The 288,358-nt window shown below is 46.5% G+C and overlaps 1 protein-coding gene and 1 pseudogene across 2 annotated transcripts; both read right to left on the reverse strand.

Moving 5' to 3' along the window:
- Nucleotides 1–93,147: 93,147 nt before the first annotated feature.
- LOC134965966 (sodium-dependent neutral amino acid transporter B(0)AT2-like) lies at nucleotides 93,148–193,596 on the reverse strand. Of its 2 annotated transcripts, none has more exons than XM_063942402.1 (12): nucleotides 193,457–193,596; nucleotides 129,200–129,468; nucleotides 122,399–122,556; nucleotides 114,650–114,776; nucleotides 113,680–113,852; nucleotides 111,182–111,292; nucleotides 109,166–109,407; nucleotides 101,324–101,498; nucleotides 101,025–101,226; nucleotides 99,113–99,272; nucleotides 94,715–94,877; nucleotides 93,148–94,555 (listed from the first exon to the last, which is right to left on the reverse strand). In XM_063942402.1, exons 2-12 carry the CDS (start codon nucleotides 129,384–129,386, stop codon nucleotides 94,220–94,222), a joined length of 2,034 nt encoding a protein of 677 aa, XP_063798472.1. In that variant the 5' UTR covers nucleotides 129,387–129,468; nucleotides 193,457–193,596; the 3' UTR covers nucleotides 93,148–94,219. The 2 variants fall into 2 exon arrangements, with proteins under 2 accessions (XP_063798472.1, XP_063798473.1); XM_063942403.1 differs by lacking the exon at nucleotides 193,457–193,596 and adding an exon at nucleotides 193,325–193,428.
- Nucleotides 152,169–152,287, reverse strand: LOC134967245 (5S ribosomal RNA; annotated as a pseudogene).
- Nucleotides 193,597–288,358: the final 94,762 nt, after the last annotated feature.

Consider the following 288,358-nt stretch of genomic DNA (forward strand, 5'->3'; position numbering starts at 1 on the left):
GGGCACGCTGTCTGCCGTTATTTGTAAAAAGTGTACGCTGTCTGCCGCTATGTGTAACAAGGGCACGCTGTCTGCCGATATGTGTAAAAAGGGGACGCTGTCTGCCGTTATGTGTAAAAAGTGCACGCTGTCTGCCGTTATGTGTAAAAAGGGGACGCTGTCTGCTGTAATGTGTAAAAAGAGGAATCTGTCCGCCGTAAGGTGTAAAAGGGTCTCTACCTGGTGTAGTGGTGCTACTGTGCGGCGTAATTTGAATAATGGAGACTACTATGCACCGTTTTATGAATTGGTATTATTTTGTGGCCACACCCCTTCCCCACGAAGCCACGCCACTATGTATTTTTGTGGGCGCCTATGGCGCGCACTGCCCCTGTTTTGCATGCAGGGATGGGCTCCGATGCCGTTTCTTGCACATAGTGCTAAAATGTCTAGTTACGGCACTGTTGCTAGGTATCCACTTCCCTGAGCAGGTCCCCCTCACCAGATCCTCTCCAGGGGTGAGGGGGTGGACTTGGATGGGATGGGGGGGGGGGGTTTAAGCCATTTTGTCACACATAAGCCCACCGCTCGCTAGTTCGACCACTGTAGCTAGGGGTAGTAGTACTACCAGGGACACAGATGTAGCTGGGGTAGTAGTACTAGCAGGGACACAGATGTAGCTGGGGTAGTAGTACTAGCAGGGACACAGATGTAGCTAGGGGTAATAGTACTAGCAGAGACACAGATGTAGCTAGGGGTAATAGTACTAGCAGAGACACAGATGTAGCTAGGGGTAATAGTACTAGCAGAGACACAGATGTAGCTAGGGGTAATAGTACTAGCAGAGACACAGATGTAGCTAGGGGTAATAGTACTAGCAGAGACACAGATGTAGCTAGGGGTAATAGTACTAGCATTGACACAGATGTAGCTAGGGGTAATAGTACTAGCAGGGACACAGATGTAGCTAGGGATAGCAGTAGTAACAGCAGGGACACAGATGTAGCTAGGGGTAGTAGTACTAGCAGGGACACAGACGTAGCTGGGGTAGTAGTATTAGCAGGGACACAGATGTAGCTAGGGATAGCAGTAGTAACAGCAGGGACACAGATGTAGCTAGGGGTAGTAGTACTAGCAGGGACACAGATGTAGCTGGGGTAGTAGTACTAGCAGGGACACAGATGTAGCTAGGGGTAATAGTACTAGCAGTGACACAGATGTAGCTAGGGGTAATAGTACTAGCAGTGACACAGATGTAGCTAGGGATAGCAGTAGTAACAGCAGGGACACAGATGTAGCTAGGGGTAGTAGTACTAGCAGGGACACAGACGTAGCTGGGGTAGTAGTATTAGCAGGGACACAGATGTAGCTAGGGATAGCAGTAGTAACAGCAGGGACACAGATGTAGCTAGGGGTAGTAGTACTAGCAGGGACACAGATGTAGCTGGGGTAGTAGTACTAGCAGGGACACAGATGTAGCTAGGGGTAATAGTACTAGCAGTGACACAGATGTAGCTAGGGGTAATAGTACTAGCAGTGACACAGATGTAGCTAGGGATAGCAGTAGTAACAGCAGAGACACAGATGTAGCTAGGGGTAATAGTACTAGCAGAGACACAGATGTAGCTAGGGGTAATAGTACTAGCAGAGACACAGATGTAGCTAGGGGTAATAGTACTAGCAGAGACACAGATGTAGCTAGGGGTAATAGTACTAGCAGGGACACAGATGTAGCTAGGGATAGCAGTAGTAACAGCAGGGACACAGATGTAGCTAGGGGTAGTAGTACTAGCAGGGACACAGACGTAGCTGGGGTAGTAGTATTAGCAGGGACACAGATGTAGCTAGGGATAGCAGTAGTAACAGCAGTGACACAGATGTAGCTAGGGGTAATAGTTAGTGATGAGCACCGGAAATTTTTCGGGTTTTGTGTTTTGGTTTTGGGTTCGGTTCCGCGGCCGTGTTTTGGGTTCGAACGCGTTTTGGCAAAACCTCACCGAATTTTTTTTGTCGGATTCGGGTGTGTTTTGGATTCGGGTGTTTTTTTCAAAAAACCCTAAAAAACAGCTTAAATCATAGAATTTGGGGGTCATTTTGATCCCAAAGTATTATTAACCTCAATAACCATAATTTCCACTCATTTTCAGTCTATTCTGAACACCTCACACCTCACAATATTATTTTTAGTCCTAAAATTTGCACCGAGGTCGCTGGATGACTAAGCTCAGCGACCCAAGTGGCCGACACAAACACCTGGCCCATCTAGGAGTGGCACTGCAGTGTCACGCAGGATGGCCCTTCAAAAAACTACTCCCCAAACAGCACATGACGCAAAGAAGAAAAAAAAGAGGCGCAATGAGGTAGCTGTGTGACTAAGATAAGCGACCCTAGTGGCCGACACAAACACCTGGCCCATCTAGGAGTGGCACTGCAGTGTCACGCAGGATGGCCCTTCCAAAAAACACCCCCCAAACAGCACATGACGCAAAGAAAAAAAGAGGCGCAATGAGGTAGCTGTGTGACTAAGATAAGCGACCCAAGTGGCCGACACAAACACCTGGCCCATCTAGGAGTGGCACTGCAGTGTCACGCAGGATGGCCCTTCCAAAAAACACCCCCCAAACAGCACATGACGCAAAGAAAAAAAGAGGCGCAATGAGGTAGCTGTGTGACTAAGATAAGCGACCCAAGTGGCCGACACAAACACCTGGCCCATCTAGGAGTGGCACTGCAGTGTCACGCAGGATGGCCCTTCCAAAAAACACCCCCCAAACAGCACATGACGCAAAGAAAAAAAGAGGCGCAATGAGGTAGCTGTGTGACTAAGATAAGCGACCCAAGTGGCCGACACAAACACCTGGCCCATCTAGGAGTGGCACTGCAGTGTCACGCAGGATGGCCCTTCCAAAAACTACTCCCCAAACAGCACATGACGCAAAGAAAAATGAAAGAAAAAAGAGGTGCAAGATGGAATTGTCCTTGGGCCCTCCCACCCACCCTTATGTTGTATAAACAGGACATGCACACTTTAACCAACCCATCATTTCAGTGACAGGGTCTGCCACACGACTGTGACTGAAATGACGGGTTGGTTTGGACCCCCACCAAAAAAGAAGCAATTAATCTCTCCTTGCACAAACTGGCTCTACAGAGGCAAGATGTCCACCTCATCATCATCCTCCGATATATCACCGTGTACATCCCCCTCCTCACAGATTATCAATTCGTCCCCACTGGAATCCACCATCTCAGCTCCCTGTGTACTTTGTGGAGGCAATTGCTGCTGGTCAATGTCTCCACGGAGGAATTGATTATAATTCATTTTAATGAACATCATCTTCTCCACATTTTCTGGATGTAACCTCGTACGCCGATTGCTGACAAGGTGAGCGGCGGCACTAAACACTCTTTCGGAGTACACACTTGTGGGAGGGCAACTTAGGTAGAATAAAGCCAGTTTGTGCAAGGGCCTCCAAATTGCCTCTTTTTCCTGCCAGTATAAGTACGGACTGTCTGACGTGCCTACTTGGATGCGGTCACTCATATAATCCTCCACCATTCTTTCAATGGGGAGAGAATCATATGCAGTGACAGTAGACGACATGTCCGTAATCGTTGTCAGGTCCTTCAGTCCGGACCAGATGTCAGCATCAGCAGTCGCTCCAGACTGCCCTGCATCACCGCCAGCGGGTGGGCTCGGAATTCTGAGCCTTTTCCTCGCACCCCCAGTTGCGGGAGACTGTGAAGGAGGAGATGTTGACAGGTCGCGTTCCGCTTGACTTGACAATTTTGTCACCAGCAGTTCTTTGAACCCCAGCAGACTTGTGTCTGCCGGAAAGAGAGATCCAAGGTAGGTTTTAAATCTAGGATCGAGCACGGTGGACAAAATGTAGTGCTCTGATTTCAACAGATTGACCACCCGTGAATCCTTGTTAAGCGAATTAAGGGCTCCATCCACAAGTCCCACATGCCTAGCGGAATCGCTCTGTGTTAGCTCCTCCTTCAATGTCTCCAGCTTCTTCTGCAAAAGCCTGATGAGGGGAATGACCTGACTCAGGCTGGCAGTGTCTGAACTGACTTCACGTGTGGCAAGTTCAAAAGGTTGCAGAACCTTGCACAACGTTGAAATCATTCTCCACTGCGCTTGAGACAGGTGCATTCCACCTCCTATATCGTGCTCAGTTGTATAGGCTTGAATGGCCTTTTGCTGCTCCTCCAACCTCTGAAGCATATAGAGGGTTGAATTCCACCTCGTTACCACTTCTTGCTTCAGATGATGGCAGGGCAGGTTCAGGCGTTTTTGGTGGTGCTCCAGTCTTCTGTACGTGGTGCCTGTACGCCGAAAGTGTCCCGCAATTCTTCTGGCCACCGACAGCATCTCTTGCACGCCCCTCTCGTTTTTTAAATAATTCTGCACCACCAAATTCAAAATATGTGCAAAACATGGGACGTGCTGGAATTTGCCCATATTTAATGCACACACAATATTGCTGGCGTTGTCCGATGCCACAAATCCACAGGAGAGTCCAATTGGGGTAAGCCATTCTGCGATGATCTTCCTCAGTTGCCGTAAGAGGTTTTTAGCTGTGTGCGTATTCTGGAAAGCGGTGATACAAAGCGTAGCCTGCCTAGGAAAGAGTTGGCATTTGCGAGATGCTGCTACTGGTGCCGCCGCTGCTGTTCTTGCGGCGGGAGTCCATACATCTACCCAGTGGGCTGTCACAGTCATATAGTCCTGAGCCTGCCCTGCTCCACTTGTCCACATGTCCGTGGTTAAGTGGACATTGGGTACAACTGCATTTTTTAGGACACTGGTGAGTCTTTTTCTGAGGTCTGTGTACATTTTCGGTATCGCCTGCCTAGAGAAATGGAACCTAGATGGTATTTGGTACCGGGGACACAGTACCTCCAACAAGTCTCTAGTTGGCTCTGCAGTAATGATGGATACCGGAACCACGTTTCTCACCGCCCAGGATGCCAAGGCCTCAGTTATCCGCTTTGCAGCAGGATGACTGCTGTGATATTTCATCTTCCTCGCAAAGGACTGTTGGACAGTCAATTGCTTGGTGGAAGTAGTAAAAGTGGTCTTACGAGTACGACTTCCCCTCTGGGATGACCATCGACTCCCAGCAGCAACAACAGCAGCGCCAGCAGCTGTAGGCGTTACACGCAAGGATGCATCAGAGGAATCCCAGGCAGGAGAGGACTCGTCAGAATTGCCAGTGACATGGCCTGCAGGACTATTGGCATTCCTGGGGAAGGAGGAAATTGACACTGAGGGAGTTGGTGGGGTGGTTTGCGTGAGCTTGGTTACAAGAGGAAGGGATTTACTGGTCAGTGGACTGCTTCCGCTGTCGCCCAAAGTTTTTGAACTTGTCACTGACTTATGATGAATGCGCTGCAGGTGACGTATAAGGGAGGATGTTCTGAGGTGGTTAACGTCCTTACCCCTACTTATTACAGCTTGACAAAGGCAACACACGGCTTGACAAATGTTGTCCGCATTTCTGTTGAAATACTTCCACACCGAAGAGCTGATTTTTTTTGGTATTTTCACCAGGCATGTCAATGGCCCTATTCCTCCCACGGACAACAGGTGTCTCCCCGGGTGCCTGACTTAAACAAACCACCTCACCATCAGAATCCTCCTGGTCAATTTCCTCCCCAGCGCCAGCAACACCCATATCCTCCTCATCCTGGTGTACTTCAACACTGACATCTTCAATCTGACTATCAGGAACTGGACTGCGGGTGCTCCTTCCAGCACTTGCAGGGGGCGTGCAAATGGTGGAAGGCGCATGCTCTTCACGTCCAGTGTTGGGAAGGTCAGGCATCGCAAACGACACAATTGGACTCTCCTTGTGGATTTGTGATTTCGAAAAACGCACAGTTCTTTGCTGTGCTTTTGCCAGCTTGAGTCTTTTCATTTTTCTAGCGAGAGGCTGAGTGCTTCCATCCTTATGTGAAGCTGAACCACTAGCCATGAACATAGGCCAGGGCCTCAGCCGTTCCTTGCCACTCCGTGTGGTAAATGGCATATTGGCAAGTTTACGCTTCTCCTCCGACAATTTTATTTTAGATTTTTTAGTCCTTTTTTTACTGATATTTGGTGTTTTGGATTTTACATGCTCTGTACTATGACATTGGGCATCGGCCTTGGCAGACGACTTTGATGGCATTTCATCGTCTCGGCCATGACTAGTGGCAGCAGCTTCAGCACGAGGTGGAAGTCGATCTTGATCTTTCCCTATTTTTGGAACCTCAACATTTTTGTTCTCCATATTTTAATAGGCACAACTAAAAGGCACCTCAGGTAAACAATGGAGATGGATGGATACTAGTATACTTATGGATGGACGAGCGACTGCCGACACAGAGGTAGCTACAGCCGTGGACTACCGTACTGCGTCTGCTGCTAATATAGACTGGATGATAATGATATAAAATATATATATATATCACTACTGCAGCCGGACAGGTATATATTATATAATGACGGACCTGCTGGACACTGTCAGCACTGCAGACTCCTAAAGTAAGCTACAAGTATCAAGAAGATAGAAAAAAAAAGACAGACACCACAGGTAGGTGGTATACAATTATGGATGGACGAGCGACTGCCGACACAGAGGTAGCTACAGCCGTGGACTACCGTACTGCGTCTGCTGCTACTATAGACTGGATGATAATGATATAAAAAATATATATATATCACTACTGCAGCCGGACAGGTATATATTATATAATGACGGACCTGCTGGACACTGTCAGCACTGCAGACTCCTAAAGTAAGCTACTAGTATCTGAAGATAGAAAAAAAAAAAAACACAACAGGTAGGTGGTATACAATTATGGATGGACGAGCGACTGCCGACACAGAGGTAGCTACAGCCGTGGACTACCGTACTGCGTCTGCTGCTAATATAGACTGGATGATAATGATATAAAAAATATATATATATCACTACTGCAGCAGGACAGGTATATATTATATAATGACGGACCTGCTGGACACTGTCAGCACTGCAGACTCCTAAAGTTAACTACTAGTATGAAGAAGATAGAAAAAAAAAAAAAACACCACAGGTAGGTATACAATTATGGACGAGCGACTGCCGACACAGAGGTAGCTACAGCCGTGGACTACCGTACTGCGTCTGCTGCTAGTATAGACTGGATGATAATGATATAAAAAATATATATATATATCACTACTGCAGGACAGGTATATATTATATAATGACGGACCTGCTGGACACTGTCAGCAGAATGCGTTTATAGAATAAAAACACCACACGACGAGTGTTTAACTTTTTCAGGCAGACAATCACAATATACTGGTGGTCACTGGTCACTGGTCAGTCACACTGGCAGTGGCACTCTGGCAGCAAATGTGTGCACTGTTAAATATATGTACTCCTGCTATAACTGCTCCCCAGTCTCCGCCACAATTAAGCTGTGTGAGCAGTGAGCACTCAGCACAGTCAGATATACATAGATGATGCAGCACTCTGAGGCTGAGCACAGATATGGTATACTGTGTCACTGTGTATCATTTTTTTTTCAGGCAGAGAACGGATTATATTAAATAATAATAAAACTGCACTGGTGGTCACTGGTCAGTCACTAGTAAACTCTGCACTCTCTGAGTACTCCTAAGCTCCAGTAAATCAAGTGTCTCACTCTCACTATCTATTTCTATTCTAAACGGAGAGGACGCCAGCCACGTCCTCTCCCTATCAATCTCAATGCACGTGTGAAAATGGCGGCGACGCGCGGCTCCTTATATAGAATCCGAGTCTCGCGATAGAATACGAGCCTCGCGAGAATCCGACAGCGGGATGATGACGTTCGGGCGCGCTCGGGTTAGCCGAGCAAGGCGGGAAGATCCGAGTCTGCCTCGGACCCGTGTAAAAAACGTGAAGTTCGGTGGGGTTCGGTTTCCGAGAAACCGAACCCGCTCATCACTAGTAATAGTACTAGCAGTGACACAGATGTAGCTAGGGGTAATAGTACTAGCAGTGACACAGATGTAGCTAGGGATAGCAGTAGTAACAGCAGGGACACAGATGTAGCTAGGGGTAGTAGTACTAGCAAGGATACAGACGTAGCTGGGGTAGTAGTATTAGCAGGGACACCGATGAAAACTGGGGTGGTGGAAATGGCAGTAGTATTAGGGACTGGGTGATGGCAGGGCAGTCTTAACAGCATTGTAGGTCCCGGGCAAAGCAAAGAACTGGGGCCCCTACCCAGCTATTCATGGGAATACGTAAAAAAAAAAAGGCATAACTTACCCCAAGTCCTGCGGTCCCGCACCTTCTCTCCACATGCAGTGAACAGCTATCAGCACTGTGGTAATGCCAGCCATTTACCAATCAGCATGCTGACAGCCATTCACTGTCTGGCTGCAGGCTGGAAGGCAGGTAGAGAATTCTGCCTGGTTGTTCTGATTGTGTGTAATTTACAATCAGAGCAGCTGGACAGCATTCTCTATCTGCCTCCCAAAAGAGCTCAGTAGGCATCGGCTCACCCCTGCTGAAAGGCCCTTAAAATGGTGTGGGTCCTGGGTAGCTGCCTAGTGTGGCTATATGGTAAAATGGCCCTATACTTGTCTACGCTCCCAAAAGCTGTGGGAGACTCCTGATTTTAGGTTAGTCCCCCACACCCACGGAAGAGTGACCATATCTCCCGCACCCTGTCTGCTTCCTAGGGATGCGGGCAGGAGGAGGAGATTATATCTGGGAGTCAAGACTCCGTATGGAGAGGGAAGGACTAAATGATGCGACTTTGCATCATTTGTCATCCCCCCTGCAGACCCATTATCTGGGCGGGGCCTAGTGACGTGAAGGCCCGTCCCTTGAAGTGTCCTGTGGCATCTTCTCTGGGGAGGGTAGACAAAAAAAGTAGGTAAGTGTGCGGTAGTAGTAAGGTCGCAGATGACAGCTTAGTAGGATAGTATACTAGTGTTTTCAGTACCTGCATCTCTTCTGGAAGTTGGGGTACACTGTCAGGTTACATGAGTACAGGCAGCTGTGCGGTGGCATCCAGTGTGTGAGCTTGCTCCTCACTCGGCCTGCCAAAATCCCTCCGATGTTTCTCCAACCTTTGCTGTTCAGCTCAAGTGGAGTCTGGGGGACAGACAGCGACGTGTTACCCCAGGGCAAGTCCAAGTGGCTGAGTGGTCACTCTCTCTTAGGGGTAAATTTAGTAAGATGGGAGCTCTATTTATGATGGGATGTTGCCCATAGCAACCAATCAGATTCTACTTCTCATTTATCTAGCACTTTCTATAAGATAATACCTGGAATCTGATTGGTTGCTATCGGCAACATCCCATCTTAAATAAATCTCCCATCTTAGTAAATTTACCCCTCAGAGTTCCCACATCCTGATCCAGAAGGCTCTGCCTTATGCAGCTGCACTGCGGCCCAGAACGTCACATGGTTTGCTATCCCAGGGGGCATTTGCCGCATGGCCCAGTTCTCCCCTGCTTTCGGGAGTGCAGGACATTTCCACAACATTTGGGGAATTCCCATAGAGTATTCCCATAGACTAGTCATATTAATCCCGGGAGGAAGACAAATCAGACGTTTTTAATCTGAAGGCTAATGTCTGATGGTTGTTTTGCTGTAGGTTACACCGGAGTGCGCATAGCGGTATTTTATTAAATAAGCCCCATGCAGTCTTTTAATCTAATCAATGTAACAAGCAGCAGTTAATGTATATATCTCTTGATACTGTATGCCCAAGGGCAAGATGACCCTCAAGACAATTAGCATGTTGAGGAAAGAGGGAGGTTCCTGTAGGCCTGAAATACTTGTTTATCCAGTTGTTTGCTCAGACATCACGTTATTCATGAAGAAGGAAGCACTGATCCATGGTTACTACTGATCATTATTGTTGTTGTTACCCATGAAAGGATCTACATGTGACACCCCTTCTCCTTACCCTTCCTGTTGCCAAAATCACAGTAAAAAAGGATCTACATGTGACACCCCTTCTCCTTACCCTTCCTATTGCCAAAATCACAGTAAAAAAGGATCGACATGTGACACCCCTTACCCTTCCTATTGCCAAAATCACAGTAAAAAAGGATCTACATGTGACACCCCTTCTCCTTACCCTTCCTATTGCCAAAATCACAGTAAAAAAAGGATCTACATGTGACACCCCTTCTCCTTACCCTTCCTATTGCCAAAATCACAGTAAAAAAGGATTTACATGTGACACCCCTTCTCCTTACCCTTCCTATTGCCAAAATCACAGTAAAAAAGGATCTACATGTGACACCCCTTCTCCTTACCCTTCCTATTGCCAAAATCACAGTAAAAAAGGATCTACATGTGACACCCCTTCTCCTTACCCTTCCTATTGCCAAAATCACAGTAAAAAAGGATCTACACGTGACACCCCTTCTCCTTACCCTTCCTATTGCCAAATATCATGGTAAAAAAGGATCTACATGTGACACCCCTTCTCCTTACCCTTCCTATTGCCAAATATCATGGTAAAAAGGATCTACATGTGACACCCCTTACCCTTCATATTGCCAAAATCATAGTAAAAAAGGATCTACATGTGACACCCTTCTCCTTACCCTTCATATTGCCAAAATCACAGTAAAAAAGGATCTACATGTAACACCTCTTCTCCTTACCCTTCCTATTGCCAAAATCACGGTAAAAAAGGATCTACATGTAACACCCCTTCTCCTTACCCTTCCTATTGCCAAAATCACAGTAAAAAAGGATCTACATGTGACACCCTTTCTCCTTACCCTTCCTATTGCCAAAATCACAGTAAAAAAGGATCTACATGTGACACCCCTTCTCCTTACCCTTCCTATTGCCAAAATCACAGTAAAAAAGGATCTACATGTGACACCCCTTCTTCTTACCCTTCCTATTGCCAAAATCACAGTAAAAAAGGATCTACATGTAACACCCCTTCTCCTTATCCTTCCTATTGCCAAAATCACAGTAAAAAAAGGATCTACATGTGACACCCCTTCCCCTTACCCTTCCTATTGCCAAAATCACAGTAAAAAAGGATCTACATGTGACACCCCTTCTCCTTACCCTTCCTATTGCCAAAATCACAGTAAAAAAGGATCTACATGTAACACCCCTTCTCCTTACCCTTCCTATTGCCAAAATCACAGTAAAAAAGGATCTACATGTGACACCCCTTCCCCTTACCCTTCCTATTGCCAAAATCACAGTAAAAAAGGATCTACATGTGACACCCCTTCCCCTTACCCTTCCTATTGCCAAAATCACAGTAAAAAAGGATCTACATGTGACACCCCTTACCCTTACCCTTCCTATTGCCAAAATCACAGTAAAAAAGGATCTACATGTGACACCCCTTCCCCTTCCCCTTCCTATTGCCAAAATCACAGTAAAAAAGGATCTACATGTAACACCCCTTCTCCTTACCCTTCCTATTGCCATAATCACAGTAAAAAAGGATCTACATGTGACACCCCTTCCCCTTACCCTTCCTATTGCCAAAATCACAGTAAAAAAGGATCTACACATGACACCCCTTACCCTTACCCTTCCTATTGCCAAAATCACAGTAAAAAAGGATCTACATGTGACACCCCTTCTCCTTACCCTTCCTATTGCCAAAATCACAGTAAAAAAGGATCTACATGTAACACCCCTTCTCCTTATCCTTCCTATTGCCAAAATCACAGTAAAAAAAGGATCTACATGTGACACCCCTTCCCCTTACCCTTCCTATTGCCAAAATCACAGTAAAAAAGGATCTACATGTGACACCCCTTCTCCTTACCCTTCCTATTGCCAAAATCACAGTAAAAAAGGATCTACATGTAACACCCCTTCTCCTTACCCTTCCTATTGCCAAAATCACAGTAAAAAAGGATCTACATGTGACACCCCTTCCCCTTACCCTTCCTATTGCCAAAATCACAGTAAAAAAGGATCTACATGTGACACCCCTTACCCTTCATATTGCCAAAATCACAGTAAAAAAGAATCTACATGTGACACCCCTTCTCCTTACCCTTCCTATTGCCAAAATCACAGTAAAAAAGTATCTACATGTGACACCCCTTCCCCTTACCCTTCCTATTGCCAAAATCACAGTAAAAAAGGATCTACATTTGACCTCCCTTCTCCTTACCCTTCCTATTGCCAAATATCACAGTAAAAAAGGATCTACATGTGACACCCCTTCCTATTGCCAAAATCACAGTAAAAAAGGATCTACGTGTAACACCCCTTCTCCTTACCCTTCCTATTGCCAAAATCACAGTAAAAAAGGATCTACATGTAACACCCCTTCTCCTTACCCTTCCTATTGCCAAAATCACAGTAAAAAAGGATCTACATGTGACACCCCTTCCCCTTACCCTTCCTATTGCCAAAATCACAGTAAAAAAGGATCTACATGTAACACCCCTTACCCTTACCCTTCCTATTGCCAAAATCACGGTAAAAAAGGATCTACATGTGACACCCCTTCCCCTTACCCTTCCTATTGTCAAAATCACAGTAAAAAAGGATCTACATGTGACACCCCTTCTCCTTACCCTTCCTATTGCCAAATATCACAGTAAAAAAGAATCTACATGTGACACCCCTTATCCTTACCCTTCCTATTGTCAAAATCACAGTAAAAAAGGATCTACATGTGACACCCCTTACCCTTCCTATTGCCAAAATCACAGTAAAAAAGGATCTACATGTAACACCCCTTCTCCTTACCCTTCCTATTGCCATAATCACAGTAAAAAAGGATCTACATGTGACACCCCTTCCCCTTACCCTTCCTATTGCCAAAATCACAGTAAAAAAGGATCTACACGTGACACCCCTTACCCTTCCTATTGCCAAAATCACAGTAAAAAAGGATCTACATGTGACACCCCTTCCCCTTACCCTTCACATTGCCAAAATCACAGTAAAAAAGGATCTACACGTGACACCCCTTCCGCTTACCCTTCATATTGCCAAAATCACAGTAAAAAAGGATTTACATGTGACACCCCTTCCCCTTACCCTTCATATTGTCAAAATCACAGTAAAAAAGGATCTACACGTGACACCCCTTACCCTTCCTATTGCCAAAATCACAGTAAAAAAGGATCTACATGTAACACGCCTTACCCTTCATATTGCCAAAATCACAGTAAAAAAGGATCTACATGTAACACGCCTTACCCTTCATATTGCCAAAATCACAGTAAAAAAGGATCTACATGTAACACCCCTTACCCTTACCCTTCCTATTGCCAAAATCACGGTAAAAAAGGATCTACATGTGACACCCCTTCCCCTTACCCTTCCTATTGTCAAAATCACAGTAAAAAAGGATCTACATGTGACACCCCTTCTCCTTACCCTTCCTATTGCCAAATATCACAGTAAAAAAGAATCTACATGTGACACCCCTTATCCTTACCCTTCCTATTGTCAAAATCACAGTAAAAAAGGATCTACATGTGACACCCCTTACCCTTCCTATTGCCAAAATCACAGTAAAAAAGGATCTACATGTAACACCCCTTCTCCTTACCCTTCCTATTGCCATAATCACAGTAAAAAAGGATCTACATGTGACACCCCTTCCCCTTACCCTTCCTATTGCCAAAATCACAGTAAAAAAGGATCTACACGTGACACCCCTTACCCTTCCTATTGCCAAAATCACAGTAAAAAAGGATCTACATGTGACACCCCTTCCCCTTACCCTTCACATTGCCAAAATCACAGTAAAAAAGGATCTACACGTGACACCCCTTCCGCTTACCCTTCATATTGCCAAAATCACAGTAAAAAAGGATTTACATGTGACACCCCTTCCCCTTACCCTTCATATTGTCAAAATCACAGTAAAAAAGGATCTACACGTGACACCCCTTACCCTTCCTATTGCCAAAATCACAGTAAAAAAGGATCTACATGTAACACGCCTTACCCTTCATATTGCCAAAATCACAGTAAAAAAGGATCTACACGTGACACCCCTTCTACTTACCCTTCCTATTGCCAAAATCACAGTAAAAATAAATTTTTGAATTTCAAGGGCGAACTTCTGAGTTGCAGTCAACAAGCAGACTACAGCTGATGAGAATAATGAAGAGGGCAGAACAAATGGATAACAATGGGATTCATGTGTACGTCCACACCAAGGTGTATTACAGAACTGTGTCACGTACGCAGAAGCTAGCGCCAGAGTCTTCAGGAACTAATGCCCCATCTCCATTTTTCCAAATACACAACTCACTGCTTCCCTTTGAGTATGGTGTTGGTATTTGAACTTTAAACATGATCATTAAGCATCAACTTTAAAGTTATAATAATGCAACAAAGTAACATTATAACCGTCTCTGCGTCACGATGCTGGCACTCAGCTGTCCACACGTTCACTGTCAATATACTGATTGTTGCAGTGATGTTCGCCAGCACATCACCTATAATTGAATCGGCCCCATACAATCTAAACAAGTCCAAGAATAGCAACTGGAGAGATCCGGATGGTTTTGCATTTACCCTTATTATATTATTGGGATTATTTAAAAAAAAAATCGAATAAACCAAAGGATGATAGGATTATTGAGTGCAGACGTTAATGCTTTTAATGGGGTTAATGAAGATGAAGGAGCTCTATCGATGAACAGAGATGTAACTAGTAGGTTAATAAATACATTTAAAATGGATTGTGTAGAGTTCATTAATACTGGGTAAAAGGCATTTATTGATTATAAAGGGATTATGTTGAATGGATTATCACAATGATGCTGAAGAAGCTAATAATTTTTGAGGAGAGGTTACTTATTAAGGGAATTATATTTATGGCGATCACAAAAGTAATTTCTTAAATGGTGGCCAATATGATGCTTTCTGTATTGTATGGAAGTCACTGGAATGCTCTCTCTATTGCACGGTGTTCACTAGGATGCTCTCTATTGTATAACGATAACTAGTAGGCCCACTGTATTGTATGTTTGTAATGAGGATGCTCTCTGTATTGTATCCCGGTCTTGACTAAATCACCCGTGTTCTGTGACTTACCTCAGTATTTCCTGCAAGCCTGCATCTGCTCTCTAGCCCAGTATATTTTGCAAACCTGCACCTGCTTCACAGTTCAGCACACAAGCTGCAGTATAATCTCCTAATCAAGTCACCTGTGTGAGAATTCCTCTGTTCAGAATCTGGTTCTCCATAGTGCTCTGCTTACTGGTGTTTAGGCTTAATTTTTTTCCGGCCTGCTGGGCCTCAATCCACACCAGAGCCTAACCTGGATTACTGCAGTGACAGGTTCTGATCACCTGACCATGATTCATCCACTCCTGAGCCAGACAGAAACTCCCTTGAATCACCTGACTCTATCCACCAATCATCAAGCACCAATGAGTATAAGTAAGGAGACCTGCAGTTCAGAATCTGACAGTTCCATGAGTCACACAGCTCAGTGTGTGAGCCTAGTAGCTGAGCTCCCCAGAGTTACAGATAAATAGATTTATGGTAAGAACTTACCTTTGTTAAATCTCTTTCTGTGAGGTACACTGGGTTCCACAGGGATAACATTGGGGTGTAGAGTTGGATCTTGATCCGAGGCACCAACAGGCTAAAAGCTTTGACTGTTCCCAGGATGCTTAGCGCCGCCTCCTCTATACCCCGCCTCCGTGCACAGGAGCTCAGTTTTGTTAACCAGTCCAATGCAGTAGCAAGTAAAAGAGACGACAACCGTTAGTAGCCACATACACCACATTCTCACGACAGGAGAAGGTATCAGCGGCTAATGCCATACAAACCCAAAGAAGCTAAGTGCGTCAGGGTGGGCACCCTGTGGAACCCAGTGTACCTTGCAGAAAGAGATTTAACAAAGGTAAGTTCTTACCATAAATCTCCTTTTCTGCAGTGAGGTACACTGGGGTTCCACAGGGATAACATCGGGGATGTCCTAAAGCAGTTCCTCATGGGAGGGGATGCACTGTAGCGGGCACAAGAACCCGGCGTCCAAAGGAGGTATCCTGGGAGGCGGAAGTATCGAACGCATAGAACCTTATAAACTTGTTCACTGAGGACCACGTAGCCGCCATGCACAATTGTTCAAGGCTTGCACCACGGCGGGCTGCCCAAGAAGGTCAAACAGACTGAGTAGAATGGGCTTTGATGGTAGCAGGAGCTGGAAGGCCAGCCTGTACATAAGCATGTGCAATCACCATTCTAATCCATCTGGCCAAGGTCTGCTTATTAGCAGGCCTGCCACGTTTGTGAAAACCAAATAGAACAAAGAGAGAATCAGATCTCCTAAGAGAAGCTGTTCTCTTCACATAAATACGGAGAGCCCGTACCACGTCCAAAGAACGCTCTTTGGAGGACAAACCTGGAGAGGTAAATGCCAGAACCACAATCTCCTGGTTAAGGTGGAAAGACGACACCACCTTAGGCAAATAACCAGTGCGAGTTCTAAGAACCATCCGGTCACGTTGAAAAATCAGAAAGGGTGACTGACAGGACAAGGCACCCAAGTCTGAAACCCATCTAGCAGAGGCAATAGTCAGCAAGAACAAGACCTTAAGAGTAAGCCACTTAAGGTCCACAGACTCAAGAGGTTCAAACGGAGACTCTTGTAAGGCGTCCAGAACAACCGACAAATCCCAAGGAGCCACAGGTGGTACATAGTGAGGTTGAATCCATAAAACACCCTGAGTGAATGTATGAACATCAGGCAGAGTCGCAATTTTTCTCTGAAACCATATCGACAAGGCAGAAATATGAACCTTGAGGGAGGCCAGACGAAGGCCTAAGTCCAGGCCCTGTTGCAGGAAAGCCAAAAGCTTGGCAGTACTGAACTTGTATGCGTCATAATGGTTAGTCGCACACCAGGCAAAGTAAGAATTCCAGACCCTATGATAAATCTGAGCAGACGCCGGTTTACGGGCCTTTGACATAGTTTGAAAGACTGCCTCAGAAAATCCTTTGGCCCTCAGTACGGAAGCTTCAAGAGCCACGCCGTTAAAGCCAGCCGGGCCAAATCCTGGTAGACACAAGTGCCCTGAACGAGGATGTCTGGGCGCTGTGGAAGTAGAAGAGGATGCTCTATTGTGAGACCCTGCAGGTCTGAGAACCAATGCCGTCTTGGCCACGCTGGAGCGAGTAGTATTCCTCCTTCATGCTTGAACTTCCTTATTACCCTGGGCAGGAGTGACACTGGAGGGAACACATACGGACGCCATCAGGTCTACATCTGGTAGGCCCCACTTGTCCACTAGGAGTTGAAAGACTTCCGGATGAATGTTTCACTCTCTGGCATGTACGTCCTTACGACTGAGGAAGTCCGCTTCCCAGTTGAGGACTCCCGGAATGAACACTGCCGATATGGCTGGCAGATGGCGTTCTGCCCAACAAAAGATTTCTGATACTTCCATCATTGCCATGCGGCTTTGATTGTCGCCTTGATGATTTATGTACGCCACTGTGGTGGCGTTGTCTGACTGTACTTGAACAGGCCTGTTCTGTACCAGAGGCAGTGCTAGAGTCAATGCATTGAACACTGCCCGCAATTCTAGAATGTTTATCGGGAGGAGAGATTCCTCCCTGGTCCACCGACCCTGAAGAGAAAGTTGCTCCAACACCACGCCCCAGCCCCGCAGACTGGCATTCTTCGTCAGAAGGACCCAGTTGGAGATCCAGAAGAGACGACCCCTGCTCAATTGCTGGTCCTGTAGCCACCAGCTCAGTGACAGGCGGACCTCCGGAGTCAAGGAGACCATGTGAGTCCTGATCCAGTGAGGCAGGCTGTCCCACTCGGAGTGTATCAACTTCTGCAGAGGGCGGGAATGAAATTGAGCATACTCCACCATGTCGAAAGCCGACACCATGAGGCCTATTACTTACATCGCCGAGTTTATCGACACACGTGGGCGAGAGAGGAAGCATCTTATCTTGTCCAGAAGTTTCAGGACCTTCTCCTGAGACAAAAATGACCGCTGGTTGTGGGTGTCCAATAGCGCTCCCAGGTGCACCATTCTCCGAGCAGGGACCAGGGAAGACTTCTTCCAGGTGATGAGCCACCCGTGGGCTTGCAGGAATTGGACCGTCAGCTCCAGATGACAAAGGAGAACCTCTGGAGAGTTCGCCAGGATCAACAAGTCGTCCAGATACGGCAGGATCCTGACACCTTGACGGCGGAGTAGATCCGTCATGACCGCCATGACCTTGGTGAAGTGGAGCCGTGGTCAGACCAAAAGGTAAGGCCTGGAATTGAAAATGTAGGTTGCCAATAGCAAACCGCAGGTATTGCTGATGCGACGCTGCAATAGGTATATGCAGGTATGCATCCTGAATGTCCTCTATACCACATAGTCCTTGGGCTCCAAAGCCAGAACAATAGAGCGAAGAGTTTCCATACGGAATTTTTAAACTCTCATAAATTTGTTCAAAGACTTGAGGTTGAGAATGGGTTGGTAAAATCCATTCGGCTTCGGAACTAGGAACAGCGTTGAATAGTACCCCCTGCCTCTCTGAGTTAGAGGCACCGGCATTATCACTCCCGTGTCCAGGAGGGATTGTACCACCAGATGGAGATTTTTTGCTTTTACTGGGACCGAAGGGACGTTTGTTGAGCAAAACTGGCGAGAAGGACGTTTCTTGAAAGAGATGGCGTATCCGTGAATGACGACTTCCCTTACCCAGGTGTCTGAAGTGGTCTGTAACCATACCTGAGCAAACCGTAGAAGTCGGCCTCCCACCCTGGGATCCGCCAGAGGGAGGCCCGCCCCGTCATGCAACAGGCTTGTCTGTTTTGGAAGCAGGCTGATGGGCAGCCCAGGCACGTTTAGATTTGGGCTTAGTGGATTTGGAAGTGCCAGCCTGTTTCGGGTACACCTGACCCTTTGCTTTACCTGGAGGTCGAAAGGAACGAAAGGAAGTACTCTTAGCCTTTGGACTTGAAGGAGTAGTACTAGGTAGACATGCAGTCTTAGCAGATGCTAAGTCAGCAACAATCTTATTGAGGTCTTCCCCAAAAAGAATGTTTCCCTTCAAAGGGATCACCTCCAAGGTCTTTTTAGAGTCCAGATCTTCAGACCAGGACGGCAACAAGAGGATCCGGCGAGCCAGAATATACGTAGTAGACGCTTTGGCCACCAGGATACCTGCATCAGATGCCGCCTCCTGTATATAATGAGAGGCTGTAATAATGTATGAAAGACCCTGTCTAGCATTATCAGGAAAATTAGACGGTAGTTCCCCTTCAACTTCCTGAACCCAGGCCTCTATTGCTTTAGCAGCCCAAGTGGCCGCAATAGTAGGCCTATGCACAGCTCCAGCAAGAGTGTAAATAGATTTCAAGCAACCCTCCACTCGTTTATCCGTCGGTTCCTTCAAGGAGGTGACGGTAGTGACAGGCAGAGCAGATGACACCAGTAGACGTGCGACTTGTGAGTGGCGGTGTTTCCCAATTTTTACTTAACTCTGCAGCGAGGGGATAACGAGACAGGGAGAATTTCTTTCCTGGATATTCCCAGGATTCCTGACGTATGTCAACTAAGTGGTCAGAATGAGGTAAAACTAATTTAGTAACCTTCTGATGGTTAAACTTATCTGGTTTCTTAGAGGTAGCTGGGGGTTCTTCGTCAATTTGAAGAATCAGCCTGATAGCCTCCAAAAGGCCAGGAACATCCACCTGTGCAGTAGACTCCCCATCAGAAGCATCTGCATCAGTGTCTGAGGAGTCAGTATATGCGCCATCTTCATCAGATGAAGTATCTGAAACATGAGTTGATTGTGAGGAAGTTATGGCCCGTTTCGATGACCCCTTGATCTTCGGCTGGCGACGGTTAGGATTTTTCTTGGCCAAAGACTCATTTAATTGCTGTATCTGAGAGGACAGAGTATCTGCCCATGACGGATTAACAGCAGGGACAATATGTGACTGTCATGGCACAGGAGGTCCCATAGGGGGCGCAAGTCTAGTTACAAGCGTTGTCAGTAAATTAGAAAATGTAGCCCACGGCGGGTCATGATTTGCCCCCGTTGCTGTGGACTGAGTAAGGGATATAAAACCCCCTGTACCTGAACCCTCAACTGCAGTATTTTCCTCAGAGACATCTATGGCATTAGCACTGCAGGGTGCAGGATTAGCCATACAATTATCACCCTGTGTAGCTGACATATGAAAGTGTAACCGTAGGGCGAAATAGTACAATATAAGCAGACAAAGTATCTTACAAAAATCCCCCTGTATAGTATGACTGCAAGCAGAGCACACACTGAGAATTTAAGAGGTACGAGACGTCATAAGGCATAGGACGGAGAAACGCGTTAAGGGATCCTCACCCGTCCTCTATACCAGTCTGCTTTTGGAAACGCTGCCTACCACCAGACAACGCTCTCCCTCGATGCTTTATTGTGCTGCTGCCCGATTGACGTCTCGTATGGAACACCGCTCTCCTTGTTGATACGGTCTGCACTGCACTGGGAACAGGTAGTCACTACACGGACACTTGCTATTTAAATACCGGAGTACAAGCTTTCAATAATCTGTGTGGGCAAATGCTGCTGCTATGAACTGAGTCCAGAGGAGTGTGGACACAATTCACTTTTAATTAAGAGACCTCTTGGGCTTATCAGTAAAATAAGCACAAGGTTTAATAATAATAATAATAATAATAATAATAATTTTATTTATATAGCGCTCTTTCTCCAATAGGACCCAAGGCGCTTAACAGATACATAGCATAATATAGTACAGAAAATACTGGTGGAGGCATAGGTGTGCGCAGGGGGGGTGCCTGGTGCGCACAGCCACCCCCTAATGTCTGGCACCCCGATCTCACATGCCTGATGCAGCGATCACCGAGCAGGCTGATTACTGTCCCCTCTGCACTGCACCGTCAGGACTGCATTACTGACCGGACGCCTTGGTTAATCAAGGGTGCCACTGACACCGGCTTTCAAACTCCCAGCTTCACCTCCATGTACAAAAAAAAGGGTGATGTGACGTGATTACATCATGCTGCTCGCACGCCCGCCCGTCACACCCGCCACATGCCCACCTCTCTCCTTCTATGCTATGCCAATGCCAGCCACTGATGAGGATCAGCATGCAGCCAGCGTTCCTCTTAGGTAGACAAATTCAATACTGGCAGGCGGTCGGCAGCAGCATTGACACATCACTTGTTTTTCCACCAGCAGCAGCAGTACTAGTCTGCGACTGTGAGTGTCAGTGAGTGACTGACTTGTAAGTAAGCTGCTGCAGCTTGCAGGGGAAAGAGAGGGGGAGCCAGACCAGGCTGAGGAGGAGCAGTGTAATTGCAGTGAGGGCCATCAGGGGTGTTTGTCAGATGTTGTGGTGTGCACCAAACAATGTATCTGCTTTATTAGGATTGGTACAAGGGTGGATAATTTATATGTGTTGACCATCAATAGATGGTGCTAGACACGCCCAAAAGGCGGTGCTAGACACACCCCTCCGACGGTGCACCCCCTAATAAAATGTGCTGCGCACGCCAGTGGGTGGAGGTGGAGTATGGCGCTGTCCTACAAAGACATTGGTGGACTAAGTACATTTTGGCAGCTATACAACTAACTATAGCCTTAGATACATTGTTATGTATTCATGCAATTATTGGCTAGCTATACTGGTATATACTAAGGGTGTTTTTATAAGTTATGTTTGATGTTTCAACTTTTTAAATTGTGTACTGTATATATAATAAATTTTCCAATCGTTTAGCGCTCTCTGTGTAATATAATTTTTTCTGTTGTAAACCTTTTCAGATTACTGTATTGGGAGCTGCATACGATTGGATATAAGTGGTCAGCACAATTTTATTTTTACATATTTTGTATTGTGATTTCTCTATATTTAAATATATATATAGAATTTTTCTTTTGCGCCTGAAATATTCTTGAGGCATACGGTTGTGTGTGTGCGGCACCGCAGATTTGCTGCTGTTGTCTGCACGCGCCCAGCTGTGTGTCTTTTGAATCCATACATATTTCATTCCCTATAACTCATGTCCGTACCTCATTAGTTACCCTTATATGCCCTGTTGGGATTGTTGTGCCCAATATCCGGAGCTGAAGAGTTTTGTGGCACCTTACATATAAACAATGTAAATGGTAATGGTGAGGAAGAGAAGCAATTGTACCTTTTTTTGAGCTCTCCTTTTATATGGAGGACACAACGATGCACACTTGAGAACAATACTTACTATATCAAATGGTACTGTAGCTGGATAAGTCGACAGTTAATGGGTCGACAGGCTGACCCCCATATGGTCGACATGCATAAAGTTTACATGCATTAGATCGACAGGTACAAAATACCAACATGGTCAAAAGTTCGACATATTAAAGGTTGACAGGGCTTAATGAGGTCGACACACTTTTTTTTTCATGCTTTACCATCCATGAGGCCTAAGATTGGGAAAAGTAACCTTCTTGAAGCGTGGTGAGTAAAGCGAGCTCAGGAGGGTACACGTTTCCACTACTTTGCCTTTTACACGGTTTAACATAGAAAATGACACCCCAAAAAAACCTGCGTTGACCATTTTTATGTCGACCATTTCTATGCTGACCTTTCAACTGTGTCAACCTTTTGCACCCGTTGACCTTTTAGGTATATATCTACCAGTTACATGTCAATCAATTGACCCTGTCGACCTTTTCTACATGTCAACCTATTGGCTGTCACCCTAATACTGATCACCCTAATACTGCAACTAATTACAATTTCTATTCTTGTTCTACTATCACAATGACTACATAAAATGACTGTAGTAACCAAGTTACCAGCATTAACATGTCTTCATTTATTGCTATATAAACACACAGCAACTATTCCATTAGAAGATGCAAAGGAAACCGCAATACACACCTGAGGGCAAAGGCACTCGCTACAACACACATACTGTACTCATAAAATACTGACTATCTCTTCTTAATTAACTTTATTCACCACTGACACTAGGGGGTCATTCCGAGTTGATCGCTTGCTAGCAGTTTTTAGCAGCCGTGCAAACGCTATGCCGCCGCCCACTGGGAGTGTATTTTAGCTTAGCAGAAGTGCGAACGGTTGTATCGCAGAGCGCATGCAAAACATTTTTGTGTCGTTTCAGAGTAGCGCAAAACCTACTCAGTGCTTGCGATCACTTCAGCCTATTCAGTTCCGGATTTGACGTCACACACCCGCCCAGCGTTCGCCCAGCCATGCCTGCGTTTTCCCTGGCACGCCTGCGTTTTTCTGACCACTCCCTGCAAACGGTCAGTTGCCACCCAGAAACACCCACTTTATGTCAATTACTCTGTGGCAACCAGTGTGACTGAAATGCATCGCTAGACCCTGTGCAAAACTGCATCATTCGTTGTGCCCGTATGTCGCGCGTGAGCATTGCGCCACATACGCATGCACAGAACTGCCATTTTTTAGCCTGATCGCTGCGCTTCGAACAAATGCAGCTATCGATCAACTCGGAATGACCCCTAGATTGGATGGTATCGAGATCCCAGTGCTCGGATATTACAATTTTAAAATAAAATATTAAACTAAACTATTTTACAATAAAATATTAAACTAAGTAAACTGTGCCCACCTGTCACATTAGGTTCTGTTATGTGGTGCTGTACAGTTCTGCTTCTGAGTGTCCCTGTTTTCTTATTGGCAGGCCACTAGCACTGGTTTTGCCTATAGCTTAGACCATAAATAATTTTATTTGGTCCTGGACCCGAGACACCCCTGCAAGAGCCTCGTGGCACCCCAGGGTGCCTAGGCACACAGTTTGGGAACCACTGCACTAACCCCAATAAACACATCCTACAAGATACTAAGTAACGCAGTTATGTAAACCTTAGTGTTGCGTTCACTTGACTACCAAACAAATGATGTATGCAGTCAGCCAATTGGAATGATGGAATTTTTGTGCTCTGTGGCTGATACTGACCTAATTATGCAACAAAGATTTAAAAACAAAAAGATGCTGCATTACAAAACAAAGGTATGATAAAATGCATGACTAATTAAATATATTGCATAAAATGAAAATATGTAATGCAGAATCACATTTGTATTATTACTTAAAAGTCAATGTGGCAGGACTGAGGCGATTCATTAATGATTCGCGTGGTCATTCCGAGTTGTTCGCTCGCTAGCAGTTTTTAGCAGCCGTGCAAACGCTATGCCGCCTCCCACCGGGAGTGTATTTTAGCTTAGCAGAAGTGCGAACGAAAGGATCGCAGAACAGCGGCAAAGTTTTTTTGTGCAGTTTTAGAGTAGGTCAATACCTACTCAGCGCTTGCGATCACTTCAAACTGTTCAGTTCCTGTTTTGACGTCACAAACACGCCCTGCGTTCGCCCAGCCACGCCTGCGTTTTTTCGAACACTCCCTGAAAACGGTCAGTTGACACCCAGAAATGCCCACTTCATGTCAATCACTCTGCGGCCAGCAGTGCAACTGAAAAGCTTCGCTAGACCTTGTGTGAAACTACATCGTTCGTCGTAATAGTACTTCGCGCATGCGCATTGCGCCGCATACGCATGCGCAGAAGTGCCTTTTTTTGCCTCATCGCTGCACAGCGAACGAATGCAGCTAGCGATCAATTCGGAATGACCACCTCAGTGTCATACATGATCACCTGTACTGCACGCAGCACATTTCCCACTAAGCGTTTCTCATGTGAATACAAGCCAGTCGATCACAACTGTGGTATATGACAAGGGTCTAGCCTGACAACAACAGGGGTGACTGTTGGCTCTGAGCTGATGTAGTTTGGAGACTGGGATGATTACTACCATGCCTTCAGGGGTGTATCTTCCTATTGGCGAGGATGGCACTCGCCAGGGGCGCCAGCCAAGGGGGGGGGGCGCCGTCCAGAGGTTCCACCCGCGGACAGTATGTAGATTCACTTTTAGAGGCAGCAGCTATACCCCCCACCCCCGTGTAATTCCTCACCAGCAGGTATGCCCAGTAGTGTTCACAGTATGCAGCAGCGGCTGCTGGGGGGTGTAGTTTATGTAGAGTTTCTTGCCTGTATTGTGGTGCGGTGCTGGACCCCGGCGCCAATTACAGTGGCTGCTGCTGCTGCATTCTTTGATCATTAATGGGCATCCCTGCTGTTGAGGAACTACACGGGGGTGGGGGGATAGCTGTCGCCTCTAAAAGTGAATCTACCTAAAAGTGCTGCCTTTAATAGTAAAATCAACATAAGGCATATGTGTGTCTGGCACTGTGTGGGCATATGTGTATCTGACACTGTGGGGGCATACGTGTATCTGGCACTGTGGGGGCATTTGAGTGTCCGGCACTGTGGGGGCATACGAGTGTGTGGCACTGTAGGGGCATATGAGTGTCTGGCACTGTAGGGGCATACGAGTGTATGGCTCGGTGGGGGCATATGTGTATCTGGCACTGTGGGAGCATATGTGTAACTGGCACTATACTGGGGGACAATTATGTGCATCTGACACTATACTGGGGACTACTGTGGGTATTGTGTGTAAGGCTGCTAATTATGTGTGTGCGCATGTGTAGGGGGTGTGATTATATATTTATAGTTTGATATCATTATATAAAATTGTGAGGCCACGCCCACTTAACTAGGAGCGTGCACGCCTTCCCATATATATATATATATATACATATATATATATATATGGGCACTACTGTGTGGCATAATGTGTTTAAGGGGTACTACTGTGTAGCATAACGTGAATAATGTACATTACTGTGCTGTGTAATGTGAGTAAGGTACACTACTGTGGTGTAATTTGAATTGGGGTACTATTGAGTGGCCACGACACTTTTTTGGCACTTCCCTATTTCAAATATGGGGGGGAAGGGGTACCAGTCCTTTACTTTGCCAGGGGCGCTCGGACCCCTAAATACACCCCTGCATGCCTTGCCTGTTTTTTTCAGAGAAAAGTTTTTTCATTTAAAGTCGTGTTGACTCAAATGTATCAGTGCAATCACATGGTACAGCCCAGATCTGTACACACTAATTACATTGCGTAGATCTCGTTTATTTCTAAAATAGCTCCCTTGCCTTGGGTGTAGCTATGTCTGTAACTGCAGAGACACGGGGCATAGGCTGTGCTTCTGCTCGTACATTTTCTACAACATGCTTCTTGCAGCCACTGACAGGTGAGGCATGAATGGAATGAAGCAGTTATAGTATAGTATAATAATGATGTAACCCAGCATTGCATACCTGCCAACGGTCCTTACAAGGGTGGAACAGTCCTGATTCTGGGGGCTATCCAGGAGCCACTTGGCCAGCGGTTTGACCCAGTAATGAACAGGTATGGACAGTGGTGGAGTGACATCTCCAGGGTACGGGAGAGGTGAAGAGGACATCTTAGGGCTTTAGAAGTGCTAGATTAGTGATAGGAAATATATGCCCTTGCAGTATACTCATATATGTACCCCTGGGCCTGTATTCATAATTGTTAACTATATATATATATATGTGTATATATATATATATATATATATATATAAAATTGTACGGGAAAGTCCGTCTCTCCACCTCCAATTCCTCTGCAGTAAGTGGCATACATACAGATGGGTCCACGGTTATCTTGGCTTCTTTGCTGCGCCTAGGCACACCATGGTTTATTTACATAAACCCTTCATCTATTGTTCTCAGCTGCAATACAATACAGAGAACAATACAGCAGGGGATTAAGTCATTACAGCAGGGGATTATGTCTGACTGCCCAGTCTCCTGTTAATCCTATTAAAGGCCAAGATAAACATGGACCCATCTGTATAAGTTTGGTTGGTGTGGCACTCCTGATACCAATAATGACTCTTACAGCAGCATGTAGTAAGCCACGTTTCAGTGCTTCTATTATTGCACTGTCATCAGGCTAAACAAGTAATGAACATGTGCTTACCTTATAAACTATCCACCATGTGAACGCCGTTTCCGGTAGCTGGACTGAGCACCTAATAAAGGCTGCTTAAGATGTGTATGCACATGTGGGCTGTCATACATAGGTACGACCGAATGCACGTTCATGGAACATATGACAGCCCACAAGTTGGCCATTAGGGCAGCACTTTCTAAAGGTACTAGCGAGCAGTCAGTCACTAGGCATTTCTCTCTTGCCTCACACCCGCTTACCGCATTGAGGTACCGCATGAGAGACCATGTCCCCCTCTTTATTCGAGGTGGTGATCGGTCGCTGCGGCTACTTCAATGTGAAAGTAGATGGATATATATGCTGGGCACTTTGTCCCCAATGGGATTAAATGAACAGCTAGGATTATCGCATTTTCTATAATTACCCTCTCAATAAATGTTTTATGTAGGACTTTTCGATATACTGTAATGCTGATATGCTATGATGTAGATATATTGCTTTGGTAGTGTGCTGATATTGCCACAATGGGGGTCATTCCGAGTTGATCGCTAGTTGCCGTTGTTCGCAGCGCAGCGATCAGGCTAAAAATCTGCATTTCTGCGCATGCGTATGCACTGCAATGCGCACGCGCGACGTACGGGTACAAAGTTCTTTGTGGTTTTGCACAGGTTCTAGCGAAGCTTTCTGTCGCACGGCAGAACGCAGGAAGATTGACATGAAGTGGGCGTTTCTGGGTGGCAACCGACCATTTTTAGGGAGTGCTTAGAAAAACGCAGGCGTAAACACAGGCATGGCTGGGCGAACGCTGGGCGGGTGTGTGACGTCAAAACCTGTCCCTCCATCGTTAGAATCAACGCACACAAAGAGTAACTACAGGGCTGGTCTTGTTTTGCACAAAATGATTTTGCAGGTGCTCTGGTGCACAAGCGTTTGCACCTCTGCAAAGCGAAAATACTTTCCCCGGTGGGTGGTGACAATGCGTTTGCATGGCTGCTAAAAGTAGCTAGCGAGCGATCAACTTGGAATTAACCCCAATGTGTCATACAGTATTTTAGCATTGGATATGTATTCTCTTTATAACTTGATGTACAGTATGTTACATGTGTCATTTTTGCTTAGCATCATAGTGATTAACTTATACCGCTGTGTTAGAGTGTTAATGCACTCTCTGGAGATCACTTTACACATGATACATGTTCTGTTTCAATAGATATGCATACAGCAGCGTCAAGTCGTTGCTGTGGTGACGGGAGCACAACTGTGAGTCACTGGGAGTGACATCACTAGTACTGCGCCGCCAGCCGGGTGCTCAGTCCCGCTACCAGAAACGGCGTTCACATACTGCTGTAAGTCGTTATTGGTATCAGGAGTGCCACACCAACCGCACTTCTATATATATCAGAAAGGGGGTGCTACCTTAGACACTAGTTTAGGTAATATATAACACGGAGAAGCATATACCTTTTATTCCATAATATTACAAATTACATATCATGTCCATATCAGTGAAATATTAAAATTATAGAGCGATGTTTGTAAAAGTAAAGAAAAAAGTGTGTAATGTTATAAAAAAAAAAAAAAAATACCCGGCGTGCGCTTATTTGTTCTTTATTTTATTAAGTTCCCATAATTGGCGCCGTACTCATTATATCAAATATCAGCTTAGATTTATCCACACCGTATAATTAACCACCTACTGTACAAGGTGGCCCGGCTGTAGTGTCACAGGTGTTAGTTGTCACTGTCTTCTCATTCCTGTATAATACGGAGTCTGTAGTGTGTATCAGGAAGTATATATACATATAAGTGGGAGATATCACTTGATTGTGACTACCCAAATTACTGGATACACTGGCAGTCGTGCAGGTAAAGGATTTATTAGTGACTGTTAGATATAATCACTTATGTAACACACAGATTCAAGCTTCTCTACTATGACATCTACTCAAATTACTCACAATATTTCCATTGCTTGATATGGTATAACAATATATTATCAATATGGTATATCAAGCAATGGAAATATTGTGAGTAATTTGAGTATATGTCATAGTAGAGAAGCTTGAATCTGTGTGTTACATAAGTGATTATTATATCTAACACTCACTAATAAATCCTTTACCTGAACGACTGCCAGTGTATACCTACCAGCTATTAGGGTAGTCACAATCAAGTGATATCTCCCACTTATATGTATATATACTGCCTGATACACACTACAGACTCCGTATTATACAGGAATGAGAAGACAGTGACAACTAAAGGTGCATACATACGGTGCGATGTGTGCATATGATTTTGACTAAATAGTCAAAATCGTAAGAAAAGTTAGCACATATCGCCCCATAGGTACACAGCTTGCAATACTGATGCGCGCTCCTGCGGGGTCGGTAACGCAAGAAAAAGTAGACTGTGCCGTCAAGGCAATTTTGACTATAATGTGTACAATCTAGTTTCTAGCATAGTCAAAATCGCCAGTAAAGATAGCCAATATCAGGGGGTCTTGAGTTCCGGGGAGTTCAAGGGAAATTGCAAAGTCAAAATCGGCACTTAGTCAATATCTCACTGTGTGTATGCACCTTATGACTTAACTGTGACACTACAGCCGGGCCACCTTGTAGGTGGTTAATTATATGGTGAGAAAAAATCTAGGCTAATATTTGATAGAATAAGTACGGCGCCAATTATGAGAAATGAATCCAATAGAGGACAAATAAGCAGACTTTTCTTTACGTTTACACGCATCTCTCTATCATTTTTATATTTCACTGATAAGGACATGATATGATAAACCTGTAAGTGCGCCTATTTCTGACACCTTTTGCTGCTCTGTGTTCTAGAATAGTGATAGCCATTGATAGGCGATGGTTTTCCACCAATGGTCGATGATTTTGCAATTGATGGCAAAGATCCGATGTTTGTCCATCATTGATGGCAGAGACAACATTTTTCCCCCCAGTTGCTTGGAGCTTAACCTCACCCCCTAACTGGTTGGCCCATCCCGTTCCCATGTCCCACAGTAGAGATCCCCAGCTATGGCTTTCGGCCATCGATGTAAAGTGGTGATGGCACGGGGATGGTTCCCTGTGCTATATACTGTACACCCTGGAGTATTTAGCTGTGTTCATCATGAAACAGCCTCAACCACATGAATGTGTGACAGGTATGAAGCAGCTACACCACATAATTAGAGGCGTCACAAGAGGGATGTGGGCTGCTCCCGGGTGTCATCCTACTAGGGGGTGACACCAAAATGCCGGCTCCTCCACAGTGACAAGAGCCAGGTGCTGCAGTGTGACATTCTCCTGCAGCATTCGGCTCCTGTCACCGAGAAGGAGTCGGCAGTGCAGTCAGAGTCTCCAGGGGCAGCCCAACATCTCTGGGAACACTGGGCACGCCCCCAAAATGAGGTAATAAGGGACTTCCTGTTAAGCCACACCCCCTGCATTGATGTCAGTAGGGAACTGCCATGAGGCCACGTTCTTATCAGCACCAGATGTTACCGACTCCGGTGCCACCACTGCCCATAATGTCTCATTTTCTTGATACTTTTTGACAAAGTCTGCATTTAAAAAAATGGTGGCATTGTAAATCTGGACGGTCATAATGTTGACACATACATTTTTACGGTTAGCACGGCTGCGATGCATTTGTACTTGAAGAGTAGCTCCCCACCAGTGCAGCTCCTGCATGCTGGCAGGGAGCTACACGTTGCTGTGAGCCTCGCAGCGGCTGTGTGTGATGCCACGCAGTCACTGCAACCCCCCCCCCTCACGGTCTGGGCACGCCTGCCCCCAATCGCCGCCGGCCCGCCTCCTCCCACCCTGCGAACCCCTCTACCTGTCAATCAGGCAGAGGCGATCTCATGCGCGAAAATGCACAACAGCAATGAGGTCTGAATTAGCCCCCTGGTTTGCCATGTTCTCATATCGTTGTGGCAGCGCAGGAGATAATAAAACCTGATGCAACCAGAATTCTTATGGTGATGTATGTTTTGGCTGTAACGCTGCTATCCCTGTACACAGGCTGACCTTTGGCTTTGTGTACTTTGGGGTTTTGCCCTTCCCCACAGTAATACTGACTGTAACACCTGAATCTTTGTGTTTTGCTGATGTATTATCTTTGTTTCCTCCGTAACACAACGGTTTCTCGTGAGATCTAGCAGATTTGGGGAAAAGTTGCAGGTTCAAAAACCGGTTTGTGCAAAATGCTTATCATACCATCGCATAACACATGGCAGCGGCACACAGGGCTGGGACTAGGCTCATTGTGGAGAGTGGTTTGGACAGGCCCACCTCTGTTTTATCCATCCATGTCAAGACAGCCTGCATACGGACAGCTGCATGTTCATATATACATAGCGAACACTGAATTAGACACTAATGTAACTATATATATATATATATAGCTTATATTCAGTCTAGGCTTGCCTCACTGATTGACAGTTATACAAGGGAACGTAAAACATGTAGGAGAAATGTATTTAACTTCCCCACCCAACATATATTTAGCAAATCAGCTGCTTGGGACTGAGTTTTCTTGATCATAATTTAAAGCCCGTAACCTGAGATAAATACTTGCCATTTCCTTTACTTAATTACTTGCATGGTAACTGACTTTTTCACCTCTGGAAATAAGTCTTTCCCCAAGCACTTAGTACTGTAGATGGCTGGATATTTGTGGCATGTGCCAATCACATGCCAGGGGCCACACAGACCTATGTCTAGGCTTGCAGGTAGATAATCCCTGGAGATTTTGTGATGCCTGGCTCGTGTTCGATGTTTTATGTCTGACTATAAAAAAGAACTATAGGGAAAATGTATGCACTGGAAACATTAAAACAGTGGCCCTCATTCCGAGTTGTTCGCTCGCTAGCTACTTTTAGCAGAAATGCAAACGCAAAGCCGCCGCCCTCTGGGAGTGTATCTTATCTTGGCAGAATTGCTAACGAAAGATTAGCAATTCTGCTATTAAGTATTTCCTTGCAGTTTCTGAGTAGCTCCAGACCTACTCCTAGATTGCGATCACCTCAGTCCGTTTAGTTCCTGGTTTGACGTCACAAACACGCCCTGCGTTCTGCCAGCCACTCCCTCGTTTCTCCAGACACTCCTGCGTTTTATCCTGGCATGCCTGCGTTTTTTAGCACACTCCCTGAAAACGGCCAGTTTCCACCCAGAAACACCCACTTCCTGTCAATCACACTACGATCGCCCGTGAGTAAAATAGCATAGTTTTGTGTAAAATTGCTTAGCGCGTGCGCCCTGCTGTGCATACGCATGCGCAGAACTGCCGGATTTTAGCCTATTAGCAATTCTGCTAAAAATAGCAGCGAGCGAACAACTCGGAATGACCACCAGTATTCAGTAGATATTCTCATTAAGAGTCAACTGGTACATTTAAAGGAACATTAGCAAGAGAACAATCTATGCTGATATAATACAGGCAATGTCAGCTCATGGGAATGTCAACTGAGGCAGTTATTTTAGACACCAAGGGGGGTATTCAATTGCTCGGGATAACCTGTTTTCACGCAAAAAAAAAGCAGGCTGTTATCATGATTCGCGAAAACTGACCTATTCAATTATGATGTAATAACAAAGCCATCTTGGCATATAGGCACACTAAACAGCCACCCAGGACGCCATAATTGTCGTGACCTCCGAGCAGGGGCGAGTGATGGTTAGTTACTCAATCAGAGCAGCAAAGCAGCATTCTCTACCTGCTTCCCAGCCTGCAGCCAGACAGTGAATGGCAGTCAGCATGCTGATTGGTGGATGGCTGGAGCTATCCACCAATCAGAGTGCTGACAGCCATTCAATGTACTGAAGCATGTGCCGAAACATTGCAAGACCGCAGGAGGGGTAAATTAAGATTTTTTTTTTCTCTTATTGGTTCCCCTGAATGGGTGTATTGCTTTTCCTAGGGCCTAATATGCTGATAAGACGGCCCTATGTGATAAGTCTAGTATATAGTTGTTCTTTATCAATAACAGCCTTAATAGATATGACTACACGTGCACCATGTACATTATGATCAGCAGGGCTGTAGAGAGGTTTGCGGGCCAGGTATTTTATGGGGAGGGTGGGGCTGCCTACCTCGCCAAAAAAACGACAAACATATACATATAAAACTTTATATGCAGGGCCACGCGCTGCTTTCTGTTTTTTTGTGTGGAAATTGACTTTTCTTCATGAGCTTGCAGCGCTGCAAGTCAGGGAGACTCCAGCGCTGCAGCTCCAACACCTCCCTCGCAGCACCGCATACTCTTGCTGGCTTGCCCGGGGTACTCGCAGTGGGGATGTCCATGGCACTGGGCACTACTGTGAGACGCTTTCTGGGATTGCATGGCTGTCATGGGGGGGGGGGGGGAGCGGTACCCTTCTCGCTGGTGGCGCCACCTTTCTACTGCTATTCGGGAAGATGGCGCATGTGCACTAGAGTGCAAAGTTTCTGGCACAGTGCAGCATCCTTACTTGCACTGGGAAGATGACGCTGTGGAAGAGACGGGTGTGGTTCATCAAATCGACAGTGTCTAGGTTGACAATGTTTAGGTCGACCACTATAGGTCGACAGTCACTAGGTCGACATGGATGGAAGGTCGACAGGGTTTCTAGGTCGACATGTGCTAGGTCGACAGGTCTAAAGGTCGACATGAGGATTTATTTATTTTTGGTGTCGTTTTCTTCGTAGAGTGACTGGGATCCCAAATTAGTGCACCGCGTCCCCTCGCATGGCTCGCTTCGCTCGCCATGCTTCGGGCATGGTGCCTTCGCTTCGCTCGGCACACTTTACCGTTCCAATCGTAGTCCACGTGGATCGTTAAGTATGAAAAAATTTAAAAAAATAAAAAAATGTGAAAAACTCATGTCGACCTTTAGACCTGTCGACCTAGCACATGTCGACCTAGAAACCCTGTCGACTTTCCATCCATGTCGACCTAGTGACTGTCGACCTATAGTGGTCGACCTAAACATTGTCGACCTAGACACTGTCGATCTTCAGACCGGATCCCGGAAGAGACACGCTTGCCAGAGCAAAGTAAGTGTACCCAGTGGGTTCGGACCCAGGCCCTCGCAGGGCCCCTCCAGCAAGTCCAGGTTTTTAGTGCCATCCCCCATTCTCGGCAGCATTGAAATCAGTGTTATTGTTTAATAACCAGGGGCAAATGTATCAAACCTTCTGAAAGACAAACTTATCATTAGATCCTGGGAGATGTCGCTAGAATCTGATAAATTGCTCTGGGCTTCGCAACCTGTCCTCTTTACAAGGTTTGCGATATAATCTGGAAAACAAAGTAAATTAGAAGTTTGTCCATGCTATTACCTTTGGAGACATTATTTAGCGTAGGATTATAAAGAAGTCTGTTTTCCCCACAAAGGATATGGGACTTTGTTACTTTCATTCTTTCTGGGGGTTTTTTAATGTAGCTTTTTTTCAATGCATACAAATGCCAGGCTGCAATATATACAATGAGATGTATCAAACTGCTAAAGAATGGAGAAGAGGACAAGTGGATACATTGCCCATATCAACCAACTACCTTCTACCTATCATTTTCTACACTGTACTTCATAAATGGTTGAAAAAAGCTGATTGGTTGGTTCTCTACTCTTTAGAAGGTTTTATTGGCTCTAGTACATATTGGGAAAATGTATCAAACACTCTTTCATAGTAGTAGAAAGTATTTTACTCAGGGGTGTAGCTGCCATAGGTGCAGGCAGCAGGGCCGTCTTAGCAGCAGTGTGGGCCCCTACCCATCCTCCATGGGTGGGGGTGCTATTAGCGGCAGTTTTGATGTCCCGCAGGCGGTAGGGGGTGTACTATCTTCTGCTCAGCATGTAGGACCTGGAGCAGTAATTTCTGCTAATTACTCCTTTACTGCACAGATGGGGCGGGAGGGAGATCACTAATCTGTAGAAGGGGGCATTGGGCTGAATGAAGGGGTCCCGATACATGACTTCCAGGGTGCTATGGGGTGTTTAATACATAAGGGAGGGGTTGATAGTGGAGTGGGCTTAATTTTCATCATTTTCTGGTGGGGGGCAGCTTGATTGACTGCAGATATCTCAAGTTCCTGGAAAAAGATTTCTTAGCTTTGAATGGGATAAAAATTAGAGTGTCCCACCTATCAGGAGGTACTGGGGACACCTGTCAGGAGGTACTGGGGACACCAATCAGGAGGTACTGGGGACACCTGTCAGGAGGAACTGGGGACTTGGATATTAGAGTTCAGGAGCCAGGGCAATCCACCAACAAATATATAAAACTGCATATTAGGCGTGTGGAGCGTGAGCAGGGACCAGCTGCTTGAAGGCTGATATCTCTGGTTCTGGGCATAGTAGAGACAAGCTTCCAGTGTCCACCGAAAGTGGAGAGCCCCAGCTTTTGAAATGTACCCTCAGAAAAACTCTAAGTTATACAGAGCCCGAGATATCTGGCTGGGAAGAGCAATTAACAGGCTTGGATGGGGACCACTGCTTTGAAGTCGGATATCTCTGGTTCCCTAGGGCCGATTTTAAAAAATCTGGTACCCCTGGAAAGAGGGGACCCTCAGCTATCAGACTAGGGCCCTTATACTCCTGGGGCCCTTGGGCAAGAGCCCATTGAGCCCATACGAAAAGATGGCCCTGGCAGGCAGTGCAGCTGCTATGGGGCCCAGAGCTGAGAGGGGCCACCTTCCCTGTCACAGTTACATGTGTTATGTACAAGGGTGTAGCTACCATAGGTGCAGGGAGTGCAGCTGCTATGGGACCCAGAGCTGAGGGGCCACCTTCCCTGTCATAGTTACATGTGTTATATATAAGGGTGTAGCTACCATAGGTGCAGGCAGTGCAGCTGCTATGGGGCCCAGAGCTGAGAGGGGCCACCTTCCCTGTCACAGTTACATGTGTTATGTACAAGGGTGTAGCTACCATAGGTGCAGGGAGTGCAGCTGCTATGGGACCCAGAGCTGAGAGGGGTCACCTTCCCTGTCACAGTTAAATGTGTTATATACAAGGGTGTAGCTACCATAGGTGCAGGGAGTGCAGCTGCTATGGGGCCCAGAGTGAAAGGGGCCACCTTCCCTGTCACAGTTACATGTGTTATATACATTTGTCACCATTGGGTGGTACATAGGGATCCTTTTTAAACTTTTTCCTTGGGTCCTGCAATATATCCAGGTATCCCCATGGACCTGCTCATTGTAGTGTGGTACAAAATTAACTGGAGGGCATTTTAATGTTATATAATATGAACCGGGGCACTGTAATGTTGCACAATATGAACGGGGAGCACTATACAACATAATGTGAATTGGGGGTACTGTGCGGCATAATGTGTCCTGGCAGCTCTGAAATGTGACATAGGAGGAACTTAAGCACTACTGCGATTCATAAAAGAAACTAGGGCACCACTATGGGGCATAAAATATGCAAATGCCGCAGAGAAGTGTCTCTCTAGAAGCATTGGGACCCTTCTAAATGTTGCTATGGGGCCCACAAAGTTCTGGCTGCGCCCCTGATTTTACTCACCATCTGCATTCCTTCATGTGCCCGGATAGCGCAGGATACCAGTGCCCATCACATCTCCCACGTGAAAACCCGTTTGATAAATCTTAAAAGCTCCCGATGTCAACAGGTGTTAATAGTTACACACTGGGCCTGATTTTGACGTAGAAGCAGCAACTCTGCTGTCATATGGTAATACAGCCTAGTATAAGTAGACACCTCCTACATGCATGTGTGTTCCACTGCTGCGCCCAAGGATGCAACATTGGATCGCTCTACGACACCATCGGTTGGCTGAGCGTACCCTGAGGTCATGCAGACCATCCGCCGCAGCTCCGTCCCCGAGGCCTGGAAATCTCATCCGGAAGACGGAGACCCTGGCCTCGACACTTCCACAAAACGGAGGCGACGCGCCTCAGTTTTGTGAAACGGCTGCCATCGCCGCCGCCGCACCCTCCCTACCCCCAAAAGGCTGCAGACTGTGAATCACTTGACATCTGCAGACGTACTGTGTCTGACAACGCAGGACCTGCACTGTACACGCGCAGTATGTATCCTGCGCAAAGTACCAAACATCGGTACTTTGCGTTTTTACCACAAATGCAACTGTCCTGCATCAGGCCCACTGTGCCAAACATGCTTACAGCAGCTAACCACAAGGTAGGGATGCGTAATTTAAATAATATATAATCCACAAAAGGTGCCCATTCCATTTATTGTTTCTCTAACTACATTTATTACGGTACCAAATGGAACATGCGCAAACCTTGCATATCCAAAAAATGAATTCATAATATAATGGTTGCGTCCACTTCTCCACACAGACTGGGATTGTGTGCCAGTAGGGGACAAGAAGTTATCACTGAGTTATGGCCCAGGATTACCATTATCCTGATAGGGGGAAGTGCAGCCTGTTTTTCTTTTTTTCTTCCAGGTATTTTACTGTAGTCATCATTGTGTGACTGACAATGACAGCCAGGCAGCAACGGCAAAGAAACTGAAAGTTCCTGAACACAACTTTGATAGTGTCACGGCTCTTCATGACCGTACAGTCACTAAAAAAAAAAACCTCTGCTAAGACAGCTGCAGACTTATGCATCTCAATGGGGACCACGTGACACATTTGCTGTAAACTAAATATATTTATTTCCCAGATACTGGAAAAAGACCCAAGGCATGGGTTCACAATCGCGGTCCTCAAGGCACATTAACACTCCCGGTTTTAAGGAAAGCCGTACTTGAGCACAGGTGAAAAATTAGTACCTGTTATTTTGATCTAACCATCTGTGCTCAAACATGGAAATCATTAAAACCTGGACTGTTCACATGCCCTGAGGATAGAGGTCGGGAAACACTGATGTAAGGCATAATGACTACACGTCCTGTTGCGGACTGTCCCTATGATTCACACTGAGAACACTGATTCAGCCAACAGACATTTGAAAAACACGCAAGACAAACCCAGTGATACTTCTGCCCGAAGCAGCTTTAATCTTATGACGTACTATCAAAAATATCAAGAACCCTAAACCAAAATTCCCCCCCCCCAAGCTCCTGCTGCTCCTGAACTACAACTCCCATGATGCTTGGTAAGTGAACTTTCAATTAAAGGGACGTTACACTGAAACAACATTTATATCTATAGATCTCTTTATTCCCATCTCTGAGATAGAGCAGAGTTTCTCATTTACTTCTCAGTAAAAGACAAGCAAGTACTTGATTCTCCATTAATCCTTGATCTGCCAAGCTGGCACTAACACTGCACTGCAGGAGACTTGGACGTTCTTGCAGATTTTTTGACCAGGAATAATACATGTTTCTGTTCTGTTTCATTTTAGCTCCACTCCAGTTGAGTTGCACACAGCCTATTTTTCAGGAGACATCACGCTTTCTTACAGTAACATAGTCCATTAAAGGTGTGGCTCATTGGGTCGACACCTAAAATAGGTCGACATGGTCACCAGGTCAACACTGAAAAGGTTGACATGGAAAAAGGTCGACATGAGGTTTTTTATTTTTTTTGGGTGTCGTTTTCTTTGTAAAGTAACCCCAATTAGTGCACCGTGTCCCCTTGCATGGCAAGCGAGGTTACTATTCCCAACTGTAGTCCACGTGGATGGTAAAGAATGAAAAAGTTCAAAAACTAGGGGGAAAAAGTGAAAAACTCACGTCAACCTTTTCTTGTGTCGACCTTTGCCATGTCGACCAAGTTGACCTAATGCATTTCTACCAATAGTGGTCGACCTAATGACGGTCAACCTAAAGACTGGATACCGTCCATTAAGTAGATTTCTTTTATTGCCCAATGCTTTGCATATGGCTGACAGACATAACAGCATGAAAATAATGTTCTACCACTAGGGGCAGTGTACCAGAGATTAACATGGTTCTTACTGGACTACTGGATACACTTGTAGTTACACCACCAGGGCTTCCTGCTTTCCCCTAACCATCAATATGATGCAGGAGTATAGTGACCCTGCATGTCTAAGAAGTGTCCAGGAATCTACATAAGGACTGGGGCTGAGCAGAGTCACATGGGAAGGAATGCTATCCAATGTCCAATTCACTGCAAAGGCCTTCTAAGCATGTGGTACCAAAATAGTTACATTATTAACATAAAGAAGGGGAATTCCACCTCTCCCCCCCCCCCCCTCCCCATTATCTCATGAATACTTGTTATGCCCCCACAAACTTTTAGGTCAGTTGTGTAACTACCCACACACACACACACAACTGTTCCATTTATAGGTATTCTTCCTAAACCTTACAGCAACGATCCATTCCAACATACCATACCAGACCTGGTGGTGAAAGCAAATTATTACCCCTGTTGGCCTAATGTGCATATATCCGGTTTGCTTACAGTGCTGCCCACATGTACTAGGGAGTGGAGTCATTATACAAGTGTAAATGTATCTGCCGGAGTCTCGTGTGATGTGAACATGTGGAACACATAGATGGCATATCAAGTGTGATCGCTTCCATGCCTGTAACGAACACACTGCTCGATAAACGGGCGACTGGAGATAAACAGCACAACACATGATATGTACTAAGCAGTGATAAGCGTGGAGAAGTGAGCCAGTGGAGAAGTTGCCCATGGCAACCAATCAGCTGTTCTGTATGATTTGAAAGTATGCAAATGATAAAGTGTTACTTCATTGCTGATTGGTTGCCATGGGCAACCAATGCTTGGAGAGAGAGAGAGAGAGAGAATATGGAGAAGTTACACAAATCAGCGTCTTACTGTCACTTCATAGAATGCATTTGAATGACAGTTAGAAGCAGTGCGCTTGCTTTGTGCAACTCCTCCACTTTATCTCCTACAGGTGTCCACACAGTCAAGTAACAAATAATGGGCGTGATTTATCAAATCTTGGAAAGAGATACAATACCAACCAATCAGCTCCTCACTGACATTTTTTCAAAGTCTGTAAAGTGACAGACGGTGATAATTAATAATGTTCTGCCATCAGCTGTACGTCACAAAGCACTGGCATGATCTCTACACTACATACAGTAGTGATGTGAAGGCCTCTGCCTGATTCATAGGGCAGTCAGGGGCGGGGTGTCTAGAAGATGGGTCGCTCTGGGCCATTTTCCGGGGTGGCTGCATGCAGGGCCGGTGCAAGGTTTCTCGGCACCCTAGGGAAAACTTCTGCCTACTGCCCCTTCCCCCTACCCGCCCTTCAGGTGAAAGACATGCTGCTGCTCTCCCCCACCCCCAGTCTGTTGCATGGCTGCTCTCTTCTCCCCATCGCCCCAGTCTGTGTGGGTGCCTGCAGCTCTCACCCCACCCCCTCACTCTGTTAAATGTCTGCTGTTCTATCTCCTCCACATCTGTGTGCGTGCTGCTGCTCATCCCCCCCCCCCCAGACTGTGTGCATGCCTGCTGCTCATCTCTGCCCCCCCCCCCCCCCCCCCTCCCCAGACTGCTGCTCTCCCCCTCTTTCCTTATCAAATGCAGAGAGTGCACTGTGCAGCCACCTTACCTGCGGGTTGTGATGCAGAGTTGAGACTGAGTAGTCTACCAAAGAGCCTGAAAATGAAGAGCAGCGCCACTTGTCACCCCCAGCCAGTACTCCAGGAGCTGTCAAAGTTATTTCCTGTGCCAGGTGAAGGCGGAGCTGGAGGCTACAATACGGGAGCTTGCCAGTTGCGACTACTGTAAGATATGAGTGCCGGGGGGAATGCGGCGACTGTGAGGTAGGACCACGCTACCTTTTATCAGGCAGCTGTAGCAGGCAGCCCCCTCAGGATCCGGCGCCCCTAGGCAGCTGCCTAAAGCTGCCTAGTGGAAGCTCCGGCCCTGGCTGCATGACATCACACACTGCCGCTACAACAAGTAAGATGGCCACCCTGCTCCTGCCTTCACAGTCAGGAGGGCATTCCTTATTTTACAGGGGCAGCGATGCGATTGCATTTGAATTGCAATCACATTGCTGGCTGCCAGTTGCATGCTGTGCGGCCCCCTGCATATGCATGTTAGCAACTGCAACTGAAGCTATGGGGGTAATTCCAAGTTGATCGCAGCAGGAATATTGTTAGCAGTTGGGCAAAACCATGTGCACTGCAGGGGAGGCAGATATAATATGTGCAGAAAGAGTTAGAGTTGGGTGGGTTATTTTATTTCTGTGCAGGGCAAATACTGGCTGCTTTATTTTTACACTGCAAATTAGATTGCAGATTGAACACACCTTGTGACTTCCTACATCGAGAGGCAGGACACCAAGATGCAGGGGGCCATCCCTGCTGAGGAGAGGCTGACTGTTACGCTGAGGTACCTGGCTACAGGGCAGTCGTTGGAGGACATGAAGTACGGGACCCTCATTTGGGTCGGATAATCCCCGACACCTGCAAGGCCATTGTGAAGGTGCTGCAGGACCAGTATTTAAAGGTAAATAAAATACACACCACACCTGTTTAGTTACTTTTAAACTGTTCATAGAATTTTTTTTTTTTTTTTTTTTAACCAACTGTGCAAATGTATGCAATTATTTGCCAACATGGCACATAGAACTTTATGCAATTAGCTGCCAACATGGCATAAAAATGTAAAAAAAAACAGCATATCACAATTTGGATATATATATAGATATATAATGAAATAATAAAAAAAATATTAAATAATAGCTTATTTTACTTTTCATTCCCAACAATTATGGGCGGTACTGTCACTCCTAGGATGCAGGGCTATATAGAGTGGAGTTTCAGAAAGTGAGAGATTTGGTAAGGTTTTGCAGTTGTTTTTTTTTTTTTTTTTTTTTAAGTGGCAATCATTTACACTGCAAAACCAGGTTGATCTTGCTGTGTACATGATTGCCACTTTAAAGAAAACTGCAAAACCTTACCAAATCTCTCACTCTATTACATTTGGCCCATGGTGTTTTGGGCACAGTTTGGATTGGGAGAATACACATGCTGTGAAGTGCAGAATGAATATTCCCCTACCCCAAATATCTGGGCCTGAAACACCATATAGCTTATACTGCACCATATTTATTGGGAATTATAAGATGCCTACAAATCTTCAAACTGGTGCATGTCCTCCTCTGCCTTCAGCATAGCAGAGTATATGGCTGAGGAGCAGGTGGGTGGGTGAGTAGGCTGTGGTTGGGTGGGCGTAATGACATGGGGTTGGGTGGGCGGAATAGGATAGGGTGAGAGGATGGCGGTCGAATAGTACAACATCATCATGGAGTTTGGATTTTCGAGCTTTGTTCAGCATCTTTAAATTGAGACGCTGACTCTGCTCCACTTGACCCGTGGGCAGGTTTCGCACTGCAGATGCCATAAATTCCCCAAATTTGGAGTAGTGTGTGTGTGTGGGGGGGAATCGGCAGGCTGGGCAAGTCTTGACTTTATTTCCACAAATATAAGGTCTTCAGCCTCCCGGGCGGTGTTTTTTTTTTGGCTTCTCTTCCTGGGGCGCGGTGGAGGAGCTGGTGCTGCAGAGATATCAGGGGTAGCAGGTGTTTCAGGGGTAGGAACTTGGGGCTAGGATTCCTCCATATCCTGGATGATGCCAAGGTCTGGGCAGGGCCGGTTCTTGCCCTTGTGGCGCCCCGGGCAAAGTATAGGGGCGTGGCTTCAAAAGGGGGCATGGTTAGTTACGCCCCCATTTGTGCCCCCTGTAGCGCCGCTGAAAGAAAAATAAAAATAAAAAAAAGTATACTAACTATCCCCGTTCCTGATCCAGACCGCTGCAGACCTCCTCCGCCGGCGCCGCTCTTCTCCTCTCCTCTCCTCGATCTATGGGAGAGACGTTATTACGTCTCTCCCATAGAACAGCATAGACACTAGAGGTCAATTATGACCCCTAGTGTCTGTGCCACTATGCTGTGGGCGATGACGTCATCGCGCACCGCACAGCAAAGGTCCTCTCCATGAAGGGAAACTAGACGCTACGCATCTGGTTCCCTTCAAAGCGGGGGGCACAGTGGCGGATCTTGCCATGGTGCGGCGCCCTCCGGATGGCGCCGGCGCCCCCCGGAAGGCGGCGCCCCGGGCAAAAGTCCTGCTTGCCCGTGGCAAGATCCGCTACTCGGTCTGGGGTGGCGGGAATCTCCATACTTCCACTCTGTAGTAGATTAAAAAAATTACACTGTTGAAATACATGCTTTAATTTTTTTTATAGCTCCCTGCAAGTACATGAGAATGGCAAGCCGTGGCAGAGGAGTTTGCCACCACCTGGCATTTCCCCAACTGTGGTGGAGCGACAGATGGCAAGCACGTCCGCATCAACCCTCCTGCAAACAGCGGCTCCCTTTATTTTAATTATAAAGAGTATTTCAGCATCGAGCTGATGGCAGTGGTTAATGCCAACCATGAATTCATCTTCATTGACGTTGGCAAAAACGGTCGTGCATCAGACGGTGGCTCGCTGAAGAATACCACCTTCTACGAGCAGCTCACCACAAAGACCCTGAACTTGCCATCTAGGGAGCAAACCCAGCGCTGCCTCAATTTTGTTTTTGTGGCTGATGAGGCATTCGCACTCCACGAGAACATTATGAAGCCGTACCCCCAAAGGCACCTAACAAGGGAGAAGCGGATCTACAATTTTAGGCTATCCCGGGGACGACGAATTGTAGAGAACACTTTTGGGATCCTGTCTAGCCATGACCGCATATTCCTAACAGCTATCAATTTGCAGGTGGAGAAGATAGATTGGGTGGTGACTGCGTGCTGTGTCCTGCACAACTATTTGTGCAGCAAAACCACCCAGCATAGGAAATTGCCCAGAGAAGCGCCAGGAGACCCAGACCCTGAACACCCAGACAAGACTTCACCATTTCCCTCTGTGGAACCACCTCCACTCCATTTTAGGGTTAGTCTACGGGCAAAACAGGTCAGGGACGAGTACCTGGCCTATTTTAACGGGGTGGATGCAGTCGATTGGCAGGAGGCCCACATTTAATTAGTGTACTATGTTGGACTGATGGTGGAACTTGTAAAAAGATGATTTTGGTACTTACCGATAAATCCATATCTCCGAATCCACTCGGGGACACTGGAACATCATATACAGTAGGGGTGTAAAGCTTGCAACCGGAAGTGTGGCACAATCTAAAATGAAATATTGTCTGCACAGCCGGCTCCTCCCCCCTTCACGCCCCTCATCCCTCAGTTTGGAAAATTTGACGGAGAGACTAGGACATGAGACTACAAAACCAATGGCGAGGAGCCCTCCACCGTACAACAAAGCAAACAGCATTCTAGAACTCTGTTAACAGAAAACTAACGCTGTTTGCACTAACCTTTCAACATGAACATTGAACACAGCAGGTTGACAGCACCGAGGCGAGATATCCAGTGTCCCAGAGTGGATTCAGAGAAATGGATTTATCAGTAAGTACCAAAATCCTCTTTTCTCTTTCATCCACTAGGGGACACTGGAACATCATATACAGTAGGGGACGTCCCAAAGTTACTCCTAAAGGTGGGAGTGTTGTCAGTAGCTTGAATGTCTGGACACAAAAGTATTGAACTTATAGAAGCTTGTGCACTTGTGTGCTGAAGACCCCGTTGCTGCTTTGTAACGTTGAGTAGTAACGGCACCAGCCTGAACCGGAAACCGTATATAACAAGATAATTACTGCATAATGGTAATTCTAATTCTTCTGGCCAGAGTTTGTTTAGATGCTGGCCAACCCCTCCTTGTACCATCATAAAGAACAAACAAATGGTCCTATGTTCCGATGGATGACGGAACTTGCAATTATATCCGTAGATCTCTTACAACCTCCAAACACAAGTCCCCATCTGCAACTTCTTGAAAAGATGGCATAACAATTGGCTTGTTTACATGAAAAAACCCCAAGTTACCTTTGGGAGAAACTCAGCCCGCGTACGGAGTACTGTCCTATAGTCATGGAAGACTAGAAAAAGGGACTTTGACACCATAAGACTCCCAATCAGAGACCTGTTTGGCCGAGACTAAGGCAATTAACAACCTGACCTTCCTGGAAAGATAATTTATCCTGCTCTCTCTAAAGGCTCAGAGGTTGTTGAATTTAAAAATTCCAACCCCAAGGTTAAGACCCGCGACGCTGCGGGAATCCGGGAAAAGAGGTTGTATCCTCAGAACTTCCCGTAAGAAAGTCTGAACTTCCTGTAAAGATGCAAAGCGTTATTGAAAGAGGATGGAGAGAGCCGAAATCTGAACCTCCAAGGAGCCTAAACGTAGGGTTCTATGTTAACCGGCCTGGAGAAAACCTAAAAGTCTAGACACGTGGTATCTCCTGGACTCCAATCCCCATTCCCGACACCAGCCATGTTTGCTTTCACATTCTGTAGTAGTGCATGGTCGTGGCTGGCTTCCTGGCTGCTCTTATTTTAGGAATAGCTGCCTTTTGTCTTTCTCAAAATCCGGGTCTCAAAAGCCACGCAGTTAAACGCAACCGTTTCAGGTCAGGGAAGGGGAACTGCCCGTAGCCTCCAGGGATCTTCCTCTAGTAGCCCCCTTAAGTCCGAGTACCAACTCCCGTGGAAACAGTCTGACGCAATGAGAATTTCCCACACTCTTCTCCGTTGGGCCTTCTCTAGTATCCTGGGTATGAGAGGAAATGGTGGTAAACTGTAAATACTTCTGGAAGCCCAAGGAAGTCTGAATGCATCCACTCCGTCCACTGCTGGATCTCTCGTACTGTCCCCATACCTGGGCAGCTGATGGTTATTTCAAGAGGCCATTAGGTCTACCTGAGGTAAGCCCCATCTCCCTACCACCATCTCGATTTTTGGATGCATGTCCTGGCGACTGGGAGAATCTGCTTCCCAGTTCTCCACTCCTGGAATGAACTATACTTAAAGGACGATGATGCGCCTTTCTGCCCCCAACAAGATCTTTGTGGCTACTTTTAATGCAATCTTGCTCCTTGTTCCTTCTTGACGGTTTATGTATGCCGTTGTTGTGACATTGTCTGACTGCATCTTCAAGTGATGACCCCACTAGGTCTTCGGTTAAGAGAAGTTGCATTGTCACTGCACTCAGCTCAAGAATGTATATGGGTAGACTCTCATGTCCATCTGTTCTGAAACTGATGTTCCTCTATGACGGCACCCCAATCTCTGAGACTGGCAACCATTGTGAAGATCCTCCAATCCCAAATGTCGAATCTCTGACCTGCTGCAAGATTCGTGTATAACTACCACCAATATTAGGGAAGTTGCGATATAGAAACCAATGCAAACCTGCTTCCTGGGCAATGAGATTTATCTGGAATGGTCGGGAGTGAGGTCTGCCGTATCATAGAGCCTCCAATGACAGCACCATCTTCCTGAGAAGTTATACACAGAGGAGTAGGTAAACCGTCTGTGCCTGTAGTACCTGAGCCACCAGCGCCTGTATGTCCTGGATCTTGCTACTGTGTCCAAGATGAGGTCTAGAAATTGAATCCCTTACGTTTGTATTAGGTTGGATTTCTGGAATTTCACCATCCACCCATGCTGAGTGAGAAAGTGATGAGTCGTTTGAGCATCTTTGGTCAGCTGTTTGAGAGGTGGCCTAGATCAGCAGATCGTCTGGATAAGGTATGACCGTGACCCCCTAACAATGTCTAACTAGTAACCGTTTTCACCCTGATCTTTGTAAAAATTCTCGGGGCTGATGATAGACTGAATGGTAAGGTCCCAACAGATATGCTTTTCCACCAGTAAGAATGGTAAGTATTCTTGGTGAGGAGTCCAAGTCGGGATAAAAGGTATGCATCCTTTATGCCCATAGACACACCGAACTCCCCCGGGTCTAGGCCTGCAATGACCGACTGGGTTAATTTCCTCTTGAATCTGTAAGGCGTTAGAATCTGACCATTTGGTATTGTCACGACAAAAAAAGATTTGAAGAGAATCCCGTTCCAGCTTGAGAATAGGGATGTGTGTAGCAATTTCTGAATTTGCAGTCAGTAATGCCTTAGCGTTTGAATGGAATAACCGCTTGTGCGTTGTAAAGGATCTATTTTTAATTTAGGGAAACAAACCCTGTTGATACAAAATCCTACTTTCAAGCCTCAGACCCGGTCTCCCTAACCTTGCCAACCCTACCCCCCATAGGAGGTCCAAGGTGAGTTTGTGCAGAGACCTGATTACTGGCTATTGGAAATAGTCTCTGTTATCCAAGACTCCTCCAGCGTGAGACTGAGACCAAACAAGTTGAATAATGGACCAGAGTAACTTCTACTGCACATTGGTATAGTTCTATGATATCCGGTAGGCAGAAGATCTGATTCTTCTCCACTTGTCTGAAAATCAGTAGACCAAGGAACGCTTCCCTTCCCAGGGAAATCTCCTTTCATCCCGGTAACTATAGCCTCTTTACCGAAACACGAACCTCCTAGGTCCATGTTAGGTCATGCAACTAGAAGTTGGATTTCCATGTCAATTTCAACCTACCTACGACCCTTCTTGGGACTGCAATAATTAAGAATGTCCCATGAACAGACTAGGCAGGGGTGAGCCTGCCATCATTATGGGATTCTTACCTCTTCTGTGGAATACGAAATTCTGTTAGTCACAGAAAGCATTGAGAGATAAAGCTAGGCAAAAATAGTATTTGGGAATTTGGAAACCTTTACTGGTCTCCTCTAGTTATTCACACCTCTAACGGGTCACCTGCAGTTACGAGAGGCAGCACCCTTTTTCCATTTCTACGCTAGGGTAGGAAGGGGTCATTATCGTTTTCGCCCATTTTGTTATACCCGTGCAGATGGAGTAATTTTAACAATTAATTCCTCCCTGTTTCGGATGGGCTCGCAGTCCATACTCAAATGTTGAAATATGTCAGGTTATGTGTTCCTAACCTGGACGGATCACTGCCCCCTGGTTGTGTGCCCATTCTCAACTGTCGCGCACCCCAGGGCTGTTTACCTTAGTGCTCATTTATTTGAGCAACCAAAGTAATCCTTCATTTACCTTAGATAAACATATACATAACACTCAGCCAGACTTTCACCTATTAGAATAGGAGGAGAAAGGCCGTAGAAACGTTGGGAAGTTTGAAGAGTATTTTCAAACAGCTGAAAATCTTTCTTTCTAGTGTCAAAGTCAGAAAAATATCTCTATGCACACTACCATATTTGCACCTCACACAGGTCCGTGCTGCGCATGCGTACGCTCTCCCATGCGTGCGCATACTCACAGTCGCGGGCACCCGCAGGCGCACGGTATGCGTATTTACGGTAGAGTTTATGTGATCGTAGCGTGCGACTCAATCGTTACATATTTTCAGTAATAATGTATTTTGTAGATCATGGTCCCTTTGATAGATTCTGAAAGTTTAGTTAACATAGCATGTTCCTGAACAGAGAGATCCCTCTTTGTATTGTACGAAGGGTCTAACAGGGGTCATACAGTGGTGTTTGGTACCCATCGGAAGAGTATTTAAATAGCAATATTCCGGTGTTGGTTTGGAGCGGATTAATCGCTCGTGCGAATAGTTATGGACATAAGAAGTTTATGTCCATTTACTATTATTTGTTCTTATTTAGTCATGCGGCGGGAAACTCAGTATCCCACCCACCTGAACAGTTGGAAACAGTCACAACCCACCTGTATGAATCAACCTATGACCTTTTGTTATAATGCGAAGCCGAATTCCTGTGTCCAATGAACAATGAGATTGTAGGGACCATTGAATTGTATTGTGTGTGGGGCATAAATAGGCAGGCCGACCATATCCAGTTCACTCTCTTCAACGGTTCTCATTGCTGATAATCGGGAGCTGGATATCGAGGCGCATGCGATCGTTTCCCCTTGTGCGTAAGTGTTTCTCCGCAACTATATTGATCTTCTTGTTATTGTGGGCCAATCTCTCTCAATTTCTCTCTCTCTCTCTCTCCTTCTCTTTCTCTCTCATTTTCCCTTAAATTGTATTGTATTGTATTTCCTGTGTAGTTATCTGGTTAGGTAGTCTATGTTATATTGTAGTGTATGACTTGTATTGTGTTTAACTCTTTTGCAAGTATAGCATTCATAATATATATTTTAGGCGTTGGACCCTGAGCACGGTATCTGTGTGTTTCTTATAGTATTGAGTATTCTCAGAGCGTCGGTGACGCTCAAACAGCTTTTAAGGTAATAAGGTTATACTGTGTTGCATTTACACTCTAACATTACACTAAGGTTTTACTGCACAATACACTGTTTATGGTTTAGATACAAAGGTTTAATATAGTGAGCGTCAGCGCCGCTGGTGATCTCCTCGTGGTCCCGAGCGTCCGCTACGCTATAGCGAATCATTACGTTAGTTAACAGCCAATAACGTGCCTGCCTGTGATCTCTTGGCCGTGAGTGAACGTGACGCTTGAGCGTCTCGATCACGGCAAAGCGATTGTTACGCAACTAGCGTACCCTTATGGTACTTCATACGTAGATAGCGTACAGTGTTCTTAGACCTCATAAAGGGTATTATATACGATAAATATTTAGCTTTATCAATTGGCGGCTCGCCCGTCCTTCACATATCTACACTAGGTAATTTCAGCAGACATTATCCAGCAGCAAAGGGCGGGAGATCATATTCCTCGTAGTGCTGTTTGGATAAGCGTCTGCTTCTCTTAGTAAAGGGTGCTGAAGGAATCCGGGAACCGGAGGTAAGAACAAAACAATAGTGTCTTTTTAAAACTGTTTATTTTTCTGTCTTGCGTACACACGCACGCACACATATATATCTGCATTTCCTTTTCATTGGTGTATTTTCGTATGTCACTCTCCTGTTTGCCAGTTCTATAGTTGATAAACGTATAAATTGTGTTACGGTGGATCTTTGCTTTGCGTACACGTGTCTCTAACAAAAGACTGAGACTTGCGTACGCAATCCAAGGGCCGACGCACGCAGCGTATATTACGCAACGGAGCGTACAGGTACGCCCACGTAACTCAAATCACAAGTTTTTTTTCTCTCTCTCCTCTCAACGCGATAAGTAGCGCCACGCGGTAAATAACGCCAGGCGATAAATCGCGCAAATTTTTTTTTTTATTCCAAATTTAAATTAATAGATCCTTCTCCTAATTTGTAAACACATCTGGTCTAAAGAGAAATTTCTGCGCAGAAATAGAAATAGAAACAAAAGTGTACATGTGGTGAGTGAGTGTGTTGTATACAATTTTACTGGTTGAACCACAAGAAAAGTCGAGTTCTCGTGAGGTACATGCGTGTAAGTGACGTACATGGTGGCTAGGGAGGCATCCCTGGTTAAATATACAATTTGAGCATTAGAGTGTAGCAGACCAGGAGGTCATACTGTAACAGACCAGGAGGTCATAGCAGACCAACAGGTTCAGGTACAGCAGACAAGGAAGTCCGCTATACAGTCCACAGGCACAACACCAAGAAAGGGTTGGTGCAACACCCATATAGGCCATATAAGCTCTGGCTGAAGGAATTCGCAGCCGAAATTTTCGATTCCACTGGTCGATCAGTACATAAGATTAGTTGCTTGTGTACTAAACGATTGTACCGCACGTAATTGTGTGCATTAGTAAACCTGACCGGTACTATTTGTGTACGAAGGTCATAAACGCTATTTGTACATTCTAACGTGATTTGTGTAATTTTTTTTATTTTAAGGGAAGTTCGCTGCTCACTCAGGAACTATCCAGCAACCAATAGTTACTGGAAAGAGTAAGTGTTCTTCGGAGCACCCTCACAGGTTCCAGTAAATAGAGGTTCAGGTCGCAGGGGCCCTAGGTCGAGTACGCCAGCACCATATCGGTGTGATCAGGTCGTATTGGTCGGCGTGGGCGAGTGAGTGGGGTACTCGGTAAACCGCCACCGTCAGCCTATTTTGGACATTTGGTTTGCGTAAGGGTTGGTTGAATAAAGCAACACCTTCGAACTATGGGGGCCACTTGTTCAGGTAGGGGGCGATCAACCTCGGTTCGGGTTGATTCAGTGAACCGACCAATTGGGTCGGCAAGGTATGTAATGTGTGAGAAATACGGAAGTCACACAGAAGCTTTATGTGATGAATGGGAGAGAATGACAGTACATGACGGGGAGAAATTCCCAAGAGTAGGTAGCTTCAGCACAGAAGTGTTAACGAATTTAAGGAGAAGGATATGTCTCATTAAATCAACAAAGAGACGAATCAAACATTACGATTATTTGCAGTTGTGGCAACAGGAAGGTGACATACAGAGAGGATTGGCTCAGGCGGCGGGATCTGGCTCAATCAGAAAACTGATAGCCACGGCCCCACCGCCACCATACATATCAGGAGAGAAATTGGTTGCGGAGAATGACGCACTAAGGTGTAACACACAAACACTTAGCAACTGTATAAATGTTAAAGATAATGTTAACCAATTAACCAATGCAAGTATTAACCCGTGCAAGTTGTACCCTGTTTTGAACTTTCCTCAGGAGTGTGATCAAGAAGACGAATCGGCAACAATTTCAGCGCTCTCTCTAGCAGCCACCATAGCAGAGACCACAGTAGGCACAGCTCCACCCACGAGATTAGTAACAAAGGCCCCTAGCGGAGGGATAGGTGAGGTCGTATCTACAGGTAAGTACGGCACCATACACTATGCTGAAGCCATTTCACCACAGGCTGTAGAACCCACACAGAGTGATGTTGTTAGAGTTACTCCTGTTAGGGTAATAGCTGTTCCAAATGGGAAAACTGACACATCAGGGGTCACCCCTGTGAGGAACATTGCCATGTATAGCCCATTTTCCAGAATGGAATTAAGGACCATAGTGTCTGAATTCCCTGACCCTAGAAAAGATTTAGTTGCCAGTCAAAAATACATCAGAGACTTAGGTAACACTGTAGAGCCCAACAATAAAGACTGGCAGATATTGCTGAGAGCATGTTTACCCTCCAATGTTGACGCAACTCAATTTTTAGCTGATTGCGGATTAGATCAGGATGTACCTCTTACAGATGTGTACAACAAAGGCAATGTAAAAAGAATAAACTTACAGTTAAAAGAGTATTTCCCAGCGGTAGTCAGATGGAACAAGATATTCTCCATTAAACAGAAGGAGTCAGAGACAGCTGCAGAGTATTTTCACAGAGCATTATCAGAAATGGCAAAATACACGGGCATAGAGGACATTAAAACAAACATAAACCATCGAGAAGTAGCAGTATCGGTACTGATGGATGGTTTAAAAGAATCATTAAAGACTAGGGTACAGACCACACAACCATGTTGGCGAGGTCTGTCTGTGGCTACTTTGAGAGAGGCTGCTATTGATCACGATAGGAACATCACCAGACACAGGGAACAACAAAGTGATAAGTTAATGGCCGTAAGTATACAGGCCCTGACCACAAGGCAGCCTTTGTTTGTATCACCAAACCCTGTGGGTAAGTCAAGTGTGGTTACTTGTTATTCTTGTCATAAACAGGGACACATGGCACGAGATTGTAGAGTAAAGAATGTACGAAACTCATACCAACCCCCTAGACAACGACACGACACACGACATTGGGAGCAAGGTCCGCAGAAACGGAGTTATGAGCCACATGCAGGGGAAACAAAAAGATACCCCCCAAACAGAGATTGGCAAACCTCTGGTAGTTCCCAGCTAACTCCCTCACAAGTAGTTGCTGCCAGCGGGATTCAGGGAGGTCACCATACCCAATAGGGGTGTGGCCATACCTGTAATCTGCAGCCAGTAAAATTGATTGCAAGTCTTGGAAGTGAACCAGAAATTGCAATCAATGTAGCTGGTAAATCATTAAACTTTCTTGTAGACACAGGGGCGGCCAAATCAGTGATAAATTCGACAGTGGGCATGAGGACCACTGGTAGGACAATTCCAGCCGTGGGAGTAACAGGAGTAGTCCAGCATTACCCTGTTAGCAAACCAGCAGAGATTACAATAGGGCCTTTACATACCAAGCATTCCTTTTTGCTGGCTGCATCGGCACCGACCAATCTCCTGGGAAGAGACTTACTGTGTAAAATGGGATGCGTCATTTATTGTACTCCTGAAGGTGTATTCTTGGACATACCTGAGAATCACGCTCAGGAAGTACGAGACATGTTAGACTCCCCGTCAAAATTAATGTCGCATACCACTATGACAAATAGGACTCCCTCCCAAGTAGAAGAAATGACATCTCAGATACCAGAGTCACTTTGGACTAAAGATGGACAGGACACTGGATTAATGGCAAACGTAGCTCCGGTAGTTGTACAAGTAAAAGATGGTAGGATAGCTCCAAAAATCCCACAGTACCCTCTGAAGCCAGAGGTGGAGTTAGGAGTTTACCCAGTAATAGAGCGCTTGCTACAACAGGGCATTCTGGTAAGAACGTCCAGCACTGCTAATAGTCCCATCTTCCCTGTGAAAAAGAGTGGGGGGAGGTGTTACCGGCTAGTGCAGGATCTAAGGGGGATTAACAAAATAGTTGAGAGTCAGTTCCCCGTAGTGCCAAATCCAGCTGTCATCCTAATGCAAATCCCTCCCACTGCGAAATTTTTCACTGTTATTGACCTCTGCTCCGCTTTCTTTTCGGTACCTCTGCACCCTGACAGTCAATATTTGTTTGCATTTACATACAGAGGAGTCCAATACACATGGACTCGATTACCACAAGGATTCATAGATAGCCCAAGTATATTTTCTCAGGCTTTGCATGATTGTTTACAGTCTTTCCAACCAGTGAGTGGATCAGTATTAATACAGTACGTGGATGATCTACTACTGTGTTCTGATTCATTGGAGGCATCCCTGAAGGATACGAAACAGCTCCTGTTTCATCTTTCAGACACAGGACACAAGGTTTCCAAAGACAAGTTGCAATTATGCCAGACTAAGGTAAAATATTTGGGACACTGTTTAACACAAGGACTGAGACACCTGACCGCTGATAGAATTCAAGCAATTAGAGACATGACTCTGCCACAAACCCAGCAACAGATCAGAACATTTTTAGGAATGTGTGGGTATTGCCGTAACTGGATCCCAGGGTTTTCCATCCTAGCGTTACCCTTGCAGGAAATGGTCTCCTCAAACAAACCTGATCGGATTTCACATACAGACGAGTCTGAGGCAGCATTTGAGAGACTTAAACAGTGCCTAACGCAGGCACCAGCATTAGGTATGCCGGACTATGGGAAACCCTTTGAACTATACGGAACAGAAAGTGCTGGTTGCGCGGCAGGCGTACTAACCCAAAAGCACGGTGATGCCAGCAGGCCAGTAGCATATTACAGCGCTCAGCTAGACACGGTAGCGCGATCCCTCCCCACATGCTTGCGAAGCGTTGTTGCGATAGCATTGCTAGTAACGAAAAGCGAAGACGTCGTGCTAGGTCACAACCTCACAATTCATACACCACATGCAGTGTCAGCCTTGATAAATTCTGCCCAAACCAGGCACGTCTCATCAGCGCGGTTTACAAGATGGGAATTGGCACTAATGGCCCCCGTAAACATCACCATAAGGAGATGCAGTGCATTAAATCCTGCAACATATCTCCCAGGTGTGCCTGGACAGGCACAAAGGGTGGAGGATGAGAGTACTGGGGAAGGAGGATTTAATACAAAGGAAGACACTCATGATTGTATGGAATATTTGACCCAAAATTTTACCGCAAGGCCTGACATCAGTGACAACCCACTGGAAGATGCAGAACTTACGTTCTACACGGACGGTAGTTGTCATAGACAGTCAGACTCGGGAGACTTGTGTACTGGATACGCAGTCGTAGATGACCAAGGCACCATAGAAGCGGAACCGCTAGGCCCACCTCACTCAGCCCAGGTTGCTGAACTGGTCGCCCTAACCAGAGCATGTGAATTGGCTAAGGGCAAATCAGCCAAGATCTACACCGATTCTAGATACGCATTCGGGGTAGTCCATGATTTCGGAGCCCTATGGCGCCTCAGAAATTTCATGACGGCAGCTGGTACACCGGTAGCGCATGCAGCTCACATAAAAAGGCTTCTAACAGCGATACAGGAACCCGACAGAGTGGCTGTTATCAAATGTAAAGCACATACATATAGCCAAGACCCAGTATCGCTTGGTAACAGCCGAGCAGACGAAGCAGCTAAGTTAGCAGCTGCTACCCCCAGACAGACAGACACCACACAACTGATGGTATTTAATACCATCAACACACAGAAGTTGTGTGAGATGCAAAATTTGTGTTCCACACAGGAAAAGGCAGTCTGGAAGGCAAAGGGATATGGCCAGGAGTCCTCAGGACTCTGGACGGATGGACAAGGTAAACCGGTGGCCCCCAGAGCATACCTTCCATGTTTGGCTGAGGCAGCTCACGGGCTGACTCATCTAGGCAAGGAAGGGATGTGCAAGTTTGTAAGAGCATATTGGTGCGCCCCAGGATTCTCCTCTCATGCGAGTAAAAGAGCCATGTCATGCCTTACCTGTTTGAGAAAGAATATTGGAAAGGCAATACCTACAGAACCATCCCATATCCCACCTGCCGGCGGCCCTTTCCAGGTAATACAGATTGACTTCATTCAATTACCCCCTTGTCGAAATTTGAAATATGTACTTGTTTGTATAGATGTTTTCTCAAATTGGGTCGAAGCATTTCCGGCGGCCACAAATACCGCTATGTTTACTGCTAAGAAAATTGTGCAGGAATTTGTATGTAGATATGGTATCCCTAGAATTATCGAAAGTGATAGGGGTACCCATTTTACAGGTGATGTCTTTCAAGGAATGTGTAAATTGATGGGAATTGATAGCAAGCTGCATACTCCATACCGTCCACAGGCGAGTGCGAAAGTGGAAAGAGTGAACAGCACTATTAAAAATAAACTGAGTAAAGTGATGGCAGAGACAGGGTTGACATGGCCAGAAGCTTTACCCATTGTACTGTACAGCATCAGAACCACTCCCAGGTCCCCTCTTAATCTGTCTCCCTTTGAAATCTTGTTTGGTCGACAACCGCATGTTATGATTAACCCTCAGGATGATTTGAAGTGTAACAATGAAGTGACTGTAAAATACTTGATTAACATGAGTAAACAGTTAAGGAATCAAAATGATAATCTGAAGTTAGTGATTCCTGATTTACCAGATAGTAATTGTCATGACATTGAACCTGGGGATTATGTAATGATACGGAATTTTCTACGCTCAGGTTGCCTTATTGACAGATGGGAAGGACCATACCAGGTCTTATTGACTAGCACTACAGCATTGAAGGTTGCTGAGAGAGAGACTTGGGTTCATTCGTCCCACTGTAAGAAGGTTGCTGATCCAGAGAGGTCCCGCGATAAGGAACAGACGGTAGAGGTTGTATCACTAGAGTGTCTGTTCCAGGAGGACTAAAGCGGCACCTGAGCATCGAGAACCACGAGATCAAAAGCAGTTGTCGATCCCCTGTTCCCTTTTTTTTGTTTTTCTCCAACTTCCCATCCCATCTCCCTCAATTATTTTTTTTCCCCTTCTCATTCTTCTTCGTCTCCTCCTATAAGATGGACTTGCCCCAAGAGACTGTGATCCGGATTTTCCTGTTGACCATGATGTTGACCAGAGCAGTCTGTTCCGGCGAAAGTACCATGGAGGTCGAGAGAGGTTCTGGAATGGGTTCTGATGATAAAGATGGAGGCGTAGTTTTCCAAGAACAACTTAACCAACAAGTAAAGGCGAGTATCAGAAAACGATCCGATAGCATTGACCATAGAAGGAATTGTGAAGGATTGTTAGCTGAAGAAAACTGTATCTGTAGGCTCTGTAACAATGTCATTGAGGATGGGTGCATTAAGAAATGCCAATCCAGTTTTAATATCCATATGGACCGGCATCCATTGAGTGACTATCACTCCTTAGTGGGTAATGTGTTAAACAAAACGGATTGTTGGGTATGCTCTCAAGTACCTCAGGGTCATAGCAAATCAGGGCTAGTACCATTTCCTTTAACGATAGAGGAGGTACTTGAGTTAAATGGTGGGAGACCGGTGGACCGGAGGTTTAATATCTCCAGCCCTCCTAGTTTGAAGCTCCACCAATACCATGTGGATAGGTCCCTATTATGTTTCAACATCTCCAATCCCCGAAAGCCGGGAAATTGGGAAGTGTCATGGAGTAACCACACCATGACCTTTTCGCATAGAGCAGATAGAATGCCTACAGATACAGAGCTTGTACGCCACATAGCCAGTAGAGAAAATCTTTCCGGTATAGGTATACCTTAGGAAATAGGATTACTAAAGTTGGAGAGGTATCACCAGGATACTGTGCACATATCGTACAACCTGATATGTGTACTAAGCAGATGGAAGAATTAGGGTTAGGAGATTTCACATGGAAGGTGTGTAATATGGTTATGTCCTACTCCGTCCCATATGTTCTCCCCGATGATGCATATTTCATATGCGGGAGAAAGGCGTACAAGTGGCTTGCCCCAAACTCTGAAGGATTGTGTTATATTGGAAAAGTACTGCCTGAAGTAATGACTGTATCACATGACAAAATGAAAGACATACACCGTGGTGCCCAAGCTCCTTATACTCACACCCATTACGAGCACGTTGTTAAAAGGCACCTGATAGAGAAGACAGAGCATCCGGCCTCTGATCTGATAAGTGAATCCACCGGGATTCAATTCTTAATCGCGTTAGATTTCACCCGCACCGCTAGAGGAGTGCTGAATTATAAATACATTTCTGCGCTCGCCAATTTGTTAGATAATATCACTGAAATGTATGATGACACGTTTAGGTATACTGGAAGAGAACTTCAGGCTTACAAAACAGAACTGGTACAGCATAGAATGGTTCTCAATTACCTCACAGCAGTGACAGGCGGATATTGTGTCACACTGGCAACACAATACGGCGTGAAATGTTGCACATATATTACGAATAGCACCGAGGATCCGGTCGAGGTCATAGACCAAAAGATGGACGATATTCTCCAATTGAAGTGGGAATTTCGCAGGAGACACAATCTCACTCTTGCTGCTGTAGGTAATGGGCTGACTGGTTGGGTGTCATGGTTGAACCCGCGAAATTGGTTTTCTGGTTTAGGAGACTGGGCTCAAGGAGTCATAATGGATGTTGGGACGTTTCTCCTATGTATCTTAGGTGTTGTCATATCGATTGGATTGATATTTAGATGCGGTCAGGCTTTAATGAAGTGCAATCATCGTACTAGGGTAATGAGTTTAAGGAGTGAGGAAACTGTAATTAACCTGGACTTGATTTATGACCCAAATGTAGAAACAATGATGTGATGAAAATGCGATTTCTACGGTCCGTTTCTTTCACCTGTTTTTCCGTTTCCTCCAAGGTAACAAGACCCACTTGGACGAGGAATTTGATGAGCCGATATACAGACAACAGAGGGATTAAAGAAGAAGTTTGACAACCTGATACACAGATTTTTGATGAACCATGCCATGGATCCCCAGTTTCCCTAGAAATTTTAAAATTACGCTAGCCCAGCACTTTTGTAAATCTATGGACATTGACAGCTTTTGCTCGCACCTTATGGGCAAAAGCACAAAGAAGACTGCATTCAACAGACACCAAACAAGACCTCAATCGACGACTGTACATTTACCTGACATAGAATACCACCGCATTTACCGTAATTATGTCTTTTCTTCATTTCTACAACCCTCAGGTAATGACACACATAGTCGATAGGGAATACAGGCACAGATATCAGCAATCACATATCTCCCCCATTCATGTATCATCAACTAAAATGTGCTCCCCCATTTTGTTACAACCAAAACCGAAAAGAGCTCGGTAAAGTTTGACAGCCCATCCACAGACCCGTACCACGGGATAAGAAGGAATTCACATGTATACTTCGCAATACCTCGAAGCTTGATTTAAAACACGTACGGCACGATGATACATGACCCCCAAGCACGGATTCATACACACATGCTTCTGCTATCTCACTAGGTCATACCCTTTTCCTACCATCTCCTCTCCTCCCTTACCCAACCATGTAAATGTATTAACCCCTAACATATATTTTTCTCTTTTTGAAATGTTTTCAGGAAGTGGCAGTTATTGTTGACTGCCAAAGGGTGGACTGTCAAAGTCAGAAAAATATCTCTATGCACACTACCATATTTGCACCTCACACAGGTCCGTGCTGCGCATGCGTACGCTCTCCCGTGCGTGCGCATACTCACAGTCGCGGGCACCCGCGGGCGCACGGTATGCGTATTTACGGTAGAGTTTATGTGATCGTAGCGTGCGACTCAATCGTTACATATTTTCAGTAATAATGTATTTTGTAGATCATGGTCCCTTTGATAGATTCTGAAAGTTTAGTTAACATAGCATGTTCCTGAACAGAGAGATCCCTCTTTGTATTGTACGAAGGGTCTAACAGGGGTCATACAGTGGTGTTTGGTACCCATCGGAAGAGTATTTAAATAGCAATATTCCGGTGTTGGTTTGGAGCGGATTAATCGCTCGTGCGAATAGTTATGGACATAAGAAGTTTATGTCCATTTACTATTATTTGTTCTTATTTAGTCATGCGGCGGGAAACTCAGTATCCCACCCACCTGAACAGTTGGAAACAGTCACAACCCACCTGTATGAATCAACCTATGACCTTTTGTTATAATGCGAAGCCGAATTCCTGTGTCCAATGAACAATGAGATTGTAGGGACCATTGAATTGTATTGTGTGTGGGGCATAAATAGGCAGGCCGACCATATCCAGTTCACTCTCTTCAACGGTTCTCATTGCTGATAATCGGGAGCTGGATATCGAGGCGCATGCGATCGTTTCCCCTTGTGCGTAAGTGTTTCTCCGCAACTATATTGATCTTCTTGTTATTGTGGGCCAATCTCTCTCAATTTCTCTCTCTCTCTCTCTCCTTCTCTTTCTCTCTCATTTTCCCTTAAATTGTATTGTATTGTATTTCCTGTGTAGTTATCTGGTTAGGTAGTCTATGTTATATTGTAGTGTATGACTTGTATTGTGTTTAACTCTTTTGCAAGTATAGCATTCATAATATATATTTTAGGCGTTGGACCCTGAGCACGGTATCTGTGTGTTTCTTATAGTATTAAGTATTCTCAGAGCGACGGTGACGCTCAAACAGCTTTTAAGGTAATAAGGTTATACTGTGTTGCATTTACACTCTAACATTACACTAAGGTTTTACTGCACAATACACTGTTTATGGTTTAGATACAAAGGTTTAATATAGTGAGCGTCAGCGCCGCTGGTGATCTCCTCGTGGTCCCGAGCGTCCGCTACGCTATAGCGAATCATTACGTTAGTTAACAGCCAATAACGTGCCTGCCTGTGATCTCTTGGCCGTGAGTGAACGTGACGCTTGAGCGTCTCGATCACGGCAAAGCGATTGTTACGCAACTAGCGTACCCTTATGGTACTTCATACGTAGATAGCGTACAGTGTTCTTAGACCTCATAAAGGGTATTATATACGATAAATATTTAGCTTTATCACTAGTAAAAAATAATAATTAATATAAAGACTCATTCAACTATCACCCACAAGACTACCAACTGCTGATACAGATAGTTGAATTGGGTGAAAAAATTTGATGCCCCCTTCTCCGCCGGACCTGTCATCAGCATCCGTTGAAGGCATTGTGTGTAAATAAATATATAATTAGATGTACGCCAAAGGTAACGGGGGTCACCTTGCTGGTAATAAGTCTTAGTACTTGGATTGTGCATTTGATGTTGAAAACGCACCACAACAAGTACATTGCAGTGCATTTCATCTTTATTGTAGGTAACGGTATACCGTAGCGAATGACTGGAACAAACGTACACTGGATTCACAGAGAAAATAAATAAAATAGAAATAAATATATATTTTAAACAGCCTAATTGCAACACTATCACACCTAACTTTAATTCAGTTCCGAGGTCGGGGTTGATATCCAGTTGTTCCCTTTATTTTCACAGGATCTTTGTGTGAGAAGTCCCTTGAAAATATAAAAGTATATATGTGTTTGTTTAAAAACACATTGAAAATCCTCTGCATCAGAGTCCTAATTCACAAGCAACAAGCAGAGGGATTATACTCTATTGTAAAACTCCTCCCCCTGTTTTGTCAGGAATATGGCTCCACCAATGGGGGCGTATAGCTTCCACTACTCAGCTTCTTGGCGCCACTTATCTTTCAAAAAATGGCCGCCACTGAAGTTGTTTGTACACCTCATTGATTTCCCCCAGTGTCAGCCAGCGGAGCGCCTTCCTAACCTATTCTGTGCAGCGCGCCGGGTCCCCTGCTGTGCACATCATTACATTTCCCTCAGCGTGTCAGCGCTCCGGCTCCCTTTCCTTTCCCAAGCGCGCCAGGTTACCCTGCCGTGTCTCCCATCCGTCTATTCTCCCCCCATCCTCCGCAGTGCCGGCGGCAGGCAGCGTGTGGGCGATTGCAGCCGTGTTTAAGAGTGGTTTATTTCCCCCTGTGAGGCTGCGGCAATCAGTCGTGGGATGACACAGAGGCGGAAATGGGAGGTGGAGCGATGCAGCGTGAGGCTGCGGCTGTCAGCCGCGGGATGACACGGAGCAGGAGATGTGAGAGGGGCCGGAGGAGGAGCGGGGGATGCTGCGCTGTCAGACTGTCCGGCCACAAGAGTCAATGAGTCGGGGGCAGCAGCGCGTGTTCTTCAATGCTTACTTTTATAAAGTCTCGCCAGGTCCCCTGCACTAAAGTCATGTTATGAGTAAACTAAGACTATCTCTTGTCCTTCGTCACCAGTACTCATTGTATTGAAGCTCTGTGCATTAGGATTTTTCTTATAGAGAGATACAGATTCCTTTAGCAGGGATCCTTGTGTCTCTATATTTCAGACTTTGTCCCCCTTTTATTAGGAGGACGTAGCCTTCTTGTTATGGTAAAGCCTGCACCTTCCTTTCTTTAGGAGGGATTGGGCACTGTTGACCTCTTGTAAAGTCTACACCCTCCTTTTAGTTAGGTGGGATTGGGCCATATTTAAAGGAAAATAAATAAATAAACTAAAAAAATTATGGAGCTATGTGCTGTTTCCTCCAGGGACGTGCAGTCAGGGGAGGCAGTGCCTCCCCTGTGATTAATTATTAAAATAATATAAAGAAGATACTTATGACACATATTCTGTGTCATAAGTATGTTCTTTATTTAATTCTAATAATTTTCTGTGCTTATATGTGTTTGGGAGGCACTGATAGCAGTGCCTCCCAAACACAATGCAGACGGAACAGAGCGGGGGGCGGGGCCAAGCACTGGGCTTTAAAAGCCTATTCAAAAAAAGCGTAAAAGCGGCACTGAAAAAAGTGCCTCGCTGACAGGGACACCACCCCCATGTCAGCGAGGCACCTGTGATTGGACAGTGGATCCAGTGCTGGATCCGCTTGTCCAATCACCCAGACGCGGCGGGTCCCAGCGGTGAGTGTGTGCGGCTCTCCACGTCCTCCTCCCGCTGACAGCAGCGGTGTGCGGCTCTCCCCCCGTCCCTCCTCAGCTGGCTCCGTCCGGCCCATCTCTCCCTTCGTCCTCCTCCGTCCTCTACCGCCCTCCCGCTGTCAGCGCGGTTTGCGGCTCTCACCAGACCTCCTCCCGCTGACAGCAGCGGTGTACGCTTCTCCCCCCGTCCTTCTCCATTGGCTCCGGCTGGCTCCGTCCTCCCCCCGTCTCTCCCTTCGTCCTCCTCCGCCCTCCCGCTGTCAGCAGCGGTTTGCGGCTCACCCCCGACCTCCTCCCACTCACAGCCAGCAGCAGGTTAGTCAGAGAGTCTCTCTCTCTTCTCTCTCTCTCCTCTTTTCCCCCCTCCTGTGGATTGAAGTTTAATGTTAATTTTTTTACAGGTACCGGCCTTATTGGATTCTACTGGACAAGTGGACGTGACCGGCGTGGGATGTAGGTAAGTAATCCGGCTCTCATTTTTACAGGTATCGGCCTTATTGGATTCTACTGGACAAGTGGACGTGACCGGCGTGGGATGTAGGTAAGTAATCTGTCTCTCTTTTTAACAGGTATCGGCCCTATTGGATTCTACTGGACAAGTGGACGTGACCGGCGTGGGATGTAGGTAAGTAATCTGTCTCTCATTTTTACAGGTATCGGCCCTATTGGATTCTACTGGACAAGTGGACGTGACCGGCGTGGGATGTAGGTAAGTAATCTGTCTCTCATTTTTACAGGTATCGGCCCTATTGGATTCTACTGGACAAGTGGACGTGACCGGCGTGGTATGTAGGTAAGTAATCGGTCTCTCATTTTTACAGGTATCGGCCCTATTGGATTCTACTGGACAAGTGGACGTGACCGGCGTGGGATGTAGGTAAGTAATCTGTCTCTCATTTTTACAGGTATCGGCCCTATTGGATTCTACTGGACAAGTGGACGTGACCGGCGTGGGATGTAGGTAAGTAATCTGTCTCTCATTTTTACAGGTATCGGCCCTATTGGATTCTACTGGACAAGTGGACGTGACCGGCGTGGGATGTAGGTAAGTAATCTGTCTCTCATTTTTACAGGTATCGGCCCTATTGGATTCTACTGGACAAGTGGACGTGACCGGCGTGGGATGTAGGTAAGTAATCGGTCTCTCATTTTTACAGGTATCGGCCCTATTGGATTCTACTGGACAAGTGGACGTGACCGGCGTGGGATGTAGGTAAGTAATCTGTCTCTCATTTTTACAGGTATCGGCCCTATTGGATTCTACTGGACAAGTGGACGTGACCGGCGTGGGATGTAGGTAAGTAATCTGTCTCTCATTTTTACAGGTATCGGCCCTATTGGATTCTACTGGACAAGTGGACGTGACCGGCGTGGGATGTAGGTAAGTAATCTGTCTCTCATTTTTACAGGTATCGGCCATATTGGATTCTACTGGACAAGTGGACGTGACCGGCGTGGGATGTAGGTAAGTAATCTGTCTCTCATTTTTACAGGTATCGGCCCTATTGGATTCTACTGGACAAGTGGACGTGACCGGCGTGGGATGTAGGTAAGTAATCTGTCTCTCATTTTTACAGGTATCGGCCCTATTGGATTCTACTGGACAAGTGGACGTGACCGGCGTGGGATGTAGGTAAGTAATCTGTCTCTCATTTTTACAGGTATCGGCCCTATTGGATTCTACTGGACAAGTGGACGTGACCGGCGTGGGATGTAGGTAAGTAATCGGTCTCTCATTTTTACAGGTATCGGCCCTATTGGATTCTACTGGACAAGTGGACGTGACCGGCGTGGGATGTAGGTAAGTAATCTGTCTCTCATTTTTACAGGTATCGGCCCTATTGGTTTCTACTGGACAAGTGGACGTGACCGGCGTGGGATGTAGGTAAGTATGTGTGAGTGTGTAAGTGTGATGTAATAAATTTTTACTGTCACGGTGTGTGTGTTGTGTTTTTATTTGGGTATTTTTTGTTGTTGTAGAACTACAGGTACCAGCGGGCCCATTATTTCCCTGCATGCTGGTACTTGAGGTTCTCCAAGTACCAGCAAGCAGGGGAGGCTTGCTGGGCCTTGTAGTTCCACAACAAAAAACAATATTCTTTTTTTAACACTCTTATGGCTATCAGCCTCCCATCCACCGCCCACGGATGGGGGGGGACAGCCTCGGGCTTCACCCCTGGCCCTTGGGTGCTTGGAGGAGGGGACCCCTTCATCTAAGGGTCCCCACTCCTCCAGGGAACCCTGGCCAGGGGTGACTAGTTGGGGTGGTAATGCCACGGCCGCAGGGACCTACATAAATGTGTCCCCCGGCTGTGGCATTATGTCCCTAGCTAGTGGAGCCCGGTGCTGGTTTTAAAAATACGGGGGACCCCTACGTCTTTTGTCCCCCGTATTTTTGGAACCAGGACCGGACTAAGAGCCCGGTGCTGGTTGTCTAAATACGGGGAACCCCTGTCCAATTTTTTCCCCAGTATTTAAACAACCAGGACTGGCTCAAAGAGCCCGAGGCTGGTTATACTTAGGAGGGGGGACCCCACACAATTTTTTTTTACATTTTTTAACCCATTCAGCCCCTTCTCCATTAAGTTAATGGAAGCCCTGGACAACAGAATTGCATTTATGTTCTCCTTCCACTCCCTTCCCAAACACAAAAAAAAATTTCTATAAAAATGTACAATATATCTCAAGTATGATGAGCAGGCAGGCAGCGGGCATTGGCGGCATCGGACTGAGATGCAAATTAGTGGCGGAGGGCTGGGTCAGTTGATTGTGGGCAAGTTTATAAGCCATTGGCGGTGGCAGCGGGCATCGGCTCAGGGGCAGTAGCGGGCATTGGCTCGGTGGCGGTAGGGGTCATCGGCAGGATTCGGCGGGCATTATGGCTGTAGTGCCTCACCAGCCACTAACCTCACCGCACGCCACTGGTTTCCTCCTAGCACAATTTTTCAAACTGAGGGATGAGGGGCGTGAAGGGGGGAGGAGCCGGCTGTGCAGACAATGTTTAATTTTAGATTGTGCCATACCTCCGGTTGCAAGCTTCACACCCCTACTGTATATGATGTTCCAGTGTCTCCTAGTGGATGAAAGAGAAAACTTTAAAAATGTATAAAAAAAAATATACTTACAGATGCAGAGAGAGGTCACCGTCTTCAGGCTCTGGTGTGGCAGTCTGTGGGAGGGAATGAGGTGAAACCTGTCCGGGTAGGCTCCTGGTCCAGGACAAACTCCAGCATGGGGTAGTACCAGAGCGATGTTTTGTAAATCTGGGAAGAACCTGCTCCAGACCTTTTAGACTGTTCCATTTTTTTGTGTTCTTTGAGGAACACCATACGCAGGTTCTGGAACTTTTTCTTGACCCATTGTTTGTTAGCACCGGACACAAAGGGCCTGCAGTACTCCACTAGCTCCTCCAAGGCCGCATACCGTCGCATTTTATCAGAATAGCCCTTGGCTTTGATCTTCCATAAACACTCCAATCCACGGTACATTTCTAGTAGGCCGGTGATGAAGTCAATGTCTGAATCTAGAGACATATCTATAATGAAAAAAAATGGTGCACAAACTGTTATATTTTGTGTTTTACAAATGGTTTTACTTAAGGTATATGGTTAAATGGTTATATGTTTTTTTTGGTTAAATGGTGTTTAAATTTGCATAATATGTTTTTTTAAATTGATAAAGCTGAATATTTATCGTATATAATACCCTTTATGAGTTCTAAGAACACTGTACGCTATCTACGTATGAAGTACCGTAAGGGTACGCACGTTGCGTAACAATCGCTTAGCCGTAGTCGAGACGCTCAAGCGTCACGTTCGCTCACGGCCAAGAGATCACAGGCAGGCACGCTATTGGCTGCCGACTAACGTAATGATTCGCTATAGCGTAGCGGACGCTCGGGACCACGAGGAGATCACCAGCGGCGCTGACGCTCACAATGTTAAACCTTTGTATCTAAACCATAAACAGTGTATTGTGCAGTAAAACCTTAGTGTAATGATAGAGTGTAAATGCAACACAGTATAACCTTATTACCTTTAAAGCTGTTCTAGCGTCACCGACGCTCTGAGAATACTTAACACTATAAGAAATACACAGATACCGTGCTCAGGGTCCAACGCCTAATATATATATTATGAATGATATACTTGCAAAAGAATTAATACAAATGCAAATCATACACTACAATATAACATAGACTACCTAACCAGATAACTACACAGGAAATATAATACAATTACTATTTAAGAGAAAATAAGAGAGAAAGAGGAGAAGAGAGAGAGAGAGAGAGAGAGAGAAATGGCTCACAATAACAAGAAGATCAATATGATTGCAGAGAAGCTTACACATGTGAGGAACAATCGCTGCGCAGTTATTCAATGCTGAGAATCTTTGTGGAGAAAATACTTGACCTTACCCATACTGGCTGTCCCTATATACACAACCCTACAATACCGCATGGGACAGAAGCTAGACTCCATTTTGAGAAAACTCCCATGAAGACTGCAACACATGGTTGAAAGGGGGAGGGGAAAACACCCGGCAGCAGCCATTTTAGATTTGCAGGTCCAAACACATGGCACTCTCTACTACACCACAATCACATAGCAGAAGACACAAGACTCCATTTTATTCCAAAATGTCCAAGCCTCAGAACAATGCATATGTTCTGATTTTACAATTCCAAACCATCTAAATCACCTTTCACAATTTCAATCCAACTTCCTAGAACCATCTTATTCACTTTCACATTCCAAACAACTTCCTAGAACCATCTTATTCACTTTCACATTCCAAACAACTTCAGTATCTCAATAACCAGAGCATATTCATCACAAGACCAGATCACAATGTAACCACACATCTCAGCCCGCCACTGCCACAAGCACATGCCCAAACGCAACTGCATGGTGGTATTTATGATTAACAAGATATATATTATAACTAACCAGTACAATCTATTTTAAATCACCATAGGCAAACAAATACCACAAATGCTATGCTACAGGTTGTCTAATGTCCCAGCTACCATCACAGATTCCAAGATCTATCACACAAACACCCAACAATCACACAACCAAGTTACAATATCCTATTTAAACCAGAAAGCAATCTGTCTATATTTCCTTATCTAGCCATGTGAATTCAATACTTAGCCTTTGGTGCCTGGTGATGATCCAGCCATGCTTCTGGGAGCTTTGTTCTGAGTGTAGCTTCATTACATCTGTTCTCTGAGGCCACCAGCAAAAACTGACCCCCAACCCCCCCAGACAGGAACTATCCTCCTGTGTGTCTGTTCCTAGGGGAGGGGTCTCTCTCTCTCCTTTGTATATGTTAATCAGGTTCAGCCCTGAAAATCTTAGTAAAAGGTTGGCTTGATCATCCATTGTTCTCAACAAAGTGATCTTAGCTTTTATACATATAATCATATCTATCCGCTGCAATGTCCCACAACTTCACAACCAGCATCAAACTAACCCACACATCATTCTGCTTGCTTCAATACCAAACATGATGGGCGCATCTGGTTCTGTTCAGATAATACATATTCATGACATCAATTCATCAGCCAATTCTAAATCTCCATGATGTCTGGTGCTTGACATTATTATAACCATGTACTGTATGAAACAAGCGCCGAATCCATCTCCGTGCCATGTCCGAGCAAATGCGTGTGTTTCCATATATTGCTGTGCTCGCTGCGCATATTTGCAAGTATAGCGACTTAAATGTGTGTGTGGTTTGTATGTTCTCTCTATGTAATATTTTTGACTTTGACAGTCCACCCTTTGGCAGTCACCAATAACTGCCACTTCCTAAAACATTTCAAAAAGAGAAAAATATATGTCAGGGGTTAATACATTTACATGGTTGGGTAGGGGAGGAGAGGAGAAGGTAGAAAAAGGGTATGACCTAGTGAGATAGCAGAAGCATGTGTGTATGAATCCGTGCTTGGGGGTCATGTATCATCGTGCCGTACGTGTTTTAAATCAAGCTTCGAGGTATTGCGAAGTATACATTTGAATTCCTTCTTATCCCGTGGTACGGGTCTGTGGATGGGCTGTCAAACTTTACCGAGCTCTTTTCGGCTTTGGTTGTAACAAAATGGGGGAGCACATTTTAGTTGATGATACATGAATGGGGGTGATATGTGATTGCTGATATCTGTGCCTGTATTCCCTATCGACTATGTGTGTCATTACCTGAGGGTTGTAGAAATGAAGAAAAGACATAATTACGGTAAATGCGGTGGTATTCTATGTCAGGTAAATGAACATTCGTCGATTGAGGTCTTGTTTGGTGTCTGTTGAATGCAGTCTTCTTTGTGCTTTTGCCCATAAGGTGCGAGCAAAAGCTGTCAATGTCCATAGATTTACAAAAGTGTTGGGCTAGCGTAATTTTAAAATTTCTAGGGAAACTGGGGATCCATGGCATAGTTCATCAAAAATCTGTGTATCAGGTTGTCAAAACTTCTTCTTTAATCCATCTGTTGTCTGTATATCGGCTCATCAAACTCCTCGTCCAAGTGGGTCTTTTTACCTTGGAGAAAACGGAAAAACAGGTGAAAGAAACGGACCGTAGAAATCGCATTTTCATCACATCATTGTTTCTACCGTTGGGTCATAAATCAAGTCCATTGGAATTACAGTTTCCTCACTCCTTAGACTCATTACCTCAGGTAGTACTTTTCCAATATAACACAATCCTTCAGAGTTTGGGGCAAGCCGCTCATACGCCTTTCTCCCGCATATGAAATATGCATCATCGGGGAGAACATATGGGACGGAGTAGGACATAACCATATTACACACCTTCCATGTGAAATCTCCTAACCCTAATTCTTCCATCTGCTTAGTACACGTATCAGGTTGTACGATATGTGCACAGTATCCTGGTGATACCTCTCCAACTCTCGTAATCCTATTTCCTAAGGTATACCTATACCGGAAAGATTTTCCTCTACTGGCTATGTGGCGTACAAGCTCTGTATCTGTCGGCATTCTATCTGCTCTATATGAAAAGGTCATGGTTTGGTTACTCCATGACACTTCCCAATTTCCCGGCTTTCGGGGATTGGAGATGTTAAAACATAATAGGGACCTATCCACATGGTATTGGTGGAGCTTCAAACTAGGAGGGCTGGAGATATTAAACCTCCTGTCCACCGGTCTCCCACCACTTAACTCAAGTACCTCCCCTAACGTTAAAGGAAATGGTACTAGCCCTGGTTTGCTATGACCTTGAGGTACTTGAGAGCATACCCAACAATCTGTTTTATTTAACACACTACCCACTAAGGAGTGATAGTCACTCAATGGATGCCGGTCCATATGGATATTAAAACTGGATTGGCATTTCTTAATGCACCCATCCTCCACTCTGTTGTCACAGAGCCTACAGATACAGTTTTCTTCAACTAACAATCCTTCACAATGTTTACAAATAACATGGCTGCTAGATTGTTTCCGGTACTCGCCTTTGCTTGGTGGTTGTGTTGCTATTGGAAATTTACACCTCCGTCTCAGTCATCGGAACCTTTCTGGATCCTTTCTCGACCTCACTGGTACTCTCGCCGGAACAGACTGTTCTGGTTAACATCATGGTCAACAGGAAAATCCGGGTCACAGTCTCTTGGGGCAAGTCCATCTTACAGGAGGAGAAAAGAAGAAATTTGTAATGGGGGTACAGGAAAACAGTTTGAGGGGGAGAGAAACTTGTCACGATAATTAAGTTCTCTAGTCTTGTTGTTCTTCTTGTTCTGCTGTCATCTCAAAGGTGCTGTCTCTCAGTCTTCCAAACGAACATTCCGATGATGCAATATTCCTTCCAAATCAGCGATCTTTCTATAAGGAGCAAAAATCTTGCATTACCATTTGTCTAACTGATGTGTGACATACCATCTTTTAAACATGAAAACATGAGTGAGAAGAGAGAGGAAACAAAAAAAAAAACAAAAGAGAGAGAGAACAATTTATATGCATATATAACATAACACATCAATAAACAACAGAAAAAAAAGAAACATTTTTCAAACATAAACATTTTCTAAAACATTGTCAGATCATCAGGCTGTCATATCTACATGTCCCATGGTTTCCTTGCGCAGTCCCTCCCCCCAGCACTTCCATATTCCATTGTCTGTATCTGGCCAGAATACATTGGTGCGGATAGGTCATGCTGGGGTTTGGTAGACTTCTGCAAAGACCAAGTATATATGCAATGTTTGAATCCTACCAATAATCGTCAGAGGTGGGGAGAGAGAAAAAGAAAACATTTCACAGATACATTTACAACGTTTCACCCGGTCATTCCTGTGTCTTCAGGGAATGACCTCCCAATTTATTAACCGTTACCTCAGGCTTACCATCAGTCCTAATGATCACCTTTCCTGACTATATATTATGGGTGTGGCCCAAAATTCTTCCTATATGATCCCTGTTTATAACTTGGTGTGTCCTAACTTTTGCTCATTTTCATGTCTAGGGGGTCTGACTTTATGTGGGCTGTTGCAGTTACTGGCATAATGCCCTTCTCTTCTACAATGATAACAAACCCTGGGTTTCCTCCAAGTGTCAATGACCTGAGGTTTTGGTTGATTTGATGCCTCCTCAAACGCTCGGATGCTCATCGCCATCAACCGCTTTCCCTGTGCTTCCCTGCTTCCTTGGATATCATGGTTATGTCGTTGTCTAGGGCGTTGATATACCTTCTGTGAATCTTTGATCATACACTTAGATCTTTCCTAGGATCTGGGAAATCAGACATGATTGATCTCAATTCTGTCCGGGACCAGGGATGGCGCATTGCACTGTCCTTGACGGGAATGATTCCCTGATCGTCAGTCTTCCCATTGGGGACTGTGATCACCCTGACAGGACTAAACTCAATTACATCACCTTGTTTTGGTCTTACAATATGGGGTACATTTGTTTGTGCGTGATATAAAACATTGTACGTACCTGTGGACACGACCTCACCTGACCCTCCGTTAGGGGGTTTGATTATTGCCTTTACCGATTTGGTCGCGTCCACCTGGATGTCTTGTGTGATGGCTGCTGGAAGAGGTGCCGACATCGTGTTGGGTTCACTTTCTTGTTCGTATTCCTGAGGGAAGTTTGACATGGGGTGCGACTTGCACAGGTTAACATTTGTAATTTTTTTTACACTTTCATTTTCATAAACATTGTTACATTTTACACTTTCATTCTTAAGACAGTTACTAAGTGCGTTTTTATCGTACAACCTTGTGCCTTTCTCCGCAACCACAATTCTCTCCATTGCCATGTCTCTCCTCCCAAGATGAAAGTCAGATATGTCAGTTACCTCTCTTTGAAATTCACTTTCCTGTTGCCACAGGTTTAAACAATCATAATGTTTGCTCCGTCTCTTTGCTGATTTGATGAGACATATCCTCCTCCTTAAATTTTGCAACACTTCTGGGCTGAAGCTACCTACTCTTGGGAATTTCTCCCCGTCATGTACCGTCATTCTCTCCCATTCATCACATAAAGCTTCTGTGTGACTTCCGTATTTCTCACACATTACGTACCTTGCCGACCCGATTGGTCGGTTTACTAAATCAACCCGAACCGAGGTTGATCGCCCCCTACCTGAACAACTGGCCCCCATAACTTGCAGGTGTTGCTTTTCTTCAGCGAACCCTTACAAAAACCAAGATGTCCGGGGCAGGCTGGCGGTGAAGTTTACCGAGTACTCCACTCACTTCTCGCCCACGTTGGCCAGTAACACAATCACTGTATCCAGAGCTGTTGTACCCAACCTAGGGCCCCTGTGAACCTTTATTTACTGGGGCGCGTTCCCCAGCAAGTATCGGTTGTTGGATAGTTCCTGAGTGACCAGCGAACTTCCCTTAAAATAAAAAAATTTCACAAATCACGTTAAAATGTACAAATAGCGTTTATGACCTTCGTACACAAATAGTACCGGTCAGGTTTACTAATGCACACAATTACGTGCGGTACAATCGTTCAGCACATAAGCAACTAATCTTATGTGCGGAGCGACCAGTGGAATCGAAAATTTCGGCTGCGAATTCCTTCAGCCAGAGCTTAATGGCCTATATGGGTTCCGCACCAACCCTTCTTGGTGTTGTGCTACTTGTCTCTATAGCGGACTTCCTTGTCTGCTGTACCTGGACCTCCTGGTCTGTTATGCGACCTCCTGGTCTGTTACAGTATGACCTCCTGGTCTGCTACACTCTAATGCTCAAATTGTATGTTTTAACCAGGGATGCCTCCCTAGCCACCATGTACGTCACTTACACGCATGTACCTCACGAGAACTCGACTTTTCTTGTGGTTCAACCTCAAAAATTGTAAAAACAAACACTCACTCACCACATATACACTTTTGTTTCTATTTCTATTTCTATTTCTGCGCAGAAATTTTCTTTAGACCAGATGTGTTACCAATTAGGAGAAGGATCTGTTAATTTAAATTTTCGAATGTTAAAATAGATTTGCGCGATTTATCGCCTTGCGTTATTTACCGCGTTGCGCTATTTATCGCGTTGAAAAAAATTAACACTTGTGATTTGAGTTACGTGGGCGTACCCGTACGCTCCGTTGCGTAATATACGCTGCATGCGTCGGCCCTTGGGTTGCGTACGCAAGTCTCAGTCCTTTGTTAGAGACACGTGTACGCAAAGCAAAGATCCACCGTAACACAATTTATACGTTTATCAATGTAGATGATCCTTTATCATCTACCGCGAACCACACTGACTTCGCCTTGTCTCTCAGGCACAGCTGTGTTTGTCTATACTTTAACTATATTACCTTTTTACTCTTAAACTATGAAATAGCAGCAAATCTCTCTTAGCACGTTTATCAATTATACAATGGCAAACAGGAGAGTGATATATGAAAATACACGAATGAAAAGAAATGCAGATATGCGTGCGTGTGTACGCAAGACAGAAAAATAAACAGTTTTAAAAGAGACTAGCGTGTTGTTCTTACCTCCGGTTCCCGGATTCCTTCAGCACCCTTTACTAAGAGAAGCAGACGCTTATCCAAACAGCACTACGAGGAATATGATCTCCCGCCCTTTGCTGCTGGATAATGTCTGCTGAAATTACCTAGTGCAGATGTGTGAAGGACAGGACGAGCCCGCAATTGATAAAGCTGAATATTTATCGTATATAATACCCTTTATGAGTTCTAAGAACACTGTACGCTATCTACGTATGAAGTACCGTAAGGGTACGCACATTGCGTAACAATCGCTTAGCCGTAGTCGAGACGCTCAAGCGTCACGTTCGCTCACGGCCAAGAGATCACAGGCAGGCACGCTATTGGCTGCCAACTAACGTAATGATTCGCTATAGCGTAGCGGACGCTCGGGACCACGAGGAGATCACCAGCGGCGCTGACGCTCACAATGTTAAACCTTTGTATCTAAACCATAAACAGTGTATTGTGCAGTAAAACCTTAGTGTAATGATAGAGTGTAAATGCAACACAGTATAACCTTATTACCTTTAAAGCTGTTCTAGCGTCACCGACGCTCTGAGAATACTTAACACTATAAGAAATACACAGATACCGTGCTCAGGGTCCAACGCCTAATATATATATTATGAATGATATACTTGCAAAAGAATTAATACAAATGCAAATCATACACTACAATATAACATAGACTACCTTACCAGATAACTACACAGGAAATATAATACAATTACTATTTAAGAGAAAATAAGAGAGAAAGAGGAGAAGAGAGAGAGAGAGAGAGAAATGGCTCACAATAACAAGAAGATCAATATGATTGCAGAGAAGCTTACACATGTGAGGAACAATCGCTGCGCAGTTATTCAATGCTGAGAATCTTTGTGGAGAAAATACTTGACCTTACCCATACTGGCTGTCCCTATATACACAACCCTACAATACCGCATGGGACAGAAGCTAGACTCCATTTTGAGAAAACTCCCATGAAGACTGCAACACATGGTTGAAAGGGGGAGGGGAAAACACCCGGCAGCAGCCATTTTAGATTTGCAGGTCCAAACACATGGCACTCTCTACTACACCACAATCACATAGCAGAAGACACAAGACTCCATTTTATTCCAAAATGTCCAAGCCTCAGAACAATGCATATGTTCTGATTTTACAATTCCAAACCATCTAAATCACCTTTCACAATTTCAATCCAACTTCCTAGAACCATCTTATTCACTTTCACATTCCAAACAACTTCCTAGAACCATCTTATTCACTTTCACATTCCAAACAACTTCAGTATCTCAATAACCAGAGCATATTCATCACAAGACCAGATCACAATGTAACCACACATCTCAGCCCGCCACTGCCACAAGCACATGCCCAAACGCAACTGCATGGTGGTATTTATGATTAACAAGATATATATTATAACTAACCAGTACAATCTATTTTAAATCACCATAGGCAAACAAATACCACAAATGCTATGCTACAGGTTGTCTAATGTCCCAGCTACCATCACAGATTCCCAGATCTATCACACAAACACCCAACAATCACACAACCAAGTTACAATATCCTATTTAAACCAGAAAGCAATCTGTCTATATTTCCTTATCTAGCCATGTGAATTCAATACTTAGCCTTTGGTGCCTGGTGATGATCCAGCCATGCTTCTGGGAGCTTTGTTCTGAGTGTAGCTTCATTACATCTGTTCTCTGAGGCCACCAGCAAAAACTGACCCCCAACCCCCCCAGACAGGAACTATCCTCCTGTGTGTCTGTTCCTAGGGGAGGGGTCTCTCTCTCTCCTTTGTATATGTTAATCAGGTTCAGCCCTGAAAATCTTAGTAAAAGGTTGGCTTGATCATCCATTGTTCTCAACAAAGTGATCTTAGCTTTTATACATATAATCATATCTATCCGCTGCAATGTCCCACAACTTCACAACCAGCATCAAACTAACCCACACATCATTCTGCTTGCTTCAATACCAAACATGATGGGCGCATCTGGTTCTGTTCAGATAATACATATTCATGACATCAATTCATCAGCCAATTCTAAATCTCCATGATGTCTGGTGCTTGACATTATTATAACCATGTACTGTATGAAACAAGCGCCGAATCCATCTCCGTGCCATGTCCGAGCAAATGCGTGTGTTTCCATATATTGCTGTGCTCGCTGCGCATATTTGCAAGTATAGCGACTTAAATGTGTGTGTGGTTTGTATGTTCTCTCTATGTAATATTTTTGACTTTGACAAAATACATTTGAAAAAAATAAAAAAATACTTTCCTCATTACACAAACATCAATGGTACAGCATTGGCGGTGAAAACACATGGCCATTTGGGGGTTAAAATTACTTTGGGCACAAAGAAACACAAGGTGCAGCATTGGGGTACAGTGGCCGTGAAAAAACATGGCTTTAGGGGGTAAAAATAAGATTTTAAACATACCGGTAAATCTTTTTCTCCTAGTCCGTAGAGGATGCTGGGGACTCCGTAAGGACCATGGGGTATAGACGGGCTTCGCAGGAGACATGGGCACTATAAAGAACTTTAGAATGGGTGTGCACTGGCTCCTCCCTCTATGCCCCTCCTCCAGACCTCAGTTAGAGAAACTGTGCCCAGAGGAGACGGACAGTACGAGGAAAGGATTTTTGTTAATCTAAGGGCAAGATTCATACCAGCCACACCAATCACACCGTATAACATGGAATATACGCAACCAGTTAACAGTATGAAACAAAACAGCATCAGCCCGAGACTGATCAACTGTAACATAACCCTTGTGTAAGCAAACTATATACAAGTCCTGCAGAAGTAGTCCGCACTGGGACGGGCGCCCAGCATCCTCTACGGACTAGGAAAAAAAGATATACCGGTAGGTTTAAAATCTTATTTTCTCTTACGTCCTAGAGGATGCTGGGGACTCCGTAAGGACCATGGGGATTATACCAAAGCTCCAGACCGGGCGGGAGAGTGCGGACGACTCTGCAGCACCGATTGAGCAAACACGAGGTCCTCCTCAGCCAGGGTATCAAACTTGTAGAACTTTGCAAAAGTATTTTACCCTGACCAAGTCACCGCTCGGCAAAGCTGTAATGCCGAGACGCCTCGGGCAGCCACATAAGAAGAGCCCACCTTCCTTGTGAAATGGGTCTTAACCGAATTTGGTAACGGCAATCTAGCCGTAGAATGAGCCTGCTGAATTGTGTTACAGATCCAGCGAGTAATAGTCTGCTTAGAAGCAGGAGTGCCAAACTTGTTGGCTGCATACAGGACAAACAGAGCCTCTGTTTTCCTAACCCGAGCCGTCCTGGCTACATCAATTTTTAAGGCCCTGACTACATCAAGGGACTCGGAATCCTCCAAGACCCCTGTAGCCACAGGCACCACAACAGGTTGATTCATATGAAATGATGAAACCACCTTAAGCAAAAATTGAGGACGAGTCCGCAATTCTGCTCTATCCACATGGAAAATCAGATAGGGGCTTTTGTGAGACAAAGCCGCCAATTCAGACACCCGTCTTGCAGATGCCAAGGCCAACAACATGACCACCTTCCAAGTGAGAAATTTTAATTCCACCGTTTGAAGAGGCTCAAACCAGTGAGATTTCAGGAACTGTAACACCACGTTAAGGTCCCATGGTGCCACTGGAGGCACAAAAGGAGGCTGGATGTGCAGCACTCCCTTTACAAAAGTCTGGACTTCTGGGAGAGAAGCCAATTCCTTTTGAAAGAAAATCGATAGGGCCGAAATCTGTACCTTAATGGAGCCTAATTTTAGGCCCATATCCACTCCTGTCTGTAGAAAGTGGAGAAAACGGCCCAGATGGAAATCTTCCGCAGGAGCATTCTTGGCTTCACACCAAGATATATACTTTCTCCAGATATGGTGATAATGCTTCGCCGTCACCTCCTTCCTAGCCCTTATCAGAGTAGGGATGACTTCTTCCGGAATGCCTTTACCAGCTAGGATTCGGCGTTCAACCGCCATGCCGTCAAACGCAACCGCGGTAAGTCTTGGAACAGACAGGGCCCCTGTTGCAACAGGTCCTCTCTGAGAGGAAGAGGCCACGGATCCTCTGTGAGCATTTCCTGAAGCTCTGAATACCAGGCCCTGCGAGGCCAATCTGGAACAATGAGTATTGTTTGCACTCTTTTTCGTCTTATGATTCTCAGTATTTTTGAGATGAGTGGGAGAAGAGGGAACACATAGACCGACTGAAACACCCACAGTGTCACCAGGGCGTCCACTGCTACTGCCTGAGGGTCCCGTGACCTGGCACAATACCTCCGAAGCTTCTTGTTGAGGCGTGACGCCATCATGTCTATTTGAGGAAGTCCCCAAAGACTTGTTATCTCTGCAAAAACTTCTTGAAGTCCCCACTCTCCTGGATGGAGATCGTGTCTGCTGAGGAAGTCTGCTTCCCAGTTGTCCACTCCCGGAATGAATACCGCTAACAGAGCGCTTACGTGATTTTCTGCCCAGGAAAATGGCAGAATCCTGGTGGCTTCGGCCATTGCCACTCTGCTTCTTGTCCCGCCTTGGCGGTTTACATGAGCCACTGCTGTGACGTTGTCTGATTGAATCAGAACCGGTAGGCCGCGAAGAAGATGTTCCGCTTGTCGAAGGCCGTTGTATATGGCCCTTAATTCCACTATGTTGATGTGTAGACAAGCCTCTTGGCTTGACCATAGTCCCTGAAAATTCCTTCCGTGTGACTGCTCCCCATCCTCAGAGGCTCGCGTCCGTGGTCACCAGAACCCAGTCCTGAATGCCGAACCTGCGACCCTCTAGAAAGTGAGCACTCTGCAGCCACCACAGGAGAGACATCCTGGCCCTGGGTGACAGGGTTATTTTCTGATGTATTTGAAGATGGGACCCGGACCACTTATCCAGAAGGTCCCACTGAAAAGTCCTCGCATGAAACCTGCCGAAGGGGGACGGCCTCGTAGGTCGCCACCATTTTCCCCAGTACTCGAGTGCATTGATGTACTGACGCTCTCGTCGGTTTTAACAGGTCTCTGACCATGTTCTGGAGTTCCTGGGCTTTTTCCATCGGGAGAAAAACCCTCTTTTGTTCCGTGTCCAGAATCATGCCTAAGAACGACAGCCGAGTCGTAGGAACCAACTGTGACTTTGGTAGATTTAGAATCCAGCCATGATGTTGCAGCACTCTCAGGGAGAGCGACACGCTTTTCTGCAACTGTTCCTTTGATCTAGCTTTTATCAGGAGATCATCCAAGTACGGGATAATTGTGACTCCTTGCCTGCACAGGAGCACCATCATTTCCGCCATTACCTTGGTGAAAACCCTCGGCGCCGTGGAAAGCCCAAACGGCAACGTCTGAAACTGGTAATGACAGTCCTGTACAGCGAATCTCAGGTACGCCTGATGAGGGGGATATATGGGGACGTGAAGGTATGCATCCTTTATGTCTAGTGACAACATAAAATCCCCCCCTTCCAGGCTTGAGATAACCGCCCTGAGCGATTCCATCTTGAACTTGAACCTTCTTAAGTACAGGTTTAGGGATTTTAAGTTTAGAATGGCTCTGACCGAGCCATCCGGTTTCGGGACCACAAACAGGGTTGAATAGTACCCCTTTCCCTGTTGTATTAGGGGAACCTTGATAATCACTTGCTGTCGACACAGCTTTTGAATTGCAGCTAAAACTATCTCCGTCTCTGGGGGAGAAGCTGGTAAAGCCGATTTGAAGAATCGGCGAGGAGACACGTCTTTGAATTCCAGCTTGTAGCCCTGGGATATAATTTCCATCACCCAAGGATCCACATCCGACTGAACCCAGACGTGGCTGAAAAGTCGAAGACGTGCCCCTACCGGCGCGGAGTCCCCCAGTGGAGCCCCAGCGTCATGCGGTGGATTTAGTAGAAGCCGGGGAGGACTTCTGCTCCTGGGAACTAGCCGTAGCAGGCATTCTTTTCCCTTTGGCGACCTCTTCTGGACTTGTGCGACCGAAAGGACTGCATTTGATACTGTGGTGTTTTCTTTTGCTGTGGGGGAACATAAGGCAAAAAATATTTACCTGCGGTAGCTGTGGAAACCAGATCCGTGAGACCTTCCCCAAATAAAACTTCCATATGCCTTTTTGAATCGGCATCACCTGTCCATTGGCGGGTCCACAGAGCTCGCCTAACAGAAATGGCCATGGTGTTGGCTCTCGAACCTAGCAGCCCAACGTCTCTCTGAGCGTCTCTCATATATAAGACTGCGTCTTTAATGTGACCTAAGGTCAATAAAATGGTATCCCTATCTAGGGTATCAATGTCAGCTGACAAGGTATCCGTCCAAGCTGCTACAGCGCTACAAACCCACGCCGATGCTATCGCTGGCCTGAGTAAAGCCTGAGTAAAGCCCCCGTATGTGTATAAATTGATTTTAAAGTCGTTTCCTGTCTGCGATCAGCAGGAACCTTGAGGGCTGCCGTGTCTGGAGACGGTAGCGCCACCTTCTTGAATAAACGCGTTAAAGCCTTGTCCACCCCGGGTGATGATTCACACCGTACCCTGTCCTGTGCCGGGAAAGGATACGCCATAAGAATTCTTTTGGGAATCTGCAGTTTCTTGTCTGGAGTCTCCCAAGCCTTTTCAAATAACGCATTCAGTTCATGTGAGGGGGGAAAGGTTACCTCAGGTTTCTTTTCCTTAAACATGCGCACCCTCTTGTCAGGGACAGAGGGGTCCTCTGTGATATGCAAAACATCTTTTATTGCCTTAATCATATAATGAATACTTTTGGCCACCCTTGGATGTAACCTCGTATCATCGTAGTCGACACTGGAGTCAGAATCAGTGTCGGTATCAGTGTCTGCTATTTGGGATAGGGGACGTTTTTGAGACCCTGAAGGGCCCTGTGACACCGTCAAAGCCATTGATTGACTCCCTGTATTATCCCTGGACTCTGCTTTGTCTAATCTCTTATGTAACAAAGTCACATATGCATTTAAAACATTCCACATGTCCAACCAATCAGGAGTCGGCGTTGCAGACGGACACACCACAATCATCTGCTCCACCTCCTCCTTACATGAGCCTTCCGCTTCAGACATGCCGACACACGCATACCGACACCCCCACACACACAGGGATATTTTTATATGGAGACAGTTCCCCAATAAGGCCCTTTGGAGAGAGAGAGAGAGTATGCCAGCACACACCCAGCGCCAACTGACACTGGAACAAAGTTCCCAGATAACAGTGCTTTTATGATTATCTGTATATACCTATACACTCACTGCGCCTTACAAGTGCCCCCCCCTCCCTCTTTTTTGCCCTGTGTCACCATGTTCAGCAGGGGAGAGTCCCGCTCAAGGCAGGCTTCGGTCCCGCTCAATTTGTTTAATACTGGCGGGGGGATTTAATATATATTGCCACCTCAGCTTATATATGCCTTTTAGCCAGTCCTAGAGGTCTTTTATTGCTGGCCAGGGCGCCCCCCCTGCGCCCTGCACCCATCCGTGCCATGCAGTGTGTGTTGTGTGTGGGAGCAATGGCGCACAGCGTTACCGCTGTGCGTTACCTCAGAGAAGATCTGAAGTCTTCTGCCGCCTTTGAAGTCTTCTTTCTTCTTATACTCACCTGGCTTCTATCTTCCGGCTCTGCGAGGAGGACGGCGGAGCGGCTCCGGGACGAACGGCGAGGGCGAGACCTGCGTTCCGACCCTCTGGAGCTAATGGTGTCCAGTAGCCTAAGAAGCAGAGCCTATCATTTAAGTAGGTCTTCTTCTCTCTCCTCAGTCCCACGATGCAGGGAGCCTGTTGCCAGCAGTGCTCCCTGAAAATAAAAAACCTAACAAAATTCTTTTTCAGAGAAGCTCAGGAGAGCTCCCCTGTAGTGCACCCAGTCTCCTCTGGGCACAGGATCTAACTGAGGTCTGGAGGAGGGGCATAGAGGGAGGAGCCAGTGCACACCCATTCTAAAGTTCTATATAGTGACCATGTCTCCTGCGGAGCCCGTCTATACCCCCATGGTCCTTACGGAGTCCCCAGCATCCTCTAGGACGTAAGAGAAAATGACTTTGGGCACGCAAAAATAAATAGAATGTGAACAATAATTTATAATATATTGGTGGTCAGTGTGATTACATTGGTAGAAAGTGTGCTAGGTGAACAGTGATTGGTGGTCAGTGTGGAAATACATACTTGGGACAATAAAATATCCGATTTGATTGGATTTATCTGATGAGTTCTCCTGCTGTGTCGCTGCTGGCGCTGATGGGAGTGTCCTGAGAATGCCAGTCAAACTTCCTACGATATATTGCATCGATATATCACAGACACAAAAAAAACACCTTTTTCCATACGATTCCAGGTGATTCCGATATATCATGAGTGCAGCACTAGCGACCTAGGGGATCCGATCAGACCCTCACGGGAACGCGCATCGGATCGGATACACCTCCAAAATGCCCAATTTCACCCGATATATCGGCCCGAATGCCCTAAATTGGTTGAAATCGAGCATTATCATTCTAGTATATGGGGCCTTTAACTCTCTATACATTTTACATCTGCCCCACCTGCAGTGCACATAGTTTTGCAGATTAGACGAAAATGTTGTTTGCAATCAACCTTGAATTAGGCCCTTTATAATCTAATCTACATTCTCCACCAGATGGGCACACACATACCCACTATGCTTAGAGAAGCCAATTCATGAACCAGCATGACTTTGGGCAGCGAGGGAAATCTGGAGAATCCAGAAGAAACGTCACAAAAATAGAGAGAACATACAAACCCCACACAGACAAGGACCTGGCAGAATCAGGCCAATTTATAATTTGATATACAGAGGAATTAATATTGACAGTGGACCAGTGACAGTCACACTGACAGCAGCCATTTGTTCAGGGATGTCTCTAGTCCGTAATGAACTTACAGGCTGCATTGCCATATATATTGTCTCGCTCCACAAAACTGCTGTGCCTGGCCACAAATGCGCTCCTTGCCACAGTCATTAATGTAGGTCGGTTTTAGTCAAAACTGGACACACATCACGGGTGGACCCTGAATGACTGAATCTGCTTGCACAAATTTTAGCCAACCCCCCCCCCCCCCCCCAAAGAAAAAACCCAGATGCGTGGTCACCAACAAGCAGACTCCAACATCCCTTTTCTGAAACTTCAACGTATTTGTCATACTCTTAGTGATTGTGGTCTATTTACTAAGCCTTGGATGGAGATAAAGTGTCCAGAGTTAAGTCCCAGCCAACCAGCTACTGTCATTTGGAGTGTTAAATTGCACAGTGATAAAGTACCAGCCAATCTGCTCCTAGCTGCCATTTTTCAAACATAAGGGTTTATTCATATAGTAGTGAAAGAGTGAGCCTGTGGAGACATTGCCCAACCAATCAGATGCTCCGTACAATTGTACAGTATGCAAATTATAAATGTTACTTCAATGCTGATTGGTTGCAATAGGCAACTTTTCCACTGGCTCACTTCTCCACACTTTTCACTGCTTCATGAATAGACCCCATAGCCTGTAACATGGTAGTTAGGAGCTGGTTGGTACTTTATCACAGTACAATTTATCACTCTCCAAGGCTTCATAAATCTGGGCCACAGTCTGAGACATGGTAGTTAGGAGTTGATTGGCTGGTACTTTATCTCCATCCAAGGCTTGGTAAATAGACTCCTTAGGGTCATGAAGCAGTGAAAAGTGTGGAAGGGATCCATTCAATTTACCAGCTGTCGGGATCCTGGCAAAACAAGACTATCCCCACTCGTGGGTGTCCACAACACCCATAGAGTGGGAATAGATCCTGTGGTGAGCGCAGGGGAATGCTTTGCGCTCGCCCCGCTGCCGGCATTGTGGCGGGTGGGATGCTGCTGTCGTATGTACTTCGTGTGAAGAAGTGAGCTAGTGGAGAAGTTGCCCATGGCAACCAATCAGCTGCTCTGTATAATTTTATAGAATGCACTTTATAAACGTTACCTCAACACTGATTGGTTTACATGGGTAACTTCTTCATTGGCTCATTTCTCCACTCTTTTCACTGCTTCATGAATAGAGGAGTACAGCTAGACAACCTTTGAGAAAACATATGTGACAATGCATCCGCAGGCACCAAATCCTAAATCCTCAGGCACCAAGTGGCAATCTGCCAGTTCTGCCAGAGCATTCTGAAACAGCTACAGTAGGGTATACATATGATTACAGCCATACTATCACAGAAGTCAAGATAGTATAACGTGAATGTATTCTGGAGTTTGAACAATTATAGTCACTGTAGACCCCAATGGCTACCTACAAAGCCCTTCAATAGGCATGGGACATTTAGTTACCCCTCTTCAGGCCCTACTCACACCATCAGTGTAGAGACACCATAAATCCCAGAGTTACACTGCATCCCAAATATTGATAATTCTACACTTGTGACCGTTTTATATGAAAATCCAAAGTCTGAGCCTATGCTGACCTAGGATCTAAAGACAAGCCGAGACTTGCAGTCCACACAATCTCTTTCGAGGTATTACCCTATCTAAATCCAATTATATTTCTCAGAAGCTGTGGCTGGATGGTGCCTCCTTGTGGCTGTGGGAAATCTCCTATGCTCTGTGGCTGTGGGGCGCCTCTTGGGTTCTGTAGATTGTTGGGCCTTCTGTGGCTGGATGGTGCCTCCTGTGGCAGTGGGAAGTCTCCTATGCTCTGTGGCTGGGGGGTGCCTCCTGGGTTCTGTAGATTGTTGGGCCTTCTGTGGCTGGATGGTGCCTCCTGTGGCAGTGGGAAGTCTCCTAAGATCTGTGGCTGGGGGGTGCCTCCTGTGTTCTGTAGATTGTTGGGCCTTCTGTGGCTGTGGGAAATCTCCTATGCTCTGTGGCTGGGGGGTGCCTCCTGGGTTCTGTAGATTGTTGGACCTTCTGCGGCTGGATGGTGCCTCCTGTGGCTGTGGGAAGTCTCCTATGCTCTGTGTCTGTGGGGTGCCTCCTGGGTTCTGTAGATTGTTGGGCCTTCTGTGGCTGGAAGGCGACTCCTGTGCTCCTTGGTTTGGAGAAGGCCCAACTGTGCTCGCTTTGACTGGGGGGAGGGGTGGGGGGCAACTGTGCTTTCTTTGGCTGGGGAGAGGGGGGCACCCCCAACTATGTTCTTTTTTTTTGGCTAGGAGAGGGCAACTCTGCTCTCTTTGGCTGAGGATGCCCCCGCTCTGCTCTCTTTAGTCGGACAACTTTGGCTGGGGGTGAAGCATTCTGCTGTCTTTAGCTGGTGCCCCCCTTCCCTACTCTCTTTGGCAAGCTGCATGCATCTCTGAATGAGCCCCAAAATCCATGTTGCCAGGAGAGTTTAAGTATGTATTACGGAACAAGGTTAGAAGAAGGAGATTTAAGGGGGGTACACACGGAGCGATTTTTGCTTAATTTCTAAGCAATCTGACTAGACTGCTTAGAAGAGAAGCATACATCGCTCTGTGTGTACAGCCCATAGCGATGCGCGGGCCCGCGTGTCACTATCGCTGATACTAGATTGGCCTGAATGCAGGCACAATCTATTCAGTTCGCTCACTTCACCGCTGTGTGAAGTGAGCGGCCTCCCCCCCCCTCCCCTCAGCACACATTGCGCTGAGCAGGAGGAGAGATGTGTGCTGAGCGGCCTGTGATAGATTGCTCAGCACACGTCTCCCCGTGTGTACCCCCTTTAAGGGGTTAAGTTGGCCAATTTTTAGAAACATTCCTAGCTTTACTTAAGTTGCTCAGCCAGTTTTACCCTGCAGAAAAACTTGTGTGTGCACCAGTTCTAAACTGGCGTAAATAGGAGTGTGTGTAATGGGGGCATTTTGCAAATTCTCATTTGACTTTAGCAGAGTAAAACAAAATTGTAGAGAGCAAAAAAAAAGAAAGAAAAAAAATAAGAATTTACTCACCGGTAATTCTATTTCTCGTAGTCCGTAGTGGATGCTGGGAACTCCGTAAGGACCATGGGGAATAGCGGGCTCCGAAGGAGGCTGGGCACTCTAGAAAGATTTATGACTACCTGGTGTGCACTGGCTCCTCCCACTATGACCCTCCTCCAAGCCTCAGTTAGGACACTGTGCCCGGACAAGCTGACATAATAAGGAAGGATTTTGAATCCCGGGTAAGACTCATACCAGCACACCAATCACACTGTACAACTCGTGATACTATATCCAGTTTGACAGTATGAAAAAACAACTGAGCCTCTCAACAGATGGCTCAACAATAACCCTTTAGTTAACAGTAACTATTTACAAGTATTGCAGACAATCCGCACTTGGGATGGGCGCCCAGCATCCACTACGGACTACGAGAAATAGAATTACCGGTGAGTAAATTCTTATTTTCTCTGACGTCCTAGTGGATGCTGGGAACTCCGTAAGGACCATGGGGATTATACCAAAGCTCCCAAACGGGCGGGAGAGTGCGGATGACTCTGCAGCACCGAATGAGAGAACTCCAGGTCCTCCTCAGCCAGGGTATCAAATTTGTAGAATTTTGCAAACGTGTTTGCCCCTGACCAAGTAGCTGCTCGGCAAAGTTGTAAAGCCGAGACCCCTCGGGCAGCCGCCCAAGATGAGCCCACTTTCCTTGTGGAATGGGCATTTACAGATTTTGGCTGTGGCAGGCCTGCCACAGAATGTGCAAGCTGAATTGTACTACAAATCCAGCAAGCAATAGTCTGCTTAGAAGCAGGAGCACCCAGCTTGTTGGGTGCATACAGGATAAACAGCGAGTCAGATTTTCTGACTCCAGCCATCCTGGAAACATATATTTTCAGGGCCCTGACAACGTCTAGCAACTTGGAGTCCTCCAAATCCTTAGTAGCCGCAGGCACCACAATAGGCTGGTTCAGGTGAAACGCTGACACCACCTTAGGTAGAAACTGGGGACGAGTCCTCAATTCTGCCCTATCCATATGGAAAATCAGATAAGGGCTTTTACATGATAAAGCCGCCAATTCTGACACTCGCCTGGCTGAAGCCAAGGCGAATAACATGACCACTTTCCACGTGAGATATTTTAGATCCACGGTTTTTAGTGGCTCAAACCAATGTGATTTTAAGAAACTCAACACCACGTTGAGATCCCAAGGTGCCACAGGGGGCACAAACGGGGGCTGAATATGCAGCACTCCTTTCACAAATGTCTGAACTTCAGGTACTGAAGCTAGTTCTTTTTGAAAGAAAATCGACAGAGCCGAGATCTGTACTTTAATGGAGCCTAGTTTTAGGCCCATATTCACTCCTGCTTGCAGGAAATGCAGAAATCGACCCAGCTGAAATTCCTCTGTTGGGGCCTTTTTTGCCTCGCACCATGCAACATATTTCCGCCATATGCGGTGATAATGCTTTGCCGTAACATCTTTCCTGGCCTTAATAAGCGTAGGAATGACTTCTTCCGGAATACCCTTTTCCTTCAGGATCCGGTGTTCAACCGCCATGCCGTCAAACGCAGCCGTGGTAAGTCTTGGAACAGACAGGGCCCCTGCTGTAGCAGGTCCTGTCTGAGCGGTAGAGGCCACGGGTCCTCTGAGAGCATCTCTTGAAGTTCCGGGTACCACGCTCGTTCTGGCCAATCCGGAACCACGAGAATTGTGTTTACTCCTCGCTTTCTTATTATTCTCAATACCTTTGGTATGAGAGGCAGAGGAGGGAACACATAAACCGACTGGTACACCCACGGTGTCACTAGAGCGTCCACAGCTATCGCCTGAGGGTCCCTTGACCTGGCTCAATATCTTTTTAACTTTTTGTTGAGGCGGGACGCCATCATGTCCACCTGTGGTTTTTCCCAACGGTTTACCAGCATCTGGAAGACTTCTGGATGAAGTCCCCACTCTCCCGGGTGGAGGTCGTGTCTGCTGAGGAAGTCTGCTTCCCAGTTGTCCACTCTCGGAATGAACACTGCTGACAGTGCTAGTACATGATTCTCCGCCCATCGGAGAATTCTGGTGGCTTCTGCCATCGCCATCCTGCTTCTTGTGCCGCCCTGTCGATTTACATGGGCGACTGCCGTGATGTTGTCTGACTGGATCAGCACCGGCTGGTGTAGGAGCAGGGATTTTGCTTGACTTAGGGCATTGTAGATGGCCCTTAGTTCCAGAATATTTATGTGAAGGGAAGTCTCCTGACTCGACCATAGTCCTTGGAAGTTTCTTCCCTGTGTGACTGCCCCCCAGCCTCGAAGGCTGGCATCCGTGGTCACCAGGACCCAGTCCTGTATGCCGAACCTGCGGCCCTCTAGAAGATGAGCACTCTGCAGCCACCACAGTAGACACACCCTGGTTCTTGGAGACAGGGTTATTAAGCGATGCATCTGAAGATGCGATCCGGACCACTGGTCCAACAGGTCCCACTGAAAGATTCTGGCATGGAACCTGCCGAAGGGAATTGCTTCGTAAGAAGCCACCATCTTTCCCAGGACCCGCGTGCAGCGATGCACTGATACCTGTTTTGGTTTCAGGAGGTCTCTGACTAGAGATGACAACTCCCTGGCTTTCTCCTCCGGGAGAAACACTTTCTTCTGGACTGTATCCAGAATCATACCCAGGAACAGTAGCCGTGTCGTCGGAACCAGCTGTGACTTTGGGATATTCAGAATCCAGCCGTGCTGGTGCAGCACCTCCTGAGATAGTGCTACTCCCACCAACAACTGTTCCTTGGACCTCGCTTTTATTAGGAGATCGTCCAAGTACGGGATAATTAAAAACTCCCTTTTTTCGAAGGAGTATCATCATTTCCGCCATAACCTTGGTAAATACCCTCGGTGCCGTGGACAGTCCAAACGGCAGCGTCTGGAATTGGTAATGGCAATCCTGTACCACAAATCTGAGGTACTCCTGGTGAGGATGGTAAATGGGGACATGCAAGTAAGCATCCTTGATGTCCATGGATACCATGTAATCCCCCTCGTCCAGGCTTGCAATAACCGCCCTGAGCGATTCCATCTTGAACTTGAATTTTGTTATGTATGTGTTCAAGGATTTCAAATTTAAAATGGGTCTCACCGAACCGTCCGGTTTCGGTACCACAAATAGTGTGGAATAGTAACCCCGGCCTTGTTGAAGTAGGGGTACCTTGATTATCACCTGCTGGGAATACAGCTTGTGAATTGCCGCTAGCACCGCCTCCCTGTCTGAGGGAGCAATCGGCAAGGCAGATTTTAGGAACCGGTGGGGTGGAGACGCCACGAATTCCAGTTTGTACCCCTGAGATACTATTTGAAGGATCCAGGGATCCACCTGTGAGCGAGCCCACTGATCGCTGAAATTCTTGAGGCGGCCCCCCACCGTACCTGGCTCCGCCTGTGGAGCCCCACCGTCATGCGGCGGACTTGGAAGAAGAAGCGGGGGAGGACTTTTGCTCCTGGGAACCTGCTGTTTGTTGCAGCCTTTTTCCCCTACCTCTGCCTCTGGACAGAAAAGACCCGCCTTTTCCACGCCTGTTTTTCTGGGTCCGAAAGGACTGAACCTGATAAAACGGCGCCTTCTTAGGCTGTGAGGGGACATGGGGTAAAAATGCTGACTTCCCAGACGTTGCTGTGGAAACTAGGTCCGAGAGACCATCCCCAAATAATTCCTCACCCTTATATGGCAACACTTCCATGTGCCTTTTAGAATCTGCATCTCCTGTCCACTGGCGAGTCCATAAGCCTCTCCTAGCAGAAATGGACAATGCACTTACTTTAGATGCCAGTCGGCAGATTTCCCTCTGTGCATCTCTCATATATAAGACTGAGTCTCTGATATGGTCTATGGTTAACAGGATCGTGTCTCTGTCTAATGTGTCAATATTTTCTGACAGTTTATCTAACCACGCAGCGGCAGCACTGCACATCCAAGCTGACGCAATAGCTGGCCTAAGTATAATGCCTGAGTGTGTATATACAGATGTATTTAATTGCCTGCGCTAAAAGATTGAGCTGCTTTCTTGGATTGGATTTTTATGATGTTTAAAAGAAAGCGCTGGGGATGTATAATATAATGTTAATATAATAAAAGATGTAAATGTAAAACTAAAGCGGTACCTGTAAAAAAGAAAAAATTATTATTAATAAAATGTTTACACTCTTTTGAGTGAATGTGGAAGAGGAGGTAGCCGGCAACACTTTATTGCTGCTGAATGTCCATGAGTTCCTACCTTTCCCTGTGCTACACTTCAGTGCCGTGGAGCTCACTGATTGCAGGAACCGCCGGGTGCCAGTTGAGAAGCCGCTGGACGCCGCTGTGAGCACTGCGGCTCTGGTGTTGTTCGTCCGCGGCTGATGGTGGTTGGTAATGTTAGCGGTGCTTCCGAGTACCGCTGAGTCCAGGGCTGGCAGCGTTCCCGTGTCCTGCTGTGTCCTCCGAGATGTACTCCGGCGTAATGCCGGTGTCGGCTGAAGCTGCAGCGGGTTCTGCTTGTGTTGCGGCTGTTGATGGATTCTCCTCTTCAGGGTGTAAATGATGATCTCCAACGCGTTTCATGCACTTTAATGCACTTTTTCGAGGAGTGAAGTAAAAAGAATTGATTTTATTAGGTTTATTTATATTAAAAGTAACAGGAACTTCCGGTGGAAGTGACCTCATTTTTTTGGTGGCAACCATGTGTTTGGTTTTTTTTGCTATTAAAAGGTAAAGAATTAATTATAACTGGTACCGCTTGTAATTAATAATTATTTCTTACTTTTAAAATTAAATAGATGTATGAAAATATTAGTTATATAAAGTATATACAGACTTCAGGATCGCCTCCTGCTTTCTATCAGCAGGTTCTCCTTGAGGGCGGCCGTATCCGGAGACGGTAGTGCCACCTTTTTAGACAAACGTGTGAGTGCTTTATCCACCTTAGGAGGTGTTTCCCAACGTGGCCTATCCTCTGGCGGGAAAGGGAACGCCATTAGTACCTTCTTAGGAATTACCAATTTTTTATCAGGGAAAGCCCACGCTTCTTCACACACTTCATTTAATTCATCTGATGGGGGAAAAACTACGGGTAGTTTTTTCTCCCCAAACATAATACTCTTTTTAGTGGTACCTGTATTTATATCAGAAATGTGTAACACCTCTTTCATTGCCTCAATCATGCAGTGAATGGCCTTAGTGGGCATCAGGTTAGACTCATCGTCGTCGACACTGGTGTCAGTATCAGTGTCGACATCTGGGTCTGCGGTCTGAGGTAGCGGGCGTTTTAGAGCCCCTGATGACCTGTGCGACGCCTGGACAGGCACGAGCTGAGAAGTCGGCTGTCCCACATTTGGCATGTCGTCAAATTTCTTATGTAAGGAGTCCATACGTGCACTCATTTCTTTCCATAAGTTCAACCACTCAGGTGTCTGCCCCGCAGGGGGTGACATCCCTTCTAAAGGCATCTGCTCCGTCTCCACATCATTATCCTCATCAAACATGTCGACACAGCCGTACCGACACACCGCACACACACGGGGAATGCTCCAACAGAGGACAGGACCCACAAAAGCCCTTTGGGGGGACAGAGTGAGAGTATGCCAGCACACACCAGAGCGCTATATAATGCAGGGACTAACTGAGTTATGTCCCCTATAGCTGCTTTTTCTATATAATTGTATACTGCGCCTAAATTTAGTGCCCCCCCTCTCTTTTTTACCCTTTTCTGTAGTGTAGACTGCAGGGGAGAGCCAGGGAGCTTCCTTCCAGCGGATCTGTGAAGGAGAAATGGCGCCAGTGTGCTGAGGGAGATAGCTCCGCCCCTTTTCCGCGGACTATTCTCCCGCTTTTTCCTATATTCTGGCAGGGGTATTTTCCACATATATAGCCTTTGGGGCTATATATTGTGGTATTTTTGCCAGCCAAGGTGTTATTATTGCTTCTCAGAGCGCCCCCCCCCCAGCGCCCTGCACCCTCAGTGACCGGAGTGTGAAGTGTGTGTGAGGAGCAATGGCGCACAGCTGCAGTGCTGTGCGCTACCTTGGTGAAGACTGATGTCTTCTGCCGCCGATTTTCCGGACCTCTTCTTGCTTCTGGCTCTGTAAGGGGGACGGCGGCGCGGCTCCGGGACCGAACACCAAGGACTGGGCCTGCGGTCGATCCCTCTGGAGCTAATGGTGTCCAGTAGCCTAAGAAGCCCAAGCTGGCTGCAAGCAGGCAGGTTCGCTTCTTCTCCCCTTAGTCCCTCGCTGCAGTGAGCCTGTTGCCAGCAGGTCTCACTGAAAATAAAAAACCTAATTTCTATCTTTCTTTCTAAAGGCTCAGGAGAGCCCCTAGTGTGCATCCAACCTCGGCCGGGCACAAAATCTAACTGAGGCTTGGAGGAGGGTCATAGTGGGTGGAGCCAGTGCACACCAGGTAGTCATAAATCTTTCTAGAGTGCCCAGCCTCCTTCGGAGCCCGCTATTCCCCATGGTCCTTACGGAGTTCCCAGCATCCACTAGGACGTCAGAGAAAAGGCAAAAACAAAACCTTTAATAAACACAAAAGCACCAGCAGCACATAATATAGCAATATAATACCAATGCCACCCACCCCCTCTCACTAGTTATATTAATTATACTAAACAAAACAGTATTTTAGGAGAAAAATAGAAATTTTAATTTAACGAATGGGTTGGTCCTACAGTGGTAGATGTTGGGGATTGTGACACTTATAATTTTGCTGAATGTGTCTCTTTAGAGCTTTCTGCCCTAAGCACAATTCTTATTTGCAGAGATGTTTCCGAAGACCAAAAAAAGTAGGCTTGTACCTTGATGTTCCATGAGAGAACCTTATAGGAGCCATGATGCAAAACCAATGTGAAATGTTGCTGCAGCGGAAACTCACACCCTTTGCATTTAATTGGACTGACCCCTCTGACTTGTGAACACATGCCAATATCCACTACAGTAAGTGCTGAATTATAACAATTTATTTGTGAAAGATGGAACTTATTTCACACTCCCAAATGTTCTTTCAATGTCAATTAATACAAATATTGCAAAACTTTGATTTTGAGTAAGTGTGTTAACTGGACACTAAAATAAATGTTGGATAATTCTGTTCTATGCTTTCAAGTATAGCATAGTGTCCTGGATCAGGACTAAAAAAAGAAAACATCAACTTCATTTAGTCCTCTGCACTTTTTTCTTTTGAAATTTCTGCTTGTGTAGGTCTACCGTATATCTACAAGAGCACTGTGCAGCGGTCACTCTCACGGCATCAGCTGCTACCTCCCCTCATTTAAAGTGACTTAGGATACCTAGGACAATGGGCCTAATTCAGAGTTGATCGCAGCAGCAAATTTGTTAGCAGTTGGGCAAAACTATGTGCACTGCAGGTGGGGCAGATGTAACATGTGCAGAGAGAGTTAGATTTGGGTGGGGTGTGTTCAAACTGAAATCTAAATTGCAGTGTAAAAATGAAGCAGCCAGTATTTACCCTGCACAGAAACAAAATAACCCACCCAAATCAAACTCTCTGCACATGTTATATCTGCCCCACCTGCAGTGCACATTGTTTTGCCCAACTGCTAACAAATTTGCTGCTGCGATCAACTCTGAATTACCCCCAATGACATTTTAATATGCATCGCTGTGATAAAAAAACAACCAACCAACCAACCAATGAGACTTCTAGAGATAATGGGGTATATTCAATTGAAGTTAGATCCATTCCTACATTCATTTATCGGAATGGATCCGACCTGCGCTATTCAATGCAATCTCAATTCGACTTTAAAAAAGGCCGAATTGAGATGCTGTAGCTGAGAAGGGGGGAGAGCCGCGGGCAGACGGGGGACAGCACCGGCTACATAACCGCTGCTGTAGCGCGGCTCCCCCCCCCCCCCCCCCGTCTCTGCCTCTCCCCATTCTCTGCTCCCGCATCACAGCCGCTGCTCACGGAAGCGTCCACTCAGGTTTCGACTTCAACTGAACATACCCCAATATCTGTAGCTGCAATGTGTAGACATTTTAACAATAAAACAGTAAATAAAAACACATTTTTGTGCAAATTATTGTTGCATCTAGACATTATACTTTCCTCAGTTATATATGAAGAAATATAAATGATGTACAATGTAAATGAAATGGTCTCATTTAACAGTCAGTTCTCTTTAATGTTTGAACATGATTTTCACAGAACCAAGATGATCGTTCATGCTACACATGACAATAAAAGTTAGCACTTGAAAGCAGCAACAAAACATAATAATAATTATAATAATAAACGCTAGCCCTGCATAAAATATATATATATATACTCACTGAGTGACATGAAACAAATTAAGAAATACTTTTTCTATAAAATATCTACATCTAATCCAAAATGACCAAGCACGCAGAAAGCCATAAATAATATTTACAGGCCCACCTGAACAGAACAGGTAGACGGTTTACCTGTGTGTACCGCAATCTTCCGTTCTGAGAAACAGCTTTGATTTGTGAGCTTGTTGTTCTTCAGTCTCAGAAACTAAGTACAGTATCTTTCAAGCATTTGGAAAAGATTATTTCAACGTAATCCATATATTTTTTCTCCAATTAAAAAAATAATAATATACATATATACTACACATTGTGCAATAGGTAAGTTGTGTAACAGGTAGGTCCCTTCCTTAAAGACTCAGTAACTACATTCCAGCATTAAAGAACAGAATTGGGTCCAGCCAAACTACAATGGTAATACCTACAGGTGGTCTTCAGGTTGCCGGAACCCCATCTGCTCCAACAGTCACCCATGTGTATCGGGCACAGAATCACCCAATTTGTGACCTACACGTGAAAAGTGCTGAGTGATTGATGCCGACACAATTTTTTCCCTTGTGAGTTCACTTTTCATGAGTTTCATCTTTCCCAAAGTCCTGTTTCTTATAATTTAGAGGATTAAAAAAAGTTTGGAAAAACTTTATCATTGTTCCATGAGAAGTCGGTGAAAGAGGTAGGAACAGAAAATACTGGAGGAAGTAGGCTTGGCACAGTATTGTTTCACGGTGGCACAAATAGGCATCCAGCCTTTACTACCAGGTTATGGAATTTGATCAACAATCCTGGAAGACTAAGTCTATTTGTCTACTTGGCAACATTTGAATGTTTGGAGATGATCTGAAGGTGCTTTGGTGACCTTTTGGCAAATCTCAATACATTTCTAATCCCTTGAATATTCTCATTCATTCAGCCTGTTACGTTGTTGTCAGCGTCCTCCTCTGCGTCATCTATTTCTTCTCCATTGGAAAGAAGTTTGCCCCTCTCTGCCAGGTCTACCATCTCCACGTGCAAGTAGCCGTTGCCACACCTTGGAAGACCCTCTTCCGTGGGTTCCAAAACTTCATCTACCGTGCAGCCCTGGCTATATTCGCACTGGCCAAATGCTTTCGTCGTCCGTTTCTGTAGCCAGTCTTGTAGAGTCTGCTTTAGGAACACAAGCGGGATGGGCAAGGCGGCCAAGATGATCAAGGTGATTAAGAGGCCTAGAGCCCACGGTGGATACTTCAATTTTTCTTCTACTGCCTAAAAAACAAAGAAAACAGACGAGGAGTAAATACAATCCATCTTAGTAGTAACTCACCAAAATAACCTTTTCAAACCATTAGAGCACGTAAGGGGTGGACCAATCAGATCTCTTAAACATTTTAGAGAGCAGAGAAGTACAGCGGCTCTCCGACATACCGTTTCACTATTCCAAGCCTGGTACACAGGGTCTTCAATGCACATCCTGATCAGACTGGCAAGCAAGAGCCCAATCATGGCCAGGATACTGACGTACTTCCACATATATTTGTACACTCTCCACGGAGGATAGCCCAACATTCCTTCAATGTCAATCATAAACCTGGACACAAATTGCAGAAATAAAAATCGAGATTACTTGGCAACAAATTTCATTCAAATTCTGAAAAGAAACAACGTCAAAATATAATAAGACTGTTTTGAACATTATATTTAGGCCCCCATTTATCAAGCCTTGGAGAGTGATAAATAGCACAGTGATAAAGTACCAGCCAATCAGCTCCTAACGTCCATGTCACAGGCTGTGTTTGAAAAATTACAGGATCTGGTTGGTTAGTACTTCATCACCGTGCTACTTATCACTCTCCAAGGCTTGATAAATCTGGGCCTTAATTTCCTAAAGTTTGATAGTTGATTCCATATTATCTAATCTTAGCGAATGCCATGAGGTTCTATAGTTGCCTTGCAGCGGGTAGCAGTTGATTTACCGATGGTCATAATCCCGACTGCCATTGACCGACTGTCAAAATGCAGATATGTTCAAAATGCCGACATAGGCAGAATACCGGCACATGAAATGCAGACATGTCAAAATGCAGACATGCGTTTTTAAGGAATTTCTGCCCAAACACAGACTTGCTCACACTTTACCATCCCAGTGGACCTGGAGGGGAATATAATAGTGTGCCGAAAGCAGAGAGGCACCGTGCCCGAAAGCTGCGAGGGGCCGCGGCACTCTTACACGGTGGTGTCCTATGTCATTATTGACACACAAAAAAACAGAAAAACTCATGTCGGTATTTTGACATGTCGGCATTTCTTAGTGACGGTATTCTGACGGTCTGCATTTTGAACTTGTCAGCATAATGAATGACGGTATTGTGACCGTGTCGGTATTTTGACTGTCGGTCAATGGCTGTTGGGATCCTGGCCGTTAGTACTGTGTCCGTCGGTAAATCATACTGAAGCCCTTGAAGCTACGTTACTGTGCAATCATCTTCACCTTGTAGTGGTGCAAGCACAAAAAGGAGCAGTGTTTTCAGTACTGTAACTGTATCTGCAAGCAGAAACTCCTGTCTGAGGTTACGTACTGGCAGCTAAAGTGTGTTTTCTACTTATTCTCCTGTAACGTTCACAGAATACATTGCTTTATCCTGAAAGTCGTAGAGCTTGCACACACAGCGTGGCAAAAACAACCCTATATAAACAGCCTTGTATTTTTTTTGTTTTTTTTTTACAGTGCCTTAGAAGAGTGTCCGTGGAGAAAATTTTGAAAACACTTGCTTTTACCCATACTGTATATATATATATATATATATATATATATATATATTGATGATTATCTCCAAGCACAGCCTCCGGTAGCGTCAGCGGTGACATCACCAACCCGGCAATATGCCGGATCGGGTTGCAAGTCTAAAAGGAGTCTCAAGCCGGGTCGCACACGGGAAGCACCCGTGTACAATTTCCTGGGTGCGACCCGGCTACTGTCAGTCTAAATGGGGTATAAAGACAGCAAAGCAGTGTAGGAGGCTGTAAGTGGCCATAAGCAAAGTATCAGAGGCAGCAAATGGTGCCAGATGGATGATTTTTGCATCTTTTAAAACTATGGAAAAATGGTAGCCAGCGTGTGTATCAGCAAAATAAGGGGTCCAGAGTATTTTGGAGTACACTAAAACGTCTCTATAGTCATAGATAGTGTTTATATATTTTCAACATTTCTGGATTTACCTTACCTTACCTTCGGGATGCCGGCATCCCGATTGCCCCCTGAAAAGTATCGAGGTCACTTTTAGGGTTAGTGCCCGGGGAGGGTTAGGGTTAGGCACTAAGAGGAGGGGAGGGGGAGTTAGCCGTAGCCGCCACTTCCCGATTCATAGCCCTAGCCACCTCCTCCCGAATCTTAGTCCTAGCTGCCCCCCCAAGGCAGGATAGGGTAGGAGACAGCGGAGGGGTAAAATAATGTGAGCACCAGCATCCCGACCGCCGGCAAGGTATACAATACTCCTTTTTAACAGGTATGGCGCTGCCAAATAAAATTCTCCTCAACTCCCATTGAGATCCGCGTTAATGTTATGCGGATTTGTAACTGATTCGTATAACGCATCGTCAGCAGGTTTTTAAGGTAGTATAACACAGTTTTGCGCTGTGAGGTGCACTGGATACAAATGTATCCATATGGAGTGAGTCCGTTAGCCGCAAGGCTCTCTAGTAGCATCAAGCGTTATGTTTCTACGCACATTACAGCAATGAGAATGTCGCCCATTGTTCCTCGCACCACTATAACATACTTGCTGAAAAAGAACACAGGACAGAGGGATGTAATGTAACGCATACAGTAACAGGAAAGGACGGCACGGAGAGTCCAATAAATTAAACTAATCTGAATCGAAAGGAAACATTTAATATTTTCTTTCAACTTCTTTTGACCTACAGTATATCCGAAACCGGATTCTGCTGTAGTTCATTCCACTAAACCATGTGAAAAACACATTGTATGGGATAAATTTACTGAAGGTCAATTTTAATTAAATTCAAATTGTTGTGTTTCAGGGGCTAAAACCCCCATTTACCAACTGACAATTTTTAAAATAAATGAAAATCAACCTTTAGTAAAGTTACCCCTAAGGAGTATATTCAATTGCCGTCGAAAGCTGCCGTCTGTCGAAAAAAGACGGCAGTTTTCAACTTTTTTTTAGGTCGGAAGGGGTTCCAACCTATTCAATATATTCGACAAGTTGAGGAATTCAACTTGCCGAAAAGCACGTGAATCGACCATCTCAGTCCGACATAAAAAGATGTCGGACTGAGATGTGAACTCAGAGGAGGAGAGCCGAAGGGAGAGGGGGGAGAGCTGAAGGGAGAGGGGGGCAGCCGCGGGCAGCCAGGGGAAATCAGCGCTACAGCACAGCACTGCAGCAGGATGTCACACAGCCGCACCGCTCACGGCAGCTTGCTGGAGCCGGGTGGACACTGCCGTGAGGTCGGGCGACTGTGTGAGATCCTTCTGCAGCGTTGATCTCCTCCGTCTGCCGGCGGCTGTCCCCCGCTGATCTCCCCACGGCTCCCCCCCCACTCTCCTCGAGATTTGAATAGGGGTTTGTCGGATCCATTCCGACAAATGCATGTCGGAATGGATCAGACACCAATTGAATATACCCCTAAGAGTCCTTCTCTTTTCCTGTTATTTCCAGTGCAGCCAATGGGCAGATTATTATTCTGTACCTAGTATCTTTTCTATACTTACTACAGTATATTTATTAGAAGTTATCCACCATCAATAGTGCCACCTAGTGGTCAAATCTTAGTAAATCTAGAAGAAATGTAATTTGTGCTCATACTCCATTGGAGACACTTTAAAAATGTCATCCAGGAGATACCGGGGGGTAGAGACAGTGGTTCAGGGGTCTCTGGAAGATTGTGGGAGAGTAGGTAACTAAGCTCTCAGGTATTCGTTGTGCAGTCTGACCCATCACTTAAGCCTGTCTCTGCGCATACGGCTTACTACACTTTTATAAATTCATCCTTGAAAGTTCTTTCCATACATATTTTATTACTGAGTAGGTGGAAAACTTATGTATCAGACTAAGGGGGTCATTTAATCACAAAGGGGAAAATGTATGAAGCAGTGAAAACAGTGGAGAAGTGGGCCCGTGGAGAAGTTGCCCATGGCAACCAATCAGTTTTGAGGTGGCATTTATCAAGTGCATTCTAGGTTGCTACGGGCAACTTCTGTACTCTTTTCACTGCTTCACACATCTTCCCCAAAGTCACACAAAGAAACTAATCGGGCGTTCATCTTACCTGTGCTGCACTTATCAGATCCAGTTTCTGAAAGTTTACACCTAGGGAGTGATTCAGTAAGGATAGTCAATCAGGCAGAGGCGTTCGCACCCCTGCGCCGCTATTGCAGGACCCTTTCTGCGCATGTGCAGAACGGGTCCTGCAATAGCGGCGCAGGTATGCGAACACCTCTGCCTGATTGACTGGCAGTGGCGTTTGCGGGGAGAGATGGCGGCAGGGGGCGTTTGGGAAATCAGGGGGAGAGTTGCCCCCGTTTTCCTATTCCGGGTGTGGCGAGGCCAATGACTGCGTCACGAGAAGCTCTGCGTCACGAGAAGCTCTGCATTTGCAATCCTTAATAAATCAAGCCCTAAGTTAGTAATTAGCCCCCTCCTGCTGCAACAGAACAGTGACAGGTTATCACAAACATGGCGGAGTATGGTCATGGATTCACCAAGTAGTAATACGAGCGATATTTCAGCACCATTTCTCTTTTTCGATGTTTAAATACAACACTATAACATTGTGTATGATACAGACTACAAGAAACTGTACCTGTCGGCTCCGTACACCCAGGCTACTGCCACATTTTCAAATATCACCACGATAATGAGAGGCAAAGTGGCCGAATAGTCATCAAACATGGCCACGAAATAGGATCCCGATCGCTGGACGAAGAGCAACCCGAACAAGAGCCCAATTATACAGCAGATAACTATAAGCAAACAAAGAGGTGGAATTATTGTTAGCACAATAGAAGGAGAATAACGAAACAGATTTACACACAGAGTTAGATTTGGGTGGGTTATATTTTTTCTGTGCAGGGTAAATACTTGCTGCTTTATTTTTACACTGCAATTTAGATTTCAGTTTGAACACCCCCCACCCAAATCTTACTCTCTCTGCACAGGTTATATCTGCCCCACCTGCAGTGCACATGGGCCCTCATTCCGAGTTGTTCGCTCCCTAGCTGCTTTTAGCAGCATTGCACACGCTAAGCCGCCGCCCTCTGGGAGTGTATCTTAGCTTAGCAGAACTGCGAACGAAAGATTCGCAAAATTGCGAAGAGAAATTTCTTAGCAGTTTCTGAGTAGCTCGACACTTACTCTGCCACTGCGATCAGTTCAGTCAGTTTCGTTCCTGGTTTGACGTCACAAACACACCCAGCGTTCGCCCAGGCACTCCCCCGTTTCTCCAGCCACTCCCGCGTTTTTCCCAGAAACGGCAGCGTTTTTTCACACACACCCATAAAACGGCCAGTTTCCGCCCAGAAACACCCACTTCCTGTCAATCACACTCCGATCACCAGAACAAAGAAAAATCCTCGTAATGCCGTGAGTAAAATACCTGACTTTTGAGTAAAATAACTAAGCGCATGCGCTCTGCGAACATTGCGCATGCGCAGTAAGCGACTAATCGCAATATAGCGAAATTCGGCAACGAGCGAACAACTCGGAATGAGGGCCATGGTTTTGCCCAACTGCTAACAAATTTGCTGCTGCGATCAACTCTGAATTAGGCCCCATGTACGCATTTGCTTGGAGCTGCAAAGCCCCCCGTGAGCATCTCAGTATAGTTCCTGGCGACAGAGATTTGTATATTTTTGCACAGTATCTGCGTACGTGACCACAGCTGCTCTTACTGTATGAATCAGGCCCAGACTCCACATTATTCAGTCTCTTTTCAGCTTAGATCATTCTATCATCGCAGTCCTGATTCCTAACTCTATGGTCGCACACAATGGACACGTAAGCTGAGACGGTAACCTTTCACAAGTAAACTCAGCCCACTTAAGGGGTATATTCAATAACTGTCAGAAGCTGCCGTCTTGTCGGAAACACGGCAGCTTCTGACAGTTTTAGGTCGGAAGGGGTTCTGATCTATTCATTAGGGCCCCATTTATTCTGACAAGTCGGGAAACCCGACTTGTCGGAATGCTGTAGGAATGCACGCCGATCAGCGGTCATTGTCGGAAATGGGGCCGAACCTGACATGTTTTAGCCCTGTTTCCGACAAACTCAATCCGACTTGAAAACAAGTCGGATTGAGGTGAGGAGATGGGGAGCGGTGCGGCGGGCTACGGGGATCGGGGATGAGAGGTACCTTGACGGCTGACCACCGTCCAGGCACCTGTCTCCCTGCAGCGCCTCCCCCCGCCGCCACAGACATCACCCTCTGCCGACAGCCGCTGGAAGCTCCCACCGCCGCATGCAGCCGCCCAGCTCCCCCCCGCTGCTGCTGTCAGCAGCGGCAGGACAGGACCCCGGGTACGGCCAAATCGGATTTGGCCGTCCATTGAATAGGGGTTGTCAGGTCCATTCCGACAACTGCATGTCGGAATGGACCCGACTCTTATTGAATATACCCGTAAGACTCCTCCACAACATCTCCCCCCGGATTCTGCCAACACAGACAAAGCTCAAGCGATGAATGCTCTAAATGACACCGGTGCATAAAACCTCCTTACTTGTGAATATGGTTTTCCTCTTGCGTAAAGCAGAGAAGTTGTCCAGCAGCGGGGTGAGTATTCCTTGCATGTTCCCGAACATAGTGCTAAGTCCCAAGTTCAACAGCATAAGGAAAAACAAGAGAGACCAAAACGGCGATGCAGGCAACTGAGTCATTGCTTCAGTGAAGGCTATGAATGCCAGCCCCGTGCCTTCTGCGCCCTGCGAAGATGAGGAGGAGGAGGTACGCATAGGTTAAAAGACATTGGCAAACTGCAGAATTATACCACGTTAAAACGATCCTAAAGATTTTCCCAACCTTGTTCATCTCGTCCTCCACCCGGCAGTTTTGAATGTCGTAGTGTGTCAGGTTGACGATGGGCTCCGTTCTTGCGTACCACTGGCTGTACTCCACATTAGTTAGGTTCTCCATGTTTAGAGCGTTGTCTAGCAATATCCCATTGCCCACCAAAGCCTTGATCTTTTCTAGATTTCTGAAAAGGGATTTGATAGGTTAAGACTGGTAGATTGTTATGTATCTGAGATATATATATATATATATATATATATATATATACTGCTCAAAAAAATAAAGGGAACACTAAAATAACACATCCTAGATCTGAGTGAATGAAATATTCTTATTAAATACTATGTTCTTTTCATAGTTGGATGTGCTGACAACAGAATCACACAAAAATTATCAATGGAAATCAAATTTATTAACCCATGGAGGTCTGGATTTGGAGTCACCCTCAAAATAAAGTGGAAAAACACACTACAGGCTGATCCAACTTTGATGTAATGTCCTTAAAACAAGTCAAAATGAGGCTCAGTAGTGTGTGTGGCCTCCACGTGCCTGTATGACCTCCCTACAACCCACACAAGTGGCTCAGGTAGTGCAGCTCATTCAGGATGGCACATCAATGCGAGCTGTGGCAAGAAGGTTTGCCGTGTCTGTCAGCGTAGTGTCCAGAGCATGGAGGCGCTACCAGGAGACAGGCCAGTACATCAGGAGACGTGGAGGAGGTCGTAGGAGGGCAACAACCCAGCAGCAGGACCGCTACCTCCGCCTTTGTGCAAGGAGGAACAGGAGGAGCACTGTCAGAGCCCTGCAAAATGACCTCCAGCAAGCTACAAATGTGTATGTGTCTACTCCAACGATCAGAAACAGACTCCATGAGGGTGGTATGAGGGCCCGACGCCCACAGGTGGGGGTTGTGTTTACAGCCCAACACCGTGCAGGACGTTTGGCAGTTGCCAGAGAACACCAAGATTGGCAAATTCACCACTGGCGCCCTGTACTCTTCACAGATGAAAGCAGGTTCTCACTGAGCACATGTGACAGACGTGACAGAGTCTGGAGACGCCAAGGAGAACGTTCTGCTGCCTGCAACATCCCCTAGCATGACCGGTTTGGCTGTGGGTTAGTAATGGTGTGGGGTGGCATTTCTTTGGGGGGCCGCACAGCCCACTATGTGCTCGCCAGAGGTAGCCTGACTGCCATTAGGTACCGAGATGAGATCCTCAGACCCCTTGTGTGACCATATGCTGGTGCGGTTGGCCCTGGTTCCTCCTAATGCAAGACAATGCTAGACCTCATGTGGCTGGAGTGTGTCAGCAGTTCCTGCAAGACAAAGGCATTGATGCTATGGACTGGCCCGCCCGTTCCCCAGACCTGAATCCAATTGAGCACATCTGGGACATCATGTCTCACTCCATCCACCAACGCCACGTTGCACCACAGACTGTCCAGGAGTTGGCGGATGCTTTAGTCCAGGTCTGGGAGGAGATCCCTCAGGAGACCATCCGCCACCTCATCAGGAGCATGCCCAGGCGTTGTAGGGAGGTCATACAGGCACGTGGAGGCCACACACACTACTGAGCCTCATTTTGACTTGTTTTAAGGACATTACATCAAAGTTGGATCAGCCTGTAGTGTGTTTTTCCACTTTAATATTGAGGGTGACTCCAAATCGAGACCTCCATGGGTTAATACATTTGATTTCCATTGATAGTTTTTGTGTGATTTTGTTGTCAGCACATTCAACTGTGTAAAGAACAAAGTATTTAATAAGAATATTTCATTCATTCAGATCTAGGATGTTTTATTTTAGTGTTCCCTTTATTTTTTTGAGCAGTGTATCTATCTATCTATCTATCTATCCATCCATGTAGTATGATTGATATCCTAACACTGTCATTTTAAACCAGGTTTAGGCATCCTGGGGCTCTCCATTAGTTATGGAGCTACAAGTCCCAGCACACCCAGCCATTCACAGTTTCAAGAACAGATGGACACTGCATGGGGCTTGGATAGAGCTGTGGGTGTATGTAGGCCGATAAAGGCAAAATGGTGAAATTAAATGCAAGGTAATAGTATGGCTTATATTCTGTATATATAGGACAGGATGTATTCAGCCTTAGAGAAAGATGCAGTCAAATATTACTGCGGTGGGCTTATTCAATTAGCGGGGATGTACTGTTCCTTGCACCTTTAGGAGTTGGGAGCACAGTTCAGTGAGAAAAAAGGCACCATAGGGGGATTAACGCCCGGGGGAAATCCATACATTGCACATTTTCTGCGGAATCAGTGACTTTTTGCACGTTATGCCCTGATTTACGGCACAAAAAGGTTATTTAATTGCCACGGTGTAAACTGTGCGGCTAATTGAATATGCCCCAAATTGTCAACATTTACAATGTCCACAGTGAAAATGTCGACACCATAGTCATGATATCGACACTGTTAAAATGTTGTCAGGCAGCATGTCGACATTCTCAGAAATGTGTTAGGCTGAGAGCAGGAGGGATAGGCTGCAGGCAGGGTGGGGAGCTGGTGTGGGGGTTAATTAGTTCAATAATATTTACCAGATGATCCAAGGTTCGACCCAGAAGTGACCAGGATCCAGAAGCCGCACGTCAGTCACTGCTGGGCCACCAGGGACAGGGATTATATGTCAACGTTCTAACATATATACCAAAAAGAAGAAAGGATTGGTCTCGAATGGCGCACAAAAATAATTAAACAATTACCTAAAATATAACTTTTATTCTAGTTTATCTAAAAGGCCTGTAACTGTGAAATATTAAAACCAACATGTAATGACAAGACAAAGTGTATTCATTAAAAACACACGCTGCACTCTGAGTGTCATGCACTGCTCTTCTATTTACTTGATGGGTACAATGACCTCTATATATTTTATGTGTATTTTCTGATATTGTGTGAATAAAAATTTATATCAATATCCGTATTGCAATATGTCTCTGTTTTGTGTCAATTACCAGACTCTCCAGTATATTGTGAGATATTGTGTCACTTATGGAATTTCTGTGTACAAACGCTTAATTACTCTAGGATTTTACTAGCTGCTGGCTGGTGAACCCCTATCTCATATATCACCAGATTTTAATCTGCACGGTGCATATATATAGTGAAAGTTTCAGAGAGTTTATTGTTTATTTCTTATTCCTCAATATCACCCTATGTGATCGCTTAAGATTCCCTATTATCAACTGGTGCTCTCAATCCATGTAGTCAGCACTGTCAATATAAAGGAGAGATGCTGTGTCTCACTGTTGGTATATTCCACCTTTTATTACAGTGAACATAGCTTAGAATCTCGAATTAGATGGTATCCACTTAGTGGGAGTGTATTATTCTCTGAGGTACTGATTGTATCTCTTTAAACTGCACCCTTTTATTGCAGAAAAATAATACTTTATTGTGAGAAATTCATTCAAGGGGATCCACTGCTCTATACATGCAGCTTTAACTTAGAGTAAGCGAGTTGACACATAAATTTGTTTCCAAAATAATCCACTCATTTATTTCTCTCTGGAGATTTGGTTATTTTGGTAACAGATTTGTTGCAATTTTTCTATGTAGAGTCTGCGGGTACATATGATGGTTATTAAGTATCCACCTCCTGCCCTTCCACCTCTGATTAATACACAATTGTTTACAATGTATTCAGAGAAGCTGCGTGCCACTGAATATTATGTGAGGGCAGTAATGGTTTCCTATTCAGTACCAAACAATTCCAGCTTTCTACTCATATATAATGGTGTCTTATAATATTGTATTCGATCCACTATAAGCTACTGCTGATGGCTGGATGCTTAAAATGCTTGTTAGAGGGCAGTTGTTTGATTATCATATATTCACTATATTGCCATTTACACTGCATTCCCCACACATGCATAGAATTGATTACTAAATAACGTTTGCATCTTTCAGCCAATTAACTGGAGAGAGCCGTGGTTTCATACCCTATCATATTGTATTTGCTATAGGATTGTATGATATACCACGGACACCTCTATATATGCAGTCTATAAATGAGTATATTAGACACTATGTCTCTCTTCTAGTATTGGAATTTCTAAATAGCTGGTTATTTGTGCTGCCGGCTGTTTGGCTCGCCACCCCTCTACATTAGAAGTGCATTAATGGTCACAATCACACTCAGACAAAATACACATATGATTAGCATTAGAAGTGCATTAATGGTCACAATCACACTCAGACAAAATACACATACAGTATGATTAGCATGCATGCATTATTTCCACTCTAGTGCAGCGTGAACCGCCGACGCGCGTTTCACAGAGTGTTTTTTCAGGGCCCTAATCATATGTGTATTTTGTCTGAGTGTGATTGTGACCATTAATGCACTTCTAATGCTAATCATATGTGTATTTTGTCTGAGTGTGATTGTGACCATTAATGCACTTCTAATGTAGAGGGGTGGCGAGCCAAACAGCCGGCAGCACAAATAACCAGCTATTTAGAAATTCCAATACTAGAAGAGAGACATAGTGTCTAATATACTCATTTATAGACTGCATATATAGAGGTGTCCGTGGTATATCATACAATCCTATAGCAAATACAATATGATAGGGTATGAAACCACGGCTCTCTCCAGTTAATTGGCTGAAAGATGCAAACGTTATTTAGTAATCAATTCTATGCATGTGTGGGGAATGCAGTGTAAATGGCAATATAGTGAATATATGATAATCAAACAACTGCCCTCTAACAAGCATTTTAAGCATCCAGCCATCAGCAGTAGCTTATAGTGGATCGAATACAATATTATAAGACACCATTATATAGGAGTAGAAAGCTGGAATTGTTTGGTACTGAATAGGAAACCATTACTGCCCTCACATAATATTCAGTGGCACGCAGCTGCTCTGAATACATTGTAAACAATTGTGTATTAATCAGAGGTGGAAGGGCAGGAGGTGGATACTTAATAACCATCATATGTACCCGCAGACTCTACATAGAAAAATTGCAACAAATCTGTTACCAAAATAACCAAATCTCCAGAGAGAAATAAATGAGTGGATTATTTTGGAAACAAATTTATGTGTCAACTCGCTTACTCTAAGTTAAAGCTGCATGTATAGAGCAGTGGATCCCCTTGAATGAATTTCTCACAATAAAGTATTATTTTTCTGCAATAAAAGGGTGCAGTTTAAAGAGATACAATCAGTACCTCAGAGAATAATACACTCCCACTAAGTGGATACCATCTAATTCGAGATTCTAAGCTATGTTCACTGTAATAAAAGGTGGAATATACCAACAGTGAGACACAGCATCTCTCCTTTATATTGACAGTGCTGACTACATGGATTGAGAGCACCAGTTGATAATAGGGAATCTTAAGCGATCACATAGGGTGATATTGAGGAATAAGAAATAAACAATAAACTCTCTGAAACTTTCACTATATATATGCACCGTGCAGATTAAAATCTGGTGATATATGAGATAGGGGTTCACCAGCCAGCAGCTAGTAAAATCCTAGAGTAATTAAGCGTTTGTACACAGAAATTCCATAAGTGACACAATATCTCACAATATACTGGAGAGTCTGGTAATTGACACAAAACAGAGACATATTGCAATACGGATATTGATATAAATTTTTATTCACACAATATCAGAAAATACACATAAAATATATAGAGGTCATTGTACCCATCAAGTAAATAGAAGAGCAGTGCATGACACTCAGAGTGCAGCGTGTGTTTTTAATGAATACACTTTGTCTTGTCATTACATGTTGGTTTTAATATTTCACAGTTACAGGCCTTTTAGATAAACTAGAATAAAAGTTATATTTTAGGTAATTGTTTAATTATTTTTGTGCGCCATTCGAGACCAATCCTTTCTTCTTTTTGGTATACAAGTTCTGTAAAGTTGGTAACACTACGGTGTGTGGCAGCACCCCCATAACCAATTCAAATTTATGAAATAGAAAATAATATGGGGTTTGTAGAAAAATAACACACAATACTATACTAGTGCAGTAGTTTTCCCACTCCCCTTTTCCCTAGAATAGTAACGTTCTAACATAACATGTAACATTCTACAAAATGAATGTTGACATTATGACCACGTCGTCATATCACACCACATCCCCTTGGAGAGAGATAAAGTTGAGTAGTTGCCCAAACCAACCAATCAGCTACTGACATTTCAAAGACTGGCCTAAATAAATGAGTGAGAAGCGGATTGGCTGATATGAGCCACTTCTCCACTTTATTTGTCCCCAAGGCTTGATACCTACAGATGTGTTCTCATACATCCAGCCTCAATACGCCATGCACTGCGAGATGCCTGACATGAGTGAGCCGGCAGTTACCAACCAGCTCTGCTAGCGTTGGGCGTCTTTTTTTCTCGAAAATGCATCTTATTCGCATCACTTTGTGAAAAGGACGCACAAGCAAACTGTGCTAATTTAAATGCTATGTATATGTATATCCTGTGTGCGGCTGCGGCTGTATCTGCATACGAAATGCTACATTACAGAGGTTGTTTTTTCAGAAAAACACTAACATATTATTATTTATTTATATGGCACAACAAGGGTTGCCCCTAACAAAGTACATAAATAAATGAGCAAAACAAGAAAACAGTGACTAACAATACAAGACAATGGGGGGGGATTTCAAATGTTTGAAAAGTCGGTTGGGTGTCTGTTTTTTCCTGTCTATGAGATAGGAAAAAACAGACACCCAACTGACTTTTCAAACAATTGAATCTCCCCCAAAGTAGTACAAGTACATGGTATATAAACATTGCTGCATCAGAAGACATGGCACTGAAAGAATCATCAAGGTGGCAGAAAGAGGGTTAGGTGCCATCGTAGGGACAGAAGATAGGCTAAGAGAGAGAAGGAAAAGCACGTGAGAGCTTACATTCTGAAAGGGAGAGGCAGACAGACAGGGGTGATACAGATGGGGTAGACAAAAAGCATGTAACAGAAGATTAGAATAAGAGATGGGTGGGTTTGATGAAGAAGTGGGTTTTGAGGACCATTTGAAGTTCAGTAGAGAGATGGAGAGTCTGATAGGGAGAGGTAGAGAATTCCAGAGGTAGGGAGCACCAGAGCCAGGCAGGAATAGGAGGAGGTAATCAATTGGCAGGAAAGACAGAGTGTATTTGCGGATTGAAGAGGGCAGGTGAGAGGGTAAAGGGAGATAAGGTCAGATATGTAGATGGAAGAGGAATGGGTGATCGCTTTGTGAGTGTGAAGCGCTTGAATTGGATATAGAAGGGAAGCCAGTGTAGGGTTTGTAAGAGAGGGGATGTGGACATAGTACGTTTGGAGAGGAAAATGAGCCGGGCAGCAGCACTGAGGATAGATTGGAGTGGAGAGAGGTGTTTGTCAGGGAGGCTAGATAGGAGGAGATTACAGTAGTCCAATCTGGAGATGACCAGTGAGTGGATGAGAGTCCTATGCAGATACAGCCACAACGCGCATAGAATATAGGAATGCTGCGTATCAATTTAATCAGCAGAGTCTGCTTGTGCGTCTTATTCTCAGAGCAATGTGAATAAGATGCAATTTCAGGGGGAAAATGCACATAAAGATGCACTCTTAACTAGAAAGGTTGTTTAACATGACTGCAGCGACGATGAAGGAGGACACATCTGTATTTTACCTATAGAAAGCAAAATTATAGGTACCCATAAATCCCAGTACAAATATAGTTAAATCTACTGATTAGTGTCATCATATTGTATGTATTCTCTGAACCAGAATACGGATTGCGGTCACAAGTAATAAGAATATAGGCATAGCTAAAAAGTCTCATTTTACCGGAGTACAGAGTCAAAGGAAACACTACTTACTCTGCAACACATTTTCCCACAATGAAATTTGCGCGGAATCCCAAGACAGAGAAGACGACCAGTGTCGCTAGAATGGAGGTCATGAAGTTGATAAATGACACCAGAATAGCATCGAAGTGGCAGTTATTATAGCGATCATTGTAGCTGGAGTAGGCGATCACACTTCCAAATCCCAAGCCTAGAGCGAAGAAGACCTGGGTGGCTGCCTGTCGCCAAACCTGTATGTTCCCCCAGATTTCCAGCTGAGAAGAGAAAGATACTGGCGTAAATTCAGCGATGGGCCACACCCAGATGTAGATATACCAACAATCATGATGGGAATATCACATTGCAGCAACTGGTCTAAACCCCGCATGTCATCGGGTCTTCTTTCACACAAATCTTCCAACCCAGGAAAAATACTCCACACTGTGGGGGAGACTGATCAAATCTTGGAGAGAGATAAAGAGGAAAAGTTGCTCATGACAACCAGACTCAAACTGTCACTTTTCTAGCGCAGCCTGTAAATTGACAGTTGCACGCTTATTAGTGGGTTAACTGCTCCACTTCATCTCTCTCCAAGTCTTGATAGATCTAGACCTAAATTCAGCAACTGCGAATATAAGAATGCCAACCATGTCAAATATAAATTTCAAACAAAGCGGTCACTTAAATTCTTTCCCATTGCCAGTGTTACTACAGTAATTAAGCAGGGCTTTAAAAAAATACGGCTGACAAGGTTTTATGGGGCATATGTATTAAGCATGGAGAAGTGGTAAGTGCAAGGTGATAATGCACCAGCCAATCAGCTCCTAACTGTTAATTTACATATTGGAGCTGACTGGCTGGTGTGTTATCACCTTGCACTTATCACTGCTTTATCACTTCTCCAGGCTTAATACATCTGCCCCATAATATAGCCCTAAGACCTTCCCTGTGATCTCCCTCCTATGGTAGTCAGTCCAAATGCCCCACCTACTTCTGGTGACTTCCCCAACTATAATATGCTAATAGTTTAGAGCAGAAATCCCCAACCTCAGTTCTCAAGGCTAACTAACAGTCCAGCTTTAGTGATACCCATGCTTGAACGCAGGTGACTTAATTAATATCTCAGTTATTTTGATGTAACCACCTGTGCTGAAGCCTGGATATCACTAAAACCTGGACATTAGTATGCCTTGAGGACTGAGGTTGGGAAAGCCTGGTCTAGAGGGTCACATGACATTTTCAGGTACTATAGGGTAGATGTATTAACCTGGAGAAGACATAAGGAAGTGATAAACCAGTGATACAGGTATGTGCAAGGTGATAAAGGCACCAGCCAATCAGTTCCTAACAGTTAATTTACATATTGGAGCTGATTGGCTGGTATGTTTATCACCTTGCATTTATCACTTCCTAATGCCTTCTCCAGGTTGAAACAGCTGCCCCAATATGCCATAATGCAGGGATGCGCATATACTTGTCACATAAAGTACCCTCTAAACCCCAGCTGTTGCTGATTCCTGTGCGCCCCTCTATGGGAATGAGCAAACATCAGCGATGTAAGGGGTCGTGTGGCGTCCCGCTGCATAGCACGATGAACGACGCGTCACACCTAACTGAATTTACTCCAAATAGTCAGAAAGCATTAATAAGTGGTGGGATTGGGATATCCGAATATATGATATTTATTCCACAAAAATCTTTTGTGGCACTGAATGGAACTCTTGTGTCAAAATGATTTTCTTTTTTGCTTTGATGTATGCTGTAAACATATTGCAGTTTGTGTTTAGACATTCCTTGAAAAAATCTACGACAGAAACATTTTTGAATCTGTATTCACACACATTATTATTACCAGTTATCTATATATAAATGTACGCTTCTGATTTCCACATGAATTTGTTAGTGCCGATAAAAGCTGCTAAATAAAAAAATAAATTAAGTTGAGCCGTAGAGTTTAAGGCAAAACAAACAAAAAAATAAAATAAAAAAAACACTAACAAAGAGAAGATCTCATGGAGGGGACTTATAACTAGAGGATGAGAACTATACCTTTGGTGTAAACATAATTCGGATTCCATCTATGGCGCCGTCCAATAGCAGCCCACGGATCAGGAAGCAGAAGAGAACGATGTAGGGGAAGACAGAGCTAAAATACATCACCTGGAAAACCCAATTAAAATGTATTACAGTCAACCAAAAATAGGATAACCATATTAGTGATGACACTTCCATTTATTTCTGCACCTATTGGATAGCTATGCCATATTCATTAAAAAGGGGATTGTGATTTGAACCCATGAACAACCTTGATGAGAGAACCGTCACTTCACAAAAGCTCTGTCGTTGCTGCTATAAAGTTAGGGGGACATTTACTAAGCAGTGATAAGAGCGGAGAAGTGCGCCAGTGGAGAAGTTGCCCATGGCAACCAATCAGCACTGAAGTAACATCTATAATTTGCATACTATAAAATTATACAGAGCTGCTCATTGGTTGATGAAGCAACTTCTCCACTGGCTCACTTCTCCGCTCTTATCACTGCTTAGTAAATTGTCCCCTCTAAGTCTCCTGATATTTTATTCTATAATGACCTGAGTACCCACTGCACACAGTGCACATCCTCCTTAAGGGAGTAATCTACTTTCAGGAAGCCGTCCTCTCTATGGGGGTCATTCCGACCCGTTCGCATGCTGCAGTTTGTCGCAGCAGGGCGAACGGGTCAGAACAGCACATGCGCGGCGGAAGCATTGCGCACGCGCGTCGTCGCCGGGCAGCGATGCTGCCAGCTGAAAAAGTGATTGCAGCGGCGATCGCAAGAAGACTGACAGGCGGAAGGCGTTCCGGGGCGTCAACTGACCGTCTTACAGGCGTGGTGAACGCAGGCGTGTCCAGGTGTTTGGAGGGCGGATGTCTGACGTCAATCCCGGGACCTTCGTCGCTGGATCCGTCGCACAGGGTAAGTCTGACCCTGGTCTTGTTTTGCAGGAAACTTATTTAGCATGGCAGGGCTGCACAAGCGATCGCAGCCCTGCTATGCAGAAATACACTCCCCCATAGGCGGTGTCTAGTTGATCCCACGAGCAGCAAAAAGTTGCTACGTGCGATAAACTCGGAATGAGGGCCTATGTACATTCCCCCATGTCTGTACCCGCAGAGAGGAACGGCGCTGCATTATATATGAATAGCCAGCACTGCACAGTTAGACTAAGGGGATGCAGTCAATTTACCTGCAATCAAAATCCCGACGGTCAAAACACCGTCAACCATTGACCGATGGTCAAAATACCGACATGGTCAAAATACAGACATTTAAAATGTTGACAGGTCAAAAAACTGACTTGGGTTTTTTAATGATTTTTTTAATTGAAACCGACTTGTTCATACTTTACCATCCCAGTGGACCTGGAGGGGGAATATAATAGTGTGCCGAGCGCAGTAAGCCGTGCGAGGGGACGCGGTACACCTCTATGTTGTCCATGTTGACCTATGCCGACATACGCACCATATAAAATTTGAATACCCTGTGTCGACTTTTTGACCTGTCGACATTTTAAATGTTGGCATTTTGACCTGTCAACATTTTGAATGTCGGTATTTTGACCATGCCGTAATTTTAAATGTCGGTATTTTGACCATGTCGGTATTGGGACCTTGTCTGTATTTTGACTGTCGGGATTTTGATCGTAGGTAAATCATACTGATCCCAGACTAATAGGCCCTACACATTAGGCGATATCACTGAAAGATATGAACGATCTCGTTCATTAATGAACGAGATAGCGTTCATATCTTTCAGCGTGTAGGCACCAACGATGAACGTTGTGCGGCCCCGCGCTTGTTCATCGTTGGTGCTGGGTTGCTTATGCATGCAGGCCAACGTGGACAATCTCGTCCATATTAGCTTGTACTGCTGTAGAGCCGGGTGACGGGCACCTCAGCAGCATACTGCCTAGCGTGTAGGGCCCTTAAGGGAGGGATTCAATTAGCAGCAGTAATTTACCGTGGGTGAAAAAGGGTGGTAGCCTCGGGTTTTAACGCCAGGAACAACTCAATTTGACCTCCTTTTTCTTGTTAACTGCAACCTTCGGAACCTTGGGAAATGACCACGGCTAATTGAATTCACCCCTTAGTCTCATTGGTACTGTTAGCGGCTGACCTAAAGCTGAACCAAACCTAGGGAAGGGTCAGGACATCACAGTTCCTCCCTCTCCCGGAAGCCCAGAAGAGCCGTTCTGTGAAGGTATTCTTCTTCAGGTTTCTGTGATTAGTGGAGTGTGGGTGGGAGGACTGATCACAGGCCCCAATCACGGACAGACAGTGCATCTGCCCATTGGTCCTTCTGCTTCCACTACCGTTCAGCCACCATTGTAAAGTGTGGTGCACAAGGAAGCGAGCCGCCGAAAGTGGACATCTCCCTGATACAGAATACTGAACGGAAAACTAGCTACTGAATACTGGTATAGAAAGGTCTTCAAAAGTATTGTTTCCAATGTCTAAGATTACTTCTTTATCATTAAAACACACAAAGTGAGCAATGTTATGAACTTACTTTTCCAGACGACTTGATTCCTTTGATCATGCCACCGCACACTAGGACCCACGCAAGAACAAGGCACCCCGTCATTGGCCAATTCATTTCTGAGGCTCCAATGGATTCGGTCACATCCAGGGCCTTTCGGTACCAGAAGTATGTAGTGGGAGTACTCTTGGCACACTCTGGCTCTGCAAGGAACACAGAATTACAATTCCAGGCAAACATGCTTTCAAATTTGTGTAAATGGCTATTGACAATGTAAAATAACTTGTCATTAATTTGTTTCGGACATGACTTTGTAATAGTTATATTATTGTCACTTTCTCATAACACCCCAGTTGAGTATTTAAATTGTATTCATAATGAACAACTGATGATTGATAGAGCTTTATATGTTCTGTATGACAAATGCAATTTATTTAACAGGAAGTCGGCAGTGAAAAAAAACATAGGGGGTCATTCAGAGTTGGCCGTAGCTGTGCTAAATTTAGCACAGCTACGATCATGTTCCCCGATATGCGGGGGGACGCCCAGCACAGGGCTAGTCAGCCCCGCATGTCAGTGCCGGCCCTTCCCCGCACAAATACAAAAGCATCGCACAGAGGCGATGCCTTTGTATCTGTGGAGTAACTCCCAACCAGCGCAGCTCCTGGCCGCAGCGCCTGCGTGAGACGTCACGCAGCCACCGCGCCACGCCCCCCCCAACGGTCCGGCCACGCCTGCGTTGGCCGGCCCGCGCCTACTAAACGGCGGCTTAATGCAGCCGTTCAGCTCCCTCCCGCCCAGCGACCGCCTCTGTCTCATAGGCGATCGCTGGGCACAGACGACTGCCATGCGCCGGCGCCGCATGTGCAATTCCGACCCGATCGTTGCGCTGTGACGAGCGATCGGGTCGGAATTACCCCCATAGAATACAATAATCCGCATTGCAGACGTAGGCAAATACTCTAGAAAACATGACTTTTACAATTAATGCAGCACTCACCTGTTTGTGTCTGGTTGGCCAGGGAAGGACAGTTCTCCCAGGGAAGGGGGTATTGAAAGGAATTGAACATGTAGAAAAGGCTCCATCCAATTATAACATTATAATATAGTGCCACGAAGGAGCACACCTACAAAGAGAAGACAGTGCATGTATTAGTATGGGTTAATAACGGTTATGTGATTTATCACACATTTCAGCTATTTTGTACTGTTTTACATATACCATTACTAGATGTTAGGAGAGTGCCTCTGGCATATTTTGATTGCTTGTGTGAAACCAAATGTACCAGTATGGGATAAGGACATTGGCAATTTAAGACCAATGTGCTATTGTTCCCTCATAAGCTGGAAGGCCTTGGAAAATAGGGTCCTATTCAGGTGAGATCGCAAAGAGCGATCCAACTGAAAAAATTACTACGCTGGGAGGCTGAAAGCTTTGACCCATTGGTGCAAATCCGCTGTCGCGTCATCATATCCCAATGTTATCCTGTGGATAACCTGTGGACCCTGCCGGAAAATAAATTACAAAGGCCCCGCAGGCGCATGAGCAGGGCACATCCTGCGCATGCACCCGCATTTTCTGCGGGTGCCCCGCAGTAAATGCGTACGCCTGTGCTAATCAATTAGGCAGGGGCGTTCGTGGGGTGGGGGCGTGGCAACGCTCCGTTTCCTAGGCAGATAGGGAGCGTTGCAGGGGCAGAGTGTTGGAAACGGGGGCGGCAGCAGTCGAACAGGGGGCGTGGGCGTGATCAGGGCGGCTTAGTAATGTCACACACTGCAATCACAAAAATGTCGGCGGACCTCCTGCGGTCACAGCCAGGTTGCGCCGGCAGGGGGCTACCGTATTTTTAGCGATCACGCTGAAATTGCGGTGCGACCGCAATTTCAATGTGGTCTCAGTGGGGGCCGGCTGATAGCATACTGGGCGGCCCGCTGCATGCGATCAAAATGATTACTAATTCTGCTACTTAGCAGAATTTGCAATCCTTACTGAATCGGGTCCATAATACATTACGCTAATATGAGTTCTCAGCTGATGTTGCTAATTGTGCAGCTTCCTCATAAGAAACAGCATCTCTGATAATAATGATCAGCTTGGGAAATGCTGCCTCCTAGTGTTAATAACTAATAGAGCACTAATATACTGTATGTATAATATACATTTGTATACATTAAATAGGAGGTACTAGACTGCCCCCCCCTCCCCCCCCGGGGTATAAAAATGGTTTGCACAAGCACACACACGAGCTTCGGGTGAAAACTAAGACGGCAGTAGTACGGATCCAAGACCTTTTCGGGAGAAAGGGGGAGGGGCGCCCTAGGTGTGACCTGATTGCACCTTAAGAACTTTGAACTGCTTTGAATGGCACCTAAGCCGACTATATCTTTTAATGCAATTTATTATTTCAGTAAATTGCTGCCCAAATCTATTTTACTTTATAAATCGGATTGTGTCTTTACTCAGTTACGTGCTGTTTGCCATTGATAAGCTTGTGTTACTGAGCTGCTCTGGGAACAATGGACAACATATTTATTCTAAACGTCACTTCTCATTGTTAATGGTCCATCAATATATTATGATATGCGGATGGCATTCCCATTACTGATCTATTAGCCCTAGACAAAGGTGGTTATTGTGCATGGTGATGACAGACGTAAGCTGCATGTCACCTTTAGATAAGGAATCAGAAAATCTAGGAGCCAGTCCCAAAGCTATGGAACCCCGGAGGAAGAAAAGAACATTGTGGAAAAATATGTGCATGGTTTATGCTTATGTTGGTGTGGCTATACTCTGGAATATTACAGGACTTTATGGGACAATGCTGATTTAATATTAGGCAACAAACACAATAATAATAATCCTTTTTGGTGCTTAGTGGATGATTTGGCCAAGATCTCCATCCTGTCATGGCTGTGAAAGGCTTGGTGGTGATCATTTCAACCACTGACATGTGTGAAGCTGTAATACACAATGTATAAGCATTAATAGCATAGGTGAAGGTAACAGAAAAGGCTCCAGACAGTCAGACTTGGACAGTCAGGGCCTGCTTGGGTAACAACAACGCAGGCAGGTTGCGACCGTTTTGGGGCATGTTACTGCTTGGAACTGCATTCCCGTACACAACACAAACGTGTCTGGTGTCGCAAGAGGTGGTTCAGAGACGCCTTCAGCGGGCGACTCAACGTAAATCCCGGCAGCTGCGACAGTCACATATTTTCACATGGCCGCTGCATACAAAGTTGAAACCGAGGATACATTTGTGTACATCTGAGTCAGGCTCCTTGGTGCATACCTAGTCTGAATGTACAATAGCATAATAATGCACTTTTTCTCATCTATTGTCCACATCATTTTACACCAGCATTCATATATCTGTGCACCGTCCCCCTGTCATCAGTGCTCTCTCATCCTACAGTACCTACACTGGTGTCCCTGTGCACCGTCCCCCTGTCCTCAGTGCTCTCTCATCCTGCAGCAACTACACTGATGTCTATGTGCACCGTCCCCCTGTCATCAGTGCTCTCTCATCCTGCAGCAACTACACTGATGTCCCTGTGCACCGTCCCCCTGTCCTCAGTGCTCTCTCATCCTGCTGGACCTAAACTGGTGTCTCTGTGCACCATCCCTCTGTCCTCAGTGCTTTCTCATCCCACAGCCCCTAAACTGATGTCTCTGTGCACCATCCCTCTGTCCTCAGTGCTCTCTCATCCTGAAGTAACTACACTGGTGTCTCTGTGCACTATCCCTCTGTCCTCAGCGCTCTCATACTACAGCACCTACACTGATGTCTCTGTGCACCATCCCTCTGTCCTCAGCGCTCTCTCATACTACAGCACCTACACTGATTGTCTCTGTGCACTATCCCTCTGTCCTCAGCGCTCTTTCATCCTGCTGGACCTACACAGATGTCTCTGTGCACCATCCCTCTATCCTCAGCGCTCTCTCATCCTGCAGTAACTACACTGATGTCCCTGTACACCATCTCTCCGTCTTCAGTGCTCTCTTTCCTGCTGGGCCTACACGGATGTCTCTGTGCACCATCCCTCTGTCCTCAGCGCTCTCTTATCCTGCACTAACTACACTGATGCCTCTGGGTACCATCCCTCTGTCCTCAGTGCTCTCTCATCCTGCACTAACTACACTGATGCCTCTGGGTACCATCCCTCTGTCCTCAGTGCTCTCTCATCCTGCAGTAACTACACGGATGTCTCTGTGCACCATCCCTCTGTCCTCAGTGCTCTCTTTTCCTGCTGGGCCTACACGGATGTCTCTGTGCACCATCCCTCTGTCCTCAGTGCTCTCTCATCCCGCAGTAACTACACTGGTGTCTCTGTGCACCATCTCTTCGTCTTCAGCGCTCTCTCGTCCTACAGCGACTACACTGATGTCTCTGTGCACCATCCCTCTATCCTCAGTGCTCTCTTATCCTGCTGGACCTACATGGATGTCTCTGTGAACCATCCCTCTGTCCTCAGCGCGCTCTCATCCTGCAGAAACTACACTGATGTCTCGGTGCACCATACCTCTGTCCTCAGTGCTCTCTTATCCTGCTGTGCCTACACTGGTGTCTCGGTGCACCATCCCTCTGTCCTCAGTGCTCTCTTATCCTGCTGGACCTACACGGATGTCTCTGTGCACCATCCCTCTGTTCACTGTTCTCTTATCCTGCTGGGCCTACACGGATGTCTCTGTGCACCATCCCTCTGTCCTCAGTGCTCTCTTATCCTGCTGGGCCTACACGGATGTCTCTGTGCACCATCCCTCTGTTCAGTGCTCTCTTATCCTGCTGGGCCTACACGGATGTCTCTGTGCACCATCCCTCTGTCCTCAGTGCTCTCTTATCCTGCTGGGCCTACACGGATGTCTCTGTGCACCATCCCTCTGTCCTCAGTGCTCTCTTATCCTGCTGGGCCGACACGGATGTCTCTGTGCACCATCCCTCTGTCCTCAGTGCTCTCTCATCCTGCTGGACCTACACGGATGTCTCTGTACACCATCTCTCCGTCTTCAGTGCTCTCTTTCCTGCTGGGCCTACACGGATGTCTCTGTGCACCATCCCTCTGTCCTCAGCGCTCTCTTATCCTGCACTAACTACACTGATGCCTCTGGGTACCATCCCTCTGTCCTCAGTGCTCTCTCATCCTGCACTAACTACACTGATGCCTCTGGGTACCATCCCTCTGTCCTCAGTGCTCTCTCATCCTGCAGTAACTACACGGATGTCTCTGTGCACCATCCCTCTGTCCTCAGTGCTCTCTTTTCCTGCTGGGCCTACACGGATGTCTCTGTGCACCATCCCTCTGTCCTCAGTGCTCTCTCATCCCGCAGTAACTACACTGGTGTCTCTGTGCACCATCTCTTCGTCTTCAGCGCTCTCTCGTCCTACAGCGACTACACTGATGTCTCTGTGCACCATCCCTCTATCCTCAGTGCTCTCTTATCCTGCTGGACCTACATGGATGTCTCTGTGAACCATCCCTCTGTCCTCAGCGCGCTCTCATCCTGCAGAAACTACACTGATGTCTCGGTGCACCATACCTCTGTCCTCAGTGCTCTCTTATCCTGCTGTGCCTACACTGGTGTCTCGGTGCACCATCCCTCTGTCCTCAGTGCTCTCTTATCCTGCTGGACCTACACGGATGTCTCTGTGCACCATCCCTCTGTTCACTGTTCTCTTATCCTGCTGGGCCTACACGGATGTCTCTGTGCACCATCCCTCTGTCCTCAGTGCTCTCTTATCCTGCTGGGCCTACACGGATGTCTCTGTGCACCATCCCTCTGTTCAGTGCTCTCTTATCCTGCTGGGCCTACACGGATGTCTCTGTGCACCATCCCTCTGTCCTCAGTGCTCTCTTATCCTGCTGGGCCTACACGGATGTCTCTGTGCACCATCCCTCTGTCCTCAGTGCTCTCTTATCCTGCTGGGCCGACACGGATGTCTCTGTGCACCATCCCTCTGTCCTCAGTGCTCTCTCATCCTGCTGGACCTACACGGATGTCTCTGTGCACCATCCCTCTGTTCACTGTTCTCTTATCCTGCTGGGCCTACACGGATGTCTCTGTGCACCATCCCTCTGTCCTCAGTGCTCTCTTATCCTGCTGGGCCTACACGGATGTCTCTGTGCACCATCCCTCTGTTCACTGTTCTCTTATCCTGCTGGGCCTACACGGATGTCTCTGTGCACCATCCCTCTGTCCTCAGTGCTCTCTTATCCTGCTGGGCCTACACGGATGTCTCTGTGCACCATCCCTCTGTTCACTGTTCTCTTATCCTGCTGGGCCTACACGGATGTCTCTGTGCACCATCCCTCTGTCCTCAGTGCTCTCTTATCCTGCTGGGCCTACACAGATGTCTCTGTGCACCATCCCTCTGTTCAGTGCTCTCTTATCCTGCTGGGCCTACACGGATGTCTCTGTGCACCATCCCTCTGTCCTCAGTGCTCTCTTATCCTGCTGGGCCTACACGGATGTCTCTGTGCACCATCCCTCTGTCCTCAGCGCTCTCTCATCCTGCTGGACCTACACAGATGTCTCTGTGCACCATCCCTCTGTCCTCAGCGCTCTCTCATACTACAGCACCTACACTGATTGTCTCTGTGCACCATCCCTCTGTCCTCAGCGCTCTTTCATCCTGCTGGACCTACACAGATGTCTCTGTGCACCATCCCTCTATCCTCAGCGCTCTCTCATCCTGCAGTAACTACACTGATGTCCCTGTACACCATCTCTCCGTCTTCAGTGCTCTCTTTCCTGCTGGGCCTACACGGATGTCTCTGTGCACCATCCCTCTGTCCTCAGCGCTCTCTTATCCTGCACTAACTACACTGATGCCTCTGGGTACCATCCCTCTGTCCTCAGTGCTCTCTCATCCTGCACTAACTACACTGATGCCTCTGGGTACCATCCCTCTGTCCTCAGTGCTCTCTCATCCTGCAGTAACTACACGGATGTCTCTGTGCACCATCCCTCTGTCCTCAGTGCTCTCTTTTCCTGCTGGGCCTACACGGATGTCTCTGTGCATCATCCCTCTGTCCTCAGTGCTCTCTCATCCCGCAGTAACTACACTGGTGTCTCTGTGCACCATCTCTTCGTCTTCAGCGCTCTCTCGTCCTACAGCGACTACACTGATGTCTCTGTGCACCATCCCTCTATCCTCAGTGCTCTCTTATCCTGCTGGACCTACATGGATGTCTCTGTGAACCATCCCTCTGTCCTCAGCGCGCTCTCATCCTGCAGAAACTACACTGATGTCTCGGTGCACCATACCTCTGTCCTCAGTGCTCTCTTATCCTGCTGTGCCTACACTGGTGTCTCGGTGCACCATCCCTCTGTCCTCAGTGCTCTCTTATCCTGCTGGACCTACACGGATGTCTCTGTGAACCATTCCTCTGTCCTCAGCGCGCTCTCATCCTGCAGAAACTACACTGGTGTCTCTGTGCACCATCCCTCTGTCCTCAGTGCTCTCTCACCCTGCTGGGCCTACACGGATGTCTCTGTGCACCATCCCTCTGTTCACTGTTCTCTTATCCTGCTGGGCCTACACGGATGTCTCTGTGCACCATCCCTCTGTCCTCACTGTTCTCTTATCCTGCTGGGCCTACACGGATGTCTCTGTGCACCATCCCTCTGTTCACTGTTCTCTTATCCTGCTGGGCCTACACGGATGTCTCTGTGCACCATCCCTCTGTCCTCAGTGCTCTCTTATCCTGCTGGGCCTACACAGATGTCTCTGTGCACCATCCCTCTGTTCACTGTTCTCTTATCCTGCTGGGCCTACACGGATGTCTCTGTGCACCATCCCTCTGTCCTCAGTGCTCTCTTATCCTGCTGGGCCTACACGGATGTCTCCGTGCACCATCCCTCTGTTCACTGTTCTCTTATCCTGCTGGGCCTACACGGATGTCTCTGTGCACCATCCCTCTGTCCTCAGTGCTCTCTTATCCTGCTGGGCCTACACGGATGTCTCTGTGCACCATCCCTCTGTTCAGTGCTCTCTTATCCTGCTGGGCCTACACGGATGTCTCTGTGCACCATCCCTCTGTCCTCAGTGCTCTCTTATCCTGCTGGGCCTACACGGATGTCTCTGTGCACCATCCCTCTGTCCTCAGTGCTCTCTTATCCTGCTGGGCCGACACGGATGTCTCTGTGCACCATCCCTCTGTCCTCAGTGCTCTCTTATCCTGCTGGGCCTACACGGATGTCTCTGTGCACCATCCCTCTGTTCAGTGCTCTCTTATCCTGCTGGGCCTACACGGATGTCTCTGTGCACCATCCCTCTGTCCTCAGTGCTCTCTTATCCTGCTGGGCCTACACGGATGTCTCTGTGCACCATCCCTCTGTCCTCAGTGCTCTCTTATCCTGCTGGGCCGACACGGATGTCTCTGTGCACCATCCCTCTGTCCTCAGTGCTCTCTCATCCTGCTGGACCTACACGGATGTCTCTGTGCACCATCCCTCTGTTCACTGTTCTCTTATCCTGCTGGGCCTACACGGATGTCTCTGTGCACCATCCCTCTGTCCTCAGTGCTCTCTTATCCTGCTGGGCCTACACGGATGTCTCTGTGCACCATCCCTCTGTTAACTGTTCTCTTATCCTGCTGGGCCTACACGGATGTCTCTGTGCACCATCCCTCTGTCCTCAGTGCTCTCTTATCCTGCTGGGCCTACACGGATGTCTCTGTGCACCATCCCTCTGTTCAGTGCTCTCTTATCCCTCCTCTATCTGACTTCTAAAGACAGTAGACTTACCACACAGCTAGAAAAGCCAATCCCAGCTAGCCGGGGGCTGATGTGCTTCCATACACCAATGCTGCCTTGCCGAATACTCTGTCCAGCAGCCAGTTCCAAGAAAAAGAGAGGTATACCGATGATGAGGAGGAGCAGAAAGTACAACAACAGGAAGGCACCTGCCAGACAAATAAAGTCACATTACTTTCAGACATAAAGAATTGGGAAATTTCCTTGGCTATAAGAGAACGTATAATCCTTCATGAAAACTGAGAGATTTTTAAATTCGCTACATAATCCCAGGGAAATATATAGCGCGCAGCTTCTGCCGCTGTGATCAAAGTACAACGAGATGAAACGTGGCATTAACCATTTATTTATCAGTCCTCGCAGACAATAAAGAGAGATACACAGAATCAAAACTCAATGTCATTATAAAGTAAATCTCATCAGTGTTTATATAATATCAGACTCTTCCATTTCAACAACCCAGAATTAACATAAATGACTTTAGTCACTAGATGGCAGTAAAACCATTTATAAGCATGCAAGTAGATACATATTTAATTTAAAATTATTTATCATGACATATATAACCCATATTAAGGTAACCAAATACTATACAATATAAAGAAAATATCGGAACAATACAATATTTTAAAATACACTATATCAGTCCTGGCCAGTTATTGGCTCTCCAGCTTCTGTGAAACTACAAGTCCCAGCATTCTCCACTAACCAATATGCTGGGACTTGTAGTTTCACAACAGTAGAAGAGCCACAAGTTGCCCAGGCCTGCACAATATACACGTGGTTTTGTACTGAGCACACTAATTACTGTACACATGTCTGTAAAGCACCTTGGGGTCGATTCAATTCGGCAACAGTTGAATAGCGCCGGGAATTAGCTCCCGACGCTATTCAATTCAGCTCCAGTTAAGTCGGCGAAGGCCCGTTCTCGCCGACTTAACAGGTAGTTTTGTCGGGAGAACGGGCATTCTCCGACTTAACTACCCGCGGCGATGCTGATTCCCGACAGATTCAGCCTCACGGCAGCACTTTTGTCGGGTTTCTTCTCTCCTCCCCCGGGGATGAGAGAAGAATTCCCGACAATTGAGGGTCAGTCGTCGCTGTATTGAATAGCGCCGGGAGTATTCAACTGTTGCCGAATTGAATTGACCCCCTTGAGTCCTACTGGAGAAAGGGCACTGTACAAATAAAATTATAATAATAATAATAATAATAATAAATTATTATTATTAATTTACTGATAAAGACATTCCCAGTCATTGAGGGACCATCTGTGCTCAAAGAAAGAACGCTTTTTCATTCTTGTGAGAAAGTAAAAGTAAATTTAACCATGAAATTAATATTTGTGGACTTTCACAGGTACTGCACGACAGCTACTTACATTGGCTACGGGTGACAGGTACTGCACGACAGCTACAGTGCTTCCACTGGCTACGGGCGACAAGTACTGGATGACACCAGCTACTTCCACTGGTTACAGGTGACAGGTACTGCACGACAGCTATTTCCAATGCCTACGGGTGACAGGTACTGCAAGACGGCTACTTCCGCTGCCTACGAGTGACAGGCACTGCACGACCGCTACATCCAATGCCTACAGGTAACAGCTACTTCCACTTTTGCTACGGGTGACAGGTACTGCACGATAGCTACTTCCACTGGCAACAGGTGACCGGTACTGCACGTCAGCTACTTCCAATGGCTACTGATGACAGGTACTGCACGATAGCTACTTCCACTGGCTACGGGTGACCGGTACTGCACGTCAGCTATTTCCGCTGGCTACAGGTGACCGGTACTGCATAACAGCTACTTCCACTGGCTATGGGTGACAGGTACTGCACAACAGCTACTTCCGCTGCCTACGGATGACAGGTACTGCAAGACAGCTAATTCCATTGCCTACGGGCAACATGTACTGCATGACAGCTACTTCTGCTGCATACGGGTGACAGCTACTTCCACTGGCTACAGGTGACAGGTACTGCGTGACAGCTACTTCCACTGGCTAGGGGTGACAGGTACTGCACGACAGCTACTTCCGCTGCCTAGAGACGACAGGTACTGCACGACAGCTACTTCTACTGGCTATGGATGACAGGTACTGCACGACAGCTACTTCTACTGGCTGTGGGTGACAGGTACTGCACGACAGCTATTTCCGCTGTCTACAGGTGACCGGAACTGCACCTCAGCTACTTCCAATGGCTACGGGTGACAGGTACTGCACGTCAGCTATTTCCGCTGTCTACAGGTGACCGGAACTGCACCTCAGCTACTTCCAATGGCTACGGGTGACAGGTACTGCACGTCAGCTATTTCCGCTGGTGACGGGTGACAGGTACTGCACATCAGCTATTTCCACTGGCGACGGGTGACAGGTACTGCACAACAGTTACTTCCACTGACTATGGGTGACAGGTACTGCACAACAGCTAATTCCACTGCCTATGGGCAACATGTACTGCATGACAGCTACTTTCGCTGCATACGGGTGGCAGGTACTGTACGACAGCTAGGTGAAGTTGTGATCAGCGCTCTACCTGTATTGGTATTATGATGGTGGCAGCAATACGTGATTGGGACTGAACCCAAAAATCCCCAGAAGGTTAATAGCTTATCACAAAATTTTTCACAACTGCGCCTGTGTGAAAATGTTATATAACATTTTCACACAGGCGCAGTTGTGAAAAATTTTGTGATAAACTGTACGACAGCTACTTCCACTGGCTACAGGTGACAGGTACTGTACGACAGCTACTTCCACTGGCTACATGTGACAGGTACTGTACAAAAGCTACTTCCAATGCTTCCGGGTGACAGGTACTGCACGACAGCTACTTCCACTGGCTAAGGGCGACAGGTACTGCACGACGGCTACTGCCACTGGCTACTGATGACAGGTACTGCGCGATAGCTACTTCCGCTGTCTACAGGTGACCGGTACTGCACGACAGCTACTTCCAATGGCTACGGGTGACAGGTACTGCACGACAACTACTTCCGCTGCCTAGAGGCGACAGGTACTGCACGACAGCTACTTCTACTGGCTACAGGTGACAGGTACTGCACGACAGCTACTTCCGCTGTCTACAGGTGACCTGTACTGCACGACAGCTACTTCCAATGGCTACGGGTGACAGGTACTGCACGTCAGCTATTTCCGCTGGCGACGGGCGACAGGTACTGTAGGACAGCCACTTCTGCTGGTTACAGGTGATAGGTACTGCACAACAGCTACTTCCACTGGCTATGGGTGACAGGTACTGCACAACAGCTAATTCCACTGGCTATGGGCAACATGTACTGCATGACAGCTACTTTCGCTGCATACGGGTGACAGGTACAGTATGACAGCTACTTCCAATGGCGACGGGCGACAGGTACTGCACAACAGCTACTTCCACTGGCTATGGGTGACAGGTACTGCACAACAGCTACTTCTACTGGCTGTGGGTGACAGGTACTGCACGACAGCTATTTCCGCTGTCTACAGGTGACCGGAACTGCACCTCAGCTACTTCCAATGGCTACGGGTGACAGGTACTGCACGTCAGCTATTTCCGCTGGTGACGGGTGACAGGTACTGCACGTCAGCTATTTCCGCTGGTGACGGGTGACAGGTACTGCACATCAGCTATTTCCACTGGCGACGGGTGACAGGTACTGCACAACAGTTACTTCCACTGGCTATGGGTGACAGGTACTGCACAACAGCTAATTCCACTGCCTATGGGCAACATGTACTGCATGACAGCTACTTTCGCTGCATACGGGTGGCAGGTACTGTACGACAGCTACTTCCACTGGCTACAGGTGACAGGTACTGTACAAAAGCTACTTCCAATGCTTCCGGGTGACAGGTACTGCACGACAGCTACTTCCACTGGCTAAGGGCGACAGGTACTGCACGACGGCTACTGTCACTGGCTACTGATGACAGGTACTGCGCGATAGCTACTTCCGCTGTCTACAGGTGACCGGTACTGCACGACAGCTACTTCCAATGGCTACGGGTGACAGGTACTGCACGACAGCTACTTCCGCTGCCTAGAGGCGACAGGTACTGCACGACAGCTACTTCTACTGGCTACAGGTGACAGGTACTGCACGACAGCTACTTCCGCTGTCTACAGGTGACCTGTACTGCACGACAGCTACTTCCGCTGTCTACAGGTGACCTGTACTGCACGACAGCTACTTCCAATGGCTACGGGTGACAGGTACTGCACGTCAGCTATTTCCGCTGGCGACAGGCGACAGGTACTGTAGGACAGCCACTTCTGCTGGTTACAGGTGATAGGTACTGCACAACAGCTACTTCCACTGGCTATGGGTGACAGGTACTGCACAACAGCTAATTCCACTGGCTATGGGCAACATGTACTGCATGACAGCTACTTTCGCTGCATACGGGTGACAGGTACAGTATGACAGCTACTTCCAATGGCGACGGGCGACAGGTACTGTAGGACAGCCACTTCCGCTGGCTACAGGTGACAGGTACTGCACAACAGCTACTTCCACTGGCTATGGGTGACAGGTACTGCACAACAGCTACTTCCACTGGCTATGGGTGACAGGTACTGCATGACAGCTACTTTCGCTGCATACGGGTGACAGGTACAGTATGACAGCTACTTCCACTGGCTACAGGTGACAGGTACTGTACAAAAGCTGCTTCCAATGCTTACGGGTGACAGGTACTGCACGACAGCTACTTCCACTGGCTAAGGGCGACAGGTACTGCACGACGGCTACTGCCACTGGCTACTGATGACAGGTACTGCACGACAGCTACTTCCGCTGCCTATGGGTGACAGGTACTGCACGACAGCTACTTCCAATGCCTACGGGTGACAGGTACTGCACACGACAGCTACTTCCAATGCCTACGGGTGACCGGTACTGCACGACAGCTACTTCCAATGCCTACGGGTGACCGGTACTGCACGACAGCTACTTCCAATGCCTACGGGTGACCGGTACTGCACGACAGCTACTTCCACTGGTTACGGGTGACAGGTACTGCACGACAGCTACTTCCAATGGCTATGGGTGACAGGTACTGCACGACTGCTACTTCCGCTGCCTACGGGTGACAGGTACTGCACGACAGCTACTTCCGCTGCCTACGGGTGACAGGTACTGCACGACAGCTACTTCCGCTGCCTACGGGCGACAGGTACTGCACGACAGCTACTTCCGCTGCCTACGGGTGACAGGTACTGCACGACAGCTACTTCCGCTGCCTACGGGTGACCGGTACTGCACGACAGCTACTTCCGCTGCCTACGGGTGACAGGTACTGCACGACAGCTACTTCCGCTGCCTACAGGTGACAGGTACTGCACGACAGCTACTTCCAATGGCTATGGGTGACAGGTACTGTACGACAGCTACTTCCGCTGCCTACGGGTGACAGGTACTGCACGACAGCTACTTCCGCTGCCTACGGGTGACAGGTACTGCACGACAGCTACTTCCGCTGCCTACGGGTGACAGGTACTGCACGACAGCTACTTCTATTGCCTTCAGGTGATAGGTACAGCAAGATACCTACGTCAGCTACCAAGCAGATCCACAACAACCAAGTGTCACTTTTTTCTAGCACTACTAGGTGGAGGACACAGTGTTTGTAGGACACATACCCTTCTCACATCTGCTAAGCACAAAAGTGAACATATCTACAGTGCCCCAAATAAATGTAAGGGAAGCCATGGTCCACTGTACACGCGTGCTCTGTGTAAAAACGCTTATGTCGGCCAAACTGTAATAATTGGAAGGAATGAAGGTTTCCACAGGGCCCATGTGGGATTACATTGGCTCAGTATGAATCTATCATCCAGACTAGCGAAATAAATAGTCCCGTTGTCCATGTGGCTATACTGATATTATAAAGGCTGTAGTCCAGTTTATTGGGTATAGGAATCTGTACTCTTACAAGCTTCTAACCTAATGTCACACTATATACACATTGTCATATTTACTCACCCAAACCTGGAATGCAGGCACATGGCCACCGTGGAGGACAGATAGTGAGAGTCAACAAGGAGGGGAGTATAATGCTGACGCACTGCTGCGCTTGCCCAGTCATGTGAGACACTCCTTATTAAATCACCACTGATACAAAGTAACCGATGCAAGAAAGTACAGCGGAGCCAACTCAGTAAATATCCATGGTGTAGCGCGGTCAGTGGCTTTATATAAGTATTGAGGGATATGGCTAATGCACCCAATCAATGCCAACAGTGATAAGTACTGATAAACCTTCATAGAAGCAAGGCCTCAGCTGCTGCATTCAGGATTGGTTCAGTAGGGATGGCTGGAACTTTCATCGGCCACGACGAGTCAGGGTAAACATTCCTCTTGCTAAGTTACGCTGTGCGCCCGTATTTATCCCCATGGGCAGTCCCTTGTTTTACCACCGGAAGTTCTTACATACCATAACTCAGAGTTGTAGAGCTCTCAAATTCCAATCGCTGACAAGTACATCAAGGGAAAGAGGTGTAATAATCACATTTTGTCACACAAAACAAAGCAAACGATGTGTCTCATTGGACAGACCAAACAGGCCTCACAGGTGTTCAAGCTTTCCGTTAAGCATGGGGTCTATTTACTAAGCCTTGGAGACTGATAAATTACCAGCTAATCAGCGCCTAACTGCCATGTTACAGGTCGTGTTTGAAAAATGACAGGATTGGTTGGCTGGTACTTTATCTCCGTCCACATGTTATCTCTCCAAGGCTTAGTAAATAGACCCCATAGAAACATAAACGTTACAAATCTCACCTCCGCCATTCTGATGACATAGGTAAGGAAACCGCCAGACGTTTCCAAGACCGACAGAAAAGCCAACCTGAGCAAGGATGTACTGAACTTTACTGCCCCAGGTGGGGCGGGATGTGGCTTCCGGTAACAGATCACGGTTGGACTCCCCTGTGATGCTGCCCTCTAGTTCATTAACAGATTTTTCCATTGGTTGACGTCACTATTATATAGTGTTTCTCAATGCAGTCTCCAATCTTACATACAGTCTCTTTACACCGGGAGTTTCAAACCTGTAAAATTTAATTAAAAACAGTAGTATTAGAAATGTACCATTATTTTATGATGTAAAAAAACAACAACCAGAACAGTAATTTTGATAAGTAAAACTTGTAAGAATTGGAAAAAAATAAAATAAAATTTTACGTAATCCAGTTCATGATCACAGGTCTTACACAGGGTTAAATGCACAAAATCAGTATGTAGCAAGATAGCTGAATTCATCTTATTTAGAATCACGCAAGCATTCATTTGTTATTTAAAGACAGAGCCCAACAAACAAAAAATGAAGATTCATTAACACAGTAAATATCGACCTGGACCCAGTGACTTATACATACCTCCCAACATGACCCTCTCCAGGAGGGACACAATGCTCTGCTCCTGGACTTCCCTCTTAATTTATGATTGCCATCACCTACGTTGAACAGGTTAATAGATAAGAAAGGTGTTTTCCCACAGGTGAGGGCAATCACACATTAGGTGGGAAGTCCAGAAGCAGAGCTTTCTGTCCCTCCTGGAGAAGGTCATGTTGGGAGGTATGACTTATAGGAAAGGTCCTCTCGACGAAGGTAAACTAGATGCTACCGTCAGGACTGTGCAGTTGTTTGTTATTTTGTTCCCAAGGGCTTACCTCATTATCTATGCCAGACGGACGTGCCTTTTGGTAGCTGCAGTCTGGATGGGGTGTCACCCTGGGGACAGGCTGGTGCTTAGCAATTTTAAGGGCCAGTCAAGTAAGTGCCTGTCTGTATGTTTTACAAGGCCTGTCGTGCTGTTGGTTGTCCTCCCTCCATTTGCAGCCGCATTTGTTCTGTGCTTCCCGGCTCTGGTCCTGCAGAGCAGCGGGCAGAGGTGCCGGGCGCATGGGACAGCTGGCAGAATGACCAGTGAATGTGGCCGTCCCAGGAATCTGTTAGGGATGGTCTGAGCATGCGCCCACCCCAAGTTAGGGGTCAGAGGCAGAGAAAATGGTGCAGCACACCGAGAAAGAATGGAGCTGCTGGTACCTCCAATTTGAGCTACAAACCTGTGATACGTCTGCTTATGCATTCATAACCAATATAAAGGAAGTGCCTTCTCCCCAAAAGCCTGTATGTACCCAAAAAAGAGGTAAGTCCTCATAGAAGGCAGGCACTTTATTAATATAGTGTTAGTCAGGGTTTATAGTCTGGTTACCACCCTATACTGCATTGTGTCTCCAGTGTTGGAGCTAGGAAGAACATTTATAAGAAACCTCATTTATTTGTGCTGCATAAAGAAGTCAGAATACAAGAATTTGTTTCTGTATTGAAGTGGTTAAAAATAACTCTCCTTATAGTGCATCCAACACACCTCAGATTCTGTGTGTTTGCTTAACTGGGCTAATTGCCAATTTATGAGTTGTGGCCTACACCCTGGACTTGTTAATTTTATCTGCACCAGTATGTGTTCAGGATCAGTCCATCAAGTAACATATACTGTATCAAACTTCAGCCATACCAAACTGCCTAATCTGTCTGATCTTGGAAGCTTGGCAGTGTTGGGCCTGGTTAATACTTGGATGGGAGAACACCTGGTAATAACAGGTGCTGTAGATAGGGGCTGAATCTACGTTCTGATCCAAATATGTGCATTTTAACGTTTATTTGGTCTTCTAGCTTCAATATTTCCATTCCAGTACAAGTTTTTGTATGTGATAAGAAGCTTTCACCTATTGCTAGTCAGTGGAATTTGATTATGATTGCAGAATGTTGATAAATGCCTTGGTGATATCAAGAGAATGTATCATATGTATCCATTTTTACGATGAGCATTTCCAAAACTGATGTAAAATACTTATAGCCGATCCTGCAGTAGCATAGGTTGTTTTATAAACGATTAACATACTTGGAGAGCCAATCCTGGAAGCCAGACCTCGCAGTCTCCCGCAGAGAGCAGGGTTGTTTTGTAGTATACATAGCTGCATCTCTGCAGCAGTTTTCTTTTTAAACTGGTGTTACTATATCTTTGGACTCTAATGAACAGTCTTGGAAGAGAAAATGTCAAGACTTTATTTACAGAGGATAACAATAAGGCAAATCTATAGAAAAGCTGTATGAGGCCTCATTGGATGTATCCTATGCCATCTTCTATACAGCAATTTTAAGAAGCTAGAGGTTTTATGTCAGCAGCATTATGGTCTTAGATATTCTATAGGAATGCTGAGGCAGTCCTTGTGCTAAATCTTCAGAAGAGGCAGTCGAAGACAAAAACTACGGGTCTTCCGCATCTATGCCAGTAGGGGGCAGTCTTTGGAAATTTGTCAGGCATCGGCAGAAATCTGTGCAGAACATTTGAATTCGGGTGCAGTATCTCAAGGGTATATGATGGAACTGTTGGGGTTCCAAGAAGGAATCATTTTGTGAAATCAGAGGTTCCATTTGTGACCTTGGAAGAGCTATGAACAGTTTACCAGCTCAAAGGCAGTGGAGATTGTCCAGTCATCTAAAATAAAGAAAGGCTTTACTGTTGTATATTTCTAGTAGAATAGTCCACAGGGGGTTCAGAACAATTCTGGATCTCAGACAGCTGAATATATTTGTGAAGATAAGAAGGTTTCATATAGAGACACAATTCTATGTGTACGTTGCAAGAAAAGAGTATTTTATGGCATCAATAGATCTAAAAGATGCAAATTTGCATGTTCCAGTATCTCAGGTTCTGCATCCAAGGAAAACATCTTCAGTTCACGTCCCTTCGGATTGGCAATATCCCCAAGAACATTTACAAAGTTCCTTTGTGGCACTTACTGCTTATCTAGGAAGACAAGGGATAGCAGTTTGGCTGTATTTGAACAGCTTACTAAAGTTGCGGAAAAGTCAAAACAAAAAAGTGAATGTTACCGTGGACAGAATGTTTGAGTACAGTGTTGTAGGTGTGCGTTTTTCGCACAACTTCAAACCATGCTGAATCGGGCTCGTAGTCCTCTGTAACAAGAGAGGTGCGGAAAGATTCAAGAACTGGTCACCTTGGTACAAGCATGCAGCAGAGTGACTTTACGTACTGGACTTCCTTTGCTGGGAATTACGGGGCATACGTATTAAGCCTGCAGAAGGGTTAAAGCAGTGATAAAGCAGTGATAAGTGGAAGGTGATAACGCACCAGCCAGTCAGCTCCTAACTGTCATTTTTCAAACCTGTAATGATTGGCTGGTGCGTTATCACATTGCGCTTATCACTGCTTTATCCGTTCTTTATCCCTTCTCCACGTTAGAACATCTGTAAGTAGGGAAGAGCAAGTAGAAGTGGTTATATTTTTTCCTTATTGGCCATGGAGAGTGTAGTTCCCAACAGTGGTGAGAATGGAAGCAGAGAGTTCATGAATGTTACCACTCACACCGGGCCTATTACACCAGGGGCCGCTATTCCATCCAAACTTGAAAAATCTTAATTTGATGGTATGGAAGTTGAACGTGAACCATTAAGAAGGAAAGGGTTGCGTGAACAAGTTATCAATTTCTTATGCAAGCAAGAAAAGAGGGTATCGTCTAATTTATCATAAGATCTGGAAAATCTTCTCATGCATGACTCTGAAGTTGACGTCATGAGAGTTGAACCACCCCAAGTGTTACAGTTTCTATATTATGGGTTGAAAAGGGTTTGGCAGTATCCACCATTTAGTTACAGATAGCAGCCTCAAGTGTGTTGCTGTATAGGAAACTGTCTAAAGCAGTGGTTTCCAAACTTTTTTGAATCACGGCGCCCTAGAATATCAGAATTTTTTTCACGGCGTCCATCGGCCAAAAATTTCTTATTGAGAAATTTTGAAAGAAATATTCCATTAAGTAGATCGCGTTTATATGTCATCCTTAGGGTCAGTTGTTTAGTGAGGGACAAGATTTGCTTCTGTTTGACCACATATTTTATGACTGGCAGCCACCAGCACTGGTTTTGCCTATTATACTGACCACGAATAATTTGAATTGGTCCTGGAACACCAACCCAGGGCACCATTGCAAGTGTCCCGAGGCACCCCAGGGAGCCACGGCACACAGTCTGGGAACCTCTGGTCTAAAGACAATCTTGTGAAACGTTTCTGTTAAGCTATGGAAAGAGTAGGGACTTGAGTCAAATCAGTCCTAGTCCCATGGGATCTAAATCTGATACTGAATGCTTTAATGCCACCTCTTTTTGTGCCACTATAAAAGATTCCAGTAAAGCTGTTGACCTGGAAAGTAGTTTATGGTATTATGGGCGGAAGAGCCCTATCTAAATATCTTGCCAGATAAAGTTGTTCTATGAACAAATACAGCTTATATACCGAAGGTAGTGTCAACGTTTTATTAAATCAGATTATTTTGCCCTCCTTTTTCCCACAATCTGAAAGCGAGAAGGAAGAAAAGCTGCATATACTGGAGTTATTGCGAGCCATTTTTGTCTATTTGAGCAGAGTGAAGGACTTTTGTTTACATGCAGAAACGTGGTGCACCCACGAAACAAACTACTGCTAGGTGGATCAAGGAGTTGATTAATTTTGTGTATGATAAAAGTAATCATGAAGTTCCAGAAAATTGGAAGGCACACTCAACCAGGGCTGCTGCAACTTCTTGGGCTAATGAGGCTCAGGTATCAGTAACGGACATATGTGCAGCGGCTACATGGTCGTCTGTTCATACCTTCTCAAGTCACTACGCTTTAGATGCGTCAAGCGCCCACCTTGGGAGTTATGTCCTAGAATGGTTAGTGTCATGAATAAATTTGTCATTACCTATTAAAAAACTATTTGTTACCCCTCCCTATACATATTGCTTGGTATGTCCCATGTGTAATGGCTGCCATGAAGTAGTGAAGTAAAAACAGCAAATTATACTTACCGATAATTTCGCTTCTTCAAGATACTTCATGGGAGCCTACACTATGTCCTCCCAAAATTAGTTTTTTCCAGGACCAAATAAGAGGAGACACTCAAAAGATTAGAGAGGAAGAGAAGGGGTGAACCTATATACCGTAAGCATGCGGTCCCCATTTGTAATGGCTGCCATGACATATCTTGAAGAAATGGAATTATCGCATACCTCCCAACTGTTCCGATTTTCGCAGAACAGTCCCCATTTTTTGGGTCTGTCCCGCTGTCTCAATCACGGGCCACAGTGTCCCCCGGTGGGGGGTGGGGTGGCAGCTGGAAGACCTCTGTCACTCGCTGCTCTGCTTAGCAGAGCAGCAGTGAATAGACGCTGTGCGCATGCGTATAGCGTCTATTCAATGGAGATGGGGAGACTGTGGGGCATGGCCAGCAGCTCATAGAGCGCTGGTCATGTCCCCTTCAGTGACTTTAAAAGGGAGCGTGACCAAAGACCATGCCCCCTTTCCAATAGGCCATGCCCACTTTACAGTCACACGCTGCGCAAGAGAGAGTCCCGCTTGTAGTTTGTAAAATATTGGGAAGTATGGTATTGTACGTATAATTTGCTGGGGAAAAGGGGGGTTGCGTGAAGGCAGCGTGTGCCGATTCAGTTAGTGTCCATGAATGTGTAATTGGGGTAGCCAAACCGAATAATCTTGAGCAGAGGTCCTCAAACTCGGTCCTCGGGGGCCCACACAGTGCATGTTTTGCAGGTAACCCAGCAGGTGCACAGGTGTATTAATTACTCACTGACACATTTTAAAAGGTCCACAGGTGGAGCTAATTATTTCACTTGCGATTCTGTGAGGAGACCTGCAAAACATGCACTGTGTGGGCCCCCGAGGACCGAGTTTGAGGACCTCTGATCTAGAGCATGGGTTTTCAACCCGTGGCACTCTAGATGCTACGGAACTACACATCCCAGCAAGCCATGCCCCAGTTTTAAGATGCCTTAATAGCAAAACCGTAGCAGGGCATGCTGGGATGTGTAGTTCCACAACAGCTGGAGGGCCCGAGGTTGAAGACCCATGATCTAGAGAATGTTTTGACCAAACTGTTATTAAGGTTGATGTCTCTCCTCCCCCCCCCCCCCCCCCCTTTTAATGTGTCTGGAAAGGGGTGAATTCAAAACTTAAAGAACAGATGTAGTAGTAAAAAAATTAAAAAAACAAAACGATATTAGGAAAGTTTCCTAACAGTTTATACCTCACACACTTGCAGAATTGTATTATTTTATGACGACATTTCCCAGACCCGCATACAAGTCATGTGTCGCAGACCCCCCCAGGGCTCTTACTGACTGGCGCTTACACAGTGTGCCTGCCTTGGATTGCTGACACAAGAGCAAAGCGTGTAAACACAAGTAAAAAATGAAATCATCCTATCTATGTATGTGTGCATACCAATGTGCGTTGGCAATTGCAGTGGTGCGCTTTGCGGCACATTTTATTGGACGCTGTTTGTTTCATTTCCGTGCGCTTCAATAAATAAATAATCACCATTAATTTGGTCCAGACAGTAAATCAAGAAGAAAATGTGTCCAACACTCTTACTCCCAGCAAATATTCTGCTTTTCCAGTAGTCTCATTTTTTTCATGACTCACAGCTGATGTTAATGTGTAGATTCGGGAATCAGTACATACAGATATTTGTAAGGCCGGGAATACTAGGAATTTTTTTGAGGACCGATCCATGAAATTAGAGGCTAAGATTAGTAACAATTTACAGGCCTGCAGATGCTCTTATGGTGTGTACACACGGTGAGATATTTTCTTACGCTTTTGACCATCTAGTCAAAATCGTAAGAAAAGTTAGTGCAGAGCGCAAGGTGAAAGTCACCTTGCGATCCCGATTCGATGCCGATGCGCGGTCGGCATCGCAAGCCTAGATAGACTGTGCAGGCAAGTCAATTTTGACTATCTCTATAGAAGAGATAGTCAAAACTGACACTTAGCCAAAATCGCACATCGTCAGTATCACAAGCACACTCATTATGTGCTAGCGATGCCGACCTAGCCCCTCACATAGTGAGAATCGGGTATAGCACAAATCTCACCGGGGTAAATTTACGAAAATGTGAGTTCTATTTAAGATGGGATGTTGCTCATAGCAACCAATCAGATTTCACTTCTCATTTATCTAGCACCTTCTAGAAGATAATACCTGGAATCTGATTGATTGTTATGAGCAACATCCCATCTTAAATAGAACTCCCAACTTAGTAAATTGACCCCACCGTGTGTATGCACCTTTACTTTTTGGAGAATTACAACAGAATTGATTTTTCTAAAGCAAAAGATGTAATTATAGCCTTAAAACGGACAATGCGAGTCGCAAAACCGGATTTATCTGGAGTACTGTGTGCTAAGGGGGTCATTCAGAACCGATCCCTCGCTGAAGTTTGTCGCAGCGCAGCGACTGAGTCGGAACTGCGCATGCGCCGGCGCCACAGTGCGCTGGCGCATGGCCGTCGTTGCCTTTCGATCGCCTCTGAGACAGAGGCGGTCGCTGGGCGGGAGGGGGCTGGACGGCGGCGTTGAGCCGCCGTTTAGGAGGCGCGGTCTGGCCAATGCAGGCGTGGCCGGACCGTTGGGGGGGGGGGCCGCGGCGGCTGCGTGACGTCACACGCAGCCGCTGTGGGCCGGGAGCAACGAGTATTTCCCGGCCAGCAAGCTAAAGCTGCGCTGGTCGGGAGCTACTCTGGAAGTGCAAAGGCATCGCCGCTGTGCGATGCCTTTGCACCTTCTGCGGGGGAGGGGGACCGGCACTGACATGCAAGGCGGACTAGCCCTGTGCTGGGCATCCCCCCGCATGTCAGTGTGAATGATCGTAGCAACTCGGAATGACCCCCTAAGTCAGGAAACACATTTTGTTATTCGCTGTTCTATCCCCTCCCACAGCAGAGCACGTGGGGTCATCTTTTAACTCTGCAACCAATAGAATGTTGCCGAAACGGGCCACTCCCCCTCATCTGCATACTGGAGCCACTGGCATGAGTCAGGGAAATTCAGCTGGGAAAATAAGGTAGAGATTTGTAAATGAGAAACAAGAAGGATTAAGGGGAAGATTTAACGAGTGATATTCTTGTTATCACTCGTTACAAACGTTAAATGGTGTTCCAGCCAATCAGCTCCTGCCATGTGTTTGAAAAATGACAATTAGAAGCTGATTGGTTAGAGCACCATTTAAGATTCGTAACGAGTGATATATACGTTATGGTAAGAACTTACCGTTGATAACGGTATTTCTCCTAAGTCCACAGGTTCCACAGGATAACGATGGGATATGATGGAGCGACAACGGATTGGCACCAAACGATCACAAGCTTTCAGGCCTCCCAGAATGCAATGGGCCCGTCCATATATCCCCGCCCACTGGCAAATCAGTTGGATTCCAAAGCATCTAGGCAGGAGCATCATGTAGAGCCCTAATCAGGCGAGAACACACATGCACACCCTTCCGTACAAGAAGGAAGAGGTTAGTGAGTAGCAAGATCCTCAAATCAGGTGTGTCAGGGTGGGATCCCTGTGGACTTAGGAGAAATACCGTTATCAACGGTAAGTTCTTACCATAGTGTACATTTCTTCGGCAGGGTCCATAGGTTATCCACAGGATAACAATGGGATTTCTCAAAGCAATTTTAGTGGTGGGGACGCTCCTGATTGGACAGGAGAACCTTACGCCCGAATTCAGCGTCATGAGAGGCAAAAGTATCCAAGGAATAATGTCTAATGAATGTGTTAATGGAAGACTATGTGGCTGCCTTACATATCTGTTCTGCTGAAGCACCATGTAGTGCTGCCTATGAAGGACCTACCTTACAAGTAGAGTGAACAAAGACATTAGCCGGAACAGGGAGATCCGCTTGAGAATATCCTTCCGAAATAGTCATTCGAAACCCTCTAGCCAGCGTCCATTTTTCTCTGGCTGGGTCCACAGGATTATCCACAGGATAACATTGGGATATTGTCGAGCGACAGCGAAAATGGCACCAACACGGTCACGAGCTTTCTGGCCTCCCAGGATGCATTGGGGCCTCCACTATATAGTCCCGCCCACTGATTCAGTCAGATCAGTTTTTTGCTTGGTGCGGCAGGAAGCCGCATGGTCACAGGGCTGCTGTGAAAGCAGCCTCAAGTTTTCATTACTTTATTTTTATAGACTTACTGTTTTTGTTTGAGCGACTTCTCTTAACAGCGTCTTAAACGTGTATTAGAAAGTCGCTCCAACAACTCCCCACCGGGTCGCAACAACGCTTACCTTCGCGGTACAGTGCTGTCTCGACGGGCGTCTGTGTCGGATGTACTAGCAGGTCCAGCAGACGTTACCAGGCTGTGGCCGGAGCATGGGGAGACAGTGAGTATATGGACTTCCTCTTACTAGAGGGGTCAGGACACAGCTACGCTGATTTGGTGGAGACTACAAACAGCGTGTTGATGCGCCGAACATCTCGAGTGTGACAGCGCTACGCTCCGGGGATCATAGGCGCCAGGACTAGGTGAGGCCGCGATCCTGGGAGTTTAAGTCAACAGGGGGTTTCAGACGCTCTCCTGGCCGTCCCTCCTCCGAGTTCATGGCCAGTTCCCGCGGGTCTCTCGTTTCATGAACTGAATAACCTCACTTCCGGCTCAGACGCTACCACGAGGGTACTCGGTCGCAGCTTAGACGCTGCGGTTGTGTACACTGGATATAAACCCGCCCAGACCGAGTCGCAGGCCTTTAGTGTCTGCATGCACGTGGAGTCGCTCAGCGTCCGTGTCCGTTGGTGAGCGTCCGTGTCCGTTATCAGTTACCAAGAGCGGCAGTGTACACCAGTAGCGTCTGAATCCACTCAGCGTCTTTCGAGCGTCTTTGCTTGGATATGGAAGTGTGGTGAGTCTCCCTGTATCCCGCTCCCTGGAGGCAGGGTATACAGTACTAAAAATTCCTTCTAGTTCTTAGTGTGCACTGTTAATTTTTAGTACCCATTGCATATGAGACCTGTATATTACTGTGTTTTCTGCATGTTATGTTGAAAAAGAACCAGTTAAACAGAAGTACAAATTTCCTACTTATGTATAAGTTATTATGGAGGTTGTATTCTCATATGACAATGTCTAATGCTTTAACATGTGACTGACTGCTAGTATGTGTGCTGACTTTTCTGTGTAATGTCAGTCCTTCTGACCCTCAAATCAGGTGCACTGTGGTCAGATTGATTTCACCTCTATATACTGATTATAGGGTGTGGTTCAGTCACAAAATTGTGTAGTCAATATCAGAAAAAATGTCTGTGAGCGGCAAAAGTGATGAGGAGAATTTGTCAAGCACTCCTACAGCCCTAACATGCTTATCTTGTAAGTCAGGGGTAATTGATATGATTCAATTGGTCACTTATGAGGGTTTGTGTGCAAACTGTTTCGCTTTTCAGCGAAGTAAAAAACAGGAGTTAGTTCAACCTCCAGTAGAGCCACCATGGAATATGTTTGCAAAGACTCTGTCTTCAATAGCGGACAGGTTAGCTCCAGTAGCACCACCTCAGGGGTTAGGTTACACTATGAACCCATACATGCAGCTCCCTTCCTATGGTTTGGTTCCAGTAGCCTCTACAAGCAACCAAGGGGTAGGTAAGACTAAGACAGATACGTCTGTATGGCAGACTACACAAGAGGATACATCGGATGATGATGCGGAAACAATAGATTCAACTCCGTATGATGATCAGTCGCAGAGCTTTAGTTCAGATGATGTAGCTGAACTCATTAATGCAGTAAAGGCTGTGCTTTCTCTGGAAGAACCAGCCAAGACAGCGTTAAAAGCAAAAGCACCTGTATTCAAACGAACAAAGTCAGTGAAAGCTGAATTTCCAGCGTCAGAGGAGTTGACGGAAATGATGGATGAGTCTTGGGCAGCGCCCGGTAAAAAGTATAAGATTCCTAGGAGATGGGATTCTTATTATCCATTTCCTGCTGGAGATTGTTCGAAGAGAGAAGTTCCTCCAAAAGTAGATGCACATGTTCTGCAACTCGTGCACAAATCTGCTTTGCCACTGTCATCTACCTCTTTGAATGATGTCACAGACAGGAGGGTAGAGAGCCTATTGAAAAATATTTTTTCTCTTGTGGGTGCAGTGGTAAGACCTGCTATGGCTTCGGCCTGGGTAGCAAAGGCAATGGGCGAATGGATAGAGGAACTAGAGAATGACATCCCCTCTCCTACTAGGGAGCAAGAGGATCGTCTTTGCCGTTTAAGACAATCTGCCCAGTATTTAGAAGAAGCAGCCATTGATGTAGGCACTGTTGCTTCTAAAGCTTCAGCCCTGGCAGTAGTCGCTCGCAGAGCAGTCTGGCTACGGACCTGGAAGGCAGATGCGGAGTCCAAGAAGGAATTGGAAGCATTGCCTTTCATGGGTATTATATTATTTGGAAAACCTTTATCGGATATCCTAGAGTCAGAGGCTGAATCGAAGAAGGTCAGATTTCCGGCTACCTACAACCCTAAGTCCAAGGGTTTAAAATTTCGCTCATTTCGCTGGCAAAGCAAAGCGAAAGGTAAAGAGGAGCCTAAACAACCCCAGTTTAAATCCAGGGGTAAGAAGCAGTGGGCTAGCAAAAAGCCAGCTTCCAAACCTGAACAAAAGCCCTCAGCCTGAAGAGACGGGCCTCCGTCTGGAGGATTCCAGGGTTGGGGGCCGACTCCTGCAATTTGCACACACATGGCAACAGTCAACAGATGCCTGGGTGCAGAAGGTAGTATCTCAGGGGTATGGATTCCCATTCAGGAGGCAGCCTCCTCAAAGATTTTTTTGCACCAGCCCGTCTCGTATAGAGTCGAAGGCCAATGCCCTGCAAGAAGCAGTCCAAAAATTACTGCAGAAACAGACAAAATCAGCTGCGCAAAGTATCAGGGAAAGGACAGTACAATTTTAGGAGAACCGATGTATGTATATAAATTGATTTATTAATGAAAAAGCATAAAATAGCAGTAAAAGATGACATTAAATTGTTGGATATAAAAGGCACACCTTGACTCAGTTTATCCGTTTAAACAGACACCAAATTGTGTCAGTTCTCTATATAGAAGTCCACAAAAGGACTATAATCAGAATAGAGTCCGCAGCTTTAATAAGGGCTCTAATCCCCTCAATAGAGGAAGATCCCGTAGTACTTCCAATTGGAGACACACCAGAACCTCCTCTCAATCTAAGAGACCTGATAGGGCTGATTTTAAACATCAGCATAATAAGAATTTACAATCTGCCCATACATATACTAATCGCAGTGATCTTTATCCCTCACAGAGTATTCCTCCAACTGAACCCTCTGTACGACCAAAAATACCTACACAGAGGAATATCCACACAGTAGATACATTACAAATTGTTAATACTCCTAATACCACGCATTTTTTGGAGAAGGATCAGAGGTTTCACAAACCGAGACCTCCATATCACACCCAAAATCGCTACGAACAACTCAGGATAGACTCCCCAAAGAGAGCGAGAGAAGAAAACACAGAGGATGCAGAGGAGGGCGCAAATTACAGGGGAAAAAAACGAGATCTGAGAACTTAAAACAAACCCAAGTTTTTAATCTATCTTCTGTAAAAATTGGGAAATCTGAAACCTCACTACTGACCAAAGGTCTCAAATTTGCTCCCTCAAAACCCCCTGCCTTCTTCAAATTATTTGTAGAATTAAATACCTATGTTCGCACTTTGGCGCGCAAAAGGTATTTTGCCACGAAAAAATTGGCCCAACGAAAAATTGAGGGCACACCTATTGTTCTGGATGATTATGATAGAATAGGTTTGGATATGTTGGAATCTCTACTTTCGGAAAGTGATTCATCCAACCAAACTGTACAGGTTTACAACCATGAACGTTCTGGTGATCGTGGGTTGATGTTTAGAAATAAGTCCCAATTTTTTCCTCAACACCATAGGAGCCCTCCCATTGAGATTTTTTATAAAAAGACGTTAGATGATATGAATAAATTGTGCTTGAAAGCCCATAAGAAATTTAGATTCAGGCAGAATTTATCTGTCCAAGAGAGGATGGCCCTTCAGAGATTGACTAATGACCCCTCCCTTGTCATCAAGCCTGCGGACAAGGGAGGGGCCATTGTCATTCAGGATACTGATGATTATTTAGTTGAGGCTTTTAGACAGCTGGACGACACCAGTGTCTATACTAAATTGTCCTCAAACCCCTCACTGGATTTCCATAAGGCCTTGACTCTATTAGTACAAGCAGCAGCTGTCAAAGGCACTATAACGAGGGAAGAATCTAGATATCTGATACCTGCTCACCCTATCACCCCTACATATTATCACCTTCCTAAGATTCATAAATCACTCACTGCACCCCCTGGGAGACCTATTATTTCTGGTGTAGGGTCCCTCACTTCTAATTTATCACATTTTGTTGATTATTTTTTACAGCCGCTTGCCTCATCTCTTCAATCACATATAAAAGATACCACTTTTTTTCTTAATGCTATTTCCAAAATTAATTGGAAAAGTTCATTCTTTTTTATGACCTGTGATGTACAGGCTCTATATTCCAATATCCCACATCGAAGGGGCCTGTCATCTGTAGCCGAGTCCCTCAAGAAGTCCAATTCCATTCAATTTGAGTTACAACAATTTATATTGGACTCTATTTCTTTTATATTATCTCATAATTTTTTTATATTTAACAAAATGTATTATTTACAGATACTCGGTACGGCCATGGGGACGAGGTTCGCGCCGAGTTTCGCCAACCTCTACATGGGGGCCTTTGAGGACTCCCATGTGTGGGGGCGCGACTTTGGCGCGGGCCTCGTCTTCTATGGCCGGTATATAGATGACATGTTTTTCATCTTTGACGGTGATATTTCACTTTCTTCTAATATTGTTTCCATGCTTAACACTAATGAATTTAATTTAACCTTCACGAGCACTTCACATAGATCCTCTATTTCTTTCCTCGATATAACCTTGTCCATAATTGATGGCAAAATCTCCACCAAGACTTTTCGGAAAGAGGTTGATACCCTCAATTATTTACATTATAGTAGTTCGCACCATAAACCGTGGTTGGATAATATTCCTTTTGGTCAGTTTAGGCGTATTAAACGCAATTGTAGTAATCTTTTTGATTACCACCAACAAGCAGATGAACTTTCCCTATCATTTATACATAGAGGTTACCCGATGGCCCTTATTCAAATGGCTAGACAGAAGGCTGATTTATTGGATAGGAATGATCTTCTTGCCTATAAAACAAGACCTCATAAATTTGATGATAACCAACCAGCCTTCATTTCACAATACAATATTGCTTCTTCAAAAATTAGGAACATTATACGAACTAATTATCCCATATTACTGACAGATCAAACACTCAGAACAGAATTGAAAGACACACCATTAGTTATCTTTAAGAAATCTACTAACCTACAACAACATTTAGCTCCCAGTCTTTTCACGGATAAAAGAGATCAGGTTGCCCATGCTACTTCGATAGAAACCTCTCAGTGGCTCACAAGAACCAAAGGGTGCTTCAAATGTGGTGCTAATAAATGCATCACGTGTTCTTTCATTCAGAACAATTGCAAATATTTCAACTCCTTGGACCAGACACAGTTTGAAATTAAGTCCTTCATCAACTGCAACAGTTCATATGTAGTATATATTTTGATTTGTAAATGTAATCTTTATTATGTGGGAAGAACCACTCGTAAGTTAAAGATCAGATTCCTAGAACATCGACGAAATATACAAAAGGGCTTTCTTTTCCATAGTGTGTCTCGGCATTTTTCTGAATTTCATCAGAAGAATCCTGATGACCTCCATCTAATAGGCATTGAAACCACATTACCCACTTTACGAGGGGGAGACAGATATAAGAAACTTTGTCTCAGGGAGAATTATTGGATCCACAAACTCAGAACCCTTGTCCCCGAAGGGCTCAATGAGTCTATTGAATTCGATCCTTAAGCTATCTTATGAGCTATGAGTCCATTGAATTAGATTCTTAAGCCATTTTTCAACAATTGCCCTGCCTCCAAACCCCCCCCCCCCCTCCTATTATTATTACTCTTTCTCCATGTTTGTGCCAATATTCATTCTTGAGAGGTTTATTTTAACTTATTTTATTTTATTTTCACATCTCATGATTCCCTTATAAACACGTCATTATAACATACTCTAAATATTGCTAATCCTCTGTCCCAGTCTCCGTGACACAGTGGTATTATCCCTCTTGTTAGTAAACCTAAGTTATTCCGGTTCATTTTCATGTTTGAACCGTGATTAATATTTCGATCATTGTTTACTTTATATTATTATGTTATTATTTTTATTTTTATTATCATTCGTTCTCTATGTCCGCGCTAACGCTATTGTTCAACTTTGGGAGGTCTATTATAACCTATGACCCCTTTATAAACATGCTATCATAATATTCTTTAAATGTTTCAAATGTTGATAATCCTCTGTCCCAGCCTCTATGGCATAGTGGTATTATCCTATGCGTTGGTAAATTTAAGTTATCCTGGTTCGATTCTAACTGTGACCAATATTTTGAGCAATGTTTATTTATTTTTCATTGTCATTCTTTTATTATATATTTTCCATCTGTATTTGCATAACACATATTTGCATATACTATTATATAGTTCTATTAATATAATTAATATAATTTTAGACCCCTTGGTTAAAATATTATTATTACCAATATTATTTTTATTTTGCGCCCCTTGGCTTCATTCTTTGTTGTTTTATTTTATTTATTTATCATTACTTATTATGTTTTATTATTATTAAGTTTATTAATTTTCTGAGCATTTTTATATTATATTGAATTAATGTAGACACATTTTTAGTACTTTTAAAGTGTTGGGATTATAATTCAGCACAGCTGGATATTTGTATCAGCTTTGTATCCCTTGAGAGCCGATGTATGTAATCAGCTAGGAGCAATCCAATGAATGTTCACACCTGTACATAATTAACTAATTATCCTGCTTTAAAAGTGGATCCAGATTGAGGCTGGTATATTCCTTTGAGAAAGTCACGGGTCACTTGACGAAACTAGTTAGGCCACGCCTCCTGTCTGCACACCTGCTGAGGTATCCGATTTGAAAGCATCAGCGGGTTTGTTCTCCCCGCAAGCCGTCCTTCATCTCCACAGAGATCCCAGAATAGCCGCGGATCTGAATTCTTGAGCCGCCCGTATCAACATACGGCTCCCCGTCAGCCGGATAAACCAGGACACGGCTTATACTTTACAGTGAATCCACGGCTCCCTCTCCCCTGCGGCATTCGCACAGTGGGCATTGCAGGACACATCGCCGAGGACGCTCGGCTTTGGACCAGCCCACCTAAGGAGAGGTAATTGAACAATAAATAACATTGGATCACTCCCTCAATTTATTATTATGGGATGTCTACTGCACTGATCATTCACTTCCAATATTAACCTTACGGCTACTACCATCTATTGCTTTCCAACAAACAGCTGGACTTTATTTCCTTTTGTGGACTTCTATATAGAGAACGGACACAATTTGGTGTCTGTTTAAACGGATAAACTGAGTCAAGGTGTGCCTTTTATATCCAACAATTTAATGTCATCTTTTACTGCTATTTTATGCTTTTTCATTAATAAATCAATTTATATACATACATCGGTTCTCCTAAAATTGTACTGTCCTTTCCCTGATACTTTGCGCAGCTGATTTTGTCTGTTTCTATATTCTCCAACCAAACACCCACATAGTGTTTTTCAGCCGCGCATGTATCAGGGTAATTTGATTATTAGCCTCCTGCAATTGAGGCGCTGTAGAAGCAGTCTTCGGTTTTTTTTTTTTTTTCCCAAAAATTACTGCAGTCAGGTGTGATTGTCCCAGTACCTCCATCACAAAAGGGACAGGGGTATTACTCCAATCTGTTTCTAATCCAGAAACCAAATGGGTCATATCGACCAATTCTAAATCTGAAGATGTTTAACAATTACATATGGATCCCGAAGTTCCACATGGAGACGTTACGCTCCATAATGTTGGCTATGGAACCGGGAGACTATATGGTATCTCTGGATGTGCGGGATGCTTACCTACATGTGCCTATAGCACTATCACATCAGTGTTACCTCAGGTTTGCCATCCTCAAGGAACACTTCCAGTTCCAAGCTCTGCCCTTCGGGCTAGCTACAGCACCCAGGGTGTTTACCAAGATCATGGTGGTTATGGCAGCTTGTCTGCGCAAACAAGGGATAAGGATATTCCCATACCTAGACGACCTATTAATCTTAGCACAGTCGCAAGATTTACTGTTGAGCCATCTCCAACAGACGATAGTTTGTTTACAGAGACACGGGTGGCTCATAAATTGGGAGAAGTCGTCCCTGAATCCATCACAGCGGATGGTTCATTTGGGAGCCATATTGGATTCAGACCTACAGAGAGTTCTCTTACCAGAGAAGAAAATAGTCAAGGTGCAGGTCATGGCTCAGGAAGCGTTGCAAGCCCAGACAATGTCAGTCCATGCAGCAATGCGGCTGTTGGGTCTGATGGTATCAACGTTCGACATGGTGGAATATGCGCAATTCCACTCCAGACCATTGCAGCATCTCATTTTGACAAAATGGAACGGAAATCATCAAACAATAAAGAAGCAGATGATAAAGATTCCAGTAAATGTAAAAAGGTCTCTAGCATGGTGGCTACAGACAGACCATTTAAACAAGGGGAGACCCTTTTGGATAAAAGAGTGGCAAGTCCTGACGACAGATGCCAGCCTGCAAGGTTGGGGGGTGGTACTCGGAAGCCTATGGTTCCAGGGAAAATGGACCGCAAGGGAAAGTCGCCTGCCGATAAATCTGTTAGAAATAAGAGCTATTTACTTGGCCCTAGTTCAGGCAAAGGACAATCTACAAGGAAGACCAGTCCAGATCCGCTCAGACAATGCGACGGCAGTAGCATACCTAAATCATCAAGGAGGGACTCACAGCAAGAGTCTGATGGAGGAAGTAACTCCCATTCTAAAGTGGGCAGAACTCCATCTCCCAGCATTGTCGTCAGTATTTGTCCCGGGTGTACTAAATTGGGAAGCGGATTTTCTCAGTCGGCACACCATTCAGGAAACCGAATGGGCACTACACCCAGAAGTGTTTCAAACACTGGTGAACAGATGGGGTCTACCGGAGATAGACCTTATGGCGTCTCGTCTAAACAACAAAGTTCCGAGGTACGGATCAAGAACAAGGGACCCAGGAGCAGTCCTGGTAGACGCACTGTCAGTAGAATGGAGGTTTCAGCTGGCATATCTGTTCCCTCCAATATCTCTGTTACCCAGAGTAGTGAGAAAGATAAAACAGGCAAAAGGAGCAATCATTCTAATAGCTCCAGCTTGGCCAAGAAGGCATTGGTACACAGATCTGTGGAGAATGTCCGTGGAAGCACAGACACTGCTCCCTCAACGTCCAGATCTGTTAATGCAGGGTCCTTGTTGTCACAGTCATCTGGATCGCCTGTCTTTGACGGCGTGGCTGTTGAAACCTCTATCTTAGAGGCTAAAGGATTTTCAAAGCAAGTAATCCAAACCATGCTTAGAGCAAGAAAGCCTTCTTCGGCCCGTGTATATCATAGAATATGGCAAGCCTATATTCATTGGTGTTCTGGAAAAAATTACAATCCAAGAGCCTTTAAAGTAGCTAGAATTTTGGATTTTCTGCAGGCAGGATTGGATAAGGGGTTGAAGGTTGCTTCCTTGAGGGTGCAAGTCTCAGCGTTGACTGTATGGTTTCAGCAGAAGATTGCTGACCTACAGGATGTACGTACTTTTTTCCAAGGAGTAGTACATATTCAACCTCCATTTGTTCCTCCTGCAGCTCCCTGGGATTTGAATTTAGTTCTTAAATTTCTCCAGGGTCCTTTGTTTGAACCACTTGAGAGAGCAGATCTTAAGTGGTTAACGGTTAAAGTTCTTTTTTTACTGGCAATGGCGTCAGCCAGAAGAGTGTCAGATTTAGGAGCATTATCATGTAAGTCTCCTTTCCTAAGTTTTTTTCCAGACAGAGCAGTTCTCAGAACGAGATCTAGTTATCTTCCAAAGGTGGTGTCAAAGTTTCACCTGAATGAAGAGATTGTAGTCCCAGCTTTTCAGGTATCGGGACTATCTGCGGGAGAAGCGTCACTGGACGTGGTCCGGTCTTTAAAAATCTACATAGATCGTACTAGTGCCATCAGGAAAACAGATTCCCTCTTCATCCTCTACGGATTCCATAGGAGAGGTTGGCCTGCTAGTAAACAGACGCTGGCGAGATGGCTCCGAATGGTAATATCTGAAGCTTATTCTCATGCAGATCTCCCTATTCCGGCTAATGTCTCTGCACACTCTACACGTAAGGTAGGTCCTTCTTGGGCAGCACAACAGGGTGCATCAGCAGAACAGATATGTAAGGCAGCCACATGGTCTTCCATAAACACATTCATCAGACATTATGCCTTGGATACTTTTGCCTCTCATGACGCAGACTTCGGGCGAAAGGTCCTCCTGTGCAATCAGGAGCGTCCCCACCACTAAAATGGCTTTGGGAATCCCAATGTTATCCTGTGGATAATCCTGTGGACCCAGCCAGAGAAATGAACGTTATGGTAAGAACTTACCGTTGATAACGTGATTTCTCTTATGTCCACAGGTATCCACAGGGATCCCACCCGGACGCATCTGATTTGAGGATCTAGACAAACACTAAAAACCTCTTCCTTCTTGTATGGAAGGGTGTGCATGTGTGTTCTTATCGCCTGTACAGGTCTCTACCTAATGTTCCTGCCTATAATCGCTGTGGAAAGAACTGATCTGACTGAATCAGTGGGCGGGACTATATAGTGGAGGCCCCAATGCATCCTGGGAGGCCAGAAAGCTCGTGACCGTGTTGGTGCCATTTTCGCTGTCGCTCGACAATATCCCAATGTTATCCTGTGGATACCTGTGGACATAAGAGAAATCACGTTATCAACGGTAAGTTCTTACCATAACGTTCATATTAGCAGGCCATCCTCTCTTATGAATTCCGTAGAAAATCAAGAGAGAATCTGTCTTTCTGATGGCACTGGTGCGATCCACGTAGATCCTTAATGCTCTGACTACGTCCCGCAAAGCATCTCCCGCAGAAAGTCCCGATACTGGAGAAAACCGGGACTACAATTTCTTCATTAAGGTGGAATTTAGACACCACCTTCGGAAAAAGATACCCAGACCTAGTTCTGAGAACTGCTTTATCTGGATAAAGAAATCAGAAAAAGAGAACATGACAGCGCTCCTAAATCTGACACTCTTCTAGCTGATGCATAGTCAGTAGAAAGAGAACTTTAGCTGTCAACCAGTTAAGATCCACTTTATTAAGTGGTTCAAATGGAGCAACTTGAAGGGCTTTGAGGACTAAACTTAAGTCCCAAGGCACTGTAGGAGGAACAAAAGGAGGTTGAATGCGCAGCATTCCCTGGAAAAAGTACACACATCCTGTAAATTGCCAATTTTCATTTGGAACCATACAGTCAATGCTGATACTTGTACTCTCAAGGAAGCCACCTTCAAACCCTTATCCATTCCCGCCTGAAGGAAATCTAAGACCCTGGAAACTTGAAAAGATTTCGGGTCCATATTTCTTTCACTGTTCCATGAATATAGGCCTACTATATTCGGTGATAAATACGAGCTGAGGAGGGTTTCCTCGCTCTGAGCATTGTTTGAATTACCTGTAGCGAGAATCCTCGACTTCAGGATAGAGGTTTCAAGAGCTACGCCGTCAATGATAGTCGATCCCTATGCCTGTGATAACAAGGACCCTGCATTAGTAGATCTGTACGTTGAGTGAGCAGAAGTGGAGCATCCATCGACATTCTCTGCAGATCTGTGTACCAATGCTCTCTGGGCCAAGCCGGAGCTATTAGAATCACGGTACCCTTTGCTTCTTTTATTTTCCTTACCACCCTGGTAGCAGGATGATCGGAGGAAAAAGATACGCCAGATGAAAATCCCATTTCACTGACAAGGCGTCCACAAAGATCGCTCCGGGATCCTTTATTCTTGCCCCATATGCGGGCACTTTGTTGTTCAGACGGGACACCATGAGAGCTATCTCTGGCAAACCCCACTTGTCTACCAGAGTCTAAAAGACTTCTGGGTGTAGAGCCCATTCGCTTGCTTGAATGGCGTGTTGACTGAGAAAGTCCGCTTCCCAGTTTAGGACTCCCGGCCAATGCTGGGAATTTCTAACGGATTTATTGGCAGGCAACTTTCTTCTGTGGTCTATTGTCCCTGGAACCATAATCTTCCGGACACTGCTCCCTAGCACTGAAGACTGGCATCTGTAGTCAGGATCCCCCATCTGTTATCCAAAAGATTCTCCCTTTGTCTAGATGAGATGTCTACAGCCACCAGGCTGATGACTTTCTTACCTTGTGTGAAAGTACCATAGTCTGTTTCTTTATTGTCTGATGTATTCCCTTCCATCTGGACAGAATCAGACGCTGCTGAAGTCTTGAGTGGAATTGTTCATACTCCACCATGTCGATTGTTGACACCATCAAACCCATCAGTCGCATAGCTGCGTGGATTGATATTGTTTGACTGTGTAACAACTCCTGAGTACTTGACTGTACCTTGGATATCTTGTTCCGAGGAATTAGATTTTCTGCACACTTGAATTCAGTACAGCCCCACGGTGAGTCATCCGTTGTGACGGAACCAGAGATGACTTTGCCCAATTTATAAACCACCCGTGCCTCTGCAGACAAGTCGCTGTCTGTTGGAGATTAATCTTTTCCTGTGATTGTGCCAGGATAAAAAGGGTGGTCGAGGTATGGCAATTTTCTTATCCCCCTCTTGCGGAGATAAGCTGCCATAATCATCATAATTTTGGTACATACTCTGGGGGCTATGGCTAACCCAAAGGGTAAGGTCTGGTACTGAAAATGTTGCTGGAGGATGGTGAACCTTGAGATAACACTGATGGAACAGTGCTATAGGAACCTGTAGGTAAGCATCCTGACTATCCAGGGATACAATGTAATCTCATGGCTCCATGCAAAAACTATGGAGCGCAACGTCTCCATGTGAACCGTGGTACCCAAACTTATCTGTTTAGGATTTTGAGAATGGGGTGAAAGGATCCTTCTGATCCCAACCCCGGTTGGAGTAAAAACCCCTATCCCTATTGTGCAGGGGTTACTGGAATGACTATTTATGACAAAAGCAATTTCTGAACTGCTTCTTGCAAACCCCTGTCCTTCTCCTCTACCCGAGACGGACTGGAACAGAAGAACCTTCGAGGAGGATGCTTCTAGAAGGTAAAGCATTACCTAGAGATACTGCTTCTTGCACCCAAGCATCTGTTTGTAGACTCTTACCAGATCTGTGCAAACTGAAGAAGTTGGCCCCCTATCCTTTTGGGGTCCCCCAGAAGGAGGCCCGCACCATCATGCTGATGGTTTATCCTCTAGTTTGGAAGCTGGCCCTCTGGTTGCCTTTGCTTCTTTGCCATACCAAACTTATTGTATTGGGGCTGTTACGTTCCTTTATGACCGACGAGGCCAAAACCGGACCCCTAGGTTTGGGGTTATATGTGTAAGGAAACATGACCTTCTTGGAGTCTGTTTCTGACTCCAGAGTATCTAACTCCTTCCCAAACAGAAACTTCCAGCCAAAGGCTAAGTTTCCAGAACCTTCTTTGATTCTGAATCAGCTTTCCATGTATGTAATCAAAACTGCTCTGCGGGCAGCTATTTTTAATGCTGATACCCTAGAACATTAGTGCCCATATGAGCTATATGGGAATCTTTACTTGCAGGCGCTGATCACCTGTCTTCCAGTACCTGTGTACCTACAGCACCTGGTATTCCAAGGTGGTCTCCCATCCAAGAACTAACCAGGCCTAACACTGCTTAGCTTCCAAGATCTAGTGAGATTGGGCCTATCCAGTGTGGTGTGGCTGTAGATTGCAAGGTCAAGTCATGGCTGGCCTTATGACTGCCCCAGACAGAGACAATATTGTTTTCAGAAAACCATCCCTTTTGATGTTGACGGCAAAGAACATATAGATTTTCGCACTATCAATGATATGCGTATCTACTTTAGGAGGCACTTCCTATTTTTAAACAGTCCCCAGCTGGAAAAGGATATTTGGAATCCCATTTACTGGGAATCTATATTCCTTATTGGGTATAGCCCAAACCTTTTCCATGATTTCCATCAGCTGGAGGAGTCTCCCATGAGGTGGCCCTATTTTTTGGGACGTTTAAACCTAGGTACCTTATTTTTAACACAGGCTCTGCTGATCCTCTGAGGACAGAAAGGCCTTTACTGCTCTCATTATTTCAGCTATATTCACTGAGCTGATACCATCTACCTGTTCTTTGTATGCCGAAGTAGAGTATGTAGAGCTTTCATTGTCTGATGAATCATCATGTGTAGCCTATGCAGTTGATGATTTATTTACACTCGGCTTATCAGCTTGTTTTATTGGAGAAGCTGTTGGGGATGCCGTAGGTAGAGAGCTGCATGTATGGGTTAATAGTGAAACCTATTCCTGATATTGACGCTGTAGGAATTATTCTTTCAGCTATACTGGACAAGGTCTGTGCAAACATCACCCAAGGGGGATCTATCTATACTTTACGTAGTTCAGTAGATCAGGGATCTGACTTGTATTATGCTGAAAAGCAAACCATTTTACACATAAACCATCCTGTACCATATCAGAGAGAATAACACAGTTTTTGCAAGACAACATGATATGAGTGTTGGTGTTACTGCAAGTGTACTCTCATCACTTTTGCCGCTCTTAGACATAATAAATAATCAGCACTTTCACAGTATACTACACAATTTGTGACTGTAACCACTTTATCGTTCTAAAGTGTCCACTTGTCCAGAAGGTTCCACTGAAAAGTCCTCGCATGAAACTTGCCGAAGGGGATGGCCTCGTAGGTCGCCACCATTTTCCCCAGTACTCGAGTGCACTCTCTTTTCGGTTTTAACAGGTCACTGACCATGTTCTGGAGTTCCTGGGCTTTTTCCATTGGGAGAAATACCCTCTTTTGTTCTGTGTCCAGAATCATGCCTAAGAAAAACAGCAGAGTCGCTGGAACCAACTGTGACTTTGGTAGATTTAGAATCCAGCCATGTTGCAGTAGTACTCTCAGGGAGAGCGACACGCTTTTCTGCAACTGTTCCTTTGATCTCGCTTTTATCAGGAGATCGTCCAAGTAAGGGATAATTGTGACTCCTTGCCTGCGCAGGAGCACCATCATTTCCGCCATTACTTTGGTGAACATCTGAAACTGGTAATGACAGTCCCGTACAGCGAACCTCAGGTATGCCTGATGAGGAGGATATATGGGTACGTGACACCATAAAATCCCCCCCTTCCAGGCCGGAGATAACTGCCCTGAGCGATTCCATCTTGAACTTGAACCCTTTTAAGTACAGGTTCAGGGATTTTAAATTTAGAATGGGTCTGATCGAGCCATCCTGTTTCGGGACCACAAAATAGGGTTGAATAGTACCCTTTTCCCTGATGTATTAGGGGAACCTTGATAATCAGTTGCTGTTGACACAGCTTTTGAATTGCAGCTAAAACTATCTCCCTCTCTGGGGGAGAAGCTGGTAAAGCCGATTTGAAGAATCGGCGAGGAGTCACGTCTTCGAATTCCAGCTTGTAGCCTTTGGATACTATTTCCATCGCTCAAGGATCCACATCCGACTGACCCCAGACGTGGCTGAAGAGTCGAAGATGTGCCCCCACCGGTGCGGACTCCCTCAGTGGAGCCCCAGCGTCATGCAGTGGATTTAGTAGAAGCCGGGGAGGACTTCTGCTCCTGGGAAATAGCCGTGGCAGGCATTCTTTTCCCTTTACCCTTACCTCTGGCGAGGAAGGAAGAGCCCCAACCTCTTCTGGACTTATGCGACCAAAAAGACTGCATCTAATACTTTGGTGTTTTCTTTTGCTGTGGGGGAACATAAGGCAAAAAAAATAAGATTTTACTTACCGATAAATCTATTTCTCGGAGTCCGTAGTGGATGCTGGGGTTCCTGAAAGGACCATGGGGTATAGCGGCTCCGCAGGAGACAGGGCACAAAAAGTAAAGCTTTTCCAGATCAGGTGGTGTGCACTGGCTCCTCCCCCTATGACCCTCCTCCAGACTCCAGTTAGGTACTGTGCCCGGACGAGCATACACAATAAGGGAGGATTTTGAATCCCGGGTAAGACTCATACCAGCCACACCAATCACACCGTACAACTTGTGATCTAAACCCAGTTAACAGTATGATAACAGCGGAGCCTCTGAAAGATGGCTTCCTTCAACAATAACCCGAATTAGTTAACAATAACTATGTACAATTATTGCAGATAATCCGCACTTGGGATGGGCGCCCAGCATCCACTACGGACTCCGAGAAATAGATTTATCGGTAAGTAAAATCTTATTTTCTCTATCGTCCTAGTGGATGCTGGGGTTCCTGAAAGGACCATGGGGATTATACCAAAGCTCCCAAACGGGCGGGAGAGTGCGGATGACTCTGCAGCACCGAATGAGAGAACTCCAGGTCCTCCTTAGCCAGAGTATCAAATTTGTAAAATTTTACAAACGTGTTCTCCCCTGACCACGTAGCTGCTCGGCAAAGTTGTAATGCCGAGACCCCTCGGGCAGCCGCCCAAGATGAGCCCACCTTCCTTGTGGAGTGGGCCTTTATAGATTTAGGCTGTGGCAGGCCTGCCACAGAATGTGCAAGTTGGATTGTGCTACAGATCCAACGAGCAATCGTCTGCTTAGACGCAGGAGCACCCATCTTGTTGGGTGCATACAATATAAACGAGTCAGATTTTCTGACTCCAGCTGTCCTTGCAATATATATTTTTAATGCTCTGACAACGTCCAGTAACTTGGAGTCCTCCAAGTCACTTGTAGCCGCAGGCACTACAATAGGCTGGTTCAGATGAAATGCTGACACCACCTTAGGGAGAAAATGCGGACGAGTCCGCAGTTCTGCCCTGTCCGAATGGAAAATCAGATATGGGCTTTTGTAAGATAAAGCTGCCAGTTCTGACACTCTCCTGGCCGAAGCCAGGGCTAGAAGCATGGTCACTTTCCATGTGAGATATTTCAAATCCACCTTCTTTAGTGGTTCAAACCAATGAGATTTTAGAAAGTCCAAAACCACATTGAGATCCCACGGTGCCACTGGAGGCACCACAGGAGGCTGTATATGTAGCACTCCCTTAACAAAGGTCTGGACTTCAGGGACTGAAGCCAATTCTTTTTGAAAGAAAATCGACAGGGCCGAAATTTGAACCTTAATAGATCCCAATTTGAGACCCATAGACAATCCTGATTGCAGGAAATGTAGGAATCGACCCAGTTGAAATTCCTCCGTCGGAGCACTCCGATCTTCGCACCACGCAACATATTTTCGCCAAATTCGGTGATAATGTTGCACGGTTACTTCCTTCCTTGCTTTAATCAAAGTAGGAATGACTTCTTCCGGCATGCCTTTTTCCTTTAGGATCCGGCGTTCAACCGCCATGCCGTCAAACGCAGCCGCGGTAAGTCTTGAAACAGACAGGGACCCTGCTGAAGCAAGTCCCTCCTTAGAGGTAGAGGCCACGGATCTTCCGTGATCATCTCTTGAAGTTCCGGGTACCAAGTCCTTCTTGGCCAATCCGGAACCACTAGTATCGTCCTTACGCCTCTTTGCCGTATAATTCTCAATACTTTTAGTATGAGAGGCAGAGGAGGAAACACATACACCGACTGGTACACCCAAGGCGTTACCAGCGCGTCCACAGCTATTGCCTGCGGATCTCTTGACCTGGCGCAATACCTGTCCAGTTTTTTGTTGAGGCGAGACGCCATCATGTCCACCATTGGTCTTTCCCAACGGGTTACCAGCAAGTGGAAGACTTCTGGATGAAGTCCCCACTCTCCCGGGTGAAGATCGTGTCTGCTGAGGAAGTCTGCTTCCCAGTTGTCCACTCCCGGGATGAACACTGCTGACAGTGCTATCACATGATTCTCTGCCCAGCGAAGAATCCTTGCAGCTTCTGCCATTGCACTCCTGCTTCTTGTGCCGCCCTGTCTGTTCACATGGGCGACTGCCGTGATGTTGTCCGACTGGATCAACACCGGTTTTCCCTGAAGCAGAGGTTCTGCCTGGCTTAGAGCATTGTATATTGCTCTTAGTTCCAGAATGTTTATGTGAAGAGACGTTTCCAGGCTCGTCCATACTCCCTGGAAGTTTCTTCCTTGTGTGACTGCTCCCCAGCCTCTCAGGCTGGCGTCCGTGGTCACCAGGATCCAATCCTGTATGCCGAATCTGCGGCCCTCCAATAGATGAGCACTCTGCAACCACCACAGAAGAGACACCCTTGTCCTTGGAGACAGGGTTATCCGCAGGTGCATCTGAAGATGCGACCCTGACCATTTGTCCAACAGATCCCTTTGGAAAATTCTTGCGTGGAATCTGCCGAATGGAATTGCTTCGTAAGAAGCCACCATTTTTCCCAGGACTCTTGTGCATTGATGTACAGACACCTTTCCTGGTTTTAGGAGGTTCCTGACAAGCTCGGATAACTCCTTGGCTTTTTCCTCCGGGAGAAAAACCTTTTTCTGAACCGTGTCCAGAATCATCCCTAGGAACAGCAGACGAGTTGTCGGCATTAACTGGGATTTTGGAATATTCAGAATCCACCCGTGTTGTTTTAGCACTTCTTGCGACAGTGCTAATCCCATCTCTAGCTGTTCTCTGGACCTTGCCCTTATTAGGAGATCGTCCAAGTATGGGATAATTAATATGCCTTTTCTTCGAAGCAGAATCATCATCTCGGCCATTACCTTTGTAAAGACCCGAGGTGCCGTGGACAATCCGAACGGCAGCGTCTGAAACTGATAGTGACAGTTTTGTACAACGAACCTGAGGTACCCCTGGTGTGAGGGGTAAATTGGAACGTGGAGATACGCATCCTTGATGTCCAAGGATACCATAAAGTCCCCCTCTTCCAGGTTCGCTATCACTGCTCTGAGTGACTCCATCTTGAACTTGAACTTCTTTATGTACAGGTTCAAGGACTTCAGATTTAGAATAGGCCTTACCGAGCCATCCGGCTTCGGTACCACAAAAAGAGTGGAATAATACCCCTTCCCTTGTTGTAGAAGAGGTACCTTGACTATCACCTGCTGAGAGTACAGCTTGTGAATGGCTTCCAAAACCGTCTCCCTTTCGGAGGGGGACGTTGGTAAAGCAGACTTCAGGAAACGGCGAGGTGGATCTGTCTCTAATTCCAACCTGTACCCCTGAGATATTATCTGCAGGATCCAGGGATCTACCTGCGAGTGAGCCCACTGCGCGCTGTAATTTTTGAGACGACCACCCACCGTCCCCGAGTCCGCTTGAGAAGCCCCAGCGTCATGCTGAGGCTTTTGTAGAAGCCGGGGAAGGCTTCTGTTCCTGGGAAGGAGCTGCCTGTTGCTGTCTCTTCCCTCGACCTCTGCCTCGTGGCAGATATGAATAGCCCTTTGCTCTCTTATTTTTAAAGGAACGAAAGGGCTGCGGTTGAAAAGTCGGTGCCTTTTTCTGTTGGGGAGTGACTTGAGGTAGAAAGGTGGATTTCCCGGCTGTAGCCGTGGCCACCAAATCTGATAGACCGACTCCAAATAACTCCTCCCCTTTATACGGCAAAACTTCCATATGTCGTTTTGAATCCGCATCGCCTGTCCACTGTCGCGTCCATAAAGCTCTTCTGGCCGAAATGGACATAGCACTTACCCGTGATGCCAGTGTGCAGATATCCCTCTGTGCATCACGCATATAAAGAAATGCATCCTTTATTTGTTCTAACGACAGTAAAATATTGTCCCTGTCCAGGGTATCAATATTTTCAATCAGGGACTCTGACCAAACTACCCCAGCACTGCACATCCAGGCAGTCGCTATAGCTGGTCGTAGTATAACACCTGCATGTGTGTATATACTTTTTTGGATATTTTCCATCCTCCTATCTGATGGATCTTTAAGTGCGGCCGTCTCAGGAGAGGGTAACGCCACTTGTTTAGATAAGCGTGTTAGCGCCTTGTCCACCCTAGGAGGTGTTTCCCAGCGCTCCCTAACCTCTGGCGGGAAAGGGTATAATGCCAATAATTTCTTTGAAATTATCAGCTTTTTATCAGGGGCAACCCACGCTTCATTACACACGTCATTTAATTCTTCTGATTCAGGAAAAACTATAGGTAGTTTTTTCACACCCCACATAATACCCTGTTTAGTGGTACCTGTAGTATCAGCTAAATGTAACGCCTCCTTCATTGCCAAAATCATATAACGTGTGGCCCTACTGGAAAATACGGTTGATTCGTCACCGTCACCACTGGAGTCAGTGCCTGTGTCTGGGTCTGTGTCGACCGACTGAGGCAAAGGGCGTTTCACAGCCCCTGACGGTGTTTGAGTCGCCTGGACAGGCACTAATTGATTGTCCGGCCGTCTCATGTCGTCAAACGACTGCTTTAGCGTGTTGACACTATCCCGTAGTTCCATAAATAAAGGCATCCATTCTGGTGTCGACTTCATATTTGGCAATTGCTCCGCCTCCACACCAATATCGTCCTCATACATGTCGACACACACGTACCGACACACAGCAGACACACAGGGAATGCTCCTAACGAAGACAGGACCCACTAGCCCTTTGGGGAGACAGAGGGAGAGTTTGCCAGCACACACCAAAAGCGCTATATATAACAGGGATAGCCTTATAATAAGTGCTCCCTTATAGCTGCTTTATATATATCAAAATATCGCCATAAATTTGCCCCCCCTCTCTGTTTTACCCTGTTTCTGTAGTGCAGTGCAGGGGAGAGACCTGGGAGCCGTCCTGACCAGCGGAGCTGTGAGAGGAAATGGCGCCGTGTGCTGAGGAGATAGGCCCCGCCCCTTTTCCGGCGGGCTCGTCTCCCGCTATTTAGTGAATCCAGGCAGGGGTTAAATATCTCCATATAGCCTCTGGGGGCTATATGTGAGGTATTTTTAGCCTTTATATAGGTTACATTTGCCTCCCAGGGCGCCCCCCCCCAGCGCCCTGCACCCTCAGTGACTGCGTGTGAAGTGTGCTGAGAGGAAAATGGCGCACAGCTGCAGTGCTGTGCGCTACCTTTAGAAGACTGCAGGAGTCTTCAGCCGCCGATTCTGGACCTCTTCTGACTTCAGCATCTGCAAGGGGGCCGGCGGCGCGGCTCCGGTGACCATCCAGGCTGTACCTGTGATCGTCCCTCTGGAGCTGATGTCCAGTAGCCAAGAAGCCAATCCATCCTGCACGCAGGTGAGTTCACTTCTTCTCCCCTCAGTCCCTCGTTGCAGTGATCCTGTTGCCAGCAGGACTCACTGTAAAATAAAAAACCTAAGCTAAACTTTTTCTAAGCAGCTCTTTAGGAGAGCCACCTAGATTGCACCCTTCTCGGCCGGGCACAAAAATCTAACTGGAGTCTGGAGGAGGGTCATAGGGGGAGGAGCCAGTGCACACCACCTGATCTGGAAAAGCTTTACTTTTTGTGCCCTGTCTCCTGCGGAGCCGCTATACCCCATGGTCCTTTCAGGAACCCCAGCATCCACTAGGACGATAGAGAAAATAGATTTACCCGCGGTAGCTGTGGAAACCAGGTCCGCAAGACCTTCCCCAAATAAAACCTCACCCGTGTAAGGTAAAACTTCCATATGCCTCTTTGAGTCGGCATCACCCGTCCATTGGCGGGTCCACAGTGCTCGCCTAGCCGAGATCGCCATGGTGTTGGCCCTTGAACCTAGTAGCCCGACGTCTCTCTGAGCGTCTCTCATATAAAAGACTGCGTCTTTGATGTGACCTAAGGTCAACAAAATGGTATCCCTCTCTAGGGTATCAATCAGCTGACAAGGTATCTGTCCAAGCTGCTACCGCGCTACAAACCCAAGCCGATGCTATTGCCGGTCTGAGCAAAGCACCCGTATGTATATTGGCGACTGTAGCGCCACCTTCTTGGACAAGCGCGTTAAAGCCTTGTCCACCCTGGGCGAGGATTCCCACCGTACCCTGTCCTGTGCAGGGAAAGGATACGCCATAAGAATTCTTTTGGGAATCTGCAGTTTCTTGTCTGGAGTTTCCCAAGCCTTTTCAAATAACGTGTTCAGCTCATGAGATGGGGGAAATGTTACCTCAGGTTTCTTTTCCTTAAACATGTGTACCCTTGTGTCAGGGACAGAGGGGTCATCTGTGATCGGCAAAACATCTTTTATTGCAATAATCATATAAATGAATACTTTTGGCCACCCTTGGGTGTAATCTTGCAACATCGTAGTCGACACTGGAGTCAGAATCCGTGTCGGTATCAGTGTCTACTATTTGGGATAGGGGACGTTTTTGAGACCCTGAAGGGCCCTGTGATACAATTAAAGCCATGGATTGACTCCCTGCTTTTTCCCTGGACTCTGCTTTGTCCAATTCTTTTATGTCATAAAGTCCCATTTGCATTTAAAACATTCCACATGTCCAACCAATCAGGTGTCGGCGTTGCCGACGGAGACACCACAATCATCTGCTCCACCTCCTCCTTAGATGAGCCTTCCGCTTCAGACATGCCGACACACACGTACCGACACCCCCACACACTCAGGGATATATCTATATGGAGATAGTTCCCCCAATAAGGCCCTTTGGAGAGACAGAGAGAGTATGCCAGCACACACCCAGCGCCACCGGACTGGAATAAAATCCCAGTAGTACAGCGCTTTTATAGTAATATATATGTATAAATACACTTCACTGCTCCAATTACATGTGCCCCCCCCCCCCCCCTCTTTTATGCCCTCTGTAACCGTGTGCAGCAGGGAAGAGTCCGGGGAGCCAGCTTCTGCAGTGTGCTGTGGAGAAAATGGCGCTGGTTAGTGCTGGAAGGATCAAGCCCCGCCCCCTCACCGGCAGGCTTCGGTCCCGCTCAAATTATTTATACTGGCGGGGGATTATTAATATACTGCCTCTGCAGTATCTGTTGTATATGCCAGTGTCCCTTGAGGTTAATAATGCTGCCCAGGGCGCCCCACCTGCGTCCTGCACCCGTAAAGTGCATGTTGTGTGTGATCTGTGTGGGAACAATGGCGCGCAGCGTTACTGCTGCGCATTACCTCAGTGAAGATCATGAAGTCTCCTGCCGCCTCTGAAGTCTTCTTTCTTCTCATATTCACCCGGCTTCTATCTTCCGGCTCTGTGAGGAGGACGGCGGCGCGGCTCCGGGACGAACGGCGAGGATGAGACCTGCGTTCCGACTCCCTCTGGAGCTAATGGTGTCCAGTAGCCTAAGAAGCAGAGCCTATCATTTAAGTAGATCTGCTTCTCTCCCCTCAGTCCCACGATGCAGGGAGCCTGTTGCCAGCAGTGCTCCCTGAAAATAAAAACCCCCCCAAAAAGTATTTTTCAGAGAAACTCTGGAGAGCTCCCCTGCAGTGCATCCAGTCGCCTCTGGGCACAGGATCTAACTGAGGTCTGGAGGAGGGGCATAGAAGGAGGAGCCAGTGCACACCCATTCTATCCTAAAGTCTTTAGAGTGCCCATGTCTCCTGCGGAGCCCGTCTATACCCCATGGTCCTTACGGAGTCCCCAGCATCCTCTAGGACGTAAGAGAAACATAGTAAGACTATAAAAATAAAATAAGAAAGCTTAGGGCTGCCATAGAACAGCAGCCCTCTGACCATGGTCCGGCTCCTGCCGCACCAAACAAAAAATGTATTTGGCTGAGCCAGTGGCGGGGATATATATACGGGCCCGTTGCAACCTGGGAGGCCTGAAAGCTTGTGATCGTTTGGTGCCAATCCGCTGTCGCTGCATCATATCCCATTGTTCTCCTGTGGATAACCTGTGGACCCTGCCGGAGAAAAGAAGGATATCACGTTGTTAAATCTGCCCCTAAGTTTATCTAGGTTAAATCATTATTTTTTCCATGGGATGAGAAAATATCCTTTCCTGGTGAAAGGCATCCAGTTGGTAATTACTTACAGTCAAAGGCGTATATATAACATATCTACCTACCTTCCAACAGATTCAATATCCGCAGGAGAATACTGATAACGGGATTTACAAAGTGTCATGGCTGAGCAAGACATGGGCATAAATGGGTTGGATTTTAGTAGCCTAATTTATCCCTAGTCAGGACAATTCTGTGGCACGACTCTACACTCATGCAGTATGTTGAAAGCAGTGCAATTAAATCAGTTTTTGTTGCTTTCTATTATAAAAAAAAAAAAACAACAACAACCCTAAATGGTATACATAAAAGCCTTTCATGTATAATACACTAGTCAGTCTCAGGGGTGGGTACACACCTGAACGATGGGCAATTGGGCCAATGGTCAGACCGAATTCCCTTCATCCCGGACCAAGCCCGATTGCCCATACACACCGGCCTGATGTAATGGAGGATAGAATGATCGCTGTTCTGTCCTTCATTACAAAGAGCCGAGGTCGCATGCAATACCTTTTCGTATGACCGTGCAGCACGGCCAACCGGAGGATGTTGCATACAACCGGCAGGAGCGCACAATTGTGCGTATACACCAGGCGATTTGTTGTTCCAATATGGCAAATCGGTGCAATATCGTTCTGGTGTGTACCCCATCCTTAGGGGGAGATGTCTCAAGCCTTAGAGAGAGAGATAAAGTGGATATATTGCCCCCTTAATGAGAGTGTCTCCTCGTTTCATTAAAACCAGCTTCCAGAGGTGTCCCTTTCTACTAATCTATGCTTAGCATTACTGTTAGTCCAGTGGTTCACAAACTCGGTCCTCAGGACCCCACACAATTCATGTTTTCCAAGTCACCTGTGGATCTTTAAAATGTGACAGTTGGAGACACACAGTGCACTTGCTGGGTGACCTAGAAAACTTGACCGGTGTGGGGTCCTGAGGAAAGTTTGAGAACCACTGGTCTTACACCATAAGTTACTCAAGTTCAGGTTCCGCCACGGTGACAACAGACAACAAATGGATAGAAAAATGAATGGCAAATATGTATAACCATGTTGAGGAAACCCAACAGCTCATGCAAGACCTAAGGAATAGTTCAAGGGAGGACAAATTTGTTACAGCTGCCTTCTAGAAGAGGCACGGAAGATGGGTAGGATCAAGATGAGACACGAATGAGCATGTTACTGATCGGGAAGATCCAAGCAGGTGCCACAAGCTGGCACATGGGTGGCACAGTGCCCCAGGCTGTATTAGTAAACTTTGTACTCTGAATACTAAATCAGGGACTGAATATATTCCGGGCTAGAACACCTTCAATAGGATTCTGCAAGAAGACACAACACCGCTGCATATGGAGCCCCTTGCTGTCGTAGTATGGGGAGAAGAGAGGGAGGAGCCTGTGGGAGATGAGCACAATCGCTTGTGATTCATTATGAAGAAATAAAGGTTTGGGAGTGGCACAGAGTTATCTGCAGTTACAGAATGCCTGGTAGCTACTCACAATGTGTCTGATTTCAAAGTGGTAACAAGAATATCACTTGTTCACAAATCTGCCCCTACAGTAAGTACATATGATTCATATTAGTTATTATTTATTAACAGTTTCTTCTATAGCGCAGCAAATTCCGTTGTGCTTTACAACTGGACACAATGATAAGACAAATCTGGGTAATAACAAACAGTCATAGAGGTAGGAGGGCCCTGCTCGCAAGCTTAAAATCTATCGGGGAATAGGCATGGATACACAAGTATAGGCATTATCTATTGTATAGTTGTCCACCAGATTGCAAAGGTTCTCGTGGGCTGCATGATATCACATTACAGGAATAATGAACCCGAGTCAGGAGGAAGGGGAAGTGAAGGAAGAATATATGTGGAGGATATGTGTGGACTGTACAGTGGGGATATAATTGGATAGGAAAGCCTATGAAGGTTGAGTGAGCGGTTCTGGAAAAAACCTCATTCTGGAATGGGATAAGCTATCCTGAAGAGTTGAGTTTTCAGGGAACACTTAAAGGTTTGGAGACTAGAGGAGAGTCTTATTGTGCTGGGAGGGCATTCCAGAGAGTGGGTGCAGCCTGAAGAAAGTCCTGTAATCGTAAGTCGGAGCGAGTAATGAGTGTGGATGAGACATAGATCTTGTGAAGAGCTAAGGGGCCGGGTTGGGAGATATTTTGAGATGAGTGAAGTGATGTATGTTGGTATTGTTTGGTTAATAGCCTTGTATGCCAGTAAAAGTATTTTATATTGAATACGGTAGAATACCGGTAACCAATGGAGGGACTGACAGAGCGGATCTGCAGACGATGAACGTCTAGCGAGAAAGATTGTGAAAATCGTTAAAGCTCTGATCAGCCCCAATTATCCTCTGTCCACAATCACCATTTCATGTATGGGAGACAACTGATCCAGTTTTAATTATCGCTAGTGAACTTGAGGGCTTTCCACAGAATCCCACAATTTAGCTACAAGTACAGGAACCAGAACACAGAAAAAACCATGAATCACTTCCCTCATTATTCCCAGGTCTATACATCCTCGGCTCCGCCAATCCTGCTGCACTAGAGTGGAAATCCATATCTTAGAAACTGAGGCCCACCTTACTTCCTTTATCACACGTGGATGCAACCTAGGCTAGTGCTGTGCTATATATATATATATATATATATATATACACACATACATACATACACATATATACACACACTACAGCTGTACTGCACCACCTACTTTGTTAGGCACCATTAGAGTGCGCATTGATTATTGCTATACAACTTATTTCCTACAGGCGGTGACAAAACGGGATGCAGTCAGGATCCCGGCAGTCAGAATACCGACCCTATTCTGATTGCCGACGCCGGCATCCAGAATGGGTACACCATCCCAGTGGCGGAACACCGACAGCCGGGATCCTAAACGAGGACAGACCGCGCTGCAAGTCAGGTAAGTTGCGAGGTGGGGGAGGTTAGGTGTGGCTGCGGGGGAGGGGGTTAGGCTGTGTTCCGGGGGGTTAGGGTTAGGCTGCAGGGAGGGGGGTTAGGGACCCCCCTAGGCATGTTAGGGTTAGGTGGGCGTTAGGTTTAGGCAGTGGGGACAGGGGGTAAGGTTTAGGCACAAGGGGGGAGGTTAGGGTTAGGCTGCAGGTAGGGAGGGTTAGGAGGTTGGGGAGAGGTATGAGCATACCTTACTCCCCCCTGTCGGCTTCTAAAACACTGGGATCCCGGCGTCTGTATTACGACCGCCAGGATCCCATGTGCCGGCAAATCATACTGATAACAGAAAAAAAAACACCAGCTCCATTTATTCTCTACAATCACTTTTCCTAGCTTATCATTTAGCGCAGGGGTAGGCAACCTGTGAAACTCCAGCTGTTGTGAACTACATCTCCCAGCATGCCCCGTCCCAGTTTTGCTGTTCAGGAATGCTAGAAGTGTGGCATGGGATGCTGGAATATGTAGTTCAACAGAAGCTGGAGTGCCACCAGTTGCCTAACCCCAATTTAGCGGAGCAATAATATGAGGTATATTTTTACAGCCGTTTGTGTGCTGGGGAAAAAACGTTTCGGGACTATGGGATGCCGTCTGTCTTGATCCTTCAATCTCCGCTAGCCCGATTCCCACTGAAATACAAGGAGGGTGATAAAATATGTACACAGTAAAATTCCCAGTTCCCTCTTAACATTTTACATGCAGTTTAATACCTGCAGTAATTTATTTCTCCACATGGATCGCCTACTAGAAATGGTGCTGCAACAGAATACCCAATAGCAATCATTTATTTCAAATACACTGACAAATTTCCCCCATCTGGTCCCAGCTTCCGAGAACATGTTCCCAGCCTAGATGCTTCAACTGTTCTCGGAGATGATTGAATGCATCCTATTCTAAAACTCCTAGCGAGTCCAGCAATGTGTGTTCCTCAGATCATGGTTAGATTATACACACAATGTCACCCAGCAGTGCTGTACACCCAACACGTTCCACCCAGCCGGACCTGCCTCCTACGTATTAGCCAGTTCCTCCCCCTATGTCTCAGCCACTCAGGTTAGCGTTCTAGGGGGTGTGTGATGCCGCACCCCTGAGCGAAAAGCACCTAGCAAATGTCTTAGCAGTTTCTTTTAACCCCTTCAACTCTTTAGGGACATGGAAAAAGAAAGGCAAAGAAAAGTACTGCAGGGACCTGTATTTATTAAGCTTCAGCACAATAAGACTGGCACACAAACTAGCAGCACAATATATTTGGACACACCGAGATAAATAGGGTAACGCATAGGGGTATATGCAAAAATCGAGCTGTGCAAATCTCAAGGGGCAACAGTTTAGCCATGCTCCTTGCATTGCGTGCATGGAATGAGACACGCATATATTTTAAAAAATTAGGAGTTAAAGCAACACCCATATCACATACTAATAACCTTCTAATAAGTGTTACTAAACTTGTATTTATTTATTTATTTATTTTATATAGGGCTCAATTCAATTCAATGCGAATTGAACTGCGTCGGGAATTAGCTCCTGGTGCTATTCAATTCAGCACGATGCTAAGTCGGAGAATGCCTGATCTCCCAGACTAAACAGGGTGTGTTGTTGGGCGAACTGGTATTCTCAGACTTCAGTGCCCCGCGAGAGGCTGTTTCCGCCACGATAAGGGCAGTAATCAGCATTGCGCCGGCACTTTTGTCGATTTTCTGCTTGCACCCTCTGGGGGTGCAAGAAGAAAACCTGTCGTCGGCTGTCACTGCGCACATGATTGATTAGCCCGTGGAGCTAGTTCCCGGCGCTATTCAATTCACATTGAATTGAATCAAGCGCATAGTGTATACATACTACATGGCACCTTACAGAGGGTAGCCGGTCTCTAGGTCGACCACACTTAGGTCGACAGTCACTAGGTCAACCACTTTTGGTCGCATGCATTAGGTCGACAGGGTCACTAGGTCGACATGAGTTTTTCGCGATTTTTTTCATTACTGGGAACAGTAACCTGTGCCGAGCACTGCGGTAGCAGAGGGAAGCACCTTGACCGAAGCCGCGAGCCATGCGAGGGGTTGGGGTTCCCAGTCACTCTACGAAGAAAACTACACAAATTTTTTTTTTAAAACCTCATGCCGACATTTTGTCATGTTGACCTATTTTGGGTGTAGACTTAGCTACTATCGACCAATAGTGGTCGACCCTACGAACCACACCCTTACAGAGAGTACTTTGTAATTCAAATCAGTCCCTGCCACCACTGGAGCTTACAATCTATATTCCCTACCACACAGAAGACAATGGACCTAGCAGTATGCACTGAGAGTGAGGAGAAAGCTTAGCACCCGGAACATACCCAATGCAATACCCAGACTGATGTGTGGAACCCACAACCCCAATGCTGCAAGGCAGCATTGCCAGCCACTGTGCCCCCGCGCTGCCCATCATACTGAGCGAACTTACAGAGAACATAAAAATATAAAGTAGTATAAATAAAACGTAGCACACATAGAAATCTAATATATATTTTAGCTATGTTGTTTTAGATAGTTTAGATAGTTTTTGATTATCACTTTTCCCATAACAAGCAGTTACTGTAGCTCAGGATCAGGCTGGAAAGCCCCAAGATTTGGACCATGGTTACTGCAAACACTCCACTAACAGACTCAAACCTTCTCATTAACCATTTCATGCACCTTCCCAGCAATTACACTCCATAGTCACTGGAGGAAACACACTCACCACGCTTCACCTAATGCCAGTTATATTTTTTCTAAGGATACCTATGGATTCTACTTAAGAGCATGGGTCTTCAATCTGCGGCCCTCCAGCTGCTGTGGAACTACACATCCCAGCATGCCCTGCCAGTTTTGTTGTTAAGGCATGCGAAAACTGAGGCAGGGCATGCTGGGATGTTCGTTCTAGAGCAGCTGGAGGACCGCAGACTGAAGACCCATGACTTAAAGGATCAGATCTTACAAATGGGCGGCTAGTAATTGGATAACTCTTAAACATTACATATTCCTTAATTCTAGCTTTCTCCATATATACCTTGTACTCCCCAGGGCTCATCCACTTTATTTCTGTTTGTACCATACCCCTGCACTTATAGAGCCTACACACTTAAAGATCTAACTGAACGATATGAACGTTCTCGTTCATTACTGAATGAGAACTCGTACATATCGTTCAGTGTGTAGGGACCAACGATGAACAATGCGTGGCCCCACGCTCGTTCATCGCTGGTGCCGGGTCGCTTATACATGCTGGCCAATATGGACAATCTCGTCCATATTAGCATGCACTGCTATGGTGACGGGGGAGTGAAGAAACGTCATTCCCTCCCCCCTCGCCGTTGGGTCACCTGTCAGCCGTATCGGTCGTCGGGACATCACCGGGTGACTAGGGCCCATTACAGTAAAACCAATGTTTTGTCCTCTATTCCTATTGCCATGGCAATGATATGGCCTATATCGCAATGACACAGCAAAAGCATCACAGGACGCTGTGTAACTTTTGCTATTTTCCTCCCCCGACAGCGATGGGACATACACATTGTTCTAGGAACCATTAAAGCAAGCACTCCAAACAATAACTGGGTATCACACATATCCCATATCCGTGCCCCTCTGTCAAACACCTACACTGTTCATGGCAGGGGGTGAAGAAAAATAAAGGGCTAAAAAACATTAATAAAATAAAGCACCAGTAAATCAACGTAAAAACATTGTTTGTTTGACTCTGTACTATTAATTTGCCAATTTTACATTTATGTTTAAGTTTTTTACAAAGACCAGAACTAAAATATATTTTTTTAAAAATTAAAAGCTAGGAAATTAATAATAGACAAATCCAGCAGTTTGAAGGTTTATAGATCTGATTATTTGGTTATCAATAAGAAATTATTTCTGAGATCCATCTAAAATACAGCAGATGTAGTCTTCATTCTCATGTACAACAAAATTAGCAAAAAATATAATTCTAAGGTACGCCAACAAAAGCATACGATACAGAGTCGAGTCCCATTATTGTGACCACCAGCTAATAGCCAGAGTGACCGCCGTGTGCAGTACGGACAGCAGCTAGACGGGAGGAACTGTCCTTTTACACACACGTCTGGTAGCCCCCAGGTTCATTATGATGGTGATCTGTAGCACGTTGGTCGGCTATCACGCACCTTACTAGCCGACGTTCACCTCTCACATCACTGGCAGATGGTGCTGCGCAGTATCCATGTCGGTTATTGGCAATGCTACCATTTGTCCAATCACGATACACCTTCACCGCAGCAGCACGACAACAGTTCACAAACTGCGCTGTGTCAGATATACTGCTACTCTTGGCCCGAATGCCGATAATCATCCCTTTTTTGCAACTCTGATAAATCGCCCCTTTTACCCATGACAGCAATGAGTGATATGTCTGCAGGCGGCGTATCACACACTTTATATACCCACCAAGGCAGCGCATGACTTCATGGGCTACACGCTGCTGACGTCAAATGTAGGAGGTGGTCATAATAATGTGACTCGACCGTGGATATGGCACGGCTAATGAGGAAAGTAGGTCAATCGGCAATCAGCTACGGCTGCAAACCACTGTCGTCATCATCAGTGGGTGTTTTTACTAGCTCTCAGTACCTGAAAGGGACATGGCTGCGGATAAGTGTGCCTACGCGTGGTTGCCTCAATTTAATAATAATGTTATTTATATAGCACTTTTTCTCCAACAGGACTCAAGGTTAGTGTTCACGCTAGGCTGTTTTAGCAGGGCGCGGCGCCCTGCCCGATTTTTTACAGGCAAAACCCGCCCTGCCCTTTCTGCGGCGCCCTGCTAAAACAGCCGCCCGCTTCCTGCCCTCCCAGCGTGTAAATATGCCGTGCGCATGCGCGCGGCATCCTTTCACGCTGAGAGAGAGCTTGGGGGAAGCCCAGCACCTCCCAACAGTGACGCCGCCGGTCGCCCACGCCCCCTTTTTTTACGTCTGTGGGCTGAACCGCCCATTTTTATTACACATAATGACCCAGCCCCTATTCTGCATGGCCACGCCCACTTTTCGCCACGCGCGCAAACACGCTTGTGCCCCTCTAGGTCCGGCGCCCTGCCCAGATTCTAGAGTGAACACTAAAGGTGCTTTACAGGCAACAAAGACAAAGCAGAAAAGATGAATACAGTAATACAGAAATAGTGTAGAAAACCTATGGCGCACAGTAAGTGTAATGCAGAGCTGGTGCAGACATTTTGGGTAGTAACTTCCATGTGTTATATATTCCAGCCCACAAACAAGGTACCAGGTTGGGCTGCCATGTTGGGCGCACAACGTAGCAAACCCCTGGGTGCAATAGGCAGTACCTAGAAGAGATTACACAAAAGGGGCGATTGCAGTGACCCAAAGCTAGGATTAGGGTCCCAATTGTTCATTCCATCCACAGGAGCTCCCAAACACACCCTAACTGTTCCCAGTCTGTGTTTGCATGCTACTTGTCTCATAAGTGACTTTACACCATCAAAAGCGATCTTCTGCACTAGTGATTAGTGGGATGATTTGTCGGACTGGAGCATGAAGGACCACCTGGGGTAGACATGTACATTGTTACTCTATCAGGTCTGGAACCAGACACCTAGAGAAGGGCGCTGCATGCAGTGGGGTCCAATGGGAATTTCCCCTGTGGGTCAGTCCAACCCTGGTAGGATGCCACTTGCCCTTTTTAGAGTTTTGCAAATTCTAAAACTGGATCAATGAACTTTCGGGAATGAAAATACCAATATATCTAAAATCAAAGTCCATAATTTATATACGTTTCCTGGAGCATGATTGCAATGTCATGATTGCAATGTAAGATTCTCCTATACACAGCAGTCAGCCCATATCAGTCTAAAGAGGGTGATAAGTTAGATCAGCTTGTACTCTGCTGCAAAGCAAACAATAAATACAATGGCAAACGTATCAAGCTTTTTCCAAGATATGGAAAATTTTACGGACATATCTGTGTATGTTACAAGTGTCTCTTTTGGTTAAGCAATCTAAATTTAAAGTTTTGTGGCTCTATACACATGATTTGCTATAGAAACATTTGTGTATACTGATGCAGTGTATATTATTGACAATTGTATACACACACACACACACACACACACACACACACACACACACACACACACACACACACACACACACACACTTCAAAAGAATTGGCTGATATCACCCAATAGGGAGTCTTACCAGTTTGTCCTGATCACTACTCCATCCTTTATATAACTCTCAGTCTGTGGCTACCTGCTGCCTCCATTCCCCTCCTCACATCATGTCACTGCCCCTGTCACATGCAGCCCTGTCCTCACTGACACCTCACTCATCTCCTGATATACTCTGTGCTGCTGGGGGACCCTGCTCCTTCCACTATATACCTCTCAGTCTTGGGCTTCTTGCTGCCTCCATTCCCCACATCACATGCAGCCCTGTCATCTCTAACACATCATTCATCTCCTGATATACTCTGTGCTGCTGGGGCACCCTGCTTCTTCCTCTGTATAATTCTCAGTCTGTGACTTCCTGCTGCCTCCAAGTCCCTCCTCACATCATGTCACTGGCCCTGTGACATGCAGCCCTGTCCTCACTATAACACATCACTCATACGCTGATATACTCTGTGCTGCCGGGGACACTGCTCCTTCCACTATATAACTTTCATTCTGCTGCTTCCATGTCCCTCCTCGCATCCTGTCACTGCACCTGTCACATGCAGCCCTGTCATCATTCACACATCACCCATCTCCTGATATACTCTGTGCTGCTGAAAACCCTACCTCTTCCACTGCGTACCTACCAACCAGTGGCTTCTTGTTGCCTCCATTCCTTTCCTCACATCATGTCACTGTCCCTGTCACATGCAGCCCTGTCCTCACTCACATAATCACACAAGTGGACAGGTCAATTCCTCATGCATGACCACAAACTCCTGAAGGGGTGTGTTATGGCTGACCGGCGGTCAGGAGACCGCCAGTCAGCATACCGATGCCGGGATACCGGCGGGGAGGGGCGAGAGTGCAGCAAGCGGGCTCGGTGGCGACCTGAGGTCACCGCGGGTTCTATTCCCATTCTATGGGTGTTGTGGACACCCACGAGTGGAAAAAGTCCCTGTTGGTCGGCATGCCGACCGTTGGGATAGTGAGGGGGCGGGATGTCGGTGAATACCACCCCTCCTGACGTACAAGAAATGAAGATAAAATAAAATGCTCTAATGCTAGCTAATGACCCTTTAAAAAATAGGATTTTAATTACCTACCGGTAAATCCTTTTCTCGTAGTCCGTAGAGGATGCTGGGGTCCATATTAGTACCATGGGGTATAGACTGGTCCACCAGGTGCCATTGGCACTTTTAAGAGTTTAACAGTGTGGGCTGGCTCCTCCCTCTATGCCCCTCCTACCAGACTCAGTCTAGAAATTGTGCCCGAGGAGACGACATACTTTGAGAGAAGGAAATACACAGATAGTGGAGAGATTCATTCTAGCTCACACAACAAGGCAAATCCGGCCAACAGGCCGGAGAACTCAGCAACAGCTAAAACAGTACTGAAACAGGAACAAACACAGAACTTACCTAGGAACCAGGTAGTACTGAACCAAATAACCACTGCAGGATAAAGAAGCGCTGGGCGGGCGCCCAGCATCCTCTACGGACTACGAGAAAAGGATTTACCGGCAGGTGATTAAAATCCTATTTTCTCTTACGTCCTAGAGGATGCTGGGGTCCATATTAGTACCATGGGGATGTACCAAAGCTCCCAGAATGGGAGGGAGAGCGCGCAGGCTCCTGCAGAACTGCTTGACACAACTTGAGGTCATCAGAAGCCAAAGTATCTAACTTGTAAAACTTAGCAAACGTGTTCGAACCAGACCAAGTAGCTGCTTGGCAAAGCTGTAAGGCCGAGACACCCCGGGCAGCCGCCCAGGAAGAACCCACTTTACGAGTAGAGTGGGCCTTAACCGATTTTGGACATGGCAATCCTGCCGTAGAATAGGCATGCTGGATGGTGAACCTGATCCAGTGAGAAATCGACTGCTTAGAAGCAGGACACCCAATTTTATTGGGATCATAGAGAACAAACAGAGTCAGATTTCCTGAGACGAGCCGTCCTCTTCACATAAATCTTCAAAGTCCTCACAACATCCAAGGCCTTTGAAGCAATTGAGGAGTCAGTAGCCACTGCCACCACAATAGGTTGGTTGATATGAAAAGCCGACACAACCTTAGGAAGGAACAGTGAACGAGTCCTGAGTTCCGCCCTATCTTCATGGAAGACCAGATAGGGACTTTTACAGGACAAAGCCCCCAATTTCCGACACACGTCGAGCAGAAGCCAAGGCCAACAAAGTTACCGCCTTCCATGTGAGAAACTTGATTACAGCCTCCTGTAGAGGCTCAAACCAATCCGATTGCAGGAACTGCAACACCACATCAACATCCCATGGTGCCGTTGGCGCCACAAAAGGGGGCTGGATGTGCAGAACCCCTTTCAAAAAGGTCTGAACTTCAGGGAGGACAGCCAATTGTTTCTGGAAGAAAATTGATAAGGCCGAAATCTGGACCTTGATGGAGCCGAATCTCAGGCCTAAATCCACACCTGCTTGCAGGAAAAGGAGAAACCGTCCAAGTTGAAACTCCACCGCAGGAAACTTCTTGGATTCATACCAAGACACATACTTTTTCCAAATGCGATGGTAATGTTTAGACATTACCCCCTTCCTAGCCTGTATCAGGGTAGGAATAACCTCGCTCGGAATACCCTTTCCGAGCTAAGATCTGGCGCTCAACCGCCATGCTGTCAAACGTAGCCGTGGTAAGTCTTGATAAGCGAACGGCCCCCGTAGTAGAATATCCTCCCGAAGAGGCAGAGGCCTTGGATCTTCCAGCAGTAGATTCGCGTACCAAGCCCTCCTTGGCCAGTCCGGAGCAATGAGGATTGTCAGAACCCTTGTTCTTTTTACAAGTTGTAGAACTCTTGGGATAAGAGGAAGTGGAGGGAACACATACACTGACGTGAACACCCTCGGCATTACTAGTGCGTCCACCGCCTGTGGGTCTCTCGACCTGGAACAGTACCTCCTCAGCTTCCTGGATGGAGATCGTGTCTGCTGAGGAAGTCCGCTTCCCAGTTGTCTACTCCCGGAATGAAGATTGCCGACATTGTTACAGCGTGCCTTTCTGCCCAGAGGAGGATCCTTGTCACCTCTGACATTGCAGTCCTGCTCTTCGTTCCGCCCTGTCGGTTTATGTAGGCCACTGTGGTCACGTTGTCCGACTGCACCTGAACAGCCCCGATCCTGTAGAAGGTGTGCCGCTTGAAGAAGGCCGTTGTATACGGCTCTTAGCTCCAGGATGTTTATCAGAAGAAGGGATTCCTGACTTGACCAACTTCCTTGGAAGGTTTTCCCTTAAACGACTGCTCCCCAACCTCTTAGACTTGCATCCGTGGTTAGAAACCTTCGGCCCTCCAGAAGGTGAGGTAGTTGCAGCCACCAGAGGAGCGAAATCCTTGCTTTCGGCGACAGACGAATCCCCTGGTGCATATGTAGGTGAGATTCCGACCACTGGTCCAAGAGATCCAGTTGAAAGGACCGAAGCATGAAACCTTCCGTACACCAGAGCCTCGTAGGAGGCAACCATCTTCCCCAGAAGGCGGATGCACTGATGAACCGATACCCGGGCCGGCTTTAAGACATCCCGGACCATTGTTTGAATCACCAACGCTTTCTCCACCGGTAGAAACACCCTCTACACCTCCGTGTCGAGGATCATCCCCAGGAAAGACAACCTCCTTGTCGGTTCCAGATGAGACTTTGGAAGGTTCAGGATCCAACCGTGCTCATTGAGCAGATGTGTCGTGAGAGCAATGGATCTTAACAACTTCTCCCTGGACAGCAGGTCGTCCAGATACGGAATTATGTTCACCCCCTGCTTGCGTAGAACCATCATCTCTGCCATCACCTTGGTGAAGATCCTCGATGCTGTGGAGAGACCGAATGGCAGTGCCTGAAACTGATAGTGATCGTCTAACAGTGCAAGCCTGAGATAAGCCTGATGCGGCGACCAAATGGGAATGTGGAGATACCATCCTTGATGTCCAGGGACACCAGGAACTCCCCCTCTGTCAGTCCCGAGATAACCGCTTGCGGAGACTCCATTTTGAATTTGAAGCCCCTGAGATAAGGGTTCAATGATTTCAAGTTCAGAATTGGCCTGACCGAACCATCCGGCTTTGGTACCACAGAAAGGTTTGAATAGTAAACTTTGTTCAACTGATGAGGTGGAACTGGAACAATGACCTCCGACAATACCAATTTTCGGATAGCAACCAGTAAAATAGCTCTGTCTGCCGGCAAAGCCGGCAAGCCTGATTTGAAGAATCGCTGAATCCAGGCCGGACAACACCCAGACGTGGCTGAAATGCCGAAGTCTCGCTCCCACCTGACCTACTTCCAGGCTGTGCGGTCCACCGTCATGCTGAGGACTTTGAGGCACCAGAAGCAGGCTTCTGGTCCTGGGAACCTGCGGGAGCAGGCTTTTTGGATGTGGCACGACCACCTCTAAAGAAGGTGTGAGAGGGCTTGATCTTTCTAGTCCTAGTGGGCCAAAAGGACTGTGACGTGTTAGAAGAAAAAGGCTTCTTTATAGCCGGTGCAGCTGAGGGGAGAAAAGGAGACTTACCCACTGTAGCTGTGGCAATCCACGCATCCAGCGCCTCCCCAAACAGAGCCTGACCTGTATAGGGTAGGCTCTCCCCACTTTTCCTGGATTCCACATCTGCAGACCATTGGCGCCGACGAGACGGACATGGAGGAGATCCCCGCAGCCATGGAACCCAGATCCTTCATGGATTCCAACAGAAACCCTGCAAAATCCTGTATGTTACGTAAAAACAAATCAACGTCACCTTTATCCATCGTAGTCAAGTCCTCCTGCAGAGTAATTGACCACTTTGCTATTGCTTTTGAAATCCATGCACAGGGAACAGTAGGCCGCAGTATCACCCCTGAAGCCGTGTATATGGATTTGAGCGTAGCATCCACCTTGCGATCCGCCGGGTCTTTCAACGCGGTAGTTACCGGGACAGGCAAAACCACTTGTTTTGACAGCCTGGAAACAGAGGCGTCAACTATCGGCGGGAACTCCCATTTTTTTCTATCGTCCTCCGGGAAGAGAAAAGCAACCAGAACCCTTTTAGGAATTTGGAATTTTTTATCAGGGTTTTCCCAGGCCTTTTCAAAAATGTCATTTAATTCCTTAGAGGCAGGGAAGGTGAGAGGGGCTTTGTTACAGTCTGTGAAAAAAGCCTCCTCAACCTGCTCAGGAAGTGTGTCAGAAATATTTAAGACATCCCGCATGGCCTCAATCATCAACTGCACCCCCTTAGCAAGTGATGCTGTCCGCCTTGGCACATCCCCATCACCGTCTGCTGTGTCAGAATCGGTATCCCTGTCATCCTGCAAAATTTGGGCAAGAGCACGTTTGTGAGAATGTACCACAGGGGGCCCCGGGGGAGCAGTATCGGACCATACTGCCATAGAGGACTGCAATACCTGAGTTGCATGCTCAGTCCTTGCAACCCTTTCAGAAATCTGAGAAATAGCCTCCCTAAGAGAGGCTAACCACTCCGGTTCCCTAGCCGGGATCTGCGCTACAACAGTGCAATCCTGATTACATGGGATGGGATCTTCCTGAGAAGATATATCCTCTGCAGCATATGAGACAGAGTCTTTAAACATGGTTGCTTGCACACCCCACATACACACAGGGTACAGGGCGGACAGAGTTTCCCCCCAAGAATGGCAGAGAGACACAGAGATTGGAGCCAACCCACACACAGCGCTATACAGGTATAGGGAGACCCTTAACCAGCGCTGACTGTGTCCCTTAATAGGTGTCACAGTCATACAAAAGTATGCAATGACCTCCATGCTGCTAAATCTAAGGGACACTACTCTCTACTTATTCTACTTGATCTCTCTGCTGCTTTTGACACTGTGGACCATCCTCTCCTACTGCAAATCCTTCACTCCATTGGTCTGCGTGACACTGCCCTTCTCTTGGTTGTCGTCCTACCTTTCTAACCGTTCATTCTCTGTCTCCTCTCATGACTCCACCTCCCCCTCACTTCCACTAACTGTAGGGGTACCCCAAGGTTCTGTCCTTGGTCCTCTTCTCTTCTCTCTCTATACGTCCTCACTAGGTAAGCTCATTAGTTCTTTTGGTTTCCAATATCATCTTTATGCTGATGACACTCAAATCTATCTTTCCTCTCCAGACCTCTCCTCACTCGTATCTCCAACTGTCTCTCTGCTATCTCTTCCTGGATGTCCCAGCGCTTTCTTAAACTTAACATGTCTAAGACCGAGCTGATCATCTTCCCTCCCTCCCGCATAACCTCACCTCCTACAATCTCATTATCTATTGATGGCACTACCATCTCCTCTACCCCCCAAGTGCGCCGTCTTGGAGTAATCCTTGACTTCTCCCTCTCCTTCAAACCTCACATTCAGCACCTCTCACAAACCTGCCGTTTTCATCTAAAAAATATTTCCAGGATCAGACCCTTTCTGACCCAGGATGCTACTAAGACTCTTATCCACTCACTGGTCATCTCCAGACTGGACTACTGTAATCTCCTCCTGACTGGCATTCCTGACAAATACCTCTCTCCACTCCAATCTATCCTCAATGCTGCTGCCCGGCTCATTTTCCTCACCAAACGCACTACGTCCACCTCTCCTCTCTTACTAGACCTTCACTGGCTCCCCTTCCCTTTCAGAATCCATTTCAAGCTTCTCACACTTGCTTACAAAGCCCTCACCCACTCCTCTCCCATCTACATCTCTGATCTTATCTCGCTTTACACTCCCACCCGTCCTCTTCGCTCTGCTAATGCTCGCCGACTCTCCTGCCTACGGATTACTTCCTCCCACTCCTACCTCCAAGATTTTTCACGCGCTGCACCACTTCTCTGGAATTCCCTACCTCTCCCCCTCAGACTCTCCACCTCTCTACAAAACTTCAAACGGGCTCTCAAGACCCACTTCTACACCAAACCCAGCCAAATCTCATCCTAAACCTCTGTTCCACGCTCTCTATGTACCCCATCTGTCTCACCCGTCTGTCTACCCCTCCCCGTTAGAATGTAAGCTCTCACGAGCAGGGCCCTATTCCCTCATGTGCTTACCCTTTTCTTACTTTAATAATCTTCAACTGCACCAAATCCAGCAGTCTTCTGCCACCTGATACTTATTCCAGTGTCATCTGCTGATGTAACTATGTTTATTTACCCTGTACTTGTCCTATACTGTCATCAACTGTAAGTTGCTGTTTTCCTGTTTGATTATTTATGTACTCTGTAATTGGGCGCTGCGGAACCCTTGTGGCGCCATATAAATAAAGGATAATAATAATAATAATAATAATAATAATAATAATAATATACACAGCCTCCCCTCCCTTCTACAACCCCCTGGTACCGTACAGATAGCTGGAGTTGCTCTGGAGGGACTGCTCTTCACAGGCAGTGTGTCTGCAGGCAGGAAAATGGCGCTGAACGCTGCCGGGTCCGCTCTGAGAAGCTCCGCCCCCTTAATGGTGCTGCCCGTTCTTCCAAGATTATACTGACATGATTATTTTATGCTGGCTGAGATCCGAGGACCCCGACAGGCTTTCTGGTCAGTGTAGGGTTAAGGCACCGGCTCAGGGCGACCCACCATGTACTGCTGAGCCCCCGGAGCGCAGTCAGTACTGCGCTCCCTACCCTGTAGCCGCCATCTTCACATCGGCTCCCTGCTTGCCAGGGAGCCGATGACTCACTCGCCACACTTCAGCTCTGCAAGGGGGTGGCGGCATGCTGCCGGGGTGAGCGTTCCCCTGCGGCGGGGGGAAATCAATCCCCTCTGTAGCTCAGTGTCCAGTCAGCGGAGGCAGTGGCTCAGACCCCGCAGGGCGGACACTGCTCCCCCCCTCAGTCCCTCGATGCAGGGAGGCTGTTGCCAGCAGCCTCCCTGTAAAATAACAAACTCTAAAAAAACTTTTACTAAAGAAGCTCTGTAGAGTTCCCCTAGCTGTGACCAGCTCCTCCGGGCACATTTTCTAAACTGAGTCTGGTAGGAGGGGCATAGAGGGAGGAGCCAGCCCACACTGTTAAACTCTTAAAGTGCCAATGGCTCCTGGTAGACCCGTCTATACCCCATGGTACTAATATGGACACCAGCATCCTCTAGGACGTAAGAGAAAAGATAAAAAGAAACACAAGGGGGTCTATTCAATTCAACAATTTATGAATAGCGCCGGGAATTAGCTCCCGACGCTATTCAATTCAGCTGCTAGTTACCCGCAATTGTCGGGAATTCTTCTCTCATCCCCGGGGGATGAGAGAAGAAACCCGACAAGAGTGCTGCCTCGCGGCCGGCGCGAGGCTGATTCTGTCAGGAATCAGCCTCGCGCCGGGGAGTTAAGTCGGAGAATGCCCGTTCTCCCGACAATTCAACCTGTTTAGTCGGCGAGAACGGGCCATCGCCGACTTAACTGGAGCTGAATTGAATAGCGTCGGGAGCTAATTCCCGGCGCTATTCAACTGTCGGAGAATAGAATTGACCCCAAGGCTAGGTCGGAGAGTTTGCAGGTTTAGAGTCTCTGACAGTGATACCTCAGCGGTTACATTTCTCATATCATGGGTGGACCCAGCAGTAGTATCGTACAGCCAATAATAGCAGGATGATACAATGGTGGTCTTGATAATGGTCTGGCAGTGGACAGAAACGTTGACACAGAGTTGTATCCTATGGTGTCATGAATAATGGCATGAAAGCTGATCCACTTGTTTTCAGTACAGCTGAGGTGTCACATGGTGATGAAAAGAAAAAAAAAATTTCAGTAGGGATTGGTGGGTGCCCTACATCTGCATATATATCACACAGATGTGTCAATATACATCTTAGCTCAAAGCTTGTATGGCTAAGCCGCTAAGTCCGTGGCACACCAAATGGGGCTATTTGGCGTGCCACAGTATGATGCAGCCGTACAAGGCACACGGACTGCTGGGGCTGGCATTATATGACTTGTGTGTGCCCCTAAGACGCAAATCTGGGTAAAGCGGCAAAAGACAGTATTCCAAAACGAGCAGCCATGCCATTGCTCCCACCACCTATCATTATACTTAATCTGCAACTTCATACCAACCCCATCGCACCAAAAGCACCATCTAGTGTCCCCAGTACACGGTGAGTGACTGTGTGCAGCTGCGATGCAAAGTTTCGGAAAAGTACAAAGCACTACCCTTAGCAAAGCAGCTAAACGCACCAAGTGTATCATGCAAAACTGCTCTGTGAGCGGGGACACATCTAGACACAGTAGTGAGTGAAAATTCCACCAATACATTAACTCCCTAAGCCGACTAGAGCGGCATGCTATAACACGTTCACTGCCACTGCTGAATCTATAATCCCCCATAAATCAAAATATCATTGCAAGGTAATCCATTCTGCATCTCATGTAACATTGTATCACATACACAGAACCCATAGATAATCCCCTAGTTCTGGGCAAAGCTCTAAAAAGCACAAAGGTGACTGAACGAGAGATAAAATAATTCTGCACCAGCTTATGTAAGCCTTATCTAGATACCTGGGGGTAGATTTACTAGAGTGCAGGTTTACAGAGGTGGAGATGGTATCCACAGCAACCCCAATCTGATTTTTTTAGATTGTTCTAGATAAATGATAACCGATTGTTTGCTATGGGCAACAGCTACACTTCTATAATCCCACACTTTAGTAAATATACCCCCTGCACATGACAGTATCATTAGAAAAATGGGCACAACATGGGAAATTATTCATTACGGGATATGCCATCTCTTCTTAAAATTCTTACAATGGGCCAATCAGCTGCCAGGAGAAACAGGTTGGATTATTAATATCCTTACTTTCCGAATGTAACTGTTCTCCAGGTTGTACCAGCAACTTGCTCCAAGCCGCACTGGAAGTAGTGTGAGCAGACTTTAGAGGAAACCTCTGCATATAAGATTTCATTCCCGACACACCTCTTGCATGTATGCATAATGAGCACATGCCGGCAACACATCATCACTAGCGAGGTTGCAAAGCAAGCGTCACAGCATTCACAGAAGCATCAAGCCATCTTAGAATTCCACCTACAGGTCACTTTAAAGTTACACCCTCATGCAGCTTTCACCAACTCGCATTCCGGCTCTGCCTTTATTATTACGGTGTAGACATTATGCAGTTGTGCTGTCTATTTTTAATGTCATGAGAGCTGCAGTATATCCTTGGGCTATGGAAGTGAAAAGCTCTGCTGGGTTATTACAATGACACTGCTGAAAAGCACAGAAGGGAGACCGAAAGCTAAAGCACTGTATATAGCCCAGGTGGCAGGAGAGACTGTAAGCAAATACCCAATGTCATCTGTATGCGGACAACAATTTAAGGGCCCTGCACACTATGCGACCCGCCGCCGAGCTGCCCGACGGCAGATACAGCCGACGGGCGACCCGGCGGCGGTGGGGGGAGGGGAGGGCAGTGACGGGGGGAGTGAAGTTTCTTCACTCCCCCCGGCTTCATAGCAGTGCAGGCAAATATGGACGAGATCATCCTTATTGGCCTGCATGCACAAGCAACGGGGCACCAGCGATGAACGAGTGCGGGGCCGCGCATCCTTCATCGCTGGTGCCTCCACACTCAAAGATATGAACGGTATCTCGTTCATTAATGAACGAGATCGTTCATATCTTTCAGTAATATCGCCCAGTGTGTAGGGCCTCAGTCCTGCACACTGTGAAATTGTAGCAGAATGTCTAATCAAGGCTAAGGCAGTGTTTAGATAAATAGTAATAATAATAATAATAATTTCTAACTATTTAGAGGTCACTGCCAATACAAAAAGACCTACAGTAGCAGACAGAACGTCCTTGTTACTAGTATGCTCACTTAAAATAACCTAGAAGGTCAGATAATAAAGAAGTGCTCCGACTGCAGGCACACAGCAGCATAGCAATAATCTGCCGTTTCTCTGCAACAATTTGACAGAAAAACAACTTCTTGAGGGTTAAGTAAAATACATTATTTACTTTCCAGTTCATTCAATAATGGTTTATTTTCCTTACGTTCTGCATAAACACGAAACTAAACACGAAAAAAGTTTACATACTTCACCGTGATGTATCACCATAGGCTGAATGTGAGAACAGCACCGTTCATGCAGAAACCCATTCTGAAGTGGCTCCTAGCACACTGCCATATTTCTATGAAATTTCTGTCCCATAAACCTTAGGATCTGATTCTGATACTACTTATGGGTTGGAACAGCGAGTTGGGGGGGTATACTTTTTTTATTATTTATATTCTCCCGTTTATTTCAATGGGGCTGCTTTATGCTGGGATGAATGGGAAAACACTGTGCCACTGGGATGCAGTCAATTTATCTACAATCAAAATCCTGACGGTCAAAATACTGACAACCATTGACTTATGGTCAAAATACCGACATGTTCAAAATACCGACATTACATATTTCGACACGGTAAAAAAAATTCAACGCGAGTTTTTCATTGAAACCGACTTGTTTATACTTTACCATCCCAGTGGACGTGGAGGGGGAATATAATAGTGTGTCGAGCGCAGCGAGGAACCGCGCCCAAAGCATGGCGAGCGCAGCAAACCATGCGAGGGAAGGTGGTACACTTATACGGTGTCCATGTCGACCTAATTTTTTGGAAAAACTTGTGCCGACTTTTTGACGTGTCAACATTTTTAATGTCGGTATTTTGACTTGTCGACAATTTAAATATCGGTATTCCTACCTTGTTGGTATTTTGACCATCGCCCAATTGTTGTCGGTATATTGATTGTAGGTAAATCATACTGATCCGTGCCACTTAATGCCTGGATGTACTCACATAACACAGAGTATATTAACTGCAAAAGAGCTGGTATGCATTTTCACATAGAGCCCTGGTTATTATATTATGTTGTCTTCTGCTTGTTTATTCTATTAATACCATATTTAAATGGGTTTACCAGAATATGATCACAGGCAATGCATAGCCCTGGTGGAAATCATGTAAGCTCTCACGAGCAGGGCCCTCTGCCCCTCCTTCTCTTAGTTGACTAACTTCTTCTCCATACTCCCTACAATGGCACCAAACACTCGGTTTCTGTCACCCTGATGTAGCTATGTTATATACCATGTTCTTGCCCTACATTGTCTTGTACTGTAATTTGCTAGTACTTTGTCAGGCGCTACGGAACCATCGTGGCGCCATATAAAAGTATATCAATGATTTAACATTCTAGTACTTCTTTCATTTTTTTAGATTCTTCTTAACTCACACCTTAACAAACTATTTGTAGTAACCCTAATACAGGGTGTAACACGTTACTGTAAGTGCATTTACTGAATTTCCAATTCTTAATAGGCTTTGTCTAAATAATTGGTTTTATGTTTAGGGAAGGAGGGGGGGAAAAAAACTCTTTTGTTTACAGAAACAGTCATGATTGTACGAGCAATCCTGAATAACCTGTGCAGCACACGCCACTATATGTTGTGACGTAGAGGAATATATTTAGGATCCCCGCACTGGATAGAAGTCTGACTGTTTCCTAGTAACCATTACATAGCTTTAAATTATTTAAACGGATTAAAATATCGCAGTCCCTGCAGCTGCCCTTTAAAAATGGATGAAAAAGCCGGAGAATGAAACGGAAAAAAAAAAAAAAGTCTTAATTTAGTAGACGGGAAAAGAGTAAGTGCAGACTATATTTCTGTTACCCATACATGCCAATTAGCATGTACAACCTAAAACTGGCACTGTACAAAAGCATACCACCTTGCCCCACCGCAGTATAGATCTTTATGTATTTCTCTGTACAAAATCTGCTAGACCAGCCTTCATTTCTGTAATTAGTGTGTTCCAGTTATTTATATACACATGGATCACTGAGAAGCAGAATGGAAGCAACAAGGCAATATTCTCTAAACTGAGGAGATAAAGGAAATGAGTTGTACATACTGGGACGGGCAGCAACTTTACAGAAAGCACCGTCAGTACAGAACCACAGAGATGTTAATGTAGAACTGAAGGGTCCAACTGGTTAGTGCTGATAGAGCAGAGGGCCCAATGGGCTGTGTACAATTCCGATAGCGAGTGGACTGCGCACGACCGATTCTTTGCATGTGCAGAACGGTATCTGCGTCATGGCACGCAGTCCCCCCTGAGCCGCAGTCTGTGGGGGTGGGGAGTGGGAGCAGCATTCCCAAAAATCAGTGTGTGTCGCCCTTGTTTTCTGGGAGTGCAGAGGTGATGGTCTGCGCCTCCTGGCCTCGGCCACGGAGCTACAAGGGCCAATCTAAGTAATCTCTGGGTTACTCAGATGCTGATAGCTGCGATGGTGCTCCGATGCTGCATCTCAGGCCGCAGCACTCGTATATGTAATACCAGCAGGAGGCGTCTATATCCCTCAGGAAACTCCTGTGGCATTAGCGTATTTTCGCAGCAGCGATGGGAACTGCTTCCCTCTCTGAATCAGGCCACAGAATAGTATTGGATATTTTTTTCCGTACCTGCCTGGCTATGCCAACAAGCACGACAGTAGTTCCAATGAAACACACACCATTCCCACCATGATATATAAAATCAGTCTATTCTGCCAGCAAACTGCAGCTGCCTCTCTTATACTCAGGTATCGGGAGTTATAAAACGAAATCGAGAAATGCATAGGGGTCTATTCCTGAAGTAGTGAAAAGTGTGGAGAATGAGCCAGTGTAGAAGTTGCCCATGGCAACCAATCAGCATTGAAGTAACATTTATAATTTGCATATCATACAATTGTACGGAGCAGCTGATTGGTTGCCATGGGCAACTTCTCCACAGGCTCACTTCTCCACTCTTTTCACTGCTTCATGAATAGACCCCATAGTCTTTAAAATGAAAAAGGGAACATTTTATAATAAATATAAAAAAATGAATCAGGTGAAAATTCTTAAGCCGGCCACACAGTGTTATATCACAGTCCGTATAAGGCAACTGGCCTGATACCCCGGTGTATGGTCCCCGAAATAAATGCAATGCCAGATATTGATCCAATCTATAAGATTGGTATAAGGTACAGCAGAAAGTGCTATTGCCAATATGGCCACTATTGCCGTATGCCTGTGGTCATGTTCCAGCTACAGCAAAGCCAAAGGCAGTCCACCTGCGCGGCCCAGGGCTGAACACGCATGTCTAAACTGAACGATGACCTTGTCACCTGGATGTCAGCCAAAAGGTCAGCACGTGTGTAGCCAGGTTGCTTTATCTACCAACAAAAAAACTGTTTCTACAAATATAAACTCTACCCTGCTGTGCTAAAAAGCTGCACTACCTCCTAAATAATTGGATTTTAGTACCTACCGGTAAATCCTTTTCTCCTAGTCCGTAGAGGATGCTGGGGACTCCAAAAGGACCATGGGGTATAGACGGGATCCGCAGGAGCTTGGGCACACTGAAAAGACTTTTACTGGGTGTAAACTGGCTCCATCCTCTATGCCCCTCCTCCAGACCTCAGTTATAGGAACTGTGCCGAGGAGAGACGGACATTTTGAGGAAAAGATTTTTGTTCAAACTAAGGGCTAGAACATACCAGCCCACACCACAACATACCGTACAACTGGAGTAACAGTAAACCAGATAACAGTATGAATTTAACTACAGCAACAAGCTTAACCAACAAATACACAACCTGTGTGTAAACCAATGCAACTAATAAGAATACACTGCTAGTAACCGTCCGCACTGGGATCGGCGCCCAGCATCCTCTACGGACTAGGAGAAAAGGATTTACCGGTAGGTACTAAAATCCTATTTTCTGTTACGTCCTAGAGGATGCTGGGGACTCCAAAAGGACCATGGGGTCTATACCAAAGCTCCAACACGGGCGGGAGAGCGCGGACGACTCTGCAGCACCGATTGAGCAAACATGAGGTCCTCCTCAGCCAGGGTATCAAACTTGTAAAACTTAGCAAAGGTGTTTGAACCCGACCACGTAGCTGCTAGGCAAAAGCTGAAGTGCCGAAACCCCTCGGGCAGCCGCCCAAGATGAGCCCACTTTCCTTGTAGAATGGGCCTTTACTGACTTCGGCAACGGTAGCCCAGCCGTAGAATGAGCTTGCTGAATCGTACTACAAATCCAGCGTGCAATAGTCTGCTTCGAAGCAGGATGACCAATCTTGTTGGAAGCATACAGGATAAACAGCGCCTCTGTTTTCCTGGCCACCGCCGTTCTGGCGACGTAGATCTTCAAAGCTCTCACAACATCAAGAGACTTTGGAACTGCCACAGCATCTGTAGCCACAGGTACCACAATAGGTTGGTTAATGTGAAACGAAGAAACCACCTTCGGCAGAATTTTTTTTACGCATCCTCAATTCCGCTCTATCTGAATGGAAGATCAAGTACGGACTCTTGTGAGATAAGGCCGCCAACTCAGACACCCGCCTGGCAGATGCCAGAGCCAACAGCATGACCACCTTCCAAGTGAGAAATTTTAACTCAACCTTGCGCAGAGGTTCAAACCAGGAGGACATAAGAAACTGTAAGACCACGTCAAGATCCCATGGTGCCACCAGGGGCACAAATAGAGGATGGATATGCATCACTCCCTTCACAAAAGTCTGAACCTCAGGGAGAACAGCCAATTCCTTCTGAAAGAAGATAGATAAAGCCGAAATCTGCACCTTGATGGAACCCAATTTCAGGCCGGCATCGACGCCTGCCTGCAAAAAAATGGAGAAACCAACCTAAGTGAAATTCTTCCGCAGCAGCAGCTTTAGCCTCACACCAGGAAATATACTTTCTCCAAATACGGTGATAATGTTTCGCCGTAACTTCCTTCCTCGCCTTAAGGAGAGTGGGAATGACCTCCCCGGGAATACCTTTCCGAGCTAAGATCTGGTGCTCAACTTCCATGCCGTCAAACGCAGCCGCGGTAAGTCTGGAAACACGCATGGACCCTGCAGTAACAGGTCCTCTCTTAGAGGGAGTGGCCAAGGATCTTCCACAAGTAATTCCTGAAGATCTGGATACCAGGCCCTTCTTGGCCAATCTGGAACGACAAGAATCGCTTGCACTCTTGCTCGTCGAATGATTCCCAGTACCTTTGGAATGAGAGGAAGCGGAGGGAACACATACACCGACTGAAACACCCACGGGGTTACCAGGGCATCCACTGCACTGGCTTGGGGGTCCCTTGACCTGGAACAATACTTCGGAAGCTTCTTGTTGAGGTGAGACGCCATCATGTCGATCAGCGGAGTTCCCCAACGCTTCGTCACTTCTGCAAATACCTCTTGGTGAAGAGCCCACTCTCCCGGATGGAGATCGTGTTTGCTGAGGAAGTCTGCTTCCCAGTTTTCCACTCCCAGAAGGAAGACTGCTGACAGGGCGCTCACGTGCTGTTCCGCCCAGCAAAGGATTCTTGCGGTCTCCGCCATAGCCGCCCTGCTCCTTGTCCGCCTTGATGGTTTATATGCGCCACCGCTGTTATGTTGTCCGACTGTATCAGGACAGGCCGACCCTGAAGAAGGCTTCTTGCTTGTAGCAGGCCGTTGTAAACGGCTCTTAACTCGAGAACATTTATGTGGAGACAAGATTCCTGGAGCGACCATTTCCCCTGGAAATTCCTTCCCTGGGTGACTGTGCCCCAGCCTCAGAGACTCGCATCTGTTGTCAACAGGACCCAATCCAGGATACCGAATCGGCGCCCTCCTAGGAGGTGAGAACTCTGTAGCCACCACAGGAGAGAAATCCTGGCCCTGGGAGATAGACTTATATTCCGGTGCATGTGCAGGTCAGACCCGGACCACTTGCTCAGCAGATCCCACTGAAACACCCGGGCATGAAACCTGCCAAACGTAATGGCTTAGTACGCCGCAACCATATTCCCCAGAACCCGAGTACATTGATGAACCGACACACTTTTCGGCCTCAGAAGCTCCTTGTCCATCGTCTGCAGTTCCATGTACCGCAAACCTGAGAAAAGCTTGATGCGGAGGATATATTGGGACGTGTAAGTAGGCATCCTTTATGTCGACTGACGCCATAAAGTCCCCCCCATCTAGGCTGGAAATCACAGCTCGAAGAGATTCCATCTTGAACTTGAAAACCTTCAAGTATGGAATGAGGGACTTTAGTTCAGAATAGGTCTGACCGAACCGTCTGGTTTCAGTACCACAAAGAGGCTCGAGTAGAACCCCTTCCCCCGTTGGGACGGGGGAACGGGAACAATGACCCTCTGTTGACACAACTTTTGTATTGCTGCCTTCACCACCTCCCTGTCCGGAAGAGACACTGGTAAGGTCGAAATGAAAAACCGGTGAGGGGGCACCTCCTGAAACTCCAGCTTTTATCCCTGAGATACTATATCTAGGACCCAAGGGTCCAGGCCTGATTGAACCCAGACCTGACTGAAGATCCACAGACGGCCCCCCATCGGTCCGGACTCCCCCAGGGAAGCCCCAGCGTCATGCGGTGGACTTGGTAGAGGCAGGGGAGGACTTTTGGTTCTTGGTGTCTGATACTGCAGGCGACTTTCTACCCCTTCCTCTACCCTTTGAAGCGAGGAAGGACGAACCTTTTCCACGCTTGTATTTATTGGGACGAAAGGACTGCATCTGCTGATGTGGTGCCTTTTTCTGTTGTGTGGGAACATAAGGAAGAAAAGATGACTTACCCGCAGTCGCGGTAGACACCAGATCAGCCAAGCCGTCACCAAACAAGACATTACCTTTGAAGGGGAGAGCTTCCATAGCTCTCTTGGGAGTCGGCATCAGCATTCCATTGATGAATCCACAGCGCTCTCCTGGCCGAGATCGCCATGGCATTGGCCCTTGATCCCAAGAGACCAACATCGCTCGCCGCATCTTTCAGGTAATCTGCAGCGTCCTTGATATAAGCAAGAGTTAAAAGAACAGTATCTTTATCAAGCGTATCCATATCAACAGCTAAATTCTCAGCCCATTTAGCAATACTCACCCATACCGACGCCACAGCAGGTCTGAGCAATGCACCCGTATTAGCGAAAATGGCCTTCAGAGACGTCTCCAGCTTGCGATCCGCCAGATCCTTGAGAGCTGCCGTGTCAGGAGACGGAAGCGCCACCTTCTTAGACAACCGGGATAGAGCCTTGTCGACATTTGGAGATGACTCCCATTTTTCCCCTGTCATCAGAGGGGAAAGGATACGCCATGTAAATTCTCTGGGGAATCTGCCACCTCTTATCCGGCGACTCCCAAGCCTTTTCGCAAAGAGTATTCATTTCATGAGAGGGGGGGAAACTTAACCTCAGGTTTTTTCCCTTTGAACAAGCAAATCCGTGTTTCCTGCACCGCAGGCTCATCAGAAATGTGTAAAACATCTTTTATAGCCACAATCATGTACTGAATAACTAACCGTGGATGTAAAGCAGCCTCAGTGAAATCGACCTCGGAGTCAGAATCCGTGTCGGTATCAGTATCTACCACTTGGGTAAACGGCCGCTTTTGCGACCCCGATGGGGTCTGCACCCGAGACTAAGCGTCCCCCATGGATTTCCTCCACACCTGTGTCTGCGACTCCGATTTATCTAACCTTTTTGACAAAGAGGCCATATTTGTATTAAGTGTACTTAACAATGTGAGTTAATCAGGTGTCGGCTGCGCCGACAGAGCCAATTCCAGACCCGCATCTGCTCCCCCAGCAACCTCCTCCGGGGAATAACATTCAGCTTCAGACATGCCGACACTGAGTATCGACACACTGACACACACACACAATGCCTCAGCTAGGGGACAGGCCCACAAGGAAGCCTGGATAGAGAAACACGGAGGGAGTATGCCAGCTCACACCCCAGTGCCCATATATCCCACCAAAGAATATATGTAAATAGCGCTGCTTCAAGAACAATAATTATGCACCACAAAAGTGTCTCATGCAGCCGCGTGTATGAGGGAAAATGGTGCTGGTGAGCCGTGCGGCTAAGCTCTGCCCCTTCCCGGCGCGCTTCAGCCCGCTCAAATTAGAAAATTGAAAATGCCGGCGGGGGTATGAAAAACGGTGCAGAGGCACCGAAAAGCCTTCTGCCGGCTTCCCAGACCTCAGTAACTGCTGCACAGGGCGCCCCCCCAGCGCCCTGCACCCTGTGAGTGCAGTTGGTGAAGAGTGTGGGAGCATGGAGCGCAGCGCTACCGCTGCGCTGTACCTCGTTACTGAAGTCTTCTGCTGTCACTGAAGTCTTCTGCCTTCTGCATACTCACCCGGCTTCTTTCTTCTGGCTTCTGTGAGGGGGGTGACGGCGCGGCTCCGGGAACAAGCAGCTAGGCGCACCAAGTGATCGAACCCTCTGGAGCTAATGGTGTCCAGTAGCCTAAGAAGCAGAGCCCTTAAACTAAGTAGAAGTAGGTCTGACTTCTCTCCCCTCAGTCCCACGATGCAGGGAGCTTGTAGCCAGCAGGTCTCCCTGAAAATAAAAAACCTAACAAAGTCTTTTCTAGAGAAACTCAGGAGAGCTCCCCTAGTGAGTGTCCAGTCTGGGGTCTGGAGGAGGGGCATAGAGGGAGGAGCCAGTTCAGACCCAGTAAAAGTATTTTCAGTGTGCCCAAGCTCCTGCGGATCCTGTCTATACCCCATGGTCCTTTTGGAGTCCCCAGCATCCTCTAGGATGTAAGAGAAAAAGGATTTTACATAGGTGCCCGTCCTCGTCAACGGAGCTATTATGTCAATGGTGGGCACGGATTAAATCGTTCATATATTTCAATATGGATGCATCAACGATGAGCAATCGTTCATCGTTGATACATGCCAGTCAATTTGGACGATATACATGTATGTACTCTCTACTCTCCTATCGTCCATATTGACCATCGATATCGTCCAGTGTGTAGTAAAAATCGACCATCGATATTATCGATGGTCGATTTTTACTACACACTGGACGATATCGAAAACATTGTCCAGTGTGTAGGTTCTTTTAGTCAAAGCACTAGCATTCCAAGGTCCAGACCAGCAGCAGCAGGTAGTGAAATCAGTAAGATTATACAGGGGAGTGCAGGAATGTCTGCAAATTGTTCAGATTCTGGTGGGGAACAGTCATCCTTCCTTAGTCAGACAGGTGTCCCAAATGCAGGGACAGTCTGGAGTTGGTTGATTCTATTTCGGAGTGGGAGAAGGGACCTTCTGACGTATCTAGGGGAGGAGACACGTCACCAGGGGGAGGAGCTACGTGCGAACAGGGTACCGAAAAGTACCCTCGCGGGCTCGCTTCGCTCGCCACGCTTCGCTCGCCACGCTTCGGGCTCGGTGGCTCGCCACCTGATTACTAAAGGGAATAGTTGGTGGCGTGGATAGTAGAGCAACTGTCCCGCTGGCCTAGCTCCTCCCCCTTGTGTCGTAACTCCTCCCCCTTACGGAAAAGGTCCCTTAGCCCACTTGATTCTAGCATCTACCGTCTGGAGTTTTCTTAGATGCAGGCCTAAAATATTCTTTGACAGCACCGTCAAATGTGAGTCTATGAATGTATAATTTCTGCCAGTAGCGTCCACAAAAAATGCTCACTGTACGCTGTCCCAATTTCAGGTTGAGTCACTGACTAGGATCAATAAAGCAGTTTCTATTAATATCAATGAACGATACCAATAATTTTAAATCTATCAAAGAATTTACTTTTAATAAATACAGCATATTAAAAATCTATTTGGAAACAGAACATTAATTAATCTCCATGTCAGGTAAAGCTGAGCTGACTGAACTGATCTAAAACACTTTTACACACATAAATATATGTCTCTGACATGGGAGTTAACAAAAAAATAAAAAGTGAATAATTTGGGTATGGTTAAACTTTTACACAACACACAAATGAATATACAAAATAAAGCTTGCTACCAGAAACGGTATGTAGTAATTCAACCACTTCCTCTTATCACTCTACAGATACTATACATGGGCCAAGGAACCCCAGATCCACACATTGCTCTCCTGTGTTATTTATTTCCCAAACACAAAAAAGTAACTTGAAAAAAACAACAACATTGTATTCTGTGCTATATTATACAACTATTCAGTCAGTGAGGAGTTCTGTGACCGCAGAGGCAGCAGGCTGCCACCTAAGTGCTTATTACACATGTAACAAAAAGTTCAATGACTTCTAAACTCTACCTCTGTCATTCACAATGGGGTGCATCATTCTTTATACTGTAACTCCCAGGGTATCCTAATTCATTTGCAGATTATAGACGGACATCAGAACTCACCTCTTACACATAACTATACAGGCATTTACACTTTAATTACCATCACCTATGTATTGTGCAGTATTTCGGAACAATTTTGTCACATCCCTTGGCTCCAGATATAACCGTTTGCTTTGTAGCTATGCTGTGCTTTCCACCAAAATATATATATATATATATATATATATATATATAATGCAACCTATACCATGACACCATCTGTAACCGTGGCCCATGTATAAATCAGATGTACTTGTCACTGCTGTCAAACAGCCAAATGCAGGAAAGCAAAAGGTGTCTTAATCTAGCCATGCACAAATATACAGCAAAATAAATTATATCCCACTATTAGGAGGCAAAGAAAGTATATGATTCCAATAGAGATATATATATATATATATATATATATATATATATACCCTATCACCTGCCCACAAATAACCTACATCCTACCAATAAGTGGATACATAATACATACAGCAGATACAATATGATCATATTAAAGACACATTGATGCAATACTGTATATACAAAGAGTGGAAGCCAGTGACACAATATTAAATTCCCAACCCTACAATAGGAGCCTGCTGTCACTTCTGCAGTCACTGCCACGTCAGTGCCCCAACATACAGTAATCCATGGTAATAATAAATAACATAAAATGCCAATCCCCAGCCTAGTGTGCCCATACACAGAGTGCCCCTCTCCCTGACAATGACTGATGAAGTGTACCCTGATACTACAGCAGCAGCAGCATGCCTCCTGTGGGGGAGTCGGCTGTGAGTGACAGGAGACCAGCTGTGTGCCCGGTGGCCGGGTGTTCTCTGTACAGTGACAGACCACATCCAGCGAAAGAGTACATACCGGGTATGCAGTATAAAGAGCAGTTTCTCTTAGCACAGGTCCCACCAGCAGCTTCACATGCAGCAATAATCTCATAAGATCCACACAACACACGTGTATTGGCAGAGCGGACTCACAGCCTAGGTTTACTGAGCAACGCTACCATTCATGTCTCCAGTGCAGGATCCATTTTGGTAGAGACAATTGCATAAGGGTGCATATGAATTATGGTCTTCGGGAATATGGCTGCCGCCCGACGATTGCATCAGCCAGATCTTATTGGAGCAGCAAGTTACTCACCTCAAACACGCTGCTGCTGCCAGCACTAACACTGACTGAGGCCATTCATCACTCTTGTTTCAGATGCCTTTCTATAGCCACTGTCACTGTGTCATTCTCTTTCAGTCCTAAGCATTTTTCTTGTTTTCTCCCCCTGTAAATGTGAAATTGCGGTTTCTCAGATCACATGCAATGGTTAAACAAATGAGATTGCAATGCATTCAGTAAAAGGCTGCTTTGTAGAATCGTTGTATGCTGGTATGGCTTGTTGGGTTGTTACACAGACAGGTGGCGTTGAGAATGGGGATCAGTGACTTGCGCACTGAGGGTCTGACACAGAGTTGGACGCAAACCCAATTTTGTTGCAGTTGAGCGATTATCTTCTGTATGCGCATGCGTCTAAGTTGCCCTGCGCACTGTGCCACAATGGCCTGTGCGATGGCGGTCACAGTGAGGATTAGATGGCGGTCACAGTGAGGATAAATATTCTTTTGACAGAGAGCGTTTGCGGTTAGTGGCGGCAAAAGCGCAGGCATGTCGCAACTGTTATGGGGTCATGTTTGATGCTGCGACTGCGATCCCGTAGCAATGTTTCCATCGCCTTACTTCCTGCAGCCACACTGCGCAACCATAGGCTACTCGGTAATCGTCTGATCTGCGATGGACGCTGAGTCTTTGTACGCAGCCACTGGGATTTGCAAAGCCACTCGTGGGCGTCTCAAAACAAATCCAGATGACAGTGACATTTGCATACACTGCTCTGCATAGCAGAGAAAGTGGTGAAAAGATGCAGAACCTGAGATGCAGCAATGCTAACCATTATGCCAACTGTGCTGCACGCATGATCCTCCAGTATGTTCAGGGAGTAAAACTGTACCGCTAATGAAATAAAACAAAGCTACACCAAAATGGAGGTGCATCTGTAGTTTAATGCGCTAAGCGGTGGGACCAACAGCGCGCTCCCCCCTTCCCAGCGGCTTACACCGTAGAATTGGAGGTGGGACAGCCCAGGATTCTTATGTGATAGCCTGTGAGTTGCAGGATCTGGCTTAATTTTGGAGTCAATTTAACCTGTAGATTTAAATTTTAAAGTGACAATAGTTTAAAAAGCAAAACCAACCTGCTGTGCATTGCTTGCATAAACCTCATAATACAAGTAAAATGGAAACAAAAGATACAAAGTTATATATACATTTGTGAGAATGTAAAGGTGGGTACACACTGGAAGATATATCTGCCGATCAATTGATCGGCAGATATATCTATGGACGGATCGGGCAGTGTGTTGAGCATACACACTGGGCAATCCGTCGGGGACTGACGTCATGAACCGGGCGGTTGTGTACACACGCCCGCCCAGTTCAGCAGTCAATCATTGCCTGCGGCCGCAGCATGTGTACGATATATTGGCCTTCGGCTGTGCTGCGGGGCCGACGCGATACGTCTGTGAACGACAGAGTTCACAGACGTATCGGCCATACACACTGGCAGTCGGACCCGCGATATATCGGCTGTTCAAGGCAACGGCCGATATATCGGCCAGTGTGTACGTGCCTTAAGCCCACATTATACTGGGTTTTTTTTTTGTCCCAGTAAACATTTTTCTTTATATTTTTGCTAATATACAGTAATATGTTCAATGAAATCCTTGCACCTGAAATATTTGATCGATACCACGGCCCTCTTTGTTTAAACTGTATAACTGCTATATTTTAACTTATTCTGTGTGTGATTATAATAAAATGACATTATAATCATGTACAGTGGTCAGGTTGGGATGTACTGTAGTCATTTGTTCGGCCCATTCAATGGCGACATCCATAATGTTGACACTACAATGTTGACAGTTATGAAGTTGACATTGTTAAAATGTTGACAAGCAACATGTCGACATTCTCAGAATGTCGACATGTGAAATGTCAATATTAGGGTTAGGCTGTGGGCAGGAGGAATAGGCACTAGGAGGAGCACTGGCATATTTATAATGGGTGCAGTGTGTGCGGTGCACCTGGGGGTCCAGGGGGGCCCACACTGCACACCCTGCACCCATTAATTTAACTACTTACCCTCTGGCGTTCAGCGGTGCAGCAGCAGTGCACAGCGCCATTTTCCTGGTGATTCACGCATGTGCAGTAGGAAAATCACTGGGAAAATGTCTGCCACGCCAGGTTCTGGGACAGTGCTAGGATCCCCTAGGGACTCTAGTGCCCAGAGCTGTACAGCGCTACCGGCTAGAGAGAAGGGGGCCCAGACGGAGGCTGCACACGGGTCTCCTCCTCTCTAGAAAGGCCCCTGCGAAGGAGTTTAGGTTACAATGCAGGAGGGAGATAGTATTAGGCATTAGAGGAAGGGGTATTATTATTATTATTATTATCCTTTATTTACAGAGTACATAAATAATCAAACAGGAAAACAGCAACTTACAGTTGATGACAGTATAGGACAAGTACAGGGTAAATAAACATAGTTACATCAGCAGATGACACTGGAATAAGTATCAGGTGGCAGAAGACTGCTGGATGTGGTACAGTTGAAGATTATTAAAGTAAGACAACGGATAAGCACATGAGGGAAGAGGGCCCTGCTCGCGAGAGCTTACAATCTAAAGGTGAGGGGTAGACAGACAGGGGTGACACAGGTGGGGTACATAGAGAACGTGGAACAGAGGGTTAGGATGAGATTTGGCTGGGTTTGGTGAAGAAGTGGGTCTTGAGAGCCCGTTTGAAGTTTTGTAGAGAGGTGGAGAGTCTGAGGGGGAGAGGTAGGGAATTCCAGAGAAGTGGTGCAGCACCTGAAAAATCTTGGAGGTAGGAGTGGGAGGAAGTAATCCGTAGGCAGGAGAGTCGGCGTGCATTAGCAGAGCGAAGAGGACGGGTGGGAGAGTAAAGGGAGATAAGGTCAGAGATGTAGATGGGAGAGGAGTGGGTGAGGGCTCTGTAAGCGAGTGTGAGAAGTTTGAAATGGATTCTGAAAGGGAAGGGGAGCCAGTGAAGGTCTTGGAGAGAGGAGAGGTAGACGTAGTGCGTTTGGTAAGGAAGATGAGCCGGGCAGCAGCATTGAGGATAGACTGGAGTGGAGAGAGGTATTTGTCAGGGAGGCCAGTTAGGAGGAGATTACAGTAGTCCAGTCTGGAGATGACCAGTGAGTGGATAAGGGTCTTAGTAGCATCCTGGGTCAGAAAGGGTCTGATCCTGGAAATAAGGATAGGGGAATAATACCAGAACGCTGAGATCTGGCCCGGAAATGATGATCACATGACCATCTGGACCCATAAGTCTCATCGGATCCGGAGCCGACAAGTCATTGCTGGGACCACCAGGGATGATATATCAGAATTCTAAAATGTCAAAATTTCATCACTATCATCATGATGAATGTCAACATAGGGAGGAATTCAATTAGCCACGATGTTTTCTCGTGGCTAATTGATTACTTCCCCCCCACCACCACCATCCCCACACACACCCACACACCCAGCCTATACAATTATCCCCGATAAGCCTCAGGCAGGAGAAAAAATTCCCTGAAAACAGATGCGTCTTCAGCCGGAAACTGGGCTGTTTCTACCGAAAACACACAGGTCTCACTGAACCTCTGTGTTTTCTGGAGAGAGTGTATTTTTTTGCGGGTGGCCAAATTGGAGAGCCCCCCCAAAAAATACAGGATAAACACTGAGAAACATTGTGAAAAACACTCCCGATTAACTCTCTCTTAATTGAATTCCCCCCATAGTCAATGTTGAAATTATGATCATGCTGACATTCTCATGTCAACAGTCATATCATTTAATTTAGAGTGTTTAACCACTCCAACTCCTGGCGCAAATATTGTATTAAGTTAAATTAATTAATTACACATCAGCTGCAAATACTGAGGGATCGCTAACTCCCCCAAACAACTAGACACAAAATATAAACAAAATGTGTATTTGCGCTTGGTGTATAATTAGTAATAGGATAAAAAGATAAAAATGTCAAAAGATAAATGCACAGGTGTCTGCTTGAATCAAAATCAACACACGTGGAACTTGCTGATATAATTAAAAATAAACAAATTTATTAACATACACAATTAAAACCCATCTATAAAGGGAAGCTCAGACACATTCATATGTATTCAGATTACTTTGCCACTTTGTAAAAGAACTTGAAACACTGTAGCTTGTGAATTGCCACAGAGACCTGTATGGTCTAATTCAGGCATTCCCAACCACGGTCCTCAAGGCACACTAACAGTGCAGGTTTTAGTGATATCCAGGCTTGAGCACAGGTGATTTAATTAGTAGGTCAGTAATTTTGATTTAACCATCTGTGCTGCAGCCTGGATATCACTAAAACCTGCACTGTTGGTGTGCCTTGAGGACCGTGGTTGGGAATGCCTGGTCTAATTGAATCAATTTAACGGATTGCAATAGTTACTTCAGCCTTTAGAAATTGGTTAATGCTCCCGTCCTCTATGCTACTGGCGTCCCAGTGCAGAGGTAATGCTGCTGGTAATAATTACCCGACCTGCGGGAAGGTTCAGTCTCGCAGCACAGGAGAAACCGGGGAATCTTCTCAGCGTCCGCCGCCGGCACTATCACGGTGCAGATGTCACTGTCCTGGCGGGCGAGTGCGGATGCTGCAGGGGTATGCTGACCTGACGTCCCGGTAGAAGAGATCCAAGGCTGAATTCAAATCAACCGCTGCATGCGGAAACGGCAAATAGCAATCAGTACGTGTGCAGACTGAGCAGGGAAGATGACGTCATCTTCCCTGCTCAGTCTGCACACGTACTGATTGCTATTTGCCGTTTCCGCATGCAGCGGTTGATTTGAATTCAGCCTTGGATCTCTTCTACCGGGACGTCAGGTCAGCATACCCCTGCAGCATCCGCACTCGCCCGCCAGGACAGTGACATCTGCACCGTGATAGTGCCGGCGGCGGACGCTGAGAAGATTCCCCGGTTTCTCCTGTGCTGCGAGACTGAACCTTCCCGCAGGTCGGGTAATTATTACCAGCAGCATTACCTCTGCACTGGGACGCCAGTAGCATAGAGGACGGGAGCATTAACCAATTTCTAAAGGCTGAAGTAACTATTGCAATCCGTTAAATTGATTCAATTAGACCATACAGGTCTCTGTGGCAATTCACAAGCTACAGTGTTTCAAGTTCTTTTACAAAGTGGCAAAGTAATCTGAATACATATGAATGTGTCTGAGCTTCCCTTTATAGATGGGTTTTAATTGTGTATGTTAATAAATTTGTTTATTTTTAATTATATCAGCAAGTTCCACGTGTGTTGATTTTGATTCAAGCAGACACCTGTGCATTTATCTTTTGACATTTTTATCTTTTTATCCTATTACAAATTATACACCAAGCGCAAATACACATTTTGTTTATATTTTATAACAGTCATATCATACCTCGGGTATGGTAATGTTTTCAGTATTGCCATTTATTATACACAGAAATGGAGAGCGGTCTGGGATGTATGAAATATATTCATACTGTACTTACAATTCCGTGCAATTTTATAAAACAAATTGGTAATAGATAGGAGGTATTCTATGTGACTTCCAAAATTGGGAAAAATTATAGCAAAAGTAGTTATTAAACCTATGCTTATACTAGATGGGGTCAGGGGTCTGCGGCATACGTAGTTTTTATTATTTGCAATATAAATATCTTTGCAAAATGCATTCATTCTTTCAAGTCCGACATAGAACAGTAGTGACCTTAAAGTTTGCTAGAACATTTGCTTATCGCTTAACGCAGATCACAGTTCAAGCAGAGGCATTATTCTGTTTGCTTTTAGTGCCAGAACAACAAATAAAACATGCCATAGTAAGTAATGCTACCGTCCAGGGGCGGATCCAGGAAAAAATGACAGGGGGGGCACCTTGTGCATGCCGAAGGCGTGCGGTCCCATGAAGGTGCGTGCGGCCTCACAACAAGGGCATGACCTAGCAACAAGGGTCATAGCCTCAAAGGGAACATCGTATTCGTAAGACGGGAAGAGGGTGACACTTTGGAGAGGCAGCGGGTGACAGGAGAGAGAGGGTGATGGGTTTATAGTGACGCAGGGGAGAGGCAGTGGATGAAGGAAACATAGTGGGAGACGGAGAGGCAGTGGGTGACAGAGAGAGGGTGACAGTGAGAGGCAGAGTGGGTAACACCGGGGAAAGGGTGACGAGAAAAAGTGGGTGATGCCAGGGGGAGGTGACAGTGGGTAACAAGGAGAGGGGGTCAGGGAGAGGCAGTGGGTACCTAAGGTCTCTGTAGGAGTAGGAGGGAGTAGTGAGACATTTGTAGTGAGGTTTACACAGGCATGAAGGGAAAGATTCACTGGGGAAATAAACATTATACACACGGTATGAGCCGAAATTCACATTATAGCACATAGTATGAGACAAAATTCACATTATAGCACACGGTATGAGCCGAAATTCACATTATATTATATGGTATGAGCCGAAATTCACATTATACCACACAGTATGAGCCTAAATTCACATTATACCACACGGTATGAGCTGAAATTCACATTATAGCACACAGTATGAGACGAAATTCACATTTTAGCACACAGTATGAGCCTAGATTCACATTATACTACACAGTATGAGCCTAAATTCACGTTATACCACACGGTATGAGCTGAAATTCACATTATAGCACACGGTATGAGCTGAAATTCACATTATAGCACACAATATGAGCCAAGATTCACTTTATACCACACGGTTTGAGCCGAAATTCACATTATAGCACACAGTATGAAACGAAATTCACATTATAGCACACAGTATGAGACGAAATTCACATTATAGCACACAGTATGAGACGAAATTCACATTATAGCACACGGTATGAGCTGATATTCACATTATAGCACACGGTATGAGCCAAAATTCACATTATGCCACAAGGTATGCATACACATATACTGTTTTTCCTTAATACAAACAGTATATGTTTCCAAGCAACATATACTGTTTATACCTAAAGATGAACTGACCTCCTCTGCGAGCTTCAGATGGCGGCAATGGGGAGGCAGGGAGCGGGCCACCCACTCAGATGGGTCTCCTCTGCTCTATGCTCCACGCGGTAGTGGCGACTGGCGAGCGTCCTGCCCCAGCAGGGCCGGATTAAGGTTTGAGGGGGCCCTTGGACAACAAACTTGTAGGGGTCCCTATTAACATAATTGTGTTACAAAAAAGTGTATATATATATATATATATATATATATATATATATACACATACACACACACTGTGGAATCTACTGTATGTATAAATTTATTTTCATAGAGAGAAGGGGGATCAGAGAGAAGGGGGTTTGGGGTAGGGATCACAGTAAAGGAGGTTTGGGACAGCAAAGAGAAGGGCGTTTGGGACAGCACAGAGAAGGGGAATTAGGGTAGGGATCACAGAGAAGGGCGTTTGGGACAGCACAGAGAAGGGGAATTAGTGTAGGGATCACAGAGAAGGGGATTTAGGACATTACAGAGAAGGGGGTTTAGGGTAGGGATCACAGAGAAGGGGTTTTGGGACAGCACAGAGAAGGGGATTTAGGACAGTACAGAAAAGGGGGTTTAGGGTAGGGATCACAGAGAAGGGGTTTTGGGACAGGGATCACAGAGAGCCTTACTCTAAAGGACACCCATCTTGTGGCCAACAGCTCAGATTTCCCACTCCAGCAGCCTGAGAGCGCCGGGAGGTGCGGTGTGCTGTGGACCAGTGTCCTCTGCGTTCCTTGCCTTGATTGGCCGCAGCTGCTGGGGAGGGGGCGGGGACTGTTGGGAGAACATTAACTGGAGGCTGGATCGCAGGCAGCAAAATGCTGTCCTACCCTCCATTAATATAGGATTTGTGGGGGCCCAGCACAGTTTGTACATATTGTAATGAACGGCATGATGCTCTGCCGCTCATTACATATGCACGAACACACAAGAACGAGCCGCGACGCGTACCGCTGCAGGCAGCAGTGATACAGCGACGCCGGCTCTATCGTGGCCAGAGCACCCTCTGCGACTCCGAGTGGAGGAGAGAAGGGGAAAGCCTCTTCTCTCCTCGGAGTCTTCTGGCTTTACTACAGCCGGCTGCAGCGCAATGTAATGAGACAGTCTGACTCATTAGTGCTGCTGCCGCCGCTGCTACGAGACCCTTCATCGCGGCGGGCGCCGTCTGCGCCGCCACTTCTTTTTAAATGGGACTGCTGTGTTGTCGTTTGTTTAAAGTACCAGACATGGCAGGGGGGGCACGGGCCCGCGTGCCCCCCCCCCCTGGATCCGCCACTGCTACCGTCCTATGTAACGCCAGTCTTCAACACATATTATTATATACAGTGGTCGAAGTGGAAATTTTGAAGTGGGGGTATGCAAAAGTCAAGGAAGTAATTATGCGCGTGTCCAGTGTAGTAGAACCCCTTAGACTATCTAGTACTGGTGCCCCTTTCACCTTATAGCACACGGTACGAGCCGAAACTCACATTGTAGCACACTGAATGAGCCGAAATTCACATTGTAGCACACTGAATGAGCCGAAATTCACATTGTAGCACACTGAATGAGCCGAAATTCACATTAAAGCACACTGAATGAGCCGAAATTCACATTGTAGCACACTGAATGAGCCGAAATTCACATTGTAGCACACTGAATGAGCCGAAATTCACATTGTAGCACACTGAATGAGCCGAAATTCACCTTGTAGCACACTGAATGAGCCGAAATTCACATTGTAGCACACTGTATGAGCCGAAATTCACATTGTAGCACACTGAATGAGCCGAAATTCACATTGTAGCACACTGAATGAGCCGAAATTCACATTGTAGCACTCAGAATGAGCCGAAATTCACATTGTAGCACACTGAATGAGCCGAAATTCACATTATAGCACACTGAATGAGCTGAAATTCACCTTGTAGCACACTGAATGAGCCGAAATTCACATTGTAGCACACTGTATGAGCCGAAATTCACATTGTAGCACACTGAATGAGCCGAAATTCACATTATAGCACACTGAATGAGCCGAAATTCACCTTGTAGCACACTGAATGAGCCGAAATTCACATTGTAGCACACTGAATGAGCCGAAATTCACATTGTAGCACACTGAATGAGCCGAAACTCACATTGTAGCACACTGAATGAGCCGAAATTCACATTGTAGCACAGTGAATGAGCCGAAACTCACATTGTAGCACACTGAATGAGCCGAAAATCACATTGTAGCACACTGAAAGAGCCGAAATTCACATTGTAGCACACTGAACGGGCCAAAATTCACATTGTAGCACACTGAATGAGCCGAAATTCACATTGTAGCACACTGAACGGGCCGAAATTCACATTGTAGCACACTGAATGAGCCGAAATTCACATTATAGCACACTGAATGAGCCGAAATTCACATTGTAGCACACTGAATGAGCCAAAATTCACATTGTAGCACACTGAATGAGCCGAAATTCACATTATAGCACACTGAATGAGCCGAAATTCACATTATAGCACACTGAATGAGCCGAAATTCACATTATAGCACACTGAATGAGCCGAAATTCACCTTGTAACACACTGAATGAGCCGAAATTCACATTATAGCACACTGAATGAGCCGAAATTCACCTTGTAGCACACTGAATGAGCCGAAATTCACATTATAGCACACTGAATGAGCCGAAATTCACATTGTAGCACACTGAATGAGCCGAAATTCACATTGTAGCACACTGAATGAGCCAAAAATCACATTGTAGCACACTGAATGAGCCGAAACTCACATTGTAGCACACTGAATGAGCCGAAACTCACATTGTAGCACACTGAATGAGCCGAAACTCACATTGTAGCACACTGAATGAGTCGAAAATCACATTGTAGCACATTGAATGAGCCTAAATTCAGATTGTAGCACACTGAATGAGCCTAAATTCACATTATAGCACACTAAATGAGCCGAAATTCAGATTGTAGCACACTGAATGAGACGAAATTCACATTGTAGCACACTGAATGAGCCGAAATTCACCTTGTAGCACACTGATTGAGCCAAAATTCACATTATAGCACACTGAATGAGCTGAAATTGTGACAGCAGGGAAAGCCAGAGTGACCGCAGGGACAGGGAGAAAGAGTGACGACAGGGAGAGAGAGTGACGACGGAGAGAGAGTGACAACAGGGAGAGAGAAAGTGACGACAGTACCTCTGGGCCCAATCCGCGGCACCCCCAAACACCCCCTCCAGCACCCGCGGTAGCTCCGGACCCTCTCCCCCACCCGCAGCAACCCCGCACCCACCCCTCCCGCCGCACCACCGCATCCACCTCTCCCCCACCTGGGGCACCCCTGAACCTGCTCCTCCCCCACCTGCAGTAGCTCCGGACCACCACCCGTGGCACCCACACACCCTCCCCCACCTGTGGCACCACTGCGCCAGCCCCACCCCCACCTGCGGCACCACCGCAACCCACCCTCCCGCGGCACCCCAGGGTCCCATCCGCATCTTCCCTGCACCCGCCACTCCCCCAACCAAAGCACCTACTAGGTGATTCACCAGGCCCTGCGTGCACTGTTCACGCCGTTGCAAGGGGCTTCCACCCCTTAACCATTGCACACCCTTTGTCCGTGCAATATTTAACCACTCACACAATTATGATTGGAGGTAATACTCCATATAATAAAAATATTGCACGCTACAAGGGTGTGCAAGGGTTAAGGGGGCGTAGCCCCTTACAGCGGTGTGAAGAGCGCCCGTAGGGCGCAATGAATCACCTAGTCTCCTATATATTAGCCCTGTGACTCTGTGGCTGCACTTCTAACGCTGGGCGGAGTCACAGACCCTGCCCTGTCTGTGTCAGCACACCACATGACACACCATAGCAGAAGGGACCACCAGGCAGACACACCATTCTCACTGATGGCCCACACTGCCAGGTAAGCAAGGAGACCCACACACCCTCACCCCACTCTACCCCTCCCCTGCAAACACCCACCACGGCAACACACACACCCGCTAACAAGTCCGGTGCTAGCCCCCCCCCTACCATCTGTTACACTGCAGCCGCGCCGTTGATATACAGTCACGGCCGCACACATTGCTGCACACACTGGACTTACGGACCACACCGCACAGCCAGCCTCCTTCACTTCCACCTCCCTTCAGCAGCCCCGTAACCCACACCTCACGGAGGTGCCGTACAGGACCCGCCACCGCAAAATACACTCACGGCCGCACAACTGCACACACTGCACTTAGGGAGCCCGAGCACTCCGCACAGTGACAGCCAGGCTCCCTCACTTCCACCGCCCTTCAGCAGCCCCCTCACCCACGCTCATGGAGGTGCCGTACAACACCGCACAGAACGCTCACACTGCCTGACGGAGGCGCCACACGCCGCAGCGTAACCCTCCCTCACTACCAAGCCAGCGGCACCTCCGTCACCCGCAGCGCTCTGCCTGCTACCTGCGCCTCCCGCATCGCTGTGCCTGCGCCCACCATCTGACACTCCACCATCACCCAGCACTAATCCACCCCTGCACCCCCACCCCCAACCACCTGTAGCGGACCCCCTTACCACACCTTGGGAGTAAGGCTTATATTGTTGGGGGGGGGGGGGGGGGGGGGGAGTTCAATTCACCATCAGCCTATCTGCTGTATATAGGAGCCACACACTTACGGCTAATCACACACCGCTCCCCACTACCGCTGCACACACTCTCACGGAGGCGCCCGACAACACACCGCCAGCCTCCCTCACTCCCAGCCACGTCACCCGCACCTGTCTTCCTGTGCGCAATAGGGCCGCACGCACCGCTTCCCCCCTCCCCACTACCGCTGCACACACTCTCGCACGGAGCTGCCCGACACCTGGCCGCCATCCTCCCTCACTACCAGCCCAGCTACCTCTGCCCTTCACCAGCCCCCTCACCTGCACCGGTTTTCCACCGCCCGACAGGCCTGCACACACCGCTCCCCCCCTCCCCACTACCGCTGCACACACTCTCTCACCAGCCTCCCTCACTAACACGCCAGCTCCCTCTGCCCTTCACCAGGCCCGTCACCCGCACCTGTCTGCCTGTGCAAGACACTCCTGTTGCCACTCCAGCAACACCCACTGCAACCTTCACCCAACACCCTCCCCATCCACCCGCAGCCCCCAACACCATCATCCACACAATAATCTATGTGGTTTATATACAAGGCAGCAGCAGCGCACCCCTCCCCCCTTCCCCACCTGGGAAGGAAGGCTGTTATGGGGACGACGACGACATAACGGAATGCCTGATATTATGGGCAAAGGGAGGGAGGGGCATGCCTTATAAAGGGGAGGAGATGACTGATATTGGGGGAGGGGGATGGCTCATGTTATGGGGGGGGGGGGGGGGTGCCCATCTATTCTTGTGTGCCTTTTTCCCTCTTGCCATGGTGGAGGTGCTATGATGGGAGAGGTTTTTTTTTACACCTGCCGCTGGGGACAGGACTGCCATCAGCCCTGTCATCCCCACCCAGGCAGCTGCTGCTGATGCTACTGTGGACGTGCGCAGGGTCCGGACGTTGTGGTGATGCCCACTCCCGAAAGAGTGTGGGACGGAATCCCCTGTATTATACACTTTCTGCTGGGGTAGTGGGGAGGCCTGGAACCTTCTTTGTAGCCCCCCTGTTTCCATCACTGTGTGACCCCAGCACACCTGTAAACCAACACATGTTGGGGGGCTTTGCAGACCTCTATGTTGCCCCTGTCTGCGCCGACGTGATGGGGAAGCTGGGTGTACTACGCTAACAACATACATCACTACCCAACACATTTTACTTACACACACACACACACACACACACACACACACACACACACACACACACACACACACACACACACAACCACTTACCCCTCTGCAATTATACTGCAACACCTACATAACCTTCCAGACCCTCCACAATTCTGCACACCACCACACAACCCCTACTACACACCCGCCACCCTCTTTATACAGCCAATGCATTCTGACAACACAATAACACAACCATATGCCCACAATTGAGCCCCCCCCCCCCACACATGCAATAACATGCCAACTCATGTCCACCCCCCCCCCCAACTTCCACACACTACAATACCATATACAAAGTTCCAAAAACATACAACACACAGCCATGCCACCTTCCGGTCCCATCCACATCTTCCCCGCACCTGCCACTCCCCCAACCACAGCACCTACTAGGTGATTCACCAGGCCCTGCATGCGCTGTTCACGCCATTGCAAAGGGCTTCGACCCCTTAACCATTGCATACCCTTTGTCTGTGCAATATTGAACCACTCACACAATTATGATTGGATGTAATACTCCATATAATAAAAATATTGCACGCCACAAGGGTGTGCAAGGGTTAAGGGGGCATAGCCCCTTACGACGGTGTGAAGAGCGCCCGTAGGGCGCGATGAATCACCTAGTATATAATAATAAGCTATTATTAAGATAATAGATTATCCGTCAAAGAAATAATATTTCTGTTAATTGCAATAACGCATATAACAGCCAATATATGTATTCATTACCTTTCACACCGCACAAATAACCCGGTTTCGACCCGGTATATTGCCAGGTCCACGTGGGTCGCTGAGCGGTGTGAAAAGGGCCATTAATGAATTCCTGGTTCGCCTGACCCGGTAATTCAACCCGGGTTATAAGAAGGGTTATTCCCGGGTAATTACTGGGTCAGACGCAGTGGGAACAGGCTACCCAGGTCGATGTGACCCGGTACCCGTTCACTGCATAGGGAGAGGCAGTGCCACCTTCACACCCACCCCCGATGTCTGCTCCGTCCTGCCCCCAGATGGCAAACCGACCTGTAGTGTGTAGGTTCCAATGCAGGTCCCACCCGGGAAGGGCCCGTTTCCAATTCCCGGGTGGGACCCAACATTGCGATCTGAAAGCGGTATCAGTGTGTTATATAATACCTTATATAGTTGACCTGTGAAAATGCAGGGAATAAATTAGTGCAATATTTAAAAGTAAGAGACCCCATAGGAAACAGAAACAGTAAATTGTTATACAGAATAGTTTACAGAGTCATGAAAAAAAAACACCTGTATATAGGGGGTTATTCAGATGTCAATTGAAGTTGCAACATCATGTGCAAAGTACTGATTATCGGTATTTTGCGCAAGTACAGGACCCCCCTGGATGGGAGAATAAATAGTGCACCACGCGCCAGCAAGGGGCTTATTTGTGCTCGCCCCGCTGTCGGCAAGCCGGCGGTCGTGATCCTGGCACCAGTATACTGGGCGCCGGGAATCTGGCCGCCGGCAACTCATACCACACCCCTGTCCCCAGAATAGTGCCAAATACACATAATCTCCCCAGTAGAGTGCCAGATACACATAATGACCCCAGTAGATTGCCAAATACACATAATCTCCCCAGTAGAGTGCCAGATACACATAATGACCCCAGTAGATTGCCAAATACACATAATGGCTCCAGTAGAATGCCAGATACACATAATGACCCCAGTACAGTGTCAGATACACATAATGACCCTAGTAGAGTGCCAGATACACATAATGACCCCAGTAGAGTGCCAGATACACATAATGACCCAGTAGTGCAGTGCCAGATACACATATGCCCCCACAGTGCCAGATACACATATGCTCCAAAAGTGCCAGATATACATATGCCCTCACAGTGCCATATACACATATGCGCTCAATAGTGCAGTGCCAGATACACATATGCCCCCCAGCAGTGCCAGATACACATATGCCCCCCAGCAGTGCCAGAAACACATATGCTCCCAATAGTGCCAGATACACATATGCCCCCACAGTACCATATACACATATGTCCCCAGCAGTGCAAAATATACATATGCTTCCACAGTGCCAGAAATACATATGCTCCAACTAATGCATATGCCCCCAGTCGTGCTGCTCACTGCCGCCATCTGCTAGGCTCTGCTGCACCCGCTGCCGGGCTCCGCTGTTGCTGCTGTGCTGTGTTTGAGAGAGTCCAATTTCCAGTGGCGGGTATGGCAAATCAGGGGCTGGTTCGTGAGCCACTCAAAGCTTGAGGCCCAGCAGCCAATCAGGAGCTGCTGCTGCTGGTCTGCGCGCTCTGATTGGCTGACAAACCAGTGCCTGGTTTGAAAGAAAAAAGGCTGATGGCCACTTCTAAGGAACGTGCCTCGAGCCGGCCCTGTCGGGTTTACATAAATCTCTGAATTAGGCCCTGAATTTCTACATGGGTCATTTCATTGTTCCATTGTACTGTTTTTTTTGTTCGTTTGTTTGCTTGTTTTCAGCTTTTTAACATGTTAGTTATTCACTATAGTATATATATATATATATATATATATACACACAATATAGCCACCAGTGATGCATACCTCTCAACTACCCTGATTTTGTGAGGAGAGGCCTCATATGAAGACCTGGAGAGGGTGGAACTTGTGCAAACAATTGAGTTATTTTGTCCAAAAGCCAGTGCTTAGCCAAGGCTTAGGGGTTCATTCCGACCCGTTCGCACGCAGCAGTTTTTCGCTGCGGTGCAAACGGGTGTGGAATGCGCATGCGCGGCGGGCACAGGTCGCATGTGCGACGTTGCCCGACGTCAGGGGTCGCCGGGTTACGTTGCAGCTTCCGACGGGAGCAGTCGCAGCGGCGACTGCTAAGAAGATTGTCAGCAAGGAGGCGTGGATGGGCGGATCCGGACCGTTTTCGGGGAGTGATGAGTAAAACGCAGGCATGTCCAGGACAACGGAGGGCGGAGGAGTGACGTCAAAGCCGGGCCCCTCATCGCTGGCTGCGATCAACTCGGAATGACCACCATAGTTTCTCCTGATTTTGCATCTTAGAATGCTGGCAGGTGTGGTGAAGAGCACCGAAAACACTGATTTGACTGTTTGTCTTGTTTGCCAATCAACACTGACTGATTAACAAGTAGGCTGATCAGGGGTGCGGCTGGCAAGATCCTTCTTACAGTGATGGAGTGTACTACTTAGTCCATATTACCCATGTGAATGAAAGCGCCATCTGATTGGTTTTGTCACCGCGTCTCCAAATTCGTGTCAAGGACTCAGATTGGTTCACTATATACACGTTTGACCTTCGGTTGAGTCTAGTCATGCGCTGATAGGCTGTCTGGCAGTACAGGTATGTTGCAGCAACCTCATTGTCAATCCGAGAATTACTGTTTGGACTTCTCAGGGGATGGCCAAGATTAAGGCCACAGTTAATTTTGTAAGTCAGACAGGGAGATGGGGTTCTGGACCTCTCCCTCCAATAAATTATCTCAGCCATAGTGGAAGAGAGGAACAGGGCTCTGTCCTCAAATAGTGTGATAATGTGTTGTGGTGGTCTCTGGCCATGGACGTGCAGTCAGGGGAGGCAGGTTTGAAATAATACAAGGAAGATACTTATGACACATATTCTGTGTCATAAGTATCTTCGTTATATTTTTGTATTAATTTACAGACATTTAAATAGTTTTGGAGGCACTGATAACAGTGCCTCCCGTTGTCAATAAGAATAGGAATAGAGTGGGGGGGCGGGGCCAAGTACTGGGCTGTAAAAGCCCATTGATAAAAGACGTGAAAGTGACACTAGAATAAGTGCCTAGTTGAGAGGGGCACATGTGATTGGACAGCGGATCCAGGGCTGGATCCGCTGGTCCAATCACCCAGACGCTGCGGTATGAGTGCTCACCTCCCTCTCTTCCTGACATCCCGATGCTCAAGACAAGGAGCAGCTGGAGGCCGGCTGCACCTTTACCCGGGTCAGTCTCAAACCCCCCCCCCCCCCCCCTCCGTATTTCTGTTGTTCTTTCTAAGACGTTCTGTCTCTATTTTTCTGTTACCCTGTCTGTCTGTCTCTTACACCTGTTTAGTCTTAGTGTCACTCTATGTGTGTTCTCTCTCTCTTCAACCCCTCCCCCCCCCCCCCCACACACCTCTGTATTTCTGTACTTTCTGTTGTTCTGGTTCTTTCTAAGACGTCCTGTCTCTATTTTTCTGTTTCCCTCTCTGTCGGTCTCCTAAAGCGGCCGATATATCGCGGGTCCATCGGCCAGTGAGAACGGGCGATATGTCTGTGAACTCCGTCTTTCACAGACATATCGCATCAGCCTTGCAGCACAGCCGACGGCCAATATATCTACCGATATATTGGCGCGTCGCTGTGTGTGTATGCCCGCCCAGTTCATAGATATATCTGCAGATCAATTGATCGGAAGATATATCTATCAGTGTGTACCCACCTTTACACCTGCTTAGTCTTTCTCTCAGTGTCACTCTGTGTGTTCTCTCTCTCTCTTTTTTTTTCTCTCTCTCCCCTACAGGTACTCCTATTGGATTCAAGTGGACGTGATTCTCGGCGTGGGATGTAGGTAAGTAATTGCTCTCTCTCATTTTTACAGGTACCCCTAATTGGATTCTACTGTACAAGTGGACGTGATTCTCGGCGTGGGATGTAGGTAAGTATGTGTGAGTGCGTAAGTGTGTTTCAATAAATTTTTACTTCCAAGGTGTGTGTGTTGTGTTTTTATTTGGGTATTTTTTGTTGTTGTAAAACTACAGGTACTAACGGGACCGTTATTTCCCCGCATGCTGGTACTTGTGGTTCTCCAAGTACCAGCAAGCGGGGGAGGCTTGCTGGGCCTTGTAGTTCCACAACAAAAAACAATATCCTTTTTTTTTTACACACTTATGGGTATCAGCCTGGCACCCACCGCCCAGGGGTGCTGGGGACAGCCTCGGGCTTCACCCCTGGCCCTTGGGTGCCTGGAGGGGGGGACCCCTTGATTTAAGGTGTCCCCACTCCTCCAGGGAACCCCGGCCAGGGGTGACTAGTTGGGGGGGTAATGCCATGGCCGCAGGGACCAATATAAAAGTGTCCACCGGCTGTGGCATTATCTCTCTGGCTAGTGGAACCCGGTGCTGGTTTTAAAAATACGGGGGACCCCTACATCATTTGTCCCCCATATTTTTGGAACCAGGACCGTACTAAGAGTCCGGTGCTGGTTGTCTAAATACAGGGAACCCCTGTCCAATTTCCCCCCCCCAGTATTTAAACAACCAGGACCGGCTCAAAGAGCCCGATGCCGGTTATACTTAGAAGGGGGGACCCCATGCATTTCTTTTTTTAAATTTTAACCCATTCACAGCCTTTTCCACAGATAAGCATGCACGGATCTCACTGATCCATGCATGACTATCACAACACTCCAGCAAAAAGCAGGTCTATTTGAAAGCTCCATATTTTTAAGAATTCCTTGCTTTCCCGGCAGTGTTTGGCTATTGTCGGCAGTGATTGAGAATACAAATTCTTAGTAAATTACTGAGTTCTATTAAATAACAGCCGTGTTTGACCGATGGTCAATTGATTCGTATTTGTGTGGCCGGCAGTGTATCTCAATAAGAATAGCCCCAACACTGCCGAGATTTGTGTTTAGTAAATTCCCGAGATCACACTTAAGGTGTGTACACACGGTAAGATATTTTCTTCCGATTCTGACTATATAGTCAGAATCGGAAGAAAAGATAGTGCAGATCGCAAGGTGACAGTCACCTTGCGATCCCGATCCGATGCCGATGCGCGGCCCCGCGCGGTCGGCATCGGCAGAAAAAAAAAGGCTGTGCAGGCAAGTCAATCCTGGCTATCTCTATAGAAGAGATAGTCAGGATTGACATCGCACATAGCCAGCATCGCAAGCACACTCATTATGTGCTTGCGATACTGGCTAAGTGCCGACCCGGCCCCCTGTCGCACGGTGAGAATCGGATAAGTCCGAATCTCACCGTGTGTATGCACCCTTAGAAAAAAAAAGGCAACTCGAATGAAATCGGGACCTTAGTAAATATACCCCAGTGAGTCTAGTCTGTCCAGAGGGGGAGAGGGGCCACGATCCCCCGCTTCTCCCCTCTTCTCTCACTCTGTCTCTCCCGGCCCCGGATTCCTGTTCAGGCTGCTCTTGTCACCGGCAATCCCCGCAGTTCTAGGCCCAGGCAGGTCCATGTAAGTAAATACCAATATAATTGTCATTTACTGTCTGTTCCCATCACCCTGTACTTCTCTCTTTTACACTCTCACCCGCTGTTACTGCTGTTACCCTTTCCCTGGCATCACCCTCTCCCTGTCACCCACTACAGCCACCCTTTCCCCGGCGTCACCCACTGCTGTCACCCTCTCCCTGGCGTCACCCTCACCCTGGCATCACCCACTGCTGCCACCCTCTCCCTGGCGTCACTCTCCCCATCACCCTCTTCCTGCTGTCACTCTCCCCGTCACCCTCTCCCTGGCATCACCCACTGCTGCCACCCTCTCCCTGGCATCACCCTCTCCGTCACCTTCTCCGTTGCATCACCCTCTGCTCTCACCCTCTCCCTGGTGACCCTCTCCCTGGCATCACGCTCTTCCTGGTGTCACACTTTTCCTGTCACCCTTTCTCTGGCGTCACCCTCTTCCTTTCACCCACTGCTGGCTATTTTGTTGTCCAGGATTTCCATTAACTTAATAGCGCCGCATCCATGGTGCTGTTAAGTTAATGGAAGCCCTGGATAACAAAATTGCATTCATGTCCTCCTCCCACCCAAACACTAATTATTATTTTTTTTTCTATAAAAATGTACAATATATCACAAGTATAATGAGCAGGCAGGCAGCGGGCATTGGCGGCATCGGACTGAGATGCAAATTAGTGGCAGAGGGCTGGGTCAGTTGATGGTGGGTGAGTTTGTAAGTAATTGGCAGCAGGCATTGGCTCAGGGGCAGTAGCGGGCATTGGCTCGGCGGCGGTAGGGGTCATCGTCAGGATCCGGCGTACATTATGGCTCTAGTGCCTCACCAGCCACTGACCTCACCGCACGCCACTGTCTCTGGCAGCACAGTGTCTAGCAGGAAATGCTCTTATTATAGGGAGATGTTATAATGAGGAGGGGTGTAGTATGGTATGCCGGCGGCCGGGTTCCTGGCGACCAGCATACCGGCGCCGGGAGCCCGACCGCCGGCATACCGACAGCGTGGCGAGCGCAAATGAGCCCCTTGCGGGGCACACTGAATGAGCTGAAATTGTGACAGCAGGGAAAGCCAGAGTGACCGCAGGGACAGGGAGAAAGAGTGACGACAGGGCACCCCTGAACCTGCTCCTCCCCCACCTGCAGTAGCTCCGGACCACCACCCGTGGCACCCACACACCCTCCCCCACCTGTGGCACCACTGCACCAGCCCCACCCCCACCTGCGGCACCACCGCAACCCACCCTCCCGCGGCACCCCAGGGTCCCATCCGCATCTTCCCTGCACCCGCCACTCCCCCAACCAAAGCACCTACTAGGTGATTCACCAGGCCCTGCGTGCACTGTTCACGCCGTTGCAAGGGGCTTCCACCCCTTAACCATTGCACACCCTTTGTCCGTGCAATATTTAACCACTCACACAATTATGATTGGAGGTAATACTCCATATAATAAAAATACTGCACGCTACAAGGGTGTGCAAGGGTTAAGGGGGCGTAGCCCCTTACAGCGGTGTGAAGAGCGCCCGTAGGGTGCAATGAATCACCTAGTATATAATAATAAGCTATTATTAAGATAATAGATTATCCGTCAAAGAAATAATATTTCTGTTAATTGCAATAACGCATATAACAGCCAATATATGTATTCATTACCTTTCACACCGCACAAATAACCCGGTTTCGACTAGAGATGAGCGCCGGAAATTTTTCGGGTTTTGTGTTTTGGTTTTGGGTTCGGTTCCGCGGCCGTGTTTTGGGTTCGACCGCGTTTTGGCAAAACCTCACAGAATTTTTTTTGTCGGATTCGGGTGTGTTTTGGATTCGGGTGTTTTTTTCAAAAAACCCTAAAAAACAGCTTAAATCATAGAATTTGGGGGTCATTTTGATCCCAAAGTATTATTAACCTCAAAAACCATAATTTACACTCATTTTCAGTCTATTCTGAATACCTCACACCTCACAATATTATTTTTAGTCCTAAAATTTGCACCGAGGTCGCTGTGTGAGTAAGATAAGCGACCCTAGTGGCCGACACAAACACCGGGCCCATCTAGGAGTGGCACTGCAGTGTCACGCAGGATGTCCCTTCCAAAAAACCCTCCCCAAACAGCACATGACGCAAAGAAAAAAAGAGGCGCAATGAGGTAGCTGTGTGAGTAAGATAAGCGACCCTAGTGGCCGACACAAACACCGGGCCCATCTAGGAGTGGCACTGCAGTGTCACGCAGGATGTCCCTTCCAAAAAACCCTCCCCAAACAGCACATGACGCAAAGAAAAAAAGAGGCGCAATGAGGTAGCTGACTGTGTGAGTAAGATAAGCGACCCTAGTGGCCGACACAAACACCGGGCCCATCTAGGAGTGGCACTGCAGTGTCACGCAGGATGGCCCTTCCAAAAAACCCTCCCCAAACAGCACATGACGCAAAGAAAAAAAGAGGCGCAATGAGGTAGCTGACTGTGTGAGTAAGATAAGCGACCCTAGTGGCCGACACAAACACCGGGCCCATCTAGGAGTGGCACTGCAGTGTCACGCAGGATGGCCCTTCCAAAAAACCCTCCCCGAACAGCACATGACGCAAAGAAAAAAAGAGGCGCAATGAGGTAGCTGACTGTGTGAGTAAGATAAGCGACCCTAGTGGCCGACACAAACACCGGGCCCATCTAGGAGTGGCACTGCAGTGTCACGCAGGATGGCCCTTCCAAAAAACCCTCCCCAAACAGCACATGACGCAAAGAAAAAAAGAGGCGCAATGAGGTAGCTGACTGTGTGAGTAAGATAAGCGACCCTAGTGGCCGACACAAACACCGGGCCCATCTAGGAGTGGCACTGCAGTGTCACGCAGGATGGCCCTTCCAAAAAACCCTCCCCAAACAGCACATGACGCAAAGAAAAAGAAAAGAAAAAAGAGGTGCAAGATGGAATTGTCCTTGGGCCCTCCCACCCACCCTTATGTTGTATAAACAGGACATGCACACTTTAACCAACCCATCATTTCAGTGACAGGGTCTGCCACACGACTGTGACTGATATGACGGGTTGGTTTGGACCCCCCCCAAAAAAGAAGCAATTAATCTCTCCTTGCACAAACTGGCTCTACAGAGGCAAGATGTCCACCTCATCATCATCCTCCGATATATCACCGTGTACATCCCCCTCCTCACAGATTATCAATTCGTCCCCACTGGAATCCACCATCTCAGCTCCCTGTGTACTTTGTGGAGGCAATTGCTGCTGGTCAATGTCTCCGCGGAGGAATTGATTATAATTCATTTTAATGAACATCATCTTCTCCACATTTTCTGGATGTAACCTCGTACGCCGATTGCTGACAAGGTGAGCGGCGGCACTAAACACTCTTTCGGAGTACACACTTGTGGGAGGGCAACTTAGGTAGAATAAAGCCAGTTTGTGCAAGGGCCTCCAAATTGCCTCTTTTTCCTGCCAGTATAAGTACGGACTGTGTGACGTGCCTACTTGGATGCGGTCACTCATATAATCCTCCACCATTCTTTCAATGTTGAGAGAATCATATGCAGTGACAGTAGACGACATGTCCGTAATCGTTGTCAGGTCCTTCAGTCCGGACCAGATGTCAGCATCAGCAGTCGCTCCAGACTGCCCTGCATCACCGCCAGCGGGTGGGCTCGGAATTCTGAGCCTTTTCCTCGCACCCCCAGTTGCGGGAGAATGTGAAGGAGGAGATGTTGACAGGTCGCGTTCCGCTTGACTTGACAATTTTCTCACCAGCAGGTCTTTCAACCCCAGCAGACTTGTGTCTGCCGGAAAGAGAGATCCAAGGTAGGTTTTAAATCTAGGATCGAGCACGGTGGCCAAAATGTAGTGCTCTGATTTCAACAGATTGACCACCCGTGAATCCTTGTTAAGCGAATTAAGGGCTCCATCCACAAGTCCCACATGCCTAGCGGAATCGCTCCGTGTTAGCTCCTCCTTCAATGTCTCCAGCTTCTTCTGCAAAAGCCTGATGAGGGGAATGACCTGACTCAGGCTGGCAGTGTCTGAACTGACTTCACGTGTGGCAAGTTCAAAGGGCATCAGAACCTTGCAGAACGTTGAAATCATTCTCCACTGCACTTGAGACAGGTGCATTCCACCTCCTATATCGTGCTCAATTGTATAGGCTTGAATGGCCTTTTGCTGCTCCTCCAACCTCTGAAGCATATAGAGGGTTGAATTCCACCTTGTTACCACTTCTTGCTTCAGATGATGGCAGGGCAGGTTCAGTAGTTTTTGGTGGTGCTCCAGTCTTCTGTACGTGGTGCCTGTACGCCGAAAGTGTCCCGCAATTCTTCTGGCCACCGACAGCATCTCTTGCACGCCCCTGTCGTTTTTTAAAAAATTCTGCACCACCAAATTCAAGGTATGTGCAAAACATGGGACGTGCTGGAATTTGCCCATATTTAATGCACACACAATATTGCTGGCGTTGTCCGATGCCACAAATCCACAGGAGAGTCCAATTGGGGTAAGCCATTCTGCGATGATCTTCCTCAGTTGCCGTAAGAGGTTTTTAGCTGTGTGCGTATTCTGGAAAGCGGTGATACAAAGCGTAGCCTGCCTAGGAAAGAGTTGGCATTTGCGAGATGCTGCTACTGGTGCCGCCGCTGCTGTTCTTGCGGCGGGAGTCCATACATCTACCCAGTGGGCTGTCACAGTCATATAGTCCTGACCCTGCCCTGCTCCACTTGTCCACATGTCCGTGGTTAAGTGGACATTGGGTACAACTGCATTTTTTAGGACACTGGTGAGTCTTTTTCTGACGTCCGTGTACATTCTCGGTATCGCCTGCCTACAGAAGTGGAACCTAGATGGTATTTGGTAACGGGGGCACACTGCCTCAATAAATTGTCTAGTTCCCTGTGAACTAACGGCGGATACCGGACGCACGTCTAACACCAACATAGTTGTCAAGGCCTCAGTTATCCGCTTTGCAGCAGGATGACTGCTGTGATATTTCATCTTCCTCGCAAAGGACTGTTGGACAGTCAATTGCTTACTGGAAGTAGTACAAGTGGGCTTACGACTTCCCCTCTGGGATGACCATCGACTCCCAGCAGCAACAACAGCAGCGCCAGCAGCAGTAGGCGTTACACGCAAGGATGCATCGGAGGAATCCCAGGCAGGAGAGGACTCGTCAGAATTGCCAGTGACATGGCCTGCAGGACTATTGGCATTCCTGGGGAAGGAGGAAATTGACACTGAGGGAGTTGGTGGGGTGGTTTGCGTGAGCTTGGTTACAAGAGGAAGGGATTTACTGGTCAGTGGACTGCTTCCGCTGTCGCCCAAAGTTTTTGAACTTGTCACTGACTTATTATGAATGCGCTGCAGGTGACGTATAAGGGAGGATGTTCCGAGGTGGTTAACGTCCTTACCCCTACTTATTACAGCTTGACAAAGGGAACACACGGCTTGACAAATGTTGTCCGCATTTCTGGTGAAATACTTCCACACCGAAGAGCTGATTTTTTTGGTATTTTCACCAGGCATGTCAACGGCCATATTCCTCCCACGGACAACAGGTGTCTCCCCGGGTGCCTGACTTAAACAAACCACCTCACCATCAGAATCCTCCTGGTCAATTTCCTCCCCAGCGCCAGCAACACCCATATCCTCCTCATCCTGGTGTACTTCAACACTGACATCTTCAATCTGACTATCAGGAACTGGACTGTGGGTGCTCCTTCCAGCACTTGCAGGGGGCGTGCAAATGGTGGAAGGCGCATGCTCTTCACGTCCAGTGTTGGGAAGGTCAGGCATCGCAACCGACACAATTGGACTCTCCTTGTGGATTTGGGATTTCGAAGAACGCACAGTTCTTTGCGGTGCTTTTGCCAGCTTGAGTCTTTTCAGTTTTCTAGCGAGAGGCTGAGTGCTTCCATCCTCATGTGAAGCTGAACCACTAGCCATGAACATAGGCCAGGGCCTCAGCCGTTCCTTGCCACTCCGTGTGGTAAATGGCATATTGGCAAGTTTACGCTTCTCCTCCGACAATTTTATTTTAGGTTTTGGAGTCCTTTTTTTACTGATATTTGGTGTTTTGGATTTGACATGCTCTGTACTATGACATTGGGCATCGGCCTTGGCAGACGACGTTGCTGGCATTTCATCGTCTCGGCCATGACTAGTGGCAGCAGCTTCAGCACGAGGTGGAAGTGGATCTTGATCTTTCCCTAATTTTGGAACCTCAACATTTTTGTTCTCCATATTTTAATAGGCACAACTAAAAGGTACCTCAGGTAAACAATGGAGATGGATGGATACTAGTATACAATTATGGATGGAATGCCGAGTGCCGACACAGAGGTAGCTACAGCCGTGGACTATTGTACTGTACTGTGTCTGCTGCTAATATAGACTGGATGATAATGAGATGTAGTATGTATGTATAAAGAAGAAAGAAAAAAAAACCACGGGTAGGTGGTATACAATTATGGATGGACTGCCGAGTGCCGACACAGAGGTAGCTACAGCCGTGGACTACTGTACTGTGTCTGCTGCTAATATAGACTGGTTGATAAAGAGATGTAGTATGTATGTATAAAGAAGAAAGAAAAAAAAACCACGGGTAGGTGGTATACAATTATGGATGGACTGCCGAGTGCCGACACAGAGGTAGCTACAGCCGTGGACTACTGTACTGTGTCTGCTGCTAATATAGACTGGTTGATAAAGAGATGTAGTATGTATGTATAAAGAAGAAAGAAAAAAAAACCACGGGTAGGTGGTATACAATTATGGATGGACTGCCGAGTGCCGACACAGAGGTAGCTACAGCCGTGGACTACCGTACTGTGTCTGCTGCTAATATAGACTGGTTGATAATGAGATGTAGTATGTATAAAGAAGAAAGAAAAAAAAACACGGGTAGGTGGTATACAATTATGGACGGACTGCCGAGTGCCGACACAGAGGTAGCTACAGCCGTGGACTACCGTACTGTACTGTGTCTGCTGCTAATATAGACTGGATGATAATGAGATGTAGTATGTATAAAGAAGAAAGAAAAAAAAACCACGGGTAGGTGGTATACAATTATGGATGGACTGCCGAGTGCCGACACAGAGGTAGCTACAGCCGTGGACTACCGTACTGTGTCTGCTGCTAATATAGACTGGTTGATAATGAGATGTAGTATGTATAAAGAAGAAAGAAAAAAAAAACACGGGTAGGTGGTATACAATTATGGACGGACTGCCGAGTGCCGACACAGAGGTAGCTACAGCCGTGGACTACCGTACTGTGTCTGCTGCTAATATAGACTGGTTGATAATGAGATGTAGTATGTATAAAGAAGAAAGAAAAAAAAAACCACGGGTAGGTGGTATACAATTATGGATGGACTGCCGAGTGCCGACACAGAGGTAGCTACAGCCGTGGACTACTGTACTGTGTCTGCTGCTAATATAGACTGGTTGATAAAGAGATGTAGTATGTATGTATAAAGAAGAAAGAAAAAAAAACCACGGGTAGGTGGTATACAATTATGGACGGACTGCCGAGTGCCGACACAGAGGTAGCTACAGCCATGGACTACCGTACTGTACTGTGTCTGCTGCTAATATAGACTGGTTGATAAAGAGATGTAGTATGTATGTATAAAGAAGAAAGAAAAAAAAACCACGGGTAGGTGGTATACAATTATGGATGGACTGCCGAGTGCCGACACAGAGGTAGCTACAGCCGTGGACTACTGTACTGTGTCTGCTGCTAATATAGACTGGTTGATAAAGAGATGTAGTATGTATGTATAAAGAAGAAAGAAAAAAAACCACGGGTAGGTGGTATACAATTATGGACGGACTGCCGAGTGCCGACACAGAGGTAGCTACAGCCGTGGACTACCGTACTGTACTGTGTCTGCTGCTAATATAGACTGGTTGATAAAGAGATGTAGTATGTATGTATAAAGAAGAAAGAAAAAAAAAACACGGGTAGGTGGTATACAATTATGGATGGACTGCCGAGTGCCGACACAGAGGTAGCTACAGCCGTGGACTACTGTACTGTGTCTGCTGCTAATATAGACTGGTTGATAAAGAGATGTAGTATGTATGTATAAAGAAGAAAGAAAAAAAAAACCACGGGTAGGTGGTATACAATTATGGACGGACTGCCGAGTGCCGACACAGAGGTAGCTACAGCCGTGGACTACCGTACTGTACTGTGTCTGCTGCTAATATAGACTGGTTGATAAAGAGATGTAGTATGTATGTATAAAGAAGAAAGAAAAAAAAACCACGGGTAGGTGGTATACAATTATGGATGGACTGCCGAGTGCCGACACAGAGGTAGCTACAGCCGTGGACTACTGTACTGTGTCTGCTGCTAATATAGACTGGTTGATAAAGAGATGTAGTATGTATGTATAAAGAAGAAAGAAAAAAAAACCACGGGTAGGTGGTATACAATTATGGATGGACTGCCGAGTGCCGACACAGAGGTAGGTACAGCCGTGAACTACCGTACTGTGTCTGCTGCGACTGGATGATAAATAATGATATAAAAAATATATATATATCACTACTGCAGCCGGACAGGTATATATTATATAATGACGGACCTGCTGGACACTGTCTGTCAGCAGAATGAGTTTTTTATAGAATAAAAAAAAAAACACCACACAAGTCACACGACGAGTGTTTAACTTTTTCAGGCAATCACAATATAGTATACTACTAACTATACTGGTGGTCAGTGTGGTCAGGTCACTGGTCAGTCACACTGGCAGTGGCACTCCTGCAGCAAAAGTGTGCACTGTTTAATTTTAATAATATGTACTCCTGGCTCCTGCTATAACCTATAACTGGCCCTGCTCCCCAGTCTCCCCCACAATTATAAGCTGTGTGAGCACAGTCAGATATATACATAGATGATGCAGCACACTGGGCTGAGCAGTGCACACAGATATGGTATGTGACTGAGTCACTGTGTATCGTTTTTTTCAGGCAGAGAACGGATTATATTAAATAAAACTGCACTGTCTGGTGGTCACTGTGGTCAGTCACTACTAAACTCTGCACTCTCTACAGTACTCCTAAGCTCCAGTAAATCAAGTGTCTCTGTCTCAAATCAATCTCACTCTCTCTCTTCTAATCTAAATGGAGAGGACGCCAGCCACGTCCTCTCCCTATCAATCTCAATGCACGTGTGAAAATGGCGGCGACGCGCGGCTCCTTATATAGAATCCGAGTCTCGCGAGAATCCGACAGCGTCATGATGACGTTCGGGCGCGCTCGGGTTAACCGAGCAAGGCGGGAAGATCCGAGTCGCTCGGACCCGTGAAAAAAAACATGAAGTTCGGGCGGGTTCGGATTCCGAGGAACCGAACCCGCTCATCTCTAGTTTCGACTTTCGACCCGGTATATTGCCAGGTCCACGTGGGTCGCTGTGCGGTGTGAAAAGGGCCATTAATGAATTCCTGGTTCGCCTGACCCGGTAATTCAACCCGGGTTATAAGAAGGGTTATTCCCGGGTAATTACTGGGTCAGACGCAGTGGGAACAGGCTACCCAGGTCGATGTGACCCGGTACCCGTTCACTGCATAGGGAGAGGCAGTGCCGCCTTCACACCCACCCCCGATGTCTGCTCCGTCCTGCCCCCAGATGGCAAACCGACCTGTAGTGTGTAGGTTCCAATGCAGGTCCCACCCGGGAAGGGCCCGTTTCCAATTCCCGGGTGGGACCCAACATTGCGATCTGAAAGCGGTATCAGTGTGTTATATAATACCTTATATAGTTGACCTGTGAAAATGCAGGGAATAAATTAGTGCAATATTTAAAAGTAAGAGACCCCATAGGAAACAGAAACAGTAAATTGTTATACAGAATAATTTACAGAGTCATGAAAAAAAAACCTGTATATAGGGGGTTATTCAGATGTCAATTGAAGTTGCAACATCATGTGCAAAGTACTGATTATCGGTATTTTGCGCATGCACAGGACCCCCCTGGTTGGGAGAATAAATAGTGCACCACGCGCCCGCAAGGGGCTTATTTGTGCTCGCCCCGCTGTCGGCAAGCCGGCGGTCGGGATCCTGGCACCAGTATACTGGGCGCCGGGAATCTGGCCGCCGGCAACTCATACCACACCCCTGTCCCCAGAATAGTGCCAAATACACATAATCTCCCCAGTAGAGTGCCAGATACACATAATGACCCCAGTAGATTGCCAAATACACATAATGGCTCCAGTAGAATGCCAGATACACATAATGACCCCAGTACAGTGTCAGATACACATAATGACCCCAGTAGAGTGCCAGATACACATAATGACCCAGTAGTGCAGTGCCAGATACACATATGCCCCCACAGTGCCAGATACACATATGCTCCGAAAGTGCCAGATATACATATGCCCTCACAGTGCCATATACACATATGCGCTCAATAGTGCAGTGCCAGATACACATATGCCCCCAATAGTGCCAGATACACATATGCCCCCCAGCAGTGCCAGATACACATATGCCCCCCAGCAGTGCCAGAAACACATATGCTCCCAATAGTGCCAGATACACATATACCCCCACAGTACCATATACACATATGTCCCCAGCAGTGCAAAATATACATATGCTTCCACAGTGCCAGAAACACATATGCTCCAACTAATGCATATGCCCCCAGTAGTGCTGCTCACTGCCGCCATCTGCTAGGCTCTGCTGCTCCCGCTGCCGGGCTCCGCTGTTGCTGCTGTGCTGTGTTTGAGAGAGTCCAATTTCCAGTGGCGGGTATGGCAAATCAGGGGCTGGTTCGTGAGCCACTCAAAGCTTGAGGCCCAGCAGCCAATCAGGAGCTGCTGCTGCTGGTCTGCGCGCTCTGATTGGCTGACAAACCAGTGCCTGGTTTGAAAGAAAAAAGGCTGATGGCCACTTCTAAGGAACGTGCCTCGAACCGGCCCTGTCGGGTTTACATAAATCTCTGAATTAGGCCCTGAATTTCTACATGGGTCATTTCATTGTTCCATTGTACTGTTTTTTTTTGATTGTTTGTTTGCTTGTTTTCAGCTTTTTAACATGTTAGTTATTCACTATAATATATATATATATATATATATATATATATATACACACAGTATAGCCACCAGTGATGCATACCTCTCAACTACCCTGATTTTGTGAGGAGAGGCCTCATATGAAGACCTGGAGAGGGTGGAACTTGTGCAAACAATTGAGTTATTTTGTCCAAAAGCCAGTGCTTAGCCAAGGCTTAGGGGTTCATTCCGACCCGTTCGCACGCAGCAGTTTTTCGCTGCGGTGCAAACGGGTGCGGAATGCGCATGCGCGGCGGGCACAGGTCGCATGTGCGACGTTGCCCGGCGTCAGGGGTCGCCGGGTTACGTTGCGGCTTCCGACGGGAGCAGTCGCAGCTGCGACTGCTAAGAAGATTGTCAGCAAGGAGGCGTGGATGGGCGGATCTGGACCGTTTTCGGGGAGTGGTGAGTAAAACGCAGGCATGTCCAGGACAACGGAGGGCGGAGGAGTGACGTCAAAGCCGGGCCCCTCATCGCTGGATCCATCGCACAGGGTAAGTATGCCCAGGGCTACTCTTCTTCTGCTTGATTTTTTTTTAGCTTAGCAGGGCTGCACAAGCGTTCGCAGCCCTGCTAAGCTAAAATACACTCCCCCATAGGCGTGGACTGTTGATCGCAGCAGCAGCTAAAAGTTGCTGGCTGCGAACAACTCGGAATGACCACCATAGTTTCTCCTGATTTTGCATCTTAGAATGCTGGCAGGTGTGGTGAAGAGCACCGAAAACACTGATTTAACTGTTTGTCTTGTTTTCCAATCAACACTGACTGATTAACAAGTAGGCTGATCAGGGGTGCGGCTGGCAAGATCCTTCTTACAGTGATGGAGTGTACTTAGTCCATATTACCCATGTAAATGAAAGCGCCATCTGATTGGTTTTGTCACCGCGTCTCCAAATTCGTGTCAAGGACTCAGATTGGTTCACTATATACACGTTTGACCTTCGGTTGAGTCTAGTCATGCGCTGATAGGCTGTCTGGCAGTACAGGTATGTTGCAGCAACCTCATTGTCAATCCGAGAATCACTGTTTGGACTTATCAGGGGATGACCAAGATTAAGGCCACAGTTAATTTTGTAAGTCAGACAGGGAGATGGGGCTTCTGGACCTCTCCCTCCAATAAATGATCTCAGCCATAGTGGAAGAGAGGAACAGGGCTCTGTCCTCAAATAGTGTGATAATGTGTTGTGGTGGTCTCTGGCCATGGACGTGCAGTCAGGGGAGGCAGGTTTGAAATAATACAAGGAAGATACTTATGACACATATTCTGTGTCATAAGTATCTTCGTTATATTTTTGTATTAATTTACAGACATTTAAATAGTTTTGGAGGCACTGATAACAGTGCCTCTCGTTGTCAATAAGAATAGGAATAGAGTGGGGGGGGGGGGGGGGGGCAAGTACTGGGCTGTAAAAGCCCATTGATAAAAGACGTGAAAGCGACACTAGAATAAGTGCCTCGTTGAGAGGGGCACATGTGATTGGACAGCGGATCCAGGGCTAGATCCGCTGGTCCAATCACCCACCCAGACGCTGCGGTATGAGTGCTCACCTCCCTCTCTTCCTGACATCCCGTCGCTGTAACCTCCTCCGTGAGCAGCTGAAGGCCGTGATGTGATGCGGGTGCTTCTGCCTCCCCCTCCTGTGTCGCGCTGTCCCTGCGCCGGGCCGATGCTAAAGACAAGGAGCAGCTGGAGGCCGGCTGCACCTTTACCCGGGTCAGTCTCAACCCCCCCCCCCCTCCATATTTCTGTTGTTCTTTCTAAGACGCTCTGTCTCTTTTTTTCTGTTACCCTCTCTGTCTGTCTCTTACACCTGCTTAGTCTTAGTGTCACTCTGTGTGTGTTCTCTCTTTCTCTCCCCCCCCCCCCCCTCTGTATTTCTGTACTTTCTGTTGTTCTGGTTCTTTCTAAGACGTCCTGTCTCTATTTTTCTGTTTCCCTCTCTGTCGGTCTCCTAAAGCGGCCGATATATCGCGGGTCCGTCGGCCAGTGTGAACGGGCGGTATGTCTGTGAACTCCGTCTTTCACAGACATATCGCATCAGCCCTGCAGCACAGCCAACGGCCAATATATCTACCGATATATTGGCGCGTCGCTGTGTGTGTATGCCCGCCCAGTTCATAGATATATCTGCAGATCAATTGATCGGAAGATATATCTATCAGTGTGTACCCACCTTTACACCTGCTTAGTCTTTCTCTCAGTGTCACTCTGTGTGTTCTCTCTCTCTCTTTTTTTTTTCTCTCTCTCCCCTACAGGTACTCCTATTGGATTCAAGTGGACGTGATTCTCGGCGTAGGATGTAGGTAAGTAATCTTTCTCTCTCATTTTTACAGGTACCCTTAATTGGATTCTACTGTACAAGTGGACGTGATTCTCGGCGTGGGATGTAGGTAAGTATGTGTGAGTGCGTAAGTGTGTTTCAATAAATTTTTACTTTCAAGGTGTGTGTGTTGTGTTTTTATTTGGGTATTTTTGTTGTTGTAAAACTACAGGTACCAACGGGACCGTTATTTCCCCGCATGCTGGTACTTGTGGTTCTCCAAGTACCAGCAAGTGTGTGTGGGGGGGGGGCTTGCTGGGCCTTGTAGTTCCACAACAAAAAACAATATCCTTTTTTTTTACACACTTATGGCTATCAGCCCGGCACCCACCGCCCAGGGGTGCTGGGGACAGCCTCGGGCTTCACCCCTGGCCCTTGGGTGCCTGGAGGGGGGGACCCCTTGATTTAAGGTGTCCCCACTCCTCCAAGGAACCCCGGCCAGGGGTGACTAGTTGGGGGGGGGGGGTAATGCCATGGCCGCAGGGACCAATATAAAAGTGTCCACCGGCTGTGGCATTATCTCCCTGGCTAGTGGAACCCGGTGCTGGTTTTAAAAATACGGGGGACCCCTACATCTTTTGTCCCCCGTATTTTTGGAACCAAGACCGGACTAAGAGTCCGGTGCTGGTTGTCTAAATACAGGGAACCCCTGTCCAATTTTCCCCCCAGTATTTAATCAACCAGGACCGGCTCAAAGAGCCCGATGCCAGTTATACTTAGGAGGGGGGACCCCATGCATTTCTTTTTTAAAATTTTAACCCATTCACAGCCTTTTCCACAGATAAGCATGCACGGATCTCACTGATCCATGCATGACTATCACAACACTCCAGCAAAAAGCAGGTCTATTTGAAAGCTCCATTTTTTAAAGAATTCCATGCTTCCCCGGCAGTGTTTGGCTATTGTCGGCAGTGATTGAGAATACAAATTCTTAGTAAATTACTGAGTTCTATTAAATAACAGCCGTGTTTGACCGATGGTCAATTGATTCGTATTTGTGTGGCCGGCAGTGTATCTCAATAAGAATAGCCCCAACACTGCCGAGATTTGTGTTTAGTAAATTCCCGAGATCACACTTAGAAAAAAAAAGCCAACTCGAATGAAATCGGTACCTTAGTAAATATACCCCAGCGAGTCTAGTCTGTCCAGAGGGGGAGAGGGGCCACGATCCCCCGCTTCTCTCCTCTTCTCTCACTCTGTCTCTCCCGACCCCGGATTCCTGTTCAGGCTGCTCTTGTCACCGGCAATCCCCGCAGTTCTAGGCCCAGGCAGGTCCATGTAAGTAAATACCAATATAATTGTCATTTACTGTCTGTTCCCATCACCCTGTACTTCTCTCTTTTACACTCTCACCCGCTGTTACTGCTGTTACCCTTTCCCTGGCATCACCCTCTCCCTGTCACCCACTACAGCCACCCTTTCCCCGGCGTCACCCACTGCTGTCACCCTCTCCCTGGCGTCACCCTCACCCTGGCATCACCCATTGCTGCCACCCTCTCCCTGGCGTCACTCTCCCCATCACCCTCTTCCTGCTGTCACCCTCCCCGTCACCCTCTCCCTGGCATCACCCACTGCTGCCACCCTCTCCCTGGCTTCATCCACTGCTGCCACCCTCTCCCTGGCATCACCCTCCCCGTCACCTTCTCCCTGGCATCACCCTCTGCTCTCACCCTCTCCCTGGTGACCCTCTCCCTGGCATCACGCTCTTCCTGGTGTCACACTTTTCCTGTCACCCTTTCTCTGGCGTCACCCTCTCCCTTTCACCCACTGCTGGCTATTTTGTTGTCCAGGACTTCCATTAACTTAATAGCGCCGCATCCATGGTGCTGTTAAGTTAATGGAAGCCCTGGATAACAAAATTGCATTCATGTCCTCCTCCCACTCCCTTCCCAGTCCCAAACACTAATTATTATTATTTTTTCTATAAAAATGTACAATATATCACAAGTATAATGAGCAGGCAGGCAGCGGGCATTGGCGGCATCGGACTGAGATGCAAATTAGTGGCAGAGGGCTGGGTCAGTTGATGGTGGGTGAGTTTGTAAGTAATTGGCAGCAGGCATTGGCTCAGGGGCAGTAGCGGGCATTGGCTCGGCGGCGGTAGGGGTCATCGGCAGGATCCGGCGTACATTATGGCTGTAGTGCTTCACCAGCCACTGACCTCACCGCACGCCACTGTCTCTGGCAGCACAGTGTCTAGCAGGAAATGCTCTTATTATAGGGAGATGTTATAATGAGGAGGGGTGTAGTATGGTATGCCGGCGGCCGGGTTCCTGGCGACCAGCATACCGGCGCCGGGAGCCTGACCGCCGGCATACCAACAGCGTGGCGAGCGCAAATGAGCCCTTTGCTACGCGCGCCACCCAATTTATTCTCCCTCCAGGGGGGTCGTGGACCCCCACGAGGGAGAATATATCGGTATGCTGGGTGTCGGGATTCCGGCGCCGGTATACTGTGCGCCGGGATCCCGACATTCGGCAACCAGAAGACCACCCAATGAGGAGTACAGTAGAGTGGGGAGGTTTAACAGACTGGTCTATTAGCCCATGGCAGAGGTTATTCAACACGAGGTCCTCCAGCTGCTGTGGAACTACACATCTCTGAAAACTGTATCATGGCATGCTGGGATGTGTAGCTTCACACCAGATGGAGGGCTTCATGTTGAATTTTCCTGGCTTAGGGTGTTCATCACCGTTAGCTGTATTTATTCAAAGTTCTCCAGGTTGGTACTTAGGGGGTCATTCCGAGTTGTTCGCTCGTTATTTTTTTCTCGCAACGGAGCGATTAGTCGCTAATGCGCATGCGCAATGTCCGCAGTGCGACTGCGCCAAGTAAATTTGCTATGCAGTTAGGTATTTTACTCACGGCATTACAAGGTTTTTTCTTCGTTCTGGTGATCGTAATGTGATTGACAGGAAGTGGGTGTTTCTGGGCGGAAACTGGCCGTTTTATGGGTGTGTGTGAAAAAACGCTGTCGTTTCTGGGAAAAACGCGGGAGTGGCTGGAGAAACGGAGGAGTGTCTGGGCGAACGCTGGGTGTGTTTGTGACGTCAAACCAGGAACGACAAGCACTGAACTGATCGCACTGGCAGAGTAAGTCTCGAGCTACTCAGAAACTGCACAGAGAAGTCTTTTCGCAATATTGCGAATCTTTCGTTCGCAATTTTGATAAGCTAAGATTCACTCCCAGTAGGCGGCGGCTTAGCGTGTGCAAAACTGCTAAAAGCAGCTTGCGAGCGAACAACTCGGAATGACCCCCTTAGTGGAGGATGTCTCATTACCTGGCCAGAGCAGGGTAACTGCAAGGGTCCTGCACACAGGGCATCAAGTTTATGTTACTGTGGAGAAGGTGCTTTATTTTGACTGGATTTTTTCTTTCAAAATTAAAGGAACTAATGTAATAATGTATTATAAAATAATTAAAGTAAATGTTTCCAAGTTAAACTTGAAGTGGCTAACACCTAATGTTACTATAGAAACGTCATTTTAAAGAGGAAAATTAACTACAAGATTAACACAATAAGGTCAGTTCAGTTAGCTGGGAGTTGGGTCCTGCGATCCATTCTCACAGCGAACTCGCACTGCGACTTTCATTTGAAACTGAAACTCGCGTTTCTGAGCAGATGAAAAAGTAGGGAAAATTCTTATTTTAAATGAAAATAATGTCGGAACACATTCAGAGGTGTAGCTAGGTGCCATGGTGCCCGGAGCAAGGGTATGTTTTGGCGCCCCCTTCCTCTTTACTGAATTGGGGTCCTAGCCAACATGTGGTGGCATGTTACATTTAAAAAGAAACAATATTTGAAAATCATAGATTGTAATCTCCCATGGGACAGGGACCGAAGTCAATGGTGGAATATTCTCTGTAAAACGCTGTGGAATATGTGTGCACTATATAAATAACTGGTAATAATAAATAAATAATGGCTTCATTGGGAAGGTGCGTGGCCAAAATCTAGTACCAATTCACATTACACCACACAGTAGTACCACTTATACATATTATGCCACGCAGTAGAGCCCTGTATACACGTTACACTATGGTTGAGCCCCTTAAACATATTACACTATGGTAGAGCTGCTATGGAAGTAACTTCATTCAAGTAAATTAAAAACAAGGCATATGCCCTAATTGACCTGACCTCACAACCCCCTAATTCTTCAATGAAAATAATGCCCCAAATGTGACCTCCCCCACAAACCTGAAAACCCCCAAATCTCAATAAAAATAATGCACCAAAATTGCTCCCATTTGATAATCCCCCAATGCCTCAATGAAAATAACACCCTAAAACTGCCACCCCAGACCTGATAATCCCACTATGCTTTAATGAACATAATAGTGCAGAATTGCCTAAGGGGCAGAGGGAGAAGGTGCAGCAACCTGAGGGGCACAGAGAGGTGCTGCAGCAACCTGAGGGGCAGAGAGAGGTGCTGCAGCAGCCATGGCAGAGAGAAGTGCTGCAACAGCCGGGGCAGAGAGAGGTGCTACAACAGCCACGGCAGAGAGAGGTTCTGCAGAAGCTGGGACAGAAAGAGGTGCTGCAGCAGCTAGGGCAAAGAGCTGCTGCAGCATCTGATGTAGAGACATGTGCTGCAGGTTTCTTGAGAGAGAGAGAGAGAGAGAGGTGCTGTGGCAGCGGGGGCGGAGAGTGGTGCTGCACAGTTACAAGCAGACATAGGCTTGCCCTGTTTCCTACCTAGTCTCAGAGTCAGTGTGCGCCTCCTCCTGCTCTGCAGCTGCCAGTGCTATATGCTACCAATGGGTGAAATAATCAGATGCCACGCCTGGTCTACCATTGTTATGCAGATGATACACAATTGAACCTGTCTTTTGCTCCAGGTACTGAGAACCCAATAACAACCCTAAATGGCTGTCTAGCTGAGCTCCAGGAGTGGATGAGTGCCAGTTGGCTGCGACAGAACCCTGATAAAACAGAGGTCCTTATGATGGGACCTCAACATCAAAGGACAAGACTGCATCATAGCCAAACAACTGGACTTACACTTGGGGTTCAGAATTACAAAACAATGATCGTGCAGAATCTTGGCGTTGTCCTGGATAGTGGCTTAACACTTAAACATCAAATCCTTACTCTTTCATCTGAGGAACATAGCCAGAATCAAGCTCTTAATTCCCTCAGAAGATCTGCATAAAGTCATACATGCATTTGTATCATCACGCCTAGACTACTGCAATGCCCTCTACCTTGGTCTCCCAGCAAAAGAATTGCATCGCTTACAGCTGGTACAAAATGCAGCTGCCAGGCTATTAACCAACCAGGCCTGGTTCAGCCACATAACACCCATTCTCTACTCCCTCCACTGGCTGCCTGTAAGATAGCGAATCGTTTTCAGGAATGGCTTATTGACTTTCAAAGACCTACATGACCAGGACCCAAGGTACCTGAAGCGGGATGCAGTCAGTTTACCTCCAATCAAAATCCCGACGTTCAAAATCCCGACACCAATTGACTGACGGTCAAAATCCCGACAAGGTCAAAATCCTGACATGGACAAAATACCGACATTTAAAATACCGACAAGGTCAAAATACCGACATGTAAAATGCCGACAGGTCAAAATACCGACATGAGTTTTTCATGATTTTTTTCATTGAAACCGACTTGTTCATACTTTACCATCCCAGTGGACCTGGAGGGGGAATATAATAGTGTGCCGAGCGCAGCGAGCCATGCGAGGGGACGTGGCACACTTTATATGGGGTGGTCTTCTGTATGCCGAATGTCGGGATCCCGGCGCACAGTATACCGGCGCCGGAATCCCGACACCCGGCATACCGACAACTATTCTCCCTCGTGGGGGTCCACGCCCCCCATGGAGGGAGAATAAAATAGTGTGGCGCACGTAGCGTGCCACCGTGCCCGCAGCGTGGCGAGCGCAGCGAGCCCGCAAGGGGCTCCTTTGCGCTCGCCACGCTGTCGGTATGCCGGCGGTCGGGCTCCCGGCGCCGGTATGCTGGTCGCCGGGAGCCCGAGCACCGGCATACCGTACGACACCCCTTTATATGGTGTCCATGTTGACTTATGTCGACATACACACACAAAAAAAAACGCATGTCGGTATTTTGACCTGTCGGCATTTTACATGTCGGTATTTTGACCTTGTCAGTATTTTAAATGTCGGTATTTTGTCCATGTCGGGATTTTGACCTTGTCGGGATTTTGTCCATCGGTCAATTGGTGTCGGGATTTTGAACGTCGGCATTTTGATTGGAGGTATTTCATACCGATCCCCCTGAAGCAGCTTCTGATTCCATACTGCCCCACTCGCTTCCTGCGATTTGTAGATGGAGGACTACTAGCAGTACCTAGAATCTTACGTAATTGATCTAGGGGGAAAACTTTTAGCAGTGTTCTTCTGACTCTATGGAACTTGCTTCCATGCACAGTTCAAGAGCCCCCCACTCTAGAATCCTTCAAAAACAGACTTAAAACTTTCCCGTTTACTCAAGCGTTTCACCAATGTCCCTTTAGTATCTCTCTGAATTTTATGAAAAGCTTTTCGCTACTTCATTGTTTCTGTACTGTATTATGTTCATTCTATCTGTTAAGTGCATTGAGTCCTACTGGAGAGAGAGCACTATATAAATAATGTTGCTCTTTACAATTGGAAACAAAAATTATTAAACAAAACTGGGTAATAATAACAAACAGTCGTAGAGTGAGGAAGGCCCTGCTCGCAAGCTTACAATTTATATATATATGAATGAAATAAAAAAAGAAGTGCACATGTATGAGTGTAACACAAAGTAAATCAGTAGTGCAATAAAATGTAAAATGACTAATTTAAGTGACACGCCTCATTTGATATATGAATGGCAGCTTCTTGTGCTCGTAGCCACATACAATAAATTATCTCAAGAAATAGGGGGTCATTTCGAGTTGTTCGCTCGTTGACGGTTTTCGCTATGCTGCGATTTGCTGCTAACTGCGCATGCGCATGGTACGCAGAGCGCATGCACTAAGTTATTTAACACAAAACTTAGTAGATTTGCTGGTGTTCGAGCGACGATTTTCAGTCGCACTGCTGATCGGTGAATGATTGACAGGAAAGGGGCGTTTCTGGGTGGTAACTGAGCGTTTTCCGGGAGTGGGCTAAAAAACGCAGGCATGTCAGGGAAAAACGCGGGAGTGTCTGGAGAAATGGGATAGTGGCTGGCCGAACGCAGGGCGTGTTTGTGACGTCAAACCAGGAACTAAACGGACTGAGCTGATCACAATCTGTGAGTAGGTCTACTCAGAAACTGCAAAGAATTATTTAGTAGCAGTTCTGCTAATCTTTCGTTCGCAATTCTGCTAAGCTAAAATACACTCCCAGAGGGCGGCGGCCTAGCGTGTACAATGCTGCTAAAAGCAGCTAGCGAGCGAACAACTCGGAATCACCCCCATAAAGAATAAAAGAGCGCCTACAATACAAGTGTATGAGAATTCTTAAAAACCACCCAGTGTGTATAGTGCATGATTGGAACCATAGTGTATCTGGTATTTTTGTCTTTGGTTATGTGACCACCAGTAGGGGTTTATTACAAAAAGCTGGGTTGTAAAACCTGACACTTCTGAGGGTGTTTATATTTAAAAGGGCAATGCTTTTACTAGCAAGAGACAGCATTACCCTTTTAAATATCGGGTATAAAAACGCTCAAAAGTGTCAGGTTTTACAATCTGACTCCTTGTAAATAAACCGGTAGAGTCAGGGTATGTGTAATAAAAAGAGAATGCAGCTTAGTGTATACCATTAAAAGTTAAACACTGCAAGCACAGCATACAGCAACACTGTAAAAAACAAAAAAAAACAAAAACAAATTAGGAACGTGTTAGTCCCCAAATAAAGATCCTTTTTTTATGATAGTGTATGGAAGAAAAATTACTTTATTCACAGTGTATATGTATATACAGTATATATTTTCTTATATATATACAGACACACACACACTGTGATGGCAAGCTGTCCCTGTATCTGTTCTCCCTGACATCTCCCCCAGCCCCGCGTCAGTGTTGCTCTCACCTGCAGGCAGCAGCAGCCTCAGCCAGATGTGCAGCAGTGCCACGTGGATGTGTGTTGTTGTCACTCCTCTCTCCACCCACAGTGTTCCTACACACACCCACTTTAACTTATTCGGTGCCTCCTGTAACTCTCTAAACCAGTATTTCCCATCACAGTCCTCACTGAATGCAACACGAACAGTCCATGGGGGTCAGTCCGAGTTGATCGCACGCTGCCGATTTTCGCTGTGCCGCGATCAGGTTACTACTGCGCATGCGTATGCACCGCAATGTGCACGCGAGTCGTACGGGTACAAACAGCATTGTTGCTGTGCAATGCTTCTAGCGACGAATCCATTCGCACAGCCGTTCGCAAGGAGATTGACAGAAAGTGGGCATTTCTGGGTGTCAACTGACCGTTTTCTGGGAGTGGTAGGGAAAACGCAGGCGTGTCCAGGCGTTTGCAGGGCGGGTGTCTGACGTCAATTCCGGGACAGAACAGGCTGAAGTGATCGCAGCGGCTGAGTAAGTCCAGACCTACTCTGAAACTGCAAAAAATGTTTTCGTCCGGCTCGGCTGCACATGCGATCGCACACTTGCAAAGAGAAAATACACTCCCCCGTGGGCGGCGACTATACGTTTGCACAGCTGCAAAAAGTAGCTAGCGAGCGATCAACTCGGAATGAGGGCCCATGTTTTGAGGCTTTCCATGCGTGATCACAGGCAGTTAAATCAATAACGCTGAGCTACTAATTAAGTTGCCTTGCCTTAACATCCCCTCAGTCTGGGACACCTATAATTTACGCAGGTTCTATGGCAGATTAAAACAAGGCAAACTGAAAGCGCCACCACCTCCCTGTGTACAAGTAAAAAACACACAGAGAGAACACAGTGTGGCAGCGCAGGGGCACACACACAGCTGAGCAGTCAGACCACTCTCGCCATGTGTCGGACGTTCCCCACCTCCTGCTCTTGCTCCTCACTCTGCTGTAACAGCCCCTGGAAGGACACAGGGTTTTCTGCCATCACGGCAACCGGCATCTTCACTTTGGTGCCCAGGATCTTGTCCTGCACCAACACAAAACTTCCATTCCGGGTCAGGCGAGGCGCGGATCAAAAGCGTCTCCTGCAGATTGACTGGTGCAATACAGCTCCTGATTGGTGGATACTCTGCTAAACACACACACACACACACACACACACACACACGAGACACAGCATGAGCTGTCTGCTTGCCACAGCACCTGCAGATTGGGCCAGTGTCTAGTTCACTATCCCGCGAGACTCACTATAGACATATTTGCATGCACTGCTATGGAGCCGGGTGACGGGGGGGAGTGAAGAAACGTCACTCCCCCCATCACTGCCTCCCCCCCCCCCCCCCGCCATCGGGCAGCTCGGCGGTGGCTCGCTAGGTGTGTAGGGCCCCTAAGGCAGCTTGCGATACAGATTCAATCCCCATGCGCGCTCCTGTGTGGGGTCGATATCACAAGGCAGTATAGACTGTGCAGGCAAGTCTATCTCTACTATCTAGTGTACTAAATAGTACAAAGTATAGTCAAAATTGGCACTGAGGGGTACATTTACTAAGCAGTGATAAGAGCGGAGAAGTGAGCCAGTGGAGAAGTTGCCCATGGCAACCAATCAGCACTGAAGTAACGTCTATAATTTGCATACTATAAAATGATACAGAGCTGCTGAATGGTTGATGGGGAAATTTCTCCACTGACTCATTTCTCCGTTCTTATCACTGCTTAGTAAATGTACCCCTTAGTCAAAATCGTACATAGACAAAATCTCAAGTACAGATAGTCAAAATCTGTACTATCTGTGCTATCTGGGCTGTCACTGACCTGGGTTGGGGATGTTGTGGACTCGGGGGTCCTTCCGATGGTTGGGAATAGGAACCACAGGTGGTTCGGAGCACGGATGGTCAGATATAGGATTTCCTCATACAAGACTCTATTAGTTAGGTTTGGTAAAAGAATGCTGAGGAACTTTATTAAAGAAAGGGAGCAATACAGCGGCACAAGAAAGAACGTGAACTTGTAGGCAATGTCAAAAAGTTACTGAAGAGTTCATGAGCAATGATGAAGGACACTGAAGAATTTGTGAGCGATGTTTAAAGACACTGATGAATGAAGAACTTGTGAGCGATGGTAGATGACACTGAAGAATTGGTGAGCGATGTTTAAAGACACTGATGAATGAAGAACTTGTGAGCGATGGTAGATGACACTGAAGAATTGGTGAGCGATGTTTAAAGACACTGATGAATGAAGAACTTGTGAGCGATGGTAGATGACACTGAAGAATTGGTGAGCGGTGTTTAAAGACACTAATGAATGAAGAACTTGTGAGCGATGGTAAATAACACTGAAGAATTGGTGAGCGGTGTTTAAGGACACTGATGAATGAAGAACTTGTGAGCGATGGTAAATAACACTGAAGAATTGGTGAGCGGTGTTTAAGGACACTGATGAATGAAGAACTTGTGAGCGATGGTAAATGACACTGAAGAATTGGTGAACGATGTTTTAAAGACACTGATGAATGAAGAACTTGTGAGCGATGGTAAATGACATTGAAGAATTGGTGAGCGGTATTTAAAGACACTGATGAATGAAGAACTTGTGAGCGATGGTAGATGACACTGAAGAATTGGTGAGCGGTGTTTAAGGACACTGATGAATGAAGAACTTGTGAGCGATGGTAGATGACACTGAAGAATTGGTGAGCGGTGTTTAAAGACACTAATGAATGAAGAACTTGTGAGCGATGGTAAATAACACTGAAGAATTGGTGAGCGGTGTTTAAGGACACTGATGAATGAAGAACTTGTGAGCGATGGTAAATAACACTGAAGAATTGGTGAGCGGTGTTTAAGGACACTGATGAATGAAGAACTTGTGAGCGATGGTAGATGACACTGAAGAATTGGTGAGCGGTGTTTAAGGACACTAATGAATGAAGAACTTGTGAGCGATGGTAAATAACACTGAAGAATTGGTGAGCGGTGTTTAAGGACACTGATGAATGAAGAACTTGTGAGCGATGGTAGATGACACTGAAGAATTGGTGAGCGGTGTTTAAAGACACTAATGAATGAAGAACTTGTGAGCGATGGTAAATAACACTGAAGAATTGGTGAGCGGTGTTTAAGGACACTGATGAATGAAGAACTTGTGAGCGATGGTAAATAACACTGAAGAATTGGTGAGCGGTGTTTAAGGACACTGATGAATGTAGAACTTGTGAGCGATGGTAGATGACACTGAAGAATTGGTGAGCGGTGTTTAAGGACACTGATGATTGAAGAACTTGTGAGCGATGGTAAATTACACTGAAGAATTGGTGAGCGGTGTTTAAGGACACTGAACGCTGGAAGCACTAAGTTGGTTCGGCCCGCAGGCCTTGCTGAATCCAGGGAGCGCTGGCAACTGCACTGCAGAGGAACACACTAGTTGCTCGGATCACTGGAGACTGTGCTGCGGGAAGGCACCCTGAATGCTAGGTGCAAAGGAGTATAGCTGCTGGTAGACACACTGCGTACGGGAGCTCTGGCATCCACTTCAGAAAAGAGACGATACTCAGGTACCGAAGCTCTGCCTGGCGTCTGACTTTGAATCTCCCGCCTCCGCTGGATTGGCGGAACAGTCTGATGACGTCACCTGCTCCCCGCCCACGTGATGCCGGGTGTCATGGCGGCGCCTCTGCCCCGGAGAACCGCCAGGAGCCGCGCCAGCCAGACGCCGGAGCCCGTGGACCACCGAAGGCGGAGGCCGCAACACAGACCAGCAAGCACGCAGGGGTAAGCACGGCGAACGCCGCCTCTGGCGTGTGACAGTACCCCCTCCTCCAGGAGTGGCCCCCGGACACTTCCCAGGTTTTGTTGGATGTCTGGAATGGAAGATCCGCACCAGTCGGGGAGCCATAACTTCCGCAGCCTTGACCCAGCTCCTCTCCTCGGGGCCAAAACCTTTCCACTCCACCAAATACTGTAGATTCTTGTGAAGATAACGAGAGTCAAGAATAGCTTTGATTTCAAAGTCCTTTCCAGCTTCAGTCTCTGCAGAGGTTGGCCTCGGGGACTTTGAATGGAACCGGTTTAAAATAAGGGGGCGAAGGAGAGACACATGGAAGGAATTTGGTTTCCGGAGGTGGGAAGGCAATCCCAATTTGCAGACAACCGGGTTCAGGACTTGTAACACGGGATAAGGACCAATAAACCTCGGAGCGAACTTCATAGTGGGCACCCTTAATCGAAGATTGCGGGTACAGAGCCATACCCTGTCACCAACCTTATATTGGGGAGCTGCTCGTCGCTTCCTATCCACAAAGAACTTATAACGGCTGGAGACTCTCTTGAGGTTAGCATGGACCCGACTCCAAATTTGACTGAAGTGCCGGAGAGTAGAGGCTGCAGCAGGAACATCTTCCGGGGGACAAATGGGTAATTCAGGAACTTTGGGATGAAAACCATAATTAATGAAAAATGGGGACTCACCGGTCGAAGAGTGGTACAGATGATTATGGGCAAACTCGGCCCATGGCAACAGTTCCACCCAATCATCTTGCGAGGGAGAGAGGTAAACACGGAGAAAAGTCTCTAAATCTTGATTGACGCGTTCAGTTTGCCCATTGGTTTGTGGATGGTAAGCGGATGAAAACTTGAGTTTTATTTGTAAGACTGTACAAAGGGCTCTCCAGAATCTTGCAGTGAACTGTACCCCCCGATCAGAGACGATTTCCTGAAGTAACCCGTGCAGGCGGAAATGTTCCCGGATAAATAACAAAGCCAACTTGGGAGCCGATGGTAACCCGCTCAAAGGTACAAAATGTGCCATCTTAGAGAAACGGTCAATAATTACCCAGACGGTATTGTGACCCTTGGAGAGGGGCAATTCAGTGACAAATTCCATAGAGATATGGGTCCAAGGCCTCTTAGGAATGGACAGTGGATGCAACAACCCCGCAGGAGGCAAATGAAGAATTTTGTGCTGAGCACACTGAGGACAAGAGTTGACATAACTTTGAATATCCTTCTTCATAGTGTCCCACCAGTAAGATCTTCGTAGAAACTCCCACATCTTTTGAACTCCAGGATGACCGGAAAACTTGGAAACATGAGCCCACTGCAACAACCTTGGCCGGAATTTAGCTGGCACAGACATTCTCCCAGGAGGAGGACCCAGAGCGGTGGGAGCTGCTGAAATAGAAACTGGACTGAGAATCAAAGCCTTTCCAACGGGATTCTCCTCATCTGAAGCCGTCAAGGAGCGAGATAAAGCATCAGCTTTGGTGTTAAGCATCCCGGACCGGTACTTAATGACAAATGAGAATCGAGTGAAGAAGAGCGCCCATCTAGCTTGACGGGGATTCAAGCACTGGGCTGTCTTGAGATACAGCAAGTTCTTGTGATCGGTATAAATCGTAATTAGGTGTTTAGCACCTTCCAATAGATATCTCCATTCTTCCAGGGCAGATTTTATTGCCAAGAGTTCCTGATCTCCGATGGTGTAGTTTCGTTCAGCAGGAGAGAACTTGCGAGAATGGAAACCACATGGATGCAACTTCCCGTCAGAGGAGTACTGTGAAAGCACGGCACCGATGCCGACCGAGGAAGCATCAACCTCCAAGAAGAATGGTTTTGAAAAATTTGGTTGCTGGAGTACCGGAGCGGACATAAAGGCTGCTTTCAACTGAGTGAACGCTGCTTCAGCTTCAGAAGACCAGTGACTTGGATCAGACCCCTTTTTGGTTAGAGCAGTAATAGGTTCCACAATGGTAGAGAATCCCTTTATGAATTTCCGGTAGTAATTCGCAAAACCCAGAAACCTTTGTACCGCTTTCAAAGAAAGAGGCTGAGTCCAGTCCCGAATAGCAGTGAGTTTTTCCGGATCCATGCGAAGCTCCGTACCTGAGATGACGTAACCAAGAAATGGAATTGAAGGAACCTCAAAGGTACATTTGGAGATCTTACCGTAGAGATGATTCCTTCGTAGACGAAGAAGTACCTCCTTGACATGAATTCTATGCTCCGTGAGATTCTTAGAAAATATCAGAATGTCATCCAAGTATACCACTACACTTAGGTATAACATATCTCGGAAGATTTCATTCACAAAACCTTGGAAGACGGTAGGGGCATTACTGAGCCCAAACGGCATTACCAGATATTCGTAATGCCCGTCCCTGGTATTGAAGGCCGTCTTCCATTCGTCCCCCTGTCGAATACAAATCAAATTATAAGCTCAGAAAATATGTGAGCGGAACAGAAAATAGCGCTTGGTGGAAACAAAACAGCCCAGGCATATTCTGGTGACTCCCAATCACCAAAAAAGCGAATGGAAAACAACTGGTGAATCCTCGTAGAAAACTTTATGTTTTCTACGAGGAGAGCTATTGAGCTCTGGAATCTGGATATGGGGAATTAACATCTAGAAGGAGGAATACTGCAAGTGAGACATAAGATTCACTTTGGGACTATTGATCAAGATTACCACGTGACTTTTGTTTAGAAGGTGGTAGCGCCTACGGTGTATTCAACACCAGTTGTTTTCCAAATTATAAGCTCCCCTTAAGTCGAGCTTCGTGAAGACATGGGCTCCGCGAGCCCTATCAAATAGTTCCGTGATGAGCGGCAAAGGATATTTGTTCTTAATGGTGATCTCATTTAAGCCGCGGTAGTCAATGCATGGCCTCAACCCTCCGTCCTTCTTCTTCACAAAGAAGAAGCCTGCTCCCGCCCGGGGAAGTAGAGGGGCGAATGAATCCTTTCTGCAGATTAGACTTGATATAGTCCGACATGGCTTGGGTCTCGGGCAATGACAAAGGATAAATGCGCCCCCGGGGTGGCATCTTCCCTGGGATGAGCTCAATGGGACAGTCCCAGGGTCTATGGGGTGGTAACTGATCGGCCGCCTGTTCCGAAAACACGTCTGCGAACTCCCGATAGGCCTCCGGAATGAGCTCCTCATCCGACTTGGAAGATACACGGAGCGGATAAACAGGAGTGAGACAATTAGAATGACAGAATGAACTCCAAGATAGTATTTGTGACGACTTCCAGTCGACGTGAGGGTTGTGTACTTTAAGCCAAGGAAGACCAAGAACCAGATCGTGTGGCATCTCCTGAATCACTAGGAACTCCAGATGTTCTTGATGTAGAACTCCAACCTGCAGTTTGATTGGCACTGTGCGACTTGAAATAAGACCATTAGAAATTTGGGTACCATTGATGGCAGTCAGCGTAATAGGTCGTTCGACGGGTTGTAACTGTAAACCCAGTGTTTGAACGCAAGAAAGAGAAATAAAATTCCCTGCAGCCCTGGAGTCCAGCAGGGCCTTAACAGGTTTGGCTAAAGACCCAGAAAACAAGGACACGGAGAGTAAACAGTCCACTGTTGGAGAAGGTTTAGATGTAACCCCTAACTCGACTCCTCCGGAACAAGCTAGGACTGCCCGTTTCCCGGACGGGACTTACAAAACTTGAGAAGGTGATCCGCAGCTCCACAGTAGAGACAGAGTCTACCCTCACGACGGTGCTGTCGTTCTTCCGGGGACAGCCGAGATCGATTAATTTGCATAGGTTTGTCTGGACTTGGAGTGATCGTTTGCTTAGTCGGGAGAGACCGGACTCTGGATCGTTCAGTCCGACTACGTTCACCACCTCGTTCCTGCATACGAAGATCCACCTTTACACAGAGTGAGATCAACTCTTCTAAGGAATCTGGCAAGTCCCTAGTGATCAGTTCGTCCTTTAGACGGTGAGAGAGCCCATTCCAGAAAGCGGCCCGGAGAGCATCATTATTCCAGCGCAGTTCCGAAGCTATGGTTTGGAAATGAATCACATACTGTCCCACTGAACGGGAGCCTTGTCGGACTCGGAGCAAATCCGAAGAAGCAGCGGCCGTTCTGCCGGGCTCATCGAAGATCCTACGGAATGACGTGATAAAGTTGGGGTAACTGGACACCAACGGGTCAGAACACTCCCATAACGGAGACACCCAATCCAACGCTGAACCTTCAAGCAAGGAAATAATGTATGCCACCTTGGACCGATCTGTGGGGACGTTGTGTGAGAGAAGTTCAAAATGTACCTCGCATTGGTTGAGAAAACCTCGGCAATTCTTTGGATTCCCATTATAGCGAGAGGGAGTGGGGAGCTGAAGGCGTGACCTGGTTCCGGGCAAGGATTGAACATTACCAGGGACAACTACTGGAGCGGGTACTGGAGCTGGAGCCGGGACTACTGAAGCCAGAGAAGCCTGAATTTGATCCAGCCGACCAGATAACTCCTGGAGATATTGCATCACTTGGCTTTGTGCCGTCTCCTGACTTTGAACTCGGGAAACCAGATCCTGGATGGCGCTTGCCCCTGGGTTCCGATCCCCCGGGTCCATGGGGCCTGAGTATACTGTCACTGACCTGGGTTGGGGATGTTGTGGACTCGGGGGTTCTTCCGATGGTCGGGAATAGGAACCACAGGTGCTTCGGAGCAGGGATGGTCGGATATAGGATTTCCTCATACAAGACTCTATTAGTTAGGTTTGGTAAAAGAATGCTGAGGAACTTTATTAAAGAAAGGGAGCAATACAGCGGCACAAGAAAGAACGTGAACTTGTAGGCAATGTCAAAAAGTTACTGAAGAGTTCATGAGCAATGATGAAGGACACTGAAGAATTTGTGAGCAATGTTTAAAGACACTGATGAATGAAGAACTTGTGAGCGATGGTAAATGACACTGAAGAATTGGTGAACGATGTTTTAAAGACACTGATGAATGAAGAACTTGTGAGCGATGGTAAATGACATTGAAGAATTGGTGAGCGGCATTTAAAGACACTGATGAATGAAGAACTTGTGAGCGATGGTAGATGACACTGAAGAATTGGTGAGCGGTGTTTAAGGACACTGATGAATGAAGAACTTGTGAGCGATGGTAGATGACACTGAAGAATTGGTGAGCGGTGTTTAAAGACACTAATGAATGAAGAACTTGTGAGCGATGGTAAATAACACTGAAGGATTGGTGAGCGGTGTTTAAGGACACTGATGATTGAAGAACTTGTGAGCGATGGTAAATAACACTGAAGAATTGGTGAGCGGTGTTTAAAGACACTAATGAATGAAGAACTTGTGAGCGATGGTAAATAACACTGAAGGATTGGTGAGCGGTGTTTAAGGACACTGATGATTGAAGAACTTGTGAGCGATAGTAAATAACACTGAAGGATTGGTGAGCGGTGTTTAAGGACACTGATGATTGAAGAACTTGTGAGCGATGGTAAATAACACTGGTTCGGCCCGCAGGCCTTGCTGAATCCAGGGAGCGCTGGCAACTGCACTGCAGAGGAACACACTAGTTGCTCGGATCACTGTAGACTGTGCTGCGGGAAGGCACCCTGAATGCTAGGTGCAAAGGAGTATAGCTGCTGGGAGACACACTGCGTACGGGAGCTCTGGCATCCACTTCAGAAAAGAGACGATACTCAGGCACCGAAGCTCTGCCCGGCGTCTGACTTTGAATCTCCCGCCTCCGCTGGATTGGCGGAACAGTCTGATGATGTCGCCTGCTCCCCGCCCACGTGATGCCGGGTGTCATGGCGGCGCCCCTGCCCCGGAGAACCGCCGGGAGCCGCGCCAGCCAGACGCCGAAGCCCGTGGACCACCGAAGGCGGAGGCCGCAACACAGACCAGCAAGCACGCAGGGGTAAGCGCGGCGAACACCGCCTCTGGCGTGTGACATGGGCAAGGGAAATCTCATAGTCAAAATCAGACATAGCAAGGATCTCACCGTGTGTACATACCTTTAGTATACAGCTCACTATTCCCCAAGTCACCGAATCAATAGCATAGATCTCATAAAAAGAAAATTGCTGTCATGTATCTACAAGGAGGCCAGGCCCTAGGAGCATTTTCCTCCTTAAGGTGCATACACACGGAGAGATTTTGTCTATGAGAGATTTTGACTGAGCGTTTTCCCATGAACTGGCAGTAGGAGATTTTTACTTACTTTTCCAGCGATTTTGACTAACTTTACCAGCGATTTTGGCTATGTGCGATTTTGGCTAACTCATTCAAGCAAGGGGATGGTTTTTCTTTTCCAGCGACCTAGCCAAAATTGACTTGCCTGCACAGTCTATTTTTAGCAGCGATAGCGACCTGGCGGGGATGCGCATCACTATCGCTGGCTGTGTACACACAGAGCGATGTGCACTAACTTTCTGAGCGATTCTGACTATATAGTCAGAATCGCTCAGCTATATCGCTCCATGTGTATGGACCTTTAGCCTAGAGATGAGCGGGGTTCGGATTTACTCGGTTCTTAACGCCAGAATTATCCCAAGTTCTTTTTTTCTGGATTTTTGTTAATGGCTAACCAAAACACGTGACGTCCGTGAGCCAATAAGAAGATTCGGGTAAATCCGAGTAAAACCGAACCCGCTCATCTCTACTTTATACATATCATAAATTCAAGTGTCTAATACAATGAAGGGGGGGGGGGGGGGGTCATAGAGCAGTGTTCTTGTTTCTTACCGTTCAGTATTCTTAATAGTGATGAGCGGGTTCGGTTTCTCGGAAACCGAACCCCCCCGAACTTCACCCATTTTACACGGGTCCGAGGCAGGTTCGAACCTTCCCGCCTTGCTCGGCTAACCCGAGCGCGCCCGAACGTCATCATCCCGCTGTCGGATTCTCGCGAGATTCGTATTTTATAAAGCAGCCGCGCGTCGCCGCCATTTTCACACGTGCATTGAGATTGATAGGGAGAGGACGTGGCTGGCGTCCTCTCCGTTTATATACGAGACAGTTGATCTGATTGCTTTGCTTGTTTATTTTACTATTGTGGGGAGGATTGGGGAGCAGCTGTTAGGAGTACAGTGCAGAGTTTTGCTGATAGTGACCACCAGTTTTTTATCCGTTCTCTTCTCTGCCTGAAAAAAATGCTCCATACCATATCTGTGCTCAGTGTGCTGCATGATATATCTGTGCTGAGTGCTCACACTGCTTAATTGTGGGGACTGGGGAGCAGCTATAGCAGGAGTACAGTGCAGAGTTTTGCTGACAGTGACCACCAGTATACGTTTGTCTGCCTGAAAAACACTCCTGTGGCTTTTTTTTTTTATACTAGTAGTTTAGCAGTTTGCTGACAGTGTCCACCAGGTCCATTATACTGTATATAGCAGTACGGTAGGCCACTGCTGTACCTACCTCTGTGTCGTCACTCGTCATCCATAAAGTATACTATCCATCCATCTACATTGTATACCTGTGGTGGCTTTTTTTTTTATACTAGTAGTTTAGCAGTCTGCTGACAGTGTCCACCAGGTCCATTATACTGTATATAGCAGTACGGTAGGCCACTGCTGTACCTACCTCTGTGTCGTCACTCGTCATCTATAAAGTATACTATCCATCCATCTACATTGTATACCTGTGGTGGCTTTTTTTTTTATACTAGTAGTTTAGCAGTCTGCTGACAGTGTCCACCAGGTCCATTATACTGTATATAGCAGTACAGTAGGCCACTGCTGTACCTACCTCTGTGTCGTCACTCGTCATCCATTAAGTATACTATCCATCCATCTACATTGTATACCTGTGGTGGCTTTTTTTTTTATACTAGTAGTTTAGCAGTCTGCTGACAGTGTCCACCAGGTCCATTATACTGTATATAGCAGTACGGTAGGCCACTGCTGTACCTACCTCTGTGTCGTCACTCGTCATCCATTAAGTATACTATCCATCCATCTACATTGTATACCTGTGGTGGCTTTTTTTTTATACTAGTAGTTTAGCAGTCTGCTGACAGTGTCCACCAGGTCCATTATACTGTATATAGCAGTACGGTAGGCCACTGCTGTACCTACCTCTGTGTCGTCACTTGTCATCCATAAAGTATACTATCCATCCATCTACATTGTATACCTGTGGTGGCTTTTTTTTATACTAGTAGTTTAGCAGTCTGCTGACAGTGTCCACCAGGTCCATTATACTGTATATAGCAGTACGGTAGGCCACTTCTGTACCTACCTCTGTGTCGTCACTCGTCATCCATAAAGTATACTATCCATCCATCTACATTGTATACCTGTGGTGGCTTTTTTTTATACTGGTAGTTTAGCAGTCTGCTGAGTGTCCACCAGGTCCATTATACTGTATATAGCAGTACGGTAGGCCACTGCTGTACCTACCTCTGTGTCGTCACTCATCATCCATTAAGTATACTATCCATCCATCTACATTGTATACCTGTGGTGGCTTTTTTTTTATACTAGTAGTTTAGCAGTCTGCTGACAGTGTCCACCAGGTCCATTATACTGTATATAGCAGTACGGTAGGCCACTGCTGTACCTACCTCTGTGTCGTCACTCGTCATCCATTAAGTATACTATCCATCCATCTACATTGTATACCTGTGGTGGCTTTTTTTTTTATACTAGTAGTTTAGCAGTCTGCTGACAGTGTCCACCAGGTCCATTATACTGTATATAGCAGTACGGTAGGCCACTGCTGTACCTACCTCTGTGTCGTCACTCGTCATCCATAAAGTATACTATCCATCCATCTACATTGTATACCTGTGGTGGCTTTTTTTTTTATACTAGTAGTTTAGCAGTCTGCTGACAGTGTCCACCAGGTCCATTATACTGTATATAGCAGTACGGTAGGCCACTGCTGTACCTACCTCTGTGTCGTCACTCGTCATCCATTAAGTATACTATCCATCCATCTACATTGTATACCTGTGGTGCCTTTTAGTTGTGCGCATTAAAATATGGAGAACAAAAATGTGGAGGTTAAAAAAATAGGGAAAGATCAAGATCTACTTCCACCTCGTGCTGAAGCTGCTGCCACTAGTCATTGCCGAGACGATGAAATGCCATCAACGTCGTCTGCCAAGGCCGATGCCCAATGTCATAGTACAGAGCATGTAAAATCCAAAACACAAAAGATCAGTAAAATGCCTCAAAAATCAAAATTAAAAGCTTCTGAGGAGAAGCGTAAACTTGCCAATATGCCATTTACGACACGGAGTGGCAATGAACGGCTGAGGCCCTGGCCTATGTTCATGGCTAGTGGTTCAGCTTCACATGAGGATGGAAGCACTCATCCTCTCGCTAGAAAAAAGAAAAGACTTAAGCTGGCAAAAGCACAGCAAAGAACTGTGCGTTCTTCGAAATCACAAATCCCCAAGGAGAGTCCAATTGTGTCGGTTGCGATGCCTGACCTTCCCAACACTGGACGGGAAGAGCTTGCGCCTTCCACCATTTGCACGCCCCCTGCAAGTGCTGGAAGGAGCACCCGCAGTCCAGTTCCTGATAGTCAAATTGAAGATGTCAGTGTTGAAGTACACCAGGATGAGGATATGGGTGTTGCTGGCGCTGGGGAGGAAATTGACAAGGAGGATTCTGATGGTGAGGTGGTTTGTTTAAGTCAGGCACCCGGGGAGACACCTGTTGTCCGTGGGAGGAATATGGCCGTTGACATGCCTGGTCAAAATACAAAAAAAATCAGCTCTTCGGTGTGGAATTATTTCAACACAAATGCGGACAACAGGTGTCAAGCCGTGTGTTGCCTTTGTCAAGCTGTAATAAGTAGGGGTAAGGACGTTAACCACCTCGGAACATCCTCCCTTATACGTCACCTGCAGCGCATTCATCATAAGTCAGTGACAAGTTCAAAAACTTTGGGCGACAGCGGAAGCAGTCCACTGACCAGTAAATCCCTTCCTCTTGTAACCAAGCTCCTGCAAACCAGACCACCAACTCCCTCAGTGTCAATTTCCTCCTTACCCAGGAAAGCCAATAGTCCTGCAGGCCATGTCACTGGCAAGTCTGACGAGTCCTCTCCTGCCTGGGATTCCTCCGATGCATCCTTGAGTGTAACGCCTACTGCTGCTGGCGCTGCTGTTGTTGCTGCTGGGAGTCGATCGTCATCCCAGAGGGGAAGTCGGAAGACCACTTGTACTACTTCCAGTAAGCAATTGACTGTACAACAGTCCTTTGCGAGGAAGATGAAATATCACAGCAGTCATCCTGCTGCAAAGCAGATAACTCAGGCCTTGGCAGCCTGCGCGGTGAGAAACGTGGTTCCGGTATCCATCGTTAATTCAGAGGCAACTATAGACTTGATTGAGGTACTGTGTCCCCGGTACCAATTACCATCTAGGTTCCATTTCTCTAGGCAGGCGATACCGAAAATGTACACAGACCTCAGAAAAAGACTCACCAGTGTCCTAAAAAATGCAGTTGTACCCAATGTCCACTTAACCACGGACATGTGGACAAGTGGAGCAGGGCAGACTCAGGACTATATGACTGTGACAGCCCACTGGGTAGATGTATTGCCTCCTGCTGCAAGAACAGCAGCGGCGGCACCAGTAGCAGCATCTCGCAAACGCCAACTCGTTCCTAGGCAGGCTACGCTTTGTATCACCGCTTTCCAGAATACGCACACAGCTGAAAACCTCTTACGGCAACTGAGGAAGATCATCGCAGAATGGCTTACCCCAATTGGACTCTCCTGGGGATTTGTAACATCGGACAACGCCAGCAATATTGTGCGTGCATTACATCTGGGCAAATTCCAGCACGTCCCATGTTTTGCACATACCTTGAATTTGGTGGTGCAGAATTATTTAAAAAACGACAGGGGTGTGCAAGAGATGCTGTCGGTGGCCCGAAGAATTGCGGGCCACTTTCGGCATTCAGGCACCGTGTACAGAAGACTGGAGCACCACCGAAAATACCTGAACCTGCCCTGCCATCATCTGAAGCAAGAGGTGGTAACAAGGTGGAATTCAACCCTCTATATGCTTCAGAGGATGGAGGAGCAGCAAAAGGCCATTCAAGCCTATACATCTGGCCACGATATAGGCAAAGGAGGTGGAATGCACCTGTCTCAAGTGCAGTGGAGAATGATTTCAACGTTGTGCAAGGTTCTGCAACCCTTTGAACTTGCCACACGTGAAGTCAGTTCAGACACTGCCAGCCTGAGTCCGGTCATTCCCCTCATCAGGCTTTTGCAGAAGAAGCTAGAGACATTGAAGGAGGAGCTAAAACAGAGCGATTCCGCTAGGCATGTGGGACTTGTGGATGGAGCCCTTCATTCGCTTAACCAGGATTCACGGGTGGTCAATCTGTTGAAATCAGAGCACTACATTTTGGCCACCGTGCTCGATTCTAGATTTAAAACCTACGTTGTATCTCTCTTTCCGGCAGACACAAGTCTGCAGGGGTTCAAAGACCTGCTGGTGAGAAAATTGTCAAGTCAAGCGGAACGTGACCCGTCAACAGCTTCTCCTTCACATTCTCCCGCAACTGGGGGTGCGAGGAAAAGGCTAAGAATTCCGAGCCCACCCGCTGGCGGTGATGCAGGGCAGTCTGGAGCGAGTGCTGACATCTGGTCCGGACTGAAGGACCTGCCAACGATTACTGACATGTCGTCTACTGTCACTGCATATGATTCTCTCACCATTGAAAGAATGGTGGAGGATTACATGAGTGACCGCATCCAAGTAGGCACGTCAGACAGTCCATACGTATACTGGCAGGAAAAAGAGGCAATTTGGAGGCCCTTGCAGAAACTGGCTTTATTCTACCTAAGTTGCCCTCCCTCCAGTGTGTACTCCGAAAGAGTGTTTAGTGCAGCCGCTCACCTTGTCAGCAATTGGCGTACGAGGTTACTTCCAGAAAATGTGGAGAAGATGATGTTCATTAAAATGAATTATAATCAATGCCTCCGTGGAGACATTCACCAGCAGCAATTGCCTCCAGAAAGTACACGGGTACCTGAGATGGTGGATTCCAGTGGGGATGAATTAATAATCTGTGAGGAGGGGGATGTACACAGTGAAAGGGGTGATGAATCGGACGATGATGATGAGGTGGACATCTTGCCTCTGTAGAGCCAGTTTGTGCAAGGAGAGATTGATTGCTTCTTTTTTGGTGGGGGCCCAAACCAACCAGTCATTTCAGTCACAGTCGTGTGGCAGACCCTGTCGCTGAAATGATGGGTTCGTTAAAGTGTGCATGTCCTGTTTATACAACATAAGGGTGGGTGGGAGGGCCCAAGGACAATTCCATCTTGCACCTCTTTTTTCTTTCATTTTTCTTTGCATCATGTGCTGTTTGGGGAGTATTTTTTTGAAGGGCCATCCTGCCTGACACTGCAGTGTCACTCCTAGATGGGCCAGGTGTTTGTGTCGGCCACTAGGGTCGCTTAGCTTAGTCACACAGCTACCTCATTGCGCCTCTTTTTTTCTTTGCATCATGTGCTGTTTGGGGACTATTTTTTTCAAGTGCCATCCTGTCTGACACTGCAGTGCCACTCCTAGATGGGCCAGGTGTTTGTGTCGGCCACTAGGGTCGCTTAGCTTAGTCACACAGCTACCTCATTGCGCCTCTTTTTTTCTTTGCATCATGTGCTGTTTGGGGACTATTTTTTTCAAGTGCCATCCTGTCTGACACTGCAGTGCCACTCCTAGATGGGCCAGGTGTTTGTGTCGGCCACTTGTGTCGCTTAGCTTAGCCATCCAGCGACCTCGGTGCAAATTTTAGGACTAAAAATAATATTGTGAGGTGTGAGGTGTTCAGAATAGACTGAAAATGAGTGGAAATTATGGTTATTGAGGTTAATAATACTATGGGATCAAAATGACCCCCAAATTCTATGATTTAAGCTGTTTTTTAGTGTTTTTGAAAAAAAACACCCGAATTCAAAACACACCCGAATCCGACAAAAAATTTCCGGTGAGGTTTTGCCAAAACGCGTCCGAACCCAAAACACGGCCGCGGAACCGAACCCAAAACCAAAACACAAAACCCGAAAAATTTCCGGTGCACATCACTAATTTCTTAAGTGAACTCCGTATTCGTTGTTGATAATCTGTTGGAAGAGTCACTATATAGCTCTCCCAGACATCAAAAAACCGACCAACTAGTTTATCTTATGTATTGTAGTTTCCAACCATTGCATTTGGAACAAATTACGTAATTCCTGTTCAAATAAAGCTAGCGGGGGGGGGGGGCTGTGGAGAATCCAAGATTGTAATATAGCTTTGCGAGCTGACGAGCTAGTAGCAAGTAATATACTCTTGCAGCCTTTGGTGATTCTTTGATTCTCAGGAGTAATTTCAAACAAAGTCCATTCAACTGTAAGTGGGACAAAGTTCATTAAGTGTTCCGTCGCACGAAGCCAGAATCGGCGTAGCATAGGACAATTCCAAAAGCAGTGCATTAAATCCGCTCTCGGAGTATTGCATTTAAGACATGCATCCAAGTCAGTCATACCCGCCAAAAATTGCCTATGAGGGGAGTGATAGGCCCTATGAACAATATTATAATACATTTCATGATATTGTGCTGACGGTATCAGCTTACAAGAATTCCCTAAGTTGTTTAGTAGTTTGTCACATGTGAGAGTGGGTATGTCTAGCGTCCATTGTTGCATACCCTTCATTGAAGAAGATCGATCCATGGGGGTAATTCCAAGTTGATCGCAGCAGGAAATTTTTTAGCAGTTGGGCAAAACCATGTGCACTGCAGGGGGGGCAGATATAACATTTGCAGAGAGAGTTAGATTTGGGTGGGTTATTTTATTTCTGTGCAGGGTAAATACTGGCTGCTTTATTTTTACACTGCAAATTAGATTGCAGATTGAACACACCACACACAAATCTAACTCTCTCTGCACATGTTATATCTGCCTCCCCTGCAGTGTACTGTACATGGTTTTGCCCAGTTGCTAACAGAATTCCTGCTGCGATCAACTTGGAATTACCCCCCATAGCCGTATTTAATAGTGAAGTGATAGAGCCTTCTTGGTGGCAGGGAGAGATCTCAAAATGGCGTCCAAAGTATTATCTAAATCTAATGTGGATGATAATTTGAGCACTAGGCTAATGCTGCATCTGAAAAAAAGCTAATGGATAACTACTAATAAATGAGTAAGATTGTTGCGCTTGTGTAAACGTCATAGGTTTGCCATTACTAAAGTCAACAACATTTTTTATATTTTTCAGCCCTTCTCGATAAAACATTGTAAACGGAAAGTCCGCCTCCCCATGCTAGAAGTCACTATTACCAAAAAACGTCAAATATATCGATTTGTGTGAACTCAAATTTCTGGAGAGACGTAGAATGTTCCAGTAGCGATATACTGTCCACAACAAAGGATTATCTTTATAGTCCTGATCATGTCCAGCCTCAATCCCGTGTAAAAATGTAATCAGGTTCCCCTCTTTCAGAAAGTGGGCTTCCAAATGAGTGTTTGCATAAGTGTCAGCATCATTTATCCAATCCCTCAAAAATGGTAATAAGGATGCATGGTTGTAAAGTTGGATATTTGGGAAATTTATACCGCCATTAAATTTTGTTTGCTGTAACTTCCGCATAGTAATGCGTGGTTTCTTGCCATTCCAAATAAATTGTCAGAATAGTGTCACAATCTTGGACAAATCCACCCTGCTAATTATTACTGGCAAGGATTGTGTGAGATATTACAAGCGCGGAAAGGTGCACATTTTAATGAGATTTGCCCTCTCCAGATAAGACAACTTTAGGTGCTTCCATCTTTCTAATTCTGATGCTATGGAGCGTAATGCTTCTGTCACATTTAATCTATAAAGTTCTGATGGATATTTTGGAAGTTTAATGCCTAAATACATTATGTAGGACTTGGCCCAAGTTAGTGGAATTTGTCGCCCCCATCCCGGTCTTACTGTCCCAGCTTTTAAATACAGACCCACTGATTTGGTTAAATTAACTGCAAAGCCCGACACCTTTCCAAAATGATCTAATAGCTCTAGTATACCTCTAAGAGATTCCTTGGGGTTTCCTTTATATAAAAATGTCGTCTGCAAATGCCGACAATTTTATTTCCGTATTCCCTATTCGTATACTCTGGTATGTGGATGAATCCTGGAGTATACGGAAGAGGGGATCTATAGACAAGTTGAAGAGAAACGGTGACAGGGGAGACCCCTGTCTCGTACCTCTTTGCATGGTTATAGGAGTCTATCGTTTGCCGTTACTCAACAGAGAGGTCACCGGAGCTGTATACAAATATTTAATCAGTCCCACAAATTTCTCCTGAAATCCTCTGCGTATCAACACATCAAATAAATGACACAGTGAGACCGTGTCAAAGGCCTTGTGCATGTCAAGGCTCAATAACATATATGAGGAGTTTCTCAAATTAATTGAGGCTACAGTTGCTGCTATAGCTCTCCGTATAGATTTAACTGATTGGCGGCCACGGATAAAGCAGAACTGGTGTTCTGTCAGCAAGTCCGGGAGTATTGTCTGCAATCTCTACCGTGATCTCCTTCTCCAGTAGCTCTAATTGTTCTGGAGTAAGTATTGGTAAGTTTGCTTGGGTCATAAAGTATCTTTGCAAATCCGCCTGTGGTGCAATGGGGCTATATACAGATGGAGCCAAGTTCATCTAGGCTTCTCTGTTGCGCCTAGGCACACCATGGTTTATTAGCATAAAACTTTCATCTATTGTTCTCAGTTGCAATACAATACAGAGAGAACAATGCATCAGGGGATTAAGTCATTACAGCAGGGGATTAAGTCCGACTGCCCTTGCTCAAATAATCCTATTAAAGGCCAAGATGAAGATGATTCCATCTGTAGGTCAGCATAATAATTATGGAAATGTGTTAAAATGTCGCTTGTATTCATACAAATATTATTCTGTGGGGCCACCCCTCAGGGCCATGATGAGTGATCGATTTTTCCAGAGCCTGGACATTGTTGCCAACAGTTTTCCAGGTTTATTCCCCCATTTATAATAATTAAGCTTGGTGTAATCCAAGCGTTGTTGCACCTGAGCTGTAAGGAAAGAATCCAAAAGTCTCTTATCTCGTAAATACGTTTCAAGTAATTCATCAGTGGGGTAATTTTTATAGGCAGCAAAGCTATGGGATGCTGCTGTCATAAGCACACAATATTTCTGTGCATTATCTTTACGTTGTTTTGCTACGTAACTGATCACATGTCCTCGCATCACCGCCTTTGACGTCTCCCAGAACAACACAGAGTCATCCCAGTGTTCAATATTATCATCCACAAAAGTAGTCCAGGAATGCACCAGAAACTTTTGGAAATCATCTGAGCTGGCCAGGTAGTCCGGGAAATGCCAAAGGCGATCCGGAGCCGACCGGTTGGTCGCATACAAGTCTAGGGTTACCGGCGCGTGATCCAAGATGATAAAATCCCCCAGTTTAGCGTTTTTTACTTGTGAGCAACACAAAGTCTATACGAGACATTGAGCCATGCACTCTCGATAGATGACTATAGCCTCGCGTGAAGATCCTCAAATCTCTTATCTATTAGAGGCATGAGCATAGTTATGACATTTTCCGCTGGAGACGGAATTGCTATATGTTTAGGTAACATCTGTGGGTCAGTATCTTCCACACCCGAAGACGTGGAGGGGGGAGATGGAGGGTTTAACATTGTGGATTTCTGATTATTCTGACGTTTATTTCTGGATTTGTTAGTAGTAGATGGCATGTTTGGGACCGAGCTATGAGGTCTCTCCAGAAATCTGTCCATACCACGATGGACCCCTTAATAAATGCCTCGTAATAACACTGACAATCTCACGATCAATATATCAAAAAACAATATATGAAGTAATCTCACAGTAACCTACCTACTGGACCCTTACTTATAATGTATAGATTACCTATCTGCAGTAGAATTCAAAGTCCGGTAAAATAACTAGTAATCATAAGTGAGCCAAATACATATAATTATATACACTCCTATAGGGAGACTTCCCGTAATTGTTTCTCACAGCGTTCACTGTAAGAGGATAGTACGGGACAAGGCAATGATTATATCATGCACCTGTGTTTGTTAGGGATCAGTACGAGATCCCGCCGGACGGGATCCCGGCGGTTGGAATACCGACACCGGGATCCCGACTAGCACAATCCCGACAGGGGGGCGAGTGCAACGCAGCCCCTTGCGGGCACGGTGCATTGCTACGCTCGGCACACTAATTTATTCTCCCTCTATGGGTGTCGTGGACACCCACAGAGGGAGATTATGTCGGGATTGTGCCGGTCGGGATCCCGGTGTCGGTATTCCGACCGTCGGGATCCCGTCCGTCGGGATCTTGACCGCATCCTGTTTGTTATATAGTATGAAACACCGTCAAATAATTCTTGCGGATTGTACAGAAATATTATAGTATTTGAAAAAAGAACAGCTCCCAGGCAATACTCTATAGGAAATACCAGGGAGGGTATTATCCCACATCGTCCGTCACGGAACGTTTCACTAACAGAATGGACCGAGTCTCTATGTGCTGCAATATATGTGCAGGTTCACCATCAGTATGGTAAGCCTTTGCATAGAACAAAAGCCTCAGGTAATACTATAAAGAGATACAACCTGTATTAATAATAAAAGTGAGTTATATAACAGGAGAAGGTAAACCATATGAGATACGCAGAGCACACTCTGAAACTCTCAGATCTAGAGGGGTTAAATGGTAAATATAACAACCTTAAAGCCCAGTCCTATACCGTCTACAAAGTGAGATATGTGCAGTGGACCTGCAATTCACATAATGATGCCACTAAGTGGCACGATTGAACTGCAAATATCTAAATATCAGTAAAATATTTTAGAACAAGTTTTGTATGTGCTATACCAGTGGTCTCCAGCCAGAGCCGGCCCTAACCAATATGATGCCCTAGGCAAGATTTTGGCTGGTGCCCCCCTAGCACCACCGCTGGTTCCGCCTCTGACCTTGCACCTCTTTCCCAGCACCATCACCCCTCACCCATAGCAGTCCTTATTTTGGGGTTTGTACCCCCTATATTTTAAATAGGAACAGTTCGCACATTTGGCGCACAGCCCAAAAAGGGGTGTGATTTTGATGGCAAGGGGCATGGCCACACAATAGTAACCCCAATTCCAATTACGCCACATAGTACTGCAACTTTATTCACATTTTATCATGCAATAGTGTCCATAATTCATATTACATCCCACAGTAGTATCACTTTACCTTATAAACGTTACTCCTCACAGTAGAGCCCCTTATTCACATTACATCACACTGAATTGCTCCTTATTCACATTACACCACACCCTATTGCTCTTTATTCACATTAGATGAAACAGTAGTGTCCTTTCTATACGCAACGCCACATAGTAGAGCACCTTATACACATAATGCCACACATTAGTAATGCATTTACACACAATTCCACACAGTAATGCCCCTTACACATATGAGACACATTATTAATGTCCTTATAAACATAATTCGCCTTAAACATTATGACAACCTTTATTAATGCCCTTTTACACATAATGTCCCTTACACATATGCCGCACATTATTAATGCCCTTATACACATAATGACATGTACAGTGCCCCCTACACATTTGCTGCACATTATTAGTGCCCCTATACACATAATGACACACATACAGTAGTACCCTGTTACACATATGCTGCACATTATTAATGCCCTTATACACGTAATGACACACAGTGCCCCTTACACATATGTTGCACATTATTAATGCATTTTTACATGACACACATGATGCTCCTTACACATATTCTGAACACTACTGCAAAACTAACCCACTCACATGCACACAGCACTCACACTGCCACTAACACTGTGACCTCTGCCTCTGCTTGGATACAGATGTGTCCTCACAAATCTTGCATCAATGCTAACGTCGGGCCCCTTTTTTTAATGAAAATGCATCTTATTTGCATTGCTATGTGGCTAGGATGCACAAGCAGATTCTGCTGATTAAAATGATATGCAGCATGCCTATATACTGTGTGAGACTGTAACTGTATCTGCATATGAAATGCTACACACAGAATATAGGCATGCTGCATATCATTTTAATCAGCAGAAGCTGCTGATGCCCCTAGGCATATCAAATGCCCTAGGCAATTGCCTAGTTTGCCTATATCTATGGCCGGCTCTGTCTCCAGCCTTAATTGGGGTGTGAGCTACTTTCGGAAAATAAAACCTCTGAAGGAGCTCCCCCCTCCCCCCAATGCGCGTGTGTTCCTATGAAAGTGGGTGTGGCTTAACAAAAGTGGGTGTGGCCTCACAACTACAAGTAATGCCCCTCCGCATAGTGCCAGATACACAAATAATGCCCCTCAGCAGTGCCAGATACACAAATAATGCCCCCAGCAATGCCAGATACACAAATAATGCCCCCAGCAATGCCAGATATTCAAATAATGCCCCTCAGCAGTGCCAGATATTCAAATAATGCCCCTCAGCAGTGCCAGATACACAAATAATGCCCCCAGCAATGCCAGATATACAAATATTGCCCCTCAGCAGTGCCAGATACACAAATAATGCCCCTAGCAATGCCAGATATACAAATAATGCCCCCCAGCAGTGCCAGATACAATGCTCCCAACAGTGCCAGCTAAAATTCCCCCTGCAGTGCCATTTAAAATGCCGCCGGTGCTGCTCCTCCTGTATGAGGGACGGAAGGGGAGGAGAGCGCAGTGCGCGCCTCTCCTGTGAAGTCCGGACAGCGGCTGCGGTGAGGGTGACAGAGTCCCCGGCGTCGGGCATTTAAAACATGGTGCCGGTAAGTGAGCCAATCAAAACTTGCAGTCCAGCAGCCAATGAGGTGCCGCCACTGCCGGTCCACGAGCTCTGATTGGCCGACAGCCGGCACCATATTAAAAATGAAGGGAGGAGGAGTGCCAGTGACTGCCCAAGCCCGTGCGCTCTGTGAGCTACTGAAAATACTACGCTGAGCTACCAGTAGCTCGCGAGCTACGGGTTGGAGATCACTGTGTTATACTCTATATATGAGAAATTTAAGAAAAACCTACAGGATATAGATCACTTAGAAAAATTGTGTTACTGTAATACACTGGAACTGCAAGCACAAATCAACTGTGGCACTACAGGTGCCAGCATGGCTGTGTAATATAGAACAGAGCCAGCAGCCTACAGCTTGCAGCACAGAAGGAGTTAGCAGCCCAGCTCACAGCAATACAGATCAGTCTGCAAAATGCAAAGGGCATGACTCACCCATTTGCAGACTCAGAGCGGGAAACTGAGAGCGGGAAACTCAGAGCAGGAGATCCCAGATGGAATGTGTCCCTGGGAATGCAAGGTTATAAAAAGGTTGTCCTGCAGTGAGAGAGGACTCAACTACAGCAGAGAACAGACAGACAGTGAGGAAAAAATAATATAAAACAAGTGAGCGCTAGTAAAATTGGCTATGAGACAAATATATAAATACTTCACACTGACTGCAGCTTCACAATTTGAGGTGCTGAACCTCAAAAAATCATGAACAATGGTGAAAAACACAGAGAAGCGCTGTCGTTGAAAGTATTAAACAATTTATTAAAAAATATATATATATATAATAATCACGAGTTAGTGAATAAAACCTGGTATCCTGTAACTTGATGACACAGCATATATTATGTAGCAAGCATCAATAGCTTAAATTAACAGTAGCAGCAAATAATGGGCATATTAGAAAACTCCCCTAAAACAATATAACCACCTGTGCTTCAGATGGTAATACAGCACTTGTAATTATAAGAAGCTCCTTGCTGAAAGCTCCACATGTGGGCTAATTGGACGTATAAGCTCATAAGATGTTTTTATAGGTTTGGAAGTCCATCCGTGGTGTAAATATATGAACAGTTCACGTTTGTTTTGTCCACTTAATAAATATCTGCTCCCAATGCTTATTCCATATTAGAAAGGCTTTTGTCGGGTGGCTTTAATTAGCGCAGTTCAATGCACAGCACAATGACATTTAAGCTTAAACCGCTATTTTGACAGTCTAGTGTTGTGCTTACCCCAGCCTCTTCCGAATGCAATTGATCGGTAATTCCTTTCAAGTGGTGGGCGCCGGCTGCCCACACCGCTTAGCTGCGGCACCGAGGAAGTAAAAAAGAGCAGAGTGTGATGGTGGACTGAACACTCGGGACGGTGATCAGAGACGTATGGATCCAAACCATAAACCGCTCACTTACAGTAATGTAGCGGGAGCCGCCAAAGACGTGACTGTAGCGGGAGCCGTTTGGGGACGTGCTTGTAGTCTCTGGTGGTAGCAAGAAGCAGGATACCAGACAGGATACTGGGAGGAATGCTTGACGCGTTTCTCAGCCTCAATCCTGGGGCTGTTTAATCAGAAGTACCGCCTCCAGATCCTTGGGCATTTTTATACTCCTAACCTCACTAATTATTAATACAGCTGTCTAGAAACAATTAAGCAATTAAGGACTGGTATAATGAAAGCTCACAGGCTCTATTCACATAACAAGGCAATATAACAAAACATAAATGATAAAAGGTTTTGTACCCCGCCATAAAAATCATTAAACAATATTTATAATAAATAAAACTAGACAGTGAGGAGGCAAGAAAATATTTTAACTAAAAAATTCTTATAATTTAAATAACATATAAATACACAAATAATACTTATAAATGTCTCATAGCCAAGTGATTACCATATGTTTGCTTTATTGGAATGATAGTGTCAATAATCATTACAGTAAAAATATTCCTGGTAATATAGATTTCTGAAACTTAAACGAGATCTCAAAAGCCAATAAGGCTACTCTAATGATTCTTTAAATCTTCAGAAAAAACAGCAGAGTGGAAGAACATTATTGCGTTAATTTTTCAAGAACCCTTAAATATAGATATCTAATTAGATATAGAGATTATATCACGCTTACATGTAGACATAAATGTACAGATATCATAAGTTTTTTATTATTGCTAAAGGAGAGTGTGAAAAACCGTACCTAATTAGAACTACTAATTATATTACTGCGAATCTACCTAACTCAGTGTGATGAATTTTAAGGGGTCAAAGTGGTGACTGGGACTTCGCCAACACTAGTCAGAACCTCCTCAATATTCTAAACTTAATGAATAAATGGAAGAAGCATTAGAGCCTGTAAATGATGAGTGAAATGGAACTGAAACTATATTGGAAAGCATACCATGGGGAAGAAGTGGGGGAGTTTATTGGAGGTGGTGGGAAGGGAGGGAGAAGTGCAGTGCACCAGGGATGCCTACCCCTAGCCTATATTTACACAGTTAAATATTGTTGAGCTCGATAGTATCGTTAAGGCCCACAGGAACCATAGTTCCAAGTTTATAGATCCAAAAGGCCTCCTTGCGGCACAACTTCTTATATCTAATCTATCTCCCCCTCTAACTGATGGGGGGATCTGTTCAATAGCTTGTACTTTGATGTCCTTGAGAATCCCCTTACGACACGATCCAAAATGGCAAGGTAAACTGTGTGTTCTATTGTCTTTAATAAGAAACCTCCTATGTTCTAGAAACCGAACATTAAGTGTTCTTGTGGTACGGCCCACATATTGAACCCCGCACCCACAGGTAATGACATAAATGACATAACAAGATTGACAGTTGAGAAAAGATTCTAACTTATATGATTCATTATTGCTGAATGATGTGATGGTATTACATCGATGTGCTGCATGATCACATGTGTGGCACCTGGGCTTGCCGCATCTGAAAAACCCTTTTGGTTTTGGGTTTGACCCCGACCAATTCTCCGTGATCGACTCTTTAGTGGAATCTGGTCTAAGCATACTAGGTGCTAATTTATGTTTTAGACTATCTGCTTTCCTAAAAACAACTTTCTGAGATTCCTGTATATCATTCTTCAAATATTTATCAAGCCTCAAAAGACTATAATTTCTGTTAATAATACGTTTAATCTCCATAGCTGATGAATTGTATTTTGTCACAAAAGTCAGGGGATGTTTTGCATTGTTTTTCCTATGTGTTGTAGAATTGGAGGACTTATCTTTCTTAGACACAAGAAGCCCTTTTCTATTCATTAAACTGACTTCTGTAAATGTTCTTTCTAACAGTTCTTTTGGGTACCCTTGTTTCAAAAAAGATGTAAACATGGCCTCTGCTTGGACAGCATAATCTGCATTATTGGAACAATTCCTGCGAACTCGCAGGAATTGGCCCTTAGGTATGTTAGCCTTCCAGCTCCTGTGATGGCAACTATCAAAATGAAGATACTTATTACAATCCACATCCTTAATAAATGTGACAGTGTGAAGCTGATTATCAATCACTTTCACCGTAATGTCCAAAAAATTAAGAGTGATGTCACTCACATTGTGTGTGAATTTTAAATTAAATTCATTATTGTTAAGATTCTGAACCAAATCCGTGACCGTGGTATAATCCCCATCCCAAATAATAAATAAATCATCTATATAGCGCCCAAAGAAGACCAAGCTCGCCCCGTGTCCGCCACCCCAAATGTGGCGCTCCTCAAAATTTATTAAGTGGACAAAACAAACGTGAACTGTTCATATATTTACACCACGGATGGACTTCCAAACCTATAAAAACATCTTATGAGCTTATACGTCCAATTAGCCCACATGTGGAGCTTTCAGCAAGGAGCTTCTTATAATTACAAGTGCTGTATTACCATCTGAAGCACAGGTGGTTATATTGTTTTAGGGGAGTTTTCTAATATGCCCATTATTTGCTGCTACTGTTAATTTAAGACAGTGAGGAGACAGTGAGGAGAAGCACGTGTATTAGCTAGCAGAAGTGTGGTGGATTAGCTAGAAAGATGTAGCCCCAGTGAGGGCTTCCCACATGTTTTGGTGGGGAGTGATGCCAGCCACAGCAAGGCACTTGACAGAGGGAGACATCGCAGTGTGAGAGCAGCAGTATTCAGAATGCAGTGAAAGGGTGATGCCAGGAGAAAAGTGTGCTAAAGGTGTGAGTCTCGAGAGGTATCTGGGTGAAGTGGTCGGAAGCCACGCGGCATGATTAAAAGCCCCCATGGAAATGAATCTCAAGAGGTATCTGGGTGAAGTGGTCGGAAAGCCACGCGGCGTGATTAGAAGCCCCCCATGGAAAAGAATCCTCGCTAAGTAAGAGAGAGAGAGAGAGACGGCAACCTGATGTGTAGCACTACTGGTCACAGAATGCCCTGGTACGTAATGCTGTTCGCCCTGTTTATGCCGCTGCGACTAAGTGATGCGCTGGAGGAGGTGCCCTGATATGGGATCCACTGTAACTGTTATGCTTTGTGCTGGAGGAGTGTTCACAAGTTATCCCTGCAATATCCCTGTTTGATGTTAAAATCAACTTTATGCTGTTTTTTTGAGATGGCCTGGCGCCCAATTCTTTATGCGCTGCACCGACACCTGTAGTCCACACCCACAATGCACTTGTAATTAAACACCTGATTATTCAGGGCGCCCTCTGGTATCCGTGCCTGAACCCATGACCAGCCGGGGCAGAGTAAGTGTGATGCACTATACACAGTGACTGCAGATTGAGCATACTTACTACCAGTGGGGTGTTACATTTGGTGCCCAACGTGGGGCTCAAAGGGCAATATTTGTGGAGGTGGAACTCATGTCACAGGACCTCGGGACTATGCAGTGCACCCGGTCGGAGCAACACCCTTGGGGGCACTGTGTTTGGCCATTTCTGAGTGTCCGAAAGAGCCAAGGATCGCAAGGGGAATGGAGTCCCCTATATATATTTTCTAAAAAGTTGAAGAAACTTGTTTATTGGGAGGGGCCCACGAGAGCCACCTGTCTCTTTTGACCCAGGCGGGGGGAGACATGGGCAGGCAAGGGCAGGTTCTCTGTGTTTGGCGCAATTGCCACAAGATGTCTGGAACATTTTACTATCACATGTGACTCTGGACTGTAATTCATTTGAAAACCGCAACTGAATATGTGATTTGTATGTAATGTGATGTTTGACATGCCATGTTTTCCTGCATATGTGATTGTTGTTTTTTTGTCACATGTACTGTCATTATATGTTATGTTGTTGAAAACTGCTGTTGCGTGAGGACACGCAAGATTTTAGCAGGGGTGTATGTAATACCATGGAACTGCAAGCACAAATCAACTGTGGCACTACAGGTGCCAGCATGACTGTGTAATATAGAACAGAGCCAGCAGCCTACAGCTTGCAGCACAGAAGGAGTTAGCAGCCCAGCTCACAGCAATACAGATCAGTCTGCAAAATGCAAAGGGCATGACTCACCCATTTGCAGACTCAGAGCGGGAAACTGAGAGCGGGAAACTCAGAGCGGGAGATCCCAGATGGAATGTGTCCCTGGGAATGCAAGGTTATAAAAAAGGTTGTCCTGCAGTGAGAGAGGACTCAACTACAGCAGAGAGCAGACAGACTGTGAGGAGACAGTGAGGAGAAGCACGTGTACTAGCTAGCAGAAGTGTGGTGGATTAGCTAGAAAGATGTAGCCCCAGTGAGGGCTCCCCACATGTTTTGGTGGGGAGTGATGCCAGCCACAGCAAGGCACTTGACAGAGGGAGACATCGCAGTGTGAGAGCAGCAGTATTCAGAATGCAGTGAAAGGGTGATGCCAGGAGAAAAGTGTGCTAAAGGTGTGAGTCTCGAGAGGTATCTGGGTGAAGTGGTCGGAAGCCACGCGGCATGATTAAAAGCCCCCATGGAAATGAATCTCAAGAGGTATCTGGGTGAAGTGGTCGGAAAGCCACGCGGCGTGATTAGAAGCCCCCCATGGAAAAGAATCCTCGCTAAGTAAGAGAGAGAGAGAGAGACGGCAACCTGATGTGTAGCACTACTGGTCACAGAATGCCCTGGTACGTAATGCTGTTCGCCCTGTTTATGCCGCTGCGACTAAGTGATGCGCTGGAGGAGGTGCCCTGATATGGGATCCACTGTAACTGTTATGCTTTGTGCTGGAGGAGTGTTCACAAGTTATCCCTGCAATATCCCTGTTTGATGTTAAAATCAACTTTATGCTGTTTTTCTGAGATGGCCTGGCGCCCAATTCTTTATGCGCTGCACCGACACCTGTAGTCCACACCCACAATGCACTTGTAATTAAACACCTGATTATTCAGGGCGCCCTCTGGTATCCGTGCCTGAACCCATGACCAGCCGGGGCAGAGTAAGTGTGATGCACTATACACAGTGACTGCAGATTGAGCATACTTACTACCAGTGGGGTGTTACATTTGGTGCCCAACGTGGGGCTCAAAGGGCAATATTTGTGGAGGTGGAACTCATGTCACAGGACATCGGGACTATGCAGTGCACCCGGTCGGAGCAACACCCTTGGGGGCACTGTGTTTGGCCATTTCTGAGTGTCCGAAAGAGCCAAGGATCGCAAGGGGAATGGAGTCCCCTATATATATTTTCTAAAAAGTTGAAGAAACTTGTTTATTGGGAGGGGCCCACGAGAGCCACCTGTCTCTTTTGACCCAGGCGGGGGGAGACATGGGCAGGCAAGGGCAGGTTCTCTGTGTTTGGCGCAATTGCCACAAGATGTCTGGAACATTTTACTATCACATGTGACTCTGGACTGTAATTAATTTGAAAACCGCAACTGAATATGTGATTTGTATGTAATGTGATGTTTGACATGCCATGTTTTCCTGCATATGTGATTGTTGTTTTTTTGTCACATGTACTGTCATTATATGTTATGTTGTTGAAAACTGCTGTTGCGTGAGGACACGCAAGATTTTAGCAGGGGTGTATGTAATACCCTGGAACTGCAAGCACAAATCAACTGTGGCACTACAGGTGCCAGCATGACTGTGTAATATAGAACAGAGCCAGCAGCCTACAGCTTGCAGCACAGAAGGAGTTAGCAGCCCAGCTCACAGCAATACAGATCAGTCTGCAAAATGCAAAGGGCATGACTCACCCATTTGCAGACTCAGAGCGGGAAACTGAGAGCGGGAAACTCAGAGCGGGAGATCCCAGATGGAATGTGTCCCTGGGAATGCAAGGTTATAAAAAAGGTTGTCCTGCAGTGAGAGAGGACTCAACTACAGCAGAGAGCAGACAGACTGTGAGGAGACAGTGAGGAGAAGCACGTGTATTAGCTAGCAGAAGTGTGGTGGATTAGCTAGAAAGATGTAGCCCCAGTGAGGGCTCCCCACATGTTTTGGTGGGGAGTGATGCCAGCCACAGCAAGGCACTTGACAGAGGGAGACATCGCAATGTGAGAGCAGCAGTATTCAGAATGCAGTGAAAGGGTGATGCCAGGAGAAAAGTGGGCTAAAGGTGTGAGTCTCGAGAGGTATCTGGGTGAAGTGGTCGGAAGCCACGCGGCATGATTAAAAGCCCCCATGGAAATGAATCTCGAGAGGTATCTGGGTGAAGTGGTCGGAAAGCCACGCGGCGTGATTAGAAGCCCCCCATGGAAAAGAATCCTCGCTAAGTAAGAGAGAGAGAGAGAGACGGCAACCTGATGTGTAGCACTACTGGTCACAGAATGCCCTGGTACGTAATGCTGTTCGCCCTGTTTATGCCGCTGCGACTAAGTGATGCATTAGAGGAGGTGCCCTGATATGGGATCCACTGTAACTGTTATGCTTTGTGCTGGAGGAGTGTTCACAAGTTATCCCTGCAATATCCCTGTTTGATGTTAAAATCAACTTTATGCTGTTTTTCTGAGATGGCCTGGCGCCCAATTCTTTATGCGCTGCACCGACACCTGTAGTCCACACCCACAATGCACTTGTAATTAAACACCTGATTATTCAGGGCGCCCTCTGGTATCCGTGCCTGAACCCATGACCAGCCGGGGCAGAGTAAGTGTGATGCACTATACACAGTGACTGCAGATTAAGCATACTTACTACCAGTGGGGTTTTACATTACCATAACCCTCACAAGCACTTTTTGAAAAGAAAGCCTCAGGAGCACAAATAATCTTCAGCACTGCAGGTCTACTTCAGTCATGTGAAAGTTGCAGCCTTAGGATTCAGCCTGCTTTCACACTTCAGCATTGTCCAAGACAGTAAGCTCAGAGCAAAGTGAGGGTGGCTGGTCACTTTGGTGATACTATCCAATGTACAGAAGACCCTGACAGTCTATGATTATCGCATACCCTCCAACATTTTACACATAAAAAGCGGTACGGATTAGAAAAGGGGGCGTGGCCACAGGTAAAGGGGGCGTGGCCACCACCCTTTTCCTATACTTTCAATGGAAGTTTGGAGAGCCAAAAATCAGTAAAGACCATAAAAATAGGATTTTGATAACCTACCGGTAAATCCTTTTCTCCTAGTCCGTAGAGGATGCTGGGGACGTCATCAAGACCATGGGGTATAGATGGGATCCGCAGGAGACATGGGCACTCTAAAGACTTTTTATTGGGTGTGAACTGGCTCCTCCCTCTATGCCCCTCCTCCAGACCTCAGTTGTAGGAACTGTGCCCAGGGAGACTGACATTTCGAGGAAAGGAATTACTTAACTAGTGGTGAGATATCTACCAACTCACACCCTCAACCATGCCGCACACATGGCATTCAACATAACACACGCCAACAGGCATGAACTAATTGCAGCAACATGCTGAAACCAAGATAACACAACTTGTGTAACTGTAATAACTAAACTGCAGGGAAAGTACGCACTGGGACGGGCGCCCAGCATCCTCTACGGACTAGGAGAAAAGGATTTACCGGTAGGTTATCAAAATCCTATTTTCTCATATGTCCTAGAGGATGATGGGGACGACATCAAGACCATGGGGTCTATACCAAAGCTCCAGTACGGGCGGTAGAGTGCGGATGACCCTGCAGCACCGATTGACCAAACTTTAGGTCCTCATCGGCCAAGGTGTCAAACTTGTAGAACTTAGCAAATGTGTTTGACCCTGACCAAGTAGCTGCTCAGCAAAGTTGTAATGCCGAGACCCCCGGGCAGCCGCCCAGGATGAGCCAACCTTCCTAGTGGAGTGGGCCTTTACCGACGTCGGTAACGGCAATCCAGCCGTAGTATGAGCTTGCTGAATTGTATTTCTAATCCAACGTGCAATAGTCTGCTTGGAAGCAGGACAGCCAATCTTGTTGTGATCATACAGGACAAACAGAGCCTCTGTTTTCCGTATACGAGCTGTTCTAGCAACATAGATTTTCAAAGCTCTAACCACATCTAGAGATTTTGATTCAGTGAATGTGTCAGTAACTACTGGCACCACAATAGGTTGGTTTATGTGAAAAGCAGAAACCCCCTTTGGAAGAAAATGTTGGCGAGTTCGCATCTCTGCCCTATCTTCACGGAAAATCAGGTAAGGACTCTTGTGAGACAAGGCCCTCAATTCAGACACTCGCCTTGCGGATGCCAATGCCAAAAGCATCACCACTTTCCAAGTGAGAAACTTCAACTCTATCTTTTGTAGAGGCTCAAACCAATCCAATTGAAGGAACTGCAATACCACGTTAAGGTCCCATGGTGCCACTGGAGGCCCGAATGGAGGCTGGATGTGCAGAACCCCTTTCACGAAGGTCTGAACCTCTGGAAGAGAGGCCAGTTATTTTTGGAAGAACACTGACAAGGCCGAAATCTGGACCTTGATTGATCCCAATCGTAGGCCCGTCTCCACACCATCCTGCAAAAAATGGAGAAAACGTCCTAAGTGAAACTCTTCCGTAGGAGCTTTCTTGGATTTACACCAAGACACATATTTTCTCCAAATACGGTGGTAATGTTTTGACGTTACTCCCTTTCTGGCCTGAATAAGGGTGGGGATGACCTCCTTAGGAATACCCTTCCTGGCTAGGATACGGCGCTCAACAGCCATGCCGTCAAACGTAGCCACGGTAAGTCTTGGTACACACACGGCCCCTGCTGCAGCAGGTCCTCCCGAGGAGGAAGAGGCCAAGGATCTCCTATGAGTAACTGCTGAAGATCTGGGTACCAAGCCCTTCTTGGCCAGTCTGGGGCAATGAAGATTGCTCGAACCCTTGTCTTTCTTATGATCCTGAGTACTTTTGGGATCAGCGGAAGTGGAGGGAAAACATACACTGACGGAAACACCCACTGGGTCACCAGTGCATCCACTGCTACTGCTTGAGGGTCTCTCGACCTGGAACAGTATCTCTGAAGCTTCTTGTTGAGACGAGACGCCATCATGTCTATTTGAGGAACTCCCCAAAGACTTGTCACCTCTGCGAAGACTTCTTGGTGGAGGCCCCACTCTCCTGGATGGAGATCGTGTCTGCTAAGGAAGTCTGCTTCCCAGTTGTCTACTCCCGGAATGAATATTGCCGACAGAGCTTGTAGATGTTTTTCTGCCCAGCGGAGGATTTTTGACACCTCTGCCATTGCCGCTCTGCTTTTCGTTCCACCCTGCCTGTTTATGTATGCGACTGCTGTTACATTGTCCGCCTGGATCTGCACGGGACGGTCTTGAAGAAGATGTACCGCTTGTTGAAGGCCGTTGTAAATGGCTCTTACCTCCAGAACGTTTATGTGAAGGCAGGCTTCCTGTTGTGACCAACGTCCCTGGAAGTTTTTTCCCTGAGAGACTGCTCCCCAGCCTCGGTGACTTGCATCCGTGGTTACTAGGACCCAGTCCTGAATCCCGAACCTGCATCCCTCTAGCAGGTGAGAGCTGTGCAACCACCACAGGAGCGAAATCCTGGTTTTTGATGACAGGATTATCTTTCTGTGCATTTGTAGGTGTGACCCCGACCACTTGTCCAACAGGTCCCACTGGAATACTCTGGCATGGAACCTGCCAAACTGTATGGCCTCGTAGGCCGCCACCATCTTCCCCAACAACCGAATGCACTGATGTATCAACACACTTGATGGTTTCAATATCTTTTTTTACCATTTTCTGGATTTCCAGAGCCTTTTCCAGCGGAAGAAATACTCTCTGAACTTCTGTGTCCAGAATCATTCCGAGGAAAGACAACCTTGTCGTCGGTTCCAACTGTGACTTTGGGTAATTTCTGATTCACCCGTGTTGATGGAGTATTGACAGGGAGAGGGATATGTTTTGTAATAACTGCTCCCTGGATCTCGCCTTTATCAGGTCGTCGTCCAGATAAGGGATTATATTGACTCCTTTCTGATGAAGGAGGACCATCATCACCGCCATCACCTTGGTGAATACCCTCGGCACCGTGGAGAGACCGAAAGGTAACATCTGGAATTGGTAATGGCAATCCTGAATCGTGAATCTCAGATAAGCCTGGTGAGGAGGATAAATGGGAACATGCAGGTAAGCCTGCTTTATGTCCACCGACACTAATTAGTCCCCCTCCTCCAGACTGGCAATCACCGCCCGAAGTGATTCCATCTTGAACTTGAGCCCTTTCAGGAAGAAATTCAGATCTTTTAGATTTAGGATCGGTCTGACCGAGCCGTACGGCTTCGGAACAACAAAGAGGCTTGAATAAAAACCCTGCCCTTGTTGTGATAACGGTACCAGGACTATGACCTGGTCCTGACATAATTTTTGGATTGCCGCTGTTACTGCTTCTCTTTCTGGCGGAGAAGCTGGCAAGGTCGATTTGAAAAATCAGCATGGGGGAACGTCTTGAAACTCTAGTTTCTATCCCTGGGATACTATTTGCAACACCCAGGGGCCCAGGCCAGACAGAATCCAATCCTGGCTGAAGAGTTTGAGACATGCCCCCACCCGAGCGGCCTCCCGCAAGGGAGTTCCAGTGTCATGCTGGGGATTTGGCAGAATTAGGGGTAGACTTTTGCTCTTGGGAACCTGGAGCCGGTGTGTGGGCTTCTTTCCCCTTCCCTTTCCCCAACCTGCAAAGAAGGGGGAACCTCTCGTCTTTTTGTATTTATTGGGCCGAAAGGACTGCATTTGCGGGTGATAGGTCTTTTTTGCCAGTGCAGGCGCAGAGGGAAAAAATGTTGACTTACCTGCGGTAGCCGCCGAGACTAACGCATCCAGTCCATCGCCAAATAAGGCCTCACCTTTATATGGGAGAGCCTCCATGTTTCTTTTGGAATCTGCATCCGCGTTCCACTGGCGAATCCATAACGCCCGCCTAGCCGATACTGCCATGGTAGCGGCTTGTGAATTCAAGAGTCCAATATCCTTCATTGCTTCCAGCATGTAGGCGGCAGCGTCCTTGATATTCCCTAACTTAAGGAGTATCTCATCTTTATCAATCGTGTCAATTTCTGATGACACGCTTCCTGACCATTTTTCAATAGCTCGACTCACCCATGCGCAGGCAATAGGGGGCCTGAGCAGTGTACCATTGGTAACATAAATGGATTTCAATGTCGTTTCCATTTTGCGGTCTGCCGGCTCTTTAAGAGAAGCCGTGCCAGGAGCAGGGAGAATTACCTTCTTTGTCAACCTGGAAAGTGCACTGTCTAACACAGGGGGTGACTCCCATTTTTTCCTGTCTTCAACCGGGAAAGGATAAGCTATGTGAATCCTTTTGGGAATACAAATTTTTTTATCAGGATTCACCCACATCCCTTCAAACAGAGCATTTAGTTTGTGTGAAGGAGGGAACGTGACTTTGGATTTCTTTTCCTTACATAAATAAGCTTTCTCCTGAGGTAGAGGAGTGCTTTCTGTAACCTGCAACACGTCCCTTATAGCCACAATCATATATTGTATACTTTTTGCCAATTTATGATCTATCTCTCTGGATTCACTATTGTCGACACAAGAATCAGAATCCGTGTCGGTATCAGTGTTTACAACATTTGCAAAAGGTCTCTTATGTGACCCAGAGTGGCCGCCCGCATATGGAATAACAGCATCCTGAAAAATCACATCTTCCACAGATTTTCTCCAGCATGCAGCCTTAGATTCAGACTTATCCAATCTATGGTTAATCAGATGCATACTGTCACGTAGCTCTTTCACCCATGCAGGCTCTTGGTGTGCCGGTAGCGCCACCACATTACAACTCTGTGTCCCTAAAATGGCTTCCTCAGGGGAGGAACTCCCTGCCTCAGACATGCCTCACACGTGTACACCACACTCACTGGGACTTATTTTGGGGATAGACCCACAGTAAAATCTGTCAGAGGGACACAGGATAGGAGCAGCCAGTTCACAAACCCAGCGCCAGTATTGCCTGTGAACACAGTATGTCCACAGCCCAAAAGCGCTTTTAAATAGTAATTGGCCCTTAACAAAAACAAGTACTGTACTTACTTTGGGGAGGGCTGCGCCTTCCTCTCCAGTGTCCTCCTGCTGTGCTGGGACCTGGAAGGCTGCCTGCGTCCTCCAACTGCGAGCGTTGCTGGACTGTTGAAAAAAAAATGGCAGCACAATTTTCAGTAAACAATATGGCTGGGAAGCAAGGTGGTCCTAGCAAGGAGGAGGAAGTCCCCCCACCCCCGGCCTCCCGACACCTATGCAATAACGGGATTACGTGCACCCAATAAAGGGCCGTTGTCTCAAAAATCAAGGTGCATGGCCCAATATATATAGTATACCCAATTAAAATTATGATGCACAGTAGCACAATCTTATTCACATTCCACCACATACTGTACTGTAGGGGTGTCCCTTATTCATGTTATGACACACATTAGTGCCCCTCATACACAAAGCCCACAGCAGTAGCACCCCTAATACACATAATGCCCACAGCAGTACCGCCCCTTATACAATGCCCACAGTAGTATTGCCCCTTATGCTATGGCCACTGTACTGTTAGTGCCCCTTATGTACAGTAGAGCCCATAAAAGAAATGCCCCCAGTAGAAGTGCCCTTTATGTCCCCAGGAGTGCCCCTTATGTCCCGCTTATAAAGTGACTCCTATGCAATGCCCGTAAATCTCAAAAATAAAAATAGACGCTTGCAGGGGTGATCAAGACTCCTATGCAATGCCCGTAAATCTCAAAAATAAAAATAGACGCTTGCAGGGGTGATCAAATATTTATTGTCACTGTATTAGGCACTGGAACTTGGCCGGTACCTGTTTTATGGGAAAAAAGATAAATGACTGTAAATACTGTACTGTACCAGGCCCCCAAGGAACCCTATAAAGCACAGTTTACGTGACATGATGTTCCACAGCAGAGACATGGGGAGGCTCAGCCACAGGAGCAGGGAAAGGCTAAAAGACAAGGGGAAGCTGAGGCACAGTGGGAGGTGTAGGATAAGAGGCACAGGGTGGGGAATAAGGTTTAGAAACAGTGGTGAAATGAGCCTTAACTTAACAAAAATGTCATACCAGGACGAGGCGGGTGCGCAAATGCCGGCGGCGGAGGAATTGGTCCAGGGGTGCCTGTATTAAACACATTGGCCACAGCATTAACATTGTCCCCAGCAGTAATCAAACAAAAGCATTCATACCCTCATGGTTTACTGTACATTTCACAAGGTGCAAATCGCACCTGCGGCCTAATTCAGATCAGATCGTAGATGTGCTAAATTTAGCACATCTATGATCAGTTTCACAGACACTGGTAAATCTCAAAAATAAAAATAGACGCTTGCAGGGGTGATCAAGAACCAATTCAAATATTTCTTGTCACTGTAATAGGCAAAATCAGTGCTAGGGTCTTCCACCCCTTATACAATGCCCACAGCAGTAGCATCCCTAATACACATAATGCCCACAGCAGTACCGCCCCTTATACAATGCCCACAGTAGTATTGCCCCTTATGCTATGGCCACTGTACTGTTAGTGCCCCTTATGTACAGTAGAGCCCATAAAAGAAATGCCCCCAGTAGTAGTGCCCTTTATGTCCCAAGGAGTGCCCCTTATGTCCCGCTTATAAAGTGACTCCTATGCAATGCCAGTAAATCTTAAAAATAAAAATAGACGCTTGCAGGGGTGATCAAGAACCAATTCAAATATTTATTGTCACTGTCATAGGCAAAATCAGTGCTGGGGTCTTCCAATCATAAATTACAGTACAGTATTTGAGCAATCAGAAGTGAATCCTGTCCCTCACCACATACAGTAATTGAACCTAAGGATGACATACAGTACTGTACAAGCACATTTTACTTTTGTTCATTTATTTGTTTCTAAATTTCTCAATAAGAAACTTTTGGCCTAGGGGTGCCGTGACTCAAAAACGTTTGGGAACCACTGGTATAAAGAGTACACAATAAAGAGAGTACAAGACTTACTGCTTGTGGCGCTGGTCCCCGGTATGGCAGTGAAAGAGTGGTGCCGGCCCCTTCGCCACCTTATCTGCTGCTGCTGACGCCCTGGGTACAAAAAGGAATGTACTGTGCCCTTAGATACAGTACATTACTGCACATACTGAATGCTGTAACAGTAAATAATGGCTGAGGAGGTGCTTAGGTACACGGGGTAACGGTCATTGGGTGCACCACACTAAGGTTGACAGTCATTATGTCGACCACTATTGGTCGACAGTGTTGATAGGTGGACATGGTCTATAAGTGGACATGTGCTAGGTCGTCATGAAAATAGGTCGACATGGTACTATTGACATTTTTGGGTATCATTTTTTCCACAGAGTGACCGGGAACCCCAATTAGTGGTCAACCTAATGAATGTTGACCTAATGATGGTTGACCATATAATCGGATACCGGTCACTATTCCCATTCGTAACCCATGTGGATCGTAAAATATGAAAAAGTTAAAAAAATGAAAACATTTTAGAAAAATGCATGTCAACCTTTTGTCATGTCGATATAGTACATGTCTACCAAGAGGCCCTGAGGACCTAGACACCCTGTTGACCTACTTACTATCGACCAATTGTGGTCAACCTAGACACTGTCGACCTAAGTATTGTCGACCCCAAAGTGACGGGGTCGGGGGTCGTAAAGTGACGGGGAACCCGAATTAGTGTACCGCGTCTCCTTGCATGGCTCGCTTCGCTCGCCATGCTGCAGGCAAGGTGCCTCGCTCTGCTACCGCTGTGCTCGGCACAGGTTACTATTTCAAATTAGTCCACGTGTATGGTAAAGCATGAAAAAGTTAAAAAATCTATTTAAACCCCCCCCCCCCATGTCTACCTTTTTATATGCTGACCTGTCATGTCGACCATTTTCATGTGTCAACCATGAGTCCATGTCGACCATGTCACTGTCGACCAATAGTGGTCAACCTAATGACTGTCGACCTTAACATGGTCGCCCATCCAAAAGGATTCCTTCGGGCACAATTTCTAAACTGACGTCTGGAGGAGGGGCATAGAGGGAGGGGCCAGCCCACACGTTTAAAGTCATTTAGTGTCGATTGCTCCTACAGACCTGTCTATACCCCATGGTACTAAATGGACCCCAGCATCCTCTAGGACATTAGAGAAATGTACATTACTTAAATACAGTAGTAATAATGTGCAGTACTGGACTGTACTTACTCCTCAGGGACAGCCGCAGTAATTCCAGTTTCCTGGGCTCCCTGGTGACCAGATCACTCCACTTCCTCTGGAGTGACCTGAGGCTGCGGGACTGGCCATATTTTGCTCGGATCTCAAGGCGGGCATTATTGTAAGCCCGCCGCTTCTCCAAGTTAGTAGTAAATGGCCGGTCCCGCCACCTAAGCAGGATCAGAAGCTCCCCTCTAATGTAGCGTCTCTCAGTTAGAGATGTGCACTTGAAATTTTTCGGGTTTTGTGTTTTGGTTTTGGGTTCGGTTCCGCGGCCGTGTTTTGGGTTCGACCGCGTTTTGGCAAAACCTCACCGAATTTTTTTTGTCGGATTCGGGTGTGTTTTGGATTCGGGTGTTTTTTTCAAAAAACACTAAAAAACAGCTTAAATCATAGAATTTGGGGGTCATTTTGATCCCAAAGTATTATTAACCTCAAAAACCATAATTTCCACTCATTTTCAGTCTATTCTGAATACCTCACACCTCACAATATTATTTTTAGTCCTAAAATTTGCACCGAGGTCGCTGGATGACTAAGCTAAGCGACCCTAGTGGCCGACACAAACACCTGGCCCATCTAGGAGTGGCACTGCAGTGTCACGCAGGATGTCCCTTCCAAAAAACCCTCCCCAAACAGCACATGACGCAAAGAAAAAAAGAGGCGCAATGAGGTAGCTGTGTGAGTAAGATAAGCGACCCTAGTGGCCGACACAAACACCTGGCCCATCTAGGAGTGGCACTGCAGTGTCATGCAGGATGGCCCTTCCAAAAAACCCTCCCCAAACAGCACATGACGCAAAGAAAAAAAGAGGCGCAATGAGGTAGCTGTGTGAGTAAGATAAGCGACCCTAGTGGCCAACACAAACACCGGGCCCATCTAGGAGTGGCACTGCAGTTTCACGCAGGATGTCCCTTCCAAAAAACCCTCCCCAAACAGCACATGACGCAAAGAAAAAAAGAGGCGCAATGAGGTAGCTGTGTGAGTAAGATAAGCGACCCTAGTGGCCGACACAAACACCGGGCCCATCTAGGAGTGGCACTGCAGTGTCACGCAGGATGTCCCTTCCAAAAAACCCTCCCCAAACAGCACATGACGCAAAGAAAAAAAGAGGCGCAATGAGGTAGCTGTGTGAGTAAGATAAGCGACCCTAGTGGCCGACACAAACACCGGGCCCATCTAGGAGTGGCACTGCAGTGTCACGCAGGATGTCCCTTCCAAAAACCCTCCCCAAACAGCACATGACGCAAAGAAAAAAAGAGGCGCAATGAGGTAGCTGTGTGAGTAAGATAAGCGACCCTAGTGGCCGACACAAACACCTGGCCCATCTAGGAGTGGCACTGCAGTGTCACGCAGGATGTCCCTTCCAAAAAACCCTCCCCAAACAGCACATGACGCAAAGAAAAAAAGAGGCACAATGAGGTAGCTGTGTGAGTAAGATAAGCGACCCTAGTGGCCGACACAAACACCGGGCCCATCTAGGAGTGGCACTGCAGTGTCACGCAGGATGTCCCTTCCAAAAAACCCTCCCCAAACAGCACATGACGCAAAGAAAAAAAGAGGCGCAATGAGGTAGCTGTGTGAGTAAGATAAGCGACCCTAGTGGCCGACACAAACACCGGGCCCATCTAGGAGTGGCACTGCAGTGTCACGCAGGATGTCCCTTCCAAAAAACCCTCCCCAAACAGCACATGACGCAAAGAAAAATTAAAGAAAAAAGAGGTGCAAGATGGAATTGTCCTTGGGCCCTCCCACCCACCCTTATGTTGTATAAACAGGACATGCACACTTTAACCAACCCATCATTTCAGTGACAGGGTCTGCCACACGACTGTGACTGAAATGACGGGTTGGTTTGGACCTAGAGATGAGCGCCTGAAATTTTTCGGGTTTTGTGTTTTGGTTTTGGGTTCGGTTCCGCGGCCGTGTTTTGGGTTCGAACGCGTTTTGGCAAAACCTCACCGAATTTTTTTTGTCGGATTCGGGTGTGTTTTGGATTCGGGTGTTTTTTTCCAAAAACACTAAAAAACAGCTTAAATCATAGAATTTGGGGGTCATTTTGATCCCAAAGTATTATTAACCTCAAAAACCATAATTTACACTCATTTTCAGTCTATTCTGAATACCTCACACCTCACAATATTATTTTTAGTCCTAAAATTTGCACCGAGGTCGCTGTGTGAGTAAGATAAGCGACCCTAGTGGCCGACACAAACACCGGGCCCATCTAGGAGTGGCACTGCAGTGTCACGCAGGATGTCCCTTCCAAAAAACCCTCCCCAAACAGCACATGACGCAAAGAAAAAAAGAGGCGCAATGAGGTAGCTGTGTGAGTAAGATTAGCGACCCTAGTGGCCGACACAAACACCGGGCCCATCTAGGAGTGGCACTGCAGTGTCACGCAGGATGGCCCTTCCAAAAAACCCTCCCCAAACAGCACATGACGCAAAGAAAAAAAGAGGCGCAATGAGGTAGCTGTGTGAGTAAGATTAGCGACCCTAGTGGCCGACACAAACACCGGGCCCATCTAGGAGTGGCACTGCAGTGTCACGCAGGATGGCCCTTCCAAAAAACCCTCCCCAAACAGCACATGACGCAAAGAAAAAAAGAGGCGCAATGAGGTAGCTGACTGTGTGAGTAAGATTAGCGACCCTAGTGGCCGACACAAACACCGGGCCCATCTAGGAGTGGCACTGCAGTGTCACGCAGGATGTCCCTTCCAAAAAACCCTCCCCAAACAGCACATGACGCAAAGAAAAAAAGAGGCGCAATGAGGTAGCTGTGTGAGTAAGATTAGCGACCCTAGTGGCCGACACAAACACCGGGCCCATCTAGGAGTGGCACTGCAGTGTCACGCAGGATGGCCCTTCCAAAAAACCCTCCCCAAACAGCACATGACGCAAAGAAAAAAAGAGGCGCAATGAGGTAGCTGTGTGAGTAAGATTAGCGACCCTAGTGGCCGACACAAACACCGGGCACATCTAGGAGTGGCACTGCAGTGTCACGCAGGATGTCCCTTCCAAAAAACCCTCCCCAAACAGCACATGACGCAAAGAAAAAAAGAGGCGCAATGAGGTAGCTGACTGTGTGAGTAAGATTAGCGACCCTAGTGGCCGACACAAACACCGGGCCCATCTAGGAGTGGCACTGCAGTGTCACGCAGGATGTCCCTTCCAAAAAACCCTCCCCAAACAGCACATGACGCAAAGAAAAAAAGAGGCGCAATGAGGTAGCTGACTGTGTGAGTAAGATTAGCGACCCTAGTGGCCGACACAAACACCGGGCCCATCTAGGAGTGGCACTGCAGTGTCACGCAGGATGTCCCTTCCAAAAAACCCTCCCCAAACAGCACATGACGCAAAGAAAAAAAGAGGCGCAATGAGGTAGCTGACTGTGTGAGTAAGATTAGCGACCCTAGTGGCCGACACAAACACCGGGCCCATCTAGGAGTGGCACTGCAGTGTCACGCAGGATGTCCCTTCCAAAAAACCCTCCCCAATCAGCACATGATGCAAAGAAAAAGAAAAGAAAAAAGAGGTGCAAGATGGAATTGTCCTTGGGCCCTCCCACCCACCCTTATGTTGTATAAACAAAACAGGACATGCACACTTTAACCAACCCATCATTTCAGTGACAGGGTCTGCCACACGACTGTGACTGATATGACGGGTTGGTTTGGACCCCCCCCAAAAAAGAAGCAATTAATCTCTCCTTGCACAAACTGGCTCTACAGAGGCAAGATGTCCACCTCATCTTCACCCTCCGATATATCACCGTGTACATCCCCCTCCTCACAGATTATCAATTCGTCCCCACTGGAATCCACCATCTCAGCTCCCTGTGTACTTTGTGGAGGCAATTGCTGCTGGTCAATGTCTCCGCGGAGGAATTGATTATAATTCATTTTTTTTTTTTTTTGAAAATATGTTTATTAGTTTTTCCACATAGAGACATAAAGAGAGAAAAAGGCAGAGAAACAATGCAGTACAAAGTGCATGTAAAATGCTTATACTTATGGATTACATAATAGGCAACAAAGGTGTGGCATAGTATCAAACATCACCACTACCCCTGGTGGTGTGTATAGGAGCGAGCAGTGCAGAGGACCATATCAAAGCATCAGCAGTGATGATTATAAACAGCATTTTAGGCCTATAATATATTATTGAAGAAAAACTGCACATTGTCACATATGTGCCAAACCAAAATCAACTAGACAATCATAGAGAAAAAGAAAGAAGAAAGAAAGACAACAAAGACATGGATAAGAAGTGTGAGGGAGGAGGGGGGGGGGGGGGGGGGGGGGTTGCAGATGCCTAACAAATATTCATCGTACATGATAAGGCACATTCCTAGGGACTGTGGGGATCAATTCGCTCAGTATCAAGGTACGAAAGCGAGCATCACCCTGATGCCGAAGGTGGATCATCACCAATAGGGATACCTAGTCTGCGGTAAGAATCCCAACTAAGGGAATCAAACAATTTCAGTATATGAGTTCGTTGTGGGGGTAGAAGAGAGTCAATGTATAGTCCCCATTTCTTATAAAAGCGCAAAGCGTTGCGGTCAAGGTCTGGGAGAGTTGATTGGCGTTCAAAGTATAGTGTATTAGTAAGTAAAGACTTGAGGTTACCTAGGGAGGGGGAGGTTCGATATATCCAATGATTCAGAATTAACTTTTTCCCCAGGGTCAATAGTACATATAAAAACGGAATGCAGTATGTCTGGGATGGATGTAAACGCCAGGTTGTAGTATTAAGGCCGAGGAGTGCCGCTGGGTCCATAGGGAGAGAGATCCGGAAGGTGGATTTTATATACCATACTACTTTATTCCAGAATCGTTTAATTTTCGGACAATGCCAAAAGTTATGCATAAAGAGAGCATTTGGTGCTTTACATTTGGGGCAACGACCAGAGTCTGTAGAGACCATATATTTGCGTTGTCCCGGGGCAATATATGCCCGATGTAAAAATTTGAAGTGGATTTCCTGAAGCTGGGCAGAATGCAGGGCTTTCAGTATAGCAGGAAGGGGGGAGAGGAAGCACTCCACCGATGGGTCCCAGGACCACTCACTCGACCATTTTGACAACATGGGGGGCCAGAATACCTCCGGCTTGCCGGGCAACAAGTCCCGGTATAACCAGCATATCTTATATGAAAAGGTAGGTAACGTGACCAGCAGGGCGGACAAGGGATCCTTTCTCCGCTCGTGCACAGGAGGGATGGGGAGAGTTTGTACAAAATGGCGTACTTGTAGGAACATGAAGAAATCAGATGAGGGCACACCGTGTCTCTCGGCTAGATCCGCGAATGACAATACATGGCCACCCGGGTCGAACACATCACGAATGAGGGCTATGCCCCTAGATTTCCATGTGAGGAATTTGGTATTGTCAAGGGGAGGAGTGAAGCAGGGGTTTCCGCACAATGGGATGAAAGGAGAGTATTCTGGGTTGCGATGTAGGGCCTTGTTAATGGCCCACCAGGAACGATAGGCGTCCCAGAAAAGAATATTAGGGTGTACCATTGGTGGGAGCAAAGCTTTCGGGGTATGTAGCAAAGCCCTTAAGTCGTAAGGGTGTACAAGGCTCTGTTCCATGTCATAATTAACATATGAGGAGGTGCCCCTTAGCCAATCCGAGATATACCTAAAGTTCGCGGCCTGGAAGAAAGCCAAGAGGTCTGGTACAGCCAAGCCACCCTGGGCACGGGGGAGTTTAAGTTTAGGTAAAGAAATCCGAGACCTCTTGTGATTCCACAGGAATTTGGAGAACATTCTATCACATTCTTTTAAGTCTTTAGTAGGGGGCTGGATAGGAATCATCTGGAGTAGATAAGAGATCTTGGGGAATACAATACTCTTCAAAATAGCTACTCTTCCTAGTAGGGACACAGGAAGAGATGACCAGGTGGATAGCAATTGGGAAACTTTGTTAAAAACAGCGGTATAGTTGACTGAGTATAGGTCTAAGATATTCACAGGGATATATATACCCAAGTATTTAAGGCCTAAGGTGTTTCTCTTAAATTGAGTGAGAACTGGCACCGGGGGGCGCTGACAGGCAATCGAGTTGAGTGGGAAGAGTTCAGACTTAGAGGCATTAACACGATATCCCGCAAAAGCACCAAACTCAGAAATAGCCAGCATGATCGACGGGACAGAGGTCTCAGGTCGTGAAATAAAGAGGAGCATGTCATCTGCAAACAAACTCACACGGAGCTCATGGCCATGAACCAATACTCCGGAGTATTCTGGGAGATGCCGCAGTTTAATAGCCAGGGGCTCTATGGCGATAGCAAATAATAGTGGGGAAAGGGGGCAGCCCTGCCTTGTGCCTCGGTGAAGAGGAATAGGAGCCGACAGGTAGCCATTACACATGATGCGAGATGAGGAGGGGGAATACAAATTACGTATCATGTTGATCAGGTCCAGCGGAAACCCAAACTTATCCAGCGTCGTGTATAGGTGATCCCAACTGACAAGATCAAACGCTTTCTCCGCGTCCAGGGAGAGGATGTATTGAGGGTCAGGGTCCTCCGCTGGAGTGTAACCAGGTGGCCGCGGCAAGAACTTTACGGATATTGTTAGTGGAGTGTCGGCCTGAGATGAAACCAGTTTGGTCAGGATGGATAATGGAGGGGAGTAATCCTTTTAACCTATCTGCAATAATTTTCGTAAAGAGTTTATAGTCGACGTTGAGCAAGGAGATGGGGCGGTATGAACCGGGGAGATGGGGATCCCTTCCCGGTTTGGGAAGGAGACGTATCAGGGCTTCGTTAAAAGTACAGAGGGAGGGAATGGAAGATAAAATGCTATTAAATACCAGGGTCAAAGGATCCAGCAATTTAAGTATGAGCATTTTTGTAGAATTCCCCAGAGAAACCATCGGGTCCAGGTGCTTTCATGGGCTTAAGATGTTTAATTGCCGCTTCCACCTCCTGGGTAGTAATCGGCAAGCAAAGATCCCCCTTCACCGATGTTGATATTTGAGGCAAGGAAACAGAGTCCCAGAAAGAAGTTTTAGCTGCTTGATCGAGGGGAGGGGGGGGAGTAAATATCAGTATAAAATTCTGAGAGGATCTGCGCCATGTCCACAGATCTGGTAGCCAACGAGCCATCGTCTCGTTTCAATGTCTGGATCACCGAGGACGCACTGAACCCCGCAGAAGATTTGAAAGGAGACGGCCCGTTTTATTGCCGTACCTATGAAAACGGTGATTTCTGCTAAATGTATGGCGGTCGCCCATTAATGCCAGTACAGCACCAAACTGAGACTTGCAATCTAAATATACCTTCTTTGAGGCAGGAGACGGGGACTGTTTGAAGTGTTGGTAGGCATCAGTTAGGCAGCGTTGTGAGGTTTTAAATTCAGAAGAAATTGTTTCTTTCTTGTGGAGGTATATTTCCACAAGCCTACCGCGTATAACCGCCTTTGAGGTCTGCCAGAACAATAAGGGATCGGTTTCAGCAATAGCTGCATTATCCAGTCTGAACTCCTCCCAAAATGCCTCCCCTGTTCCGAAATTGTAGGGAAGAGGTAAAGGAAGTGGGGAAACGCCAGCATTTAAAGGAGCCATAGTCTAATGAGGTGGTAAGGGAAACCCAAACTAGGGCGTGATCAGAAAGAGAAATTGTTTCCATCTGTGCTTCAGCATTTTGGGGAATCAGGGAATCTGAGAGCAATAAGAAGTCTATTCTGGACAGTGTGCCGTGAGCAGCCGAGAGACACGAGTACTCCCTGTCAGTGGGATGAAGAAATCTCCAAGCATCAGTCAGATGCAGTTGTTGTGCAAAAAAGGTGACACCTAGGGTAGGAGGGGAGCGTGCACGAGCGGAGGAGTTCGAATCCATATAAGCGGAGGCCACAATATTGAAGTCTCCGCCCACAATCATTGGACATGGCATAAACGGGCACAGTGTTGTTATGAGACTCTTAAAAAAACCTTTTGAATAAGAGTTTGGAGCATACACAGAACATAAAACATACTTGGTATTATGAAGTAAAATTTCAAGTATTAGGAATCTACCAGCAGGATCGCACAGGGAAGTAATGACTTCAATATGCAAGCTACTTTTAGCGAGGATCAATACACCCCTAGCCTTAGAAGAATAGGGAGCGTCTAAGAGTACCTGCCAGCCCAAAACACCCAATTTTTGGGCCTCTGGGGTGAGAAGGTGCGTCTCCTGTATAAACACCAAATCCATATGTAATCTATTTAAATAGAGTAGAATCTTCTTCCTCTTGATAGGGGAGTGGATACCCCCAACATTCCATGTGCCCACCTTAATAGAAGACATGGGGCTTTGAGTAGTGAGTAATCATACAGGAAGACATCTTACAAACCCATAAGCAGTGTAGGGTGGGAAAAGACACAAGAGGAAGGAGGGGAGGGGGAAGACACAAGGATAGTAGAGACATAGAGATGAGAAGAAAATATTAGACCCACCGGGGGGTCCCACAACAATATTCGTGTAAACAACTTCACGGTATTATAATTAAAGTAATAACCAAGGGCAGCAAGGAGGGCAGTGCTCCTAGCCAGCGACCACTATAATGAGCAGCATAGGGGATGGGGGGGGGGGGGGGGGAGAGAGAGAGGGAGAAGGGTAAGGGGAGTGGGGTATAGGGGAGGGAGAAATAGGGAGTGGAAGGGGGGGAGGGGGGGGGGGAGAGGGATAGGGGATATGAGTGAGCGGTCAGGATGACATCAGCCTACCCCTAAATGGATGGGCAAAACAGGCATCCAAGCATATAGAACTATATAAAACTAGAAACAGGCATATAGGTATACGTTGCTTAGAGGAAGCTTATGTCACTTTAAGATTATATATACATCACCCAGAAGACCACTGAGGGATTAGCGAGAAGGTCCAAATAAGACTAACAGAGGAACTTATAGTCCACGGGGTGGGGATAAGAAATAAATGTATGTCGAGGGTGACTAAGTCCAGGCAACAATGAAGCGGGATAGTTACAGAGCAGTGTCTGTAGAAGACGGCTATTTCGGCACTTGGTCGGAGGCTTCGGTCTCCGAAAGATAAGCGGCAGCATCCTCCGGGGTGTGGAAGTCCTTAAAAGACGTGCCATCGAAAATCCTCAGGCGTGCAGGGTAGAGTAGAGCAAACTTTCGGCCCTCTTGGGCTAATTTTGAGCATGTGGGGGAAAACGCCTTTCGTAGCCTGGTAAGCTCCGGGGAGAAGTCCTGGAAAATTAATAATTTGGCATCTTCCCAAACAAGGTCTCTTATACGGCGGGAAGCAGACCACAGGGCCTCTTTATGGAGGTAGTTGAGACACCGAAATAGCACAGCTCGTGGTCGGTTGGATGCAGCGGAGCGACCAGGGCCTGTTCTGTGTGCACGTTCTACCACGAGATCCGAGCAAATATCTTGAATTCCAAGAAGATCAGGAAGTGTGTGTCGAAGGAAGTGATAAAGAGCTTGGCCCTTAATCGTCTCTGGGAGCCCAATGAGCCTGAGATTGTTTCTGCGCGATCTATTTTCTAGATCGTCGATCTTAGACCATACCAGGTTTTCTGATTTCTGCAGTTTAGCGGAGATGTCGGAGAGTTCAGCGATTTGCTGAAAATTTTCACCAGCAGTATGTTCCACTTGTAAAACACGCTTGGACAGTTGTTTATACTGGCTTTTAATATCCAGGACAGCTTGCTGTAGTGCAGCAGCATGCAGCTGTGCTTGTTCTTGAAATAACGGCTGGACGGTCTCTTTCACCGCTCTAACAATGTCCTCATAGGACAAGGAATGCCCCGGGGTAGAGGAGGGCAGTAACGTGCCTAGGGCAGCGGACCCAGCAAGGGATGGAGAGACGCTGGGCACAGGGGCCGAGGGAGGAGCTGAGGTACCCGCCGTTCGAGCTCCGGTCTCCAGAGAAGCTGCGGCGGCCATCTTGGAAGCCGAGCCGCGGCTTTCAGATTTGGCCCGTGGAGGCTTTCCCTGCATCGTAGGAGCTAGGAATCGGTCCATAGAGGGGGGGGCCGGATGTGCGGGGAGCGGGCCGGTGTGAGTGACCGCTCAATGGACGCCCAAAATGGGCGATATGTTAGAGGTCAGTGGCCGCGGGCACCGGAGCTTCTAAGCAGCGTGTCACTCCATGCGGTGCCGGAACCGGAAGTCCTATTATAATTCATTTTAATGAACATCATCTTCTCCACATTTTCTGGATGTAACCTCGTACGCCGATTGCTGACAAGGTGAGCGGCGGCACTAAACACTCTTTCGGAGTACACACTTGTGGGAGGGCAACTTAGGTAGAATAAAGCCAGTTTGTGCAAGGGCCTCCAAATTGCCTCTTTTTCCTGCCAGTATAAGTACGGACTGTGTGACGTGCCTACTTGGATGCGGTCACTCATATAATCCTCCACCATTCTATCAATGTTGAGAGAATCATATGCAGTGACAGTAGACGACATGTCCGTAATCGTTGTCAGGTCCTTCAGTCCGGACCAGATGTCAGCATCAGCAGTCGCTCCAGACTGCCCTGCATCACCGCCAGCGGGTGGGCTCGGAATTCTGAGCCTTTTCCTCGCACCCCCAGTTGCGGGAGAATGTGAAGGAGGAGATGTTGACAGGTCGCGTTCCGCTTGACTTGACAATTTTGTCACCAGCAGGTCTTTCAACCCCAGCAGACCTGTGTCTGCGGAAAGAGAGATCCAAGGTAGGCTTTAAATCTAGGATCGAGCACGGTGGCCAAAATGTAGTGCTCTGATTTCAACAGATTGACCACCCGTGAATCCTTGTTAAGCGAATTAAGGGCTGCATCCACAAGTCCCACATGCCTAGCGGAATCGCTCCCTTTTAGCTCCTTCTTCAATGCCTCCAGCTTCTTCTGCAAAAGCCTGATGAGGGGAATGACCTGACTCAGGCTGGCAGTGTCTGAACTGACTTCACGTGTGGCAAGTTCAAAGGGCATCAGAACCTTGCACAACGTTGAAATCATTCTCCACTGCACTTGAGACAGGTGCATTCCACCTACTATATCGTGCTCAATTGTATAGGCTTGAATGGCCTTTTGCTGCTCCTCCAACCTCTGAAGCATATAGAGGGTTGAATTCCACCTCGTTACCACTTCTTGCTTCAGATGATGGCAGGGCAGGTTCAGTAGTTTTTGGTGGTGCTCCAGTCTTCTGTACGTGGTGCCTGTACGCCGAAAGTGTCCCGCAATTTTTCTGGCCACCGACAGCATCTCTTGCACGCCCCTGTCGTTTTTTAAAAAATTCTGCACCACCAAATTCAAGGTATGTGCAAAACATGGGACGTGCTGGAATTTGCCCATATTTAATGCACACACAATATTGCTGGCGTTGTCCGATGCCACAAATCCACAGGAGAGTCCAATTGGGGTAAGCCATTCCGCGATGATCTTCCTCAGTTGCCGTAAGAGGTTTTCAGCTGTGTGCGTATTCTGGAAAGCGGTGATACAAAGCGTAGCCTGCCTAGGAAAGAGTTGGCGTTTGCGAGATGCTGCTACTGGTGCCGCCGCTGCTGTTCTTGCGGCGGGAGTCCATACATCTACCCAGTGGGCTGTCACAGTCATATAGTCCTGACCCTGCCCTGCTCCACTTGTCCACATGTCCGTGGTTAAGTGGACATTGGGTACAACTGCATTTTTTAGGACACTGGTGAGTCTTTTTCTGACGTCCGTGTACATTCTCGGTATCGCCTGCCTAGAGAAGTGGAACCTAGATGGTATTTGGTAACGGGGGCACACTGCCTCAATAAATTGTCTAGTTCCCTGTGAACTAACGGCGGATACCGGACGCACGTCTAACACCAACATAGTTGTCAAGGACTCAGTTATCCGCTTTGCAGTAGGATGACTGCTGTGATATTTCATCTTCCTCGCAAAGGACTGTTGATTGTTGAACAGTCAATTGCTTACTGGAAGTAGTACAAGTGGGCTTACGACTTCCCCTCTGGGATGACCATCGACTCCCAGCGGCAACAACAGCAGCGCCAGCAGCAGTAGGCGTTACACGCAAGGATGCATCGGAGGAATCCCAGGCAGGAGAGGACTCGTCAGAATTGCCAGTGACATGGCCTGCAGGACTATTGGCATTCCTGGGGAAGGAGGAAATTGACACTGAGGGAGTTGATGGGGTGGTTTGCGTGAGCTTGGTTACAAGAGGAAGGGATTTACTGGTCAGTGGACTGCTTCCGCTGTCACCCAAAGTTTTTGAACTTGTCACTGACTTATTATGAATGCGCTGCAGGTGACGTATAAGGGAGGATGTTCCGAGGTGGTTAACGTCCTTACCCCTACTTATTACAGCTTGACAAAGGGAACACACGGCTTGACACCTGTTGTCCGCATTTCTGGTGAAATACCTCCACACCGAAGAGCTGATTTTTTTGGTATTTTCACCTGGCATGTCAACGGCCATATTCCTCCCACGGACAACAGGTGTCTCCCCGGGTGCCTGACTTAAACAAACCACCTCACCATCAGAATCCTCCTGGTCAATTTCCTCCCCAGCGCCAGCAACACCCATATCCTCCTCATCCTGGTGTACTTCAACACTGACATCTTCAATCTGACTATCAGGAACTGGACTGCGGGTGCTCCTTCCAGCACTTGCAGGGGGCGTGCAAATGGTGGAAGGCGCATGCTCTTCACGTCCAGTGTTGGGAAGGTCAGGCATCGCAACCGACACAATTGGACTCTCCTTGTGGATTTGGGATTTCAAAGAACGCACAGTTCTTTGCGGTGCTTTTGCCAGCTTGAGTCTTTTCAGTTTTCTAGCGAGAGGCTGAGTGCTTCCATCCTCATGTGAAGCTGAACCACTAGCCATGAACATAGGCCAGGGCCTCAGCCGTTCCTTGCCACTCCGTGTGGTAAATGGCATATTGGCAAGTTTACGCTTCTCCTCCGACAATTTTATTTTAGGTTTTGGAGTCCTTTTTTTACTGATATTTGGTGTTTTGGTTTTGACATGCTCTGTACTATGCCATTGGGCATCGGCCTTGGCAGACGACGTTGCTGGCATTTCATCGTCTCGGCCATGACTAGTGGCAGCAGCTTCAGCACGAGGTGGAAGTGGATCTTGATCTTTCCCTAATTTTGGAACCTCAACATTTTTGTTCTCCATATTTTAATAGGCACAACTAAAAGGCACCTCAGGTAAACAATGGAGATGGATGGATTGGATACTAGTATACAATTATGGACGGGCTGCCGAGTGCCGACACAGAGGTAGCCACAGCCGTGAACTACCGCACTGTACTGTGTCTGCTGCTAATATATAGACTGGTTGATAAAGAGATAGTATACTCGTAACTAGTATGTATGTATAAAGAAAGAAAAAAAACCACGGTTAGGTGGTATATACAATTATGGACGGGCTGCCGAGTGCCGACACAGAGGTAGCCACAGCCGTGAACTACCGCACTGTACTGTGTCTGCTGCTAATATATAGACTGGTTGATAAAGAGATAGTATACTCGTAACTAGTATGTATGTATAAAGAAAGAAAAAAAAACCACGGTTAGGTGGTATATACAATTATGGACGGGCTGCCGAGTGCCGACACAGAGGTAGCCACAGCCGTGAACTACCGCACTGTACTGTGTCTGCTGCTAATATATAGACTGGTTGATAAAGAGATAGTATACTCGTAACTAGTATGTATGTATAAAGAAAGAAAAAAAAACCACGGTTAGGTGGTATATACAATTATGGACGGGCTGCCGAGTGCCGACACAGAGGTAGCCACAGCCGTGAACTACCGCACTGTACTGTGTCTGCTGCTAATATATAGACTGGTTGATAAAGAGATAGTATACTCGTAACTAGTATGTATGTATAAAGAAAGAAAAAAAAACCACGGTTAGGTGGTATATACAATTATGGACGGGCTGCCGAGTGCCGACACAGAGGTAGCCACAGCCGTGAACTACCGCACTGTACTGTGTCTGCTGCTAATATATAGACTGGTTGATAAAGAGATAGTATACTCGTAACTAGTATGTATGTATAAAGAAAGAAAAAAAAACCACGGTTAGGTGGTATATACAATTATGGACGGGCTGCCGAGTGCCGACACAGAGGTAGCCACAGCCGTGAACTACCGCACTGTACTGTGTCTGCTGCTAA

The sequence above is a fragment of the Pseudophryne corroboree genome, chromosome 10, assembly GCF_028390025.1.
Source record: "Pseudophryne corroboree isolate aPseCor3 chromosome 10, aPseCor3.hap2, whole genome shotgun sequence".
NCBI lineage: Eukaryota > Metazoa > Chordata > Amphibia > Anura > Myobatrachidae > Pseudophryne > Pseudophryne corroboree.

Bases quoted from the DNA above. Each gene is read 5' to 3' on its own strand.
- LOC134965966 (XM_063942402.1), bottom strand. From the start codon at position 129,386: ATGGAAAAATCTGTTAATGAACTAGAGGGCAGCATCACAGGGGAGTCC. The intron at 122,557-129,199 runs GTGAGATTTGTA...TTTGTCTGGCAG, and splicing joins ATGTCATCAGAATGGCGGAG to GTGCCTTCCTGTTGTTGTAC. The intron at 111,293-113,679 runs GTAAGTTCATAA...TGGGTTTTCCAG, and splicing joins GAATCAAGTCGTCTGGAAAA to GTGATGTATTTTAGCTCTGT.